General features: G+C 39.7%; 1 protein-coding gene across 2 annotated transcripts; it reads right to left on the reverse strand.

Moving 5' to 3' along the window:
- Positions 1–14,183: 14,183 nt before the first annotated feature.
- Positions 14,184–199,355, reverse strand: LOC108719082 (unconventional myosin-X). 2 transcript variants are annotated; one of them, XM_018267695.2, is made up of 41 exons: positions 198,920–199,351; positions 154,154–154,252; positions 108,778–108,936; positions 98,201–98,388; positions 96,065–96,199; positions 94,883–95,007; positions 94,336–94,349; positions 94,164–94,245; positions 92,250–92,353; positions 82,107–82,236; positions 81,265–81,383; positions 80,284–80,430; positions 79,376–79,476; positions 78,055–78,121; positions 77,330–77,422; positions 76,698–76,766; positions 75,485–75,567; positions 74,729–74,837; positions 72,608–72,688; positions 52,078–52,202; positions 51,658–51,772; positions 51,446–51,552; positions 49,718–50,050; positions 49,558–49,594; positions 47,666–48,541; positions 44,793–44,916; positions 43,942–44,185; positions 42,765–42,860; positions 36,315–36,408; positions 35,332–35,387; positions 34,245–34,387; positions 33,925–34,119; positions 22,045–22,202; positions 21,656–21,779; positions 20,413–20,710; positions 19,668–19,875; positions 19,075–19,211; positions 17,870–17,990; positions 16,375–16,830; positions 15,791–15,982; positions 14,184–15,225 (listed from the first exon to the last, which is right to left on the reverse strand). In XM_018267695.2, exons 1-41 carry the CDS (start codon positions 198,938–198,940, stop codon positions 15,115–15,117), a joined length of 6,276 nt encoding a protein of 2,091 aa, XP_018123184.1. In that variant the 5' UTR covers positions 198,941–199,351; the 3' UTR covers positions 14,184–15,114. The 2 variants fall into 2 exon arrangements, with proteins under 2 accessions (XP_018123184.1, XP_018123188.1); XM_018267699.2 differs by lacking the exons at positions 14,184–15,225; positions 15,791–15,982; positions 16,375–16,830; ... (2 more) ...; positions 19,668–19,875; positions 21,656–21,779 and having other exon boundaries at positions 20,668–20,710; positions 198,920–199,355.
- Between the last annotated feature and the right edge of the window lie 59,969 nt (positions 199,356–259,324).

The raw sequence follows: 259,324 nt of genomic DNA on the forward strand, positions 1-259,324 counted from the left end.
CCTTCGCTTCATCCTACCTTCCACCCACGGAACAACACAAAGCTCTAGCAGACACGTTGCAGGCCCTCACAGAATTAGAGCAGGGTACACTTATATTCGGAGGGGATTTTAACGTTGCCCTGGAACCGCTAGTGGACACTTCCTCGGGGCGTTCCTGCATTTCACATAAAAAAATTGAAATCTTTAAAAAACAACTCAGAGCCCACACCCTAATAGATACATGGCGTTTTATCAATCCTACAACTAGGGATTATTCATTTTATTCTCCGGTGCACAATGTCTATTCTAGGCTAGATCATATTTTCATACGTCACTCTGACGTCACACTCCTTAAAGATGCTACGATAGATGTCATCTCATGGTCCGACCATGCCCCGATTACTTGCACTCTCCTGCATTCATTACATACACGTAAATCCTCCACTTGGCGACTCAACGATACCCTTTTACGCGATCCACAGACTAAAATTGACATAGGCCAATCCCTGAAACTCTACTTTGCTGAAAACAATACCGAAGGGATTAGTCCCTGGACTTTATGGATGGCACACAAATGTGTGGTCAGGGGGAGCTAATTAAAATTGGTGCCAGGAAAAAGGTCGAGCGTCGTGCTGCGCTAACAAACTTAATAGCCAAAGTCCATGCCCTTGAAGCGCAACATAAGCAATCTAAACTTGCCCACATTTTCGAAACCCTTACCCAAGCGAGAAAAGAACTCCAGGACAATTACTCCCTTTATTCCAACAAAGCCATTGAGTTCAACAAAAATTTTTTCTTTGAACATGGTAATAAATGCGGAAGGTTGCTGGCAGCTATGCTCAAGAAAAAGCAGCTTCGCAATCATATCACACAGATTAGATCCCCGCAGGGCCGTTTAGCTACCACTACGGCTGAAATAGCTGAAGTGTTTAGACAATTTTATATAAATCTGTATCAATTGCCTCAATCCCGAGCACCTGGCCCTACCCTTACTGAAAGGATACAAACCTGCAGGAATTATATCCGCGGCTCTAATATTCCTGTGATAGACAATGAGACCCGTGAGTTATTAGATTCTCCGCTATCTAAGGAGGAAATCGCCCTAGCCCTGAAAACCACTAAAACTGGCAAAGCCCCGGGTCCCGACGGCTTTACCATCTCTTATTACAAGGAAATGGAAAGCTATCTGACTCCCTATTTACTCTCTGCGTTCAATTCCGTACCCACTGGATCCACCATTACAAAAGAAGCACTTGAGGCTCACATCACACTGATACATAAAAAAGGCAAGGATCCCTTAGATCCAGGCAACTTTCGTCCTATTTCCCTACTGAACACCGACATTAAATTATATGCCAAAGTGTTCGCCATGAGGCTCAACCAAATTCTCTCCCTTTTGATCCACCCAGAACAGGTTGGTTTTGTCCCTGGTCGTGAGGCCAGAGACAACACCAACAGATTGTTTAGTGTCTTGCATCATTCCAAGATTGCTGGCCATCCTCTAGTAATGTTATCCACGGACGCTGAAAAGGCGTTTGATAGGGTTGATTGGGATTTCCTTCGCGCCACACTACTGGAATTTAACCTAGGCCCTAATATGATAAAATGGATTTCTGATCTATATACTCTCCCGACGGCCAAATTGAAGATTAATGGTGATTTATCGGAATCTTTTGCTATTAGGAACGGCACGCGCCAGGGTTGCCCGCTTTCGCCCTTGCTCTTTATCCTCGCTTTAGAAAGCTTTCTTAATAGAGTCCGGGCCAACCCAGATATAAATGGAGTTCGAGTTGGCCTTCGGGAGCATAAAATTGCAGCCTATGCAGACGATCTTTTATTCTTTGTCAAAACACCACGAATTTCCTTGCCTAACTTACTAATAGAGTTTAAACCTACAACAAATTTAGCAATTTTAAGATAAACTTGTCGAAATCAGTGGCTTTCAACATCTCCTATCCTCCTGCTGATTTCGCGGCTATTTTACAAAACTTCCCGATAAAACCTGCTTATTCTCACTTTGTTTATTTAGGACTTAAAATATTCTCAGACCCCAAGCAAACTACTGAACACAACTATAAGGACTTGCTACAAGCCATCTCTCGCGACCTCCAAAACTGGTCTAAGCCACTTTTCTCTTGGATAGGTAGAATAAACGTACTGAAGATGAATGTCCTCCCTCGTTTTTTGTACCTATCCCAAACTAGTAAATTTGTCTGGGCGAACAAAAACCCTAGAATCGCCCGTCAAAAGCTCTCAGCGAGCAAAAAACAGGGAGGACTGGGTCTCCCTAATTGGATTAACTATGATAAGGCTGCTGTCCTAACCAGATGTCTGGATTGGTCCTTTCATAGAGAGTCCAAATTATGGACTAGAATTGAGCAAGAATCCATGGTCACACCCCTGTGGGCTAGCCTATGGATGCCGCACTCTCAAAGAGTATTCAGAGATAAAACTGATCTAAAGCTAAGGTACACTCTGGACACCTGGGACGGCCTGGTCAAGACAGGTAGATGGATTAATACCCCCCCCTTTACATACCCCAGTTTTTGGTAATTCAGCATTCGCCCCTGGTCTAGATCTGGATTATTATAAAGGCTGGAAGCGACAATTGCACTCGGGGGCCAGCTTTTTTTATATCGGGAACCAATTGAAACATATAGAAGAACTCATTCCTACTCAAGATATTTCTGATTTAGATAGGTTCAAGTACCGCCAGATTAGGCACTTTATCACTTCGATATTTCCCTCGCACATTCTGCGTCCCGAGCCTACTGAAATAGAGCTCGCTTGGGCGAAAGACAAGGCCCCTCCGAAAGCGATTTCCTTTCTCTACCAGATTATGTCTGAATTATCCCGGCGCCCGGCTCTTTACTTTAAATCTAAATGGGAATCTGATCTGGCCATTGAGATACCTATGGACTCTTGGGACAAAATTACTCAGCTAATGCACACATCCTCTACTTGTACGAAAATGCAGGAACTTAATTATAAAATATATACAAAATGGTACAAATACCCCACTAAGTTAGCTTTGATTTATAGGACGGCCTCGCCTCTCTGTTGGAGATGCAAGGTCGATCAGGGCTCTCTGTTGCATATATTTTGGAGTTGCCCCGTCCTGAAGCCATTCTGGGTTGCCGTAAGGAATGTCATTTTAGAGATTACCGGGACTGACATTGAAGACGACCCCCTCGTAGCCTTACTACACAATACACATCTTCCCTGGTCTACTTACAAAAAAATCTTTGACACCTATATTATTAGATTCCGCTAAGGCGCTAATTCCACTACACTGGAAACGGACCGACCCTCCAGTTATTAAAGACTGGTGTAACAAGGTGATGGAAGTCTATAGATTTGAGCTGCTGAGACCTACCTCGGAAAGAGAAACGAGGAATTTCACAAAAAAATGGTTCTATTGGACCCAATACGTACATTCTGACCAGTACCTGCGGCTTCTCGAAACCTGAAGTCAGAGTAGGCTAAGGTGACTTTTCCGGGCCGTCAAATGTTTTTTTTTATTTCTATGTGATATCTCTTACTAGCTCTCTCCCCCGGACTTAGGCCGCGCTGACTCAGGTAATGGTCTTGTTTTTGCTAAGGGACGTATACTGATTTTTCTGTGAATAATCCTGGACAGTTCTTCTCCTCCTTTCCCATTTCCCATTCTTTCCCTTCTGATCTTTTTCTCTTTTCTTGACTTCTTCTATCCTTTCCGTTCTATTTGTTTTTTTTTGTTACAATAGCTTTTGATATGCAAAAATACTCATTGGTTTCCACCCCACTGACTTCTGTCTACACTGTCATATCTGTACTTATTTGATATTGACCAGACGTTTCTCGTTTGAAGGGTCGATTGTAGAACTTAGGACGGTCTTAGACATCATTGTGTCGATCACTCCGAGCACATTTCCCTGCTGTCACGTCTTTGTGAAAGCTCGGAAACTGGTCTGATTGTAGACACGCTACTATGTTATCTTATGCATTGCTGTGATCTGTTGCTTGCATTATGCCTTTCATTCTGTACTGTGGATTGTGTGAAACCAATAAAAAATTTATTTTGAAAAAAAAAATGCCAATGACTCACTGGGGGAAATCTTCAACTTACTCCAAGAGTTTGGATCCTATTCAGGATATAAAATTAATGCCAATAAATCAGAACTTATGAACATTAATGTAAATATTTCGGGATCCCTGCTACGAAAGTTAAACATTAAACGCCCCAAGTCCCATTTAACTTACCTAGGGCTTGCAATTCCTTCCGATTTGGGGAAGCTCTATGCTCTGAATTTCCCTCCTGCTATTAATAATGTGCTTTCCCTTTGCAATAAATGGCTAAATGCTCACTTCAATTTAAAAGGGAAGATAGCTCTATTTAAGATGCTAATTTTCCCCAAACCAATCTACCCACTGGTAAATTTGCCACTTCTTTTGAAACACACGGATATAAAAAAATTGGATTCATCCTTGAACAGTCTTATCTGGGGGTCTAAGAAACCTAAAATTGCTCTTTCAAAATTACGATGTACTAGCGAACAAGGGGGGTTGAAAGTTACAGATTTTAGGGCCTTCAACCTAGCTTCAATCACTAGATATCTTATCGAGTGGATATATGGAGGTAAAAGATTTACTAACCCGGAACTCGAAATATTTCATGAAAATAACCTTAACATCTTGACAGTTGCTCACACAAAGTGGAAAGATGTGCACATTACTTTTAAAACTAATCCCTTATTCAGAGACTCGCTCTCCACCTGGAAACTCTTGTTTTCAAGTCACAATCTAAATCACATGCAGAACCCCTTTATGCCCCTACAGCTCCTGTGGAGAAATTCTAAAATGGGTTATCCTTCCCTCCTTCCTAATAAGAAAAACAATCTACCTTTATTGATGGAAGATGTTGTAGATCCTGCCAATGGTAACTTACTAAAATGGCCCGAGTTTAGAAGTAACAACAACCTAAAGCCAGGTGATTATTCTATGTACATGTTTATTAAGAGCAGTTTAGTTGGAGCCCAAAATAAAGAATCTTATGTTCTTCAGAAATATTGGCTCACGAGTTCAATGAATGTTATTCTTGAAAATCCTGATTTAATGAACATAGATCTAATTTCCCAAATATTTTGGTCTCCAGGAAAAATGGTCTGGTTACTTACAATCTGCAATTACTCCTTCCCATCTCTTAAATTCCATTAGTAAATATAACAAGCACTTAGTGTCCGAAAACTGGAGAGTACAACATTTTAAATTGGTTCACTTGGGCTATGGGAAACCATATAAAAAGTGTTTAGGTGTGGGTTCTCAGACTTTCTGTCCGAAATGTACCCAACTATATGTGGATCTATTTCACTACTTATGGTGTTGTCCAAAAGTGTGCAAGGTATGGTCATCCTTGGAAAAGTTTTTGATTCTAAAACTAAATCTTAACATTAAACTTAACCCTTAATTTGCACTCCTACATTTGGATTCCCCAGGACCTGGACTAAAGGGGCAACCCAATTCCCTGAGAGACCCATTGTTAAGTCTACTTTTGTTCTTTACAGCTGCTACTAAGAAACTTCTGTTTTTAAATTGTCTGTCCGAGTCCATTCCTTCACTGGCAGACATTCTGTCTCTCCTAAACCAACTCTGCTGGCAAGGAGCAATAAGTATTAAATCAGCAGAACCACATCTCAAACAGTAATTTACTGAAACTTGGTCATTATTCTGGGATCAAATTGACTCTAGTTTCAAAACACGCACATTGGGCTTGTTACATTTATAAGCTAATCTTTGTTCAATGGATATGTTTATATATTTTTCTTTGTTTACAGCTGTTACTTTATGCTGGTACAAATTTAAAATTTAGTAACATTCGCTGAGCTTTGTTTGGTGGTTTGGTTGCTTGGTTATATGATTAGATTTTAATTTACTTATTTTAATCTGTGGAACAATTTAGATGGCTTCACCAATCATATTTACTCTTCATTTTCCTATTAGGCATTTTTGCTACAAGTTGTATTGGTGTGCCTCATTTTTCTGCTTTGATCTTTTGTTGAAATTCCTGCTTGTTTAACGTGTAAAACAATAAAAACATTTTCAACAGAGAGGGGGAGTCTGAGCACAAAGATGAGCCTAGGGAGGAGGTTAGTGAAAGAAATTTAGAGACAGAAGGGTTGTTAATGGGTATATTAAAGTCACCTAATACAGGGCCGGACTGGGGGTAAAAAGCAGCCCGGGCAAAAAAAATCAAAGCAGCCCACATTTAAAGACGCAATGGTCTGACTTCTACACATCCACTCATATATTGGGGTAAAACTGAAAAAATGTATGCCAAAACAAAGAGACATTTGCTTTTCAAAAACATTGGCTAGCTTTGTCAATACATGATTTAACTGAGAATCCTGATTTAATGAGCATTAACCTCATCTCTCAAACATTGTGGGTTCCAGATAATAAGAAAAATCATCCACTTAAAAAAATAGCTGAAAAGTGGTCGGGTTATATGCAATCCAAAATCACTCCCACTCAACATATATTCTCCATTTGTAAATATAATAAGTACTTAGTGTCTGAAAATAGGAGAGTTCAGCATTTTAAATTGATCCACTTAGGATATGGTAAATTGTATAGAAAGTCAATAGGTTTGGGTTCCCAGCCTTTCTGTCCAAAATGCTCCCAATTAAATGTAGATTTATTTCACTACCTTTGGAGTTGCCCTAAGGTGCAAAAAGTTTGGCTAGTTCTGGAGAAGTATCTGAAACACAAGTTCAAGCTTCATATTAAATTAAGCCCAAAATTGGCATTACTCCAGATACACTCTCCAGATAAGGATTTACAGAGACATCTAAATGTTATAAGTAATTCTCATTTTAACCTGGTGATGTTTACAGCTGCTACTAAGAAATTATTATTCTCAAATTGGTTGTCAGAAAGTACTCCTTCACTTTCAGATATCCAGTCTCTTCTAAATAATCTTTGTTGGCAAGAAGCAATAAGGATTAAATCAGAAGATCCAACTCACATATGTATTTTTTTTTAAAGGTTGATTTTTATTGCGTTTTACAACAGAACAAAAAAAAAAATTAGAAGAAAAGAAAGCTAGGTAGAAAAGAAGGGAAAAAGAATGGAAAAAGAAAGGAGAGGGGAAAAGAGATGTGGCTGAAATCAGTGGTCGGTCGAGGTGGCTGGTGACTCAAGCCATGGGTTCCAAATATTCTCGAATTTCTTAGGACATCCACGTGCTAAGTATGTGAGCTTATACAGTTCCAATTGCGAATTAATCAGTCCAATCCATCTATTCAGAGTCGGTGGCGAAGGGCCCATCCAGTGGAGGGCAACAACTTTTTTTTGCGTAAAAGAAAAGCAACCGCATCAGACATCTAGTGCGTACCCTAGGAACCACGGAGTCAAGAAGACCCAAAAAACAGGTAGCCGGGTTAAGTATCTGGGGAAGCTCCAGTTCGGTAGCCATGAAGTTCACGATTGCCCTCCAGTATCTACGTATCACGGGGCAATCCCACAGTAGATGTATAAAAGTAGCAGCAGGAGCTCCACATCTTGGGCAGCTAGGCGAGGCTACTCTTCCCATTGTAAATAGTTTCTGGGGGGTGAGATAAGTTTGATGTATAATCCTAAACTGTATAAGCCTATCCCTCACACTCACCAACGGCAGATATAAATTGTCTATGATTTCTTCCCAATCATCTGGGTCAACACGAACCCCACTACTCTCCCACTTAAATTTCACCCTGGGTCTGGGATCATATCTATTGGAAATTAAGTGCTTATAGGTATTAGATAAGAGCTTGATCTTAGTGGGCTGAGCTATCAATTGTTCTATCCCTGTACATTGTAGAAGCGGGGGGGGGGTTGGGAACTGCGCTGAGCAAAGATGGCTAATTTGGTTGTATCGGAATTCGGACAGGTCGGGCAGAGAGAGGATCTGGCGCAATTGAGGGAGCGTGTGAAGAGTCCCATCTGTGTATACTTGCGATAGCCGCTTCAGACCAAATTTAGTCCACGTCCCCACTTCCGAGAAGGCGGCTAGGTGTGAATAGTTACTATTACCCCATAAAGGCGAGTCCGGAGACAGAGAGGTATCAGCTTTTGTGATTTGCACACTTGCATCCCAGGCTCTCTTAGCGGCATCCATTACAGGCAATAAAGGGCCAAGATCCTTTTGTGTTCTATATAAAGCATTATGCAAACTTTCCACAGAGGTAAGATACAACGCCTCAATTATGGATGCCTGGTTATCAGCGTCAAACACTTTCCAACCGGCTGCATGCGAGTCACATATGTATATTTACAGAAACTTGGTCAATATTTTGGGATCAAACAGATTCTAACTTAAAATTTCGAATCCTCGACTGGCTCAAGAAATAGTCTTTCCTGTAGTGGCTAAAACCTATTTGTCCATTTTCTTCACATTCCTTACAGTACTATTGTATCACTGGTGCTTAATATTCACTGAGTGTTGTCAGGTTGTTAGATTTAGAACTTGTTTTTGTTACTTTACTTTTATTTTTACTTTCACTCTGGTAAAATGTAAATAAGACACTCCAATTGTTATCATTATTGTATTCCTGTTCTATATCTCGAGTCTCCATAACCAGTTTGGAGATGCCTCATTTTACAACTTTGCATTTTTGTTAAATTCCTACTTGTTTTGGTTTTAAAACTCAATAAAAACATTTACATGAAAAAATGTATGCGCATAAAGAGCTGCCTTAGGGGTTGTTCACCTTCAATTTAATTTTTAGTATGATGTAGAGAGGGACATTCTGAGACCATTTGCAATTGGTTTTCATTTTTTATTATTTGTGGTTTTTGAGTTATTTAGCTTTTTATTCAGCAGCTCTCCAGTTTGTAATTTCAGCCGTCTGGTTCCTAGGGACAGAGTGACTGAGAGTGCAGAGAGAAACAGAGAGAGGGACAGAGGGACAGAGTGACAGAGAGTGCAGAGAGAGGGAAGATAGAGGGACAGAGTGACAGAGAGAGACAGAGTGACAGAGAGAGAGGGACAGAGTGACAGAGAGGGGGGAAGATAGAGGGACAGAGTGACAGAGAGAGACAGAGAGAGGGAAAGAGAGAGGGACAGAGTGACAGAGAGAGAGAGACAGAGTGACAGGGAGAGGGGAAGAGAGAGGGACAGAGTGACAGAGAGAGAGACAGAGTGACAGGGAGAGGGGAAGAGAGAGGGACAGAGTGACAGAGAGAGACAGAGAGAGGGACAGAGTGACAGAGAGAGACAGATAGAGGGGAAGAGAGAGGGACAGAGTGACAGAGAGAGACAGAGAGGGGGGAAGAGAGAGGGACAGAGTGACAGAGAGAGGGGAAGAGAGAGGGACAGAGTGACAGAGAGAGACAGAGAGAGGGGAAGAGAGAGGGACAGAGTGACAGAGAGAGAGACAGAGTGAAAGGGAGAGGGGAAGAGAGAGGGAAAGAGAGTGACAGAGAGAGGCACAGAGTGACAGAGAGAGGGGAAGAGAAAGGGACAGAGTGACAGAGAGAAAGCTAGGTAGAAAAGAAGGGAAAAAGAAGGGAAAAAGAAAGGAGAGGGGAAAAGAGATGTGGCTGAAATCAGTGGTCGGTCGAGGTGGCTGGTGACTCAAGCCATAGGTTCCAAATATTCTCGAATTTCTTAGGACATCCACGTGCTAAGTATGTGAGCTTATACAGTTCCAATTGCGAATTAATCAGTCCAATCCATCTATTCAGAGTCGGTGGCGAAGGGCCCATCCAGTGGAGGGCAACAACTTTTTTTGCGTAAAAGAAAAGCAACCGCATCAGACATCTAGTGCGTACCCTAGGAACCACGGAGTCAAGAAGACCCAAAAAACAGGTAGCCGGGTTAAGTATCTGGGGAAGCTCCAGTTCGGTAGCCATGAAGTTCACGATTGCCCTCCAGTATCTAAGTATCACGGGGCAATCCCACAGTAGATGTATAAAAGTAGCAACAGGAGCTCCACATCTTGGGCAGCTAGGCGAGGCTACTCTTCCCATTGTAAATAGTTTCTGGGGGGTGAGGTAAGTTTGATGTATAATCCTAAACTGTATAAGCCTATCCCTCACACTCACCAACGGCAGATATAAATTGTCTATGATTTCTTCCCAATCATCCGGAAGAGAGAGGGACAGAGTGACAGAGAGAGGGGAAGAGAGAGGGACAGAGTGACAGAGAGAGACAGAGAGAGGGGAAGAGAGAGGGACAGAGTGACAGGGAGAGACAGAGAGAGGGGAAGAGAGAGGGACAGAGTGACAGAGAGAGACAGAGAGAGGGGAAGAGAGAGGGACAGAGTGACAGGGAGAGGGGAAGAGAGAGGGACAGAGAGTGACAGAGAGAGACAGAGAGAGGGGAAGAGAGAGGGACAGAGTGACAGAGAGAGAGACAGAAAGACAGAGAGAGGGGAAGATAGAGGGACAGAGTGACAGAGAGAGACAGAGTGAGGGGAAGAGAGAGGGACAGAGTGACAGAGAGAGACAGAGAGAGGGGAAGAGAGAGGGACAGAGTGGCAGAAAGAGGGGAAGAGAGAGGGACAGAGTGACAGGGAGAGGGGAAGAGAGAGGGACAGAGAGAGACAGAGAGAGGGGAAGAGAGAGGGACAGAGTGACAGAGAGAGACAGAGAGAGGGGAAGAGAGAGGGACAGAGTGACAGGGAGAGGGGAAGAGAGAGGGACAGAGTGACAGAGAGAGAGACAGAGAGAGGGGAAGAGAGAGGCACAGAGTGACAGAGAGAGGGGAAGAGCGAGGGACAGAGTGACAGAGAGAGAGAGACAGAGTGACAGGGAGAGGGGAAGAGAGAGGCACAGAGTGACAGAGAGAGACAGAGAGAGGGGAAGAGAGAGGGACAGAGTGACAGAGAGAGAGACAGAGTGACAGGGAGAGGGGAAGAGAGAGGGACAGAGAGTGACAGAGAGAGACAGAGAGAGGGGAAGAGAGAGAGGCACAGAGTGACAGAGAGAGGGGAAGAGAGAGGGACAGAGAGTGACAGAGAGAGAGACAGAGTGAAAGGGAGAGGGGAAGAGAGAGGGAAAGAGAGTGACAGAGAGAGACAGAGAGAGGCACAGAGTGACAGAGAGAGGGGAAGAGAGAGGGACAGAGTGACAGAGAGAGAGACAGAGTGACAGGGAGAGGGGAAGAGAGAGGGGCAGAGTGACAGAGACTGCATAGAGATTAGAGAGAGTGACAAAGACTCACAGAACAGAAAGGGATCCGGTCTTCAGCTTCAGCAATGTCCACGATCTTAATCTTAATAGCAGCACAGCTGGGCCCCCCTTTAAGGCTAAATCCTGCTGGGCCTGGGACGACTGAGCCCCCTTTGCCCCCCTGATGGCCTACACACAGCACGATAACAGGAATGGGAGGGGCGGAGCCACAGTGGCAGAGAGGATGGAGGAGCGGTCCTAGAGCCTGCCGGATTCTTTGAAAGGAACTTTCTAATACAGCGATTAGACCAGGAGCGGCCCACTTATAGAAAGTATACAGCAGCCCCTCGGGAATTTGCCCAAACTCAGAGATTGCCAGTCCGGGCCTGACCTAATATGATGGATGGGATGTTAGATGAAAGAAAGTAAGGAAGCCGGGCAGCAAAGTTGTCCAGAAATTATGCATTTGGTCCTGGTGGTCGATATATGACAGCAATGCAGAGTGAAACAGGAGAAAAGAGCCTCAAATGAGGAGAATGATAGGGAGGGAACAGGTGGAAGAACTTTAAAAGTACAGCTGGGAGAGAGAAACAAACCTACCCCACCTCCAGGTCTGTTACCAGGCCTGGAAGAATGAGTAAGGTGTAGGCCCCCATAGGACAGGGCAGCAGGTGAGGCAGTGTCGGTAGGAGAAAGCCAGGTTTCAGTAAGTGCGAGTAGGTTAAAGGAGTTTGCAATGAAATGGTCGTGTATAGCTGTGAGTTTATTGCAAACATATCTGGCATTCCAGAGAGCACAGGAAAGATTAACTGGGTTTTTGGGTATAGGAATGAGTTCTGTACTTTTGGAATTTACGCCGAAGAGAAGGAGCTCTTGGCTGTGATATAACTGGGATGGGTTAAGGGCCAGGGTTTGGGGAAATGTCCCCAGCTGCCAGCAATAGAAAGGAAAGATAGACTAAGTGAGAGCAGGGTTTGTAAATTCTTAGTTTGTATGAAAAAGAGGAGTTTTGTGCAATAGCTACACAGAGTACTTCATAAACTTCATGTGTGGAGAGGGAGAAGAAAACATAAATGTTTTATGAAGCATGAGAGTGAAAGTGAAAGTAGGAGAAATGCAGGATAAAGCATGTTTGGAGTTAGAAGTTACAAACAGGCAGGTACAAACAAATCAGTGTTCTTCTTATCCCAGCTGGTTCAAAGTTGATAAAAGATAGTCCGGTTCCTTTTGCCTTGTCAATGCCTTGTTTAACTGTCATTTCTAAGCTCCTGGGAAATGTTAGCACTAGTGCCATCCCCTATACTGGGTCTGAATTTATATGTAGCTTATTCGGAAAACCAGAGCCTAATTAATCAATTAAACAGCTAGCAAAGCTCTAGTTAGGAAGTGGAGAAAAAAAAGTAGTACATCTTACTTATCTTTCCAAGGTTTCTCTCGGAACACATTGGGGCATATTTATTACCCTTTTATCGATAATTGGTATTGGAAAAGTATAAAACAAGCTATCAACCTAAAGGTGGAAAACGATAAATTTTTTTAAAAAAACCAAGATTGGTTAAATAAAAAGTGCAATAACGTTTGCTCCGACGCGCTGAGATGAATCGCAGGCGTCACGTCGGATGCGCCTGTCGTCCGTTGTCGATGTGTGCATCCGACATCACACGACTGTCGGATATGAACACTGCATGTTGCATCTTCATCCAACAGTCGTGTCGTATGCACGCAGCGTCAACGTCCGACATTACCTTAGATTCGTCGCATCCGACGTGACGCCTGTGATTCATCTCAGCGTGCCGGAATGGACGGTATCGCGCGTAAACTTGTCCGTGTAGTTCTACCCTTAGACTCACTCATGAACAACACGTTTTCAGATTTGACACACTCTGTGCATTCCCAAGTGAAAGTTTGTCAGTGACTGAATTAACTGGGGGAAAACGAACATATTGGCACGCCCACAGTGAAATAAGGCTTTTCTTGTGCTTTTAGACAAAATTTGTATCTTGTGATATTAAACATTTCCCCCAGACGTTTGGCTTTTCACTGTGAGATACCTTTCCACCCAGTGTTTTCTCTACACTGTGTGCTTGTGCACACACACGTTCTCAGGCCAGAGCACAGAAGAAATTGTAGTGTGCAAAAAGAATTTTGTGTGCAAACACAACATTTTGTATTTATTCTGACCTAAGCAGACAGTTTTTAAAAATGAACATACACATTTAAAATGTGTGCAAGCATATATTTTATGTGCACATAACCAGAAGGAATTAGAGGGAACACTGCTCCCATCCTAACTTAAACAGCCTTTAACAAATGGTGGTCCTCTTTACTTAAACTTACTAAGGAGCAGTAAGAAGGAAATGGCTTCTGTAATGATTATATTATTTCTCTTAAAGATACACTTATTCTGTTCATTTCAACCTCTTACACTGAAGCAACTGGGTAGGGACCGCAATAAAAAGGGCCTCTTATTTTTATGTGATCAGGAGTTGTTCTAAAATAAAGAATACTGGGTTTGGTCCCATTGGATTGAGACCTGTGCCACTGTTGACCTTGGTGTTCAATATTTCTCTTATTCTACCATATCACTTGTATTTCTTGTACATGGACCTGTTATACAGAATGCTCGGGACCTGGGCTTTTAAAAATAATTTAAACATTAAACCCAATAAACTGGTTTTGCTTCTAATAAGGATTAGAATTATTATATCTTAGTTGGGGTCAAGTACAAGGTACTATTTTAATATTACAGAGAAAAAGGAAATAATTTTAAAATTTTTTGATTATTTGGAGTTTATGGGAGATTGCCTTTCCGTAATTTGGAGCTTTTTGGATAACGGGTTTCCACATAATGGATCCTTTACCTGTATAATATATTTGTGAATAGTATTCCCTTATTCTAGCAATGGATACTAATATTCAGTTAAACATAGTGTGAAAACCAGGATCTTCTAATAATTTACAAGTTTATTACTGGTTGTTCTTTTATGTTCCGTTTTGTCAATAAAATAGAACCTGTAAAAATACATGCAGGACCTTGTTAGTGCAGAAAACTCGCTTTCATTAAATACAAGATGTTTTTGTGACAAACGTTTATTTAACATTGAGTAAATCCTTAGAACTGGTAACATTCTCATATAATATGAAGCCATGTTTTAACCTTATAATATCTAGAAGTTTAATGTCATATTTTGCTTCATATTAACATTTTCCATACAAAAATAAAGCACTCAAAATCAATATCTATTTACAAGCACTTTCACAGCGTTACAGTGCCAAATGGTATGAAGCTGAGGAAACTTTTGTAAGCCAAGTGCTTACCATAATATTAATGTATTTATATAATAAGGCAGTTTATAAATACTGTATATTGTTCTAAAGTTATGCAATCTCTTAATTTAGAATACAGTAGGTAGAAAATGCAGATTGGTTAAGAAGAAATACAAAGTAGAATGGGATGTGTAACATTTTAATTGCTGGTTTCCACCAACAGGGATAGTTCAAAGCACCACTCTGGACAGACATCATTGCACACTATGATTCCCTTTCCACTGATTTATGTAAATATTGTAATAAAATTAAAATTTACAAAGGCCAAATATTCACACAAGCTAAAAGAAACATTAATGTGCTCCCCAACAAGCACGTCATTAGATTCACAAGAAGGCTGCCTGCAGCATTCCAGGAATCCAATACTTTTTTTAATAAAGAAAATACAACTGGCGGATTTTGAGGCCTGTATGCTACTACAGTCTGAAGGCACTTTAACACTGCAGGATTTGCAGTGAGTTAGTATGTAAGGCATCTGTCAATATCAAGTAGTAATGCTTTGGAAATCTTGCTGGCTGTTTTAGGCACTGGATCTTCCAGCATGAGAGACTCAACCTTCTGTTTCAAGTTCCAACACTTTGCTGAAGATCCCTTGTTTTTTCCTTGATGTCTCTTTTTTTATAGCACCAATTATCCATATTCTTCAGACTTACGATATGTGCTCAGCAGGCAAAGCTTTCACCTGGAGCTCCCCTGGCTGCCATGGCTGCTTTCAGAACGAGTGGTGCTGTACCGTTTCTTCACAATCATGCTGATGTAGGCCTTCATTAGCTTGGCTATCTCAACCACCTTATTGGGAGAAAAAAGCAAGATAGATGTACATAAATATGTGTGTGTGATTATGCAGAATATGATCTAAATCCTATGTGGGAAGATGCTAAACATCTATCAGGCCAAATCAATATTTACCCTCTTTTTGATAATCTCATCACTGAAAAGCTACTGAATTTATTGGAAAGACACAAAACCAGCTGCTTCACTTCCCTCTGCCTTAATTCTTCACTGTTTTATAAATAGACACCTTGAGTTGTATTGAACCTGGTCTGCATTAGGTTGATCTAAGTACTGACCCTTACTTAACATCTGTGGTTCTGGAATTTACTGTGGTTATATGTGTTATTTTTCCTTTGGTTTTAAATCTGTGTACATTTAGTGAAACCTAGTGGCACGGGATATACAAATATATACTTTTATATAAATTAGGACACATGAATTACTGATAGCCCTAGATTACTAGATCTGTATATGACCAAAAATACAGAAGTGCATTAAATTTTTCTCAACGATAGATGTCCATTGTGAAGTCTTTTAAAATTGAAGTAGAGATTCTTACATGGCATGAAACAATACTTACCGCACTTGTTTCAAACAGTAGTTCACGCTCATCTACAACTATCTTGTAGTTATTGGCATATGGTGCACCGAAAGAAAGAATATGTTCATAGTGAAACACTTCCAGGGGTCTTCCCTCCCCTCTTTTGTAAACAGAAACAGCCTCAACACAGACACCCAACCACAGTTCCTGTGGAAATCCACCTTCTTTACACTAGAGCATCACAAGAAACACAATAACAAGAAATTTTAGCAGTAGCAAAACTATAAAACATGTGTAATGTTGAAATTTTAGCAGTAGCAAAACTATAAAACATGTGTAATGTTTTATGCACATTTTGATAATATTTTGAAATAAGGAAGTCAGTTCTTTGAGACATTAATTCTAAAGCAACTGTAAAGCACCCTTGACCACTCTGCAAGCTTAGTCTATAGAAAGATGCTGGGTGTTGTAGCTATGCAACAGCTCTAGGGCAGAAGGAAGTCAATACCTTATTCTAAGATGTACATTGTATTCATGAAGTTGTTGGAGTTTCTTATTAAAATTAATTAATGCCAAAATTCTAAAAAAGGGCCTTAGAAATTGGGCTAGCATATTTTTCTTACCTCTACATCAAAGAGGGCTGATCCATAACCAGGCCACTCCTTTATCAAAGCCATGTACTTGGTCATACACTGATCAGTATTCATGCCTTGAAACCTTTTCCATTTGTCAATAATATTGGTTCTAGTTGAGAGCACCTCCTCTTTCACCCACATTTCCTGCATCTGCTCCTCTTCCAGTTGTTTCTGTTTACTAACAGATCCACTTCTGAAACTCCTTCTTAAAGTTCCTTCTAAGAAACTAGATCTCTTCCTCTCACATCGTTCTAATGTAGAGGATACTTTGGTGGACTGGGTAATTCGGGCCTTTAGTTTTTGCAAGGGGTAGAATTCCTCCATCTCTGGCACATTGGTGTGTAGACTATAATCTCCTTGTGTATACTGCAATCTCAAAGCAGCCAGGATCTGCAGTGTTTCCTCGGGTGCGGGGTAGTGGCCACAGATAACAGCTTCATGAGCCTAATGAAAGGAGAGAACTTCAGTAAGTTCAGTCAAAGAAAACGAGGTCACATAAAGGTGCAGACTGCATCATGCCTTGTCAGGAGGAATATGTATGTTATACAGTTTTATTTCTTATTGCAAGTGCAACCATTGGGTTCTAACTGTGACAGTTGGATCACGTGCAATTGGTACCAAACATGACCAGACTGTAGTGATCTGATATGCCATGGACAAGACAGACTGCCAGGTAACCGGATATTATTTTTAATTGGTTGTGAGAAGGAGAAAATAGATATGCACTTTATAGCACAGTATACTGATAGTAATAGTTTACACTGTGAACGGAGATATATGGAAGGAAAAAACCCACGGGTTTAAATTGAGGTATAACTAGGCACAATTAATCGCACTTTATAGTGGGGTTGGCAATAGATTTTAGTCACGGTTGTGATTGAACAAATGAATCGACGGATACTCTGTTATGTCACAAGAAGGAGTGGACGCTTTCTTTCTTTTGTTTATCCCTTACTTTTTTTGTGCACACTGAAGTATGTCTTTTTGTATATGCTGGTTTGTGAGTGTGTATACTATTTATCATATGGTTGGGTGCAGGAAAAGGACTTTGTCTAATTAGTATGCTTTCTTTTGTATGCAGAAGAGATGACAATATGGGGTAGATTTATCAAGGGTGGAAGTAAAAAATTCTAATTTCGAGTTAATGTTTATGTGTTATTTGACTAGGGAGTTTATGGGAGTTTTTAGAAACTCTAAATTCGACCCTTGAAAAATCTGCCCCTAAATGTGATTTGATTAATTTTAATTTTCATGTGAATGTCAGTCAGTTGACGAATGCTACAGCTAGAGTTTTTGTGGTGAATCAGACCATGCAAGGTCACCTCCTCAGCAGTCACATAACAACTGTGCACCGTGTTCCCTATTACTCCCCAGGCAATAAGGCCAAAGTCTGTATTGTGCCTAAGGCCTTTGTGTCAGGGAGAAGGAAACTGGGTCGTTTTAGTTGTAACAGAGGAAGAATTGTTCTTTATTTATGTCTCACCTGCTCAAACATAAATACATATTCCACGCTGTCCTTTGGAACATGTTCTGTGTCTAGGAAGCAGTAAAGCTTAAAGTAAAATTTCCAGGGCTTATCTCTTGTTTCTGAACTCACAGCCAGCCTGCAGAGAATGCAAATACACACTTTTTATTTTATCTTAACCAACTGTAAGCAGCAATTGCACATATACTATAAAGAAAAACAAGTGTAAATAATGTTTATTAATAATGTTAAAGGGACACAATATATGTTATGAAGTTATTTTTAATCATAATCCATAACTCATAATTTAATATTACTTTAAAGGGGACCTGTCACCCTAAAAAATAATTCCAAACCCTATTTTATGACATTAGTCAAGCAAAATAACTTTCACTTTCTACTACTTTTTTTTTAAAATCTTGTTTCTTTTAGTCTTGTAATTCACAATCACAGCAAGCAGGTGTCGTTTTGTGGACACTGTTATTAAAGCAAGCTTTGCATCACGCCAACATCTTGTTTATGCTCCACCTGATGCCCATGCACTGGCTGCACAATTAGATGGCGAGGATGGAGGGGGAATGTGAGGAGGACACTGACATCTAGAAAGTGCAAAATGAAAAGGGAAAGTAATTAGATGCCCTAGCCCTTATGCCTAAGGCATAGAGGAGGGGCAAGCATTATATGATTGGCAGCTAAGACTTTTAAATGTATTTGTATATGGATGCTTTAACAGAAAAAATAATGTAGGTTTTATGTTTAATTTGAAAATACTTAAAACATGGCTTTTTTTGTGTCTGGGTGACAGGTCCCTTTAAGCTTATGGAAGTGCCATGGCTGAAAAGCCTTCAAAGAATAATGAAATCTCTTTCAACACCTAGCAGACTGCCTTCACAGACAGCACGACCTGGATGCCTTAAGGATATGTCATATGTAGGTTTTCCACCTTCTCTATAAAACACTTACTTGACATAAAGGTGTTTGGGATTTGGGCAGGTCAGGAGAAGCTGGCTGTGAAGGCGGAAAGTAGGTCACATCAGGAGAATAACAGGATGGACTGGGTGTATAACACCAGTGGACTATTTTAAATTTTAAAACTAATATTTTTCTTAAAGTTACCACCTGGCCAGTATTTTACCAACCGAAAAATGTTTTATTCAATTGTTACTAATAGAGAAAAACCCAAACACTACATGACAGTAAAAAAACAATGGGGTGGTGCTTACTTTTCAAATTTAGCTAAAACATCAGCAACAACAGTTCTGCTTTCAATGGCTTTATCAGTGGTCCCATTGTATTCAAACAGTGCAAACATGTTTCTGCTGTCTTCCATCGCCAGACCCCTAATTAGCTTTTCAACAACCTAGAATGACATGTAAATTAATTTTTTAAGCAATTTGCAGGAATATCTTATAATATATAAGAGGAAGAAATAAGAAATGTTGTCATGTGCTTGTGTCTTTTCCCAATGTGTCTGTCTATAGTATATTAACCCAATGCAATCTTAATGATATCAACATACTTCTATTCCCATCTGTTTATATGTACTTGGGAAATGTAGGCATTTTCTGTAAACAGTATTATAGAAGAAGGCCATTAGCACATACTGTAATCTACAAAATGTAGCTTGATTGTTATTGATCTCATCATCATGAACATATATTTTGTATTGCAGACACTTTCCATTTAAAAGACAAATTAACTATTGAAAGATTATGAAGGACAGTGCACAGAAAAACAAGGACAAAAGCAGGTGTTAGCTCCGGTGATCTGCAAAGTTTGCTTAATTATGAACGTTCTCACTGGCTCATTGGCTCACCTCTCCTGCTGTGGTGTGTGAGTTGATAGTGATCTTGCACGCTCCCCCTCCATGGCAGTACACAATGGTTGTAATTTCTTGGCGGATAATTAAAGCTTCTATTTCAGCTCTAGACGGCACAAACTCCCGGCATTTGGATTTCTTTAGAGATTCATAAATAAACACTGCATATTTTTCCATTTCTGAGCCTTGATATTGTTCTCGTATTCTGTAGGAAGGAAGTTAAAAAAAAGTCTGAACCTTTATTTGGCTAAAGGTGGGGCCAAGTACTTTATCTCACAACTGAATGGCCACCTTTAATGACAGGCTGGAACTACCTTAAAGTTGTCAATATGCAACCCTAAGGTCCCCACCACCTATATGGCATGGTGTTCTCAAGTCTGCTGTTTATTTAGTTTATGAAAATTATGAAATCAACCCTAAGGTCCCCACCACCTATATGGCATGGTGTTCTCAAGTCTGCTGTTTATTTCGTTTATGAAAATTATGAAATCAACCCTAAACACTTACATTGTAAAGACAATTTTATACAAATGTTAGATCTCTTGGCTTCATGGTAGGGTTTATAGGACCTTTCTATCGCTAGAATTGTATTCCTTGAGCAACATTTAAATTACCTGCCTGCTTAATCTATGGAGATTTGTGCACAACTATCCACAGGTCCTATACCCTTCTCTGTATCCAATATTTTAAACTCTTGATCTTCCAATTTCCAGACAGCTACATTAAATTATTGAATACCTACCTCTTAAGGTGAAATTTCAGATACTTTACAATCCTTCGACTTGGTGGGAAGGTGCAACTCAAACAGGTAAGTATTTGCCAATGATACAGATTCCCTGTGCTCCCTGGATTAGGCACTTTATTTGTTTGTTTGATGAGCTGGCAGTAGAGTTCATCTCTCAAAGGTTGCAAATCATGGCCTGTCTGAAGGATTCCCTGAATTATTGGGACAGGATCGGAGAGAGATTCAAGTTGCTGCAGGGAATTAAAAATCTTGATGGCTTCATCTTGGAGAGTTGTATAACCTTTGTCTTTCAGCACTAGGTGGAATTTTTTTTAAAGTAGATTAAGATAAAATACTTTATAGTATTTAATTATTATCCTAGTTTAGAAATGCTGTAGTTTATGTAAAATAAATACTACTAAGTTTTACTTACCGCACTGCTGCCCTGCAGGGTACATTTTAACAATATTCCCATCATGTGGTGTCTGTTGTAGAGTGTGGCAAATGCTGGGTAAATGATTTTGCACACTAAAGTGCCTTGGCACCTATGCCTGGGTTCATTCATAAAATATCCCTTATATATTCCTATAAGTCTTAAACATATTCTAAAATATAACTTCTTGATGGCTGACTAGTAGTCAGACTGCATTAATTGAAGCTGATCTATTCACCAATCATTCACCAGTGTTTATATTTTAGAGGTATTCTACTGAGCTAATCACCTATAGAAACCTATCAGCGTTTGACATGTTCAAAAGCAAAGCATGTTCAAAAAGCAAAAATGGTTGAATTACTGAACCAGGGCTAACAATGCATTTTATTATATATGGGAATATAAACTGTACGTGGTCATACTTTGGCTAATAAAAGATGTAGAATTTGTCCCTCCAGTCCTAGTTGGCAGCTTACTCGCCCGTGTATGGGCCCATCAATGAGCCTGTATGACAGCTTGCCAGCTTAAAAAACAGAAAACCTAAAACATCCATGTGACAAGTCCATGAGTATTAATAATTAGTAACTGATATGACAAGTCCATGGGACAAGACCATTAGTAATAGATTTTTAATAGCAGCCCAGATAATACTAAGCATGTGGCATGCCATTCACACAAGAATGAGCTCATCCTCGGCTACCAAAACACAACACTAATCACTAAGCACTACAACTAAATCCAATAGATAGAGGATTCTTCTAAATGTACAACTACTATAGGATTTAGCCAAATACTTTTCAGGCTTCTTTACGGTAAGAGTGCACTTACTGTTGAGGTTAATGTCTGCATAGGGTAGTGGCAGTAAGGGTGAATGTAGGGGATGATGGGTATAACGCAAAATTGGATTTCTCCTGTAAATCTGCTCCACCACTTCACTGTTTAGGGAGTTTTCCTATAAAAGACACCAACAGCCAATATGAAACCATTAAATATATGAATAATATACCATAGGTAAAGAGTAGAGTGCCTCAAAAGCTGCTCCTAGGGTTCAGTATCTAAATGCTTGGGCGATATTTATTTCCACTTACAACTGTGTTGTCCAAACACAAATATAATTAAAGGAAAATCCAATTCACTTTGCAACACAGAACCCTCATCCATATATGGGGAAAATCCCTTCCCTCAGAAGCATACAAAGCATAAAAGGTGCGGTATACCTTTATATCCTGAATCAGTTGTTTTGTTGGTGTGTCTATTGGAGCCTTTGTATCAATGACATTCTGAATGGCACTAGACCATCGCGTAGCTTCATTGAGCAGTTTGCTGTATAAGCCATAGCAGTGCTTGCGTCCATATACTGTCACATTCCAGTACCCTAAAGAAATTTTAGGATTAATCAGAAGCACTGCTGCACCACTAAAACACTGAATTTACTTGAAGAAAATTATATTCTAAATGATTATATTACTGCATTATTAGATATAGTCCTGTATGGCTACACCTATGTGTACCAAGACCCAGAGGTACCAATGACAAAGTTAGAGGAAGTGGTGAAGTCCTCAAGAACGATTTTAAAAAACTAGGTCTAAAGTTGAGGGCGAGGACTTCCAAGGTAATTTTCTCAGAGATATTACCTGAGCCACGAGCAACGCTAAGGAGACAGCGGGAGCGTAGGGAGATTACTGTGTGGCTGAAAGATTGGTGTAGGGAGGAGGGTTTTGGGAGAACTGGGCTGATTTCTCAGTAGGCTACAGGCTCTTTGCTAGGGATGGGCTGCACCTCAATGATGATGGTGCAGTTGTTTTGGGAGAGAAGACGGCTAGAGGGTAGGAGGAGATTTTAAACTAGGCATGGGGGGGGAGGGTTCAGTAAAAGATTCAGTGGAAAACAGGTTAGATGAGATAGTAGGCAAAGAAAGGGAAAATGGGGGAGGAGATTTGGCTGGGGGTACTGTTAAGGATAGGGAGGAAAACATGTCAAATGTTCAATATGGCACCAGTATTAAATGTATGTTTGCAAATGCAAGGGGTCTGACTGGTAAAATGGGAGAGCTGGAGGTGCTGGTGCTGGAGGGAAAATATGATGTGATTGGTGTGGCCGAAACATGGCTGAATGAGTCATATGACTGGGCAGTTAATATCAGTAGCTATATTTTGTTTCGGAGGGACAGAGGCAATAGAAAAGGAGGAGGGGTATGTCTGTTTGTTAGGCAGGATTTAAAAGCTTATATAAAGGAGGAGGTTATGTAAAACGAGGGAGCAGAAGTCTTATGGGTGGAGTTCTTCACCAGCAAATTAATTATAGGTGTATGCTATAGACCACCTAATGTAAGTGACAAGGAGGAGGCTAAGCTCCTGATGCAAATAGAAAAGGCTGATAGTTTGGGTATAGTAATGATAATGGGAGATTTTAATTATCCAGATATTGACTGGAGCAACAGTACTGCCAGATCAGTTAATGGGGATACGTTTATAAACTTGTTGCATAACAATTTTATGGCACAGGTTTTGAAGAGCCAACCATAAAAAATGCTATTCTGGATCTAGTGATCTCTAATGACCCAGAACTTATAGCAAATGTGCAAGTCATTGAACTCCTGTGTAATAGTGACCATACTGTTATATCATTTAATGTCTGGTGCAAAAAACAAATATATACTGGTGCATCAAAAACCATGAATTTTGGAAAAGCTCATTTTAGTGCCTTGAGGGCTGCCCTTCAGAGCATTGATTGGGACATTAAGTTTTCAGCTAAAAACACAGAACAGAAATGGTTGTCATTTAAAATGATATTAAATCATTACTGTTCTCAATTTATTCCCTTAAGGAGTAAATGTAGAAGCTCTAAGAATCATCCTATGTGGCTTAATACAGAAGTAAAGAAGTTAATAGGAAAGAAGAGAAAGGCATTTAAAAGTACAAATCTGTTGGGACAGAAGCTGCATTTAATGAATATAAACACTGTAATAAATGTTGTATATCAGCAATCCGGAAGGCAAAGAAAGGAAATGAAGAGTTCATTGCGATGGAGGTGAAAACTAACCCTAAAAAGTTTTTTAAATATATTAATAGTAAAAAGATGCAGGTTGAGAGTGTTGCTCCATTAAATAACGGTACCAGTATGGTTGTAACAGATACAAAGGCAAATGTGCTAAATCAGTTCTTTTCATCAGTGTATACAATAGAGGAGTCTGAGTTCCCAGGCTCACTTTATAGCTGCACTAATGGCTCAATCTAGTCAGTGGCTGACTCAGGATATGATTCATAAAGCTTTAATAAAAATTAATGTAAACAAGGCTCCAGGGCCTGATGGTATACACCCCCGGGTTCTAAGAGAGCTTAGTTCAGTTTTAGACCAGCCCCTATTTCTGATTTTCTCAGATTCACTTTCATCTGGTATGGTGCCTATGGATTGGAGAAAAGCTGATGTTATTCCAATATTTAAAAAGGGATTACGATCTCAACCTAACAATTATAGGCCAGTAGGTTTGACATCTGTCGTGGGCAAATTATTTGAAGGCTTGTTAACCCTTTCCCTGCCAGCCGTTTTGTCCTAGATGCGAACATCTACTGCCAAGCAGTTTTTAGATATTTTGCACTCTTTCACTTTTAGGCCCCTTCCTGGGGCGGTCTTTTAGTTTACCCAGGAAAACAATATATTGTTTTTTTCAGGACAACCTGAACTTTGAAAATATGCAAGAATTTTGGTGTAATTCTACTTCTGTAAAAAAATATAGGCTTCTAAGTGTCCAATAAAATGAAAAAAATCATGTTTCACAAAGAACAATCACATATATCAGAAACATTATTTACTTTATGTATGAGAACACAGCTGATTTGGAAAGGTCTATGTCTCCTGAACGCGGCAATACCAAATATATATAGTTTTATGGAGATTTCTCACTTGTATAGATCAAAATCTAAAAGCAGTACACTAGCAAATGTCCAAAGCACCGCTCCCCAAACGGCATACTTCTGATTTCAAGGCCAAACATTCCACTAACAGTAGGTTTACCCTAGAAAACTACCCATTATTAGAAAGAACAGATTCTGGTGAATCAAAAATGGGTAAACATATCGTTGTACTCCAAACTACCAAGTTGCAATTGTTTCCTAAAGTTATAATGTTTTATAGAAATTGGTGAATTTTTTGAAAAATGACCTCAAAGCTTCCAATCTACAGAATCGTATCTCCCACACATCATTAGGTATCAATGTAAAACACCCCAAATATGAAAGCCTGGGGTCCACTGAACAGTTTGATGCGAAATATGTATAGGTGTACCCAAGCACGTGACATATAGGGGCCCTAAAATGTAGACACCTCATTTGAGCTATCAGTTCTGTAATTCCAGATACTGCAAAATCAACACATTTGCATCGTTTTGGGGTGGGGTAAAAGTAAAAAAAAATAAGTTCATCCCAGAAAACCATATATTTTCGGAAAGTACACATTCCCACGAATCTAAATTGGGTATGCATGTGTTTGTACTACAAAGTACCAAGCCGCAAACGATTCCTAAATTTGGTGATTTTGGCGACATTTCCAAAAATCACCTCAAAATTTCTAACCTGCAGCATCGTATTACCCACATACTTTTAGGTATCAAGAGAAATCACCCCAAATATGAAAGCCTAGGGTCCTCTGAACAGTTTGATGCCCAATATGTATAGGTGTACCCAAGCACGTGGCATACAGGGGCCCCAAAAGGAAGACCCCCATATGGTCTGTCATTTCAGGTACTGCAAAATCAACACATATACATCGTTTTGGGGGGGTCAAAAGTAGAAAAAAGTGGGTTCACCCCAGAAAACCATATATTTTCGGAAAGTACACATTCCCACGAATCTAAATTGGGTATGCATGTGTTTGTACTCCAAAGTACAAAGCCGCAAACCATTCCTAAATTTGGTGATTTTGATGATATTTCCAAAAATCACCTCAAAATTTCTACCCTGCAGCATCGTATTACCCACATACTTTTAGGTATCAAGCAAAATCACCCCAAATATGAAAGCCTAGGGTCCTCTGAACAGTTTGATGCCCAATATGTATAGGTGTACCCAAGCACGTGGCATACAGGGGCCCCAAAAGGAAGACCCCCATATGGTCTGTCATTTCAGGTACAGCAAAATCAACACATTTACATCGTTTTGGGGGGTCAAAAGTAGAAAAAAGTAAGTTCACCCCAGAAAACCATATATTTTCGGAAAGTACACATTCCCATGAATCTAAATTGGGTATGCATGTGTTTGTACTCCAAAGTACCAAGCCGCAAATCATTCCTAAATTTGGTGATTTTGGTGATACTTCCAAAAATCACCTCAAAATTTCTACCCTGCAGCATTGTATTACCCACATACTTTTAGGTATCAAGCAAAATCACCCCAAATATGAAAGCCTAGGGTCCTCTGAACAGTTTGATGCCCAATATGTATAGGTGTACCCAAGCATGTGGCATCCAGGGGCCCCAAAAGGAAGACCCCCATATGGTCTGTCATTTCAGGTACAGCAAAATCAACACATTTACATCGTTTTGGGGGGGTCAAAAGTAGAAAAAAGTAAGTTCACCCCAGAAAACCATATATTTTCGGAAAGTACACATTCCCACGAATCTAAATTGGGTATGCATGTTTTTGTACTCCAAAGTACAAAGCTGCAAACCATTCCTAAATTTGGTGATTTTGGTGATATTTCCAAAAATCACCTCAAAATTTCTACCCTGCAGCATCGTATTACCCACATACTTTTAGGTATCAAGAGATATCACCCCAAATATGAAAGCCTAGGGTCCTCTGAACAGTTTGATGCCCAATATGTATAGGTGTACCCAAGCACGTGACATACAGGGGCCCCAAAAGGAAGGCCCCCATATGGTCTGTCATTTCAGGTACTGCAAAATCAACACATTTACATCGTTTTGGGGGGGTCAAAAGTAGAAAAAAGTAAGTTCACCCCAGAAAACCATATATTTTCAGAAAGTACACATTCACACGAATCTAAATTGGGTATGCATGTCTTTGTACTACAAAGTACCAAGCCGCAAACCATTCCTAAATTTGGTGATTTTGGTGACATTTCCAAAAATCACCTCAAAATTTCTACCCTGCAGCATTGTATTACCCACATACTTTTAGGTATCAAGAGAAATCACCCCAAATATGAAAGCCTAGGGTCCTCTGAACAGTTTGATGCCCAATATGTATAGGTGTACCCAAGCACGTGGCATACAGGGGCCCCAAAAGGAAGGCCCCCATATGGTCTGTCATTTCAGGTACTGCAAAATCAACACATTTACATCGTTTTGGGGGGGTCAAAAGTAGAAAAAAGTGGGTTCACCCCAGAAAACCATATATTTTCGGAAAGTACACATTCCCATGAATCTAAATTGGGTATGCATGTGTTTGTACTCCAAAGTACCAAGCCGCAAATCATTCCTAAATTTGGTGATTTTGGTGATACTTCCAAAAATCACCTCAAAATTTCTACCCTGCAGCATTGTATTACCCACATACTTTTAGGTATCAAGCAAAATCACCCCAAATATGAAAGCCTAGGGTCCTCTGAACAGTTTGATGCCCAATATGTATAGGTGTACCCAAGCATGTGGCATACAGGAGCCCCAAAAGGAAGACCCCCATATGGTCTGTCATTTCAGGTACAGCAAAATCAACACATTTACATCGTTTTGGGGGGGTCAAAAGTAGAAAAAAGTAAGTTCACCCCAGAAAACCATATATTTTCGGAAAGTACACATTCACACGAATCTAAATTGGGTATGCATGTCTTTGCACTCCAAAGTACAAAGCTGCAAACCATTCCTAAATTTGGTGATTTTGGTGATATTTCCAAAAATCACCTCAAAATTTCTACCCTGCAGCATCGTATTACCCACATACTTTTAGGTATCAAGAGAAATCACCCCAAATATGAAAGCCTAGGGTCCTCTGAACAGTTTGATGCCCAATATGTATAGGTGTACCCAAGCACGTGGCATACAGGGGCCCCAAAAGGAAGGCCCCCATATGGTCTGTCATTTCAGGTACTGCAAAATCAACACATTTACATCGTTTTGGGGGGGTCAAAAGTAGGAAAAAGTGGGTTCACCCCAGAAAACCATATATTTTCGGAAAGTACACATTCCCATGAATCTAAATTGGGTATGCATGTGTTTGTACTCCAAAGTACCAAGCCGCAAATCATTCCTAAATTTGGTGATTTTGGTGATACTTCCAAAAATCACCTCAAAATTTCTACCCTGCAGCATCGTATTACCCACATACTTTTAGGTATCAAGAGATATCACCCCAAATATGAAAGCCTAGGGTCCTCTGAACAGTTTGATGCCCAATATGTATAGGTGTACCCAAGCACGTGGCAGACAGGGGCCCCAAAAGGAAGACCCCCATTTGGTCTGTCATTTCAGATACTGCAAAATCAACACATTTACATTGTTTGGGGGGGGTGGGACAAAGGTAGAAAAAAGTACGTTCACCCCAGAAAACCATATATTTTCGTAAAGTACACATTCCCCTGAATCCAAATTGGGTATGCATGTCTTTCTACTCCAAAGTACCAAGCCACAAACCATTCCTAAATGTGGTGATTTTGGTGACATTTCCAAAAATCACCTCAAAATTTCCACCCTGCAGCATCGTATTACCCACATACTTTTAGGTATCAAGACAAATCACCCCAAATATGAAAGCCTAGGGTCCTCTGAACAGTTTTATGCCAAACATGTATAGGTGTACCCAAACACGTGGCATATAGGGGCCCTGAAATGAAGACCCCCCCCATATGGTCTGTCATTTCAGGTACTGCAAAATCAACACATTTACCTCGTTTTGGGGGGGCAAAAGTAGAAAAAAGTAAGTTCACCCAAGAAAACCATATATTTTCGGAAAGTACACATTCCCACGAATCTAAATTGGGTATGCATGTCTTTGTACTCCAAAGTACAATGCCGCAAATCATTCCTAAATTTGGTGATTTTGGTGACATTTCCAAAAATCACCTCAAAATTTCCAACCTGGAGCATCATATTTCCCACATACTTTTAGGTATCAAGATAAATCACCCCAAATATGAAAGCCTAGGGTCCTCTGAACAGTTTGATGCCCTATATGTATAGGTGTACCCAAGCACGTGGCATATAGGGGCCCCAAAAGGAAGACCCCCATATGGTCTGTCGATTCAGATACTGCAAAATCAACACATTTACATCGTTTTGAGGGGGGCAAATGTAGGAAAAATTAAGTTCACTCCAGAAAACCATATATTTTCAGAAAGTACACATTCCCACGAATCTAAATTGGGTATGCATGTCTTTGTACTACAAAGTACGAAGCCGAAAACCATTCCTAAATTTGGTGATTTTGGTGACATTTCCAAAAATCACCTCAAAATTTCTACCCTGCAGCATCGTATTACCCACATACTTTTAGGTATCAAGAGAACTCACCCCAAATATGAAAGCCTAGGGTCCTCTGAACAGTTTGATGCACAATATGTATAGGTGTACCCAAGCACGTGGCATATAGAGGCCCGAAAAGGAAGAACCCCATATGGTCTTTCATTTTAGGTACTGCAAAATCAACACATTTACATCGTTTTGGGGGGGGCAAAGGCAGAAAAAAGTAATTTCAACCCAGAAAACCATATATTTTCGGAAAGTACACATTCCCACGAATCTAAATTGGGTATGGATGTCTTTGTACTCCAAAGTACCAAGCCGCAAACCATTCCTAAATTTGATAATTTTGGCGACATTTCCAAAAATCACCTCAAAGTTTCTACCCTGCAGCATCGTATAACCCACATACTTTTAGGTATCAAGAGATATCACCCCAAATATGAAAGCCTAGGGTCCTCTGAACAGTTTGATGCCCAATATGTATAGGTGTACCCAAGCACGTGGCATATAGGGCCCCAAAAGGAAGACCCCCATATGGTCTGTCATTTCAGGTACTGCAAAATCAACACATTTACATAGTTTTGGGGGGGGGCAAAGGTAGAAAAAAGTATGTTCGCCCCAGAAAACCATATATTTTCGGAAAGTACACATTCCCGCGAATCCAAATTGGGTATGCATGTCTTTGTACTCCACAGTACCAAGTCGCAAGCCTTTCCTAAATTTGGCGATAAAAGCAACGGTTTTTACATTTCTGAAAATCGCCTAAAAATATTGCAATTGGCCGCATTTATCTCACCCAACTTCTTACATACAATTGTAAAACACCATAAATACTGATGCCAAGGGTCTACTGAACAGTTTTATGCCCAATATGCATTGATATACCAAGGCAGCTGGCATGTGCGGATCCCAAATGTAAATAGTGAATATGAGTTTTCTCTGCTGCCGATTCGCCTTCTGTAAACATAGACCATTGACTTCATATTATGTGCCTCAAGACCCTCCTAACAGCAAAGACCCCCCCAAAACCATATGTTTTTGGAAAGTACACATTCTGACGAAAACAACCAAGATAAAGACGTCTTTCTACAGCAAAGTACCAAACTGCAAAACTTTTATAAACATAGAGATTTTACATTTCTGAAAATCGCCTAAAAATGTTGAAGTATGCCACATTTATCTCACACAATGTTTTACGTACAAAGAAAAATCACCCCAAATATGGACATCAGAGGTCTACTGAATAGTTTGATGCCCAATATGCATAGATTTACCAAAGTATATGGTGTGTACGGCCCCAAATGAAAAATGTGCATATGAATTTTCACGCTGGCCAACTAAGCTGCTGAAAAGAGAACCCCAACTGTGCATTATGTGCCGTAAGACCCCCAAACTGTAAAAAGACCCCAGAAAACCATATATTTTTGGAAAGCATATATTCTGACGGATCAATCTAAGTAAAATGATATACCAAAGCACCAAACAGCAAAACTATACTAAAGATACATAAGGAACAATAATCCAGGGATAAAATTGCAATAAAACCACAAAAATTGTGCAAATCAATGAAATAACAAAATAACTGCACCGACAGCATAATTAGTGGCCGAAATCGATTATCCAATAGTCATGCTGCTGAAATAAACAGTTTTTATGGGTAAAAAAAACACAAATTGGTGAAATGAAAAAGTAAAAAAAATAAAATGTGTATACATGTGTGTACACTTCCAAGAATTGTGTGACAGTGTATAAGTGTGTATAAGTGTGTATATAAGTCCATATAAGTGTATATAAATGCATATAAGTGCATATAAGTGGAAAATGAAAAATTAAAAAAAACGTTTTTTTTTTTTTTTTTTTACTACTAAAATATGTGTGTATGTGTGTATAATGTAGGTAGGTGTATGCAAGTGTGTAAAATAAAGGGCACTTACCGTTTTTGGCTGATCTAAGAGCTGGAGAAGAGAGATCTGCAGATTCACAGCAAGCAGGAAGTGTGTGGGCGTCGCTGGAACACGAGGTGAGCAGGAGGAAGCAGAGCAGCAAGGCAGACACGCGATTTGCTGTGTCTGCCTCTTTTAGGTCGGCCCTGCGACAATCCAGTCGCAGGACCGACATGACAGCCCCCCAGCCTCGTTGCCCAGGGGGCTGTCAATGCTGCTAAACCTCTGCAGAGGCGGCTAAAGCCGCTGATGCAGAGTACAGCAAGTAAAACTGCAAGCACGTACAATGTACGTGCTTGGCAGTTAAAGCCCTTGCCTGCCAGAACGTACGGTGTACGTGCTTGGCAGGCAAAGGGTTAAGGGATCACATTCAAAATTTTGTCCTAGTCAATGGCATTATGAGCAGTATGGATTTATGAAGGATAGGTCATGTCAGACAAATCTGATTTCTTTTTATGATGATGTAAGTAAGATGCTGGATAGTGGGGGGGGGCAGTATATGTGATCTATTTGGATTTTGCCAAAGCGTTTGATACTATGCCCCACAAACGTATTGTATTAGAGAGGGTACAGAGAAGGGCAACTAAGCTGGTAAAAGGTATGGGAAATCTTAGCTATGAGGAAAGACTGGCCAAATTGGGGATGTTCATGCTGGAGAAGAGGCGCTTAAGGGGTGATATGATAACTATGTATAAATATATAAGGGGATCGTATAATAATCTCTCTAATGCTTTATTTACCAGTAGGTCTTTCCAGCTGACACAAGGTCACCCATTCCGATTAGAAGAAAAGAGGTTCCACCTAAATATTCGGAAGGGGTTTTTTAAAGTGAGAGCTGTGAAGATGTGGAATTCTCTCTCTGAATCAGCTGTACAGGCCTTAAGTGTTTGGGGAGCGGGCTGCTTCCAGGAGAAAAGCACAAGCAATCTCCAAAGGACAGTGAGTTAACAGTTTATTTTGTTTGCTGGACTTATATTGCCCAAGTGGGAGACTGTGGGACCTTTGGGAAAAGGACATTTTCATTTACCAGTACAGCTGGACTATTTTTGTTGACTGCCTTCCCAAAGGGTATGAACTGTTATGTTGGTGTTTAAGATGCTGTGTTAAATAAATGCACAAGTGAGATCAGCTGGAAACCTGTGTACTGTCTACTATCTGTGTGAAAGGAGTTGCTGCTGCTACTACCTAAAGAGCGATCCTCCACAATTGGTGCTCAGATACGGGCAGCTCCTTAAAGAGACAGTCATATTAAAGGAATGTTATATCAAGCACAGTAGTGTGATTTTCACAGAACATTGCCAATATGGAGGAGATTCTAAAAGAACTTGTTAAGTCCAATGCTCAGCAGCAGCAAGCCAATGATCATCAGCAGCAAACCAATGCACATCAGCAGCGGACTAATCAAATACTTGCAGAGTCTGCTCAAACAGCTTTAAAGAAACAGCAGGCTATCAACAGTCAGCTTCTAAAATGGATCGAGACTATGAAAAAGTCCCAAAGTGGAACAAGAGAGCCCGTCTCTTTGTATAAAAGAGTGTAAACATCTTTACAAAAGATGACATCAAAGCATGATGTGGAGGCTTATCTCCCCATATTTGAGTGGCAGAGCGGGAAAAACTTTCACCTGACCAGTGGGCGGGGGTGTTTGCTCCATTTTTGTCCGGAGAGTAGCAAAAGGCTTATTTTGATATGAATCCTGAAAATGCCCACCAGTACCAATGGCTATGAGGGCCCAGCGGGTACATGCCTGGACATTTGATGTGGTCAAACCTGTAAGGTCTCAGATGTATGACCTAATACGTCTTGTCCAAAAGTGACTACAACCAGAGGAATTAACTCCTGCACTAATGGTGGAAAGTTTTCTCCATGCTTTACACGTTCGGATGCAACGTTTTGCAGGCCAAGCTGATGCAACTGATGCTAACCAGATGGTGGCCCTGGTGGACCTTTGGGAAAAGGACATTTTCATTTACCAGTACAGCTGGACTATTTTTGTTGACTGCCTTCCCAAAGGGTATGAACTGTTATGTTGGTGTTTAAGCTACTGTGTTAAATAAATGCACACGTGAGATCAGCTGGAAACCTGTGTACTGTCTACTATCTGTGTGAAAGGATTTGCTGCTGCTACTACCTAAAGAGCGATCCCCCACAATACATACAGAAACTGTTTTAGGGTCAATAAACCATATATAAGATTTGAATTTCCGTTAACTACTGTGACATACAGTATGGTGTTTATTGCCACAAATACATCTTAATTTTTCCCAAATTTCCAATGTAGTTAGAGAAAGTGTATGTAAGTGTGAAAGGATGATTGTCAGATGAATACCAGTACTATTAACTGTATTCAGAAATTATCCACAATGATTACTGCCATTTAGTTATGGAAAATGTTGTTGTGAAATCACGTCATGCACTAGCCTAAATAGTCACATTTTTGTTATGTCTACTTTAGAGACATTTTAGCCATCATTTAAAAATAGATAGGCTAATATATTCTATTTCCTAAATCTACTAGTGCAGTTATTATAACTTCTTTACATGCACATGTGCCAATTGGCAATGGAGGAGGGAAGGCACCAGACCTAAATATGGCCCTGGGAGTATGATTTGGAAATTTCTGAGCTGCGTCTCCTGACGCAACTCAGAAAATTCCAAATCACACTGCCAGGGCCATATTTAGGTCTGGTGCTGAGATTGTATAAAAATGATATAATTAACACAGGCTTTTAGTTTACCTGTCTCCTTAAAGATCTTCTCTTCAGGCTGCACTACAGAGCAGAGGCTGTTAAGCACCAAGGTGCCCAGTTTTATTGCACTTTTCTCAGAGCTCTTATAATAATCAAGAGAGTTGTGAGTGAGGACAAACCAGCGTTTCTTCAGCTTTAGAGAGGACATCTTAGAACTGTTTTTCACTTCCTTATGTAACCATCCTGTAACACCAAAGGAAATGGTGATTATATCTAATATCAAAGTAAGAATTCCACTTTCACTTTTAAATATAATATCAGAGTACTTCAATTTACTTCAGTGTAACTCTGCTTAGTTCATTGCTTACCTCTCACAATAAATTCCTGTCCTTCCACCCTGGTGTCTCCCTTTGACCTCTGCAGTAAAGTTATCCAGTGGTGCATCTCTTCTGGGGTATCTGTATTACAGTGAAGGACGCGGTTTGCAGTAATGATAACAAATGAATTTGGTCTGGCAAAAATGTAATGGAAAAACCTTTTAGTTATCAAGCAAACATGAGCTGTGTTTGGCAAACAAGCTCAGGCCTTGCTATTATTTGTGTGGGCATTGATGCTTGTTGATAGGACAATTACTATAAGTAGATTTCACACCATGGAATTATTTACTGTAAACCTCCAATATGAGTGGAAAAATGTGATGCTGTACAAGAATAAATGTTCTGCTTACAGTTACTCTTTTTCTACTTTTCTATGCCCCAGTAAGCTTTTTAATTACAAAACTGGCATGATTCGTGTATTGGGCAGTGACCCCAATGACACATATTTGAGGTTATCATTCAACAGAGAACCAATGAAGGCATTGTATATAGACCTGATTAGTCATTCTGTGTTCGAGTTTGCCATATCAGAACTATTTAATGTGTGTGCCCAAAATTCACAATATCTGACACTTTAGATCCTGAGGTGATGGAGGCGATGAATTGTGGTATATGGTGCTTGGACATGGACCTTTGTGCTTAATTTTTGTACTTTGTACCTTGCTCTTGGCAGAATAAATGAGCCTTAGGATGCTTTTACTAGAATTGTCATGAAAGAATGCACATTGAGCTTTTCTATTTGATTAAAATTTAAGGCACTGGAAGGTGATCACAAAAAAAGTAAAGTAGACTTAAATTACGTACCAGTTTTGTTTGTATTAATGTAAAGGGTTGCTGAACCAATAGTCTAAAACAGCACTCCGTGTGGACCCAAGAAGGTCAATATAATATATTTAATAGCTGAAAATACAAAACTTTACCTGCAGCTGAAGAATATGAAATCTATGGGCCTTATTCAGGTTAATCAGGTCAGTGAAACCTAGACTTGTTATGGGACCTGCATGAAACGCTCTGTGCTTAATTCAAATTATATATTCTATAATGCAAAAATATATTCTGATTGTAAGTACTAGCTTACCTATCTGGGTTATCTGAAGCACACACAGAATCAATCATTCCAACATCCAAAGTACCCTGTAAATGAAAACAATTGGTAAGCACTGTAACAGCATAATAAGCATTCCAGCTTTAATATCTTTATTATAAACCTTTTAATGACAATACATATATGGAGGATTGAATAGATTTGTCTTTAACAACCAATGCTCTGTTTCTAAAGTCCTTTATTGTTACACAATTGGTTGTGGTTTTGTTACACAATTAAGCCCTTTTCCATATGATCCATTTTATACACTTAGGCTGTAGTGACTTCAATTTTTTTTATTTACATAGTCCCCAATCAATTTAATTATCACTTCTTAAACATGCAAGTCTGAATTTCTGAGCTTTCTTGGGAAATGCTGCAGCACTGAACAAACACATTACTTGTGCCATCAACCTTGGGATAATGTGATGCATTGCCTTTTGTCTCTTTTGGACACATTGTGGGACAACTATTGCACTAAATTGTGCCCATAGACAATTTTAGAAATCATGTTTAATACAGGATCTGAGCAGCATATTGTAATAAATTATGTCCAGATTTTGTCATAATGAATATTAGCTATAAACCAAACTGGCATTTTTAAATGTGACTCTAGGAGAAATTTGATTAGAGATGTTTTTATGTCAAAATAAAGGTTTAAATTGCAGTCACTTAGAAATGTCTTAAGTAACACAAACAAAACTGTCTGTGTGTACCATTATTTAGAGATGCAGAAAATGATGCTGAATAAATGTTGATTTATTCACAGCAGCCATCAGTTTGGCATCAACTATCTAACACTGGAGGAAAAATTTACTATAAAGCATACTGTATGTTTCCATTGTTTTTATAAGTCCTACCCATAACCATTTGCATCCCAAGTTACAACATTATTAGGGACACATGTTTTAATACATGTGCAACACTAGAAGCTCACAAAACACTTTAACATGGCCATGAAAAAGATTTCCACTTACCACAGCGTTCTGTGGATTGGCTTGTTCATCATGCATCTCCTGAATTTCCTGTTCTGTGGAAGAGTGAACCTGGCTCATTACACTGAACCACTGACTGGAGAGGGAACAAAGGAGAGAAAAACAAGACATAGCAGGTTAGAAAATCCTGCCAGTAACTCATCAGATACTATTTGTGAGACAGGTTTAAGCAAGATGCTTCAGCTACTGTATATACAGTAGTACCTCCTACTCATTATTTTTCTTGTTTTCTTGCCAGCTGAAATTATTGCAACACACTCCTGTTTTTAAAGAATTTGTTTAATTTAGCTCTAGGCTTTCTAGTAATGATGAACTGACAAGCAAGTAATTAAAAGCGTGGTCTTTGTAATGACGTAGATGGATAACTTTTAACAGTAATTTGATTAGAGGTCAGCTGCTTATTTACAATAAAATAGAGAACTAGCTAGGTCATGTTAAATTACTAGTTCAGACCAAGTAGCTAATTGTGTTCAGTCTTGGGAGGTTGCACCAACTCAATACACTAATGTTCAGACAACAGATAAAGTAGTAGAGCATGCTCTGGATTATAAAACTTGCCAAAGTAGCATTAGAAAACATACAGTTAAACACCGAGTTAATAGGAATGGGTTATCTGATTATTTTCCCATATATAAATAGTATAAGATACATTTTATTCTTTATACATTATTATCTGCATGCTAATATGCTGTTTCCTTGGTCAACAAATTCACACAAAAGTATTATACTATTATATTATTATATTATATTAATTATAATGTTTTCTAGCGTAACCTTATCACAACACCCCTGATTTAACATTTGAATTACAGAATCAAGTCAAGCAATATGGCAGCTACAATTTATGTTCGAATAAATGTTATATGATTTCAATAAGTAAATCCTTTACATTCTATCTTTGTTAAAGGTGTACTTTCACTTTATGAGGGAAGGGCCATGCTAAGTTCATTAGGGAAAGGTAAAATACTAGAGTAAGAGTAACACTAGAAGACTTTATCATTTATAGTACTATTGTTTAAACGCTCATAAAAATTGATTGCACATTGGGGGAACTGATGCTGAATGTGTGCAATGCAACCAAGTACAGTTCAAGTGTCCATCTCAGGGGTTGGTTGAAAAGTGCTGCACCTAAGTTATACATATAGATGTACAAATGCAGTATTTTGCCTTGTGTCTACAATGCACTAAACTTTGTTCACCTATACAAGTATAGGGCCTGCATTTATTTAGAATTCAATGTGTGCTTAAAATACATGTTTATAACACCATTTAAAAGTGTGCTGAAAATACACATTTAGAACACAGTTTAAAAGTGCACTTAACGAGCCAAAGTGGCTGGGTCTATAGGTGAGTCAGTGCTTTAGACTTCAGAGGTCCACGAGCAGTAAGACTGCCTAAGTCTTAGGCTTCTCTAGAGCAGGACTGTCGAACTGGTGGCCTATGGGCCAGATGTGGCACTCCAAACAATTTTTATGGCTCCCAGTCTGTTTAAAGGGGTGGTTCACCTTCAAACAACTAGTTTTTACCAGATAGATCACCAGAAATAATGACTTTTTCCAATTACTTTATATTTACTATGTGTGACCGTTTTTCTAATATTGAAGTGTAAAGTGTCATTTTTCACCTTCTAAAGCAGCTCTGGGAGGGTGGGTTGCCGATCCTGTAAACTGTTCTAAATGGATACATTTTGTTGATACATTTCTTATCTCGTCCCTGCTGAGCAGAATCTCTGGGTTTCATTACAGGCAGGTGTTAGTATTTTACATGGCCACAAAGTAACAGAGATTTGTTATCAAATACAGATAATCATTATAACTTATTCCCTGCCCCCTTTCTCTATACCTGTAAACACATTTTGGATGTCTTTAGTTGTATTTGAGCAATGCAGGTTGGATAGAGACGGTATATAAGGAATAGTGTACTACCTTATGTAAAATATAAGGCTGGCGGAAGTCACTAATAGATCCGAAAAAGGCATGCTTATTTATACGGGTCATGGAATGTGGACTACACAGATCACTGGCGTTACTACCATACAGCAGACTCAACAGGGGAAGCTGGGGTCATGGCCGCCATCAGTGGGGCACAGGGGGTACTACTGTACCGGGCCCGGACCTGAAGGGGGGCCCGCAGAAGCGTCCACTGACGCTGGGAGAACAGACGCTCCAGCTGCGTGCGCTCTCTCTCCTAAGGAAGAAATGCAGACTCGCCTCTACTCACTGATTTACGAGGCTGCAGTGACAGCTCTGTCCGTGCTTCAAATACTTGTTGAGTTGCAAACTCCCTCCTCGCTCGATCCTCCCTCCTCAGCTCAGCCCCTCCCCTCTTAGCCCTCCTCCGTGCTCAAGGCTGACACGAAAACCCTAGCTCACAAGCTGAACACAGAGCACGGAGGAGGGTTAAGAGGGGAGGGGCTGAGCTGAGGAGGGAGGGGCTGAGGGCTAAGGAGGAAGGATCGAGCGAGGGGGTTGTTTGCAACGCAACAAGTTTTTGCAGCATGGACGGAGCTGTCACTGCAGCCTCTTAAATCAGTGAGAAGAGGCGAGTCTGTATTTCTTCCTTAGGAGAGAGTGCAGCACCCGGGGCGTCTGTTCTCCCAATGTCCTAAAATGGATCCCAGGGTCTCCCCCACTCATCCCTCCTCCTTCCTCTCTCTGCCTCACACACTCAAGGCGCATCCAGGGGGAGAAAGTGCCCCCCTTTGGCCCCTATGTACAGGGCCGGACTGGGGGGGACCACTGGGACTGCCATCCAGGGCCCCCCCACCGGCCGTCCAGACCCCCCCCTCTCCACCCTTCCTCCCCATCTCACCTATTGCAGTGCCCAGGGTTGGACTGCTGGGCCTGGGGCCCAACAGGACTGCCGTCCAGGGGCCCCCCCACCCCTCCTCACCTATTGCAGGGCCATCGGGCACACAAACGCTGACATCGCTGCCCAGCACACCGCGCATCACTGTGCATGCGCGCACGTTGCCGCACGTCAGGAAATTTTTATTTTCAAACTGGGATTGGGAGAAGGGGATCTGGCCCGACGGGGGCCCATGAGGGTTGGGGCCCACCATGTTTTTTTCATGGTGTCCCGCCGGGCCAGTCTGACCCTGCCTATGTGTGGATGCCCACTGGAGCCCAGCTATGCTGCCCTTTTTGAAATAGCAGGGCCCCCGTTGACCACAGTGAAGCCGCGCCACCTCTTCCATCTGAAAAGCCGAATAGCTGAAGTCCTGAAATTGGCGAAAAGACCCAAAGTCCTGAAGCGGCGAAAAGACCCGAAGTCACGAAAGAAGGTGTAGTTGAAGTCCTGAAGCCACAAGTTCAAATCCCCTGCCCGCCAATGTATTATTGTAATACTCTATAGGCCCCTGCCACCAATGGTTTTTTTTTAAATTTTCTCTGGGGCCCCAATTTTTTTACTTGTAAGGAGAGGCCCTGGCTCCAATGTTTTTTTAAAAATATTCTCTGGAGCACCAATTTTTTTTTTTTACTTTTATGGGGGCCCAATGTTTTTTTTAAAAAAAACTTTTATGGGGGCCCTGGCACCAATTTTTTTAACTTATAGGGGGGCCCTGGTCACCAATTATTTATTTTAACTTGTAGGGGGGCCCTGACCACCAATTTTTTTTTTTTAAAAAAAACTTTTTTGGGGGCCCTGGTGCCACAGTTTTTTTAACTTATAAAAAGGGGCCCTGACCATCAATAGCTTTTTATAACTTGTGTGTGTGTGGGGTCACCTTTTTTAGTGCTGATGTCTGGGTGGTGAAGTGGGTGGGATCTGGGGTGGGCGGGGTCCAGGGGGCCCCGAAAATTTTGTTGTACGGGGCCCCGTGATTTCTAATGGTGGCCCTGGCTGGGGTAGAGGGGGGCCTGGACAGTTGTGGGGTCTGCTGTATGATTCCACAACCTCCACCCCTTGCTGTTTGCTGCAAGTGGGTTGGCAGACAGAGTCATGTGGCTGAGGACACATAAGGATAGGGATGCAGGCAAGGGAGGTTGGGGTGTGGACATTTTCTCAGGTGGAAGGGCCAGGTCCAAATATATTCCAACAGCGGGTTTATTATATACTATAATGCACAGGTTTTACTGAGCTGTGTCAGTAGTTGGATGGCAATGCTCTAATTAAAAAAACAAAAAAACAAGCATCTCTTTAATTTAAAGGCAATGCTTGTCTATGGGGGCTTACCAAAAGGACAAAATAATTTTTTTGTTTTACCACAAATTTGTTGTCACATGGTTACTATATAAGGGATGTGACATATTTATAATCAACAAAAGATTCGTTTGCATATAACATGACGTTAAAGGGATTCTGTCATGGTTTTTTATGATGTATTTATTTATAAATTACACTGTTTACACTTCAAATAATTCACTCTACAATATAAATTTAATTCCTGAACCAGCAAGTGTTTTTTTTAGTTGTAATATTGGTGTGTAGGCAGCCAGCTCAGATTATTTTGCTTGGTCATGTGCTTTCAGAAAGAGCCGGCACTTTAGGATGGTACTGTTTTCTGGCAGGCTGTTCTTTCTCCTACTCAATGTAACTGAATGTGTCTCAGTGGGACCTGGATTTTACTATTGAGTGCTGTTCTTAGATCTACCAGGGAGCTGTTATTTTGTATTAGGGAGCTGCTATCTGGTTACCATCCCATTGCTCTGTTGTTAAACTGCTGGGAGGGGGTGATATCAATCCAACTTGCAGTAATGCAGTAAAGAGTGACTTAAATTTATCAGAGCACAAGTACCATGACTGGGGGCAACTGGGAAACTGAGAATATGTCTAACCCCATGTCAGATTTCAAAATTAAATATAAAAAAATCTGTTTACTCTTTTGAGAAATGGATTTCAGTGCAGAAGTCTGCTGAAGAGCACTATTAACTGATTTGTTTTGAAAAAAAAACAAAACATTTTTTCCCATGATAGTATCCCTTTAAGGGATTGGATTTGGTTCTGCTGAACACCTAAAATTCAGCCAATTCTGTATCCTATTTTCAGTCAAAATCCTGAATGAAATTCTTGACTGAGGATATCTCTAATTAAGATTATTTCGAAATGTACACCTTACAATATACTTTTTTTAATACTACTGTTATGATTAAAAGAACACCACTCGTCTCTGTAAGCATTATTCATAAACTGAACAAGGAGCAATTGAATGCAGCTAGCTTTGGTCAACACTGTTGTACTTTGATGGTCACCAGATCATGAGTTGTAACAGATCTACATTTGAGGCATCAGTGTAATAGGTGACTTATCTGATTACCGTATATACTCGAGTATAAGCCGATCCGAGTATAAGCCGAGGTACCTAATTTTACCTACGAAAACTGGGAAAACTTATTGACTCTAGTATAAGCCTAGACACAACTACAGCCCTGTCTCCCAGCAGCGCACCTTCCGCCAAAGAGACTCCCCCAGCGATCGACCGGACTTCTTTGCAAAGTTGATGGTGACAGAGAATTGTGCAGAGAGTGCTGTGTGTCATAAAACCATCACTGATCTTTCGTATAACCAACAGATGGCGCTGTGTGATATTGCCATCACTGTTAATCCTTTATTCAACCAACAGATGGCGCTGTGTGATATTGCAGTTACTGTTATTCTTTGATATAACCAACAGATGGCGCTGTGTGATATTGCAGTCACTGTTATTCTTTGATACAACCAACAGATGGTGCTGTGTGATATTGCAGTTACTGTTATTCTTTGATATAACCAACAGATGGCGCTGTGTGATATTGCAGTCACTGTTATTCTTTGATATAACCAACAGATGGCGCTGTGTGATATTGCAGTCACTGTTATTCTTTGATACAACCAACAGATGGCGCTGTGTGATATTTCAGTCACTGTTATTCTTTGATACAACCAACAGATGGCACTGTGTCATATTGCAGTCACTGTTATTCTTTGATATAACCAACAGATGGCGCTGTGTGATATTGCAGTCACTGTTATTCTTTGATACAACCAACAGATGGCGCTGTGTGATATTGCAGTCACTGTTATTCTTTGATGCAACCAACAGATGGCGCTGTGTGATATTGCAGTCACTGTTATTCTTTGATATAACCAACAGATGGCGCTGTGTGATATTGCAGTCACTGTTATTCTTTGATACAACCAACAGATGGCGCTGTGTGATATTGCAGTCACTGTTATACTTTCATAAAACCAACAGAGGGCATTGTGGGATATTGCAGTCTCTCCCCAACTGTTGGTATAGGAATGATTAAAAGTGACTGCAATCTCGGCTACTGCCCGCTGTCCCGAGTATAAGCCGAGGTAGACTTTTTCAGCACATTTTGGATGCTGAAAAACTCGGCTTATACTCGAGTATATACGGTATATGTATTATTTACATAGCAAATATAGTATTAAGGACTGTGTAAAAGAAGCTGCTTGCAATATGCTTGCATAAAATCTATTTTTCCATACCTGGCATCCTCAGGAGACTCAGCAATTAAGTGATATGTCCTATGTTCCATTATTATATCAATTCCATTTTCTTTGCCAGCATTATCAATGATCTCTCTATAAAAAGGAAAAAAAGTATTTATTATTAACTATACTGACAATGCATTAACATAATTCACTGCATTTCAAAAAGACTAGCTGATTTAATATTAAATGGCAGCTGTAATCTGTCTAGTTGTATTAACTGACTATGTCCAAACGAATTGGATCTCAGATGAAACTTTTGAGTGGGTGCAGAAAAAATGGTAAGTTAAGCCCAGGTCTAATAGCTGATAGTAACCAATAAATCATTTGCTTTCAAAGACATAACTAGTAAATGCTACCTGCTGAGTCAGTGCTATAGGTGATTAGACCTGCAGCAACTTTTCACCTTTAATTATATTAACCTGTAGTCTATAGTGTTTGTGACCTACATGTAGTGAGTCAGTTTGGCTGAAAATCCCACAAATAAAAAATACTCACAAAAATGAAAATATGAAGGGAGCTATTATGGGAATGCACATATCTCTTCACTTAAATGAGTACCTAACCTTCAAGTTAACTTTTATATTGTTATAGACTGATGTATTCCTAGAAACATTGCATTGGTCATCATTATTCTTTGTATTTTTTTAATTATTTGTCTCCTTCTTCTGCCACTTTCCAGCTATCATATGGGGGGTCACTGACCCCAGCAGCCAAAAACTATTGCTCTGTGAAGCTACTATTTTATTGTTGTTATTATGTTTTATTACTTAATTTCCTAGTCAATCCCTCACTTATTCATATTCGAGTCTCTCATTCAATCCACTGCTTGGTTGCTAGGGTAAATAGGACCCTAGCAACTAGGTAGCTGCTTATATGTCAAAATGAAGAACAGCTGAACAAAAACCTAACAGAAACACTACAAAAAATAAAAAAATTAAGACCAAATGCAAATTGTTTCAAAATATCAATGTCTACACCATATTAAAAGTTAATCTAAAGGTGAAAAACCCCTTTAAGCTGGATGCACATAGCAAGACAAACTGGTATAACATCGGCTTCTGTGTTGGAAATGAGTCAACTTCTCATCAAAGCAAATTGTAAATTATGCATATGGAGCTAAATGTGTGATTTTTGTGCAGCATTTTATACAATTGACTTAAAAGTTTCATACTTGGCATCTCGAAGCTCAATCGTTCCCTTCTGTCTGTCTTCACTATCATTTTCAAAGTACATCAGCTTAGATTGTCGAAGCACAAACCAACGTTTCTTCCAGTTTCTTCTGGATAGTGTAGACGATCCACCACCCTTTTTGTGAAGCCATCCTTGCTTCAAAGCTTCCTGCTTAGAACGGAACCATAGAAATGTCTCATCCTTCAAAACACACCATCGCTTCTTCCATGAGTTCATCATTCCACCTGCAAAGTAATGTTGTAATTTTTTTAAAAAAATTGGTTTTTCGTTAAGTAATGCACTTGATCTGATTAACTGAAACAATTTACATATGTACATTTAGAGGCTAGGACAGTCATACTTTTGACTGTGAAAATGTATCAAGAAATGTCTGATTGCTACTAACGCAGCTATTACAAATAGCCTGCTGGAACATTACTATTTATGCACAAAGAAATCGACTGTAGTCGTGCCCGTTCGTGTGGTCCTTATGTGGCCGAAGTTATACCATCTGTATGACTACAACCAAAGAGAGCAAAATCAAACTCCTCTTTGTAATTCAATAGTGAAATAAAAATGTGACAAAAGATTGTATAGGTTGCAAAATGTGAGGCTGTCCCCCCTGTGAGGGCCAAGTAGCCAAAATAGGAAGGACCAACCTGAAGGCTTATCCTGGAAATTTCTTGATAATTACAGCATAATTTGAAGGCCAGTTACAGTGAGATTTTGGGTCAACACTTTTTTGCTGGCCTTGATATGTTTATGGAATGGTGACTGATGCTATACCAAAGGTTGGACCACAAAAGAAGGTTGGACACCCAAACCCTGGAAGCCTTAGATTTTGTGACCTACCTTTCATATACAAATAGCTGTGAAAGTAGGGCAAACTGACACAACTATAGACAGAATCTCTTCTGTAGGAAAGTTCATCGTCTGTGTCAAATCTGGAATCAAATTCTTCTTCACTGTCTTCAAACTGCAAATACAATACAGACAAGGTCAGCTTAAACTCTCGTCATACATGCAGCAGAAACTTGTTTGTTAAAAATGTGAATATAAAAAAAAAAGAAACTTTCACAGAAATGGTTGTCATTAAAATGATATTAAATCGCTACTGTGTTCAATTTATTCCCTTAAGGAGTAAATGTAGAAGCTCTAAGTATCACCCTATGTGGCATAATATAGAAGTTAATAGGAAAGAATAGAAAGGCATTTAAGAACTACAAGCCTGTGTGGACAGAAGCTCCATTTAATGAATATAAACACTATAATAATTGTTGTAAATCAGCAATCCGGAAGGCAAAGAAAGGAAATGAAGAGTGCATTGCGGCTGAGGCAAAGACTAACCCCAAAACATTTTTTAAGTATATTAATAGTACAAAGATGCGGGTTGAGAGTGTTGCTCATTTAAATAATGGTACCAGTATGGTTGTAACAGATACAGAAAAGCAAATGTGCTAAATCAGTTCTTTTCTTCAGTGTATACAATAGAGGAGTCTGAGTTCCCAGGCTCACTTCATAGCTGCAATGATGGCTCAGCTAGTCATTAGCTGTCAGGAGCGCTGCTTAATGCTCCGCTTCCGTCCGCAGAGAATCCAAGATGGTGGCGCCCATGGTTGCTGCATGGTTTCAGGTGATGTTGCGTTGACATCAGCGTGCAAACGTGTGATGTCACAACTCCACGTTTTGGTGCAATATTTAAAATAAAGGGACACCCAGGATGCTGGTTCAGTGGCCGACTATAGGATTGTTTTAAGCATTCCTGGGTGTTCCTAAATTCATGTTTATTGAGTTCCTGGACTTTTGACCCTTCCTGTACCTTGACTTTGCTAATTATCTGCCTGCCTTCTGAACTCCTGCCTGGATTTGACTATGTTTTTTCCTGAACCCTTGTCTGTTACCGTGAACTTGGACTTTAGCCTAAAGCTTCCTCCTTGGTCCTTGGACTTCCCCCACTGGGAGCCGATAGGCCCCCTGACAGTGGCTGACTCAGGATATGATTCATAAAACTTTAATAAAAATAAATGTAAACAAGGCTCCAGGGCCTGATGGCATACACCCCCGGGTTTTAAGGGAGCTTAGTTCAGTTTTAGACCAGCCCCTATTTCTGATTTTCTCAGATTCGCTTTGGTATGGTACCTATGGACTGGAGAAAAGCCAATGTCATTCCAATATTTAAAAAGGGATTACAATCTCAGCCTGGCAATTAAAGGCCAGTAAATTTGACATCTGTGGTGGGCAAATTATTTGGAGGCTTGTTAAGGGATCACATTCAATATTTTGTCCTAGTGAATGGCATTATGAGCAGCAATCAGCATGGCTTTATGAAGGATAGGTCATGCCAGACAAATTTGATTGCTTTTTATGATGAGGTAAGTAAGATGCTGGACAGTGGGAGGGCAGTAGATGTGATCTATTTGGATTTTGTCAAAGCGTTTGATACCGTACCCCACAAACGACTGCTTTCGTTAAGGTCTGTTGGGCTTAATAAATTCGTTTGCACATGATAGGAAACTGGCTACAGGATCAGGTACAGATGGTACATTCTCTGCTTGAAGTAAGGTTCTTAGTGGGGTCCCTCAGGGCTCAGTATTGGGTCAACTTTAATTTAACTTGTTCATAAATGACTTAGGGTACAGGGAATGGCAACTAAGCTGGTAAAAGGTATGGAAAATCTTAGCTATGAGTAAAGTCTGGCCAAATTGGGGATGTTCACGCTGGAGAAGAGGCGCTCAAGGGGTTATATGATAACTATGTATAAATGGGGATCATATAATTATCTCTCTAATGCTTTATTTATCAGCTGACACAAGGTCACCCACTCCGATTAGGTTCTGCCTAAATATTTGGAAGGGGTTTTTTTACAGTTAAGATGTGGAATGCTCTCCCTGAATCAGTTGTACAGGCTGATACATTAGATAGCTTTAAAAAGGGGTTGGATGGCTTTTTAGCAAGTGAGGGAATACAGGGTTATGGAAAATAGCTCATAGTACAAGTTGATCCAGGGACTAGTCCGATTGCCATTTTGGAGTCAGGAAGGAATTTCTTTCCCCTCTGAGGCAAATTGGAGAGGCTTCAGATGGGTTTTTTTGTCTTCCTCTATATCAACTAGCAGTTAGGCAGGTTAAAAAAAAATTAAAAGGTTGAGCTTGATGGATGCGTGTCTTTTTTTCAACTTAACTTACTATGTTACTATGTTTAATATATCAACACTCCAAAAAGAGTATGTGCTTTATTGCATGTTATTTAAAAATATACAATTGCATGGACCCCTTATTTCTTATGTTACATTCTAGCTTTTATTGTAAATCACTAATCAACTTTCTGTCACTGTATAAATAAGTGCAGCAACTGCTATAATAATTTTTTGAATAAAGGATTCCCATTTACTTTCTAGTGCATAATTTCTCAAATGCTGACAGGTGCTCTATGGCACCAGTGTACAACTAGCCAAAATGCTTATATTTATCATTTCATATTGGGAATACTTTACAAACTTCTTACCCTTCTCCACCTGCAGCAGCCTCCCATACACTGCAATACATTATAGCTGCCTGTCAGACAACAAACAATCAGGAACATTAGATATGTGTGTGAGCTAATGCTACAGTGGTGGCCTGTAGTGATATTTCTTCTCTTAATCCTGGATTCGGTGCATCCCTAATTATTGCATATATGGCATTGATGATGAGTAAGAAAGAAAATAGATTGCAAATGAAACTTACAGATGACTGGGCTCCTTCTGAGCTAAATCTGTATGCTGAAGATCCATTGTATATTCCTATAGAAAAGTTATAATCAGGAGACCACTGGCTACTGACTGAGTTAGAAAATGTCACACTGCTTCCAGGGGTGATTGCTTCATCATGATCATAGTCATAGTCTCCATCTGGAATGATGATGCTCCCAGGATTTTGAGGCCCACATGGTACATTTTCTGGTACACAATATGTAGACTCTCCACTAGTTGATTTCTTAATGGTTGTTTTGTCTTCACCCGAAGAAAGTAGTGTATTACTGGTAGCAGCCTGGGGTAAAACCCCCACAGTATAATTCATGTAAGGATCCTCTTCTGAAGAATCATCACTTGTCCTAATGCCACTAGTTCTCTGGTCTGAATGTCCATGCTCACTTGGATTTGGAGAGTCCTTAAAAGCTTCATCATCTGCTTCAAATCCTTCATCTACCTCTTCTTCAGGGTAAGACTGACTGAAGTTGAAGCTTGGTGTATTATAACTTGAGACACCAGGCATATTGGAGAGATCTGGAAATGCATCACTGACAGAGAGAGACATCTCAATATTCTTTACACATTCGTCAATCTCATCAAAGTTCAGGGACTCAAGGAACTCTTGAGCAGCTTTGCAAGCCTCCTCCTCTAGTCGTTTCAACTCATTGTCTCGTAGCTCTTGCAGCCTCAGTAAAGACGCCTCTGTAAGTGACAATTCCTGTTCTTCCTTTTTGCGTAGTAGGTCATCAATTTCTTTCTCCATGCGAAGAATTTCTTCCACTTGTTTGTTTTCCTTTTGTTTTTCTAACTCTGTGAGATTTTGGGATTCCAGCATGGCAGCAAGTTCCTGTTGTTTCCTTGCTTCTTCAGCCTTAATTTGCAAAATAGAAAAAGAAGTTGGATCCTAATTGCACACATTTAAAAAAGCAATTAACTTATATATTTGCATATTACTGATAGCACACATGTTAGCATTCTGTAGGGATGACTGACACTCATAAACCCTTTAAACTCCCACTGTCCTCCCCTTGACTTTGTAAAGTCAGCTGGGAAGAGGAAGGAAAAAGGGAATTGTCCTTTTCAGTTAATTGCTTTCTTAATACAGGTAAGTTACTGAAAAACATGATCCATGTGTATTTTGAATGATCATTTAAACATTAATTTTAAAATACTGCAAACCAGCAATAAGTGCAAGTGACAAGTGCAAACAAGTGAGCTTTAATGTGTGTGTCTGTGCATGGCTTGATTTAAAATGTATATGATGCGAATATGAAATTTATAAGTGTTTGCTTGTGCTATTAGGTATATAAGGGATTAGGTACATTTGTTGGACTAACTGTAAACAGTAAACTGTAACTGTAAATCAATCAAGTGATATCACCAAAGTATATTAGCCAACCACATCCACAAAATTAGTAGATAAGAAATATTGATATGATCTTTATTAAAACATGCCCTTGATTACAGCTGAGCTATGCTTCCTTTTTCCAAAGATTGACTCTCTCCCAGCCAAGAAAATAGAGTTCACATACCCAGGAATAAGAAAGCTGTTAATTTGTGCCTATCTGCTAATCTTTTTAGGGTAGGAATGTCTTTATCTTGGGCACTTAACTGTATAAATAAAATGCTTTGTGCTTACACATCACCATCTAGCTAATCGCGTATAAAGAAATGTGAAAGCTTATGTATTCTAATACACTAACATGGGCAAGATAAGCCTGTGGAAATGATTTAATAAAGAATCAAAGAACTTGAACATGGATGTCCACGCTGTGATCTAGTGTGAACGAGTGTTGAACCACAACTCCCAACAGCATGAGGATGGCTGGCTAGCTATCTATAACATGATGAATAGACATGCAGTTGACTCTGAACCAACAGTTTTACCTGCTTAGCTAATACTTCTTCCAGTCTCTGTCTTTCCCTGAAAATAAAAACAAATCAGTACTGTCAATAGCAAGAATGTTTAATGTCGACCATAATTCAGAAAATAATGAAGCAATTGCCCTGCTGTTTGGGCTGACAAGTATAAAGGTTTTCAGCATACCTTTTTTCCATCTCTTTCTTTCTCCATTCTTCCTCTTCTTTCCTCAACCTCTCTTCCTCTTCTTTCTGCAACCTCTCTTCCTCCTCTCGCCTTCTACATTCTTCCTCCTCTTTTCTTCTCCTCTCTTCCTCCTCTCTTCTTCGCCGCTCTTCCTCTTCTCTTTGTTTCTGTTCCCACAGCTGTTTGTATATACGGCGGGCTATTTGCCCACGCAGCTGCCTCTGGAAGGTCACTGCAGCTTTTTTAAGACGTAGAAACTTTCTCCTCCAAAGAAAGGCTTTGTAGTTTTTCTGTATAACCACCACACAGTGAAGGACTTTCTTGTACTGCTTACTGCATTAACAAAGGAGACTTTCGGTTTACAATGAAGCTGCATGAAGCAATAGCAGTTTTACAAATGGTGACATTATGGCAGTAAATAAGAAAATGTATCAAGGTGTCACTTCAGTATCCAGACACCATTGTGGCATGAATGGTTTACAACAGCTCTGGAAATAAGAACTGCAGTGACTGTGTTCCAGCTAAGCTAATGTTTAACACTGTGCTATCTTTATTTATTCAGACACCAAGTGCTTTAGAAGAGAAAGAGAAAACTGTGATATATGCCATGCTTACAGGAAAGTAATTACACACATTGGGGTGGCTTTTTGTGTGGCATATTGTCCTATATGTATAGCTAGCGCTCATATGCACATGAAAAGAGATTACCTCATTATGCAAACAGCTATTGAAGGGGCTAGTATTGAATTTTCAAGGCACTACAAAAGTAAACAGATGTGTGGACAACCCTGGATGGTATGTATAATATTGATAATTGGTTAAAGGAGAAATGTAACCGATTTATAACAACTGTTTACTACAGGTTATACTTTTAGAGAAGTATAACCTGTATATTATATTTGTATTTATTAATATGTTTGAGATATGCCACAGTGACTCTTCTGCAATATAGCCCCAGTGGACAAATTATAGCGAAACATTCTGTTAGAACGTTGTTTCACTTTAGCAAGCAATAACTTCTGTTAATAAAGTAACTCTGGAACATGCGTGTGCCACTACAATATGATTGTTGTACTTAACCTTGACAATAATTTAATAAATTGTCATGGCCAAAAATGTCTTTTTAAAGAAATATTGTTGCCATACACAGCATTTAAACTATGGAAGAGATGTTATATTTAACTTACTAAAGTAGTATGGGTTTATACTGTGGGTAAAAAAAATATGGCTATATGCATCAAAAACGTGTCCTTTAACATTGCTCCATGTTTGTAACTAAGGCTTATATTGTAAAATATTGTAATTTCTTGAGTTCTATGCAAAGAGAATGTATGAAGCAATGTCCAGTTCAAGAGAACATATGTTAAATCAGGAGTGCCCATACTTTATTAATGTGAGGTCTACTTTTAGTGATGTTTTCCCATTATGATCTACATCCATAAAAGCATTGTTAGCATTCTGTTCTGTGGAAATATTACTTACATATTATATTACAAATTATATTGATTTATGAGAGACTTTATATTGCTATATTTAACACTATTTAACTATTTTTTATGTAACCTTAGCATAATAAATATCTGAATGAAAAGATTGAAACAGGAGGGTGATTTAGACAAGTTGTTGACACTGGTGATCTACTGATCACCAGCAGGTCTGCTGGTAGATCCTGATCTACCTTTTGGGCATCCCTGTGTTAAATGATTGCAAATGTTAAACTGTACCTACCGTGCCACAAATCCCATGATGTGTGCTTGTATTATCAGAGCTGCCTTAAACACTTCTATGTCTCGTTGTTTCTCCAGCTTGTGTTCCAGAGACTCTCTTAGAAAGACCTGCTCTCAAAAAAAGAGGAAAATTGGAGTATCCGCTTGGAGTATACATATTTTCACTATACAATTTATAAAACTGAAAAGAAGAAAAAAAACTTAAGGTGTTACCTTAGTTTTTCCAATCTGCCATTCAGTGTCTGTATTGTCATGAAGGTGAAGAAGTGTCTCACACTTGCCTTTTATATCCTCAGGAAGGGACAGCTTTCTCATTAACACTTTGTACCTGTTTATCACAAATAGAGGCTTGCAGTTTAAATAATTTACATTACTATCGCATAGATGCACTTTAAATACAATCAGATTATAAGCAGTAGCACCCTATCCTTAATCTAAGGAGAATTTATATATTATAAGAAACAAGAAAATCAACAGTATAACCTGTTTTGCCCATTCTGTCAAATATTACTAGCAATTTCTATCTTGTATTTTTTTACAGGACATCAAAACATATTCCATTTTGATCTTGCATTAAATACAGTTGCCCATTCCCCATAAACTGTAATAGTAATAAAAATAAAACGTTCTTACCTAAAACAGAAGTCATGAAAGAGCCTCCTCACAGGAAACCCAGCCTTCCGTATCCTTACGGTCTCTAGCATACCAGAGTACCTCAACTGATTGAGAACAACTGTGTCATCAAACTGGTCTGGCATCTGCATAAGATGGTAAAATATTTTTTTTAATAATAATTGGTGTCATGGGGATGGTGAAATGGTGATGTCAACAGTTATAATTAGTGCTTAGTGATGTCATTTGTGTCACTTGATTTATTAGAATTTGTGTATTAGAAAAAAGAATGTACACCTTAAAATATGAGGATATCCCTATATGGCATATAATTCTCACACACAATCCATCAATAAACTGTAAATTATATTCTTATTAATGGTGCTTACATTTTAAAGTGTAATTTGTAATTCAACACTCCTTGAGCGCCCTCCCCCAAGTCACAATATATAAATAATACTGAAACTCTTGCATGACTGATCATTCAGTGGTGATTCTGGGGCTGTTGTCACCTGAGAGGGGAATTATGATTAGTGAAGAGAGTGCAATTGTGTTCTTTGCATTAAATTCATACTATGAGTGGTGGCTCTTTGACACATGACTAGAACAAGGCCAAATTGTACCAGGTTACTAAATTTACTTAATTATGCGAAAATAATTTATGATGAATTTTAAATTAGTTGATATCCAAATTATATTTAAGTTGTTGAATTCTTTGGACTTAATTAGCCAAACAAAATCTAGTGTATACATGTCAGGGAGCCGGGAGATCCCTCCAGGGAGGTAGTCAGGATCGAGGAGGAAGCCCTCTTGAGGGAGCAAGGTTGCGGTGTCCAAAGGGTTAATCCAAAGAGTAGTCAGAATCCAGGCAAGAGTTCAGGGGCAGGCAGATAACAGCAAAGTCCAAAGTCCAGGCAGGGGTCAAGATAAGTAATCAGGAACAGGATTAGCAATATCAGCTCACAGGAAACCCAGGATACACTTAGGAAATGTATTCCTATACTTGGGCGCCATTCTGGCGTCTAGATGGCGTTTTTATTTTGAATTTGGCACCATTGTGACGTCATTGGCGTCCTTGCGCCGACGTCGGCGCGCTGACGTCATCGCGCTGGCGCCGCTACCCACGGGGCGGCCATGGGCGCCGCCATTTTGGGAGCGACGCCGGCAGGGGAGGACGCGCCGCCCGGAGCTCCAGGACCTGCTCCGGGCGGCGATCGTGACAATACAACAGCTAGCATTAGCCAGGGAGATTGAAAAATCTGTGCTCACTACTGAGCAGTACCATTTGCTATGGGTTTCTGGCACATAAATGTAGTTGAAAAAAATAACTTCAGAGTCACCACTTAGTGCTTCACATATCAAGAGGAGTGAGCTTAGAGTTTATACACCCACTATCTAGCAAAATGATAGAGCAATTGAACATCTGAAATTATAGCTAAAGCCCAGCGACAAAGTGGATTTGTGTGCCTTTTTTTAAGTGGGAATGTTGGCTTACAGAACAGCCATGCTGCCAAACCTATCTGCAAACAGATAACACCCTTCCATGAATATATCTTATTATTATAAACAATTCTGTCTATAAAAACCTAAGAATCCTTTCTTTTTATTACTATTACTTCAGTTTATGGAGAATGGGCAGCTGTATTAAATTAATGTATACATTTCAATGATGTGTGTAAGGCATGTTAGCTATAGATCTTACCTAAACCCTTCACTGATTTCAACCATAACACCAGAATATCTTAATGGTCAATGTGGCTGACCGTTGCTATTTGAATTTATCACAATGTTAACACATGCAATGTTAGACAAAAAAAAAATTAATAGTGTTTTAGAGCAGTATACACTCAAGCAATCAAACCAAATGTCACTGCTTTGAATAATGCAAAAATTATAACAGACTTTTTCCCCGAAATTATGCTTTTGCAACTTCTATGAGTGGAAAAAAAATATGATTGCTGTTTTATTAGAGACAATAACAAATTTTAAATTAATATTAACACGTACATCTAATATAAATAATTCGAAAACAACTGGACTTTCTGAGTAATCATTGAAGACATTTCACTACTCCTCCGAGTAGCTTCTTCAGTGCACTGACTAGTGTGGGAAATCCTCGGCATATAAACTCTTCCACTAATCCAATCACAATGCCACATTGTTACTCTTCAGAGAGGTGACATCTGAAACTCACAGGGGTGTTGATTTTGTGTAGTTACTGTGATAGGATTACCAATGTGTCATGCAACTTGTGATTGGATTAGTGGAAGAGTTTATATGACGAGGATTTCCCACACTAGTCAGTTGAACTAAAGAAGCTACAAGGAGGAGTAGTGAAACGTCTTCAAAGATTACTCAGCAAATCCTGTTGTTTTAGAAATACTTATATTAGATAGACCATGACCTGGATGAATGAAAATATTCATAGTCATTGTAATAAATGTACCTGGTGGTCTAGTGGGGGGACGGCAGGGACGAGCGGCTTCCGGTAGGTACCAGGCGCCGGCGTCTTAGGGCACGCGCGGCGCGCTCTGGTGTAATTTAAAGGCGCAGGCGCGCTGACGTAGTGACGTCAGCGCGCAATTCAAACACTATTTAAAGCCCATTAGGGCTGTGGGACTTTGCCCGTGCTAGGTTTATACCTGGTGCTTTTGAGCTTCTTGCTATCTTGTATCCTGAACCTGTTTGATTCCTGTTCTGACCCCTGCCTGGCTTTTGACTATTCTGACCTCTGGATCCTGACCCTCGCCTGTATACCAACTACCCCTTCTGCTGAATCCCTTCTGATTGACTTCCTGGTTTGACCCTTGCCTGCCTGATAATGTTTATTCTCTGCCTGCCTCGACCCGGCCTGATTTGACTACTCTTTTGCTTAACACCTTGTACTACGATCTTCTGTCCAAAGACTTTGCTTTGCAGTAGTGCCCCTCTGCCTATCCAGAACTCTCATCTTGCACCTCTCGTTTAAGTCCAGGTGGCATCCAAGTAAGCCGAGGGCTCGTCCCGAAGCCCAAAGGCGGTCACACTACTGGTGAAGCACGAGCCGAGACCAGGGTGCCTGGTGTTTGTTCTGGTGTTGGGTTTTTGATTCAGATTTGGTTCAGCCAGGCACTTGGATTCGGCCGAATCCTGCTGATAAAGCCCTCATCTTGGCCGGGTCCCAAACCAAATCCTGGATTCTGTGCATCCCTACTTTACCTCAGCATAACTACTACATTTTATATAAATAAGGCAGTGTGTTGCCACGGAGGCAGCCACTGTAAATTAATTTGGTTAGAGGACACACCTTTAGCAGATAACAGGTAATCTTCCAGTCTAAGAACCAAATCATTGTATTCTATATAGCTTAATAGATGTCAAATATCATTCATGACTCTCTACAGACCTGCTGAATTAAAACATTTCTCATATAAAATAGAACATTATGTTGCCAGTAAAGAGTTTATTTGTAAGTGTTGGTTGAAGAGACACAAACTTTAAAAGTGAAAAGAAAAATCATTTAATAGTATTACTGGTCCTTAAACTCTTATTTTGACAGTGTTTGTTTAATGGTGAATGGGAAAGCTATAGACTGTAGACAGCAATTGATATGTGGAAAATAGGGACACAATAAAAGACTTCCCTTGAACATCACTGCCATCAGGTTGCTACGATACAATACACAAAGCTCTCACTTCTAAACAAATAACTGAAGAAATAACTGAAGATCTTGAGAAATGTTTGCTGTCATGTAAAAGAGGAATTAGCTTCTGCAGCCTTGCTTTAATGAATGTAATACTATAAAACCATAAAACTGCTCACATGGAGCTAGATAGGGAAAAAATTTATTAAAAGGCTAGTAAAATAAATCCTTTAATGACTACACAACTAGAAAGCCATCTTGTGAAAGTATTTCCAACCTGGCATCTCATAAATGTGCTTGGAAATAAACCAGATATAACAATTTTTGATATATTAATGGTCACAAAGGTGTTCTGAATCTTATGCTTTGTTCAACAGTACATAAACTTTGGTCTGGTTCTCTGAAAGTTGAATATATCATATTAAGGGTCAGAAATTGACCCCTGAGGCTGTTGACACAGAACTGCAGCCTATAATTGAAGGGCTCTACCAACCCATATTCTCTTCCTTAGCACTACATGTTCCCTGAAGAGAGGATAGTAGATACATTGGAAAGAAGCTGAAGTCCTGCGTTGTAGTGATGTGTGGGTTGATGAAAATTCGATCTGCACCTGACCCTATCACGGCTGTTTGGAACTCACACCCGACCCTAACCCAGCAGGTGATTGTATTTATACACCCATGCCCACCCTGCCCCTCTCTGACATAATGGAAGGGGCAGGGGTGAGCAGGTGTGAAAGTATGAAAGGACTCCACCACTGGTGGCAGCGGTGCATTGTTAGGTCATGGGATGGGCACAGGTGGAGATTGAACCTGAACCTGCACGCTGCCCTCTGCCCGCAGCGTTTGTGCAGAGTCAGTCCGAACCCCATGACACGTTGGTTTCGGGCCAGCCCACACATCACTACTGCTCAGGTCTGATTGGGTAGACCTATGCCCAACCCTATGTCAACCCATTGAGACTCAACCTGACTCAGACCCACTGACCCACTATACGCTCTGGGAATGGGAGACTGCTTTGTGGGTATTCCCTGGGTAGTCAACGCTATGCAAGACTCTAGGCTGAACTGTAAAGTGAACCACAAAAAATCCCAGCTGCTAGCTCCATGAATTTCACTCTTATCATAAGTTCAATAAACAATTGGGCTTCATCCTCTTGGCACCTACTCTTCTATATTTGATCTGGGCATATACATACACGTCTGCTAGTTTGGTGAGGCTACCAAATGAGCTGAACGTTGCCTTATATAGTGCCTATGCATTGGACCAAATTGGGATGTTCCACTTAAAGGATCATAGTGCAGGCCTATGCAGATCCATCTGGAGAGGTTTAAAATGTAACTATAGAACTTATTATATAACAACTATATAATAGAACCATTTCAGGTAAGCCAAGCAATAGACCAACTTCTAAAAACCAACAATATACAATATATGGAAGCAAATATGTGAAGCAGTCATTCTAATGCGATATATTAATTACCTAGTACTTGCTAGGTCCAATACTAATTAAGTATGCTATTCTCCTCCTAAACTCTATATAGAATAGAAATAACCAAAAAAGTAGGGCATTTCACCATAAGCGGCACTGCTACTTTCCAATGTAGCCAGAAGTTACTTTAGGCAACTTTGTGCCATGTATGTTTCTCCATCAGAAATTTGCATGCTAAATGCTGGAAAGCATTTGGAGGAGATCACCAGTGCTAGAGGAGATTAATCGCGGGGTGACTAATCTCCACATGTGTCATTGCCCTAAAACTAATTTATCATTCAGACCAGTGTACATTACTGGGAAAAACAAAACATGTGGTGTTCTTTTTTTATACAAAAAGGCAATTGAGCGAGATCTAATAAAGATTTTTTCTGAAGGGGTTAAAACCAGAAACATATAAGTAATATTAATAATAAACAAAAGAAAGCATTATATGATTTGCAAAAAAATGATCAAATATGAATAAAAAGAGCAGATAAGGGAGGAAAAGTGGTAATCCTAGATAAAAGCTATTACATTAATATGGTAAAAGAGATGATACAGATACTTATGAATGCTTAAATAAAAACCCTTTGGAAATGTATAAGAGAGAGATGAAGGAAATGTTAATGTTTGCAAGAAAATGTGATGTACTAGATGATACAGAATTTAAATTTATATGGCGTCAACATCATATTATGGCTCACATCTATGCGTTACCTAAAATGCATAAGAATGCAATAAAACCACCAGTGAGACCTATAGTCTCCGGAATAAGAAGTCTGAGCGAATGTCTCAGCGAATATGTGGACTATTTTCTAAAGGAAATAGTGGTAACAATGCCAGCCTATTTGCAAGACAGTCATGATACGTTATGTAAAATCAGTAACATTAAGTGGCAAGATCATCTTATGTGGGTAACCTTAGATGTACAGTCACTATATTCTAGAATACATCATGTAGACAGCTGAAAAGCAGTAAATAAGTATTTACAAAAATTTCTAAAATCCAAGTTACGGATTATGGTTTAAGGGGGATTTTGTATATTTTAATAATGCACACTAGCACTTTCTCTATGTAAGAGTAGCTGTGCGGCGGGGTCGTCCGCCGCAACATCGGCGGGGACGTCCGCCACACCGTTCTTCTCTCTAGCCGCGCCAGCGTGTTTTCGCTGGCACCGGCTCCTCTCTAGGGCGCACGCGGCGCGCCTCCTTGTCATTTAAAGGCGCAGGCACGCTGGCGTATGACGTCAGAGCGCAAAGGCGCGAAATTCAAATACTATTTAAAGCCCAATCTGTCTGTTTGAAATTGCCCGTGATAGAACCTAGTTTCTAGTGGTTTCCTGAGCCTTGTGCATCTGATCCTGAATCTGTTTGTCCTGATTATCCGGTTTTGACTCTGCCTGTTTCCTCACTATTCTGCATTCTGTATCCTGATCCTTGCCTGCCTACGACAACTCTTCTAGCTTAACCCCTTGATTGACAATCCGGATTTGACCCTTGCCTGACGTTTCTGATATAGTTTTCTGATTCTCTCAGTACGCCTTATAGGTTCACTTTCTTCAGGCCTATTGCAGTTGACATCAGGAGTAGGAAAATGTCCTTCATCAAATGGAGCTTCTCCAAAGTCATATCTAACAGGAGCAAAGGACTTCCATTCCATATGCGTCCATCAGACAGTTCATATTAAATGGTCCTTGCTGGTGTCTCACTTCAAGTGGTGTAGTAAATTGAGATTTGTCCTTGTTTCAGTATTCCTGGTTCCTTAATTCTGACTAAAGATCCAGGCTGAACGTGAACTTCTCTTGCACCTGGCTTGTTGACGTCTCACAATGTCAGCAGTAGATGATTTTGTAGGCACAGTATTTTGTGGAAGTTTGATGTCTGCAACATGTAACTTAGTGCGCATCTGTCTGCCATGTAATAATTCAGCAGTTGTTGCATGGCACGTTGCTCTGTAGTTATGTAGGAACTCTGTTGTAAATATTTTCCAAGATTTCCCAGTAAGATTTTCTGTCTGTAGTGCTTCTTTCAGACTTCTGTTGAATCGCTCGATTTCTCCATTTGCTTGTGGGTAATACACTGAAGATTTCCTATGCACAATATTCCTCTCTCTCAGAAAGGATTCAAACTCATATGAGACAAACTGTGAACCGTTGTCTGATATTAACTAATTTGGATTACCTTCTCTGCTGAAGACTGTAGACAGAAATTTTATCACTGTAGCTGATGTTATATGAGAAACAAATGCAATTTCAGGCCATTTACTGTAATAGTCCACCAAGGTTATAGCAAATCTGCAGTCTATAGGAGCATCTGTAAAAGGACCGACAATATCAATAGCACGTTTTTCCAATGCTGAATCAGTGAATGGTACTGGTTTTGCATCTGGTCTCAACTCAACTTTTCTGGGTTGCACTGGGTTGTGCAAATGTTCTTTGCACAACCCAGTGAAGTGTTGCTTTGTGGTGAAATTTTAGACAATGGCTGTGTGGCAGGCACTGGTGCCGTACTAATAAGACCATCAACTAATTGTAAGTTTAATGCAGCAAAGAGATCCCTTCCAAGTATAGCAGTACCCTTATTCACAATGTAAAAGTCACATATTGCAGTATTTGATTCAAATTGTACAGTCACTGGCAAGGAACCAAGCACAGAGATTGGATCCTTTAAGTAACTGACCAGTTTCAGGGCAGGTGCAAGAAGTGGATCTTTTGCAAAGTATTTCAATAAAATATCCTTTGGTAGTATAGAAACAGCTGAACCTGTATCAAGCATCAGGTTAATGGAGTGTCCCTTGTCAGCAGAAGCAGTACTGACACTGACAGTACTGACACTGACAGTACTGCACTGTATAGCCTTTGCAGGACATGTAACATGATTTGCAGTGTGTTGTGTTGAACCACAGCAAAAGCAGAATTTGTATTTGTTGCACGGTTTTGCAGTGAATCCCTTTCCTTAGCACTGTATTTTGCCTGTGACTGTGCATTATTAGGCCACAGTGCTGGATTCACAATCTGTACATTCCCAGCAGTTCCCTGACTGAGAGTTTTAGCCTCTGCTACAGCTGTTTCAATTTGGCTAGCAACTGTAATAGCCTTTGCAAGGATTAAATCCTACTCTATTAGCAGTCTCTCTCTAATGTGAGGTGAGTTTGTTTTTTCCACTATTTGGTCTCTTAGCATTTCATCTGTTAGATTCCCACAGGTAACTCACAGGTAACAACCAGCTCTCTCATAGCTGCTACAATTTGTTCTGTGGATTCGCCATTACGTTGTCCACGTTGGCGGAATTTATATCTTTCAGCAACCACATTTACTCTTGGCACGACAAAGTTCTTTATAGCAGTAAGAGCAATTTCATAAGTATCATCAGGTAATGGTAATGTACCTGATGAGACATCCTTGTCGCCATTTGTTATGTTTTGGTAGCCAAGGATAAGTAGAGTATAACAGTGCTTTATTAGCACGCTCATGCAGGCCTTACACAACAGTAAGCTTTCACTTTTAAGCTGACAGGAAGTATGCACAATATGTTTGAGCACAGTGACATCTACAGGTCATTTGTATAAACACCACAATAAGGTATGCAGATAGGGTTGCCATCTTTTCTGGAAAAAAATACAGGCCTTCCTATATATTTACCTTTTTTCCTATTAATAACATTGGAATCAACCATAATTTTTACCGGCCGGGCCAGTAAAACACCGGCCAGGTGGCAACCCTATATGCAGACGGGGGGGGGGGGGAGACACAGCCATGTGGTGTATTATGCATGAACACTTGTTTATCTATGAAACTGTTTATTGATATATTTGTTGCTATATTGTGTTAAATTTGAAGAATTAAATGCTTTGATGTGAGGTTCTGTACATGCATTTTTTTCTTTGAAAAAAACAACATGGCAGCTGAACATTTTTTCTGAAATAAAGCTAAGCAGAGAATCTGGGAATACAATTAGCTGAAGCCTCACTGGAAACACAATCCACCTTTAGGGAAGTTTGATTTGAAATCCTGCCTGTTTCAAACAGCATATAGTAAGTTATGGTTTCTATAGTATGTACAAGGTAAAGGGATAAACTCGGCTTATAAATAGAGCAGAGCCGCCCTTTCAAAAAGCATTTTTTAGGTCCTCTGTCTAAGAACTTTGTAGTTTTTGGGGTGACATCATAATCACATCACGATTCAACTTGCAAATTAATGGGTTTAATAACTATTCATGATACTTAAAGGATAAAGTTGGACATCACTGAAAGAGAGTAAACATGTTTCAGGTTTACTCTGAAACAGAATATACAGAATCAGGATCCAGCTCAACTGTCTGAACATTAATCAGGTATCCTATTTTATCTTTCTATTGAATCTAGGGAAACTATTACTGAGAAAGACACATCAGAACTGAAATTTCTCATTCAGTTTTATCAAAAGTATCTAAGCAACACTTATCTTATGTATCAGCAGCATTATCTAAGAGTCTGGACTAGGCAACTGAGATAATACCAATTATTATTACCAATTATTGTTAAAGATTAAGGAAGATTTCTGCCTTTATACATTTCTTCTTGTTTAGTAGGAGAGATATTACTAAAGAGGGTTCAGGGGAAACAATTGTACAAGTAGCCAGGGACTTAAAGGAAAACTATACCCCCAAACAAAGTAGGTCTCTATAAAAAGATATTGCATAAAACAGCTCATATGTAAAGTCCTGCTTCATGTAAATAAACCATTTTCATAATTATATACTTTTCTAGTAGTATGTACCATTGTGTAATCATAAATAGAAAATTGCCATTTTAAAAAATAAGGACCGCCCCCTGGGATCGTAGGATTCACTGTACAGACACAGACAGAGTTGTGTCTTTTGCTTCCACACTTCTTCCTGTTACAGTTAGAGTTGAAGTATTTCTGGTCAGATGATCTCGGAGGCAGCACACAGACCATCACGAAATGGTGGCTCAAGGCAAGAGATGTAAAAGGGCCATATTTACATAAATATATATTCCAGTTTGGTAAGATTCTTTAATATGCCACTTAATATGATATGAACTATGTGTTGCTTAAGTGTTCATTTTGGGGGTATAGTTTTCCTTTAAGGGAGGCCCATGGGTATGAACAAAAGTAGAAAAAGGTCTTTTGGTGAAATAAACTGTGGCGCTTGGGGGCAAAAAGTGGTGTAAATATTAGGGGTGCAGGGGGTCTGCAATGTGGCAAAGGGAGTGCAGTCCTTATTTACACCACCTCCCCATTCATGATAAATATAGCAAGCTATCATATTAAAGGACACAACAATTGCACAGAGCCAACAATAAGTGTATGTGGAACTAAGATCTATATAACTACATATTATAAACTAAAGGAGTGCATACACAGGAGGTGCATACAGAGGTCGATGTAGCAGCTTGTTGGCAGGCCTGGATTTGTGGCGAGGCGAGGAGTTGGGCTCCCCAGCGCTTCGGTGCAGGTGCAATCGCACTGGAGAGGGGTATTCGGGCAGGCGCTAGGGCTGTGCGGCCGGGCGCCAGGACAAACGGCCTTGTATGGGGCCCTACAAAGGGCTTCCCCGATCGATATCTGGCCAAAAGTCGGGCAGTTGCTGATCGGACCGGGCTAAAAATCCAGTCGGATCGTGCCCGCATCTGTTCGTCCATCTGTTCGGGTAACGGGCGATTCAACCGCCCGTTACCCATCATTAGGATCCGATAGTTGGGCACTAGGGCCCACGATCGGATCAGCCCGATATTGTCAACATCAACAAACGAGCGGATCTCTCCCTGTATGTCCACCTTAAGGCGTTCAAATTACAGTCTGAGCACTGTGAATTCACATTCTACTGTACAATTGCAGGTTACAAGTTAATGTAGAATTGCTAGTTGGAAGAAAATTGGTTAGTACTTAAAGGGATAATCCAGGTGATAATGTGAATGATTTTGTTAATGCGTGCACAAATGCGTGCAAGTGAGAGTGCATGGTTTAGAGTTAACTATAATGAACTAGATAAATGGCTAGCCTACATTTCTTCTCCAGGACTAGTGCAACAATTCTTCTTCATTATGCTCAAAAACCGCTGGAAAAGAAAAGGAAAATACACTGCATATGCCAGCAATCAAACACCTATGTGCAAAAGCACTCAAACATCGTTAGGAACAGTCAAGAGAAATAAAGGCAAAGATTAATATCCTGCATGGTAAAAATTTTACTATGTGTCAAATGTTCAATTTTATCTCAAATCTATTAATAAATCTTACAAAATGCAGGTAATTAATAAAACTGTTTTCTAGATGTTTTATATAAAAGCATCTAGTAAGTACTGCATCCAGGCATAATGTTACAGGGAATATCAAACTAGTGCAACAACCTCAGTCACTCCCCCATAGAAAGTTTTCAGTTATTTATAATTCACGGCACAGTGGAAGGAGGACTGAAACGATATTTGATACTTGTTAAAATGCTGCTTGCAAGGTTTGACAGCACTTATACTATAGAATTAAGAGGCTTCGCTATATGTTATTGGGCATATGCTTCCTTATTCCTGGTACATTCAGTGCTAAACTAGGGACTCAATCTCAAACAAAACACATATAAGTAACTGCGATTATTGCTCTCCTATTGCAGCATTCCACACAAGTTAAGAACCCATGGAAAACATCCAGTTATGACTTTAGGTAGTCTTTTCTACTTCCCAGTATTCTCAGTACAGGTTGCACAGGCTCCTACCTTATAATTCCTGTTTGAGACATGAACAAAGGACTAATAAGAAGCCCACATACCTCCCTTTCTCCTAGCTCTCTCCTTCAGTTTGTTTCTGAAAGCCTGCAGAGCTTTCTTCTGCAGGCTGGTATTTCAAGTCTCCCATATGATATCTTTTGGCTGAGCTTGTTTAATTCATTCCTTTATGTGTTTAAAGCAAGTCACTCTTGGGGAAGGACAGCCCAGCAAGTTTGTGCACAGAAAAAAAAGCTGGCGGTACAGGTGTAAATTAAAAACACAACCTAAAATTAGCCTGAAAAACTCTTGCTAAGCCTTCTCAAATGATCTTTTTTAGGCAAATATGTACCAATGGGTAAAAGCGTGTCCACAGCTTTTATTCACTTGTAAAGGATTGTATGTAGGGCATACAGTATTTATCAAGGGGCTAAAATAACAGAAATGTACTAACCCACAATCTTATATTATAAATCTATGCAATTTCCCTCTAGTAAACCATTTCAAGCTCCTTTTCAGCATTTAATGAATATGAGCAATAAGTGCAAAGTTAGCCCAGGTCTACTAACAGATAGCATCATGAGATGTTTGTTTTCAAACTTCTGACCACTAACTGCTACTTGCTGAATGGCTGCTATTAATTGCTTACGTAGTAGCAAACATTGCGCCTTTTATTACATTACCCCCATGTGTAATAAAAGACAGAAAGTTTGCACATCTGCAGTAACCCATAGCAACCAATAAGATGTTTGCTTTTTTTTTCAACAGGTTTCCTTTTTATTATTTTCAAAAAATTAGGGATACAGAAAGCAAAAAGGAGGGAGGGGAAAGTCAAAGAAAAGAAGGTACAATAACATCATATCACACACAGCATACAATCAAATGTACAGTAAATTTCAGTACATCAATGCAAAGAAGCCCCTAAGTGAATATCACACCACAAGTCCCACATCTTCTGAAATTTACCCGGACACCCCCGAGCCTCATAAGTGAGTTTTATTAACGGAAGCATGTTATTAACATATTGTATCCATTCTCTCCTAACCGGAGGATCAGGGGAGATCCAGTGCATCACCAGCATTTTTTTTGCATAGAATAGTAATGTCCTCACCGTTAGTCTAACATGGGCAGCCGTCAGTAGATCCTCTACTATCCCCAACAGTAGAGGTTTATTGGTTGCTATTGGTTATTAAACCTGTATTACATTTTGCAATTTTTATTACATAGATTTTAGTACATAGATAGTACATAGATTATGATTTATTGAAATGCACAGATTAATTAATTCTTCATCCCCAGCGTGTTTAGCCTGCGTTGCTACCAAAGCTGAAGGGACTTTGGTTTAAAGGAAAACTTTACCCCAAAAATGAATATTTAAGCAACAGATTTTATATCATATTAAGTAGCATATAAAAGAATCTTACCAAACTGGTATATATATATTTAAGTAAATATTGCCCTTTTACATCTCTTGCCTTGAACCACCATTTTGTGATGGTCTGTGTGCTGCCTCAGAGATCACCTGGCCAGAAATACTACAACTCTGTAGTTGTAACTGTAACAGAAAGAAATGTGGGAGCAAAAGACAGAACTATGTCTTTTAATTGGCTCATCTGACCTAACAAGTGTGGTTTGTTTGGTTTGTTTTTGTGCACTGTGAATCCTACGATCCCAGGGGGCTGCACTTATTTTTTAAAATGGCAATTTTCTATTTAGGATTACCCAATGGCACCATACTGCTAAAAAAGTATATTATTATGAAAATGGTTTATTTACATGAAGCAAGGTTTTACATATGAGCTGTTCTATGCAATATCTTTTTATAGAGACCTACATTGTTCGGGGGTATAGTTTTCCTTTAAGGTGAGACTGACCAATGGTTCTGACTGGCTAGCATCAACAAACATCTAGCATCTATATAACTAGCACAATGCCGTTCAGGGCACCCTGCAAGCATATTTGTTGCTCAAACTCAGCCAGGATGGAAAACTAAAGCAACCTACAACCTGATATTTTGCATGTATTGGATTAGCAGAGGCCCAAACTTTCCACTCAAGAGATTCAGCCCACAATGTATGTCAGTGTAGTTATGCTTTCTACATATGAAAAATCATAACATGAGGAGATCAGAGTCCTGTTTTACAGGTGGCAGGGCACAGGCAAAAAAATAGGTGCAAGCTAGCATGTTTTGCACCCTGCCTTGCCTCCAGGTACTGAGGGACCTGGCCTTTTCCTATGAATACAGTTCAGCCTGAGTTGCAATACTGCATTCGTGAGGGCAGACTAAGGGAGGCATGCATGTTTCCATCCTCCTACCCCTTAACTGTGCCAGGAGTTAGGTTGCGCCAGGAGGTGTAGGGTACAATGGAGCCCTGTACTTGTTGCTTGCCCTTTGGCAGTTGGTAAGGACAGGGATGCCTTGTACTCACCAGAGCTGCACTTTGCAAATGCGCTTATTGAATGAGCACTAAAGGATGCACTATTGCTCCCCTTAGTGCTCTAGCACTTGTGCTTGGGGTTTTTGTAAAGGAGTCCTTGCATGTTTTGGGTTTAATCATGTAACTTGGCTATTCCACCCAAGAGCCAATTCATACTTCCTCTGCATGTTGTCACATGACACTGCTAGCACACTTTCCTATTTGACCTCACATAGAGCTGTTTTTCGTGGGTGCTTGACATTTTAAGCCCTGCACATATTTTCTGCCCATATTATCTGCCTAATTAAAATTTGTTTTGTTTCTTATAAGCATCTTTAGAGGCCAGATAAAGACTGCAGTTCTCTGTACAAAACCATAATTGGTGCCCACAATGTATGTCAGTGTAGTTATGCTTTCTACATATGAAAAATCATAACATGAGGAGATCAGAGTCCTGTTTTACAGGTGGCAGGGCACAGGCAAAAAAATAGGTGCAAGCTAGCATGTTTTGCACCCTGCCTTGCCTCCAGGTACTGAGGGACCTGGCCTTTTCCTATGAATACAGTTCAGCCTGAGTTGCAATACTGCATTCGTGAGGGCAGACTAAGGGAGGCATGCATGTTTCCATCCTCCTACCCCTTAACTGTGCCAGGAGTTAGGTTGCGCCAGGAGGTGTAGGGTACAATGGAGCCCTGTACTTGTTGCTTGCCCTTTGGCAGTTGGTAAGGACAGGGATGCCTTGTACTCACCAGAGCTGCACTTTGCAAATGCGCTTATTGAATGAGCACTAAAGGATGCACTATTGCTCCCCTTAGTGCTCTAGCACTTGTGCTTAGGGTTTTTGTAAAGGAGTCCTTGCATGTTTTGGGTTTAATCATGTAACTTGGCTATTCCACCCAAGAGCCAATTCATACTTCCTCTGCATGTTGTCACATGACACTGCTAGCACACTTTCCTATTTGACCTCACATAGAGCTGTTTTAAGCCCTGCACATATTTTCTGCCCATATTATCTGCCTAATTAAAATTTGTTTTGTTTCTTATAAGCATCTTTAGAGGCCAGATAAAGACTGCAGTTCTCTGTACAAAACCATAATTGGTGCTGTTAAAAATATCCAATATCTGGAGTTAATTAAGCCTTGGTTCATTCTATAAAGACTCAGCTTTTAGATATTTTGAATTTTAAGGAGAATCCCTGCAGTTTAGAACTTCTTTAGAATGGGCAGTTTCGAGGAGGGCAACCTATTGCAAGTGCACCCTGGCCGCTGATCTAATTTACTGGGGCCTGCATGATTCCTTTATGTAATGACTATTGTACTTCTGCTCTAGGTCATCACCAAGGAAACCCAGTTAGCTGGGCATTAATCTGGCTAATGAAGAGATATGTTCTCTCTCTCTCTCTATATAAGGTCTATGCATAGAAATACACTAATATAGGACAAAATGAATGAATTACTAAAAATACTAAAAAAATAAATGGAAAGGCATATCTTGAGGTTCATAATGAACATAGTTCCACTTTACAAACTTTCCATTAACCTAACAAAGGTTACTTATACCTATAATATCCAGGCTGATGAATTTGGGAGCCAAGTATCTCATGTGTATTTTATAATGTTTACATATATTTTGCAAATGTTTTTACATGTATTCAGAGGGCAAGAAACATTTGCTGGTTTGGTGGGAAAAGTCTTGTCTGTAAGCTGCCTAGTGTTCTTCATGCATAGGTCAACTAATGCATTGTTTATCAATCATTGGCCCAGATTCAATTCAGTCAGAAAAATTGGATTGAATTTTGGAGAAAAATATTTTCTCCTCAAATTGAATCTCTTCCATGAGTTTTCACATGATAAACCATGAGATACCTTTTTGTTGCTGAATTAAATCTGACCCCATGTTTCTTAGGACAATGTCACATAGATCACCACTGGTCACACAAGAAGTGCTGTAGTAGGTTGCACTGGTGTATTTATAGAATCAACAGAGGATCCAGTGCCATGACATTTGTTGAGCTCCACAAGCTACACAAAGGCAATACATATAGACATTTCATATGCAGTCAAATTCACTTCCATACAGCTATTTTTCCTTCAAACAAAATTGTACTGCAATAGGAAAGAGAGATACGACTCACCAGGAAAAAAAAACACTATAGTAATGAAAACAGTACAATTAAAACATGCCAGGAATGTCTTTGTCAGACTTGCTACTTAGCTCTTTAGAATAAAAGCCAAAGCCCAGTGGGAGGATGACGAAAGGAACAGGTGAAAAAAAATATATGTTTTGCGATGTAGGAATTACTAAATTACTGAAAAAAATACTTTACACCTATTTTCATCTTTATTCATGTACAAAAATGAATTATATGACACTATGAAGTTGATAATGTATCTACCACCGTATAAAGCTAGCCATAGAAGTTCTGATTTTATTTGTTGTACGGTGAACGTTCGGATATAGATCGCATATTTTAATGCCACGATCTAAAGCTAAGATTCAGATTTAAACGGTAAGATTAAAATAGAAAAAAATAATCAGATGAGCTGTTTAATTAACAGACAACATTTGTCCTAGTCCCAGTGACAGTCACTCATGGATATCATCAGACAACACATGCAAAGGTATTATCATTAACCAACAGAAATTTTCTAACCTGTCTGATCGGCTTAAATGACCGATCGCGATGGTACGAAAATTGCGGGGGTGATTACTTGTAGCATACACATGATCTGAAAATTGTAAGCATCCTTTCGTACAAATATATCTGTGTGTATATTGACAGCTTAAGTTTGTTAGATGTCACAGGTAGTTGTGTACTGTATTTTTAGGGCAATGATAAACAAGGTGATTAGCAGCTAGAAATTGTGAATGCATCAAAATGCTGGGAACTCTCACTGGGTATTGTATATGCATCATTTACACGGAGCAGCACACACGCATTAATATGCAATCGGGGAGCTTACCCCATTTACTGTTCCACCAAAGTATCAATGTTTCAGGGGGGTATAACCCTTCCTTCTTCAGGCTGTTACTTTGGATGGGGTAAGCTCCCCTACTGTATATTAATGCGTGTCTGCGGCTCCATGTAAATCATGCATCACTACTAGGGATTATCTTGTACTACTTCGGATGCTCTTCTGTCAGTTTGCCAACAATGAGCATGCAGGAACATATGCAGTTGAAGCCTATATGGACCTATCTGCAACTGGACATGCTCCAGCTGGTGAACTCTGACAGATGCAGTGCAAAATAATGATTTTCAACCCAAAAAGTCTGCAACTTTGATAGTAACGGGTGGCACAGAGAGTGAGTTGGTAGGGAGCCTAGGGTTGGGGATTTTGCTCTCCTTTAAAGGGATACTGTCATGGGAAAACATGTTTTTTTCAAAACGCATAAGTTAATAGTGCTGCTCCAGCAGAATTCTGCACTGAAATCCATTTTTCAAAAGAGCAAACAGATTTTGTTATATTCAATTTTGAAATCTGACATGGGGCTAGACATATTGTCAATTTCCCAGCTGCCTCCAGTCATGTGACTTGTGCTCTGATAAACTTCAGTCACTCTTTACTGCTGTACTGCAAGTTGGAGTGATATCACCCTCTCCCTTTCCCCCCCAGCAGCCTAACAACAGAACAATGGGAAGGTAAGAGATAGCAGCTCCCTAACACAAGATAACAGCCCTGGAGATCTAAGAACAGCACTTAATAGTAAAAGCCAAGTCCCACTGAGACTGATTCAGTTACATTAAGTAGGAGAAATAACAGCCTGCCAGAAAGTAATTCCATTCTAAAGTGCAGGCACAAGTCACATGACTGGGACAGCTGGGAAACTGAAAAAAATGTCTAGCCTCATGTCAGATTTCAAAATTGAATAAAAAAAAATCTGTTTGCTCTTTTCAGAAATGGATTTCGGTGCAGAATTCTGCTGGAGCAGCACTAGTAACTGATGTGTATTGGCAAAAACATGTTTTTCCATGACAGTATCCCTTTAATATTATAATACTATAGAAGCATGTTTGTGCCAGGGAATGCAGATATTGCAGTTTAATATAATTATAGACTTGTGATGTCCGTGGATCAACATTGTATTAAAAGTATTTTCTTCATTATACCTAATACAGTAGTTTTATTATTTTTTTTGGCTCAAGTCCCTTATGATGCTAGACATTTAGGCAGCAACCCTCCAACTTATTAATGTAGCTCCTAAAGGTGGAGTGGTGTTATGTGGAGAACCAGTTGTAAGCCACAGCCACACTGGAGAGTAAGGCATCCGACAGTTAGGGGCAAATTCATCAAGGGTCAAATATCGAGGGTTAATTAACCCTCGATATTCGACTGGGGAATGAAAATCCTTCGACTTCGAATATCGAATTCGAAGGATTTTGCGCAAATACTTCGATCGAACGATCGAAGGAATAATCGTTCGATCGAACTATTAAATCCTTCGAATCGAATGATTCAAAGGATTTTAATCCAACGATCGAAGGATTATCCTTCGACCAAAAAAACTTACCCAAGCCTATGGGGACCTTCCCCATAGGCTAACATTGAGTTTGGTAGCTTTTAGGTGGCGAACTAGGGGGTCGAAGTTTTTTCTTAAAGAGACAGTACTTCGACTATCGAATGGTTCAATAGTCAAATGGTTTTTAGTTCGATTCGAAGTCGTAGTTGAAGGTCGAAGTAGCCCATTCGATGGTCGAAGTAGCCAAAAAAACACTTCAAATTCGAAGCATTTTTTCTTCTATTCCTTCACTCGAACTTAATGAATGGGCCCCTTACTGTACATAGTCATATCTAGGTAGGTTTTGGCTGAACATATTCGATTACTCTAGATGGGACATTACGAGTGCTTTGTAAAGTGTAAGAATTACCTTGCTTCCTATAAATGTACACCCTTTTCTAATACATGACAATTTATTGAAGTCCATTGCTGATGTTTACTGACATTGTTTGCAACAACTTTAAGTTTATCAGTCACCAATACCCCTACATCCTTCAATCAAAGATTATTTTTAGTCTGTTGAAAGGCATGTGCCTTGTATATTTTAAAATCCCAAATGCATAACCCCACAATTACCAATGAATCCTGATCGATTCAACTGTCCTGCATAGTTTTGTATTAAAAACACAGATGCATTTTTTACAATGCCCTCACCCAAGTCATTAATAAATAGATTAAAAGTAAACCAAAGGAATAGCACTCTAGTACAGTTAAATTAAGTACAAAGTACATTTCTTCTGTCAGTTCTACATCCCTGTACAAATAACACCACAATGACAGAAAGACTATAGTTTATAAATGTATTTGTAATGCTTCCTGGTTTATGAAGAGATCATAAGACTCAATAAAGCATATTTTCAAGAATGCCACTTATCTGAGATAAAAGTTTTAGGGCGTTATATAACAAAGTCATTTTATCTCAATATTTTCTGCTAAAAACTCAGATCAAATACACTCTGATTTTTTACGCTTATTTATTATTACATTTTCCCGAAAATTTGCAAGTTTTCAAGTTTTTTTCTGATTTTTTCTCAGATTTTCAGGGGTTTTAACCCAGCGCACATCAAAAAATCATTGGGACTTCTCCCCTTATATGCAACCTCGACAGGTCTGAGATGCTGGATTTTCTGATTCTGACTTTTCCATTCTCAGAGTTTAATGAATTCTGAAAAATTCGTCATTTTTTAAAGTCTGATTTTATAAAAAAAAAAAATCAAGAATTTTTTGTGATTTTTGCATTCAGAGTTTAGTAAATTACCCCCTTGATGTCTGGGTCTTGTGAGTGGTAGTAACAGCACTGGCCCAATGATTCTTAACACAGTGAGAGTACACATTTTGCAGTATAACAGTCTGCCTGCAGATGGTGCTAAAATACTTTCAATTGCAGCAGTGGCACAAGCATTGCACAGCTGTTCTAGAACAGATAGCAATAGTGTCTCTATAGAGTACTATAAGGTTATAAGGTCATCTTATAAAAATCAAGGCCATTTCCAACAAATGCAAGTAGTTGGGCAGCCCTCAAGGCAAACCCAATAACCTTATTGTACTGTGTATGTACCAAGGCAACATATATGGAAACCCTAATTATTTTGTAAATATCCAGAGAATGATAGTTCTGCTTATATCATAATCTACCTGACTTTCACATTGTTTAGTCTGTGAAATATTTAAATTATCAAGCCAATTCACCTACCCTGGTGAATTTTTGGTTACACCTCCATATCCAGGGGTGGATTAACTGTGCCTTTGCACAGAACAATACAATACCTTATGACACAGGAAGTGGCTTCCATACACACAACTCATTGCATTCAAAAGTAACCAGGCAGAAAGATATCTTACCTTGTGTATGTTTGGCTTAATGCAACGAACAAAAAACGGATTTGATGTGCTCAGTGTTGCCATTAAGGAATGAAGAGAGTTCTGAAAAAAAAAGAATGAATGTCATGCAAAATCTAAAACCGTACAAAAGAAACTTCATATCGCCACCAGTACCCTCTGGTGGCGATTACTCAAAACAAAATAGAACATAGGCACACTCCACATACTGCTTCTGCAAAAAAAATTTTATTTGTGAGATCCCAGCAAACGTTTCGGGGACATGCCCCTTCATCCATAGTTTGCAGCACATAATTTTAATGACAGATTGGTAACGTATTACAAATCATAGCAACCAAACTTTTGAGTAGCATTTACTTGTAACCAGTTTGTGGCAAATATCTCATAGTTTTCTTTGTTCAGTAAACCAAATCAATCTATATTCTAAAAAGTAATCAAAAGTTAATGTAATGGTTCATTAACTGCAGGCAATAAGTACAGGACCCCTTCTCTCTCTCTCTCTCTAGATATATATATATATATATATATATATATATATATATATATATATATATATATATATATATATATATAGTGAATAAAGTACCCCCTCTTGTAAATTATAAGGATATTATAAGTTACCGAGGAGTTTCATGACCATGACCTGTTTTTATACAGATCATGGAACTCCGAGGTAACTTCTAATATCCTGGGGGTACTTTATTTATTATAAAAACACAAGTTTTAGTGAGTCATGTGACAGAAATGACATCAGAACTCTCCGTTTATAACTGATGACATCAGAACTCACTGTTTATAAGGATATAATTTACAAGATATTCATGGCTTTTGTGTATTATATATATATATATATATATATATATATATATATATATATATATATATATATATATATATATATATATATATATACAGTATATATATATATATATATATATTACAGTCCACGAAGGCACTCACAGCAGACGCCATCCAGCGTGAATCACAAGGTTATTTATTGGTGCATGGTGTATCAACGCGTTTCGTCTCACCTGGAACCTGACGACGGCTCACCTGGAACGCGTTGATACACCATGCACCAACCTTGTGATTCACGCTGGATGGCATCTGCTGTCAGTGCTTTCATGGACTGTAATAATTATTGATTGGTTAGCACCCAGCAACTGACCATATGAATGGTGAGTGCAGATTACTTTTACATATATATATATATATATATATATATATATATATATATATATATATATATATATATATATATAATAGCAACTGTACAAAAAAGTACTAAATAATCTTGTTTATCTAACCATACATATATTACATACAGATGCAGCCACTTTGGTTTGTCTGTTTGACACAGAATAACTAAACACAGATATCCCATTTATCTCATTTAACACAGAAAACTGTGTCACAACAACCCATCTAATTAAAGCATTCACCATTGTGAACAATGGAGCTTTGGTATGCTAATGAAAAGGTTAAATGCATTAAATGAGTTAAGATGACTTAAGATAACACAGTTTCTTCAATTACCCCTGAGTCATGACGCATTTAACTCACAAATCCAAGTGGCTTCATCTGTAGAGCAGGGGTGCCCACACTTTTTGCAATGAGGGCCAGATTTGGTGAGGTGAAAATGTGTGGGGGCTGACTATTCAGCCCGACATTCTTTGAACGATTAACATAAAATTACAGGAATTGAGTAATCGTAGAAATAATATTTGGGCACATTAGTGAAATGATCTGCCACTTGGTCTACACTGCTGCCTGTGTGCTGAAGGTGTTAGCAATAGACACGTAAAGGCACGTAGTGACGCCATACTTCTTTAGTTTACTGTACTGGCACGTCAGTACGTCTATTGACACCTTCAGCCCTAAAGAAGTATGCGAAAACAGCGCGTCTCTACGTGCCAGTACGTTTCTATTGCTAACACCTTAGCAGTATAGACCAAGTGGCAGATCATTTCACTAATGTGCCTTAATATTACTGCTATGGGATTCCTGATCGTACTGTGCTGGGGGCCTCATTATTATTAATTTCACGATTGAGGCTGAGGGCCGGTGTAAATTTGAAAATATGAAAAAATCATATTCATTTATTTGGTCATAACTAAAACTTACCTTAAACTGTAGGCTGACAGAGGGCTTTTTATGCTTGTTTCCAGATTTCAATGTTTCTTGATTATTTCGACTTGAAACATGTTCAAACAAATCATATATGAAATCAAGCCTAATGAAGGTAAAAAGAAAAGGCCCAAAATAAGTAGTCTATAACTATGCCATCAATGCTGAAAAAACATCTGTGTTTCTGATCGTGAACATTTTGCATTCATAAAATTATGGCGATCAACAATATGGGGGAAATAATATGAAATGGTTGCTTTAGGTCTATAAGCCTATTGTAACGAATACAGCATTAAGTATTCTGCATCACTTCATAAAAAATAGCAAGATATTATTACTTTGCCTCAGTTTTACGTTTGTTTTGACACAGATATCCACTTACTCCAGTCACTCATTCCAAATCATTGTCTGCATGATCTTAAAGAGGGAAAGGCACCTTACTTAAAAGTCCAAGTGTCCTTTTACTGATTTTAATGCTATTCCCATTTAACACAATGGGAGTTAGCAGGGGGATATTAGAAGCTCTGTTTATATGTGGCAAAAACATGGCATTTATTAGATTTTTAATGTGCTGTATATGCCAGTTCTATGTTCTTATGGAATCAGGCAAAACATACCTAAATATAGGGGTTTCATACCATGCCCAACATATAGGCGAGACAATAAAAACAGTGCTATAAGAATATATTTATATTTTGCAGTGCTTTGTAGAATCCCATTTATTTCTGCATGGGCAGTTAATTTGGTTCCTACCTGCTTTCACGTAAAAGATTCAGAAGGTCATCCCGAAAGGTGTCTCGGTTCTTTTCAAGAGTACCTCTTACATCATACAAAACCTTTTTACAGAAACAAAGGACTACAATGTAAAATATTTCAAACATAATAAAAACTGAAGAGAGTATACTATAGTTTAAATTAAAATAAAAAATTAAAATATGTGAAGCTTATGTTTCAAAATGAATGAGAATACTGGGAAATGTGGTTCACATGTGTGCCAGTGGTTTGATATAAAGGTGTGGAACCTGTTATCCAGAATGCTTGGGACCTGGGGTTTTTCCAGATAAGTGGTCTTTTCCATAATTTAGATTATAATCTAGATCTAAACATGAATTGAGCCCAAAAGGATTGTTCTGCCTTCAATACGGATTAATTATATCTTACCTGGGATCATGTACAAGGTACTGTATTTTTTTAATTTAATTATTTGATTAAAATAAAGTCTATAGGAGATGGCCTTCCTGTAGTTCGGTTTCTGGATAACGGAAACCATAGCTGTATCGGTATTCCAAAAAGTAGAATGTGAAAGTATTAAACAGCAAATGCAGCTGAAGGTTACAATGAGACAATGATATGTCTTGAAATATCAAACCAAGGAAGAAGTTAAACTCAAGGCCATCATCATGGTAAAACTATAAGATAATGAATTAAACTAGCAATGGTGGTCTTCATACAATAACGCAATATAAAGAGCACAGAATGCTTTATTCTGAGGGTTTAATTCTAACAAATGAGATGAAATATGATCAGTGTGTACAAATATATTAAGTCAATAAAGAAAATTGCTAACATATACAATACAGTACAACTAATAAAATGCAATTGGTGGTTTCGCCATTAACACCGAAAGGGCTTCTTTGCTATAAAGTTAATCCAGTTTCAGAAATCCACCAGGAGTGGTATCAAAGTATGGTTCATTGAAGGAGTTGCTTTGGATCTCTTTTTAGTAAACATGTTCATTTGTAGTTATTATAGTTTTAGGCCCAGGGTACTATATTTTGCCATGCCAGTGTCATAAATGATTACATCTTCATCTAGACATGTTGGTTGGCCTCTTGAAGATTTTGTTTGCCTTTGGATTTAGTTTTTTTTACTTAATGTACTTTTTCAATCTCACAAAGTAACTACTTAATAATATAAAATATTTTAATGTCTAATATTAACAAAATTGGAATTTGTAAGCAGTTACCTCTCCAGCATAATGTTTTACTCCGAAATTGTGAACAGCAACACGTGGCTTCACGTAAAAATGATTATTCTAGAAAGAAACAAGAGTTATTACACAGTTTGAAATTGGTAACAGCCTAAAACAATTCCTCAGTATTAAGCTGCTTTCTATAACTCTTAGTTTGATTATTGAATAATTGTATTATTATTATTATTATTATTATCATTAGATTATTACAGAAACAGTACTTGTACAGAATTAGTAACAGATTACATTTATCTGTGGATTCTGGCAAATGCCAGAGTGGCTGTTATAAGATGCCCCAGACATTATTTATTGGGCCTGGGAGGGGTTGTTTGGGCCTCTGTGTACTTGAAATATCAGCGCCTAATTTGAATCACAATCTGGGCCTGAATGTACCCACCAAGATGTCCAACTTCGCTACCAGTAATACATGGTTATGTATACTGAGTAATTTGCCAAATCATCCTATTGCCTCTTACTCTGAATTGTATATAGGTGATCCCAACGATCCCAGTGAAATGAATATATATATATATATATATATATATATATATATATATATATATATATATATATATATATAAGTGCTCCAGATAATTACAAGATAAAGACTAAAGCTAATCACATACCGCATGCTGTTTATGGAGCTTTTCCAACAGTGTTTTATCCGTAGCTTGAGGAAAGTAGCTTTCTTCATTCATGAGTGCAAGCAAACCAAGTTTCTGTAACAAAAATAAGAATTCTAAAACTATAATAGCTGAATAGAACCGGTTAATCTGACATGACAGTGTAAACAAAAATTTTATATAGCATTATTTTAAAAGACCTTTGAAAATGTTTACATCCTAGCATCTTCTGAACAATAAAGGGAAAACTCTCATAATCTTCCATCAATTACTTTAATTTAATTTTAATTTACTTGCTGTAGGATTATGTCAAACTAGAGAAAGAAGAGTTGAGGATAAAAACCTTAGTTATATATAATATATTTATAGCATGAATATAGTGGAAGTGGGTTACAGTGCTTACATATAAAGGGATACCCACCCCTGGGTATTTAGGTCTTAAATAAATAATGGGGGGTCCCTGCTATACATATGGTTTAAGAAAAAAATCTGATTATAGGTTTATAAAGGACATGGTGACATAGAAGAATCCAACCTTGTGTGGGCCAGCCCTCTAACAATTGGGTCTGGTAATAAATAGCACTTCATGTCTTAAAGTTGAACAGCAGTGCTGTAGCTGAACTGCAATACAGTAGAAATAAACTTGTTTTGTTTCTTTAACCTTTAGTGGGATTTTGAGGATTTAAATACAATTGGTTTGCTAGTAGGTCTATAAGATAATAGCTTACTTTTTCTATCAAGTCCAAACATTCTCCATTATCTATCCAGTCAATAGCATTCCATGCAAGTCCTTCTCTGTAATAAAATAAATTAAATATAACTAAACATTTTGCAGATGGTGCAATATAAACATAGTTAAACTTGGTCTTTTTTTCTTTTCTTTTTTAATTATAGTTTTATAGTGCTCTCTGATTGAAAATAAAGGCAAAAAAAAAACTAATGGAAATACCGAAATATGTCTACCCTTCATTGTGGTATACAAATAAAAATTGGATGCCGAGGTCAATGCAACCAAAAAGTAATTATAAAGCTACAAATAAAAATAACAACAGTGCTACGCAATATGTTGGCGCTATATAAATACATGTTAATAATAACAACAACCACAAAAAAGAAACTCTATGGTACAGTGTCTGAAAACAGCCTTATCATATAGTTTTTTTTTCCATCATCTATTTACTGACTTGTAAGAAAGTGAAGTTATACATTAATCTAGTAAAGCCAGTCAGTAATTGTTGATAAGCCAAAAATAAACTTATACATGGGCTCATTTATGGCTACAGCGCAAGTTTGGCCAAAATAGATGCCCTTGTTGCACATATTGACAAGTTCATTTTAGTACTTGTGCCTAAACACTTGCGTGTATTTGAGTCAAAAAGCGCAGCAAACTTGTGCCTAAAGAATCACATACAGACATGATTCTGGTGCAGAGTTATGGTAATAATGCAATGCAGCCCAAGCTCACCTGGCAAAATTGTGGCAGACACAACTGCCCATCATGGACACAATTATGTTGGAATTTTGGGGAAAATGCTGCAATATGAGTAAAAAAATGGCAATTGCACTCTGCACACTACATCTGCATTTGCCTTACCACCAGAAATAGCAAGATTAGCTTGTTTGGTGAGGCCTCCAATTGAGGATATATTTTTCTGATTAGGCCATCAAGTTGTGACATAAAGTGAACTATTTCTTATGTTTAGCCAACAGGTCAATAACAAGTCTCATGCATGATGTCTGCTGCAGAGTACATTCATAGTTCAATGCAGTTCACAACCAAAATGATTTTCTGTCAATCCTTGTCGATATATGAAGTACCTATGAAGAAGGACATCAGATTTGCTCCCACATAGAGTAGAGGGTTACAGACTGGTTAAAGAGAAGTTAAATCCACAGCCAAAATCTGCTATTTATATGCACAAAGGCTTATATACAACTTACCTAGCAAAAAGCTTTGCTTTTGCAAATTTTGAACAGAGCATTATATACTACACAACTATTTTCTTATCATGATGAAAAGAATAAACTAAAAGTCCATATTCCCAGTACCTGCTGTATTCCAGTTGTTCCAGTGAGAAAATATGCTTGTTGAAATACTCTTGCAGCTTTTCATTGGCATAGTTAATGTTAAACTGTTCAAAGCGATTAACCTGAACAAAAAATAAATACATAAATAAAACCTTTATTATTGTTCTGTTGTATATAAAATGCTATGGCCCCTATGACAAAACTATACAGAGTATTGTAAATATAACTATAAAAGAACATTTCCAAAACACATACAGCTCTGATGAGTGCCTGAAAAAGTATATTCTATTCTATTATTTTTAGCTTAAATATAAATACTTCTTCTGCAAGTTAAATAATGAGGTATGTACCACAAGAAGTCTACAGTAAGAAATCTTCTACAAAGTATGTACTACAAGGAATATATAAATTATTAAAATAAATTATTTGGACTGCTTATTATTCAGTATAGGTTATTTTTCCCTCTTCTTACACAAGTACTATACAATATCTCTGAATTAGCTAAACTGCAAGTATAAGCCACCACTAGAGGGCATGCTGTAACTGATTTTATAACATATATATATATATATATATAAGTGGTTAGAATGATGTATAGCTACAGTATGTATAGATAATATTGAACCTGCACCCCATGCTCTTTAAAACCAGCAGGTCAGATTTAATTAAAGATGCGAAATAACTAACCAATGTAAATCCCGTTTCTCAGCTCTATATCATCTTGTTGTTGTTTGATATGTGAAGATTACTGCACAATTCTGACTTTGCAGTACTGCACTTGTAATTAAACATTTGTTTAATTAGAGCCAGTTTGAGCTTGCACTTTTTTAGGCATATCTAGACACGAGTATCAGCTTTGATATTTATTCTTTATATATAAAATCAGCGTGTAATGACAAAGTTGTTCCAAAAGATGAAAATTGAATTACCTCAAAGTTTTCAAAGCCAAAAATGTCTAGGATTCCAATGGATTTGAAATCATCCTTCCCTTGGATGCGACTATTGATCTTCTTAATGACCCATGCAAAGCATTGTGAATACAGTGCCATGGCCATTGAATCTCTGCTATCCACAGCCTAAGTTAGTGAAATAAAGTGCCTTAAACACATTTGAATAAATACTTCAATATTTTAAATAAAAACTCACAGTCCTAGTAAAGGAGCACATCGGTCACAGTTCCCATAAAAAATGTTGCCAATGCCTTTATGAAAACACTTCTATTAAAGAGGAACTAAACCCTAAAAATTAATTGATGTGGATTTAAACTTACAGAGTGGTCCTTTAAGCACTTTTAGAATTTACATGAACTTTCTATATAAAAGGTGCAACATTTGCTACAGGTCTACAATAGCAACTAAATGGTCTCTTGATAAAAATCAAGCATCTTCTATCTATCTATCTATCTATCTCTCATCTATCTATCCTTTTGAAACAAACTTGATTACATTTTGTAATAAATTGTGAGGGAGTCTGTATTGCCAGAGACCTCTGTGACCATTAACTTGGATACTTTTGTGACTGTTGCCCAGTCAGCCATTAGATAGTGCTGGAATAAAGACAGTTAACCGAAGGGCAAAGGTCCTTTAAAGGAATTGTTCAGTATAAAAATAAATACTGGGTACATACATAGGCTAATATAGTTAGGCAAAATGTAATGTATAAAGGCTGGAGTGACTGGATATCTAACATAACAGCTCTTGGTTTCCATTGATTGGTTACCAGCCAGTAACCAATCAGCGACTTTAATGCTTATAATATACAACTAAACATTCCTTCTCTAATGAGAGTTGTCCCACTACTTCATCTCACACTATCACTTGTGAGAAGATGAAGATGATTAAATAGAATAACCTTGCTTAAAAGTAAATTTTCTCTGCAAATAATATTTTAAACTACTCAATTACAAGTACCTGCTCTACACTGAGTGGTGTAGATATCTCTTCCCCTCTGAGGATCATAGACCTCTGTGTTAGGGCTTCTGCCATCTGCTCTGAGTCCAGCCCAAGCAATTCAGAAGCTCTTCCTAGTGCTACAAAAAAAATAATTTAGATAGAAGAATTCATTGGCTTGGAGGTAAACCGATCACTTCGAATTTGGTATGTAAAACATTTAGTAACCAGTATGCTAAAGAAAGATTCTGGACCTCATTTATTAATATAGGTAGTAATTTGCACAAGCCCAGTAATTGATAATAACCAGATAGACTGATCAGAGCTAATTCCAACCCAAATGGTTGACAGGAGTAACTACATTGAGACAGTTTAGCGCCTAGTAAATAGTAGTAAATGGCCTTTATAAACCAAGGCTATAAATACATAAAAAAATTGTAATACATTTTTTTTAATCATGAATGCATGATTTTATTGAAGATACATTTTATTGAAGATACATTTTATTGAAGATAATCATTTTATTGAAAATATGTGTTTGTAATCTGTGATATATTTGAAGTAAATTTGCAGTTATAGGCTGCCAACATATCAAAAGACAGAGAGAAACAAAATACAGGATTTGGTTAGAGAAAAATATAGTGAGTACTCTCTTTGGTACCATTATAGCTGCTTTGCCTCTGTACATATGGAGAAGCTCTATGATATGAACCAGTGGTCTTATGCCCACATTTCAGTACTGGGTTTATTTGCCCTTTAACTGTCTCAGCTAGACATGATTCAGATGTTGAGAACATAATTGGTGAAGAACATAGCTTTTTTGTGAAAAGACCAAATAAGAATTCATGTTCTGAAATTCTTACCTGTCTTGGATGAGATTTGTGCCCCACCAGCAGTTACAAATTCCATATTTCCCAGGTGCAAAATACCAGCAAGTAGACGAAAGATTTCTCTGACCTCCTCTCTAGAAAATTTCATAACTTCCATGGCAGCCTGTAGGGGGATTTTAAGTAATTAATATAAGGGGTCTCCTGAGATATAAATTTGTGGAATTTACAGGAAAGCCTCATGGCCCAGGGAATTGAACAACCAGAAATGTAGGACTGAAATGGAAGGGGGTCTGAAATCACTTAGATGACAGAGAAAGAAGTGGCAAATATGCCCTCTGCAATCTTATTATTACAGAACTAACAAATATCCAGGGAACAAATACTTCAGAAAAAATAACGTCATTGCCCATTTGTGCACGGTAGGGACTATGTAAGCCTGCAGATCTTCTAGTCACAGCCATATACCAGATCTATTTTAAACAACAAAAGCGACACGTATGCTACATTTTCATTTGATAATGTGCCACATAATTTTCTACATGGATGAAATTTGCTTAACAACACAGACTTTAGAACTCAAAAAACAGCTGAATGAATATGGCTTGTGCTCAACATACATTTTGCCTATTGTCTTATTTAAAGGGATACTGTCATGGGAAAAAAGATTTTTTCAAAATGAATGCGTTTATAGTGCTGCTCCAGCAGAATTATGCACTGAAATCCATTTCTCAAAAGAGCAAACAGATTTTTTTATATTCAATTTTGAAATCTGACATGGGGCTAGACATATTGTCAATTTCCCAGCTGCCCCAAGTCATGTGACTTGTGCTCTGATAAACTTCAATCACTCTTTACTGCAAGTTGGAGTGATATCACCCCCTCCCTTTTCCCCCCCAGCATCCAAACAAAAGAACAATGGGAAGATAATCAGATAACAGCTCCCTAACACAAGATAACAGCTGCCTGGTAGATCTAAGAACAGCACTCAATAGTAAAAATCCCACTGAGACACATTCAGTTACATTGAGAAGGAAAAACAGCAGCCTGCCAGAAGGCATTTCTCTCCTAAAGTGCAGGCACAAGTCACATGACCAGGGGCAGCTGGGAAATTGACAAAATGTCTAGCCCCATGTCAGATTTCAAAATTGAATATAAAAAAATCTGTTTGCTCTTTTGAGAAATGGATTCCAGTGCAGAATTCGGCTGGAGCAGCACTATTAACTGATTAATTTTGAAAAAAAAAAATTTTTTCCCATGACAGTATCCCTTTAAGCAATATCTTTGGTTTTTGTTATTTCTGGCCCTAAACTAGAATATGAAACCAATTTCACTTTAGTATTTCCTGTCACTTCCCGGCCCACTGAACAAAGGATCTGATAAAACTAATTACTGGTTCACTGAGAAGCCACTGATAATGAGCTGTTCAAAGGCTGCAGCTTAGGTTGCTTGTTTTAAGGTAGATAGGCAGCTCTGTACAAATCATCCTGTTTATAAATGTGTGTGTGTGGGGGGGATGCTACCTTTCAAATTTGTGCTTTATAATGGCAAAATAAAAGATTTTGTTACAATTATATATATATATATATATATATATATATATATATATATATACAGAATGTAGTTCAACATTGTCCTATTTACTGTGTCCATATTTAAAATACTGGGTTTAGGCTTACAATGCGCCTTTAACACAAACAATATCCTGTGCCAATGTTTTACTATTCATCCATAGAAAACTAGCAAAAATATAGCAACTATGTTTTCAGTTATTTGTTTAAGCAAGCATATGTATTTAATGCACAGTTATTTAGCACAGCTCAGTCCTTTCCTAATCATGTACAGATGAGCTGACTATGTGAGCTACCACGTACAGGACATGCCTTCCAACTTCTCTTTTCATACTATGTGATGGTTCCTATAGTGACATTTTCTGCATTCTGAGAGAAGTTATATATGATGTACAGAATGTCCTGTGCTGCTGAACAACTAAATATTTTAAACAAGTTAGGAAACTATTGCAAAACTGTATAAAATACTTTGTAGGCATTTTTGAAGTGCAAGAAGAGCAAGCAGCTAAGTTGATTCAGCAGAAAGGATAATAATCTTTTGGCCCTGTACAAATCTACATCAATTATCCAATGTGTTCCTTCTGTTATTTACTCTGCTATAAGAGTTATATTGCCAATTACAATAACATCTAGAAAGTCATGGCGATTATATCTAAATTTGTATAAAAGAAAGTACAGAAGCCAGCAAAAGCACATGGCAGTACAGTCACAATACTGAGGATCGCTTTTGCTAGGCTTGTGAGTTCTAAAAGGTAATACTAATATTTCAATCTTCACAATACAAGGGCATGTACAGGCTCAATATCAGTCTAGTTACACACACTCCAGCAAGTGCCTGGTATAAAAATTCTGTAGATTTATATAACAGTTAAGGCACAATGCATTGTCTTATTACTGTTATCAGAAAAAAACAGAGGCAAACCTATTTATTACAGCACTGGATATATCCTTATGTTACGTGGCCTTCTATATTTCTTTTCTATAGATTTCTGTATATTAAAGACAAATCAGTGTCTTTCACCGAGTGTTAACAAGCGAAGCAGGGTTGAAGGGCACCATCTAGCTGAATCTTCGCTTTTAAAGGGGACATATACCATCATATTCAACTCAGGCTTAAGCTAACCCTTTTGTAATATAATTAGTGGTGTTTGCGAAGCAAAGCATCACTACTGTTATCTTGCAAACTTATTTTTAGTGGTGCTTGTTTTTAGTGGTGCTTGCGAAGCAAAGCATCACTACTGTTATCTTGCAAACTTATTTTTATTCTTCTTCCGTATGAAAGTTTGGCGCGTAACTAGTCCCGCACCGTTTGTCCTAGACCCATGAATGAGGTGTCAAATCGTGCGGCTTAATCGGGAATGGGGTGGTATGACTTTTCTAAGGGGTGGGTGGTTAATTGCCCCTTGCGGGGGCAATTAACCACCCCGAAAAGTCCCATAGATTAACATTGAGGCCAACTTTTGACGGATTCTAGCGCAGAGAGGGAATCTTGTAGAAACGTTAAATTTACCACATTTGAAGAGGTTTGCGACCTGTGTCAGATGATACCCCACACGAGGGTATAAGTTTTACCCCCGGGGCAGGAGAGGTCCCCAAATTTGCCCCATTGACTTATAATGGGGAATTTATCGAATAATTAGTTTGTCGCAGACCCATGAATGAGGTGTCAAACCGTTCAGCTTATTCGGGAATGGGGTGTTGTGACTTTTCTGTCCTATTTTGGGGACCCAAAAAAGTGAGCGGAGCCGCAAACAACCAATCAGATTTTCCCTATTGACTTCAATGAGAAAATGTAAACAGCTGTAATTCTCACAGTAATAAAGCCAGAGCTCCCAAACTTGGCACCGTGGGTCACTGGGTGACTGCGGCCAAAATTTACAAAAAGTGGGCGGAGTCTACAACAGCCAATCAAATTTCAGCCATTCAATTAAATAGGAAAATTTTAAACTGCTGCCGCTCTTAGACGGTTAATGGCAGCCTCCTCACAATTGGCACAGTTGGTCACTGGGGGACTGGGATTAAAATTAAGAAAAGTGGGTGGAGCCAAAACCAACCAATCAGATTTCTTTGATTGGTTTTAATGGGAAAAATTAAGAAGGCTGCCATTCTCTCAGTATTGATGTCAGGGACCTTGAATATCACAAATGTGGTCGCTGGGGGTTTCCACTTCAAGTTTAGAAAAAGTGGGCGGAGCCACCAACAACCAATCAAATTTCATTCATTGATTTTCAATAGAAAAAAATAGAAATGCTGCCATTTTTACACATTAAATGACAGCATTCCCAAACTTTGGTATGTTAGTCACTGAGTGACTGTGGTTCACAATTAGGAAAAAAAGGGGCGGGGCAACAACAGCCAATCAGATTTGGGCCTGAGTTTTGCCACGGCAAGCACCACTCACATTTTCTTCAGGAAATGTACCTCTCTAGTTGAATATAATGTTGTGTTTAAGATACCTTTTGGCTCAAGTTTCTGTGTTATCTGTGATTTTCTTATCTTGCTCCTCCCTTTCTCTTCATTTCCTGTGCTGGTATCTGTACAGTCTGGCAGGACGGCCGTCGGCCGTCTCTTTCTTTCACTTGCTTTTTCTCTGCAAGCAGCAGCTACTGAGAAGGACTGGGCGTGTATAGGGGGAGGCGCTGTTTATCGAGCTAATCTCGGCACCCTGTCAATCACGCTGGGGTCCTTCTCAGGGCAGCTTGTGCTTGTTTCTATGCAGCTTCTCCTGCACACGAGCAGACAGCAACAGGAGCGAGCGAGCACACTGAATATTATCCTCAGTGCCGACTCCGCCTACTACCCTGCCTGAAAGTTTAACGTGAGTAAAGGGACGAGTTGCAGGGAGACTGGGGGGAGACTGGGAAAGTGCTGGGGCAAGTGCTGGGGCAGGACATTCCCACAGAGCACGGATTATATGCGGGCAGCCTTGCTGATGCGCTGCTCCCGTTTGCGCTGCTCCTCCATTCCGCAAATAGCAGCGCTCACAGGGTCAGGAGCCTTGCTGTGACAGGTCAGCATTGCAAGTGGGTATGTGTGAGTGGGGATGTGTGCAAGTGGGTATGTGTGTATGTGTGCAAGTGGGTATGTGTGGAAGTGTGTGAGATTGTATGTGTGAGTGGGTATGTGTGGAAGTGAGTTTGTATGTGTGAGTGGGTATGTGTGGAAGTGAGTATGTGTGAGTGGGTATGTGTGCAAGTAGGTATGTGTGAGTGGGGATGTGTGCAAGGGTGTGAGTGGGTATGTGTGAATGGGTATGTGTGAATGGGTATGTGTGAGTGGGTATGTGTGCAAGTGTGTGTGTGGGGATATGTGCAAGTGGGTATGTGTGTATGTGTGCAAGTGGGTATGTGTGCAAGTGGGTATGTGTGTATGTGTGCAAGTGGGTATGTGTGCAAGTGGGTATGTGTGTATGTGTGCAAGTGGGTATGTGTGCAAGTGGGTATGTGTGCAAGTGGGTATGTGTGTATGTGTGCAAGTGGGTATGTGTGAGTGGGTATGTGAGTGGGTATGTGCGAGTGGGTATGTGTGTTTGTTTGTGTGAGTGGGTATGTGTGCAAGTGTGTGAGATTGTATGTGTGAATGGGTATGTGTGGAAGTGAGATTGTATGTGTGAGTGGGTATGTGTGGAAGTGAGATTGTATGTGTGGAAGTGAGATTGTATGTGTGAGTGGGTATGTGTGGAAGTGAGTTTGTATGTGTGAGTGGGTATGTGTGCAAGTGTGTGAGATTGTATGTGTGAGTGGGTATGTGTGGAAGTGAGTTTGTATGTGTGAGTGGGTATGTGTGGAAGTGTGTGAGATTGTATGTGTGAGTGGATACGTGTGGAAGTGAGTTTGTATGTGTGAGTGGGTACGTGTGGAAGTGAGTTTGTATGTGTGAGTGGGTACGTGTGGAAGTGAGTTTGTATGTGTGAGTGGGTATGTGTGCAAGTGGGTATGTGTGAGTGGGGATGTGTGCAAGGGTGTGAGTGGGTATGTGTGAATGGGTGTGTGTGAGTGGTTATGTGTGCAAGTGTGTGTGTGTGGGTATGTGTGTGAGTGGGGATGTGTGCAAGTGTGTATGTGTGTGTGCAAGTGGGTATGTGTGCAAGTGGGTATGTGTGCAAGTGGGTATGTGTGTATGTGTGAGTGGGTACGTGTGGAAGTGAGTTTGTATGTGTGAGTGGGGTACGTGTGGAAGTGAGTTTGTATGTGTGAGTGGGTACGTGTGGAAGTGAGTTTGTATGTGTGAGTGGGTACGTGTGGAAGTGAGTTTGTATGTGTGAGTGGGTACGTGTGGAAGTGAGTTTGTATGTGTGAGTGGGTACGTGTGGAAGTGAGTTGTGGGAATGTGTGCAAGTGGGGATGTGTGAGTGGGGATGTGTGCAAGGGTGTGAGTGGGGATATGTGCAAGGGTGTGAGTGGGTATGTGTGAGTGGGTATGTGTGAGTGGGTATGTGTGAGTGGGTATGTGTGAATGGGTATGTGTGAATGGGTATGTGTGCAAGTGTGTGTGTGGGGATATGTGCAAGTGGGTATGTGTGTATGTGTGCAAGTGGGTATGTGTGTATGTGTGCAAGTGGGTATGTGTGCAAGTGGGTATGTGTGCAAGTGGGTATGTGTGCAAGTGGGTATGTGTGTATGTGTGCAAGTGGGTATGTGTGAGTGGGTATGTGAGTGGGTATGTGCGAGTGGGTATGTGTGTTTGTTTGTGTGAGTGGGTATGTGTGCAAGTGTGTGAGATTGTATGTGTGAGTGGGTATGTGTGGAAGTGAGATTGTATGTGTGAGTGGGTATGTGTGGAAGTGAGATTGTATGTGTGGAAGTGAGATTGTATGTGTGAGTGGGTATGTGTGGAAGTGAGTTTGTATGTGTGAGTGGGTATGTGTGCAAGTGTGTGAGATTGTATGTGTGAGTGGGTATGTGTGGAAGTGAGTTTGTATGTGTGAGTGGGTATGTGTGCAAGTGTGTGAGATTGTATGTGTGAGTGGATACGTGTGGAAGTGAGTTTGTATGTGTGAGTGGGTACGTGTGGAAGTGAGTTTGTATGTGTGAGTGGGTATGTGTGGAAGTGAGTTTGTATGTGTGAGTCGGTATGTGTGCAAGTGGGGATGTGTGAGTGGGGATGTGTGCAAGGGTGTGAGTGGGTATGTGTGAATGGGTGTGTGTGAGTGGTTATGTGTGCAAGTGTGTGTGTGTGGGTATGTGTGTGAGTGGGGATGTGTGCAAGTGTGTATGTGTGTGTGTGCAAGTGGGTATGTGTGCAAGTGGGTATGTGTGTATGTGTGAGTGGGTACGTGTGGAAGTGAGTTTGTATGTGTGAGTGGGGTACGTGTGGAAGTGAGTTTGTATGTGTGAGTGGGTACGTGTGGAAGTGAGTTTGTATGTGTGAGTGGGTACGTGTGGAAGTGAGTTTGTATGTGTGAGTGGGTACGTGTGGAAGTGAGTTTGTATGTGTGAGTGGGTATGTGTGCAAGTGGGGATGTGTGAGTGGGGATGTGTGCAAGGGTGTGAGTGGGGATATGTGCAAGGGTGTGAGTGGGTATGTGTGAGTGGGTATGTGTGAGTGGGTATGTGTGAGTGGGTATGTGTGCAAGTGTGTGAGTGGGGATGTGTGCAAGTGGGTATGTGTGTATGTGTGCAAGTGGGTATGTGTGTATGTGTGCAAGTGGGTATGTGTGCGAGTGGGTATGTGTGCGAGTGGGTATCTGTGTTTGTTTGTGCGAGTGGGTATGTGTGTTTGTTTGTGTGAGTGGGTATGTGTGCAAGTGTGTGAGTGGGTATGTGTGGAAGTGAGATTGTATGTGTGGAAGTGAGTTTGTATGTGTGAGTGGGTACGTGTGGAAGTGAGATTGTATGTGTGGAAGTGAGATTGTATGTGTGAGTGGGGTACGTGTGGAAGTGAGTTTGTATGTGTGAGTGGGTACGTGTGGAAGTGAGTTTGTATGTGTGAGTGGGTACGTGTGGAAGTGAGTTTGTATGTGTGAGTGGGTACGTGTGGAAGTGAGTTTGTATGTGTGAGTGGGTACGTGTGGAAGTGAGTTTGTATGTGTGAGTGGGTACGTGTGGAAGTGAGTTTGTATGTGTGAGTGGGGTACGTGTGGAAGTGAGTTTGTATGTGTGAGTGGGTATGTGTGCAAGTGGGGATGTGTGAGTGGGGATGTGTGCAAGGGTGTGAGTGGGGATATGTGCAAGGGTGTGAGTGGGTATGTGTGAGTGGGTATGTGTGAGTGGGTATGTGTGAGTGGGTATGTGTGAGTGGGTATGTGTGAGTGGGTATGTGTGAGTGGGTATGTGTGCAAGTGTGTGAGTGGGGATGTGTGCAAGTGGGTATGTGTGCAAGTGGGTATGTGTGTATGTGTGCAAGTGGGTATGTGTGCGAGTGGGTATGTGTGTTTGTTTGTGCGAGTGGGTATGTGTGTTTGTTTGTGTGAGTGGGTATGTGTGCAAGTGTGAGTGTATGTGGAAGTGAGATTGTATGTGGAAGTGTGTGAGTGGGTACGTACGTGGGAAGTGAGTTTGTTGTGTGAGTGGGTACGTGTGAAGTGAGTTTGTATGTGTGAGTGGTACGTGTGGAAGTGAGTTTGTAGTGTGAGTGGGTACGTGTGGAAGTGAGTTTGTATGTGTGAGGTGTTGGAAGTGAGTTGTATGTGTGGGTACGTGTGGAAGTGAGTTTGTATGTGTGAGTGGGTACGTATGTGTGAGTGGTACGTGTGGAAGTGAGTTGTATGTGTGAGTGGGTACGTGTGGAAGTGAGTTTGTATGTGTGAGTGGGTACGTGTGGAAGTGAGTTTGTATGTGTGAGTGGGGTACGTGTGGAAGTGAGTTTGTATTGTATGGGTCGTGTGGAGTGAGTTATGTGGTGGGTAACGTGTGGAAGTGAGTTTGTATGTGGTGGGTTGTAGTTGAGTGGGGGACGTGTGGAAGTGAGTTTGTATGTGTGAGTGGGTACGTGTGGAAGTGAGTTTGTATGTGTGAGTGGGTACGTGTGGAAGTGAGTTTGTATGTGTGAGTGGGTACGTGTGGAAGTGAGTTTGTATGTGTGAGTGGGTACGTGTGGAAGTGAGTTTGTATGTGTGAGTGGGTACGTGTGGAAGTGAGTTTGTATGTGTGAGTGGGTACGTGTGGAAGTGAGTTTGTATGTGTGAGTGGGTACGTGTGGAAGTGAGTTTGTATGTGTGAGTGGGTACGTGTGGAAGTGCGTTTGTATGTGTGAGTGGGTACGTGTGGAAGTGAGTTTGTATGTGTGAGTGGGTACGTGTGGAAGTGAGTTTGTATGTGTGAGTGGGTACGTGTGGAAGTGAGTTTGTATGTGTGAGTGGGTATGCATTATAAGAATCAAACAACTGGTTATTCAGTCATCAGGTGATGACTGGTACTTTGGAGTACAAAGACATGCATACCCAATTTAGAATCGTGAGAATGTGTACTTTCCGAAAAGATATGGTTTTCTGGGGTGAACATACTTTTTCCTACCTTTGCCCCCCCCCAAACGATGTAAATGTGTTGATTTTGCAGTATCTGAAATGACAGACCATATGGGGGTCTTCCTTTTGGGGCCCCTATATGCCACGTGCTTGGGTACACCTATACATATTGTGCATCAAACTGTTCAGAGGACCCTAGGCTTTCATATTTGGGGTGATTTCTCTTGATACCTAAAAGTATGTGGGTAATATGATGCTGCAGGGTAGAAATTTTGAGGTGATATTTGGAAATGTCACCAAAATCACCAAATTTAGGAATGGTTTGTGGCTTGGTACTTTGGAGTACAAAGACATGCATACCCAATTTAGATTCGTGGGAATGTGTACTTTCCGAAAATATATGGTTTTCTATATTTAGATCTAAAGGTAGTCATTATGCTTTGTCATACACACAGATTGAATTAATGTAGGGGCATTTTACTCTGTCCTTCTTGGGGTTTCATATGGAAAAGATTTATGTAACAAAATGAAATCTGTTATGGATGATAAGGTTAAGAATACATAAAACAAATGGTATAACTTTGTAAGTGAGCCAGAACCCACAAATCCAAATAGAAAAATCAGGCAGCAGCATAGGACAGCTATCTGCAGACTAGAAAAAAACACACAGGCAGGGAGATGGGAGGGGCTTTCCAAGCTACAGCAGAGTTCAGCCTGTCAGTCAGTGTTGTTACCATTTCCTGTGAGAGAATGAACAGACACTCCCACACCTCATTTCAGCCTAGCTACTGACCTGAGAGGTTCTCAATGCAGCTCTAATGTAATGACACTTTTAGCAGGTAAAATGCATTCAAAACGTTTTTTTTTCTGCATCATAACATTGTTTGAGGAAAGATTCATCATATATCTGAATATGAAGGTTATGCAAAATGTCCCCTTTAAGTTATTGCAGACACATACCATGTGTAGTAGGAGTTCAGATCAACTTCAACTGTGGATGCTCAGTTTAAGATTTTTACCTCTGTTATACCTTTTGCTCCACTTGGTACAGGTTTATAGAGGCAATCTGGTGTGGTTGGGCAAAGAGATGGAAGTTTTATCTTTAAAGATTTAGTGGGGTGTTAAAATTCAGCAATTCAGATTGTCCCATTATTTTTTATGATTGAAAATACATACAAAATAAAGTGGTTTGTTTTGTCTTACTTTCACTTCTTGAAAAGTCTCATTGTCACTGATAGTCTCGTCTAGGATGCATCCAGACTGATTCAAATAGTGGTACTTCTCCGCTTGTAATAAATAAAATGCATCTAGGAAAAAGGATTTGGTTGAAAAACATATAGTTAACTCATGCGGGTTGTATTCAAACATAAAGAAGATAGAACTTTCATTCAAGCATGGCAACTCCAGTTAATGGCTATATCCCATGTATTTAAATATATTACTCAAGATTTGTATTCATATAGTAACTTTAATCAAACCAAAAAGCTTAAGAGACTGTTTATCTTTATATAAGGCTTTAGCAAGGTTAACTATTCTAAGCAACTATTCATTTAGTCTATATTATTTATTTTATATGCTTTTTTTAATTAAAAGCTTTTCAGTTCTGCATATTTCCACCCTGCAACTGGAAAAGCAGTCTGGTTGTCATTTTATACATTTCATTTTCTTGTATGGACCTTTTCACTTTCAGATGTCCCATTCTGGCTAATAAAAGTAATTAATTTAATGTAATTAAAAAACGAAAGGTAAAATCAATGGGGTTTGCCAAATATTAGGTACCCCCAGTACTTATAATCACACCCCTGATACCCCAGGCTTCTGCTTTTTCATTCTTCAAATGCCCCAGGCAGACACATGCAGAGTAGAGTGAAAAAGTCAGCCTTGTGCTAAAAGTTTAAAGCACTGGTCCGGAGCACTGGGAGATGACTAACATTTGGCACCAGGCCCAGACTGGCAATCTGTGGGTTCTGCCAAATGCTAGAGGGGCTGCTATAAGATAGAAAGTCAGTATTTTGTGGGCTGGTGGGGGCTATTTGGGCCTTTGTGTGGGCTGAATTGGCCTCTGTGTACCTGAAATGCCAGGGCCTATTTTAATTCTCAGCCCGGACCTGTTTGGCACCCCCTAGTGATTAAACTTTTCCATCTCCATGAACTACCTTTTACAAACTAGCTGTTGTTAACAGCAATTCCCAGCATCCACTTTTTAGGAGAGATAAAAAAAAGAATATATCAATGGAGAGAAGGGCATAGGCACATCATAAATTTTAAAAGGAAATAGTGAACAACAAAGCTTATTCTTACCTGGTCTGCTCTTGTCCCTAAGCTTAACTATACTTGGATAAAAGGGATGGTCTTTTTATGGATTCCAAGACATCCGTATGGAAGCAAATATTACATTAAATGAATGATTCAGATTAAAGAGGTTGCTCACCTTCCAAAAAGATTTTCAGTTCAGTTGTTTTCAGATTTTTCCAGACAAAGACTTTTTTCAATTACTTTCCATTATAATTTTAAAGTTTAATCAGTCTGGCAGCTCAGTAATTCAGGTGCAGACACTGAACTGTTACAATTTTGCAACATTTAGTTGATACATTTCTCAGCATCATTTCTGGAGTATTAGCAACTATTGTATCAATTCTAACAGCTGCCTGTAATGAAACCCAGAAATTCTGCTTGGCAGGGACAAAGATAAAATATGTATCAACTAAATGTATCAATTTAGAAACGTTTACAGGGTTGGCGACCCCCCTACCAGAGCTGCTTTAGAACGTAAAAAATTACACTTTACACTTCAGTATTAGAATAAGAGTGACACATAGAAAAAAGAAAGCAATTGGAAAAAGTCGTTATTTCTGGTGATCTATCTGAAAACAACTAGTTGTTTGAAGGTGAACAGCCCCTTTAAGACCAAAAGGAGAAGTAAGTGCACCCCAGTAGCCATGTGAGAAGAGCAACTTCTATTATATATATATATGTAAAAGATCACCTTCCCAAAGGTTTTTCCAGCTGCGCCATGGCCTAACGTAAAGACATGGAGGTATTTAGTGCACTTTCTGTATAAACATGACCTGAGTGGCATTAGCCAAATAATTTGTGCCTTTTCTGTTTCTCTGTTACCTCTCTCCTCCTTTCCTCCCCCCAGCAGTGCATAAAATATGTGGTAGTTCCTCTCCTCGGGATTCTGACGTACCACACGGTTCTATATAAGGGAAAAAAAACTGATTTTACTTCTAAATGTTCATAGCAATCTTTCACAAGAGGAAATAAAGAAATAGTAATGTTTACTTACTTTTTCTAATAAATCTTTATCAGGAAAGTACAGCAGTCAAGGAAAATGTTCAGTGTATGTGAACTGCAATTTCAAAGAAGTAGCTTTCACCTTACACTAATTCTGGCACTAGAATCACCATATAGTAATGCCTGCCATCTTAGAACACACACACACCTTGGTTCATATTATATTTATGGAAAAATTAAGAACATATTAACAGGAATAACATGGTGTCAATCCTCATATTAGGTACAGCGAGTGCAGAACAGCCACATACTGCAAGTACTGATAATGTCCCCCTTGCCATAAAAAAGCCCACCCCTTTTATCCAAGTATGCAGCAGTGTGGAAAATGTGCTAAGGCAAAAAAACAAAAAAAAAACACATTTGCGCCACTTTCAATTTGTCCCATCCAAATAATAGTGTCACTAGTGTCTTAAATTCATGAAATATTCAAGGAATAAATATGCAACTTAAGTTTGGAGCTGAAACATTGATTTAAATTAAATATTTCGAAGAAAACACAAACTGATGTTGATGAGCACAATTTAGAGTAAAAAGGATACAGTCTACAATTCGGCCTCCCTGAATGTGTCCTTTTTGGCATATATTCAACTGAATAAACTTCCCAAAACGACTTGAGTTATTATTGTAAACAGTTTTTGCATTCCCAAAGGCTTCCATAATTGGGCTGTGAAAACAACAGAAAATGTAAAATATGTTATAGAAAAAACCAGGTAGACAACAAATTAAGGCTTCCAACAACGCATTCTGTGCATCACTAATGGATACTGGTCATATTGCAAACTGACATATATAGGTGGCAAAATAAATTGGCCTAATTGTTGTTATGGCAAAGGCATAAATCTGATAGTAGGGGAAAACATAAGTGCACCAAAAATACCCATTTAGAGAAATTATCACAGTTTTCTAAAAACTTTGGTCCTTTAAAGAGTAAAGCCTAAAAATGGTGTAAAGAGTTAACAAGAGTAATTTACAGGGCTATAGATTCTTTGGTTCCATTAACAAGATAATATATAACACCCTTAAGTGGATGGCTAGATGAGAGTGAATTTCAGGCTATTTGCCGTTTAAAGGTAAATAGATGAACATAAAATGAAATATTTTTCAGTGGAATATTTTCAATTTAATATGTCATATAGTATATCAAAATATTAATAAAAATTGCATTTGGGTATTTCATATGTTAATTGTTATATCCTCCAACTGAAACCAGAATCATTTGCAAACAATAAGGCAAAAAGGCAGTTGTTTTAAGAGAGTTGCTATAAGAAATAGTATGATGTGCTATCCACATATTTACATTTCTAACATTCCTTTTGCTGAAAATGATCTGTGTTGTGCTTTACTGGAAAGAAATGGAAACAAAACATGGAATGATAGCTCGCCCTTCACTGGGAGTAAAAGTGTGCTACATGGGTCTGTCAAATTAGTAAAATATAAAGATAGCAACTTTGATATGAATAGAATAACATAAAATATAAAAGCTCTCTTAAGCTTCTCCTGCATTATTAACTCAGGAACCTTCATAGTGTGCAAGAACACGCTTTCAGAACACATTATAGTTCATTTACTTCATTTTGCTGTATAATCACTGTGGTCATTGTGTGAAAGCCTCAAACCCTTATGTGGGTATGTCACTCAATTTGCATAAATATGAATTTTGGTGCTTAACACATAAAAGAAATAGAGTTACACTGTTTTTAGGGGGGAAAAAATGACTTTACCTGCTCTCCAAAATGGCTTGTTCTACACTTGCTGTCTTTTCTTTAGAAGAGATTTCCAGGGAATGCTGGCTTATAGCAGATAAGAACTTCATAATAAGTTTTGTGCTTTCTGTCTTGCCTGCTCCACTTTCACCACTGACAAACACAACAGCATATTGAAATAAAAATATATACGTTTTAGGATAAGACAAAAAGATGAAATATAATGGTGAATTTTAAAATTACATTTAGCCTTCAAAGTTAGAATTCATTTAGGGCACATATGTCAATGTTATGGCTTCTAGCTGTTGTAAATGAGTTGCCATTTACAACAGCTAGAAGCCATAACACTGACATATGTCTGCATTCATAGCCAGCCAGTTAACAGTAGAGTCTGTGTATTTTAAAATCACTATTTTTCATTAAAAAAGAAAAATGGAAAACTCCATGTTCAGCACAGTAGCCTTTATTGCAAGCACTTGTCAGTTTACAACCAGCAGTTTTCTCTTGTGAACATCATGCAGAGACCAAAATAAAAGCAGCAGGTAGTTTGGCAGGTGATAAAAATAACATATATCTATATTATATATTATCATATCAAATTATGAAAAATGTATAATTTTATAATCGTTATTACCTTTGAGAGATAATACACTACTGGAAGTCTGTTCCTATAGTCACCTTTAAAGTTTTATATTTGGTCTGATATGTTTGTTAAGGTATAAACTTTACAATAAATATTTATAATGGTTGCAAACTACCCTTTCATATAACCAATACCCACTTACTGTCCTTTTCTAATTAGTCTGTTCCCTCCATTGCTCTAAGACTAGAGAAAGACATGCAACATGGTCAAAATGTCTGGTGACCACAAGCGGGTGCTAGCTAGTTTAAGCTTTTCAGCCAATAAATATAAAATATTGACTGATGCATTGCTGTTCCGTAAGAGGAATTTCTTCAGATTCTGTTTAGAGAAATAACTTTCTTAAAAGATGACATAATAAACTAAATATATCCAATGACTTTCTGTTATTTGAGTTAAACAGTATAGCTAAGCTCAGGTCTCCTACAAAATCGCCTCTCCAGTGTTATCTTAGGACAACCACTCCAGTGTTCATACTTGCAAGTTATTTCAGTAAAAAATCATTTCAAGCATTTTTATTTACTGTGAATTGTAGTTGTAATCAGCATGAAACATGGGTGTGACTCAATTTGGCAATATATGTTTCAGCTTTTTTCTTATGATAAAGTGATATCCATTTTGGCACAAGTATATCCATTCATGCAACCTTGCTTCAAGCTTTTGGGAAAAAAAATGTTTATTGTAAGATATGAGTGAGGTGTGTACAAGATTGTTGATTAATCCTAATGCTAACAGACAATGGCCTGTCAGTCATTCTAGAAAAAAAATGTTTACTCAGTAAGCAGATTTAAGGGTACTGGTGTACAAGGTGATCTGTTGCCCACATTTAAAACTGCACTAAAACAGGAGACAAATGTCCCCAAAATGCTTTCCCAGGCCAATAAAGTTAATTGCCAATGGGAAAACATATGTGACACTGAGTTTTCCAAAGTCACCCAATGTTGCCTGGCAAAGTTTCTCTCCCCAAAAGGGTTTCAGGGAGCTCTGTCAGCCGCGGTAGCGCAAATTGAAACGTGGGCAACAAATCTCCTGGTGTGCCATGAAAAATAAAATTGCTCACCCTGCTTTTCTGACCAGTTTTGCAAATTACCAGATATTCTTTTAACAACATAATATGTTGTTCTCATAGACTATACAGACAAATGATTTAAACTGTGGCAGCAGAGGTTTAATAAACCTTCATTTTTTTTCATATAAATATGAATTGCTACACTGCTTACTTTACCTAATTACAAAAAATGTTGGTTTATTATCTTATTGTTGCCTTATCACTTTCCAAAAGGCATTAAGTGTTGTGGATGATGCTGGGTGCTGTAGTTTAGCATTAGTAGGCCAAGCCTAATAGGAGATCTGCAGTCTAACATCAGCATACTCTTGTAAAGAAAGGCTCAGCTACAAAGAGAACATTTTACATCTGTTTCTTTTATTCTCCTGTCACTTTAGGTTAGTTCAATTATCTACAGTCTATTCAGTAAAGGACAAAGTGATCGATTATTTGAAGGGTGGCTAATTACCTGATGAGAACACACTGATTGTCATGGCGCTTCCACAAGCAACGGTAACATTCATTGGCTACAGCAAATATATGAGGCGGTATCTCTCCCATATGATGCCTGCTGTACTGTTCCACGGTATTATGATCATATAATCCAGCAATCATCTTGTAAGGGTTAACAGATGCCAGGATAGATCCAATATATGTCTGAAAATAAAATATACAGACATTACTGTAACTGTAATTGTGTGTACTCTAAAGCAAATCAGTAGCATACAACAGTAATGTCATTCTTCACATGCACTGCTTCTGGCTCCTGAAACTGTAATAGCAAAATATATTTTCATTTAAACAGACAGTGATAAATAAGGGCACAGCTTAAATGTATACGAATATTATTTTTCAGAATAATTGTATTTCTACACGATTAGACAGAACTTGCTCTGGCAGAGATGCTCTTTATAGGTATCCACAAAATAGAAGATCAAAAACCAGTTGCACTGCTGTTTTGATAATTCAGCTGAACAGGCAGAATGGCAGTACACACAGAAAATCCAAACAGGAAAAAGTGATCAAATATATTATAAAATATATATATAATAAAGTCATTATAAATCATATATATATGGTGGTTTTTTGTAACAACTTGATAAACCTTTATAAGTCCACAGTACATTGTGCATGTGCCATTATTTAACATGTAATATATGCTTACCAAGGAGCCCTGCAGTTATGAAGTAGTGAAAAGCACATATCAGATCATAATGGTTATAAAAGGAACTCTCAAACTGTGTGGCTTGCTACAAGTCTGGAGAAGTGTGGTAGGGGCTCTTTACTCTTCATGATTGTTAAAAATGTCAATCTTCTCTTACAAAGCAATTAAATCATTATTTACTCATTATGGGTTAGATTTAGAACATAGGGGCAGCTTTATCAAAGGTCAAAGTGAAAATTTGAATTTGAATTTCAAGCTAATTTTTGTGTACTTCAACTAGGGAATAGTCGAAATTCGATTTGAATTTTAAAAAAATTAGAAAATTTGAATTTCAAAATTTATCATATACTGTCTCATTAAAAATTCGACCTTGACCATTCGCCATCTAAAACCTGTCAAATTGCTGTTTTAGCCTATGGGGGACCTCCTAGAACCTATTTGGAGTCAATTGGTGGACGTACTTTGTTTAGTGCGATTCAAATTCAATCGAAAACGGACCTATTCGATAGAAGACAGACCTATTTGGCCAAAAAAAAAAACTTTGATCCAATATTGATTGGTCTTTTTGAATTCGAATTTCGAAGTTTTTCAAATTCGAAATTCATCACTTGATAAATCTGCCCCATAATGTTAAAAAAAATTTAATTTTAAATTATCACTATTTTACTTATCCTTAAAAATAAAAATGTTTGTTAATCAGCTGTCTTCTGCTGACAGAAATACACTGTTTTTAATAGAAACTACATACATTGCATTACTGGTTAAAAAACCCCTTGACTCAACGCAGCAACCTGGCTAAAACTGATGTCACGCTGACAACCTGGACACATATATCTATATTTAGTTAACAGTACTGGGCCTTCTTTACAGCAACAAACCTATCAGTGGTACTATGGATTAGCAGAAAAATACAGTTGGCATTATGGGACTCCCAGCTGTGTTATATAGTTAGTTAGCCAAAAATGTAATGTATAAAGGCTGGCGTAACTTGAGGTATAATTGACACTGGCTTCAAGTTGCATTCCTTAAATTCAGACCTGTGTTTCCCCAATAAATACAGCACAGCGGACCTTTAGCATGCCCTATAAACCAATTTCTTGCTTGCATAAAGAGATACCGGTTTTAACCAGCCATTCACACAGCATTTGCCTCTATAAGAACTAAGGACTCCTTATGGAAGCAAAGAATGCTAATTTTGGAGAAATATATCTCTATATATTTTTAGCAGGTTTATTTCACTAAAACAAAAGTTACTTTACAAAAGTGAAGTGTGAAACGCCCAACTCAGATATCAAACAGCTGTGTGGAGCAGCTGGATGTCTTCACTGTGTATCTGGTAGGTCTCAGATACATGTGTCTTTGTCCAGTACACTAATTTTCTCAAACTGTTTCTAGTGTTTACTCAGTGGCCTTGTGACCTGTGAAGTCAGTGGTTATGGCCCCATAATTCCCTGCTGCCATAGACTTTTCTTGCACTTTTTTATGTGAAGACGGTCCAGGATTTTTTTCTTTATTTGCATTTAGGAACACTAAAATCATCGTTAAAGGCTGTGATGCTTATAATAGAATAAAAAGCTTACTGTGGGTGATATTTGCCTGAAAACAGATGTTTCACAGTGACTCAGAGCAAACTAAATTTAGTGCAAATAGAAAAACACATTGGATAACAATTGGCTTCATAGGAAATTATAGGGGTAATTTTTTTTTTTAATTCTCTGCCCCTTGCAATTAAAGCTATAGTTAACTTTCACAGCCACATAATTTTTGAGGTTAAAACTTAAAATAACAGAATGAACATATTATGAGAACAACATTTAATATTTAATAACTCAGCCTGTGGAATTATTTTTCAATTTATTTATCCATCCACATATTTTAAAGTATGATGAGCTTACTGTGTGAGAATGCTCCCATGTTATTTTTATTTATATATATATATATATATATATATATATATATATATATATATATATATATATATATATATATATATATATATATATATATATATATATATGACTAAAAGGTACCATAGTATTTCTCTACTCTAGGCTATTAAAGGTTACAGCAGTTAGTTCTGTATAATTAATGGCGGTTTGCTTTAGCAAATCAGGTTTAGCATCTATAATCAGAATGCATGGGACCTTGGGTTAATCATTGATTTGGATCACCATAGTTTGTCTACTAAGGGCTCTTACACATGAGCGTTTTTACCTGCGCTCCCCTGCGTTCCGTTTTTCGGCGTTCAGCCGCAGGGGAGCCCAGGAATAGACGCATTTAATTATTTCAAATGGGGCTGCACTCACACAGACGCATGTAGGCGCCGAACGCAGGTTGAGACGCAACATGCTGCATTTTTCCTGCGTTCGGCGCCTACATGCGCCTGTGTGAGTACAGCCCCATTTGAAATAATTAAATGCGTCTATTCCTGCGCTCCCCTGCGGCTGAACGCCGAAAAACGGAACGCAGGGGAGCGCAGGTAAAAACGCTCATGTGTAAGAGCCCTTAAACAACAAAATTAACTACTCCAAATAAGCATCAGTATAAACCATAATGTTTTAACAATGATATAACTTTTACAAACTCTACATGGAGGGAAATGTGGTTCATACAATACTGGACCTTTTTATTTTTTTGATGATTGTGTCTTACAACTGGCTGCTGAAAGGCAAAAGTGTGTTCCACATAAGATAACTATTTAACAGGGTAAACGGTTTCTGAATAGGAAGGAAATTGTACTACTAAACAATAAAGTAAATCATGAGGTGACATTTATAGAAACATTTTTACAAATCTAGCTTAAATTGTGCAGTAAAACACCCACTGCTGAACACAAGAAAAGTTTCATTTATTGAATGAAATGTATAGCCTTAATAAATGTTACCTAAACATCAACAATTTATTTGTGTTTATCCTCTTAAGCATTATTTTTTAGTACAATCTCTAACAAAAACTCAAATAGTTATAGGATTCCGAATCTCTTCAGTGCTTAATCCTAGTGCACCAATGTAACACTGCCACTTTAAACAGCCCTGAATAAAAATGCATTATAATATGGTTTTGGTTCTTAATTGGTAAGAAGCTTTGCCTTAGCTTAGCAAGTCTCCCACATGCACACATTTGCTCAACAGAATAAGCAGATTATCTGGTCAGTTCAAAACTGCTGAAATTACCCCTTAAGCAGCATTTTCTGTATTGCACAACAGCACTAGAAGGGGCACAAAAAGCATCACCAAATATGACTGATTAATTAATGTATAGCTTTTAGTGTATAATGTTGTCTTTGCTAAACATTTTTACCTTTAAATAAAATCTTTTACGTACTATGTGCCTACATTTATTTCCTGATATCTTAACCTTTCCTTTAAAAAGGCATAATAAAGAGCTAAAAACTGAACAAACAACAAGATGAGCAGACATGGACACGAGCTTGTATATGGCCAGAGGCAGCATTGCACAAGCTGAGGACTGTGACCTTGCAAACAAAACTGAGGTCATGCATTACAATGAACTGCACAACATATTTATTTTGCTTGGTCACAGGTTTAACAAAAATGTCTAACTTCATTATTGTTCTTAGCTAAACTTGTTTTTTTTTTTGACCCAGTAAGCTCTAGTTGCTTATTCTCCGTTGCAAATATATTGCAGTCAGCAATAGAAATTTCTCATTTACAAGCAGATAATATCTGAATCATAAACAACAAATCTGCTGAAATTCTAAGGGTCACATTAAAAGACCCAGGATATTCACCAGGCTGTACATGAACTGATGTGAAGCACCACTTTAGAGGTAATTTACGCAGTGTGCAAAGTGCATAAACCGTGCCAATATTTTAGCACTTTGCACAATGCCTTCTAGAACCTGCAAGGATATCAAGTTCACGTGAGACAGATATACCCTGTAAGTACATGGTATATTCTCTCTGCCAGGGTGTTGGATGGTATGGAACTTTGCAAAGTACAAAAAAATATTATCAACAATGCATGTTCAAGCACAGCTGACAATCACTTTTTCCTTCACTGCTTTTATTTTTCATTCTTTAGTAAATATGATACACTTTGCACCTGTATGCTGCTTTTAGCACACTTGAAAAAGAGTCTTATTCTAAAGATTCCTGATCCTAAAGCTTTGCATTCCAAGCATAACCCATAAAGTGCTGGAAGACCATAGCAATTATACTTCAATGTCAGATAGAGCTATATACAGGCCCGGACTGTGGGTTCTGGCAAATGCCAGAGGGGCTTCCTTATGGTTCCATAGAAAGTTACCATATAGTGGGCTGGTAGGAGGCTGTTTGGGCTGGTAGGGGGCTGTTTGGGCCTCTGTGTACATGGAATGGCAGGGCCTATTTTGACTCCCAGTCCAGGCCTGGCTATATATATATTGCCCTTTTCTTTTATACCATCATGCAACTGCTCAGTGATTTCTATTTGCTTGTGATTTTCTGCTTTTACATTGTCATCCTGAGTGATGTCTAATATTCTTATAATACACAAAAGCCATGAATGTCTTGTAAATTATATCCTCATAAACAGTGAGTTCTGATGTCATCAGTTATAAATGGTGAGTTCTGATGTCACATGACTCACTGAAACTTGTGTACAGGTATTATAATAAATAAAGTACCCCCAGTTGCAAAATATGAGGATATTAGAAATTACCTCAGAGTTCCATGACCGGTATAAAAACACTCAGCCTTTGACCTCATGTATTTATATGGTCATGAAACTCCTCGGTAATTTATAATATCCTTATAATACACAAAAGCCATGAATATCTTGTAAATTATAGCCTTATAAACGGTGCGTTCTGATGTCATCAGTTATAAACGGTGAGTTCTGATGTCATTTCTGTCACATGACTCACTGAAACTTGTGTATTATAATAAATAAAGTACCCCCAGTTGCAAAATATGAGGATATTATAAGTTACCTCGGAGTTCCATGACCTGTATAAAAATACGCAGCCTTTGGCTTCGTGTTTTTATATGGTCATGAAATTCCTTGGTAACTTATAATATCCTTATATTTTACAATAGAGGGTACTTTATTCAGTATATAATTTACAAGAGGTGGTACTTTACTAACTATATAATACATAAGAGCCATGAATATCCTGTAAATTATATCCTTATAAATGGTGCTTAGTGATGCCATTGGTTACAATTTGGACTTAGTGATGTCATTACTCTCACATGACTCCCTGAAACTTGTGCATTATAATAAAGTACCCCTGTTGCAAAATATGAGGATATTAGAAGTCACCTCGGAACACTCTGTGTTTTTATATGGTCACGGAACTCCTCTGTAACTTATATCTTAATATTTTACAAGAGGGGGTATTTTATTCACTATAGATGTTCGATAATTCACTCCATAAGATTTATTAAATAATCCTTAAGTATTCTTTTTTTTCTCTTTTTTAAAGCAGCATAAAATGATGGACATTATAATGTGCACATATCAATATTTTTATCTTCTGTGTCCCTAATTGCACTTTCGGATTACTACTTGATTAACAAGAAATGACAAACATATTATTATTAACACCTGATCCATTGCACACAGAAAATGTAATGAGAATGTGCAGTAAGTTTGAGTTACTTTCCAACATCATTACTTATTGCCAATAAGAATCTCATTTTAGTATGAAATGGCTGATACTGCTCTAACACCTCATTCTGTCATAAAATGAGCCATGGATTACCTGACACATCGGGGCAGATTTACATATGGTCGAATATCGAGGGTTAGTTAACCCTCGATATTCGACTGCCGAATGTAAATCCTTCGTCTTCGAATATCAAAGTCGAAGGATTTACCGCAATTAGTTAGGCAATTAGAAGGATTTTAATCCATAGAACGAACGATTTTTCTACAATCAAAAAAACATAGGAAAGCCTATGGGGACCTTCCCCATAGGCTAAATTTGCACCTCGGTAGGTTTTAGGTGGCGAAGTAGGGGGTCGAAGTTTTTTCTAAAGAGACAGTACTTCGACTATCGAATGGTCGAATATTCGAACGATTTTTAGTTCGAATCGTTTGATTCAAAGTCGAAGTCTTAGGCCGAAGTAGCCAATTCAATGGTCGAAGTAGCAAAAAAAAAACATCTGAAATTCTAAGTTTTATTTATTCTATTCCTTCACTCGAGCAAAGTAAATGTGCCCCTTTTGTTTATTATAGTATTAAAGTTGATATTTTAATATAAAAATTCAATATTACGAAATAGGTGAAACATTAAGTAACATAGAAAGATAATTAAGTTGAAAAAAGACACACGTCCATCAAGTTCAAGCTTTTAACTTTTTTTAACCTGCCTAACTGCCAGTTGTTCCAGAGGAAGGCAAAAAACCCCATCTGAAGCCTCTCCAATTTGCCACAGAGGGGGAAAAATTCCCTCCTGACTCTTCAATGAAAATCGGACTAGTCCCCCAACTTGTACTATGAGCTATCTTCCATAACCCTGTATTCCCTCACTTGCCAAAAAGCCATCCAACCCCTTCTTAAGGCTATCGAATGCCAGTATAACTGATTCAGGGAGAGAATTCCACATATTCACAGCGCTTACTGTAAAAAAAAACGTAATCCCCAATAATCAGAATAATTAGGCAGAACCTCTTTTCTTCTAAATGGAATGGGTGATCTTGTGTCAGCTGGAAACCTACTGGTAAATAAAGCATTGGAGAAATTATTATATGATCCCCTTATATATTTATACATAGTTATCATATCACCCCTTAAATGCCTTTTCTCCAGTGTGAACATCCCCAATTTGGCCAGCCTTTCTTCATAGCTAAGATTTCCCATACCTTTTACCAGCTTAGTTGCCCTTCTCTGTACCCTCTCTAGTACAATAATGTCCTGTTTGAGTGATGGAGACCAAAACGGTACAGCAAATTCTAGATGGGGCCTTACCAGTGCTCTATAAAGTGGAAGAATGACTGCTTCCTGCCGTGAACCAATACCCTTTTTAATACAGCTCAAGACCTTATTTGCCCTTGATGCTGCTGACTGGCATTGCTTTCTACAGCCAAGTTTTTCATCTACAAGGACTTTTCCATAATGGATTTGCCTAGTGCAGTCCCATTAATGGTATATGTGGCTTGGATATTTTTACATTCAAGGTGCATGACTTTACATTTAACAACATTGAATATCATTAGCCACATAGCTGCCCAGATTGCCTGTTTGTCAAGATCTTGTTGCAAGGATGCCACATCCTGGATGAAATTTATTGGGCTGGACAGTTTTGTTTCATCTGCAAACACTGATACATTACTTACAATACCCTCCCTTAAGTCATTAATAAACAAGTTAAATAAAAGTGGACCCAATACCGAGCCCTGAGGGACCCCACTAAGAATCTTACTCCAAGTCGAGAATGTACCATTAACAACCACCCTATGTACCCAATCCTTTAGCCAGTTTCCTATCCATGTGCAAACTACAGTACTTCATTATGCCCAACAGACCTTAGTTTAGAAAGCAGTCGTTTGTGGGGCACAGTATCAAATGATTTGGCAAAACCAAAATAGACTACATCTAGTGCCCCCCCACACTGTCCAGCACCTTACTTAACTCATCATAAAAAGCAATCAACTTAGTCTGACATGACCTATCCTTCATAAAGCCATGCTGATTGTTGCTCATAATGTCATTCAGTAGGACAAAATTTTGAATGTCATCCCTTAACAAGCCTTCAAATAATTTGCCCACCACAGATGTCAAATTTACTGGCCTATCATTGCCAGGCTGAGATCGTAATCCCTTATTGGAATGACATCATCTTTTCTCCAATCCACAAGTACCTGTAAGAGAATCTTGCCAGACTAATGAGGAAGACGGCGCCGCCCAGCCTCCCCACACAGCACAACATCAGAGCGTCAACGTGCGCCGCAATGGATGCCTGCATCGGAATGGACGCCAGTGTCTAGCGCCAGACGCGACAGTCGCCAGTGTCAGGACGCCAGCGTAATCACAACCATTTTGGCGCCAAAGGAGGCCTATTTAAAGAAACAGAAAACATGGCCCAATTATACTGTAAGGGTCCACAGGCTCAGTTAGAAGTAGCGGACCAAAGAGGAAGCAATAGTCCAACACAGTTCGCAGTACAGATTAGGATGAGGCAAAAGAGTGGTCAAAGTCCAGGCAAGGGATCAGTCCAGCCAGCAGGGTTCAATATCCAGGAAACGGGCCGAGGTCAATAAACAGGAATCAATAGCAGAAAAGTCACAGAACGCACCCAGGAACACAATATAGTGGAACCTATAATTGGGCAATGTTTTCTGTGTCCAGGCTCCTTAAATAGGCCTCCTTTGGCGCCAAGTGGAAGTGATGACGTCATGACGCTGGCGACTGTCGCAGGCGTACTGACGCTGGTGTCCATTCCAACGCTGGCGTCCATTGCGGAGCACGTCGACGCTCTGACGTCGTGCCGCATGGGGAGGCTGGGAGCCGCCATCTTCCGCATTAGTCCGGTAAGATTCCCTTACAGTACCTTACCAGATGAAAGTGAATCTGATAAAATCAGAAATAAGGGCTGGTCTAAGACTGACCTAAGCTTACAACCCAGGGGTGTATGCCATCAGGACCTTTAAAAATAGAAACGGTGCACCATGGAGGGAGAAAAATGTGTATACTTGAAAGTCGCTTTAAAAATCCATATTTATTATTCCAGTTTCATTCATTAAAAAAGACAAAACATCGCATATGAAGGAACCATAGCTTAACGCGTTTCGTGGCTATCCAGCCACTTTCTCAAAAGCACCGTTTCTATTTTTAAAGGTTCTGGACTTTTGAGCTGTACCGGGGTAGCTTTTCACGTGTGGCACATGGAGTATGGAGCAGATCGGAGTGCTCCCAGGTAACTAATCCTATACTAAGTGTATGCCATCAGGTCCTGGAGCCTTGTTTACATTAATTTTTATTAAAGCTTTATGGATCATATCCTGAGTGCGCCACTGACTAGATTGAGTTAAGCCATCAGTGCAGCTATGAAGTGAGCCTGGGAACTCAGACTCCTCTATTGTATACACTGAAGAAAAGAACTGATTTAGCACATTTGCATTTTCTCATGATCATGTCATCGAAAGTGATAAAACTTTGGCAAGATGTTTTTTTTATTGGAAAAATAATTGACCCAAATTGCTAAACATAAGCACCTAAACATCCTGATGCTAAATGAAAATAAATGTATTGCCCTGCTGCTGTTCATAAAACAAAATTAAACAGTTTTTAAGGTTCAGGTGTTTCTAGATGTTGTTCACTGTCGCCTATAGTGTGTTTTAGCAGTATTATTATGCAGGGAAGTGTCTAAAGAAGACCCCACCAAACAAGTGGAATTCTCCCCAATATTGAGGGGGGCGATATCGGCCTGATCCGATCTTGGTTATGATTCTGATCCTGCTTATGATTAAGGGCAGCTGTGCCCGAAATGCATCAAGTGAAACCATACAGCGTGTGTTTCAAATGGACGAATAAAGATTTGGTTTTCAACAGATGGACCGGTGTGTGGACCTTCACTTTTCCTCCCTTCTTCATGATTTGATCTTGGGCCAGTTGGTTCCGACTGGATTTACAACCCTGCCCGAAAAACATCGGCCCGTTTTTTGGCCAGGGTTATCGATCGAGGAAAACCTGTTGGAGGGCCCTATACACTGGACAATAAGTTGCAAATTAATCTGTTGGTAGCTTATATCTGCCCATGTATGGGGGCCTAGAATAGCTTATTGTATGCACATGGCAGTGCACCCATGCCACTGAAGCATTCTCCAGCAGGTCCTTTTGCTACATTGGAGAAGATAATACGAAACAGACAGTATTGCAGAGCCTTATGTTAACAAAAAACACACATAAACAGAAAGCCAGGAGTTGAGACTTACATAAATTTTGTTCTGCTGGTATCGCTGGAAGAGATTGTACATAATTGATCCCTCATGCAGGTCGCTCAGTGCTGCCATGTCTTCTACACCATCAGCACTAGTTGGATGCATAGATGTCACCTTTTGGCGAGTAATTGTGCTTTGTTTGTAGGTAAAAACCTAAAAAATAACAAGATATTATCCATAAGTATTCATTTAAAATGATATTAAATTGTTACTGTTTTCAATTTATTCCCTTAAGAAGTAAATCTAGAAGTACCAAGAAACACCATATGTGGCATTTAAAACTAGAAGTCTGTGGGGATAGAAGCTTCAGTTAATGAATATAAACACTGTAATAAATGTTGTAAAACAGTAATTTGAAAGGTGAATATTGGCAATGAGGATCGCATTGATGCTAAGACTAACCCCAAACATTTTTTAAAGTATATTAATAATAAAAAGATGCAGGTTGAGAGTGTGGCTCCATTAAATAATGGTACCAGTATGGTTGTAACAGATACAGAAAAGGCAAATCTGTTAAATCAGTTATTTTCTTCAGTATATACCCGTGGTCCCCAACCAGTCACTTGCAAGCAACTTGTTGCTCACCAGCCCCTTGGATGTTGCTCACATTGGCCTCAAAGCAGCTGCTTATTTTTGAATTCTTGGCTTGGAGGCAAGTTTTGATTGCAAAAAAACAGAGCCTCCTGTAGGCTACCAGTCCATATAGGGGCTACCAAACAGCCAATCATAGACCTTATTTGACATCCCCATGGACTTTTTCATGCTTGTGTTGCTCTTCAACTCTTTTTTACATTTTAATGTGGACCCCTGTATATACAACAGAGGAGTCAGAGTTCCCAGACCCACCTCATAGGGGCACTGTTGGCTCAGCTCAATCTAGTCAGTGGCTGACTCAGCATATGGTTCATAAAGTTTTACTAAATTCCCATCTTGGACTCAAGCAAGTATTTTTTCCCCCATCGGAGGCAAAGTGGAGAGGCTTCAGATGCGTTTTTTTAATATAGTAACTTAGTAACATAGTAAGTTAGGTTGAAAAAAGTCACACACCCATCAAATTCAACCTTTTAACTATTTTTTTTAACCTAACCTAACTGCTAGTTGATCCAGAGGAAGTCCAAAAACTCCATCTGAAGTCTCTGTAATTTGCCTCGGAGGGGGAAAAAATTCCTTCCTGACTCGAAAATGGCAGTCGGACTAGTCCCTGGATCAACTTGTACTATGAGCTATCTTCCATAACCCTGTATTTCCTCACTTGCTAAAAAGTCATCCAATCCCTTTTTAAAGCTATCTAATGTATCAGCCTGTACGACTGATTTAGGGAGAGAATTCCACATCTTCTCTAATACAATAATGTCCTGAGCAAAACTGTACAGCATATTCTAGATAAGGCCTTATTAGTGCTCTATACAGTGGAAGAATGACCCCTACCTTATTTGCCCTTAATGCTGCTGTCTGGAATTGCTTACTACAGTCAAGTGTATTATCTACAAGTAGTGATGGGTGAATCTGTGCCACGAAATGGCAAAAATTTGTGAAATGCATTGAAGTCAATCCACGGTAAAATTGACACTCGCGTCAATTATTTTCTATATACAGATTTAAAAGGATGAACTTGATGGACATGATGGACATGTGTCTTTTGTCAACTTAACTTACTATCTTACAATGTTTTATAAGTATATATATATATATATATATATATATATATATATATATATATATATATATATATATATATAACAATCGAACAACAATGTCCGCACTCTCAGATCTTATAAAATGAAAACTTAATTTTTCGTGCCATGGTGATTGTTAATTTAGACAGGTTAGAAGATTTCTGACAGGTAACAATAATATCTCTGCGTGTATCTGATTGACTGTCACTACTATTTGTCGGAAATACCTTTCATACACTTGATGTCTGTCAATTAATAGCCAGAACATTGTCTGAGTTGTTCTTTTTACTAATTTATTTAATCGGAATGGTTATTAGTAGGTCGGGAGAGTGTACCACACGAATGTTTGTCTGACATAAGGCTATATATATCTGCACATCTATGGCCAGTTTTAGACACTGACTAAAACATGAATAAAACTGTGAGAAACACAGCTGAAAACTATATTAAGAAATCTCCCAAAGGCTTGCTTTAAATGAGGATAGCATATACCTCAAGACTTCACCCACTGGGCGGGCTTGAGGCCCTGTTCTCACATTTCATCCTGTGGAATGTCACATCCTGTGAGGAGACAGCCAAGAACCAGGGAATTTAAGCAGTTCATGGACACTATATTTGTAGCTCATTTACCATTATTATTATTATACAATCACATCTAAATATGTATCCATATGAACAGTACCTGGTGCCCTTGCAATAGAATAAATAGTCCTTGAGATGCTGTGGTTTGTCTCAAATGCATATCTGCAAATAATATACTTAATGTCCTCTGTAGAACAGATTACTCTGACATATAATAACCTTGATGTGTAACAGTTACCCACGACATACATTCCATGCATTAGTTCTATGCTAAATTGTGGCAGTATATACACGAAACACTCCATATATGTCTTTATAGAGAACTACTTGTGAGCATAGTCTCATAGACAAACAACAGGACCATAATCCAGACTAGGCATACTGGTTAATAGTCAGACTCCAGCCCTGATTTATAATCTTATATAGATAGTTGTCTTTGGTCTTTACCAAGCAAAGCAATAGTAAAAGAGTTAGCTGCCCTTCTAAAAAGTTTCTCTCAAGTGTAGCCCAGTTGGCAGAACTGACCAGCAGGATGTAGTGTATCAATTTCATTATATTAGCATTGTACCAATTGCTAATATGTTGAAATCTAGAAATTTTAATTTACTTTATCTGTGTTGGATTTTTTAATCCACTGCTTCAACAGGCTCCAACAATGTCATATGGGGACAATGTGCTGACTCTCACTATTCTCCTTCCCAGCAGCTCGAAAGACTATAAACTCTCATGAGCCACCTGTGGCTGCACATGGCACTCTTTGGATCAACGGGTCAGTGAAAGTTTGACCTTTATTTAAAAAAACTTGTTGTAGCCATCACACTTCTATTTCAAGTATTGCTAACACTGCAGGACTAAATCAGTGGAAATGTTTTTTTCCTCCTGTCAGATGGAAAACACCATGGGCTATTTTGTCTCCCCTCAACATGTTGACTTAATAAATTATTATTCTGTGAATGAAAAATCATACCAGTAAATCAAGAAGCAAAAGTAACACATTTCTTTTAGAAGCTTATTTTAGCAGTTTTATCCTGTGTTTTGCCATTTCATAGCACTATACTGTATGAACCTTTGCACAAATATATCAGTGATCCTTATATAGCTTTACTGAACTCTGTTTCCCCCAAATATAACAATTTATTGCTATTTTTTTAGATAGGGTTTGTAATAAATATAGCTATTTTACAGTACAGTATACTTTGGATAGGAAAGTATAATTTGGTAGGTATCACTTCATGCTCTATGCTGTCACATAGTGAGCTTGAAGAAAAAGATCTGGGCAGGTGCAAGGCTATACTTGACTTTGGTTTTGTATGTTATTTTTAGGAGTCCTTGCACTGCCTATATTTGTATCAACAAATGCTGCAATCTCCCATATATATATATATATATATATATATATATATATATATATATATATAATATATATATATATATATATATATATATATATATATATATATATATATATATATATATATATATATATATATATATATATATATATATATATATATATAATAAATTGCATCCCTGTTCAGCAGAGCTCATAGTACAGATTTAGAACCTGGTAGTGGGAAAGGAAATGCTCCAATAAAGAAATTATATTCTATTAAATAAATAATATTTCTATTTCGGTGATAGATTTAAAGTTCATTTGCTTAATAAAATGTTAACATTATTACCAGTTAAAGAAAAAATATACCCCCTTTTTGACATGCTCTCATTCAGTTGGGTTTATGTAGAAAAGGTGCATAAACACCTGAACTTGAACATGATGGTCTGTTTGTGCTTTCAGAGACCATCCCCAACCCATCTTGTTACACTGAGAAGTGTTAGATTCTGGGTCCCTCTGCTTTCAATCTGTGCACCAACCACTATTCAAAACAGACGCACTTCAAGTCCCAAACAAAGTGACAAAGGCATTGCTTACACTGTAAGTCTAAAAGGGAGTTGGAGCATGGTTCTAATAAGTATCACAATTTTCTTTCAATCTCTGGAATCATGTATGTCTGTGTAAAAATATGATATTTGTATTTGTTTTTGGCAGTTAAGATGATGTCTATCCTCTTTCTCTCTCTCTCTCTCTCTCTCTCTCTCTCTCTCTCTCTCTCTCTCTCTCTATATATATATATATACAGGAAATGGAAAGAAACATACAGTAAATGGACAGAAACAAGGCATACTAAACAAGATTTCATCATCAAAGCTAATACTCTTCTTTCAGACATTATTAGTGTAGAAAGCATGGCACACTGATCTACCACCTACAGTATCTTTGAGTTGTTGACAGGTTGAAGCCCTAGAAGAAATGATTCACATCACATTATCAGTCTAAGAGGAAGTCTGTAAATTGCACTATATGATCTGAACATCCTGGAACAAAGTGTTTGCAATGATGACTGAAGTGTCTGGCATCGTGAGATAATCTTTTGGGACACTGTTGTATAATCAGTAGAAGGAAACTCTGACCTTCGTCAGGCTAAGACTAAATAGGCATGTTGAATAATACAAATAAACTGTCCAGTGGATTTCTCTTCAGCATAAAAAGTGTTTAAAACAGGTTTCCAGGTTAAGTTAATGGTGCACACATTGGTGACAGTGTGAATCTCCGGTTGTGCTAATTTGAATCATGTAATTGCTAGAAAATGTAGAAGAATTTCCCATGCTTACATGATTCAAATATTCTACCACTGAAAAAAAGTCAGAGATATTTTCTGGAGGAGAATAAGGTCAGGCCACAAGCCTAAGGCTGGCATTCAGCGGAGTCATTGGAATTGGATGCTTTGCTTTTTCCATATGTTAGTGCTAGTCTCTGTGACTAGAATTCCCCCGGTTCTCCAGAAAATCGGTGCAGTTCCCACCATGGAAATCAAAGAAATGTCAATGATGCAAGTTATTTGTAAATATAACTGCTTCTTTCTGTTCTGTGTCCTGGTGGCTAACTTTGGAAACAATGTAGCATGTTAAATCCCCTTTAACATTCATAAAGTAAGCCTATGCATTACCCTTACTAACTCTAGTTATTAAATAAAGTCGACCTAACTCCCATCAAAGAATTGAACTAATTTATCAAGAAATCAGCTTTAAAAAGTCGGTGTGGGAAAAGTCTCGACAAAACTGTTTGACAATTTAAATGATACAAATTGACACTCGATTCTCTTTTTTTGAACTGTCGTATGAAAACCAGCACCAATCACAATGTCAAGAAACATCTTCAGGGACATCTGCCATTAACTTCTGCATGACCTTGACAGGTTTTAGCTGGAGTATTTTCAGATTCAAATTTTTAGCAACTTTGGGTATAATAAATTTGTTTTTGTTCCAATAAAAATTTGAGTTTTCCCCTTTAAAAACTCGACCCGAAAAAAATTAATAATTTAGTAGAATTATTTAATAAATTACTGTTCTCTTAAATCACCATTTAAACGAGAGGCTAAATCTAATTAAACTGCTTGCACAGATATTATTCTATTTTTAGATTTTTATATCTATTTTCTGCAGTAGGGGGGGGGGTTCAAACCTTGTTCCTTCGACAGTTCTTTTTTATCATGACCAATGGCCTTCCAGCATTTTGACTGCTTTTGAACATAGATAGATAATGGTTAAACCCAAACAATCTACAAGATGTATTGCTAAGCTCTTAAACGTTGACTCAAAATGAATCTGAGTGATCTGAACTGCATCCTTGACTGGTTCTGCCACTAGAAACAAAATATCATAGCTTTTTCCATTCACGGACAATTACAACAGTAACAAAATAAGAAAACAATAAAAGATAGGTGTGGCGTGTCCTTTCAGATTTTTATTGGAGGATATATAAATATATATATATAAATATAAATATATATATATATATATATATATATATATATATGTTAAATGACCAATATTTAAGTATTACTTTATTCCTTAACATGAATACGCTTCCTTATTTGGGTATATGTCATTCCATACAAAATTAATATCATTAATACAATCCATGGGAATGGTACACTCAGTAAGTGGATAATGTATTAAAAAATGTCAGAAAGCTAGGCTTATTTTTGAATAGCCAATAAAAGCAATGCATATAGTTGCAGATTACCCATCAACACAACAGATTACCAGTGTAAGGATTGACCCCATCATCCACTAATCTATGACTCCACCTAGTAAAATAAATACTAGTCACTGAGTAAACTTTATATCCCATTGTTCCTGCGTTCACATGTGAAGAAGAGACTTTAGGGTCCTGAGAGCATTGTTTTTGCCTTTTTAATTGAAGTTAACTCAAATAAAATAATATGACACAAAGCTATACAGTATATGGCAAACGAGGTCCTACACAAACTATCTTAGGTAACATACCAGGTAGTTACAGGTATATCTAGCATCCATGCTTTATTTATAAACTTAGAGACTTGCTTTTTCCTGCAGTATGTTTCATAATCTTTTCTAAAAATCTGCTGACGGCTACCCAGAAAACGTTGTGAATAAGGAGATATTAAGCAACTGAGAATTTGTCAAACTTAGTTTATATGAATTACAGTTTATTCTTTTTTTATGCCACTGTCACTGGGTGAGTTTGATCCTGTGCTGGGAGCTCTACCAACAACAAGAGACCTTAGGGTCCTGAGAGCATTGTTTTTGCCTTTTTAATTGAAGTTAACTCAAATAAAATAATATGACACAAAGCTATACAGTATATGGCAAACGAGGTCCTACACAAACTATCTTAGGTAACATACAGGTAGTTACAGGTATATCTAGCATCCATGCTTTATTTATAAACTTAGAGACTTGCTTTTTCCTGCAGTATGTTTCATAATCTTTTCTAAAAATCTGCTGACGGCTACCCAGAAAACATTGTTGTGTATAAGGCGATATTAAGCAACTGAGAATTTGTCAAACTTAGTTTATATGAATTACAGTTTATTCTTTTTTTTATGCCACTGTCACTGGGTGAGTTTGATCCTGTGCTGGGAGCTCTACCAACAACTAACAGCCGTATATGTGAATGTGTCACATATTGCAAGTAGATATTTAACAATTAATTACTTCATTATCACAAAGCATGATTTAACAAAAGGGTGATATCAAGCAGAAGAGCTCTGTGTGCCCATGAGATGGAATTGGAGAGTGGCTTAGTGATATCAGCAGTGCAGTGGGGGATGTCAAGCAGATGTTTCGCATAGGGAATCAAAATATACTACAGTGGAACCTGACCCTGTTTCTTTGACCGTTCTACCTGCAATAATCCTACTTGTTTTGGCTTGGCTTCTCAGTAGTGCCAGTTGTGCCCTGTGTTACAAGGCTTTTGACTAATCAATACTAATCAATACTAATATCTCATGACCTACAACAACCCAATCAACGTTCCATCTCCTGTTGAAGGCTGTAGGTATCGTGTTTACACACACGCACATACTTGCCATCTTTCACTTACCATCTTTCACTTACCATTTCTTTATACAGAACTCCAATACCAGCTTTGTCCACACATAGTTCTATAGACAATCTTGATAGCACTGTAGTTTTATCCAGAAGGAGCACAAACATTTTACAATAGTTATTAAAATCTCCTTCACAGTAAAACACTGTTTGTTCTTGATAGTGAAGTGGTAAATGATATGTTGAACAAATGTATCAGTGCTTAATCCTTCATCTAGAAGTAAATTCACATGATCAACTTGACAAGAGTTCTAGTTAGAGTTTCTATTTACAAATTAAAATATAACAAATATTAGCAAAAAACAATAACAACATCATTCTATGAGTAAAGAAAATGAAGCTCCAAACCTTACATGGTCATTTTACAGAGATAAGTTTGCTTCCTAAGGTTTGTAAATTAGACAAGTATAGAGGATCTGCTTTAATACTAAACGTGTATTTCACTTTGATCCTTAAACATGGACATGTACTTGCTGGGGAACCTGCATTTCTTTCACAAAGCATTGGTTCACTCATCCTCTATGCCTCATATTCTACATGGTTTACATCATTCAATGGTCTGACACTCTGAGCCGGTCTGAAACCTTTTAATATCATTTCAAATTTGTGACTCAACCCTAGTATTAATTAGAAGACAGACCAAAATATAGAAAAGGAAAGGATACAAACTGCTGCAGTAGTCCATGTCATGCTATGTATATAATTGTCTATTCTTCACAAAAGAATTTTCAGGTGAATGAAGTCCAGGGCCCAAATTTGTCCCTCAAGATCAGTAACTCTAAAGACCATCCAGGTTAGATAAATAACATTATGGGGCACATTTACAAAGCTCGAGTGAAGGATTCGAATTAAAAAACTTCGAATTTCGAAGTGTTTTTTTGGCTACTTCGACCATCGAATGGGCTAGTTCGACCTTCGACTACTACTTCGACTTCGAATCGTACGATTCGAACTAAAAATCGTTCGACTATTCGACCATTCGATAGTCGAAGTACTGTCTCTTTAAGAAAAACTTCGACCCCCTAGTTCGGCAGCTAAAAGCTACCGAACTCAATGTTAGCCTATGGGGAAGGTCCCCATAGGCTTGCCTGCGTTTTTTTGATCAAAGGATATTCCTTCGATCGTTGGATTAAAATCCTTCGAATCGTTCGTTTCGAAGGATTTAATCGTTCGATCGAACGAATAATCCTTCGATCGTTCGATCGCAGGATTTGCGCTAAATCGTTCGACTTCGATATTCGAAGTCGAACGATTTTAGTTCCTGGTCGAATATCGAGGGTTAATTAACCCTCGATATTCGACCCTTAGTAAATCTGCCCCTAAGAAATGTTGCAAGAAAATGATATTATAATAATTGGTTTCCGTAGGGAACTTCATTCTGAACTACTGAGTGGAACTGGTGGAACGTTTCAATGCACTGTAACAAAGTTATGGTTTATATTGACAATAAAGTATCCTTGTAATAACTCCCATTACGAATGATTTATTGTGTAACTTGAAGCCATAGTGAAATAGCATTTGGCCTGCTATTCATTACTTCTATTATCTTGATAGGTAGGCTATATTAATATTTAACAATATCTTGATTTGGGAATAAATACAGTTAAAAAACATGAACATGAATACTCGCACAAGTGTTTTTTGAAACCTCGGAAAAGTCATCAGAAAAAAACTGTAAAAAAATCTCAAATGGGAATAGTCTCAAGGAATTTCATTTATGTATTTATTTTCTAAACGTTAAAGGGATACTGTCATGGTAAAAAAATCTTTTTTCAAAATGAATCAGTTAATAGTGCTGCTCCAGCAGAATTCGACACTGAAATCCATTTCTCAAAAGAGCATACAGATTTTTTTATATTCAATTTTGAAATCTGACATGGGGCTAGACATATTGTCAATTTCCCAGCTGCCCCAAGTCATGTGACTTGTGCTCTGATAAACTTCAGTCACTCTTTACTGCTGTACTGCAAGTTGTAAATAGTAAAAACCCATGTCTCACTGAGACACATTCAGTTACATTGAGAAGGAAAAACAGCAGCCTGCCAGAAAGCATTTCTCTCCTAAAGTGCAGGCACAAGCCACATGACTGGGGGCAGCTGGGAAACTGACAAAATGTCTAGCCCCATGTCAGATTTCAAAATTGAATATAAAAAAATCTGTTTGCTCTTTTGAGAAATGGATTTCAGTGCAGAATTCTGCTGGAGTAGCACTATTAACTGATGTGTTTTGAAAAAAACATGTTTTCCGATGACAGTATCCCTTTAAAGACTGTCAGTGCTAGTAGGCATTATTCTCACTTTAGAATGTTCTTGCATTTGCAATTACATGCAGTGACAGGAAAGGTATACATCCATTTTAATAATATTATGCTAATGTTGAAAGTAGTGTATGTAGCACACCCGTAGGTGTTGGCAGTAGTCTATATGAGTCTGCTTTTCTTAACCAGGTGACACCCCAAGGCCCCAGTAACCAGGCACACAAGATGGCAGTGCAAGAGCCACAACCTGACTTTATTAAACAGCTGCAGCTGTAAGAGATGATTGGTTAGAAATAAAACAATAATATGACAATTAGTATTCTGCTAACACTGTAGTAAATATGACAATTTAACAAAGACAACCCCTGTAAGACCCTTCAAACTCCGGTGTGCACACCTAAGTCCTGATGGGGGGCCCCCTTACTGAGTTGAAAGAACTGGATGGGCTGCAAATAGCACAGCAGTCTAAATGAATGGCAAATTCCACCTTAGGTTGCTGCTGAACTGTGCAACTGGATTATCTCCCTGGATGTAACCACAATAAAAGAACACATCTCCCCATGCTGGCTGGTCTCTCCTCCTCCTGTTCCAGGCTGATCCCTCTTCCTGTTCCTGGCTGAGAGGGCAGGGCACAGGCTGTCTCCTTTATCATTGGCTGGAGAAAATCCCTTCCTTCCTGCAGTCTGAAGCATTAACTAGTTCCTCTGTACTGTAGTGGAAGGCACGGGGGGACTACATTACCCGGCAGTCTTACAGGTACAAACATTAAGTGTGCTACATGTACTTTACATTTCAATTAAAAAGTAAAACAGTAAAACTACATAAAAATAAAAAGAGAATGCAATTCACATGTGACAGACCTGTTGGTGTCTTATTATTAATTAGCAGAACAGGTGTCTTTAGGGTTTATGCCTGGCCTTTATACCTTTTAAGCTAATGAGTGTTTCATTGAAGCTAGGCAACAGTCAAATAGCTATTGGCAGGCGACTCCAAAGACTGTGCATAAACTTGGGTCGTCATGATATCCTGTACTTTGTGGCCAATAAAAATACAGCAGCCAGTGTGGGTCTGGGTAAACATACTTCATTACTGAAAAGTTAAAGATACAACACTGTTATCAACTATTAAGTCTGAAAACAATTTAAATTAAAGATGAAGTATAGCTATAACTGAAGGTATGTAATCACAACCTAGGGACTTTTTTGTAGCATTCAGCTGCTTGGAGTGGGCAGGTGGAGTGCAGGCAGAAAACAGTGACACACTCATTCTGGAATTGACCAGCTGCTATAAACGATAAAAAGCCAATATTTGTACACAAATTTATTTTATAAAGAATGGCTCCTTATTGGAAAGCCTAACTAAAGCTTATCTAGATATTCTTGTTTATTCACATGAATTTCTGGCAACCATACTCTCCATTGTTAGAGCAATCAGTTTACTTTTATCTCTACACTCTGGACCAGCAGTGGCTCTGCTAACCATACTGTTGTGAAAATAGTAGAATGCTTGTTTAGGTTACAGGGTGTTAGCATCTCATCCAAGGTTAAGGCAAGCAGGAGGCTTTCTATGTGCATTTAAACACTGAGATAAGTTTACAAAAGTGACCTGCAAGTTGCAGACTAATGTGGGTTAGACAAAGAACTGGCACAACGGTGTTTCTAGCAGCTGGGCAAATCCACAGCTAGAGTGGGCTAGACTGAGTGCTGGTGATTTTTTTTCTGTGCTTCCTGTTGTTTTATGAGTGAGATAACAAACAATGCTTTTGACAACAACTACTAACACATACATTTAAATTGAAAATGTGTAATGAATGTAGACTGGAAAGTTGATTTTCTTTCATTATGCAAGCAAGATTAAGTATAACTAGGCAGGTTTCTAATGCCAGACAGCTGAGTTCACCAAATTCTTCCACTTTTCACAAGTAAGTCAATAGAGTAGTTACATTTGACAATTATTGCCTATTGGGCATAGAATAAGAGAAGACTTAGCATGTTACATTGATATATGTAAATATTACAGCGCTGCACAATATGTTGGCACTATATAAATACATGTTAATAAAATTACAGTCTAAACTATTAATCTGTTTTTTTTTTTGTAATGGGTAAAGTTAGATAGGAAGCTTTAGGGCCTAAAATCTAAGGGACTTTGAACTGGAATGCAGTTTCTTCTCTGCTGTGCTTTACATACATCTACAAGCAGTGTTAAGATCCCTTGTGCTTGGATCAGAGTTCTAACACCAGAATCTCCCTTTACCTCTCCCCTAATAAGCAGCAACTGCCTCTGTATATTGGATACAGCACAATATGAGAAATGGCAGTCCCCCAAAACAACAATCCATGTTGCTATCCACAGTTAATAATGAGTAGCACTATAAGGATATGAGTTCTATGATGATATTCACAGTGTCTTTCACGCCTTTATACTGTATATAGTAAAGTAATTAAAGTGACAAAAAAGAAACCCTCTGTTCACAGGGAAATTAACAAATGCTTAGTGCTGACTGGTTCCTATAGATTATTAGACCCAGTGCAAATGATGTAACTTTTATTACAAGTTCTGACTAGAATTGGTGTGATCAGCCCAAAAATACTTAAAATGCAGGAAAACAAATTTGTCATGGAAAGTGACATTCACAGGGGAAAAATCTGGTAAATTCCTTCACTGAAATAACCTAAATTAATAAGGGGCTAATCTTTTAAAGACAGATTTGATATGGCAGGTCTCCCACAATATTAAGTCTGAGTTTCCTTCCATGGCTGAAGCCAAGCAAACTAGATTTAAAATGATTTATAATATGTATTTTCAGAAAGCCTTAAGCTCCCCATAGACGCGACGACCACCCGTCCGATTTTAGGGAAGCTCGACCGATCCATCGAAATTATCGTGCGGTTAGTGGGATTCGAACGATCGTACATCTTACGATTTTTCGGCCGACATCTGTCAGGAAATTGATCGGCCAGGTCAAAAAATCTTTGTCGGTCCCAGTGCAATCTAACTATGTTTGCAGGGCAAAGCAGGCAGCTCCCCTTTGTTTTCCTGGCAAATTGGTCTTTTTAGTTGATGGTCAATTCGCACAATCGTACGATCGTTCTGAGAAGATCGTGGTCTCACGATCAGGATCTGATCTTTTAAAAATCTCAACATCTATGGCCAGCTTTAGTCTCAGAGATGTATTGTTTGTTGTAGCATGATCAAACCCCAACAAGACACAGCAGCAACAAAACTGGGTTCAGGGGAAACTCTCTCAACTGAACAATGGACAGAACAATTTGAAGACATGGCACACATCTCCCTGAATTCTATGCATCTCCTGAACAACTACGCAGGTGGGATCCTGACTACACAGAAACGTGCTTCTGAGGCTGTGGCGTGGTAGCAGATAACTAGCACAGTTAGTAGTGCAATAAGTCTAGGCCAATACATTCAACCTCCTCTCACAATTATTACAAAAATGTACTGAAGTTGACCCATGGACGATATTGTAGCAGATGCCTCCCCGTTAAACCAAAATTCTACAAGTTAGCTACCCAAATATGCTTGACTACAAGATGCGCTTTAGCTTCTACCTGGAAAGAACCTCGCTCATATCCACTTAGTGGAATGGAAAATTTGTTGGATAGAAGCCAATGAGAAAACCCCCTAAAAAGACAAAAACATGGTTGCTAAAGTTCGCAAGTGTCTTTTTCCACCAGTGAAACATAATACATTCCTCCATTAGTGTTAGAATGTTCACAGATTTAGATCAATTGTTTGGCCAAGCAATGCATTGCAACTTTAACAGCTTGGACTTTAATAGAACTAACTGTAGAAAATCAGAACAAAATCTAAATTAAGATTATTTTTTACATGAAACAAAGTAAATTCATCAGTCTTATAATAATGCTGTGCATTTTGATGTTTGCCGTGTCCCTTTAAACTGCCAGATTGCCAATCTCTTGAGATGTTTTGGAAGATAGCTAATAGTGCTCAGACTACTCTGTTTCAATTTTTCCCTATAAAAATTTTAGCAAAGCTCAGATGAGAATTGCCTGATGTTAGGGGATTTTTAATAGCAGGCTCCAAACCAATTACCGTGGTCTTACATTTCTATAGCTGTAAAATGTCATCAGTTTCGGCTATATTTATAGAAACGTATAAACTGTGGTTGCTTAAAAGGAATTCGCTGCTTCTATTTTCTTTCCAAACACCTTCTCACAAAAATGTTCTAAATTTATACTGTTGGAGAATAAACGACCCCCTCTTGTAAAATATAAGGATATTATAAGTTACCGTGGAGTTCCTGTTTTAATACAGATCTAAGTGACTTCTAGGGGGTTATTACCTAAAATATGAATTTATCTCGTTTATTTTATTAAACAAAGCACAACAAAACTCACATCCCCAATTTTGCATCATTTATCATTAAAATAACTTTAATAAAACAGATTGGGATAAAACTCGATAAAATCAAGCGAAAACCTGAATCTTAACATTTTTTATGACTGAATTCATTCATAGCATTGTGGTATAAATTTGAGTTTTTGCTGCAAAAAGCCCCTAATATTCTCATATTTTGCAACAGGGGGTACTTTATTATAATACACAAGTTTCAGTGAGTCATGTTACAGAAATTACATCACTAATCTCCGATTATAACCAATGACAATATCATCAGCATCAGGGGTTTTACAATCTGACCCGCAAGCTTGAAACTTCGCAGCAGCCAATCAGACCAGATGTCTCTTCCCCTGTGGGTTCTTCTGCTGTGTGGGGTGATTCTGCTAGACCCCAGGAACCCAAAATTGCCTTTCCTAATAAGTTCAATGGGGATAGAGCAAACATTTTTGTCTTTAAAGAGGCATGTAAATTATACCTTGGTTTCTTCCCTCACTCGTTTCCAACAGGTGAGGAGAAAGTAAGGTTCGTCATGACACTATTACAGGGTGATCCCCAAATTTGGGCTCTTAGACTGCCCACCTCTGATCCAGCCCGTTTCTCCTTAGATACTTTCTTTGAGACCATGCCCATACTCTACGATGACCCGGATCGCGCCTCTTCGGCCGATACCGCGATTCGTAAGTTGCGCCAGGGGAAACGGGATGCGGAGGTGTATTGCACTGAGTTCCGCCGGTGGGCAGTAGAGACCGGGTGGAACGATATAGGGCCGTATAGGGCTGTCAAATCTTGTCAAAGACAGTCTGGTAAAATACCCCCTATCTTCCAATCTGGATGACCTCATGTCTCTCGCCATCCAGATAGATAGGAGACAGAGAGAGAGAAGGGGTGAAAGGGGGACTTCTTCTTCTTATTCTGGGATCACTAATGTTAAGGTATCTAACCCATCTGTGTCTTTACCTCAGGATGAGCCTATGCAGTTAGGCCTATCCCACTTAACTCCTGAGGAAAAGGCACGCAGGCGTTCCCTTGGTTTATGTATTTACTGTGGGGAAAAGGGTCATTTCCTTAATCAGTGTACTAAGAGGCCGGGAAATGCCCAAGCCTAAATGGAGAAGGGGAGCTCCATTTGGGTGCAGGCGTTTCCTCTCCCCAATCTGCCTCTAAGGTTTCGTTACCAGTTAAATTGTCTTGGCCTACGGGTTCTGTTAATTTGTCCGCTTTTGTGGACTCTGGGGCGGAGGGTAATTTTTTGGATACTGCTTTCGCAGCCAAACATGGCATTCCTTTGGTCCCTCTGTGTACCCCCATGAGAATTTTAGTGGTGGATAAAAGACCCCTAGGGTCAGGTGTAATTAACAAAAAAACTGCCTTCTTATCATTGTGTGTCAACGATTCTCACTGTGAGGAGATAGCCCTTTTTCTTATTGAAGGTGCCTCTTCTCCTCTTATTTTGGGGTTACCCTGGCTCCAGGTTCATAATCCTCATATTGATTGGGCTACGGGGGAGATTTCTCAGTGGGGTTCAGATTGTGGGGGCGTCTGTATTCCTCCAACAATAGCAACTACCTCAATTGAGGGTTTACCTGCAGCCTATTCGGCATATGCCGACATTTTTTCCAAGAAATCTTCTGAAACCTTACCCCCACATAGACAGTATGATTGTCCCATTGACCTAGTTCCAGGTTCCACTCCTCCTCGTGGTCGTACTTATCCTCTTTCTTTACCTGAAGCCCAAGCGACGAGGGACTATATTGAAGAAAACCTTGAAAGAGGTTTCATCCGACCCTCTAATTCTCCTGCCGGTGCTGGGTTTTTCTTTGTAGGTAAGAAAGACGGTGGTCTTCACCCTTGTATAGATTACAGGGGTTTAAATAAAATCACCATTAAGAACCGCTACTCCCTTCCTCTAATTTCTGAGCTATTTGACCAGGTTAAAGGTGCCCAAGTCTATACCAAGCTTGATCTTAGAGATGCTTACAATCTCATTTGTATTAGAGAGGGGGATGAGTGGAAAACAGCATTTAACACCAGGGACGGCCACTACGAATACTTAGTAATGCCTTTTGGGCTCTGTAACGCCCCCGCAGTTTTTCAAGAATTTGTCAATGACATATTTCGAGATCTGCTGGGGGTATTCGTAGTGGTCTAACTTGACGATATTCTTATTTTCTCTTCCAATCTAAATGAACATCGTAATCATGTTTGCGAAGTCTTACGTAGGCTAAGGGAAAATAATCTTTAAGCAAAACTAGAGAAATGTACCTTTGAGGTCTCTTCTGTTCAGTTTTTGGGGTTTATTATTTCCAACAAGGGTCTTGAAATGGATCCAGGCAAGGTGAAAGCTGTCCTGGATTGGGCCCAACCCCTTTCGTTACGTGCAGTTCAAAGATTTCTTGGTTTTGCCAATTATTATCGTCAATTTATTAAGAATTTTTCTCTTATTGTAGCCCCCATCACAAGTTTAACCAAGAAGGGCGCTGATCCCAGTATATGGCCTCCTGAAGCCTTACACGCTTTTGAATCCCTCAAAAGGGAGTTCTGTTCTGCCCCTATTCTTCAACACCCTGATCCCGCTCTTCCTTTCATTGTGGAGGTTGATGCTTCTGAGGTGGGAGCGCGGGCAGTCCTTTCCCAAAGGCATCCGATTACCAACAAATTGCATCCCTGTGCCTTTTTCTCTAAGAAGTTTTTACCTGCAGAGGTAAATTACGACATAGGGAACAGGGAATTGTTGGCTGTCAAATTGGCCTTTGAGGAATGGCGGCATCTCCTGGAGGGTGCAAAACATGTGGTGACGGTCTATACTGATCATAAGAATTTACTTTATATTGAATCCGCTAATCGCCTAAATTCTAGGCAAGCCAGGTGGGCCTTATTCTTCTCAAGGTTTCATTTTGTTTTAACTTTCAGGCCTGGTTCCAAAAATACCAAGGCAGATGCTCTATTGAGTGTACTCCCATTATCCCCAAAGAATTAATTTTAGCCACTTTAGAATCCGACCTTTCCTCCTTATTACTTCCCTTACAAACATCTGCTCCTACCGATACTCCCCCTGGGAGATGGTTTGTTACTGAGGAGCTTAGGGAGCAAGTTTTGAAGGAGGTTTATGATTCTAAAATGGCAGGGCACCCGGGAGTTACTAAGACTGTTTCTCTATTGTCCCGTCATGTTTGGTGGCCTTCTTTCAAATGGGATACAAAAATTTTTGTCAACTCCTGTCCAGTCTGTCAAAGATCTAAATCCTCCCGTCATTTATCTCAAGGTCTGTTAAATCCGTTGCCAATCCCTGAGAAGCCATGGTCCCATCTTTCGATGGATTTCATTGTAGATTTACCTCCCTCTCAGGGTAAAACTGTAATTTGGGTGGTGGTGGTGGATAGGTTTAGTAAAATGAGCCATTTTGTTTCCCTCCCACACCTCCCTTTTGCTAAAACCTTAGCCGATCTGTTTATTTCTCAAATTTTTAAGTTGCATGGGTTTCCTGTTAATATTGTCTCGGACAGAGGAGTTCAGTTTGTCTCTAAGTTTTGGAGGGCTTTTTGCTCCTTGGTGGAAATTAATTTGTCTTTTTCAACCACTTACCACCCCCAAACCAACGGACAAACTGAGAGGGTGAACTAGTCCCTAGAGCAATATCTCAGGTGTTACGTGTCTGACAACCAGTCCTCTTGGGCTGAATTATTGCCCTGGGCAGAGTTTGCCTACAATAACGCCACTCACTCTTCCACTGGAGTGTCTCCTTTCTTCATTGTCAATGGGTTTCACCCTAAAGCATTTTCTTTTTCCGGTTCTGGTTCCCCTGTCCCTTCTGCTGACTCCTCTGTGGAACACTTCTCTAAAATCTGGTCACAGGTGCACGACTCTCTCTCAGCAGCATCCTCTGCTCAGAAGAAAGCTGCTGACAGGGCTCGTAGAGAAGCACTTCAGTATAAGGTGGGAGATTCTGTTTGATTATCTACCAAAAATATTAAATTGAAGGTTCCCTCTCTCAAACTGGGGCCCAGGTTCATTGGTCCATACCCAATTATTGAAATAATCGATTTCCTCGATTCCCGCCTTGTACGAGGTAAGCTGCAATATCTTACTAAGTGGAAGGGCTTTGGCCCTGAAGAGAACTCTTGGGTCTCAGTTGATGACATCAAGGCTGACCGACTCAGGAAGAAGTTTCATCTTAAATTTCCTGGGAAGCCTGGGGGTCCAGTGGCCCCCCCCTAGAGAGGGGAGTAATGTAACGTCTCACCCTGGTGGTCTAGTGGGGGGACGGCAGGGATGCATGCCGCCCCCTCGGCGGGGACGCCCGCCGCGCCGTTCTTTCCCCTGTGCCGGCTCTCTCCTACTGCGCGCGCGCATGCGCACTTCCGGATTTAAAGGCGCATGCGCGCTGACTTAATGACGACAGCGCGCAATGGCGCCAAATTCAAAAGTATTGAAGGGGCATTCCCTCAGTTTGTCATTGCCAATGATAGGATTTGTTCCTGGTGCTATTAGCTGTTGCTATTCTGTTTGAATCTGATCCTGAATATCTGTTTTGACCCTTGCCTGCCTGTTTGACTATTCTGATCTCTCGAACCTGACCCTTGCCTGAAACCGACCTTGACTCTGCTTAATCCTCCTGTTTGACGTTCTGGTTTGACCTCTGCCTGTTTTTCGACTCCGATTCTGCCTCAACCCATCTGATTGATTACCTGGTTTTGACCCTTTGCCTTCCTGACGATTCTGATATCCGCCTGCCTCGATCCAGCCTGTCTGATCATCCGCTTGCCTTGACCTTTTGTACCGTGACCTTCGGCCTAAAGACTCTGCTAAACAGCCGCGCCCCTTCGCCAGCCAGAACATCTCGTCTTGCACCCCTCGTTAAGTCCAGGTGGCACCCAAGTAAGCTGAGGGCTCCTCCCGAAGCCCAATGGTGGTCACACTACTGGTGAAGCCGAGCCGAGACCAGGGTGCTTGGCATGTGTTCTGGTATCGGGTGCCGGCCGTGACACAATGATTACAAACTTTATAAACCTTCAACTACTGAATTCAGTACTCTGTGAAAGGTTTGTTTGCAGTTAGGAAAGTGTTTATTGTAGGGGTCAGCAACCTTTACTATCAAAAGAGCCATTTTGCCCCTCTCCCACTAAAGAAAAATAGTCTGGAGCCGCAAAACATAACACAGCTTATAAACTTTTTTAACCTTTTTATTAATTTTAACTGTTACAACAACAACAACAGAATACAACAAACAGAAGTGCATTGTGTATATGCAGGGCTACTTTGAAATAAATTAAACACTGAATAGCCCTATTAAATGCTAGTGTTCTCATCTGTTTAATGTGACTTCTGTTTCTGAAGCTCCATGCTGATCGTCTCTCTCTTGTCTTGAGTGTGTGACCGCAGTAAGGACCATGATGAATCATCTTGCTGTGGCTCAGTCTTGCCACTCCTGGGACGTCTATACAGCCCTCGCACCTGCTGGCGGCTTCTTGAGCGTGCTTACCGCGGTCACACACTCAAGAAGCCACCAGCAAGTGCGAGGGCTGTAAATACAACCTGAAAGACAAAGCCGCAAGACTGAGCCACAGCAAGCAGGATGAAGAGCCGCATGAGGCTCTGGAGCCGCAGGTTCCCTACCCCTGGTTTATTGTGACTAAAAACTTTGCACTCATGAATAGGTTAAGTTGGTCTGATTAGGTCAGTCAGACTTGCTAGACAGGTGCTACAGTGTATTGTACAAATTGTATCAGTAGCATACCATAGAATACCAATACCATAGCAACTAAAGTGTACCTTTCTATATCACTGCCTTGGTATTGGCGGGGGGCTGGGGTGGTTTGATTCAGTGAGTAATACTGACTGATACATTTATATTAGTTACTGTATAGGAACAACTATTACTTTAACTTTTACAAGTGTGCAATATTGTATGCTAGTGAAAATGCAGTATATTAGTTCATTAAATAATGCACAATATTCAATTAAACTATGCAAGCCATTTGTAACAATTGCATTTAAAAAAACAAAACTATCTATCTGCAGAATCTTTTCTATTCATTGGCCTCCTGAGGCCTGACACTTGTGGTCAGATACTTCTGTGAAACTGAACAGCGCTTTAATTCACATGCTGCTTTTTTAAGAATGTGAACGCAGTAAATATTCTCATGACGACTAATTTTCTTTTGTTGTTGCTACCATTTTATCAGTTTACAAGTAAATTTGCAGGAAGGATCGGTTTCTCAAAGAGTCCTAACTTTGGAGTGCTTTCCAACTTTCCCTCCAAACAGCTAAAATTAAATATGTTCCACAAAAAGATGAATGAGTAAAGTGAGCTGTGTGTGACATTTTACCCCTTGGTAGCTTTGCAATTTCTTTCATATCACGGAACTCTGGCACAGGTGTTTTTTCCTTTGTGTACCAAAACAAATGTAGTACTTATAAGGTTTCTGTGAGACAATTTGTATTGCATTGTTTTCTAAATCACCCTCACAAGTTGTGTCAATTTAGGCATGAGTATAATTCCTTGAAACCTCCTGTTAACCTGAAAGAGGTTAAAGTCATTTTCTTGAACTAACATAGGGAGGCCTATCACTTGTATATGTATACTGGTTCCAATTGTGCCTTGTGCGTGCCTTGAATCTCTACATTAGTCCAAATAAGGCTGGTAAATCAAAGAGAAAAAATAGAGCCAGGCACTCGCAGGTCAACTGCAAAGCCCCTTTTCAAGTGTTACCCACAATGTATCCAAACACACAATATGTATATATTGTGTGTTTGGATACATTGTAGGCCTATCACTTGCAGTCTATAGGCTCTTAAATATCCAATTTCAACAATAATAAAATATATGTATAATATATATGTATAATAACCTGACTGACCTTTTTTTTATATCTTATACAAACTGTTATTTAATAGAAAACAATTAAATGCAAAATGTTATTTTTGCAATACTTCAGATTTGTACTTGCGAGGAGACTTCAGGCAACTTTGGAAAACAAATCGCCTTATATATTTTCTACCAGCTATTTACTTTATTTTGGGAAGAAATGTCGCCCCCCATCAGTGCTGGGCCAACGCGGGCAGGCGCCCTAGGCAGCCTCGCCCGGCAAATCGCCCAATACGCTAGTGCGCATGCGTGAAAAGACACAAGTACGCATGCGCAAAAAAATAGGAGTGTGCACTTGCGTTCTTCGCGCATGCGCACTAGTATTTTTCACGCATGCGCACTAGCGCAAAACGCACGTCAGCCACAGCAGGGACCGGACTAGGGGATAGCAGAGAAGGTGCGTGCCTGGTGCCCCTCCAGCATTGTGCCCTAGGCATGTGCCTACTCTGCCTACCCCTAGTTCCGGCCCTGCCCACCATATCAAAGATTTAAACAGGGGCGACAAAGTATCCGATGTGCCAGTAGCCTTAAGGGAATGTAAAGGCAAAAAATAAAATCCCCTTTTTAATTACTTTAATGAAAAATAAGTCAATCTCTAATATACTTTAATTAAAACATGTGTACCATTTTTATAATAAACTTGACTCTGTGCAGTGAAATTCCCCGTTTCGTTTTACTTGCTCTGACTGCTGAGGATAGGAAACTTTAGATGTATGATCGGTTCAGGGAAAATAATCATACTTTCAAACGGCTGGGGGGAGGCCCCCCTTACCTTATTTCTCAGAACTCAAGAAGCTTTGTTTGTTTCCATGTAGAGCAGCTGGCAACTGTGTAGACATTTGTATCCGCAGACCCAGTGCAGTCTGCATATTTTGATTATTAATCAGTCTTGCTGTATCATCTTCTATGGTAGATTATATTTGATTTGTGCTATTTTGATAATTTATGACGATCATTCCAACTGAAGCCCAGGCTCGATTGAGCATGTGCATGGTCTTGCAAAGTTTAACATTACAAGATACACGATGATGACCCCCTGCAGCCAACTTTGAAAAGCATAAATCATTTGTTTAATTGGGCTTTTGGTGCAGAAAGTTCATGTTTATGTTTAGTATACAAAATGCAGCATTTCTAGCATTATTCTATTTTAGACTTTAGTTTCCCTTAAAGGGGAGTTGGAGTTTCAAATTATCCCTGGCATTTACATGCTTGCCTTTTGTCTTCAATGTATTCAATCAATTGAATGGGTGAAAAAAATTGTTGCGCAACAAATAAAATTTGACACTCTGAATTGCGCGGCAAAAAAATTTGATGCCCATAGACTTTAATGCATTTTAGGCAAATTTTTATATCTCTTTGCCAAAAATTTGTGAAAAAGGTCAGATTCACCCATCACTAAAAACAGCATAGCATACAGCATTCAAGGTATAACAGATCTCAATAAGTAACCAAAGTATGCTATGATGCCCCACTGCACCTCCCTATAGAACTAAGTATAAAAAAAACTTCTGCAATTTTGCCCCCAGCCACATATACCTTTTTCTGTCATTGAAAACAGGCTTATAATGCCTGGAGACGTTAAAAAAAACTGGAGGGCTAAAAGACTAACAATTAAAACAAAGTTTTAAACCAAGAGATGTGTGCTTTGGTCACATATAAATAAATATTCTGATCTCTTCACTTGGCTGATGGGCTAGACAAGCAGAAGATTGTCAACATTTTTATGACCAGGTTTACTTGAAACTCGAAAGGTCATAAATAAATCTGACAAATCTTCCTCCAGCACAGGCATGTAATCAGCAACCGTCGAAAACTAGCCAACTATACTGTTTGGCGTATGGTGACCTTTACTGGTTTTATTCCTGTGTAAGAGATATTCAACATGAGCAGGTCTGAAAAAAATGGATCATTACATCATGTTTAAACTCTTCCAAAACTCTTTAATCGTTTTCTGTGAGGTAAATCCATGGAAAATAATGGAAGCTATGTTCACCTGCTGCAAGCTACTAGCACTTAGACTATGCAAACTGTTTTGCGCTGTAAAGGCACATGATGACTGTTGGGCGAAGGATAGATGTTAATGAATCCCTTGTTAACAAGAAAAGTACTGCAAGTGTATCATTCTCTAAGGCAACCCAGTCATTAGGGCTAGGTGTGTGCCCTAGCTTGGGGGCAGTAGCAGATGTCTAAGCAGCGATAATAACTGTATGTTTCTAAATGAGCTTAGAAAATACACCACAGCACTATTATAATTTCAGTGAGCTGTAAATCCATTGCTGAATAGTCAAATTAAGACAGAAAGATACTTTAATGTATGTTTAGTCATGCTAAATTAAAAATGTCCTTACAGTGTATATACATATGTTCTGGTTCCATGGGACATGTGGCACCACTGCACTATACTGGTGAATATGTATTAAACTCCCGATAGCTGGGCTAATATGAAATTATGGAATTTGTTACTGGGGCTTTGGGAGAATGGTGTGAAGGCAGATTCTGCAGAAACAACATGGGTAATATACAGCATAATTATGTACAATGGCAAGTAGGTTGATGGGCAATGTTTTGCAAGGGTGTCTTGACTGATGGGAAATATTTGCATTAGTGTATAATGTACTTAAACTTCTACTAGCAGTTCTGTTACTCCAGCGGAGCTGATTTTATATGCAAGCTGATTCTAATAAGCATAAGGGAAAGCTGCCTGTTATCTATAATTTCTATTTAATTTAGTCTCTGTTTCTCCTTTGGGCTTGGCTTTAGATGCGCACCATAATGACTTTTACAATGCTATTAAAATGCTATTGTATCATCAGTGGCAGAGGAATGTTTATCACACCCTGTTTAGCTCTAAGTCTTTCATCTGTTAAATAAATTACTGGTTATATTAAATACTGGGTATCAGAAGAAAGCTACAGCATATCACAGGGATCCCAAACACTGTATTTACATTGTACAGCACAAATAAAAGGTTAAACGTTCTTCACCAAGTACCATAAAAATAATTCTGCAAATAATTCCCACAACAGGAATAGCTTGTACAGTTCTCAATTGCTACTTTAAGTTAACAATGGTGACCCCCCAGGACACAGACAGGAGACATGGTTTAAAATGGCTTGATACCAAGTGGTGTATACATGGCACTTGAGCACAACCTAAAGAAGCAGTGTCACAGAAATCATGCTCACAGCGTATTAGTATACATCAAACTTACATGAGAAAAAGATATTACCAGAATATCCATGAGCAGCATTGGAAGGCTTGATTCCTTAAGCCAACCATGATAATAATAATTAAGATCCATTCCTGCCAAAATTTGTCCTGACATTTTTTAGCAGCCAATGAAGGTTTAAACAACTTCTAACAATTTCCATATTAATTGATTTGTGACTCAAAGACACAAATAATTCAGCATTTTCTTAAAGGAGAACTAACCCCTAAAAATTAATATGGCTAAAAATGCCATATTTTATATACTGAACTTATTGCACTAGCCTAAAGTTTCAGCTTCTCAACAGCAGCAATGATCCAGGACTTCAAACTTGTCACAGCGGATCACCATCTTAGGACAGTGTCTGTAACACTCACATGCTCATTGGGCTCTGAGCAGCTGTTGAGAGGCTAAGCTTAGGGGTTGTCACAAATTATCAAGCAGAAAATGAGGTTGTCAGGTAATATAAGCTGATGCTACAAGACTGATTATTAAATTCTGAAGCTAGTTACACTGGTTTCTGTGCTGCCATGTAGTAATTATCTGTATTAATTACTAATCAGTCTTATATTGTGACATTTATATTATATGTGTACTGTATATTTTGAGTCGGTCCCTAAGATCAGTAACTGACAACAGTACAGAGCATGTGCAGTGAATCTGCAGAAAAGAAGATGAGGAGCTGCTGGGGCATCTTCAGAGGCACATATCGTCTCTGCTAAAGGACTGTGGTTGCCTTGGGCAGGTACAGAAGTCCAAAAATATAATTTACATAATTTCTAGCATACTTCTTTAGTTAAGATTTATTTCTCCCTTACAGTAACCAGTACTTGGTGAGTTGAAAACTGCACTAGATTGATCTCTGCTTGATCAGTATGGTTATGTGTTTAATATATATTAACAAATGTGAGAGAAATAAAGAGCAAAGCAAACTTGATATTAATCCTCAATACATTTGGAACAAAGCAGCAAAAACACAAAGCAGGCACACAAAAGAGGCAGTCTTCTCCAGGCTTGGGTCTGCTCTTTTGGAATATTGACTACAGCTGACATCTGTAGTTCATTGGATTTCTGGAGGATTGTCAGTAGCCAGCAAATTGACAAAGCACAACAGTATTTCTGTCTTTAAAAATGCAAGGATATGCCTGACATGTAGCTCTCAAATGTTGCTTTGTATGTTTGATGCTAAAGTGACTTAGATGCATATAATGATACCATACATCACTTTGATTTATGCTAGTAGGGCTAGTTCAAATGTTAAAGGCATTTATGGCCCTTACTGACCTGTGAGAAGAGGCCTAACTTTGTTTGCTGCAATCCAGTCATAATGAAGTGCACATTCCTCAATAGCTTTCCTGAACAGACACTGGTATAGGTACACCAGGGTCCCATTCTGTTTCACTTAAGCTATTCAGCATCAATGTGATCAGCTGACCGGTCTGAAACTTTTAATACCTTTGCAGGACTTAGGATATTTCACATCCATGTGCTGCCTTCAGCTTGTTGCTCAGACAGTGATGGGAATACTGAAAATTTCCTTCCCTAAACACCTTGATAACTAATAAATAGACAAGACTCATAACAAAAATGGGGTACTTTTTTGTGTGCACTTTAGCAGGAGTAACAATTGTTTATGCAGCCTTGTGCTGGTTTAGCGAGCTCTGAAGGATTGCGAGAATATATTGCTACAGGATATATAACATATTAAATCAAGTATCATTATAAAAAAACCTGCAAGTGAAATATTATCTTGACCTAAGCAGCAAAGTGCTTGACCATTGTAACCTCAGACAAAATAATATGGTGTGGTGAATGAGCAACAAAGTAGCATATGCTGTTGTGCATTGTTACAGGAGTATATAACTACCACTCCTGGCTACTGGACATCTGTCACTGGGTCTTCTTACAAAAGGTTCTGGCAGATGCTTAGCTCCAGGACAAAGTTCACTTAATTCTCACTACTATATAAATATATTTCACTTTGACCTTTATAACAGATAGGATTATTTGTAAAATATGTTATTTTGGCGGGCCATGTCTTCCTGACCTTACAACTTCTCCATTTTGCGTCGACTGTGCTCAAACGTATGTCGGACGTTGACAAAACAAACCCGTTCAATCTACTCTGGCAAAACAGACGAGTGAGACATACTACATCACAACTATATCAAATGATTAGAACGCTGATAGATTTAGATGACACTCAAAGGCCGGGCTTTGCTTGGACCTTAGGAATTCCGAATTCTACACCCTCTGCTATCTTTCAACACCATACGAAAATAATGAAGCTACTTCCAGTCAGTAGGTACCAGGAAATGTCTCTACAAATATTGCATAACGCTTACCTGACCCCAATCAGAAGACGTAAAATGGGTTTTCTGCCCTCTGCTAACTGCCTTAGATGCCACTCCCCCGAAGCAGATCTTTTACATTGTCTGTGGTTTTGCCCCTCTCTCCAAACCTTTTGGACGGAGGTTGCTAGCTATGGTGCTCAGTTGACTGGTAAACCCATTCTAGCACATCTGGAATGGGCATTGTTTAGTGATGTTACTACTTTGACACGTCTCTCGAAATCTGAAAAGAATTTTATGGGAAAACTAGCTGCTGCGGCCCGTAAAACAATTCTACAACAATGGCTCAATACTGATTCACCCGCCTTAGCAGTAGTCAAACAAAAATTACATTTTATCTTTCACATGGACTGGTTGGAAACATCAATAAAAAAAGAACAAAACACTGATAAATTTTTTGTGACTTGGTCAACGTACATAGAATCTTTACCGATATTGCTTAGACACCTTACGATACATACGTTCCGCTATACGACTTGGTATGATACAGCGATACTTACGGAACATCCGCTGGTTATGGAGTCGTCCCAGTATCTCAGAGACCAACGTCTAAACCAACCACGTTTGAGTCCGACGTCCCCCGGGATCCATCTCACCAACAGGTTATTAAGTTCTTACTTATCGAACCCTATATAGGGAATTTTCCTTTCCTTTTTTTCTCTCGACCTTTCTCTTTTTGCCTTTTTCATTCCTTAGTTTGAGCTATTTGTTTATTTTATTTTATGATTGCTGTTCTTGATAATTTGTGCTCACTGCATTCACATATTGTTAAAAAAATATTCTGGGCATTTTCTTTCTCGGTTATGACTTTGTAACTACTATGTGCTGATCTTTAATAAAAACAAGTTTAAAAAAAAAAAAAAAAAAAAAAAAATGTTATTTTACAAATTCTATACCATTATAATACAATACAGTATTTAAATCCTTCACTTTTGTCCAAGTTACATCCTTATCATTTCTCTAAAACAGATTGTGAAAGGCTTTTATATTGTCAAATTTCATAATCTTGCCAAATTTGTAATTCCATTCTTCTGGACACTCAAGATAGGTTACAACCAGCTTCTGACAAAAGAGAAATTTCATTTACTATACAGAACATACAGCAGTGTTCCACCCTGGTAGAAAAAGGCCTAAGAGAAAATAAAAAATGTTTCTTCCTCTGTGCATCCATGGCCACCTTAAGAGAGCAATTCATTTTTAACAGTGACTTTAAAACAGAAGCAGTCCAGTGTGCAGTAGCTCAGCCTGATCTCACTATATCCTAAAACAGGGCTGTCCAACTGGTGGCCCGCGGGCCGACCCCCCTTGTGTGGCTCCCACATGAAAGTCTGCCTGCTGTGTCTTCTTACCATGTGTAATCTTAAAAAGGTATAACTACAGAGATTAACTGGCCCCTGCATTGTTTAAACACCAAATTCAGACTGTAATCCCCTGTATTGTTCACACATGTATTCCCCCCTGCATTGTTCACACTTGTAACACCTCTACTGCTGGAGGGGCACCAGAACTGTGTCACTGTATGAACTGTTCATCATAGAGGTTTCCCTCTCTGTGTGTGCCATACTTTGCATGTCCTACTCTGCCTGTGTGTGCCATACTCTGCCTGTGTGTGCCATAATCTGTCTGCCCCATGCTCCCTGGGTGTGCCATACTCTGCCCGCCCTATGCTCCGTGTGTGCCATACTATGCCTGCCCTATTCTCCTTGGGTGTGCCATACTGCCTGTGTGTGTCCTGCTCTGCCTGTGGAACATAAGCCTGGTATTTGTTCTGGGGGTTTGTTAGCATTTGAAAATTATGCTAAAATTAGCCCCTAAGGTGTTTAATCATGTGCTGGGGGTGCTGTGTTATCCACAGGGGAAGATGAGGCATATAGATTTAAGGGTATGTCTTAATATGAATTACATTTTTTCATGTGTGATATTCCTGCAGTGAGCACCAACCATTTGGTTTTTTGGTGTGCTACGCCCATTAATGTGGACATGGTTTTGTGGTAACACGGGTGTGGTTTAAAGTAGGTGTGGTTTAAAAACAAGGAGTGGTCAACACTGGCTTCCATTATCGGCATTCCACCATGTAGGCCAGAAAGTTATTTACAAATTACAAATGGAATTACTATAGAATGGACTTCCTTCAGGTGCTTTCCCTGACTTCTAAAACTATTGCAACATTGTATTGGCAGTCATTTTTCCTCCAGTCAAGACTCCAATTCCCACAGTGCTTTGCCTGTAATGTCAGAAAAGCAGAGTTGATTTGTAAGACTTTATTAAGGGTCATTTATGAGAGCAGTAAACACAATGTTGGACACAATTCACCATGTGTTTTACCCAAAATGCAGTGTTTTCCCCATATTTTCAGCATAACTGCAGCTGCGTTTGGTGGAATTCTTCAAGAATGAATCTGATGCAATTGTGCTGAACATTTTTGTAATCAAGATTGCATAATTTCCAGCACTCTGTGTCAGACAACATCTGTTGACACAGCCTACTGTGGGGACCTAGCGTAGGCACATTTGCGTGCAATTCACAACAGAAGGCTAGGTGGACCAATACCAAGCACAACTATGTCAAAATGCAAGGAGCTATTTTTGATAAGTGCCTTTTATAAATAGTGTCAATTCACTCAGCAACTGTGTCTATTTTTGACAGACCCTAAAACTACATAAATGCTGCAAATTTTTAGTTCCACAGTTAACGTAGCACCTGTTTCCTAAAGGCACCCATTATTATCGTTGATATTGTTATTGTATGGTATTTTGTAACAGTTTAGATCAACACCATTATCCACTATAAATGTAGCTGTTGTTCTTGCCAACAAAGTATTACTATTACAAAAGACAACATAAACGAATAGTTTATCTGAACAATCAATAAACTGCCTTAATGAAACAATTGTTACTTATGTCTATGTATTCTTACATGAAATATGGTCACTTATAATATCAGTTATCAAATACTTATTTTTATATTCATTACTATCAATTTGTTCACTAATGATAAATGTATATGTATCATTCTTTCCTAATTAAAATTAATAACAGACACTAGGCATGTGCAGATCCTATTTGTAATCTCTAACCTTGTTAGACCCCTAAAGCACAGAATAACTTGCTGGCACTATATAAACAAATGTTATTGATGATAAAAATTTTAATTAAAATTTTGCTGGGATATTTCACAAACTGGAATAAATTCCAGGGCATACATTTGGTGCTAGTAACAGAACAGCTTACACACCTAGATACAGTACATGAACAAGCAAAATCATTTATATGCAACCAAAAATTTGTAATTTATAGAAAAAAAGAGTCAACTTTCTCTGGCCAATTTTATATTTCAGCCTTACTATTGTGATATATTGTAATTATGTGTGAACGTACACAAAAAACTGCTTTCAAATGCAATTAGATATGGGAAAAACTTGTTTTCCAAAATGTTACTAAGTTATATATTTTCTTTTGAAAATCATTATTTTGGAATATGGGAAGGTATGATTATTTAGCCTAGGGGAACTTGCTGGTCTTGTGAAATTGACTATTAATAACCCTATAGTGGTATAATTTAATTCTGCTGGTACCATTTCCATAAGTGTAACATTTCTAGGTATTTATGTGAAGGATTATTAATAAAGACATCTGTAGCTCCCTTCTAACAGAATGCAGGCAATAAGCTGTAATGTTTGGCTAGCCTGACTCTCTGCATGAAAGAAGCCTTTGTATAGTACGATCAGGTAAGTCATGCTGAAATATATGATGCAGTCTTGATTTTAACATCTGTTTGAGCTGTTGAATTACACAAATGTAGGTTTTCAAAAGAACAAATTACAGCCTACACATGTTCTTTCCATGAATTAATTAATGAATTCACCCAAAAAAACTAAATTCTGCACTTAATTAAGATACATAACCATACAGCATATGCTAAAAATAAAATAAGTATGTGGAAAAGTATGAATCCTCATTCAGACTCAATAACTGTGCATGCATGATATTAATAACAAGTCTTCTTGTAAAGCTCTGGTCTAAGAGACAGGTGAATGTGCATTCTCAAACGGGTAGCTTAAAAAAACATCAGTATACCCACAAAATGAGGGTGATACACTTTAAAGAACCCCCTACTGTGAAACACATATCATATGGAGATGATGACAAGGTTCTTGGAACTGTTTCATCTGTATTGCTTTTAAAAGGTGTGAGAATTCTGGGTACAATGTTCTCCTCTCTCTGCTAACATATTTCATTCCAGTTCTCATAACCTTTTACCATTATGATATAAACAGTATAACAGGTTTATGAACAAAATTGATAAAATTTTCCCAAGGCCACTATGAGTACTAAAGTGGAGAGGACTATACTGTTCTTAGTAAAATGCTCACATCTTGTGACATCTAGGGGGTTATTTATCAAAGGTCCATTTTAGAGCTATGTGAGTTTTTTTAGATCTCACAACTCAAATGGTTTCTAATTTAAGAAAAAAACGAGACTATAAATAACTGGAATCAGTGAAATCGGGTTAACAACCTGAAAACTCGAATTGAATGAGTTTTCAGCAGAATAAAACTCGAAACGCTCGAACTGATCAAGTTTTCAAGTGAAACTCTCTGAAAAAAAATTGAAGATCATGAAGACTATGAAATGGTTCAAGGGACCTCTGCCATTGACTTGTACATGACCATGACAGGTTTTAGATGGTGTATTTTTGGATTTTTAAAACTAAAAAGAAAACATTTTTGACTCAAAAATACCCTTGAAACCTCGATTTCTTCGTGGAAAAAACAACTCGGCCCTTAATTAATCTGCCCCCTAATGTTTATTTTGTCCTTACTAGGAGTACTTATGCTCAGTGCTTCAAGAATTCACAAAAATCCCACAAACATGCTAATTATGATAACAATTGTATTTATTAATCAATATTAAAAAGTATCAAAAAGTCCCCACATGGCCTAACGCGTTTCATGCTTACCTAGCACTTAGTCATAGGCAATTTCCAATATGTCACATCCTTTCTAGTCCTTAAAGGGATCCTGTCATCAGAAAACATGTTTTTTTCAAAACGCGTCAGTTAATAGTGCTACTCCAGCAGAATTCTGCACTGAAATCCATTTCTCAAAAGAGCAAACAGATTTTTTTATATTCAATTTTGAAATCTGACATGGCGCTAGACATTTTCAATTTCAATTTCCCAGCTGCCCCCAGTCATGTGACTTGTGCCTGCACTTTAGGAGAGAAATGCTGCAGATAATATTTTGTGTCAAACAGGAAGTAATTATGTTCCAAAAGAAATCTAATCGCTAGAAGGAGAAATTCTTTAAGTTCATCTGCATATTCACTATATTTGTCTAGATGATACTTTATAGCTTCCAATCCTTTCTTATGTGGAATTGAGGAATAGAGCTAGATCACATCTAGTGTGGCCAAGCTGTATTCCTCTTGCCAATGAAAGTCCTTCAATTTCAGTAATACATCTGTAGTGTCCCTCACATAGCTATCAAGTCTTATTACTAATGGTTGTAAGTGAGCATCAACCCATTCCAATAAGTGCTTATTTAAAGGAGAAGGAAAGCTCCAAAACAGTTTATTGCCAACAGATTAGCCACAATAGTGCAAGCTAGAATGCTATATTTATTCTGCAGAATGCTTTACCATACCTGAGTAAACAGCTCTAGACACTGTCTCTGTTTGTTTAGGATAGAAGCTGCCATTTAAGATTTAATAAACAGTTTATTGCCAACAGATTAGCCACAATAGTGCAAGCTAGAACGCTATATTTATTCTGCAGAATGCTTTACCATACCTGAGTAAACAGCTCTATACACTGTCTCTGTTTGTTTAGGATAGAAGCTGCCATTTAACCCTTTAAGTGCCACCCCACGTAGAATCTACGTTCTGTGGGAATGACACTTGAAATGCCACAGAACGTAGATTCTACGTTCTGCAACATTTCAGGGTTAGGGAACGGAGGAGCGGCTTTTCAAGCCGCTTGCTCCGTTCCTTTTCGTTCCCCAGCCCCCAGGCAACGAGCAGGGGCTGGGAACGAGTGGCCCCTGAGGCGCGATCGCCCAGGGGCCCCAAGGCAGCAGCAGGCACGTGCAATATATGTGCCCTGCTGCTGCCTGCACTTTCAGAACGGAGGAGCGACTTGTAAAGTCACTCGCTCCGTTCTAAGTGCTATCCACCGGTTCCCCAGCCCCTAGGCAACGAGCCTAGGTGAAGAACAAGGGGCCCCTGGGTCGCGATCGCCCAGGGGCCCCTAGGCAGCAGCAGGCACGTGAAATCTACGTGCTCTGCTGCTGCCTGCACTCTGTGAACAGAGGAGCGGCTTGTAAAGCTGCTCGCTCTGTTCAGACTCATTCCCCAGCCCCCAGGCAACAAGCCTAGGCAGGGAATGAGTGGCCCCTGAGGCTCTATAGCCCAGGGGCCCCAAAGGCAGCAGCAGCACGTGGAATGGACGTGCTATGCTGCTGCCTGCACTTCCTGGCCGCTAAGCTCCGCCCCTTTTACCGGATCATCAGAAGAGGACGGTGCCAGCTCTGCCTGCAGCTCTCCTGGACGATCTGGACCCTACTACTCCCAGGTTAGTGCCCATCCACACACACAAACACACACAAACACACAAACACACACTTATTTTCCCATTACACACTTACATTCACACTTACACACAATCACATACATTTTTGGGGGATCAGGGGGGTCACACACATTCACAGCACCCCCACACGCTTGCACACGCACACAACATGCAATTGGTCAGTTGTACACACACATACACACTTACACTATGTTGTGTCTTTGTTTTTTTGTTTTTATCGCATCGTCTGTTTTTTTTTGCCTGAAAAAAACTGTTTTATTGCCATTGCGAATAGCGTATTCGCTAATTGCACTGCGCAATACCTTTTGTATGTTATTTTGGTGATTATACTGCAATTCTGGTGATTTTTGTGCATTTTTAGCCATTTTATTGCATGTTTAGCCATTTTATTACATTTTCAGCTGTGCGATGGTGTTGTTCCCCTGTTTCTGTCTGTAAAACTTATTTGGCCATGCTAAAATATTCAACCATTGATTCTGACTGCTGATTACAGTAGGCGGAAAAAAAAAAGCATTGATTTTTGCGGTTTTGTTGGATTTTAGTGATTTTATACCATTTCGCTTTGTTCTTTGTTACTTCATTTTGACCATGAAAATTTTGTCTGCTATATAACCATTTGGAGGTCTCTGTGTGCAAAATAGTTTGGTAAATCTTTTCATACCAGGCATCAAACTGTTCAGTACACCTCTGGCGTTCATATTTAGGATGACTTTTGCTGGTACGTTGCAAAATGTGGGGTATATAATGGGGTAAAATGCTTGCTTTGTGACTATTTTCAGAAATTTCATAAAAAGCGTTATGTTTAGGATTGCTTTGCGGTTTGGTAGTTTGCAGTAGAAAGATGTAATTACTTGCTTTAGATCCGTCTGAATGTGTACTTTCGGAAAATATATGGGTTTCTAGGGTCTTCATACTGTTAGGGGGTCTTATGGTGCATAATGCACACACCAGGTGCTTGTATTGTAGCAGTCAGAGTGTCATATGTGAAAATTCATATGTACTATTTTCATTTGGGCATCTCTGTATGCCACCTAGTTTGGTAAATCTTTTCATATCAGGCATCAAACTGTTCAGTACACCCCTGGCGTTCATATTTAGGATGACTTTTGCTGGTACGTTGCAAAATGTGGGGTATATAATGGGGTAAAATGCTTGCTTTGTGACTATTTTCAGAAATTTCATAAAAAGCGTTATGTTTAGGATTGCTTTGCGGTTTGGTAGTTTGCTGTAGAAAGATGTAATTACTTGCTTTAGATCCGTCTGAATGTGTACTTTCGGAAAATATATGGGTTTCTAGGGTCTTCATACTGTTAGGGGGTCTTATGGTGCATAATGCACATACCAGGTGCTTGTATTGTAGCAGTCAGAGTGTCATATGTGAAAATTCATTTGTACTATTTTCATTTGGGCGTCTCTGTATGCCACCTAGTTTGGTAAATCTTTTCATATCAGGGATCAAACTGTTCAGTACAGTCCTGGCGTTCATATTTACGATGACTTTTGCTGGTACGTTACAAAATGTGGGGTATATAATGGGGTAAAATGCTTGCTTTGTGACTATTTTCAGAAATTTCATAAAAAGCGTTATGTTTAGCATTGCTTTGCGGTTTGATAGTTTGCAGTAGAAAGATGTCTTTACCTGCTTTAGATTTGTCAGACTGTGTACATTCGGAAAATATATGGTTTTCTAGGGTCTCCATATTGTTAGGGGCTCTCATTGGGTGCTTATGTTGTAGTAGCCAGAGTGTCATACGTGAAAATTCATATCCCCTATGTGGATTTGGGGGTCTCTGTATGCCACATAGTTTGGTAAATCTATGTTTATTGGGTATCAAACTGTTAAGTAGACCCCCGGCATTCATATTTAGGATGCTTTATGCTGGTAATGATACATGGACGATACAATGCTGGAAAGTTTAAGCTTTGAGGCAATTTTCAGGTATTTCACCAAAACTGCCATTTTTGGGAAAGCCTTGCGACTCAGTAGTTTGGAGCAGAAAGGCATGGGTACCCATTTTAGATTCGGTAGAATGTGTCCTTTCCAAAAATATATGGTTTTGGGGGGTAAACCAATATTTCTGTGTTTTTACCCCACAAAAAATGCAGTCAATGTGTTGATTTTTCATTAGCTGAAGTTACCCACAGGACTATTTGTATGAGCTAACTTCATTTTGGGGCCTCTAAATGCCAGATACTTTGGTAAAACTATGAACACCAAACTGTTTGGAGGAACCCTGGCAATCATATTTAGGGGGCTTTTTCTTGGCACCTAATGATACATCGGTGATATGGTGCTGGGAAGTTGAAGCTTTGAGGCAATTTTCAGATATTTCACCAAAACAGACAATTTTGGGAAAGCCTTGCGACTCAGTAGTATGGAGCAGAAAGGCATGGGTACCCATTTTAGATTCGGTAGAATGTGTCCTTTCCAAAAATATATGGTTTTGGGGGTAAAGCTATATTTCTGTGTTTTTACCCCACAAAAAATGCAGTCAATGTGTTGATTTTTCATTAGCTGAAGTTACCCACAGGACTATTTGTATGCGCTAGCTTCATTTTGGGGTCTCTAAATGCCAGATACTTTGGTAAACCTATGAACAATGGGCACCAAACTGTTTGGAGGACCCCTGGCAGTCATATTTGGGGTGCTTTTTCTTGGTACCTAATGATACATGGGTGATATGGTGCTGGGAAGTTGAAGGTTTGAGGCAATTTTCAGATATTTCACCAAAACCGACAATTTTAGTTTGGAGCAGAAAGGCATGGGTACCCATTTTAGATTCGGTAGAATGTGTCCTTTCCAAAAATATATGGTTTTGGGGGGTAAACCTATTTTTCTGTGTTTTTACCCCACAAAAAATGCAGTCAATGTGCTGATTTTTCATTAGCTGAAGTTACCCACAGGACTATTTGTATGTGCTAACTTCATTTTGGGGCCTCTAAATGCCATATACTTTGGTAAACCTATGAACAATGGGCACCAAACTGTTTGGAGGACCCCTGGCAATCATATTTAGGGTGCTTTTTCTTGGTACCTAATGATACATGGGTGATATGGTGCTGGGAAGTTGAAGGTTTGAGGCAATTTTCAGATATTTCACCAAAACCGACAATTTTGGGAAAGCCTTGCGACTCAGTAGTTTGGAGCAGAAAGGCATGGGTACCCATTTTAGATTCGGTAGAATGTGTCCTTTCCAAAAATATATGGTTTTGGGGGGTAAACCTATTTTTCTGTGTTTTTACCCCATAAAAAATGCAGTCAATGTGTTGATTTTTCATTAGCTGAAGTTACCCACAGGACTATTTGTATGTGCTAACTTCATTTTGGGGCCTCTAAATGCCAGATACTTTTGTAAACCTATGAACAATGGGCACCAAACTGTTTGGAGGACCCCTGGCAATCATATTTAGGGTGCTTTTTCTTGGTACCTAATGATACATGGGTGATATGGTGCTGGGAAGTTGAAGGTTTGAGGCAATTTTCAGATATTTCACCAAAACCGACAATTTTGGGAAAGCCTTGCGACTCAGTAGTTTGGAGCAGAAAGGCATGGGTACCCATTTTAGATTCGGTAGAATGTGTCCTTTCCAAAAATATATGGTTTTGGGGGGTAAACCAATATTTCTGTGTTTTTACCCCACAAAAAATGCAGTCAATGTGTTGATTTTTCATTAGCTGAAGTTACCCACAGGACTATTTGTATGAGCTAACTTCATTTTGGGGCCTCTAAATGCCAGATACTTTGGTAAAACTATGAACACCAAACTGTTTGGAGGAACCCTGGCAATCATATTTAGGGGGCTTTTTCTTGGCACCTAATGATACATGGGTGATATGGTGCTGGGAAGTTGAAGCTTTGAGGCAATTTTCAGATATTTCACCAAAACAGACAATTTTGGGAAAGCCTTGCGACTCAGTAGTATGGAGCAGAAAGGCATGGGTACCCATTTTAGATTCGGTAGAATGTGTCCTTTCCAAAAATATATGGTTTTGGGGGTAAAGCTATATTTCTGTGTTTTTACCCCACAAAAAATGCAGTCAATGTGTTGATTTTTCATTAGCTGAAGTTACCCACAGGACTATTTGTATGCGCTAGCTTCATTTTGGGGTCTCTAAATGCCAGATACTTTGGTAAACCTATGAACAATGGGCACCAAACTGTTTGGAGGACCCCTGGCAATCATATTTGGGGTGCTTTTTCTTGGTACCTAATGATACATGGGTGATATGGTGCTGGGAAGTTGAAGGTTTGAGGCAATTTTCAGATATTTCACCAAAACCGACAATTTTAGTTTGGAGCAGAAAGGCATGGGTACCCATTTTAGATTCGGTAGAATGTGTCCTTTCCAAAAATATATGGTTTTGGGGGGTAAACCTATTTTTCTGTGTTTTTACCCCACAAAAAATGCAGTCAATGTGTTAATTTTTCAGTAGCTGAAGTAAAGTCCTGGACAATTTGGATGTGCTAACTTCATATTGGGGTCTCTAAATGCCAGGTACTTTGGTAAACCTATGCACAATGGGGATCAAACTGTTCAGTGGACCCCTGGCAATCATATTCAGGGTGCTTTTTCTTGGTATCTAATATAGTGTGTGATATGCGGAGCAGCAAAATAAAACCTTTGAAGTGATTTTTCAAAATTTTGATACATTTTTATAAAAACCGCTACATTCAGACAAGCTTTGATGTTTGGTAGTTAGGAGTAGAAAGACATAGTTACCCATTTTGGAATCCGCAGAATGTGTACTTTCTAAAAATATATGGTTTTCTGGGGTAAACCTACAGTTTCAGGATTTTGTGGCCTTGGAATCTAAAGTATGCCGTTTTCTGCCTTCTGCTTTTAAAATTCGGTAATATACTGCCGGGAGTTTTTGCTGTACAGATGTCCTAAATCTGGCTAAAACTATACATATCTGGTATTGGCACGTTCGTGAAACACGAGGCTTTCCAAATCAGTTGGATTTTCATGCGTAAAATGAAATATTTTTCTGGTATAAATGCATATATTGTGAAAAATAGGATTTTTTCATTTTTTTTTGTATTTAGAGCTATAAATCTTTTTGCAGAGGTGGAAATACATGACAACTCAGGCAGATTTAGAAAGCTCAGTTTCTCCCGAAAAAAACAATGTATAGTTTTCCTAGGTAAACTATAGGTTTCCCCTCAGAAAATGCCACTAAAGTGAGAGAGCACAAATGTTTCAAAAACGGCTGGCATTTCGCGTAACCAAAATGTGAAATTCTGCTGGCACTTAAAGGGTTAAGCTTGGTGTGAGATCACTCCTGCCTGAGTCTCTCCCTGCTCACATATAGCTCTGAGCTCAGATTACAGCAGGGATGGGAGGAGGGAGGGGGAGAGGAGCAAACTGAGCATGCTCAAGCCCTGCCCTGGAGGTTTATGCTGAAAACAGGAAGTCTGATACAGAAGCCCATGTGTACACAATAAAAGGAAAGAAATGCTGTGTTTCTTTTGACAGAGGACTCAGAGCAGCACTACTTTGAGGGGTTACTGGTGTATTTATAGAGACCTTTCTGATAAAGCTTACTTACTTTTAACCTTTACTTCTCCTTTAATGAGCCTATACCTGAAATAATCGGTCTTTCAATTGGTGGCCTTTGTGCTTTATGTACTTTCGGCAAATGATAAAAAGTTGGTGTCACAGGAAATTTGGGTATAAGAAAATCTTTTATTAAATCATTAATCAAGTCTTTTGTAAATGCTAGCTCAACCAATGGCTCAGTGCTGTTCATTTATTTTCATTTTACAGCAAAGCATGCTCATCCTTTGTTTGCCAGAAGAGTTACAGTATTGTAAAGGCAAAGAAACAGATTACATTTGAAATTTGTCACTGTCATCAGTAAAGTGTTTAAGGGCTAGTAAACACTTAACTTTGCATGCTTATTTCACACATGCAGCGGCATTTGGTTTTTTATACAGACTGACGTACTGACAAGTACGTTTTAAAGGGGACATTTCATATAACCTTCATATTCAGATATATTACTCATCCTTCCTCAAAACATGTAATGATGCAGAAAGAAAAACGTTTTGAAAGCATTTTACCTCATAGAACTGTCATTATATCAGAGCTGCAGAGAGAACCTCTCTGCTCAGTGTCTAAGCTGAAATGAAGAGTGGGAGTGTCTGTTCATTCTCTCACAGGAAATGGTCACAGCACTGACTGACAGGCTGAACTCTGGAGCTGCAGCAGCCAAACTCCTCCCCTCCCATCCTCTGTCCTGTGTGTCCCAGCCTGCACATGTCTTATGCTGCTGCCTGATCATTCAGTTATAACAATATTTAAATGCTCAACATAAATCAATAGATGTGAATGTTAATACAAACTGTAATAGTGATGTAATAGTAGTATTTTCTTTTATTTAAAGTACAACAGTATGATACTGTGTTCCACAGCAAATAGGCATCAGTCACACATGTACCTGGACATAATCTATAGTCCATAATATATTGTTATACACTATGCAACTCCCTGCCTTTATAGCATTATAAAAGTTATACAAACAGTGTACATTAGTATTCACTGTTATGGTATTCCAGAACAGCAGCTGTAGGTTTGTTTTCCTTCATATTGATATATGATCAGGTGTAGGGAGTTGCAAGGGAATAAATGCAGCTGTTCTGGAACAATTTATGACCAGGTGGAGGTAGTTGCAAGGGAATAAATGCAGCTGTTCTGGAACAATTTATGATCAGGTGCAGGGAGTTGCAAGGGGACGGCAGCTGTTGTGGAACAGTTTATGATCAGGTGCAGGGAGTTGCAAGGGAATAAATGCAGCTGTTCAGGAACAATTTATGATCAGGTGCAGGGAGTTGCAAGGTAAAATGCAGCTGCTCTGGAACAATTTATGATCAGGTGCAGGGAGTTGCAAGGGTAATGCAGCTGTTCTGGAACAATTTATGATCCGGTGCAGATAGTTGCAAGGTAAAATGCATCTGTTCTGGAACAATTTATGGTCAGGTGCAGGGAGTTGCAAGGGTAATGCAGCTGTTGTGGAACAGTTTATGATCAGGTGCAGGGAGTTGCAAGGTAAAATGCAGCTGCTCTGGAACAATTTATGATCAGGTGCAGGGAGTTGCAAGGGTAATGCAGTTGTTCTGGAACAATTTATGATCCGGTGCAGATAGTTGCAAGGTAAAATGCATCTGTTCTGGAACAATTTATGGTCAGGTGCAGGGAGTTGCAAGGGTAATGCAGCTGTTGTGGAACAGTTTATGATCAGGTGCAGGGAGTTGCAAGGGAATACATGCAGCCCTTCTGGAACAATTTATGATCAGGTGCAGTATTTGTAAGGGGAAATACAGCTGTTGTGGAACAGTTTATGGTCAGGTGCAGGGAGTTGTAAGGGAATAAATGCAGTTGTTCTGGGATAATTTATGATCAGGTGCAGGGAGTTGCAAGGGTAAATGCAGCTGTTATGGAACAATTTATAGGGAGGTGCAGGGAGTTACAAGGGGAAATGAAGCTGTTCCAGAACAATTTATGATCAGGTACAGGGAGATGTAAGGGGAAATACAGCTGTTGTGGACTAATTTATGATCAGGTGCAGGGAGTTGCAAGGTTAAATGCAGCTGTCGTGGAACAATTTATGATCAGGTGCAGGGAGTTGTAAGGGAATAAATGCAGTTGTTCTGGGATATTTTTTGGTCAGGTGCAGGAAGTTGTAAGGGGAAATGCAGCTGTTTTGGAACAGTTTATGGTCAGGTGCAGGGAGTTGTAAGGGAATAAATGCAGTTGTTCTGGGATATTTTATGATCAGGTGCAGGGAGTTGTAAGGGGAAATGCAGCTGTTGTGGAACAATTTATGATCAGGTGCAGGGAGTTGCAAGGTAAAATGCAGCTGTCGTGGAACAATTTATGATCAGATGCAGGGAGTTGTAAGGGAATAAATGCAGTTGTTCCGGGATATTTTATGATCAGGTGCAGAGCGTTGTTAGGGGAAATGCAGTTGTTCTGGGATAATTTATGATCAGTTGCAGGGAGTTGCAAGGGGAAATGCAGCTGTTATGGAACAATTTATAGGGAGGTGCAGGGAGTTGCAAGGGGAAATGCAGCTGTTCCGGAATAATTTATGATCAAGTGCAAGGATTTGCAAGGTAAAATGCAGCTGTTGTGGAACAATTTATGATCAGGTGCAGGGAGTTGTAAAGGAATAAATGCAGTTGTTCTGGGATATTTTATGATCAGGTACAGGGAGTTGTAAGAGGAAATGCAGTTGTTCTGGGATAATTTATGATCAGGTGCAGGGAGTTGCAAGAGGAAATGCAGCTGTTATGGAACAATTTATAAGTAGGTGCAGGGAATTGCAAGGGGAAATGCAGCTGTTGTGGAACAATTTATAGGGAGGTGCAGTTAGTTGCAAGGGAATAAATGCAGCTGATGTTCTGGAATTGTATCATCATCATCATTTATTTATATAGCGCTGTCAAGATACGCAGTGCTTTACTGCAGTTAAAGCAAACAGGGAATAAATGGTGGATAACGAACAAGGATTACAGAGTACAATAGGGTTAGAAGGACCTAGAGATTAGAGTTTACAAACTAAAGGTTAGGGTACAATTGAGACATTAGGATTATATAAAACAGCAATGATTATTTAAGGTACATCGAATAAGCCTATTTAAACAGGTGGGTCTTTAAGGAGCGCTTGAAAGTTTGGAAAGAAGGAGAAAGTCTGGCAGCTTGTGGGAGAGAGTTCCAGAGAAAAGCAGAAGCCCGAGAGAAGTCTTGTAGATGAGAATGGGCAGAATTGATCAGAGGAGAAGTGAGGCGAAGATCAGAAGCAGAGCGAAGGTTTCGTGAAGGAGTGTATTGGAGATTAGAGATGAAATATAGGGAGGGGTTTCATTATTAAGGACCTTGAATGTGAGTGTTAGTAATTTGAATTTGATTCTAGAAGAGATTGGGAGCCAGTGAAGGGACATGCATATGGGAGCAGCTGATGTTGAGCGGCAAGCTAGATGAATGAGTCTAGCGGCCGCGTTTAGAACAGATTGGAGTTGTGAAAGGTGACTTGTTGGAATACCTGTGAGGAGTAAGTTGCAGTAATCAAGGTGGGAGATGATGAGAGACTGAATCAGTGTTTTAGTTGATTCTGAACTGAGATATGGTCGTATTCGAGCAATGTTGCGCAGTTGAATACTTTTTGCAAGTGTTTGAATGTGTGGTGAAAAAGACAGATGTGAGTCTAAGATAACTCCCAGGCAGCGTGCCTGTGTGGTGGAATGAAAGGTGGTCTTGTTTAAGGTGAGTGATATCTGAGGGACAGGGGAAGATCTTTGAAGAAATATAATGAGTTCTGTTTTTGAAAGGTTCCGTTTCAGGTGGCGCTGTGACATCCTGGAGGAGACAGCAGAGAGACAGTCTGTGACTTGGGAAAGGACAGAATTAGAAAGATCAGGAGTAGACAAGTAGAGTTGGGTGTCATCAGCATAAAGGTGATACTGAAGTCCAAATGACTGAATAAGTTTTCCTAGTGAAGTTGTATAGAGCGAGAACAGCAGGGGGCCAAGAACAGAGCCTTGAGGAACTCCAACAGAGAGTGGGAAAGTAGTAGAAGTAGAGTTAGAGAAGGAAACTTTAAAGGAACGGTCAGACAGATAAGATGTAAACCATGAAAGAGCAGTGTCCGGAATGCCAGATGAGTGTAGAATGTCAAGGAGGAGTGTGTGGTGAACTGTGTCAAAGGCTGCAGAGAGATCTAGAAGGATTAGAATGGAATCGTGACCTTTAGACTTTGCCAATAGAAGATCATTGGTTACTTTGGTGAGTGCAGTTTCAGTCGAGTGTGATGGGCGGAAGCCAGATTGCAAGGGGTCGAGGAGGGAGTTGTGAGTGAGATGCTGGATCAGGCGTTTGTAAACAAGCCTTTCTAGTAATTTGGATGCGAATGGAAAAAGGGAGACCGGTCGATAGTTAGTGGGAGAGCTGGGATCAAGGGAAGGTTTTTTGATGATAGGAGTGATTAGTGCTTGTTTGTATAATGATGGAAAGGGTAGAGAGTGAAAGATTAAATAGGTGGGTAAGTGCAGGAGAGTGTATCAGAGATTGGGTGGAGGAGGCGAGAGGGTATGGGGTTGAGGGAACAGGTCGTGGGTTTTGAGCAGGTTAGAAGTTTGCTAACTTCATCCAGAGTTACAGGGATGAAGGAGTGCAAAGTAGATGTGAGTGGACTGCACGTTGGTCTGAGATTGTTGTCGGACGGTATGCTCAGCCTAATGAGATAGATTTTTTCTTTAAAGAAATGAGCCAGGTCTTGGGCGGTAACATTAATAGGTGGAGGGGGTGGAGGGGGGCATAGGAGTGAGTTAAATGTGGCAAACAGCTGCTGTGGTTTGGAGGACATAGTAGATATTAGAGAAGAGAAGTATTGTTCTTTGGCTAATGATAGAGCTCGGTTATAGCAGGAGAGCATGAATTTGAAGTGGGTGAAGTCAGAATCAGTTCGTGACTTTCTCCACCGTCGCTCAGCTGATCTACTACATCTTTTGAGGTACTGTGTTACACTAGTGTGTATAACATATATAATAACAGATGTGGGGACTTTACAAAGGAAAACCCAAAAGACGTTGTTTGCTTTTTGTATAAAACATAATACTGTGTAGAAAATGACTATGATAGTTACACTAACTGCTCATACACATTGCCTCCAGAAAATAATAAAATACTTTTAGCAGCAGATTATGTATTATTTATACAGAAGTTTGCTTTTCTTTCTTTTCCACAATTATTGCAGGGCAAGAGAAAGGAACAAGCAGGGAGGGGGAGGAAAACAAACATCTATCTATCCTTTTCATATTCCAGTCTCTTATTCAGACTGTGGAATTTGCAAACTAAACAACTGCTGAATAAAAAGCTAAATAATTTAAAAACCACAAATAATAAAAAATTAAAACCAATTGTAAATTGTCTTAGAATATCACTCACTGCATCACTGATCCCCAACCAGTGGCTTATAAGCAACCCCATGGATGTTGCTCCCAGGGCCTTAAAGCAGGGGCTTATTTTTGAATTCCTGGAGGCAAGTTTTAGTTGTATAAAACCATGTCTACTGCCAAGCAGAGCCTCCATTATGGGGTGAACATAATTGAGCCTGAGACCTGCAACAATTCTGCAACCTTCAACTGCAAATAACCCCCAGTGTATATAAACAGCTACGGCTTCTCCGTCCTTAATTCAGTAGTAGGCAAAGAACACAGGAGGCCATATTACTGCATGCTATAGTCACAATGATTGTGGTTTAGACAGGTACAACAATTAATTGTCACCCACTGCAGGAAAAGAAATGGGCAGACAGAATATAAAAAATAACATAATGGGTTGTCTTATGTAGGCCTAATAAATGAGATTCAAAACAATGTGCTTTTATCTACAAAACATATATTTTAAGAAAAAAAAGTGAGTGGTACATGCGGTTGTACCAAACCAAACAATTTTCAGAAGATGACACACACTCAGTTAAATTTAGCCACAAAATAATTAAAGCATTCACACAAAGGTCTCCATGTAAAAAAAATCAGATATCAGCTTGGCAACACCAACATCAGCTTGGCAACACCAACATCTGCTGCAAGGATTAACAATTTGTAAAAGAAGTTTAGTATAAAAACAGCTGTGGTAACAATAGAAAGCTAAACTCCTTATTGACACATGTCTAGTACAGCAGCAGTGTGGTGGAAAAGACAGTAAAACTGGTAATAGTATTATCCAACCTAGACATTTTACTCATGGATGCACGTATTCGGGTGAATGGCAGGTTGTAATGATTTTGTAATGACTTTTGGCTATTTTCCCAAATTCTAGACCCCCAGGGTCACCTTAAAAAAAGCCACATGCTTTACAGACATTATACATCACTACATACATATTCTACATACAAAACAAATACAACTTATTTTAAATTACTCTGTGGGAATCTCTACTGCAGTGCTAAAGATTAGAAATAGTAAACCATATCCCAGGGTCTGTAAAAGTTGGAAGCATATTTGCAGAGTATATGTTATTTGGCCTTACCTTCCCATAATATGTTTTGAAGACAACGACTCCTCCTGCACAGGTCTGAACAAAGCTTGGGTAGTGCTGACCATTTTCTCTTAACCAAATTTGTGTTCCCTGTAACAGATAATACATTTGGCTAAGCAATTGAGTATTGAGACTCAACAGAAAACATTTTTTTTCAAGATCTGCAGGCATATAAGCTTTGGTACGCAGGCTTAAAAAGATTGTTAGTTCCCAAAACCCATAGCAAAGGTTATAATTAATTCTATAAACTACAGACCTTTCCTTTCTTAGAGGCAATAAAATAGCTATTCCAACAAAACAGATATTTCAAGCTTGTTGCATTCTGTCTGGTGAGCTACAACTATAATTAAGGAAATTTCCATATACATTCATTACAAATAATCATTGGTTTTAAAGAAATTTGTAAATGTGAATAGGTTGGTATTACATTTAACTATGGTAGTTTTTTTTGTTAAAAGAAATTGTTATTCAGTTACTTTCCAATATACACTTCATTACAAATTATCATTGGTTTTAAAATGTATTGTAATGTAAATTGATCGACAATTGAGACAATTTGAGTAGCAAAGACACATTTCCTATAACAACAATAGTAGAGTTTCTCATAAGTAACAATAGAAATGTTTCTAAAAAGTAATAAAGAAACCTTTAAATGGGTTGTTCACCTTTAAATGAGTATGATGTGTGTTGGTTTTCATTTTTTATTTGTGTTTTTGAGTTATTTAGCTTTTTTTATTCAACAGCTCTTCCAATAACTATTCAAGCAATCTGGGTGCTATGGACCAAATTACCCTAGTAAGCACTGATTTGAATAAGAGACTGGGATATGAATAGGAGAGGATTTGAATAGAAAGACGAGTAATAAAATGTAGCAATAATAATACATTTGTAGCTTTACAGAGCATTTGTTTTAGATGGGTCAGTGACCCCCATTTGAAAGCTGGAAAGAATAATGAAAAAACTATAAAAAAATAAACATTGAAGACTAATTGGAAAGCTGCTTAGAACTGGCCATTGTATAACATACTAAAAGTTAACTGAAGGTGAACCATTCCTTTAATCACTTCAGAATCGGGGTTAGGGTCTGAGCATGTATCTGGGCAGGTTCTGAATGGTATCCTCCTGTGCCCCAAATTATTAATATAAAGCAACAGAATTTATATAATGCAACATCATGGATTGTCCAGTGCTTCTGTTCATATCTAATATAAATCTCACTTCAAGAGCTGTTATTCTTTGTACATATGGACAAGCTGGTCTATTCCCTTTGCAAAAATTTGCAACAGCAGTCAGCGAATTACATCTGGTATCTATTACCAAGCAAGCAATAATTATAAATTCCAGGCTGGAATGCTGCACTGTTTGTTTTCTTAAGGCGCTCAGCTCAATGCTTTCTGGGTATTAATTCACAGGCAACTAAGCTCCCAGGTCTGAATGGCACCATACCATTTATATATACTTTTTTACTAATGCTAAGAGTAGTTCTAATGTCTACGTGGCTTGGCTAGGCTATTATCTTTCAGTCTGTCCATGTTACATTATAAACTTGCAACCATATTGATATAGCTTCTGAATCTCCATCCCCGTCAGCTGTGCAAAGAAAATCCCTTTGCTTTGTATCAACATAATACTTCATGAAACCTTATATGAAGTTGCAGGCAAAGAAGCAGACAAAGACACTGCTCACTTTCACACCTGCTTATGTTTTACCTCCTTCAGGGGTTATTACAGCATTTTACCCTTTATGAGGCTAGGCATTAATGCAGCATACACTGGTTTGCTGATTAGCAATTTATTAAATGCAATAAATGTGAAGCTGTGCCCCCTGTAAATCCACGAAGACCAAATATAGACAGAAGCAGCAAAACAAAAGATCAGCTTTTGTCATAATTACCCCATATATTTGCACAGAGGTGCAGGAGCTGTCTGTCTGGAGTGTCCTTCCCACCTGTTTTGTTATAAATGGAATAATTGCCCTAAAAACAGTCTATATCTACTTAAAGTTAAATGCTGTTTTGAAATAAAAGTAGGACGTTCGCAACACAGTCATAGAGAAATGCATGTTAACCATATGTGTGCTGGTACATTCATGATCTTCTACTCAAGCAAGACAATAAAGAAAAATGCATGTTTCTAAAGAATGTGACCCATTCTCTTGGAACCTGAAAGCTCTTTTCTGTAACATTATATAAAGAAAGAGCAGTAGCTGAAAAGATAAAAGTGACACTTGCAGCTGCTAATTCAGTTGGACAGCTGCTTTTCCTGTAAATTTGGCAGGGTCTATCAACTGCTTCTCTGTAATAGTTACTTCAGTCTTTGCTTTAACATTTATCAGCACATTTGCAAAATTTTTAACAGGTTCTCATTTCCGCTGAATGGAAGTTGTTCGGTTACTAAGAAAGTTACTGTTTACTTTATCGTGAGAACCATGAACCTACATCAAGTGGAAACATTGCATGATGAGCCCTGAGTTCTTGGGAGTGGCTAAATAATAAATACTAACCTTTGACAACAGTCAAGCAAAAATAAAGCAGGTATTCAAGCAGACAAGCAAAACAAGCCATATGAATATGTTAAAGCAGGAGGTCCCTTAGTAAAATTCCTGAAATACACTACAGTACATATATGTACATAATGCTCTTATACCTACCAAGTATGCCCCCCATGTCATTACTCATTTTTACTTGAGTATAAATTTGCTAGCATGCCTCGGGTACAACCTGCTCTCTCCAGCTATAACTCTCACAATGAGACATTTTGTGTGTGTGTGGGGGGGGGGGGGTTGCTAGTTCTATATCAGCCACATATCACTTTTTATATTATTGACATCTTTATAAAAAATATAGTTTTTTAAATGGTTACCTGAAAGAATGTTTTTTATTATACGTACATATGCGATAACTGTGATACAATTCATGCTAATCATTAAAGCAAATAGCAGCCACACCAGCTGTTATTATCCAATGATATCTAATACAGGTGTGAGTTGCTGGTGATAAGGCAGGTTGTAACAGCCATATGGCTGGCTGAGGCTACTGATAAACCTTTCTCATTTTACTGGCCTGCTTGGATTTGAATAGAAACAGGTAAATGGGAACCTCAGTATTCCCAAGGAATGCAAGTATACCCTGTACTGTTGGTCAAAGCCAGGACCATTAATCTGTCACGATTTTTATGGTGTAGTTCTAAATTACACTGTATACACTGCAAATAATTCACTATACCATATAAAATTCAATTTCTGATCCAGCAAGTGTATATTTTTAATTTATAATATTGCTCTGTAGGCTGCCATCTCAGGTCATTGTGCCCGGTCATGTGTTTTCAGAAGGAGCCAGCACTTGGGGATAGAACTGCTTTCTGGCAGTCCTACTCAATGTAACTGAATGTGTCACAGTGGGACCCATATTTTTACTACTGAGTGCTGTTCTTAGATCTACCAAAGAGCTGTTATCTTTACTTAGGGAGTACTTTTCTGGTTACCTTCCCATTGTTCTGTTGTTAGGCTAGTGGGTGGGAGGGGTAATATCACTCCAACTTGCAGTACAGCAGTAAAAAAGAGACTGAAGTTTATCAGAGCACAAGTCACATGCCTGGGGGCAGCTGGGAAACTGACAATATGTCTAGCCACATTTCAGATTTCAAAATTAAATAGAAAAAAATATGTTTGCTCTTTTAAAAAAATGGATTTCAGTGTAGAATTCTGCAGGAGCAGCAATATTAACCGATGTATTTTGAAAAAGAAACATGTTTTCCCATGACATTAAGAGAACATACAACATGAAAAAATTTGTCTTACTTTAACAATATAAACATGAATGAGAAGATCTGCTGTTAGGCACTAAAATAAAAATGCCAAACTTATTAGGAAAAAAAGCGTAGTTCACTTAAACTGGAAAGCTAAAATGCACATACATCCATGTTTTAGCACTACAGATGTTGCAGTAGTTAGGCTCCTGTCATTTTTGCATTAGCTGAGCAGTTACTTAAAAGATGGGAGCTGAAGTTATGCTGCACCTGAAGAGATGGCAGTTGCCTATCCTTAACTATAGTACATGATCTGCTAGATAATACAGTGGTGTGAAAAACTATTTGCCCCCTTCCTGATTTCTTATTCTTTTGCATGTTTGTCACACTTAAATGTTTCTGCTCATCAAAAACCGTTAACTATTAGTCAAAGATAACATAATTGAACACAAAATGCAGTTTTTAAATGAAGGTTTACGTTATTAAGGGAGAAAAAAATCTCCAAATCTACATGGGCCTGTGTGAAAAAGTGATTGCCCCCCTTGTTAAAAAATAACTTAACTGTGGTTTATCACACCTGAGTTCAATTTCAAAGGTTATAAAGCCATTTCTAAAGCTTTGGGACTCCAGCGAACCACAGTTAGAGCCATTATCCACAAATGGCAAAAACATGGAACAGTGGTGAACCTTCCCAGGAGTGGCTGGCCGACCAAAATTACCCCAAGAGCGCAGAGACAACTCATCCGAGAGGCCACAAAAGACCCCAGGACAACATCTAAAGAACTGCAGGCCTCACTTGCCTCAATTAAGGTCAGTGTTCACGACTCCACCATAAGAAAGAGACTGGGCAAAAACGGCCTGCATGGCAGATTTCCAAGGCGCAAACCACTTTTAAGCAAAAAGAACATTAAGGCTCGTCTCAATTTTGCTAAAAAACATCTCAATGATTGCCAAGACTTTTGGGAAAATACCTTGTGGACCGACGAGACAAAAGTTGAACTTTTTGGAAGGTGCGCGTCCCGTTACATCTGGCGTAAAAGTAACACAGCATTTCAGAAAAAGAACATCATACCAACAGTAAAATATGGTGGTGGTAGTGTGATGGTCTGGGGTTGTTTTGCTGCTTCAGGACCTGGAAGACCTGCTGTGATAGATGGAACCATGAATTCTACTGTCTACCAAAAAATCCTGAAGGAGAATGTCCGGCCATCTGTTCGTCAACTCAAGCTGAAGCGATCTTGGGTGCTGCAGCAGGACAATGACCCAAAACACACCAGCAAATCCACCTCTGAATGGCTGAAGAAAAACAAAATGAAGACTTTGGAGTGGCCTAGTCAAAGTCCTGACCTGAATCCTATTGAGATGTTGTGGCATGACCTTAAAAAGGCGGTTCATGCTAGAAAACCCTCAAATAAAGCTGAATTACAACAATTCTGCAAAGATGAGTGGGCCAAAATTCCTCCAGAGCGCTGTAAAAGACTCGTTGCAAATTATCGCAAACGCTTGATTGCAGTTATTGCTGCTAAGGGTGGCCCAACCAGTTATTATGTTCAGGGGGCAATTACTTTTTCACACAGGTTTGGATTTCTTTTCTCCCTAAATAATAAAAACCCTCATTTAAAAACTGCATTATGTGTTTACTTGTGTTATCTTTGACTAATAGTTAAATGTGTTTGATGATCAGAAACATTTTGTGTCACAAACATGCAAAAGAATAAGAAATCAGGAAGGGGGCAAATAGTTTTTCACACCACTGTATATAACCAGGTCCTCATCTGGGGAAAAAATAACATGGAGTTAATCACTTGCCAAGAGGATGCATACAAAGTTAAGATAGGAAAGGAAACTTGTAAAGAAACTATTGTAAAGGATGAATTCATGGGTGTTCCTTTATTTACTAATAACATTTTCACATCCTCCCATGTTATGCATAAAATAAGGATGAACATGGAGTCTGGCTTTTGGCCCCCCTCTGACTCACTTATTACATCAGACATAAATGTGCCATATAAATAAGAGGCCTAAAAAACAAGCATTACTGTATAAAGCTGGCTATACATGCCTACATTTGGTAGGGTAGTTTGGCCTATTTTAAACCATGCTGCCCGACCATCTCAGCATGTATGGTATACAGTTTCAACAGATAAGCCTGTGATGCAGGTTGATAGAGCACTACCTATCTAGACTTAAAGGAATTGTTCAGTGTAAAAATAAAAACTGGGTAAATAGATAGGCTGTGCAAAATAAAAAATGTTTCTAATATAGGGGCAAATTCACTTAGCGCCTAAGCGACTAACGCTAGTGTCAATTCGCTAGCGTTGGGCATTTTCGTTACTTCGCAAATTCACTAACGAGCGCTGGCGTAACTTCGCTAGTGTTACTTCGCACCCTCACGTCTGGCGAATTTGCTCAACGGACGTTACTACGCAAATTCACTAACACGCGCATTGTACTGAACGCTACCTTTTACGCTAGACTTCCTTCGCCACCTCAGACCAGGCGAAGCTCAATAGAGTAGATAGGGATTGCTTCAAAAAGAGTTCAAATTTTTCTAAGTCCCAAAAAACGCTGGCGTTTTTTCTATATTATGGGTGATAGGCTGAAAAAGATTGAAATTTTTTTTGGGGCTCCCCTCCTTCCCCCCTACATTTCCTAACTCATGGCAACTTAACTATACAGTGGGCACATGTGTAGGGCAAAATAAAAATTTTATTTGATGTTTTGAAGGTTTCCTAGGCATTTGTAGTGCTGCTACATATTCCTCCATTGAAATGGAAGTGATGTCACACCAAGCTTATATGGCAGCTTCTATCCTAAACAAACAGAGACAGTGTCTAGACTTGTTTACTCAGGTATGGTAAAGCATTCTGCAGAATGAATATAACATTCTAGCTTGCACTATTCTGGCTAATCTGTTGGCAATAAACTGTCTTGGAACTTTCCTTCTCCTTTAAAGGCAGCTGTTATAATTGATTCAATAGTTGCTAATACTCCAGTGGTGCTGCTGAAACTAAAATGTTGCAAAATTGTAACAGTTTAGAGTCTGCACCATGATTATTAAGCTGCCACACTCAGAGACAGGGACATTAAACTTTAAACTTAGATTTTTGAAAAATGCTAAAAAATAAAATATGGAAAGTAATTGACAAAAGTTATTTCTTGTGAACAAGCTGAAAACATTTGAACTGAAAAAAGTGAACACCCCCTTTAAGGGGCCTATTTATTAAGCCTAACATTTTTCTGGTCAAGTTTTTAAGGGGAAAAATCCAAATATTTAGAGGGAAAAAATCCTCACATTTTAAAGGAGAAGGAAAGGCTTTGTGCACTTGGGGGTGCCAAATGTTAGGCACCCCAAGTGATTGCATTTATTTTCCTGAAACCCCAGGCAAGTGCTGCTATCAGCAGAAAACTCCACTGGCCCGGGGTTATACCAGTGAACACCACGGAGCGATCCTCTTCCGACTTCCTCCTTCTTCGTGCAGCTGTGCAAGGCGCAGTAGAATGAAAAGCCAAACTTTAACTAAAAAGTCTGCTATTTCATTCAACTGTGCATTTGCCCCAGGAAATTTAAAGAAATAAGAAGCCGGAATATGGTTGCTCCATGGTGCTCACTGGGCCGGTGCAGTTTTATGCTGATAGGAGCACTGGCCCGGGGTTTCAGGTACGTCAATACAATCACTTCTGAATCCAAAAATACTACAGCTAAAACCAGTTTGTGGCCGTTTTTTGTTCGAAAATTCAAAAAAGTCTGGGTTTTGATCGGCAACTCGAAAAACAGTCAAGTAAGTGACAATTTGAAAAATTAGCATGATTCAAACTGTCTCACTGGCTGGCAGTTGAGACTAATTTTTATAAAATAATGAGATAAATGTGAGTTTTAATGTACCTCAGCATTACTAAGGATTGTGATGTGAGGATGAGAGTATGTTCATAACACAGGAGCCATTGCTATAGGATGGAAGTAGCAAAAGTAGAAAAAGGAGCAAAAGTAAACTATCACAACAATATCCTCTTAAGATAATTATGTAAAATTTGGTATAAAATCCTTTATTGAAGTTTCAGCTTCTCAATAGTAACAATGACACAGGACTTCAAACTTGTCACAGGGGGTCACCATCTTGGAAAGTGTCTGCGACACTCAGTGGGCTCTGAGCAGCTGTTGAAAAGCTAAGCTTAGGGGTCATCCCAAAATATCAAGCAGAAAATGAGGTTGGCCTGTTATCTAAGCTGATGCTACAAGGCTGATTATTACATTCTGATGCTAGTTGCACCGGTTTCTGTGCTGCCATGTAATAATTATCTGTATTAATTACTAATCAACCTTATATTATGACATTCTATGTGTACTGTATATTGCGAGTTGGTCCCTAAGCTCAGAACATGTACAGTGAAACCTCAGAAAAGAACATGGGGAGCTACTAGGGGCATCTTTGGAATCACAGATTCTGCTTAAGGGGTGAGGTTGCCTTGGGTTGATGCAAAAACCCAAAACATTTCTAGCTTACATTTCTAGCCTACTTTTTTAGTTAAGATTTAGTTCTCCTTTAAAGGAGTAGTTCACCTTTTCATCTGTTCTTGCCAACTTTTCAACTGGTCTTTTTTCAACTGGATTTTCTAAAATAGTTTTTACTGTTTCTGAATTATTTCAAAACTTTTTCTGCAGTTTTAAAGCTTTCAACAGGGGTTACTAAATTCTAGGGATGCACCGAATCATTCGGTTTGGGATTCATCCTATTTCAGCAAGATTAGTCAAATCCAAGTGCTTGAACCAAATTCAAATGCTTTTAAAATCACATGACTTTTCATCACACAAAGTTCTTTTTTTCTTTTCCTAGATTTCAGGATCGGTTCTGGATTAGACAGAATCCTTTATGAAAGATTCGATATTTGGCCAAATTTTCATTTAAACCACTCCGTAGTTGCTAAAATAAAAAAATTCAAAAATAGAGCTAAACAAAAAGCTAAATAATACAAAAACCTCAAAATATAAAAAATTAACACCAACTGCAATTTGTCTCAAAATACCATGGTTTGTATCCTACTAAAAGTTAATTCAAAGGTGAACCACTACTTTAATAGGAATTTCTAAGTCCGTCTGATCATTAGCTTACTGAGCTGTAATCACATAATGGTTGGGGAGGCTATTATTTTGGACCCATACAAATGCCAATATGCCCCAACACTGTGGCTGGGTCAGCTTGGATGGTTTTACTCTGATGGCCATTTACACAGAATAAAAACCATTCTGAAAAATGAAAAACTATTTAATGCATAATTTATTGTTTGCATTTTCCAAAAAAGAATTGTAACAAACACAACAAACTTGAATTGAAGAATATTAGCAGTCCTGTTGTACTGTAATCTACAAAGCAAGCTCCACCTTAGTCATCAGATAGGTCAATTTCCAAGTGTAAACGTGCAGGACTGCGTGGAGGATGACTGTTCTAAAGAATTGGACCCCACACAAGGGTGATCCAGAGTTTTGGATGGCCGGGGTAATCCAAAAGCCAAGTAGCGTGCGATTTGGGGTATGAGCTTTTGGTCTACTAGATAATTCTGCAGCAATCCTAGGATTACTTAAAGGGTGATTTGGGTTTATCACTTATTTGCTTTCCTATATAATCTTAGAATTATGACTGAATAGACAATACATTCATTTTTTCATATATTTGTAACCTTGTTATTAGCTAGGAAGTGGCCTGTAAATATGCAGGACCAAGTCAATTCATAAACCGCTGCTATAAAAATTATGTTATCCTTTATATTTTCTGCTAATTAAAAAGCAAAATACAAGGATGAGGTGTACTAAATATAACAGGCATACTTTGTTAATTTACTAACAGAATAAATCAGCACTCTCATTATGAAACAGCTATAAAAATAGAATGTCTCCATAAACCCATGAATGTTCAATGTGCAATTCTTACAGGAAGCTTTAATAAAAGAACCAGAGCAGGAGCTGACCTTTTAATGTCAGGCAGGACCAGCACTTCCTATTCATTGGCAAAGTGACCTCAGCACTAATATGTGTGTACATATTTGACGTCAGTCACACAGAATACTAAACCAGCAATGTGTAGCAGAGGTGTTCAGAAAGAGTAGTGCTTTGTTGTCTCCACATAATTACATTGAGTGTAAATTAACACAACAATAAAAAGACACAATGGAATTTGCAAACTAAAGAATGACACAGATAACACATACCTTGTGGCATAAAGGAAAAAGCCATGCAAATGTTTTACATTATTAACATAATTAATACAATATCATTCTGCCTCAGAGATCCAGACAATTGTTCAGAATAAAACAACCCTACCAGTATATATCTATATATATAATTTAACAAAAATGCTGCACTCAAAGATCTTAGCAACATGCATAAAGTGACCTTCCTTATGGACAAAAAAATCTTTATCAAAACGTTGGATTTTTAATAAAAACATAACAGTAGTACTGTAACGCATATAATCCTACTAGAAACAAGGCTGTTAATCCAAATTCTAAGAAAACAGCTCCCATCCTGGAATTAATAGTAACACACTCAAGGTATAAAGCAAAGCGATGGCAGACTGCAGATGGTTGTGTCTTCTAAAGATCATCCGTTAATCCATAGACCTTGATAAACTTAAACTTCTTACATCAGTGTTTAAACATCTGCTAAAAAAATGCTACTGATAAATTAGAATATCAGCTTTATTGTACTTAATGCCAAAGTTCCCAGTTTGTAATTAAATTGCACAAGTTTACCTGAAGGTTGTTAATAGCTCTAAAAGCATTTTCAAAAAGCATGCATGGATAATTAATATTTTTCCTGGTCTACATGACACTATTAAAGGGGTGGTTCACCTTTAAGTTAACTTTTAGTATGTTATAGAATGGCTAATTCTAAGCAACTTTTTAATTGGCCTATATTTTTCTTTTTTTATAGTTTTTGAATTATTTGCCTTATTCTTCAACTGGTCCTGCTTTATAGTGAGGATTCTAGACTGTCTCTGATACTCATATTTTCCACCATTTCAGCCTGAACAATCATTACACAAATGAAGTAATTTTTATGGATAAATAAAACAAGAAATGATCAAACAACTACAATTAGCTATATGCCTGTGTGCCTTTTATTTAGTGCCTATGTAACATTTACAACTCTACTTCCACATTTTCTTATAACAGAAAAAAAGTAAGAGATTTTGTCCAATTGCAATTGCTGTGAGATGTTGTCAAAATAACAAGTGTTTACTTGAAAGTATGTGTAGTATTGTTAAAGTCAATTTTTTTGTGCTTGCCAGGGGCAGTTTATTCCCTGTGACTTTCTCATCACTCCACTCTTTATCAAGCCTCCCCTTATACACAGGCCAAGAAAGAAACCAGTGTGGCATTAGCCTAAAAAACAGTATATATATATATATATATATATATATATATATATATATATATATATATATATATATATATATATATATATATATATATATATATATATATATATATATATATACACACACATATATATATATACTCATTCTTGCAGTTGGAGAACTCTTAATCCATTAGGCAATTGCCCGGGTGCAGGTTATAATAAATCATACATAGAACAAACAAAAAACCGCATGCACAGGACTTATGAGGTGCAAAAAAAATAAAAGATTTATTGCAACGTTTCGGCTCCTGTACTCGAGCCTTCTTCAGGTTTACAGTGCAAATAACCATCAGTATTTAAACACAAAATGGCGCCAAAGGCACGACATGTGACGTCATGGGGTCAAATGTGCGTCACTATAAGGAGTGTATAAAAGCCTTACATCAAAAGGCCGCTTGATCTAAGGGACATGTGTCTCCTATGGCCATAATCTATGCAGGTGCGTGATAAGTGAGCCCATATATCCATCATGGATCAGTGCGGGTTGACTAAGTGCTCAAACCGTTAGGTGCCATTAATCCCCTAGTGTGCTGAAGTTTAAAAGATGGACCGCAACTTACCCCGAGGAGTGTGAGCAGCTGTAGGGCGGAAACGCACACTGTCACCTGTTACGGCAGGAGGCGTTATCCAACAAACGAAGCCGTGCACCCCACATCCAACATCACTACTCAGGCCCGGAAAGCACGCTCACCATCGGTATGTACCGGCTTCCACGTCCCTCTCCGTTACGCCCCCTGGTCGTAGTGGCGGGGGTATTGCTATCGGGGCCCGCCCACCTCTACAGTGTCATGGCAAGGCACAGGGGTGCAGCCTGAACACTACTTTGAGTATGTGATATTATCCCAGATATTCACCAGAAGGTTTAGTTTGGCATTTGAAATTTATGCTTGAGTGGGCCTACGATTGAAGTCGCATACCTAGAGGCCCATTGTTATGACCAGTGTGCATGTTTTTATCCCACTTTCTATATCTTATTTTCTGTATTTATACACTGTCTTTGGTTCACATAGAACAGTCACACTATGGTTCTATACTAATGAGGGTAGGGGTGGAGTTGAGAGTTGCCTAGCAACTTGTTTGGTGCCTTTTTTTTAATTTAAACTGTCACTTCCTGTTGAGCACTGTTTCTCCTTGAGAAAGGTTCCTGTGGGGAACCGAAACGTCGGATTTAATAAACCTAATTTTTTTATTTTCACCATATCAAAACGTTTGATTCTTCATGCAAATCCTGTGAGTGCCGGTACCAAGTGCAGTCCTTATTTATTCTATAAGCAGAGCACCCAGGTCGTTTGGTATACTTCAAGGTGTGCAGCCTGCCCCCACCATTCCCTATATATATATATATATATATATATATATATATATATATATATATATATATATATATATATATATATATATATATATATATATATATATATATATAAACACATTAATGTATCAGTCTTTGTAAAGTTCTGCGTTTTAAGACCTTATAAACATTTTAAAATAAAGACAGTGTTTTGTTATTCCTCTTTGTTGTGCCACACCAGTTTCTGCAAACCTCTTTCAACGTCACAAAGTGTATTAATATCTTATTCATCCTTTCCCTTTCTGCCCAACCAGATTTTCAAATGAGTAAGAGTTGTATTTTTAACTAACAGGGCCGGAACTAGGGGTAGGCAGAGTAGGCACGTGCCTAGGGCGCAAAGCTGAGGGGGCGCCAGGCACGTACCTGCTCTGTCGCCTACCCCGTGTCTGGTCCCGTGCTCTCCCCGACTGCCACTGACTTGGGCTTCTGCGCATGCGCGTTGGAGCGAAATTTCGCCGATGCGCGCTGGCAAAAAAAATCGCACATGCACGCTGGCAAAAAAATTCGCGCATGCGCGCTGGAAAAAAAATTGCGCAAGCGCGCACAGAGCCGGCGCCGTGGCCCGCCAGGTTGCCTAGGGCGCCTGGCCGGGTTGGCCCGGCTCTGTTAACTAACAATCATTTTTCCTACCAGACAGAAAGAAACCTTTTCCCCTACATAATGAGTCAACTTGCTAATGTTACATGTCTGCCTTCAGCAGATGTTTTTTAAGTGCTTTTTTGTTAGGTATGGCTTGTTTCTAGCTTAACACGTATGTGTTGTAGTATGTTGCCAAGACAGTAAAATGCTACCAGGATTGTTTTGCTGTAGCACCCAGTAATCATGTATTCTTTTAAGAAAATGCTGGAACATTGAAAATTGTGTTGTACGGAGTCTGGCACACCTAAGTGCATTATAATGACAATTTGTAAATAGCATTTCTAGTTAAATTAAGCAACTCCCATGACTCTAATTTTTCATGACAGACTGGGCGGTAGGGATTTTTTGATCCTAATGATCAACATTCTACCTAGTCACAGTTTAAAGTATGTCAGCCGTCACACAAATTAAATTATGCAAGCAAATATGTCTCTGTTCAGATTAAACTACAAGTAAACTCCAGAGGCCCTTATGCTTACTAGCACACTTCTGATAACCCTGATAACCATAGTCGTGTTCACCACATTACTTTCCCAGAATGACAAATCCATGTAATCCAAGTAGTGCTCTCCGAGGTTTCTGGTAGTTATAGCACACAACAGGTCGACTCTCTAACTTTTACAAGCCTACTTTGTACTGAGACCTTTAGCATAATTCATTATTCTGCCAAAATAATAGCGCTGGCGTTTTCTCATTATAGCAGGCAGGAGGAAGGCAGTTTGGGGAGATTGTCGCCCCACAGAAGTGGCGATTAGTCGCCAGACGACTAAATCTCCCCAAATCTGCCCGTGTGCTTAAAGGAGAAGGAAAGATAGGGAGGCATTTTAGCATTTTATTGCCAATAGATTAGCCACAATAGTACAAGGTAGAACACTATATTTATTCTGTAGAATGTTTTACCAAACCGGAGTAAAACACTCTAGAGCTCTCTGTTTGTTTAGGATAGCAACTGCAGTATTAGCTTGGTGTGACATCACTTCTTGCCTGAGTCTCTCCATGCTCACTTATAATCCAACAAACACAAAGTAGTGCTACACACACACTCTCACCGCTCTTTGCAGCGTCGGGTGCCGTCTGTGACTCTGTCTGCCCTGGTCTGATTCACGTACAAGAAAATACTTCAGCAGCACAGCACCGACGTTTCGAGCTTTTCCAGCCCTGGGCTTAGATTACAGCAGAGATGGGGGGGGGGAGCAAACTGAGCATGCTCATGCCTGGGGCAAGGAGCTTTAAGCTGAAGGCAGGAAGTCTGATACAGAAGCCCATGTGTACACAATAGCAGGAAAGAAATTCAGTGTTTCTTTTTACAGGGGACTCGGAGCAGCACTACTTTGAGGGTATACTGGTATATTTGTAAAGACCTTTCTGATAAGGCTTACTTAGTTTTAACCAGTAACGTAACTTGAGGGGGCGGGCCCTGGTGCGGGACATGCACCAGATTTTTTTTCCCCCGAAATCGGCCCTGCTTCCCCGGTAGTTCCACCACTGCTTTTAACCTGTCAGGGAGCCGGGAGCTCCCTCCAGGGAGGTTGTCAGGATCAAGGAGGAAGCCCTCTTGAGGGAACAAGGTCGCGGTGTCCAAAGGGTTAAACGAAGAATAGTCAGGATCAGGCAAGAGTTCACAGGCAGGCAGAATACAACAAGGTCCAAAGTCCAGGCAAAGGGGTCAGGAAACAGATCAGGAACAAGATTTGGCAATAAGGTACACAGGAAACCCAGGATACACTTTAGGGAAGGTAATCCTATACTTGGGCGCCATTCTGGCGTCTAAACAGGCTTTTTATTTGAATTTGGCGCCTTAGTGACGTCATTGACGTCCTTGCGCCGACGTCGGCGCACTGACGTCATCGCGCCGGCGCCGCTTACCCACGTGGCGGCCATGGGCGCCGCCATCTTGGGAGCGACGCCGGCAGGAGAGGACGCGCCGCCCGGAGCTCTTGGACCTGCTCCGGGCGGCGCTCGTGACAGTACCCCCCCCCTCACGGGGGGCCTCTGGACCACCAGGATTTGGCTTCTGGGGAAATTTGGAGTGGAACTCCCTCACCAGACGAGGAGCGTGAACATCACGGTGACCTTCCCAGGAGCATTCTTCAGGGCCAAAGCCCCTCCACTGAATGAGGTACTGAAGAGACCCTCTGGAGATCCTGGAGTCTAGGATTCTCTCCACCTCGTACTCGAGTTGACCCTCCACAGAGATGGCAGGAGGAGGAGATTGACCGCCAGAGAACCGGTTGGTGATGGCGGGTTTCACCAGAGACACGTGGAACACGTTGGGGATTCTCATCTCTGGTGGTAGTTGGAGTCTGACAGCCACAGGGTTGATTATCTCCAAGATGGGAAATGGACCCAAGAATTTTGGACCCAACTTTGGAGATGGTATCTTCAACCGGATATTCCTGGAAGAGAGCCAGACATTATCACCCACCTTGTAGGGAGGAGAGGATCTTCGACGACGATCCGCGAAAGTCTTATGAACAAGAGCGCTCTTCTCTAGGTTCAACTTGGTAGCAGCCCAAATAGCAGACATATGGGCTGCGGAGTCGTCAGCAGCCGGGACATCAGATAGCACAAAGTCTTGGGGAAAAGCTTGAGGATGCAGACCATACACCGACATGAACGGAGACCTCCCTGTAGAGGAATGACAAGCATTATTATGAGCGAATTCCGCCCATGGGAGGAGATCAGACCAGTCATCCTGGCAGAGGGATACGTGGTTCCTCAGGAACTGTTCCAGGGCTTGGTTGACACGTTCAGCTGCCCCATTCGTCTGCGGATGGTATGCAGATGAAAACTGAAGAACAATTCCCAGGTCTTTGCATAGGGAACGCCAGAATTTGGCAGTAAACTGGGTGCCTCTATCGGAGACGATCTCCACCGGGAAACCATGCAGGCGGAAGATGTACTGGATAAATAACTGGGACAACTCCACCGCAGAGGGCAATTTCTTCAGAGGGATGAAATGGGCCATTTTGGAGAAGCGGTCAATAACAACCCAGATCACAGTATTCCCACCGGAGGGAGGAAGTTCGACAATAAAGTCCATAGAGAGGTGCGTCCATGGACGAGAGGGTATCGGCAAAGGCTGTAACAACCCACTGGGGCGGGAATGGCTAGGCTTAGAAGTGGCGCAGACATTACAAGCAGCCACAAAGTCCTTTACATCCTTGCGGATATCAGGCCACCAGACTAGGCGCCTCAAAAGTTCAAGGGTCTTGGCCGGACCAGGATGTCCAGCTTGCCTGGAGCAGTGGGTTTGTTGCAGGATGGCCAGGCGAAGTTCTGGAGGGACGAAGGCCATGCCAATCGGAGTATCTTGAGGAGCCGAGGACTGCCCAGCCAGAATCTGGTCGGCAAATTGGGGATACAGAGAGGCAATGATCTTGACTTGTGGAATGATTGGTTCCTGTCTCTCAGGGTCACGGTCCACCGGAGTGAAGCTACGAGACAAGGCGTCGGCCTTCAGATTTTTGGAACCTGGGCGATAAGTCAAAACAAAGTTAAATCGGGAAAAGAAAAGGGCCCACCTGGCTTGTCTGGGATTTAGCCTCTTGAGGGACTGTATGAACTCCAGATTTTTGTGATCAGTGAAAATCTGGACAGGAATTTCAGAACCCTCCAGGAGGTGACGCCATTCTTCAAGGGCAAGCTTGACTGCCAGGAGTTCTCGATTTCCGACATCATAGTTCTGCTCTGCGGATGAGAACTTCTTGGAGAAAAACGCACAGGGGTGCAATTTTCCATCAGAGGAGTGTCTCTGAGACAGGATAGCTCCGGCTCCGACTTCAGAAGCATCAACTTCGATGCAGAAGGGTAGTGCAGGATTGGGATGTCGAAGAACAGGAGCAGACGTGAAGGCCTCTTTCAAGGACTGAAAGGCTTCTATGGCAGATGGAGGCCACAGGCTGGGTTTACCCCCTTTTCGGATGAGGGCCAGGATAGGTGCAATGCGGGAAGAGAACCCCCGGATGAACTGTCGATAATAATTAGCAAATCCGATGAATCTCTGGATTGCTTTGGTACTCAGTGGGAGAGGCCACTCCTGGATGGCCGACACTTTCACGGGATCCATCTCAAATCCCTCTGGAGAGATAATGTATCCTAGGAAGGGGATCTTGGATACCTCGAAAACACACTTCTCCAACTTGGCGAAGAGAGAGTTCTTCCTCAGACGAGAGAGTACCTCCTTCACCTGGGAGCGATGACTTTCAAGGTCCTTGGAAAAGATCAGGATGTCGTCCAAGTATACGACTACGAACCTTCCTAGGAGATCTCGGAACACATCATTCACAAACTCCTGGAAGACGGCAGGGGCATTGCATAGGCCGAAGGGCATAACGAGATATTCATAATGCCCATCCCGAGTGTTGAATGCCGTCTTCCATTCGTCACCCTCCCGGATGCGAATGAGGTTGTAGGCCCCCCGGAGATCCAACTTGGAGAAAATCTTTGCCCCTTTCAGCTGGTCAAAGAGCTCGGCAATCAGGGGCAGAGGGTATCTGTTTTTCACGGTGATCTTATTCAGACCCCGATAGTCTATACAAGGCCGAAGGCCTCCGTCCTTCTTCTCCACGAAGAAGAACCCAGCCCCTGCAGGAGAGGTAGAAGGGCGGATAAACCCCCGCTGGAGATTTTCTTGGATGTACTCCTTCATAGCGGTAGTCTCTGCAGGAGAGAGAGGGTAGGTGCGCCCTCTGGGGGGCATAGCTCCAGGCAGGAGTTCAACCGGACAGTCGTAGGAGCGATGTGGGGGAAGGAACTCTGCAGACTTTTTACAAAATACATCGGAAAATCCCTTGTAAGTGGAGGGCAAAGTCTTTAATTCCGCAGAGGAGACATTCACCTTCTCGAGGGGTTTTGGCGGAAGGCAATGTTGCAGGCAAAATGAACTCCAACGAGAGATCTGCCCAGTGGACCAGTCTATGGTGGGGTTATGCAGACGTAACCATGGAAGACCCAATATCACTGGAGTAGAAGGACAGGGGATGATGAAGAATGAAAGTTTTTCTTGATGCAGCGCCCCAACTTGTACAGATAGTTCCGCCGTGAACTTTGTGACGAATTCAAACTCCAGGGGTTTGTCATCTATGGCAGTAATTCGCAGGGGAGAAGACAATGGAAGCAGAGGAATCTTCATGCGTTCGGCAAAAAAGGCATCCATGAAATTGCCATCCGCTCCGGAGTCGAGGAAGGCCCTTTCGAAGATAGACTTACTTGCCAGGTGAATCTGCAAAGGAAGAAGAAGCCTGCGTGAATTTTCTTGATACTTCTCCAGAGAACCTCGAGTGATGCCCCCTACATGAGAAACCTGAGACATACCTCGGGGTACAAAACTCTTGGCTTTGGCAGGACAGGCGTTGGCAAAATGGGAATGCCCCCCACAGTATAAACAGAGACCTGCCATACGTCTTCGGAGTCTTTCCTGCTCGGAGAGGCGAGTCTTTCCTACTTGCATGGGTTCCTCCAAGGGAGACGTCGACACATGGGTCACAGGAACAGCGGGTGTTTGCAGAATCGGCCTTTGAAAGCGAGGGGCCAACATGGGAGAAAATCGTCTACTGCGCTCTCTCTCCACCTGGTGCTCTCTGAGACGAGTGTCCACCTTAATGGATAGAGCGATCAACCCTTCCAGGGTGTCAGGAATCTCTCTGGAGACGAGATCATCTTTGATGCGGATGGATAGGCCTTGGTAGTATACGGCCTTGTAAGCGTCATCACACCAGGAAGTCTCCGCCATCAGTGTTCGGAAGTCTATAGCATACTCATTGACACTGCGGCTTCCTTGCCGGAGCTGCAAGAGACGGGCAGGGGCGTTCGTAACCCGACCTGGAGCATCAAAAACTATACGAAAAGCCTGGAGAAAGTCTTTAACATCAAAAGTCAGCGGGGAATTCTTCTCCCAAAGAGACGTGGCCCACTCTAGTGGCTTGCCTTCCAATCGAGACATCACATACCCCACCTTGGAACGCTCGCTAGGAAACTGTGTGGGTTGGAACTCAAATTGAATTTGGCATTGCGTGGCAAATCCCCTGCAGGCTTGTGGGTCCCCACTGAAACGAGGGGGAGGTGGAATGCGAGGCTCACCTGTCGGGTAGCTTGTGTTCGTGGGGGCTGCCGCCATGGGGGGATCCCCAGTAGGTGGAGCAGTGGAGGACGCAGAAGGCACTTGAGCCAGCAGGACATCGAGTGCTTGCCCAATGCGAACCTGCTGGTTTTCGTAGTCCTCCATGCGGGATGCCAGTCCGCGGAGCGCTCGTCCGACATGAGGTGTGGCTTCCTCAGAAGGATCCATGGCCCAAGTATAATGTCAGGGAGCCGGGAGCTCCCTCCAGGGAGGTTGTCAGGATCAAGGAGGAAGCCCTCTTGAGGGAACAAGGTCGCGGTGTCCAAAGGGTTAAACGAAGAATAGTCAGGATCAGGCAAGAGTTCACAGGCAGGCAGAATACAACAAGGTCCAAAGTCCAGGCAAAGGGGTCAGGAAACAGATCAGGAACAAGATTTGGCAATAAGGTACACAGGAAACCCAGGATACACTTTAGGGAAGGTAATCCTATACTTGGGCGCCATTCTGGCGTCTAAACAGGCTTTTTATTTGAATTTGGCGCCTTAGTGACGTCATTGACGTCCTTGCGCCGACGTCGGCGCACTGACGTCATCGCGCCGGCGCCGCTTACCCACGTGGCGGCCATGGGCGCCGCCATCTTGGGAGCGACGCCGGCAGGAGAGGACGCGCCGCCCGGAGCTCTTGGACCTGCTCCGGGCGGCGCTCGTGACATAACCTTTCCATCTCCTTTAAACCATAAAGCAGCTCTGGGAGGGGGGTTGCCGACTCTGTAGGCCTACTTTGAAATAAATTAAACACTGAATAGCCCTATTACATGCTAGTGTTCTCATCTGTTTAATGTAAATTCTGTTTCTGAAGTTCAATGCTGATCTTCCCTCTACTGTCTTGAGTTTGTGACCGCGGAAAGGACCATAATGAATCATCTTGCTGCGACTCTGTCTTGCCTGTCACTCCTGGGACATCTATACAGCCCTCGCACTTGCTGCCGGCTTCGTGAGTGTGCGACTGCGGTAAGATAACCGTTAACCGGGCCCGGACTGACAATCTGTCAGTTCGGGCAATTTCCCGAAGGGCCGCTCCATTTTTCTGTGAAATGGGCCGCTTCTGCTTTATGGCGATTTCATACCTCCCAACTGTCCCTTTTTCGGAGGGACAGTCCCTCTTTTGACAGCTCCACCCACAGTCCCTCATTTGTACTGGAAAGTCCCTCTTTTCTATGCACTAAACAGCCAGAAAAAGAAACTAAGTTTCTCACTTAATTGGCTTTTAGCAGAGAGCCCAGAACAGCTAACAGGTGCAAATAAGATACTTTGTAACAATTTTGAGATACAAAAACACAGTTTAGATAAGGAGAAATATTTTCAAACTTTCATAACCTGCCAAATTTTGTAAAACAAACATGGTAATTAGGGGGTGTGGCCACACAAAGGGTGTGGTCAAAAATTGTTGTGCTACGTGCGTGAAAAAAATTTTTGCCCCTCTTTTTACTTCCAAAATGTTGGGAGGTATGCGATTTGAGGTAGAGAGACTTTACAGCGTGCACGCTGTGATTCTCCTTCACAGACACAGCAAGCAGCTGCGTGTTCCTTCCTCCTCCCATCTCCTAAGATTAGTCAGGAAGTCAAAGTCCCTCTGATTGGCCAGCAGACGGGGTGGGAGGTGTCGGAGAGTTCCCGTGCTGTTTCAGGAAGCTCCTAGGAGAGGTAGGGGGGAGGTAGGGGTGTCTGTGTTTGTGTCTCTGTGTGTGTTTCTTTGTGTGTGTGTCTGTGTTTGTGTGTGTGTCTGTGTGTGTCTCTCTGTGTTTCCCTGTGTTTGTGTGTGTCTGTGTGTGTCTCTCTGTGTTTTTGTGTGTGTGTGTCTCTGTGTGTGTTTCTCTGTGTTTGTGTCTCTTTGTGTGTCTGTGTGTCGCTCTGTGTTTGTGTGTCTTTTTGTGTGTGTGTGTCTCTGTGTGTGTTTCTCTGTGTTTGTGTCTCTTTGTGTGTCTGTGTGTCTCTCTATGTTTGTGTGTCTTTTTGTGTGTGTGTGTGTCTCTGTGTGTGTTTCTCTGTATTTGTGTCTTTTTGTGTGTCTGTGTGTCTCTCTGTGTTTGTGTGTCTTTTTGTGTGTGTGTGTCTCTGTGTGTGTTTCTCTGTGTTTGTGTGTCTGTGTGTCTCTCTGTGTTTGTGTGTCTTTTTGTGTGTTTGTGTCTGTGTGTGTCTCTGTGTTTGTGTGTCTCTGTGTGTGTGTCTCTGTGTGTGTGTGTCTCTGTGTGTGTTTCTTTGTGTGTGTGTCTGTGTTTGTGTGTGTCTCTCTGTGTTTGTGTGTCTCTGTGTGTGTGTTTCCCTGTGTTTGTGTGTGTCTCTGTGTTTTTGTGTGTGTGTGTCTCTGTGTGTGTTTCTCTGTGTTTGTGTCTCTTTGTGTGTCTGTGTGTCTCTCTGTGTTTGTGTGTCTTTTTGTGTGTGTGTGTCTCTGTGTGTGTTTCTCTGTGTTTGTGTCTCTTTGTGTGTCTGTGTGTCTCTCTGTGTTTGTGTGTCTTTTGTGTGTTTGTGTCTGTGTGTGTCTCTTTGTGTGTTTCTTTGTGTGTGTGTGTCTCTCTGTGTTTGTGTGTCTTTTTTGTGTGTTGTGTCTCTGTGTGTGCATCTCTCTGTGTTTGTGTGTCTCTTTGTGTGTGTGTGTTTGTGTCTGTGTGTGTATGTTTACACGTGGGCTGCTTGGTTTGTTTTTTGCCCGGGCTGCTTTTTGCTCCCAGTCCGGCTCTGCCGTTAACTTACCCCGGTCACACACTCAAGCAGCCGCTAGCAGGTGCGAGGGCTGTATAGCTGACCTGATCGGCAAAGCTGCAAGACTGAGCCGCAGCAAGCAGGATGAAGAGCCGCAGGAGGCTCCAGAGCCTCAGGTTGCCTATCCCTGCTGTAAACTGTTCTAAATCAATACATTTAGTTGATACATTTCTTATCTTTGTCCCTGCTGAGCAGAATCCCTGAGCTTCATTACAGGCAGCTGTTGGAATTGATACAATAGTTGCCAATACTCCAGAGATGCTGCTGAGATGTATCAACTAAATTTTCCATTCAGCACTTACTAGATGTCACTGCACTCCCCACATTCCCCATCTCTCTTTACCAGTTCTGGTGCACAAACAAGATTCTGAGATGATGTAAGGCTTGAATTAATAACAGTGTCCACAAAATGGCTCCTGCCTGCTTGTTATTATTATAAGTTCCCAGACCGAATGAAACAAGAATGAAATAATTTATATAGTGTAATTAAAGTTTATTTTCAAGACTATTCGGCCTAATCTGAATCTTGCTGAAAAAGGCCGAATCCTGAACCAAATCCTGGATTCAGTGCATCCCTACCTTTAACTCTATTTTAGCCGGCCAAACTGCTAGTTGATCCAGAGGAAGGCAAAAAAAAAAAACTATTTAAAGCCTCTCCAGTTTGCCTCAGAGGGGGAAAAAATGCTTTCCTGACTCCAAAATGGCAATCGGACTAGTCCCTACTGGTAAATAAAGCATTAGAGAGATTATTATATGATCCCCTTATATATTTATACATAGTCATCCTATCACCCCTTAAGCGCCTCTTCTCCAGCGTGAACATCCCCAATTTGGCCAGTCTTTCCTCATAGCTAAGATTTTCAATACCTTTTACCAGCTTAGTTGCCCTTCTCTGTACCCTCTCTAATACAATAATGTCCTGTTTGAGTGATGGAGACCAAAACTGTACGGCATATTCTAGATGGGGCCTTACAAGTGCTCTATACAGTGGAAGAATGACCCCCTCCTCCCTTGACTCTATGCCCCTTTTACAGCTCAAGACCTTATTTGCCCTTGATGCTGCTGACTGGCATTGCTTGCTACAGCCAAGTTTATCATCTACAAGGACAAGGTCCTTTTCCATAATGGATTTGCCTAGTGCAGTCCCATTAAGGGTATAAGTGGCTTGGATATTTTTACATCCCAGGTGCATGACCTTACATTTATCAACATTGAATCTAATTTGCCACTTAGCTGCCCAGATTGCCAGTTTGTCAAGATCATGTTGCAAGGATGCCACATCCTGAATGGAATTAATTGGGCTGGATAATTTTGTGTCATCTGCAAACACTGATACATTACTTACAACACCCTCCCCTAAGTCATTAATGAACAAGTTAAATAAAAGTGGACCCAATACTGAGCCCTGGGGGACCCCACTAAGAACCTTACTCCAAGTAGAGAATGTCCCATTACCAAACCACCCTCTGTACCCGATCCTGTAGCCAGTTTCCTGTCCACGTGCAAATGACTTCATTAAGCCCAACAGTTTAGAAAGCAGTTGTTTGTGGGGCACAGTATCAAACGTAGATCACATCTACTGCCCCCCCCCCCCCGTTGTCCAGAATCATACTTACCACATCATAAAATGCAATCAAATTCGTCTGGCATGACCTATCCTTCATAAAGCCATGCTGATTGTTGCTCATAATGCCATTCATTAGGACAAAATTTTGAATGTGATCCCTTAACAAGCCTTCAAATAATTTGCCCACCACAGATGTCAAGCTAACTGGCCTATAATTGCCAGGCTGAGATCGTAAATATCTGAATAACATCAGCTTTTCTCCAATCCATAGGCACCATACCAGATGACAGTGAATCTGAGAAAATCAGAAATAAGGGCTGGTCTAAAACTGAACTAAGCTCTCTTAGAACCCGGGGGTGTATGCCATCAGGCCCTGGAGCCTTGTTTACATTAATTTGTATTAAAGCTTTTTGAATCATATCCTGAGTCAGCCACTGACTAGATTGAGCTGAGTCCCTGGATTAACTTGTACTGTACTGTTTAAGCACTGGAGACCAAAACTGTATGGCATATTCTAGACGGGACCTTACCAGTGTTCTATACAGTGGAAGAATGAAACCTTCCTGCCTTGAATCAATGCCCCTTTTAATAAAGCTTAAGACCTTATTAGCCCTTGATGCCGCAGGGGACAGTAGGTGAGCAGTGGGGAGTCTGCTGTAGGAATGGAGTGGGGGTGAAGGGCCCCATGCCATGTAGTATTGCTTTGGGAAGCAATACATGGCCTAGTTTTTATAGTTATCATTTTCAATTATCATATAAGTAATATTGTACAGAATAGAAAAATCCTGTAATAGGAATAAAATCTTCTAACCAATGCATTTGCTTTATTAAGCGGGACTTAAAAAAAGAGTGTTATCTATATGTTTTTAGAAATAAAAAATAATGGATTACAACAGTACATCAAATGCTAGAAACTATGCATAGAATGGAAAAAGCAATATAGAAGTGGGATCCGTTATCTGGAAACCTAATATCTAGAAAGTTACGAACTACGGAAGGGCCATTTCCGATAGACTCGGTTTTATCCAAATAAACAAAATGTTTAAAAATGAGTTCCTTTTTCTCTGTAATAATAAAACAGTACCTTGTACTTGATCCAAACTAAGATATAATTAATCTTACTTGAAGCAAAACAAGCCTATTGGGTTTATTTAATATTTAAATGATTTTCTAGTAGACTTAAGGTATGAAGATCCAAATTATGGAAAGATCCATTATCTGGAAAACCCCTTCTGGATAACAGGTTTCATACCTGTACCTTTTTTATTACTGTTGAATCAAAACTCAACCTTTAATAAATAGACCCCATAATGCAAGATATTAATCTAATAACTTCCTATGCAGCCAATATTTATTCTATTTGCCTATGTAATGGATAAAGGAAATACACAGAAGTGGCATTTCCCAGCACTATGTTTCTGAATGGTCCTGGGAAAATGTAAAATACACCACAAGTGGGTAATGGGTATTAAATGAGGGATTAAGAAGGAGTTATTGCGGATAAGGTGTTAGTGGGGATGATAACTGTAAAGTCTTGGAACTAAAGTTGCTGCCTGAATACAAGAAAGTTAATCTGTATAAAAAAGATTCTTTACACAAATGGGGGGGTTTATTTAAGATATGTGGCATGGGGTAAGGACAGAGCTGCATTATGTCAGCATATGCTGTGCTTTGCACCTCATTTTGCATATTTTATCTAATGTAAATTGCAAAACACAGATCACAGATGAAAATGCCATTAAAAAGAGCAATAATTGCAGTTTTTTTGCGTCCCTTGGTGTGCTTTTATACAGGGTGTCCGCAAATGACCCCTCATGTCTGAGGTTCCAAACTGATGTCGAATTTACATTTGAATACTGAAAATTCCATTGGCTGGATCTAGGATTAGGGATTGGATCCCCCTGGATAATGCTGGACATTGTAATTTACAACAGCTGGATAGTATAGAGCGAATTGCACAGTTGTAGTACTATTTTATAATGAACTCCATGTAACAAACTTAATCAAAGGTATAAATTGCTAATGACTTCAGGGCACACCACATTCTATATGCTTTCCAGAGAGTTCTGTTTTTAGACCCCCTAACAATGCAGACTGTTATAAGGTGGCCGTTGAAGTACAAACTATTCAGCTATTAACTCATTTTCAGTTCCAATGAATTGGAAAATGATGGGGGTGATTTGAGTTTTGTCCTATGAATCAGTCCAGCAGCATTGAGATGTTATAGTTGTTTTAATGTATTTTTCATCAAATCTCCTTATCATGTACTTGAGTAACATAAGCAGTGTGACACATACAAATCTCAGTGTTTTTTAAGATTCCTCTTAATTTCTATGAGCAGAAAAGTTAGTAATAAGAGTCAAGTGAAATCTGTTATCACGTGCTTTCATTTCTACAAGGGAACAAACCCACTCCAAATGAAATTAGGACATGAAATTAGAACCTATCATAGCTGAATGTGAATTGTTGTATTAAATGCCCAAGAATGGATAGGCTGGGATATATGATATTTTAATATGTCTTTGGAAATATGAGCATTGGCAAGCTGAGCAAGTTATGTTAAACTTGAAATGTAACCCTCGAAGCAAGCCAAGAATTTGCCATCCATAAATGCATTGTATACTGTAGCTTTTAGTCACCAATGGAGTTGCAGAATAAACTTTTTACAGCTACTGCATCAGGCAGTGAAGAAAAACATGTAGACTATAACATACTAAAACATGCTCTGTTTTATTCACTATACTATACCCTAAGTTTCAAAAATAGGGTGAACAAACACAAGTGCATATCTAAAATTTCTACTGCAAGGCTAATGGCAGACGGAGACATTTTCTTCACTGGCATTTGACAGATTGTTTGTTACACAAACACAGCGAAAAAGTGGAGAATTCCTATCATACTTACCGTAATTCTCTTTTCCTGGCCACTCTTCATATCAGCATTACAACCGCCCATAGACCAGAAACGTCCCTCCCTCTAAATATTTAAATCCCCTCTGGAGACCACCTACCTTGTCTAATACCAAGCATCTGTACTTGACTGGGGGGGAAATGCTGATATGGAGAGTGGCCAGGAAAAGAGAATTACGGTAAGTATGATAGGAATTCTCCACTTTCCTGGCCACTCCATTTCAGCATTACAACCGGATATACTGAGCCATACATTCCCTCAGGGTGGGAAAAAAAACACAACCAATAATGCTGCAAAATTCTTTTTAATAACTAGAGAAAGCCAGGTGTGCTCCTGTTGCAAAGGCATGGTTACTTGAAGAGGACAAATCCAAACTGTAATGTTTGATGAAGGTTCGAGTCGAAGACCATGAGGCGACTTCAGATATCTGTGCTGCTGGCACATCTGCTAAGGCTGCCCAAGAAGAAGAGATTGCCCTGGTCGAGTGAGCCGTCAGACCCTCTGGAGCTAGCTTGCCCTGAGCTTGGTAGGCCTTGGAAATGCAGAGGGTAATCCACCTGCTGATGGTTGAAGAGGCAGCAGCTTGTCCCTTCCTACCTCCTGCTGGGACTACAAATAGTCTGTCGGTTTTTCTAAAAGGACCTGAGACCTCCAGGTAACGCTTGAGACATCGTACTGGATCAATTTTCTCTAGCTCCTTATGCCCTTGGATATCCTCCGGAAAAATGGGAAGAGTGAGCTCTTTTTTCAAGTGAAAGGTTGATACAACTTTAGGAAGGAAGGATTTAACCGGCTTTAAGATAACCTTATTATGCAGGAATGAGATGTGATCCTGAGCACAGGAGAGAGCCTGTAATTCTCCAACTCTGCTTGCCGAAGCTATGGCCAACAGGAATAAGGTCTTGAGCGTAAGAAGCCAAAAAGAAACTGACTCCAATGGTTCAAAGGGTGGTAAGGATAAGGCACCTAGGACTAATGGAAGACTCCAAGTAGGTAGCGTTTTTACCCTAGGAGGCCTGATTTTTAGAATGGCTTTGAAAAATCTCTGTACTGTTGGATCCCCAGCCCAGGATGTCCCTGAGATAGCTGAAATGGCTGCGGTATGAGATCTTAGGGTTCTGTACTGTAGACCTTTTTCTAGACTGGATTGGAGGAAACCTAGGACGTGAGGGAGTGATAATTCTTCCCCTGGAAAACCATTTTGGATGCACCACAACTGGAATCTTTCCCAGATCCTATTATATGAGGATGATGTGGAAGGTTTTCTTGCCTTTAGTAGAGTGTCTACAACTCCTCGTGGAAGATCTAAATTTTCCAGTCTCTTGCGCTCAATCTCCAGGCCCGAAGGGATAAGGCTGCTGGATTTGGGTGAAGAATGGGTCCCTGGTTCAACAGATCCCTCCTTTTGGGAAGGGACCATGGAGCAGCTACTGATAGTTTCAGTAACAGTGGGTACCATGGCCTGCGTGGCCAGATTGGTGCGATCAGGATCAATTCGATTCTCTCTTGGACTACCTTCTGGAGAGTCCTCAGGATAAGAGGAAATGGTGGGAAGGCATAGGCTAGGTTGAAGGACCAGTTCTGAATCAGGGCATCTGAGCCCTGGGCCGTTGGGTAAAATTTTCTTGAAAAAAAACATTGGACGTTTTGCATTGAGATGTGATGCCATGAGATCGATCTCTGGAAGGCCCCATTTTACTACCAGAGTCTGAAAGACCTCCTGATTCAAGGACCACTCGCAGGGTCGGACTGGGGGGCTTCGGGCCCACCGGGGCTATTGCCCCAGGGCCCAGCTCCGGCCCCGCTGCCTCTCCGGCGTGCTTCAGCGGAGCAGTGCGCATGCGCGCGGCGCCGCGTTTGTGCGCACGCGCGCTGCAATACCTTTGTGCGCATGCGCAGATCCTCTATTCTACCGCGACCCCCGACAAAGTGGGGTCGCGCAGCCAAACTAAATAGCGGATCTGGGCCGGCGGTGCCCACTAGAGCCCGGGGCCCACCGGGTTTTTTCCCGGTGTCCCGCCGGCCCAGTCCGACACTGACCACTCGTGACTTGACATGCAGTTCCGACTTAGAAAGTCTGCTTCTATGTTGCTCTTCCCTGGGAGATGCTCCGCAGTTAGTAAAACCAGGTTCTTCTCTGCCCACTGAAGGATGGGTTGAACTTCCTGGAGTAAGGACTTGCTCTTGGTGCCCCCTTGTCTCTTTACATAAGCTACTGCTGTAGTATTGTCTATTAAGATCTTGACCGAGGACCCCTTTAGAACTTTGGCAAAGGCAAACAGAGCTAATTTTACTGCTCTTATTTCCAGGATATTCGAGGGGACTCCAATCTGACGTGAAGGCCATTTTCCCTGTACCCATCTCGCTTCAAGCCGGGCTCCCCAGCCCCAGGTTGATGCATCGGTGGTTAAGATCTTCCATCGAGGTTGAGATAACAGAAAACCTCTCCTCAAATTCTCCTCCAAGGTCCACCAGAGGAGAGATTCCTTGAAATGAAATGGTAAATTGATTAACTGTTCCCAGTTTTTTTGTTTCCTGTCCCATTGGTCCAGGAACAGATGTTGTGTTGGTCTCATATGCCACCATGCCCATTGAGTGACCGGAATTGTTGATGCCATAGAGCCCAAGGACATCAGGTCCCTGGCTGTGGCCTGACTCATTGTCATAAAACGAGAAGCAAGCTCGATGATTACTGTCATCTTCTGAGGTGGAAGTGAGACTGAATTCTCCCGTGTGTTGAACCAGGCTCCTAGATAGGTTAGGGACTGAGATGGAACTAATTGACTCTTTTCTGCATTGATCAGCCACCCATGAGAAATGAGGAAGTTTAGGACTTGATCTCGAGAATTGAGCAGATCTTCTTGGTTTTTTGGAGGACAGGAGAATGTCGTCCAAATAATGCCATATGGAAATTCCTTTTAGCCTGAGTGCTGCGATTAAGGTGACTAAAATCTTTGAGAAAACCCTGGGAGCGGTGGCTAGACCGAAAGGCAGGCATTGAAATTGGAAATGTCTTCCCCCAATGGCGAAGCGCAGGAACCTTTGATGTGAGGATGCTACCGGAATATGCAGGTATGCGTCTCTTAGGTCGATGGAAAGAAGCCAGTCTCCTGGAAAAACTGCAGCAATGATAGAAAAAATGGATTCCATTTTGAACTTTTGGATGCTCATGAACTTGTTTTAGATCCAATATGGGTCTCCATCCCCCTGAATTCTTTTTTACCAAAAAAAGTACTGAATAGAATCCTTTTTTCCTTTCCGCTTGTGGGACTGGAGAGATGACTTTCTCTTCTACTAGCCATTGTAAATGATGGTCTAAGGCTCTTCTTTTTTCCCCTTTTTTGGGGTATGAAGAAATGGTGAAATGGTCTTCTGTTGGAATGGAAATGAATCCCAGAAAATAGCCTCTTCGTAGGATATCTAGTACCCACTGGTCTGCAATAGTGGCGCGCCAAACCTCCAAAAAATCCGCTAGCCTGGCTCCTACTTTTTCTCTGGAGGACGGATAGTCAGGAGGGTCTTTTGGCAAACTGGGAGACCTTAGATCTGTCTCCTCTGAAGGTTGCTTGTCCCTTCTTCCATGCAAAGGGTTTTTGACTCTCATTTCCTGGTCTGGAGACCTGACGGCCATTTCCTGTTCTCCCTGAGCCACGAAAAATGGAAGATGAGAAAATCTGGGGTTGTAATTCTTTTTCCTCTCTTGAGGTAAGAAAAGGCTTTTTCCCCCCGAGGCTTTTGTAATAACATCGTCTAATTTAGGTCCAAAAAGATGCAAACCCTCAAAGGGCAAGGTGCAAATGCTCATCTTGGAAGACACATCTGCTGACCAGGATCTGAGCCAGAGAGCTCGTCTAGCGGCTACAGAAATGGCCATGGATCTGGATGCCAGTCTGGTGAGATCCACTGCTCCCTCTGAAATAAATCCAGTGGCCAGCTTTAGTTCGGACAGGCTAGAGGAGATCTCTTTTTTGTCTACTCCATCAGACACGGCTTTATCGATTCCCTCTATCCAGAACGACATGGCTTTAGCTACCGAAATAAGAGCTACCGCTGGTTTGCATGCAGCTCCTGATACCAAGAAACCTTTTTTGAGATCTGAGTCTGCTCGCCTATCCATGGGGTCCCGAAGAGCAGAGCTGTCATCGATTGGCAGGGTGGTTTTCTTAGCCAGGTGAATGACTGCTGGATCTACTGCAGGGGCCGTAACCCAGTCTTTGACCTCTGGGTCTTTGAAAGGGTACATTTTGGCGAACCTGGTTCCCTGAGACACAAAAGACACCTTTTTTGCCGCCTTCTGCCATTCGGCTTTGATGAGGTCGGAAACCTCTTGAAAGAGAGGAAAAACGTGTCTGTTTGAAGAAGAAGAGGGCAAAACTTTACAAGCAGTAGAGCCTGACAATTCTTCTTCCACCCCCAAGGTTTGCTTAACTGCTTTTATGAGCGGAGCGACCAATGCCAGATCAAAAGTATCCTGGGAACCATCAGCCTCTTCCTCAGAATCCAATAAAGAATCTGAAAGATGTTCGGGTGATAAAAATTCCTCATCCGAAGAATCTTCTGCTGTATTACCAGTATTCCCAGTTTTAGAAGTCAACCCTTGACTTTCCTCATTTTCAGGGGCCAGAGTAGGAAAAGAAGAAGAAGCTGAACAGCAAAAATCCCTCCAGCAGGTTTTGCAAAATTTTTTGCCTTCTAGAGGAGTGCTAAAACAACCCATGCATTCCAAGGAAGTTAGATTGGAAGCTTTGACTTTACGTTTTCTTGAGGAAACATCAGGCAAGCTGCAAGACACAAAATGCCTTTAGTGAGAATAGAGAGAGAGACAGAATAAGAAAAGAGAAAAGAAAAATTTAAAAATGGAGGGACCTACCTAGCTTGTAGGGCAGAGGCACCTGAGGCAGAGGAGTCCATGATGAAAATAACCCTGCAGAAGGGCCTATAAGAACAGCATAGAAGGCTTATGAAATAACTCAAGACAAGCTATTTAAAAATCCCTGCTTAGAGAGCTTTTCCCTGCTCATCTTACCTGTACTGTGTCACCAAGAAAAAAGACTCGAACCTTAGTGGAACTGGAGCAGATTGGAACTGGCAGCATGAACGCTTGGTAACACAGGTTTTTAAAACGTGCGCGAAGCAAGAAGAGGAAGGGGAAGTCGGGTAGGGTTTATTGGCCAAAAGTAAAATGGCCGCCTCCTGCAGAGCGACAGGAAACTGACCGCTGGTTTCCCACAACCAAGATGGCCGCCACCATCCCTCTGCAGGCACTGAACGCTGAAACAAGGGGAAACGGACTGAATGAGGCAGCGCACGGAACAGATCCCTCCTTTACTGAAGGGCTGCGCAAAAGACAGTATGTATGAGTATGGAAGGCTTGTGGGTGGCGAAGGGGGAGGAGAGGGAGAATCCCAAAAAAAAAAGAAACCCTTATTGCTTAATAGGAAAAGAAAGGACTCGAATGTCATAGGCTACCTAAAAGGGTTACCTCCCTGACATAGCCTCTAAAGACAGAAAAAAAATCCCAAGGAGGGATAGTCTCTGTATCTGTCCCAGCCATAACAAGGAAGGGAGGAAGATGAAACACTCATGCCATTCCACCTCAGGAAGTTCTAAACTTGCCCAGGAGATCTTTAACAAACTAGGAGGAACCTCCGGTCAGCAAGGACAGAAAGAAAAAAGACAAGGTAAGGTGGTCTCCAGAGGGGATTTAAAGATTTAGAGGGAGGGACGTTTCTGGTCTATGGGCGGGGATGGGAGGAGCTCCCCGGTTGTAATGCTGATATGGAGAGTGGCCAGGAAATACACTATTTTCTTCAACTGGCAGATAGGTAGTTATTAAAAAAAAAAGGTTGAACTCGATGGACGTGTGTCTTTTTTCAACCTTACTTACTATGTTACTATGTTACTATGTTCTTAGCAAAACAAGGCTGAATATCAAGGAATACGCACATTAATGCACGCTCAAAAGTGGATTAAGGAACTCAGAGGGGGTGGTATTCATAGGTTTTCACAGTGTGCCACAATTGTTTTCCTTTTTTTTTGCTGTATGGAAAGTTATTATTTGTGGTGTACTATGTAAAAACAATATGTGGTGTGAATATTAGCTACCTCTTTAACTTTTTTCTTCAACAATTATCTGTTTATACAATATTGTTTTTAGTAGCTGTTTCTACTTGATTAAAACGTAAACCAAAGTCTTTTGGCACTCAAGAAGTTAAGAGAAACAACTTCTGATTTGGCTATGGTCACACCTGGAGATTCGGGGAGCTTTAGTCGCTCAGCGACTAATCGCCTCTTCTTTGGATCGACTAATCTCAATGAACGGCTTCCCCCTGCTAGAATGAGAAATCGCCTGCAGCATGGCACTCGCAGCGCAAGTTGCCTCACAAGGAATCCCCAGGTGTGACCTTACCCTTAGAGGTATAATTGGTATAATTCTCAAAAAGAAGAAAGAGGAAAGAAGAGGCAAGTCCTGTATGTTTATTTATGGTTAGTGCTATTAGTGCTATGTATGGCTTGGATCATAGGCAAGGGTGGGTTAGGGGCAGAAACAAGGAGGAAAAGCAACATACATCTGCATAGGTACAGGATTTATTTAAAAACTATAGTGTGTTCTGATTCACAACTCACTATAAAATGGCTGACAAAAAAACATTAAGGATATTTCATTTGAGCAAAAATAAGGCAGTAATGAAGCTTGCCATAAGCAAATAATAATAGCCCATTACCCAGTATTTTTAATATTGGGTAGAAAGGGTAAGTGTAACCCAGCTGTGTATGAGTCTAAGAGGCAGATTTATCAAAATGTTAGTTTGGAGCTTAATAAATAACTACTCACTCAAATTCTATTCATTCCTTTGGGATTTTCAGAACCGTATTTATCAAATACTAGCTACTGTGTAAAAATTACTTTTTTTATGGTGGGTGAAGTAGACAAAATTAATAGTGCACTGAGGATAGCATATAAATAAAAACAATAAATGAAAAAATAAATATATCTGTATAGCACCTGCTGATGACATGTCTATTGACTAAACAATAGCTGTGTAATAAAACTTTTTTAATCAGACCAGGCCTTACATTTTAAGTAGCTCATTAGTTGCTTATGAAGATAGGAAATGTAGCAATGCTGCTTAAGTAGAACACACAGCAATGTATGAAGACAGCCTACTTATTAAAATATTTATTGTTTCCTCTTGATCAACTAGCAGATTCACAAGTTTCATTTAGACAAAAAGGTTGAAGTTGGATATGTGTCTTTTTTTCAAACTCATCTACTATGTATAAAAAGAAAAAAAACTCGATGTAACACAGCCATTGCCATTCTAGCCTTTTAGTGGCTAGGCACCTGTGTTATGTTTAATTCACCACATTAAAAATGCAGGTAAAAAAACCCTGGGCTGTAAAGAATGATGTTTAACTGGTGAACATTAAGAGGATCAACAAAGAGCAGAGCTTTAAGCAATAAAGCAAGAATGTGTCCCTCTAGCATTTCCCGGTGTGAAAGTGAGATGTGTAGTACAGGTAGCAGCTGGATGATTTGCATTGGTAATATGTGATGTCAGAGTTTTTAAATAAAAGCAAGAACCAACAGGCTAAGTTTGACAGACTACAAGCAGGCGGCATGCTCCATTGCTCAACATCACACCAATGAGTTAATTATTACTAATACTTTAAAGTCAACGTGTTTGAAAAAAACAGCAAGGTGATTCTTTGATTCAACCGTTTCTTTTGAACAAATATGCTTTTTGACCTACATACAAAAGTTGCTTGCAATGCATTAAAATAACAGCATGGACTGCTCTCACCTGCATAGTGAGCAAACAGCAGCCAGGTGATACATTTCCATAAAAGAGATAGCTAACTAGATAAACACAAGCATTCTGTATAAATTTAACTGAAAGCAGGGCTCATTTAGCCTAAGGATTTTGCAGGAATGCAGTACTTAATGGCAGCTACACAAACATTATACTGTATGTGGGATGTTGGCGGTCTTCTTAACTTCAATCCGTCTCACACTGAGCCAACATATGCAAACCAAAATCAAAGTTATACAGGTATGAAAGTCATTATCCAGAAATCTCCCAATTACAGAAAGTCCCCATAGACTCCATTTTAATTAAAACATTTTTAAATTATTTCCTTTTTCTCTGTAATAACAAAACAGTACCTTTTATTTTATCCCAACTAAGATATAATCAAAAAAAGTATCAGCAAAAAGAAGCGAAAGAGCTGATTCATATAATTGCACCATCCCATCCATAATATCCGAAGCTCATGCGAAATGATTAAATTAAAACATAACTTTTAATACAACGTTAAAACTAATGTCCAGTGTGCAACTTTAAAATATCGGTTTGCAGCAGGAGGCTGCAAATAGGTGGGTTCAATTGGTTATGTGTTGTTGCACCTATGTACCATAATAATCAATCATCATTTAGCATATTCAATATGCCACAGTTATAAAGTGTAGTCGCTGGCAGAGTCACCCAGAGGATACCACTCACAGTGCCAACATCTTCACCCACTTCGAAATCCCTCCATAGAGTGGTTAAATAGGCGTACTTGTGTAGTTTGTGCCGGTGACCCAAATCCATTATCGTAACACAATGTTCGGTAGAGTACAGTGTGCCTCAGGCACATCAAAGCCTAGATTTGCTATTAATGCTGGCCCTCGGATCCAAAATCCAACCCCTTCACCCACAGCGAGTTCCCTCCCGATCCGTGAGAAAAGTTTGCCCTACTATGTCCTTACCAGTAGTCCGGCCTAACCGTTTGCTAAAAAGTGCCCTGATGCACATTTCACCCGCCAGTTGCGGGCTTTTTAAAGGCATAAGACATAATCAATCCTTATTGGAAGCAAAACAATTATATTGGGTTTATTTAATGTTTAAATGATTTTTTAGTAGATTTGAAGATCCAAATTAAGGAAATATAGAATAGCGGCCATCCCTAAAATGCAAGGACCACCCTTTTTATCAGTCATCAGCCACCCCTAAAATGCAAGAAAGAAAGATAGTCCAATATCTGTTTGGCCAACTAAGATCTGTCCGATTGTCCTCGTCTCTATTAGATAAGCTAAGCTATAAAAGTCTTGGATAACAAATCTGGAAAACCTTCTGCGTTATTAGCAATTTTTAGCACTATAAGTCTATAAATGGAGAATTAACACTATTATGTGTCTATCCTATACAGCTTTGTATAAAGAAATTGATGACTACTGAATTTCTACATCCTGAACCATTGCATGATTCCCATTCTTGGTTCCAAGAAAGAAACTCTTGGAAATAAAAGTGCAAAATAACAAATATTGCTAAACTAGCCAGTTTTTGTCCTTTGATCTGGAAACAAAGCTGCTTGTATTTGCATTGCTCATCACAACAGTTTTTTTATGACCATAGGTGGGATCTAGAAAAAAAAACACTCTTAGAAGTTATATATAAATGAGTAGTCAGTCCCACACTGAGCAAACAAATGCAAACCCAAATCAAAGTAATAATATAAAGAGACCACATCAGAGTTTGGCACCAACATAAGTGCACTGTAACAAATGTTATTCCTAGTGCAGTTCTATAGTATCAGTGCCACTGTCATTGTTCTAGTGAAACGTTTTACAGGAGGGGACATCAGACTCCGGTATTGACAACCATTATGGCAACTCTCACTTGTGCTTCATGTATATTCAGTATACATAAATGCAAAAATATAGAATATTTTAAACTTGACCGTTCTTAGCAATGGATATATAATTATTTATGGTCCAACCCACAACTCTCAGGCAACCCAGGTGAGCCATCACCTTGACTTATTATATATGCTATTCCATACCTGCAAAAAAGGAGCTATTGAGTATTCAACGGTTGCTTTGCAGGCCCTAGCAATTGTGCCTAAGGGGCCTGGGAGAGACAGCTCAATAAACTGTAGAAGACCATAGGCTGATGTCATATAATGCTTTTGAAGGACATATCTGGCTCCTAGGCCTCACCTGGATAGCTATCTAATATAACAAAATAACTTAAAAATGTAACACCCTTACCCCAGCTGTCAGTAGGATGCAGAGAGTTGTAATACAAGTGGGAAAGGTTTCAACTTGCCTTCTTATAAAGCTGGCCATAGACGCAAAGATCTGATCTGAATCGAGGATTCGTACGATTTTCGGAACGTGTGTGGAGAGTCCCGACATTTTTCGTCCGGCGGAGATCGGTCGTTTGGTCGATCGAACAGGTTAGAAAATTTCTGCGTGTATTGCCGATCGTACGATTTTCAGTGGGAGACTGTCACTAGCTTTGGTTGGACATAGATATTGTACGATTGCTGTCAGGGGCAGAACATTGCTGATCTGTTCTTTAACTAATCTGACTGGTAAGACTTTGATCTGAATGGTTAGTGGCGGGTTGGGAGATGGGAAAGTCCGATCATACGATGATTTGTACGATCGGATCTTTGCATCTATGGTCAGCTTAAGAGTCTTCCTTAATTAACTTATTTTAAGTAGTCTACAACCTGCTACATAAATAGAGAATTTTACTTACCTACTTGACGTAAATTCCTTTTCTTCTAGTCCCGACATGTCAGTACACATGGGGCATTGCCCCTCCCAGACCTGGAGGTAGGACCTATAACATAGCCAATCAAAATGAATCATGACCTATAAGACCACATGTCTTCCTCCTCACCACAGTTATACTTTTGCCATAGCAGTACAGTAACCAAAATAAATAATTGGGATGGGAAACCCTGTACTGACATGTCGGGACTAGAAGAAAAGGAATTTACGTCAAGTAGGTAAGTAAAATTCTCTATTTCTTCTACGTCCCTCCATGTCAGTACACATGGGATCTACCAAGCCATGCACCGAAAACAAGGGGTGGGAATAACCAACATAATGCAAAAACCAAACTGATGCTAAGGAGGCCCTGAGAAAAGGCCAGCATCACATCCATCCAACAGGGGAGCTGATAAAATGTATATCTCCTGAAAAGGGTAGATAAAAGGCACAAGAACATGTCCTAGGACATGGTAAACGATTAACAAGAGCTACAAAATCAACCACAAAATTACAGAGACCGGTACTTGAGGATCAAGCATTGCAGATTAAGAATAAACATATTCTGTTTAAAAAGGTTCCCTCAGTGACTAGAGGGATACCTGCAATATGGTTATCTGACAAAACCCCACCTGGGAAAGAACAAAAATCCTGCAACTGTTAAAACAAAAAAGGTGCCTTAGGACAAAACCAGAATGATGGCAATAGCCATCTCAGAACTAAAACACCCTAGAAACCACCAGGAAATCAATTAGATCAGAAACTAAACACAACTTGAATGCATCTATCACCAGTGCTGGAGAAATACACGATCCTCAGCAATAGCAAGTGGCCCTAAAAAGACTTGGCCCACATTAGCCTGGTCCTGCATCTTAATGGAAGCAGCTCAAACCAGTGCTGACCGGAGTCACCTCTACACCAGAGATCAGTCCAAGATCCACTAACTCCAGGCTAATAATACCTAATGAAGACTTAACTAAATGAACACCAACTCTGGGTTATCATAAATCAGCATATCATTGTAACCATTGTAGAGCCATGCTGGTACAGCCCAGTAGCTCCACCAACCACCAAATCTAAACTGGGTATACAACAGCACAAGGATAAGCTGCTGAACCAACCAATGTGACTTAAAGCCATCTACCAGTAAGCTATGCTGTTGCCCCAGCCAACTGCTACACAAGCAAGCAATGGGACCCAAGCCAATTACAGTTCTAGAAAACACCCACAAAAGCAGAGGCCACTACAGCTCAAGCTGCACAATGCTACAGTTTATGCAAAAACTGAACCAAACCTGTGACCATACATAGAAGCTACTGAACCAGCCAACAGCTGGGATCACAATCCAAAATCAGGCATGCCAGAAGCTTATAGAAAATATTTTCAAATGGAGGGCACTCTAGTATAAGATATATACAATATAGTTAGCATATGGGTGCAAACAAAGCCCTTACAAAGCCCCCATATAAGGCCAAACACAGAACAATGTTAACCAAAAAGGGCCTGCACACCAAATAAGGGCCTGCACACCAAATAAACAGCAAGACCAGGTGGTATTTGAATAGTCATATTTAGATATATTTAAAAAGAAAAGAATGTACATACATAATACAGGGCAAAAAAATATGTCAAAAGATATCACAAGAGATCAATTATACATACCACTTAAATATGGTCAAACAGCAATAGGAGCTTATAGCCTACAAAAACTGGTACCAACCAGCAATGATGCACAATCCACTGGCAGAGAGCCAGCCACCATACATGCAACCAGTGGTGGACCAGCCAGCTATTATGTATTCCAACATAGATGTGCAAGGCCATTGTCACACTAGCAGGCCAAGATGCCCGTCAGCTGAAGTGTTTGCAAAAAACCAGAGTGGAATTCGAATACACAAGCAATAGTAAATAAGCCAGCTATTGTTAATGCCACCCTTAGGGACAAGGTAACCAACTGCACTGGCACCTGACACAAAAGTCAATTTCCATACATGCAACAACGGAGCACGTCAGTTGTTGAACTTGCAAAACCCTGGTCCACAAGCCAGCCTTATTGATAATAAGCAGTGGCATACAAGACCAAAAACAATGCATGTAAGGCAGAAGAAAAGGTTAGCTGTAAGCCAACATATGACCAACATCAGCTGCTGAATACCAATCAGCAACAAAATTAGCTATGGGCTGTGAAACTCAGAGCAAACACCAGCTGATGGTACAACCCATGCTAGATCCAACCAAATAGTCAATCATGCCTACTGCTGGTGTAACCAGAACCATACCTGCAAGGATTGCAGACAAGACAAAACCAATGGCTGTTGTCCTGCCAAGGATTGCCGCAAGGCAAACAGACATGCCCACCAAGGGCCACAGCAAGAATAGTAACCATGCCTATCAGCCGCCACAGCCTGGCTGGTGACCTATGCACCATAGGTCACAGCCAAGACTGGCAGCCACAAGCCCACAAGGACTATAATAAAAACTAGCGGCCACCTTAGCCAGGGGCCACAGAAAAGGCCAACAGCCCAAGAACCCTGGTAAAAGGCAAGCAAGCACCTAAGTTAAGGGCCATGAGAACAGGCCCGCAGCCATAATAACCCAGGTAAAAGGACAACCAAACAAATGTGCCAAGGGTAAAAGACCACATGAGCCAAAGGCTCATGCAACAGGCCAGCAGAACAAGGGCCCTTGTAAAAGGCCAGCAGACCCAGGAGCCGAGGACCATGGTAAAAAGCCATGGACCAAAACAAGGGCTCTAACCCAAGCCAAGGGCCATAATGAAAGCCAGAGGCCACACAAAGGGCCATAGACTACAAGTTGGCTTCAAGCATGTTAAGGTGCCAATAGACATAACAGTAAGTGCCCTTTAATCTACCAACAATTAAAGAAGGGAAACCTACAGTCACAAAAACTCAGTAGATGTAGTATAACTACAACTGAGCTCCCAACAAAAGCCACCAGATGGGAATAGAATATCTAAGAGAAGGCCTACATCACACAAAAAGACACCATATAACTCGGAACACTGCCTGTTAAGTGTGGAAACATCATAGGAAAAAATAGGGTACAATGCTGCTACAGCCGAACAAACCCCTAGCCGGTCCTGGAAATACCAGGTGTAATAAGAGCACACTTGCCTACTGTGTCTGCGCAGAGAACTCGGGCTCACAAACCTAAGACCTCAGATGACAACTATACAAGAAGTCAGAGGAATACAGGCACCTAACCAGATAATATGCGCTAGACAGTAGGAATAATCCAGACAGATCCTTGGTGGCAGACTGCTTCTAAGGAGCAGACTCAGGGGCGTAACTAAAGAGGAAGCAGACCCTGCGGCTGCAGGTGGGCCCTAAAGGTATAGGGACCCATGAGGCCCAAATAAAGAGCAATTTCAATACGTATTGGTAAAAAAGCACAACCTCTGGATATGTTAGGGGCCCTAAAATGAATTTGCTGTGGGGCCCAATGACATCAAGTTACAGCACTGAGCAGACTCAATGTAAGGAAGGGGCTACCATACTGCTTCAGCAGTGCAAGCCTCCAGCCAACCCTGCAAGCACCCAGTGTAATAAAAGGCAAATATAACCTCTGTGTCTGCACAGAGGACAATAGAAACAACAGTAGCAAACTGAGGAGTATCTGCACATTACCTGATAGCAATGAAAAGTCTGCAGGTTGGAAACTTCAGATAGAACACGGATAGCTCTCAGCTGAGGGACATAATTAGCTTATTAACATGCAGACTTAGTACCTTGTGTAACTGCATTTTGCTCAGAGGACTCCAGCTCACAACATACAACTTCATATAATATAAGAAGGAACACAGGCAGCTTACCAGATAGCTCAGACTTGTCAGCAGGAATATCCAGTCCAGTGGAACACTGCTTGTTAAGAGCAGACTCATAAGAAAGGAAGGAGGTGCCATACTGCTTGAGCACATGAGCCAATATAACCACTGTGTCAGCCAAGAGGATGCAGGTTCACCCATACAAAACTTAAAATATTAAACAGCAATAGCAAAGGGGCCAAAGGAACACCTGCACCTTACCAGATAGTGACTAGTTAGCTTGATGGAAACTCCAGCCAAAGCCCTGATAGCTTTCAGCTGAGGGACATATTAAGCATATTAACATGCAGACTTCCCAGTGAAATTAATGTTTCAAATACACAATGGAAACTGAGAAATCAAAATCTCTGGATTCAGGTACCTCACTGCTTAGGCAGAGGGATTCACCAGCCAGTACTTAAAGTGTAGCAAGAGCCAATACTGTATTTTGCACAGAGGACGCCAGCTCACAACATAAGACTTCAGACAATACAAGAAGTCAGGGGAACACAGGCACCTTACCAGATAGCTCAGGCTTGTCAGCAGGAATATCCAGGTGGAACACTGCTTGTTAAGAGGAGACTCATAAGAAGGAAGGAGGTGCCATATTGCTTGACCAGTGCAACCTCTAGCCCTTCCTGGAGGTGCCTTAGTAACATGAGCCAATATAACTTCTGTGTCTGCACAGAGGATGCAGGTTCACTCATACAAGGCTTAAAATATAAAAGCAATAGCAACGGGGCGAAGGCACACCTGCACCTTATCAGATAGTGACTAATTAGCTGGATGGAAACTCCAGCCAAAGCCCCAATAGCTCTCAGCTGAGGGACATAATTAGCCAATTAGCATGCAGACTTCCCAGTGCACTACACACAGTAGATAATGAAGAATCATACTCACCAGCTTCAGGCAGTTATAACTAGCCCATATGCATACCCACGGCCCTTTTGCAGAAGTTCTGTAGAGTTCTGTAAAGTCTCACATAACTCAAAAGAAAAGGGGAGTCCAAAAAGCTTACAGGTAACAATGTGGGAAGCCCACACCTGTGTCTGTTCCCAAAAAAGCACTAGATTGAATCTTGTGCCTCGCTGGGCATATAGCAGGGGGGCTGTTTAGCACAGGGCTAGGACCATGGGTATGCCCACACCTGCACTTCTTCCCAATAAGCGATAATTTACAGATTATGCGTCTTGAGGCATCAGGTAAATTCTTCTCCATTACCTGGGAATCATCCCTCTGTGTCCACACAGAGGTAAAAAATAAGCAAAAATACATAAATAAATAAATAAAAATACAGAAGAAAAAACAAAAGGCTTACAGGTAATAATGTGGGAAGCCCACAACTGTGTCTCTTCCCAAAAAGCACTAGATTGAATCTTGTGCCTCGCTGGCATATAGCAGGGGGGCTATTTTAGCACAGTTCTAGGACCATGGATATGCCCACACCTGCATTTCCTCCCAACAAGCGATAATTTACAGATTATGCGTCTTGAGGCATCAGGTAAAATCTTCTCCATTACCTGGGAATCATCCCTCTGTGTCTACACAGAGGTAAAAAATAAATAAATAAATAAACAAAAAGAAAATACAAAAGAAAAACAAAAAACAAAAACTGTGTTTGATTTCTCTCAAAATTCAACAAAAAATAAAAAGTGAGGAGGGAGATCCTACCTCCCTGTCCAGTAGGACAAAAAATAACTGTGGTGAGGAGGAAGTCATGTGGTCTTATAGGTCATGATTCATTTTGATTGGCTATGTTATAGGTCCTACCTCCAGGTCTGGGAGGGGCAATGCCCCATGTGTACTGACATGGAGGGACGTAGAAGAAATATAATTTGCAGGCACATTTGGCCTTACAATCTAAGCTTGTCACTGCCAATAGCAGGTATAATGAAATCCTAACAATTGCACCTTATACCATATACTCCCCACTCCCACACCTTGTGTATTACTCCCTTCCCTTTAGACTGTATGCCTATGCATAGGGCCTTCCTCACCTTTTTGTACCTGTATTGATTGTGATGTTTGTTACTCCATATATTCTATATATGTAATTCATGTTGTATTATCACATTTACTTTACAGTGCTACGCAATATGTTGGCGCTATATAAATACATGTTAATAATAATAATAATATACACCTTGTCCTTAAGGCTACCTCTTGTGCAGTGATTTGCTGTTTTTAGCCCCCCCCCTTTAGTAAACAAGGGAGCATGCTAACTGCAACGTCCTTATCTATGGGAGGGGCATCACTTAAAAATCTCATAAAACATAAAAATCTGTAACAATTTTAGAGATTTCATTGGGACTCCACTGCAATTGGTATTAATATAAACAGCCTCATCGACAGCAATCAAAACACAAATTCTGTGTCACTAAGTTGCAGCAAGCGATTGGTGCTAGAGTTCTTGTGGTGTGTCTGAACAGGGAGTCAATTTACTGCAGGCACAGGGCCCCTCTGTTATATTAAAGGTATACTGTCATGGTAAAAAAAGATTTTTCAAAATGAATCCGTTAATAGTGCTGCTCCAGCAGAATTCTGCACTGAAATCCATTTCTCAAAAGAGCAAACAGATTTTTTTATATTCAATTTTGAAATCTGACATGGGGCTAGACATATTGTCAATTTCCCAGCTGTCCCAAATTCTGCTGGAGCAGCACTATTAACAGATTCATTTTGAAAAAAATAATTTTTCCCATGACAGTATCCCTTTAAGAACATATAGGTAGGTATCTGCAGCAACAGACTATGTACAGAATCAGAAAAAGGTAGTGATGCTGGCACCAAGGCTCATGTTGCAGTTGCGGCCTGTCACAGTGTAAAGAGCAGATGCTTTGCCTGCTGTGTGAAAAACACATTCATATGCACGTTAGATAGACCAGGCCAGTCTTATTTGCTCCAAAGTTCAATGGAATATATGACAATCTGCACCCTCACTAACTCATGGGGATGTAACTACATGAAAAGCATGACATTTGCAGGATACTAAACAATCGGGGGGGGGGAATCATCTTTTCTTCCAGCCATTGTTTTTTTTTTTTGCTAAACATGGATCATCTTACTGCATGGTCTGAAACAGATCCCATTTGCAGCTTTCAGCCACCAAGGTACCCCCCACAGGAAATCCAAACATTGTTCAAAGGAAATACCAGACCTCTCTGTGTGAGATCAGGCATTGTGCCATGTACTTGTTTCGGACACAGCAAACCTGTGTGTTATTGTGTACATAATATATTTGCATATTTGTGTATTTACACAAGACAAGAGCAATCAGTTATTGCTATTACAGATGGAAGCACAGCCATACAAAAACATTACAAATTATTACTTGAACCACTGCTAAATACAAATAATAAGTAGCATGACTAAAGCAGAAGCAAGTGGTGGTATGTAATGGTTTGTACCAATTTGGAAAACAATGCAAAACAAATGCTGTCTGTCTAACTGGTGGCCCTCCAGGTGTTGTCAAACTACAACTCTCACATTGCCTTAAAGCTGTTTGATGAAATTATTAGTTCCACAACTGTTGAAGGGGCCCCACTCAAAAATCCTTACATACATAAGTATTTCCATTACAAGCAGGAAAGTCAAAAGCAACAGGAATTGTATTTACAGGATACTCACAAGAAAAGTGCACAACATGTTTGTAGTGACAGTTTACACATGCTCCAGTCACTGAATGCAGCACTTACCATCTCTCTGACAGGAGTGTGTGCACCCAACCCCAAACAGGATACTGGGTACAAACTGGGCACAAACACTCACCTACCATGTGATCATTGAAAGTTGCTTCATTCATACGAACTGCCAGCAGTTTTTATGCAATGGACCATTTCAAGAAAGTTATGCTCCATGTAGAAAGTCAAGGCACATGGGAAATGGAAAAGGCACATTCCCAGCAAGGAATCCAAAGTACATCCACACTATAAGAACTCACCTCACTGTAGAAATGATCCATTGTACTTTTGAATTCAGACTAGAGAGTGTTCTAGTCCTACTATGTGCTGAACCTATCGTTGGCTCCTTTATCACGGGTGGGGGGGTCAATCCATTTCTAGAGTTACAGCATACAATCAGCAGGGCACCTCCATCCAAGCCTTTGTTTCACCGGTTCACATCTGTAGTTAGTCCTTAGCGAGCAGCTGCTGACACGTGGAACCAGGTGGATCGGAGCTAAAAATCCAGGGAAGATTCTGTGTATGGTAGGACAGGCTGGGGCAATTGGTCAGAGTGAAAGTGCAAGTGTCCTTACATTAACACCCACCGCTCCGTGCCAGAGTTCTGACTCCAGAGTACACCACACACTTTCTGACTGCTGCTAGCAGTGCAAGCTTGGCCCTTTCCAGCACTAAATCCCTCCCCCATCTGTCCCAGCTCCTTACTGGACTGCTAGAGCTTTCTTCTACCTTTTGTATACAGTACATGCGGAAAGGGTATTAACCCTTTCCTGCTTGAATAAACATATTCATTATTTATTTCTTTCCGTTCCTTTCCTTCCTTCCTTTTTAATCTTTTTAGGGCGATGCCCTTAAAGTTTCACATTTCTAGGTACGGGTAATTATTTGTAGATATCAGTGGGAGCTACTTTTAGAGGTTAGTATGAGCATCTATAGTGTGCCTTACTCTATAATTCATCCTTATGCCATAGCCTTGTTTATATATATAGATAGATAGATAGATATAGTTATATAGATATAGATATATTTATATACACACACACACACACACACACACATATATAATATATATATATATATATATATATATATATATATATATATATATATATTTACAGTCCCAAAGGTGCACACCATTTACAGGATAGAGTACCTGGGTGCCCGAGCCAGCAGGGTAAATGTATAGGTGAAGAATGGCGGCACTCACAAGTTTTTCAGGCGAAATAAAGAAAAACGTATTATTTAACTCGACGTTTCGATCCCTCACAGGGATCTTTCTCAAGAGTATACAAACATGCCTGTTTGTATACTCTTGAGAAAGATCCCTGTGAGGGATCGAAACGTCGAGTTAAATAAAAAGTTTTTCTTTATTTCGCCTGAAAATCCTGTGAGTGCCGCCATTCTTCACCTATATAATATATATATTATATAGGTGAAGAATGGCGGCACTCACAGGATTTTCAGGCGAAATATTTACATGCTGAGTAAAACAGCATTGATCCCAGCATTGATCCCAGCTCTGGGTCATTATCTGTCCAAAGGTTTGTTGCTTGGTAAAACTAAGGAGACTTTCAGTTTCATCACAAATTGGCCACTAGGGGGCATAGTTTTACTTTAAAGTGATACTGACACTAAAAACTTTCTTTTCAAAATATTAATCTACATAAAAAGTTACCTATAGGTCATGTTGATCGTTTTTCGCTGATAGTTCTGCTTTTGTAAGTAATTGTTACTTGAAGTTCCTAAACCTGACTGTTTTGCCAACCTGACTGTCCCTTCTTTACCTGTCAGTTAGAGTTTCTAATGCTAACGACTCCTGCTGCACAAATATGGCAGCCTCCTCATAGGGGAGCAGGGTGGTAAGAAAGGCAATTTAAACGTATCAGGCAAATACTTTTATTGCAAAATTATAAATAGCATTTAAAGACAATGTTATGATATATATTAAAAAGGTTATTTTCTGATGTCAGTATCTCTTTAAGCTAATTGATTAAGTTCAACCTTCTTGCAGCCGAAGAATTTGCCACCTCCCAATACTGTAAATACAACTTGATTGATAAATAAGGTTGCTCAATGCTAATCTAAGATGGATGTGGCTCTCTCTGGGCACCCTCGGCAAAATGAGCAAGCAGTGGAGGGACTCATCCCCCATGGGACTCAGATCCCGCATGGACCAGAATAAGGGTAGACAGAAAGATGAGGTATATGCCTTGCATCATCCCCCCCCACCATTGTGTCCTAGGCATGTGCCTCTTCTGCCTACCCCTAGTTCAGGCCCTAGGCCAGGGCCTAGGGTGGCAAATTTTCAGGGGCAGCATACCGCCCAGCCGCATCCAAATATGAGCACTGGAAACTAGGCCTGGGCCTAGGGTGGCAGGATTTTAGGGGGCAGCATGCTGTCCAACCACACCTGCATTTATTCAGAAACACTGGAGATGCGCAGGAGATACAAAGTTTTCACCATTTTCCCAAATAAAAAGGGAGGGGATGGGGGGGTGATGAACGTCAGCATGCCTAGGGGTGCCCGCTATGTAAATCTGCCCCTGTGTGCAGGAGATTTGAAAATCTCCCGTATGTCTTCAGTGCCGGAGCAGTTCTGAGGGTGCATGTGCGCAACCCTTGCAATATGTATTGGATGCGAGGCTAGGACTTGTACCTAGTACCTTTAGATTACTAGACTTTTGGAGCTGTATTTAATTTGGTATGTTTTATAGGGCCTGAGGCTTTACATGGGGTTTGAAGCAGTTGCCATTCTATAAATTTTTTCCCTCAAGTGGACATATATGTTGCTCTTTGAGGTCCTGGTACATTACTATTCTGATTGCAGGTTTCACTATGACCTTGTCTCTCTGAGGGCATCGGAAAGGGAGGTATGCCTAACGGGGGAGCCAGATCCACAGTAGTTGGGGATGACATATGCCTTTTAGTTTATACATACCTCCCAAATGTCCCATTTTTTGGGGGAACGTACCTCTTTTGACAGCTCAACCCCAGTCCCTCATTTGTACTGGAAAGACCCGTTTTCTCTGCACTGAACAGCCAGAAAAAGAAATAACGTTTCTAACTTAATTGGCTTTTGGCAGAGAGCCCAGAACAGCAGAAGATAAAATAATTCTGTAACAATTTTGTGATAAGCAAATAAGTAATTGTAACAATATAAGATAACAAGTCCCTTGGGAGAAGTTAGACTCACAGCTTAAAGATCAATTCACCTTCATTAGCAAAACTGTAATAACTGAAAAAAAAACCTGCCAAATTTTGTAAAATGAACATGGCAATTAAGGGGTGTGGGCACAAAAATGGGCGTGGTCAAAAAATTGCCGCACTGTGCGCAGCAACATCGGTTTTCATTACCTATTCTAGTTCTATTATAGTTATTTGCCTTTTTTGTTCTGACTCTTTGCAGCTTTCAAATGGGCGTCGCTGACCCCTTCTAAGGGCAGGACTCCACGAATGATTCAGCCGCAATCCGACGCGCTGCGCAAAAATGCAGGCATCACGTCGGATGCAATGGAAATAAGGTAAGTAATGCTATTGTCGGATCGTGTCGTATTGTTGATGTGTCACGACGCGACTATCGGATGCAGACGCAGCGTGCAAAAATGTAAAAAATTAATATCACTCTCTATATCACATTAAAGTTATCTCAAAGGTCTCTCTTGGTTGAATATGTATAGAAACATATATCTCTGCTGTGGTCTAAGAGGCAGGGCTGGAATTAGGGGTAGGTAGAGTAGGCACGTGCCTAGCAGGGGCGGGCCAAGACAGCCGGGCGCCCAAGGCAACCCGGCAGCCTTCTGTGCGCCGGACTTCGAGTGCGCATGCGCGTGTGGCCAGAAATGCGCATGCACGCACAGCCGGAAGTGCTCATGCGTGCACATCAGAAACTGCGTGTGTCAGGAACTGTGGCATAAACTGCGCATGCCCGAAATATTTTTATTCGTGAAGGGGTAAGAGAGCGCCGGTGGGAGAGAAAGGGTCCGGACAAGGGGTAGGCTGAAGAAAGAGGTACGTTCTTGGCGCCCCCACTTGATTGCGCCCTAGGAACGTACCTCTTCTGCCTACCCCTAGTTCCGGCCCTGGTGCCTAGGGTGCAAAGATGGGGGGCGCCAGGCACGTACCTGCTCTGACGCCTACCCCATTGTCAGGCCCCGACTTCCACGAATATTTTTTGTAATAATGCGTTCCTGCGCATGTGCGCACGCACTTTCGAGCATTCTCACCAGAGCACAGTTTCGCGCAAGCGCACCTAAGCATGCACTCAGCTGGCGCCGTGCCCGGCCAGGTTGCCTAGGGCGCCTGGCTGGGTTGGCCCAGCTCTGCTAACAGGTATCTTCAGTTGTAATGCTTTTTACTCTTAGGAGGTGTTTCTTTACATCTGTTCTTGGTATGCCTCTTCATTCTGGAAGTCAATCCTAGGATCTGGCAGGCACTGTCTACCTCTCACTAGGGATGTGAGATGGTCAGGTTGGGGTCACTCTGTGTAAGTTGTTTGTCTAGGACTGGGTCCTAGCAGTATTCCCCCCCCCCTTAGTATTATAGTCCATTGCTCTCTTCCTCTAGGTTGAATTTTATAGTGGCTAATCCAATAAGAAGTCGCCTGTCGCCTGGGTTCTGCACATGGAACAAATAGTATGACAAGTTGCTGGCCTTCACAACAGTAAGTTATTGCAGTATTATCCAGGAGTCTGTCAGAGCCTAGTTCCCTCTCAACTGGGTATTAATCATGCTATGTCCGGGTGAGTGCTGATATTGAGTACATCCAAGGAAAAGGGAAAATTGTACCATACTTACAGTGATTTTGCTTTCCTATGTGTACTTAAGTTCCCACCCCTTTGACCATGGTTGTCTTATAGCTTGTAACAAAGACACCAAAGAGGGATGGGAGTGGCTTTTAAAGCTTTGGGGAGGGTCCTTCTGATAGGGGTGGGGATATCCCGGTGAGTGCTTATATGGAGTACATCCAAGAAAGTAAAATCATGGAAAGTATGATACACTTTTCCCTTTTCCTGTGTTTTTGTTTTCTATTTTCTTGAATTAACCGGTGCACAAATGTGTTTAGGCATAGTAGTTTTTATATAGTACACTAACCAATATTCAAAATTATACATTGTACAGGTATGGGATCTATTATCCGGAAACCCATTATCCATTATCTGAATTTGAATTACGAGATGGCCATCTTCCATAGACTCCATTTTATCCAAATAATCCAAATTTTTAAGAATGATTTCCTTTTTCTCTGTAATAATAGAGAATCCCGAGCATTCTGGATAACAGGTCCCATACCTGTACTAGATAATCTGTAGTAGTCCTGCTCCAGTGGTCCAAATGCTCTAATATAGTTCTATCCTGCACAAGGCCGGGTTTTTATTTAAATATAGGATATCCAAAGGTCTCTGGGGTCTCCCCTTCTCTCTGCCTCCCAAATTTTGTTCTCGATCGAGTTCAACAAGGCCGGGTTTGCCCACTAGGTGCCCTAGGCACTTGCCAAGGGCCCCTCTAGTTTTAGGGGCCCTGGGTCACACTCGTCACCCGCGCTTGCTGCCTGCCCTTGATGCTCACGCGATGATGTAATGAAGGGGAGAGGCAGCTGAACATATAAAAGACATGGGCACAGTGTGCCACTGTGTCCTGTCCAGCTGCCGAGGCCCCCCCTGCCAAACTGACTAGCTCCCTAAGTTCTAGTATTTGCTTGTTTGCTACAGCTGAGCTGAACAAATAAAAAAAACTTTGATTCTTATCTGGCTACCAAATATGTTATGACATGGTTGGGACCAGTGTGTCTTTGGTGCACTTTGTGCTCTTAATGCTATCATTCCAAACATGGAAAAGCGTGTGTTTTTGTAAAATGGACATGCATTTAGGGGTGTGGCTACAAAGTGGGTGTGGTCAACAGATAAAGTCGTATGAAAATTGGTTCCATATGATTTTCGGATCCTGTGTGAATTGTCCCAACATTTTTTGTACAATGTTGATTGGATGTTTAGTTGATTGGAAGATTTCTGTGGGGTAACGATAATATCTCTGCATGTATATTGCCTGTCTAAAGATATCAATGGATGACTGTCACTAGCATTTATCAGACATAACTTTCATACGATTGCTGTCATGGCAAGAACATAATCTGATTTGTTCTTTTACTACTGTATTTAATCTGAATGGTTAGTTGCAGGTTGAAGGATTGCACCATATGATCATTCGTCTAATATGATATGAGGTTAGAATCAAGTCCATGGCCAGCTTTTGTCTTAAACCAGCTCTGATTCTGCAAAATACTCTATGTTTATCCAGAGGAAGGGTAAAACCTCCACTTGTGGCTCTTGGCAAGTTGCCAAAAGAGGGGACGACCAGGGGCGTATCAATAGTGTGCCGGGCCCCCCCCGCCAGAAAAATATTCAGAGGGCTCAGCATGCATAGTGACTCCTCAGGACAACCCCCCTGCTGATCGCTTGCTTAGTGAGGTGCAAGAGCATCAATTTAAAGAAAACTTAAGCGACGGGGAGGGGGTTTTCAACACTGTAGAGGAAGCAGACCCTGCGGTCCAGGCTTCCCTTTCCCAGGCCCCCCTCCCGCAACTATGGGGTCTGCTTCCGCTATAGTTACGCCAGTGAGGAAGACATTCCTTCCTGAGTCCTAAGGCCTATGGGTCATGGCTCCCATTGTGTTTAATACAAAACATCCTCTGCACTCAACCCATTATCAATATATTTAAGACATTTTGTGCATACAACTACTAAAGTACCTTACCCTTTAAACAAAACAAAAATATATTGCAATATATTTAAGCTGGCCAACTAAGTCATCCCATATCTGGCCAGTCCTACTATCATATTGCATCTGATTCATTAAGAATTCTATTGCTTCATTATACACTTCACAAAGGGACTAAGTTTTACCTGCAACTTACTTGCTGCTTTTAAAGTAAAACCCCCCAAACTTGGTTGCCCTTTTATTAGACACCAGTGGGATCACCTGACTGTGGCTGGAAGGGGTGGGAGTTATAACAAGGAGCTGGTCACTGCTCCTAACTGAACTATAACAAACAAGGGAAAGTTGTGCTCACCACTAATTTTTAAAAACATTAGGCGGGGGTGCAATAAGCTTGTGACTGCAAAAAATGCACATAGACAAATACAAAAGGTCCTCTGCACTCAACCCATTATCAATATATTTAAGACATTGAGACATTTTGTGCATACAGCTACTAAAAAGTGCCTTACCCTTTAAACAAAACAGGGATTGTTTGTCCATATATTGCAATATATTTAAGATGGCCAACTACGTCAAAATCATCCCATATATGGCCAGTCATACTCTCATATTGCATCTGATTCATTAAGAATTATATTGCTTCATTATACACTTCACAAAGGGAATAAGTAAAACCCCCAAACTTGGTTGCCCTTTTATTAGACACCCTGGGATCACCTGACTGTTTTTAGTAGCTGTATGCATAAAATGTCTCAATGTCTTAAATATATTGATAATGGGTTGAGTGCTGAGGACCTTTTGTATTTGTCTATGTGCATTTTTTGCGGTCACAGCCTCATTGCATGCCCGCCTAATGTTTTTAAAAATTAGTGGTAAGCACAACTTTCCCTTGTTTGTTATAGTTATACAGTGACCAGCTCCATGTTGTAGCTCCCACTCTTCCCAGCTATAGTCAGGTGATCCCACTGGCGTCTAATAAAAGGGCAGCCAAGTTTGGGAGTTTTACTTTGAAAGCAGCTAGTAAGTTGCAGGTAAAACTTAGTCCCTTTGTAAAATGTATAATGAAGCAATAGAATTCTTGATGAATCAGATGAAAATTGAGCATAGGACTGGCCAGATATGGGATGACTTTGACGTAGGGGTTGAGTGCAGAGGACTCTTGTATTTGTCTATATAATATATATATATCTATATCCTCGATGGTCTTGTAAATTGTTCCTTGTTTATTTGGTAGGATTTGGTAGTAGCATTTGCATTACACCTAGCTTCCTCAAGCACACATGGTTGTCCTCCACGTCTCGGGTTTGATGGCCTCTTCGACTATGTTGACTACAGCAAATGGCAAGCACACTTCTCTTATAGCTTTCCACCCAATACTCCCCTTTCTGCAAAGGCCCAGATTGGTGGAAAGGCTACATAGGCCTGGGCCTAGGGCAGCAGGATTTTCGGGGGTGGCATGCTGCCCAACCACACCCACATTAGTTCAAAAACACTGGGGATGCACTGGAGATACAATCATTTTTTAAATTTCCCGTGCGCCAATCCCCATTACTCCAGTCCAGATGATGAAAATTTGCACAAATAAAGGGGGGGGGGGACAAGGGTGATGAAAGGCAGTGGGCCTAGGGGCGATCAATATGTAAATCCGGCCCTGTTTTTGCACCAATAGGAGCTGTAATTGGCCTATGGCTGGCACTATTGTATTAGGCTCACATATGCCCGTGAGCGGAGTTGAGAACAGATTACATGCCCATGTGGTCCTGGAAAATTGGTGACCTGCTTGTTGCCAATAGCATAGCATAAGGTTATTGTGGGTGAATTGCTGAAGTTGAGGTGCATTGCATGGCACAGTGCCCACCATTGCATGGCACAGAAGCCCACCCCCCTCTCCTGAATAAAAAATAGTTTGCTGTATATGAGAGGAGGTCATAACAGTGTGTCCCTCGGATGTCACTTGGTGGTTTACATATAGTTTGTTCTGTGATGATTTTGCTCTAAGGGATTCGCTGTCTGAGCGCCTGTAAGGGCATGTGAACATTAAGGGACCCTGTGTCATGACCTGAGTGCTGGAAACTTGGAATTAATCTTATGTTTTTGCTTCTCATTTGCCTTGGGTATGATGTCACTTGGCGTGGGTAGGGTTAGGGGTTGCCAGGCAATGGTTCTGATTTTTTGGATTTTTAAAACTGTATGTTGATTCACTGCACTTTTTCTTGAGAAACATCCCTTTAGGGCAGGATTAAGAAACCTTGTTTGAACTGTTTTTTAGTTTGTAAAAATTCTTTGAGTGCTGTCACTACAGTGTGTGTATGTGGGATCTATTATCCAGAATGCTCGGGACATATGGGTTTCCAGCTCAGGCTAATAGGAATGTCTTTTATTAGGTCTTTTATTTGAAATATAAAATATTATAAATGGATGAATTGTTCAAATGCAGTTTTTCCAGTTTTCATTTTCAATAACTTATCTTTTGCAGCTTTATAAATAGGTATTTGCCTAACTTTTGTTACACACATTTTAAAAAGAAAATGTTATTTTTGTGGCTAAACGTTGTCCTTTTCAATAGTTGGTCTAAACCATTCAAGACTGATGACATCAATCATAGCCTTTATATCTGTAGCTGAAATTTTGAATAACATTGTTGAGCAACAACCATGCACAACTATTACAAATAAAAATCTTTATACCAAATAATCTGTCACCAACAAAACATTTACTGGAAATAGGAATAACAAACTTTCTTTATCTTGCATGTATTCAGGTAAAAGTGAGCTGCTACTGTTTCAGTCCCTTCAGGCCAAGTGGGATGCAAAAGGTCTGGCTGTGTTCTGTATCTCACAACAGATAAGAATTCAACACTAGGTTTAGAGCGCAGCACTGATTATAGAACTCAGTTGCAGCCTGTGCTCACTGGGGCTCCTTAACTTGCACTTCTCAATATGGCAGGGACTTTTTTGCTCCTCCCCTGCTTACCCCCTTAAGAATACAGTGCTCTGTTCTTCAGGGGAAAGCATTTATGGGCACAAGAAATGTAGGCTTTGACTAGGGGTGAATTGAATGGCATGAGATCTCCAACTTAAAATTTGTATTGGTTACTGGTACTATAAGGAGTTGCATACTAACAGGATAAACTTCTGTACTCAAGCACAGACATAATTTTGTTTCTTTCAAAATGTACAGTAATTTTCATCATAGCTCTGTTTTACTAAACATTACGTATTTGTGACTGCATACAGTGGTGTAACTAATGAAGCCCTGGCTGTGCAGGATGTGCCTCCAGTGTAGTTATGCCATTGACTGCACAAATACATTAATTTTGTAGACCATATTTTTCTGTATCTAGGAGGGACATTAGGATGTTACACTAGGTTTTTTGCCACTTTTCTGGCTAAAATGTGGACATTGTTAATTTTAAGCGCATTGTGACCACATTAATTTCCATGTCTTTATGTTTGCGTTTCCATTCAAAACTGTAAATGCATGTACAAACTTCATGGCTTGGCATCAAGTATATTAACACAATCTTCTAACAACAACACAAAAAGGAGAAATCTTGGCAACAACATATGGAGGATGGACATGGATTGCTTTAAGTTATACTCGGCTTGAGTATGATCCATGATACAGGTTGTTTACAGGGATTTATGACGTTTGTTAGGTCTATGCCACATAGGGTGCTTTCCAGGCAGTGGTGCTCTCAGGTAGAAGCATGCAGGTTCAAATTCTGTTGAGTGCTTCCCATCTAAAACAATGAGAATCAATAATTCTAAGAATCATGTAACCAGGAATATTCTGCAGAAATATGTATAGCATGCTTTTGTTTTACGTATATGTATATAAGCAATTTGTTTTTGTAATGTGTTAAATACACATGCGTCTGGCTCAATTGTTTTAGTGCACTGTTAAATGAATCCATACAAAACTCATCAAGGAAGCATTCCATGCAGGGAACCACACATATGGTAGTCTGTTGAAAGTCATGACTAAATGCAATCTTTAGTAGACATCAGTTTTCAAAATGCCTAGAAAACACCCCCTGTTGCCTCCCATTGTGTTTAAAGAAATTGTATGAAGTGCCAGCACTGGGTCATTGGTCTTTCTTTTCTGCCTATTTATTAATGTGGCTATTAATGCAAACATAAAATAGTACCTACAGTAATTAAGGAATTGCCATTATTTTTCAATATAAATTGCAATATACATTTTTACTTATTTTAATGTTATTTGTAAATGTAATTGCAATTGAAGTATTTGTTTTCCTTTGTTCGCTTTCTACCCTGCTGGCTCAGACTACTAAAATAATACAGGAGAATCCAGCAATGTTTTAGCAAAGACTTTCCAATAATGCCTTGCATATTTTTTTAACAGATCTTTTAATCAGTTGACTTCTGCTACACTGTTTTCAGAAAAAAAAGTGCAAAAATTAGCAAGGGAAAGGCAGATACTGCTTTCAACAGCAATTACTTGTGTGTAGTGAGTGTATATTGGAAAATTGCTTAGAATTTTTTTTCATTGTGCAACATTTTATTTTTGGGTTTACAACTTCTCTAACAGTGTGTAAAATAACGGTGTAAAGTAAATCACACCGACATGGCAGCAGTGACAGATTCAGGCAGAGAGAGGGTCTGGGCCAGCAGGGCCCACCTGGTTTTTTCGGCCCAGTCCGACCATGATTATATCTCTTCTTAATCGGGAATTTTCTACCTTGAATTTCACCCATTGACTTGAATGGATCACTCCAAGTTTAAAGCGGTATAAAATAATGGAATCAGTAAGTACAGGAAAACATGGGAAAGCTGGAATAAATACTACAAACTACAACCTATATAGAATGAGTGGTAAATTTAGTACTAAGATATATATTTAGACGGTAATAGTTCTTAAGACAAAGGCTATTTTCTGTGACTCAACCCCCCCCTTACCCCCTTTTCCTAACTCCCCACAAGCTGTATCACCTGGTACCATCGCAGTTTCACCCCCTCAACACCAGGAAGTTGCACTGTATCCATAAAAGTATTAGCTGGTGTTATTTGTATACTGGTGCATATAAGTAGGGATTGTTTAAGTTTTGTTTTTGCAACATGTATATGTGATATGGATTTGTAACAAACTTTTTATACCCCCACCCTCTTTCTTTCTGTACCCATGTTATTACAAAAATCTATAAAAGAAAGAAAAAAAAAATAATGGAGTCAATTATGACATTTAAACCACATAAAATAATACAATTTATTACATATATCAACTAGTTCTTTGTTATTGTCACTCGACAGGAAAGCAGGAACAAATATTAGAACTTTTCAGTTTTGTGGGATTAAACCATCTCCAAAACACAAAAGACAGTAAAGGTCCCCATATATAAGAATAGAGAGGGGATGCACACTCAATGAAGGAAAGAACACTTGGTATTACCCAGCGTAATAATGCTGGCGCACGTGACGTCACAAATGCAGAAGTGCGGGAAGTGCGCAAAAACAGAAATTTTCGAATCTAATTGAATGGGGTATTTATACTTTAGATAGCTTGGTGACACATCAGAATTCCCCTTGACAAAGGCTATAGTGCCGAAACGTTGGGGTGTTCTCATTGTTGGCAAGTGTATCTGCTCCCTGTGGTTTGTCCCTTTTTGCCTTGATCTTGTAACTTGGTGGTATGTATATATTTATGCTAATACTGTTGTACATAATATACCAGTTTGTCTGATGTATATTTGTTTGCTATACACTATTTAAAAGAAAAAAATTTTGAATACCACCTTTGTTTACGAAGTAAACGTCCCCATACACAGGCAGATATAAAGCGCCAACAGATTAAGTCAACAGTTTATTGAGAAGTGCATGGAGCCCTTTGACGGGCTTCCCTGATGGATATCTGGCCCAAGTCAGCCATATGTCAATTGGGCAGGGATAGATTAATCTTCCACATTCTATAAACAACAGTAAGACTAGATTTACCTTTAGTTAACTTTCTGTGTTTTTGAAGACTACTTTTGGTTAACTGCTGCACATCCCCCTATCCTAGTTGATGCGTTGACACATGCTTTTTAAATCCTAACTGAAAGAAACTTTTCAAATTGTATTTCTTTAATTTATTTTAACAGAAGGGAAAGATCCTCTAAGAACAGTGGCTGATGGGGAGATTTATTGCCCACGTTTATTTATGCAGGACTGCTGAGCGACAAATATCCCAAAAATGTGTCTCCACTGGAAATAACTGAAATCCCTGGCAGTAAATCCAACATACTGCAAGGTTACACAAAGTTGCCTCTGGAGGAAACTTTGGCCAACTTTGTGATGTATTTGTTTTACCTCCAGCAATTTCAGTTATTTCTAATTGAGACACGTTTTCGGGAGATTAATTGCCCGCAGTCGTGTATAAATAATCGCAGGTGACAAATCTCCCCATCAGCCACTGTAACTTTGCAACTGGAAGTCAGGGCCCAACACAACAAAATGTATGCATTCAAAAGAGTTACTTCTCTATTCAAAGCATTCTTGGCATACAAGTTGATGTGGCCTTCAGCAAAACAAACACCAGAGCGCCTAAGGTCATCTTGAAACACAAATAACATCTGACAAGTACAATGAATATATTGGGGGAATGTAATGGAAGTCGTAAACAGAAAAATGTGCACAAAGCAACCACTTTTCATTTGTATATATTGAATATAGGTTTATTTTGCCTGTAGCTCCTCATTCACCAACAGGAAAAAGTGAGGAAAAAGTGCAGATTATGAAACAGAACTTCATATGAAAAAAACTGCGGCAATCTCATTATGGGACAAAGAAATTATAAAGTTTTTTTCTCCACATATATAAAATATAAATGATAAAGTGATATAATTTAGAGAGAGTATGATACCCGTTTCAGTGCCAGGCTTGAAAACCCAACCCAATGGAATAGCCATATGATAAATCTGTATGCGCAACCCAATGGGACTTAACCCCCTGCCCATATAGTTCAAATACACTCAATTAGAATAAGATGTGTGGTAAGATAAAAGGCAATATTTATTCAACACTATGCCAAAACACCTTAGCTAAAACCAATTAAAATATAAGCAGCGCTGCATGTGGTAAAGGGATCCCTTAATGCAAATCAAATTTATGCACTAGTGCAAGAATACAAATATAGATATAAATGGACTACTGTCCAAAAAGGAATGTGTCTCTATGTGCTGGACGAGGCTGTCCAATGATAGAATATAAATCCCAATTTCTGATTGTGTATGCGGCCTCCAAATGTCCGGTATTGGTGTCCAGAATGAATTGCTACAAGTGCACAATTATAATGTGTCCCAGGGTCTGAGAAGTTACACTGCTTTCCGTTTAGGAGAAACACCCCTATAATCACTGTGTGCCAGGAAATGTAATGCCGTGTCAAGGCTACTTGTAGGGGGAGTGTGCCCGCAGCCGAGTCCAGTATGCACGGGGAGCCCACTGATGTAGAGTGGGATTGGTCACAATCAAATCCAAATCAGCGGGAGGGGCAGAAAGGCCGTCGCCCGAAATTGTGTTTCAGTGAGATACTCACGTCCCCCACGATAAACCGCCTCAGCGTGGCGAAAAGATTACCGACCAGTGGAATCCAATGGCGTCCCCCCTGTAGCTCAGTGCGGTAGGCGTCTCCAATGCGGCTCCGTGTTGTGTCAGCGTAAATGTCTATCTCTCATAGCAGACCTCCAGGCAGGGATCCCCACATCCACAGCAGGCGCTGCACCTCGACAGCCGTTTCGCCACCAGCGTGGCTTGACACGGCATTACATTTCCTGGCACAGTGATTACAGGGGTGTTTCTCCTAAACGGAAAGCCGTGTAACTTCTCAGACCCTGGGACACATTATAATTGTGCACTTGTAGCAATTCATTCTGGACACCAATACCGGACATTTGGAGGCCGCATACCCAATCAGAAATTGGGACTTATATTCTATCATTGGACAGCCTCGTCCAGCACATAGAGACACATTCCTTTCTGGATAGTAGTCCATTATATCTATATTTGTATTCTTGCACTAGTGCATACAGGTGCAGCCACTTTGGTTTGTCTGTTTGACACAGAATAACTAAACACAGATATCCCATTTATCTCAATTAACACAGAAAACTGCGTCACAACATCCCATCTAATTAAAGCATTCACCATTGTGAACAATGGAGCTTTGGTATGCTAATGAAAAGGTTAAATGCATTAAATGAGTTAAGATGACTTTAGATAACACAGTTTCTTCAATTACCCCTGAGTCATGATGCATTTAACTCACAAATCAAAGTGGCTTCATCTGTACATTTGATTTGCATTAAGGGATCCTTTACCACATGCAGTGCTGCTTATATTTTAATTGGTTTTAGCTAAGGTGTTTTGGCATAGTGTTGAATAAATATTGCCTTTTATCTTACCACACGTCTTATTCTAATTGAGTGTATATTAACTATATGGGCAGGGGGTTAAGTCCCATTGGGTTGCGCATACAGATTTACACATCAGTTGGTGGACACCCCAGCCCATTGGTTCCTATACATAACTGTATTATTGTTCATTGGTATCTATTTCTCACTTCACTCCATTGTCGTAGTTTCATATCCACATGATACTTACCACTCTGCCCATAAATCAAGAGGAACTTTTTATACTTTCTAGGCTATGCTACTATGAGGCAGATATTTTGCAATTTCTGTGACTCAATGAGACTGGCACTGCAGTCAATAATATCTGTACTGGTTTCCTTGAATTAGTTTTCTGGAATAACCCACTGCCCACCCTTAGTAGCTATTCGTAGCTGTGCCCATCTAGTTGCAAGTATGACACCGCTATTATTTGTCTCAAGTCACGTGCAGCTCTTTATTGAGCTTAATAAAAAGCATTGCAAATATTTTGAAGCTGCAGTCTGTTATTGGTAAGCACTGATGTCTCAATGATTTAAAGGATGCTGTGGCAGAAACAGCTCTCATGTAGAAACTGGCAGTGATAGGAAGTACCTAATTGTTGTACAGTGGGTAATTCACCCCTTTCTTTGACAGTTACAGCCTTCAAGCCCAATTTTTTTTTTAAAAAAGTATGGTTTTTAAAAAAGTCTCAGTTTTATTTGTGAAACAATGCACATAGCATGCATCCTTCTTGTATCACAAGATCTATGCCACAGGCATTATTCACACATCTCGTACCGGTGATGCATATCTAATTGACTGCTATTATCTACTCCATCTAGACTAAAAAAGATTGGTCCAAAACACTGGCACATTTATCACTTGATATATTGTCCAACAAGTTCAGACTAAACATTTTAACACATGATAAAGGCATATTAGCATCTTACCACAAAGAGTTATCTTTGAGTTCCCTGAGGCTAGATTAAATTGTTTCTAATGAAGAGTCTAACTCACAATGTGTTAATTTACTAACATAGGTGTTAACTGAGCTAGAGCTGTTAACCATAGTTTACTAGAAGTTAAAAAAAGAAAAAGAATAGTAAAAGTCTGATTGGTTGCCTGGTAACTGCACTGGGGTGATATAGTGCCTGTTATAGAAAATGTTCCCTAGACTCTCTCAAAACACGGTCATTGTTATTTTTTCCATTTACTTTCTTGTTTATATATGCCTACTGCTACTCTGTTCTATTCTGAATCACACATTTACATTTTAATATTTGAATTAACATTTGTGTGTGGCCCAGGGCCTTTTTGCCCTGCTTGGACCACCTAAAGATAGTTCTGTTTAAAAGAAAGGCAGCAGTAAAAGAGCTGACTTGTTGTTAGATATATACATAATAAAACACTAATTTGCAAATTCAAAAACAGATGCAAATTGGTAGTTTTCTTTAAAGGAGAAGGAAAGCTCCAAGACCGTTTATTGCCAACATATTAGCCACAATAGTGCAAGCTAGAATGCTATATTTATTCTGCAGAATGCTTTACCATACCTGAGTAAACAGCTCTAGACACTGTATCTGTTTGTTTAGGATAGAAGCTGCCATATAACCTTGGTGTGACATCACTTCCTGCCGACCTGCCTGAGTCTCTCCTTGCTCACTTACAGCTCTGAGCTCAGATTACAGCAGGGATGGGAGGAGAGAGGGGGAGAGGAGCAAATTTAGCATGCTCAAGCCCTGCCGTGGAGGTTTCAGCTGAAAATAGGAAGTCTGATGCAGAAGCCCATGTGTACACAATAGAAGGAAAGAAATGTGGTGTTTCTTTTGACAGAGGATTCAGAGCAGCATTACTCTGAGGATTTACTGGTGTATTTATATAGACCTTTCTGATAAAGCTTATTTAATTTTAGCCTTTCCATCTCCTTTAATAACAATACAGCCTCTTTGTCCCAGGTTTCCAGTGATAGCAGGCACTGTACAACTTGCACATGATTTACATATATATGGTATGGATACATATTACCATTACCAAATTAGATTTGGTTAAGGTTTTTCTTAAACTAAATGGTGGCACTTCTGCTGTGCCAATGCCTGCAGTGTAAAGAACAGCATTAGCTTGATCCACCATTGCACGTGTAGAGGCAACATGCTTTTTATGGATCCTTTGCGTGAGTATTAAGTAATTTTCAGACTTGCACATTTTATCAAGGAAGGCTCAATCCGTGCATTAGTGCATTTTGCAAGTGATAGCTAATTCATCGTTTAATAGTTTATTAACAGTGTCTAAATAATTGCAAAGTGTCTCTTGATTTTGAGCTTTGCATCCTCAGAATAATGTCCACTGGCATAACCACCATATACAGTAGCAGGGAATGGGGAGAGGGAAGCCAAGTCCTGGTAAGGATTTCATGTTCCACTGCCACATTTTCTAGTTTAGACCTGCCATCTTTCTCAGTATACCATTGGTGTAGCCAAAACAATACCATTTATATAGACAGAATTATGGTATGGTATGTTCCCTTACATCAGTGCTGTCCAACTGGTGGCCTGTGACCCCCCTTGTGTGCCCACCCACATCAAAGTCTGCTTGCTGTGACTGCTTACCTTGTGTAAGATTTAAAAGGTATCAGTACTGAGATTAACTGATAGCATTGTTTCACCTCACATTCATACTGTAATCCCCCCCCGCACATCACTTTTGTTCACATCCCTAAAGCCTACTGTTAACACCTCAGATCCAGACTGAAAAGTGCCCACATTGTTCACCTGTTCACACCTTATATAAAATGATGGAGGGGCACCGGCATTGTGTCACTGTGTGTAGTACAGTATGTACTGTTCAGAGTGGTTCTGAGTTTCCCCTGTCTCCTGCTGTATTCTGCCTTCTCTGTGTGTGTCATACTCTGCCTACCATATGCTCCCTGTGTGTGCCATACTCTGCCTGCCCTATGCTTCCTGTGTGTGCCATATGCTGCCTGCCCTATGCTCCCTGTGTGAACCATACAATGTCTGTTTTAAGATCCCTGTGTGAACCATACAATGCCTGTCCTATGCTCCCTGTGTGTGCCATATGCTGCCTGTCCTATGCTTCCTGTGTGTGCCATACTCTTCCTGCCCTATGCTTCCTGTGTAAGCCATACTCTGCCTGCCCTATACTCTGTGTATTTGTTTCATACTCTGCATATGCTGCCTGCCCTATGCTCCCTGCGTGTGCAATACTCTGCCTGCCCTATGTTTCCTGTGTGAACTATACAATGCCTGTCCTATGCTCCCTTTGTGAACCATACAATGCCTGTCCTATGCTGCCTGTGTGTGCTGTACGCTGCCTGTCATATGCTTCCTATGTGTGCCATACTCTTACTGCCCTTTGCTTCCTGTGTATGCCATACTCTGCCTGCCCTATGCTCCATGTGTGTGTCATACTCTGCCTACTCTATTCTCCCTGTGTGCCATACTCTGCCTGCCCTATTCTCCCTGTGTGCCATACTCTGCCTTCCCTACTCTGCCCAGTATTAGACTGGCCCACCAGGATACCAGGAAAACTCCTGGTAGGCCCAGGTGTCAGTGGGCCCTCTGGCTTCTAACCATTAGGCCTATTTCGTAGTCCTGCCCTATTTCTTTATGGGGAAAAAATGCTTTATAATGGAAAAATATATTAAGTAGATATCGAAGACTAGAGGAAAATAAAGAGGTTGAGTGAGGAGAGGAGAAATTGTAGTTGGAAAGTGGGCTAAAGGTCTTAGATTTTCTTGTGGGCCACTGGCATCCCAGTCCGACACTGACTGTCATGTGCCATACTCTGCCTGTCCTATGCTCCCTGTGTGTGCGATACTCTGCCTGCCCTATGCTCCCCAAGTGCCATACTCTGCCTGCCATATGCTCTGTGTGTGTGTGCCCTACTCTGCCTGTGTTTGCCATACTCTTCCTGCATTATGCTTTCTGTATGTTATACTCTACCTGTGTGTACCCTAACCATGTGCTGGGGGGTGCTGTGTTATCTACAGGGGAGGAAGCGGCATATGGATTTAAGGGTATGTTTTAATATGATTTACATTTTTCACATATGAATGATAAGTGATATCCCTGCAGTGAGCACCAACCATTAAGTTTTTTGATGTGATACCACGAAAAATGTGGACACGGTCTTAAAAGTTCTTGTAGTAACATGGGTGTGGTTTAAAGTGGGTGTTGTTTAAAACAGGGAGTGGTCAACACTGGCTTCCATTATCGGCTCCCCACCACATAGGCCAGAAAAATTCTGGCCCTCAGTACCACAGAAGTTGGACAGCACTGCCTTAGATAAAGACAGGTTAATTTGCTTCTGAAAAATTGCCCTTAGTTTTCTGATTTGGAAAAAACTTGGGCAGGGACTAATGTGAATAAAAAACAATCTCTGTAAAACAATCTAGAGTAGGAGGAGCTTTGCTTTACTGGAGGCAAACAAGGGCAGCAGAAAGACAATATCTACCTAAAAAGCTATTGGTTACATAACATATCGACTTTCTGTTATTAAGCTGAGCTGTCCTAGATACTCTAAAATTCTCACCACATCTTTACCTTCTGGCTACTTGCCTCATAAATCACCATGAACTAACCCCTTACTGGGCCCAAAATAAGTTCCTGAATTATTCCACTTTCAATTTAGCCCACTTTACTTCTAAAAATCCCCTACTATTTATTTGTCACACACTAATCTGTTTTATGAAAATAGAAAAAGCTTTAGCAAAATCAAAATACATGAAATCAATTGCTTTGCCCTGATCCAATTTACTACTTACCTAGAATTTAAGCTGATTTGTTTGGCTAAGTAATCTTTCACAGAACCAAGCAGACTCTCTGCAATCAATATATTTTCTGTGTATCCATGTATGTATATTCATATATAGCATCTCTTTATCCCTTAGTTTTCTCTGTCATGCCTGCTATATTGTTTTTTAATATTGGTCCCACTTTTATTCACTCTAGTGGTACTGACTATTTATTATTTTTTATTAACATTTATTTAGATAGCGCCAGCATACAGTATTTCGCAGCGCTGTACTAAATAAAAAACTCCATCAAGATTAGCATCATATGGACCAGGTGCTTTGGCCGGTCTTTAAGGAACAGTTTAGTGTAAAAATGAAAACTGGATAAATCATCATCATCATCATCATCATCATCATTTATTTATATAGCACTGTCAAGATACGCAGGGATAAATAGGCTGTGTAAGATAAAAAAAATGTTTCTAATATAGTTAGTTAGCCAAAAATGTAATCTATAATGATTGGAGTGAGCAGATGTCTAACAGAACAGGACACAACTTCCTTTATAACTTTGAGTGAGTCAGCGACTTTAAGGGAGGCCACATGGGACATACCGTATATACTCGAGTATAAGCCGACCCGAGTATAAGCCAAGGTACCTAATTTTACCTACGAAAACTGGGAAAACTTATTGACTCTAGTATAAGCCTAGACACAACTACAGCCCTGTCTCCCAGCAGCACACATTCTGCCAAAGCGACCCCCCCCAGCGATCAACCGGACTTCTTTGCAAAGTTGATGGTGACAGAGAATTGACAAATGGATTACTGTGTGCATTGTCCCACTGTCCCACTACCATCTGCAGAGGGTGCTGTGTGATATTGCCATCACTGTTAATCTTTCGTATAACCAACAGAGGGCACTGTGTGATATTGCCATCACTGTTAATCCTTCACATAACCAACAGAGGGCGCTGTGTGATATTGCAGTCACTGTTATTCTTTCATATAACCAACAGATGGCGCTGTGTGATATTGCAGTCACTGTTATTCTTTCATTTAACCAACAGAGGGCGCACTGTTATTCTTTCATATAACCAACAGAGGGCATTGTGGAATATTGCAGTCTCTCCCCAAGTGAACTGTTAGTATAGGAATGATTAAAAGTGACTGCAATCTCAGCTACTGCCCGCTGACCCGAGTATAAGCCGAGGTAGACTTTTTTTAGCACATTTTGGATGCTGAAAAACTCGGCTTATAGTCGAGTATATACGGTAACTGTTCACTGAGTTTGCAATTGATCCTTAGTATGCAGCTCAGATTCAAAAGCAAACTGAATTTGGACTTTTACAGATTTTCATATTTTTTTTGTAGGAATTGTCCAAAAAAATTGAGGTTGCCGTATTATCTTTAGCGCAACATTTAGCATAATATTTCTGTTCATACTTTTTTTTTTTATTTGGATCTTTTAATAAATATCACGACAGTCATAGTTTTAGAGTTTGTGGTAGAGTTGTGGTTTCAAAAACCTCTAAAACCGCTAAAATCCAACCTTTAATAAATAGGCCACCACCACCACATTTTTTAATTCATTGCAAATTTTCTGGTATTTAAATTATTTATATATGTTTTGCTAATGAAAGCAGTGTTAATCTGTTACTTTCTATTCTCTGATGGTCAGACTTTTGAAACAACATAAGACAAGCCAGCTGATTAACAGACCAGTAACCCAATGACAGGGGGCAAAGCCTAGGGAAGCAGGAGCATGACAGAGCCAGAATCACAGAAGCCCCTGCTAGTTGATAGTATGGTATTGGGTAGCTGGAGGAGTGAGACAGGCTTAAAAGGAAGGGGACTAGGTTGCCACCCCACTCAATTTTGTAGCAGCACCGGAAAACAACCACCCACCCTCCCCTATGGATATATGGTTGGTGATGGTGGGGTCATCGAGTCCAGTAACCATTAGGTGGATGACCACGGGAGTTGCAGGGTTAATGGGAAGCTGGAAAGCCTGGCACCTCAGGGGTAACAAAACACCACAGGAATAGGATTTGGTTAGGTAGCAGGTGGGTTACAGGCTACTATGGCAGTTGGCAGTGCTGTTGCGTTGTGCAGTTATAAGGTTTGCTACAGTATGTGGGTATTCAGGAGTTAATTGTTTGTTATGCAAATATTATTGTTATGCTATGTTGGTGATATGTTATCATTTGTCGTGGTGTGTTTTGCACTAAAATATCACTTGTTATAATAAAGATTGTTCTGCGGCCTTTTCATCCAAAAAGCATAAGTGTTGTATTTCTTAAAAGGGGCTTGGAGGAAGGGGGGCTGTTGGTTATTGGGTAAGGGATGGGACAGGTACTGACATTGCCTCTGTCATGTTTTTGCTGTGGAACAAACACTTTGCAACATTGTTTACAAAGTAACAACTTTAAGCAAATGCTGCTTTCAATAGCAATTGTTTTTACAAATAACTGAAAATGTTTAATGAATATACATTTTTAAATTGATTCGAATTATGTTTTCTTTTGTTAGGCAAGTTTTTATTTTGAGGTTGCCTTGCGCTTTAAGTTTCTTACGTAAAATACGTTTTTGCATATGTAACTTAGTTTTTACATAAGTTAGATAAATTGCATAAGTCTATGTGGCACAATGATCTTGCTGTAATGTCCAATAACTAGTTATTCAATTGCTGAAAGTTTATTTAAGAGATGCTAATATAATTCAGTAAATAGATCCCAATAAAATACCTGATGTTACTCCTCTATAATAATCAGTTCATACCAATGCCTCCATAATACTACACTGGACTCACTGTAGATTGTCCCCATAGTAAAAAGCTCTTTTTATCTTTTTTTTAGGCATCAACTTCTGGTTTACAATATTCATCATCTGTATTTGAGCTTTTGGGATAATGAAGTCCTTGATTTTTTCTGGGTGATGGGTGTTCTTTTATTTTGCTCTGGCTTCACAAAGTAAGGAGTCAAAATCGGAGGTGAATAAAACAAATACTGTAGCTTTAGATTAGGTTTACTAAAGCTCATATCTAGGTTTCATATCCTATAATGCAACCTTATGCTAACATACCCTCTTTGGTGTAATTCCATTTAATATTATAATGTTGCATGTAATGTTGTATACAGTGCTAATTAGTATTGTGTAGCTGTTCTTTGCAAAAACAAAAGTAAATTCCTTTTATGATGGTATATTTTAAAGCTATATACTTATTGGAAATATTTTACCATAGGTAATATCAACTCAATAAAAAGTCTGTCTCTTAACCTTAGTTGCAGTTTCACCTGAAAAATTCTGTTCTGTTAATGCAGGTCTTTCCAGTCCTCATAGTAACATAGTAAGTAAGGTTGAAAAAAGACACATGTCCATCGAGTTCAACCTTTTTTTTTTTTTTTTTATTAACTACCTATCTGCCAGTTGATCCAGAGGAAGGCAAAAAACCCATCTGAAGCCTCTCCAATTTGCCTTAGAGGGGAAAAAATCCCTTCCTGACTCCAAAATGGCAATCGGACTAGTCCCTGGATCAACTTGGACTATGAGCTATTTCCCATAACCCTGTATTCCCTTACTTGCTAAAAAGCCATCCAACCCCTTCTTAAAGCTATCTAATGTATCAGCCTGTACAACTGATTCAGGGAGAGAATTCCACATCTTCACAGCTCTCACTGTAAAAAAACCCCTTCCGAATATTTAGGTGGAACCTCTTTTCTTCTAATCGGAATGGGTGACCTTGTGTCAGCTGGAAAGACCTACTGGTAAATAAAGCATTAGAGAGATTATTATATGATCCCCTTATATATTTATACAGTCATCATATCACCCCTTAAGCGCCTCTTCTCCAGTGTGAACATCCCCAATTTGGCCAGTCTTTCCTCATAGCTAAGATTTTCAATACCTTTTACCAGCTTAGTTGCCCTTCTCTGTACCCTCTCTAATTCAATAGTGTCCTGTTTGAGTGATGGAGACCAAAACTGTACGGCATATTCTAGATGGGGCCTTACAAGTGCTCTATACAGTGGAAGAATGACCCCCTCCTCCATTGACTCTATGCCCCTTTTAATACAGCTCAAGACCTTATTTGCCCTTGATGCTGCCGACTGGCATTGCTTGCTACAGCCAAGTTTATCATCTACAAGGACTCCAAGGTCCTTTTCCATAATGGATTTGCCTAGTGCAGTCCCATTAAGGGTATAAGTGGCTTGGATATTTTTACATCCCAGGAGCATGACTTTACATTGATCAACATTGAATCTCATTTGCCACTTAGCTGCCCAGATTGCCAGTTTGTCAAGATCATGTTACAAGGATGCCACATCCTGGATGGAATTAATTGGGCTGGATAATTTTGTGTCATCTGCAAACACTGATGCATTACTTACAACACCCTCCCCTAAGTCATTAATGAACAAGTTAAATAAATGTGGACCCAATACTGAGCCCTGGGGGACCCCACTAAGAACCTTACTCCAAGTAGAGAATGTCCCATTAACAACCACCCTCTGTACCCGATCCTGTAGCCAGTTTCCTATCCACGTGCAAACGACTTCATTAAGCCCAATAGACCTTAGTTTATAAAGCAGTCGTTTGTGGGGCACAGTATCAAACTCTTTGGCAAAATCCAAATAGATCACATCTACTGCCCCCCACTGTCCAGAATCTTACTAACCACATCATAAAATGCAATCAAATTCATCTGACATGACCTATCCTTTATAAAGCCATGCTGATTGTTGCTCATAATGCCATTCATTAGGACAAAATTTTGAATGTGATCCCTTAACAAGCCTTCAAATAATTTGCCCACCACAGATGTCAAGCTTACTGGCCTATAATAGCCAGGCTGAGATCGTAATCCCTTTTTAAATATTGGAATAACATCAGCTTTTCTCCAATCCATAGGCACCATACAAGATGACAGTGAATCTGAGAAAATCAGAAATAAGGGCTGATCTAAAACTGAACTAAGCTCTCTTAGAACCCGGGGGTGTATGCCATCAGGCCCTGGAGCCTTGTTTACATTAATTTGTATTAAAGCTTTTTGAATCATATCCTGAGTCAGCCACTGACTAGATTGAGCTGAACCATTCGTGCAGTTATTAAGTGAGCCTGTGAACCCAGACTCCTCTATTGTATACACTGAAGAAAAGAACTGATTTAACACATTTGCCTTATCTGTATCTGTTACAACCATACTGGTACCATTATTTAAGGGAGCAACACTCTCAACCTGCATCTTTTTACTATTAATATATTTAAAAAACTTTTTAGGGTTAGTTTTCACCTCCACCGCAATTAACTCTTCATTTCTTTTCTTAGCCTTCCGGATTGCTGATTTACAACATTTATTACAGTGTTTATATTCATTAAATGCAGCTTCTGTCCCTACAGATTTGTAGTTTTTAAATGCCTTTCTCTTCTTTCCCATTAACTTCTTTACTTCTGTATTAAGCCACACAGGATGAGTCTTAGAGATTCTACCTTTAGTCCTTAAGGGAATAAACTGAGAACAGTAATGATTTAATATGATTTTAAAGGACAACCATTTCTGTTCTGTGTTTTTAGCTGAAAACCTAATGCCCCAATCAATGCTCTGTAGGGCAGCCCTCAAGGCACTAAAATTAGCTTTTCCAAAATTCATGTTTTTTGTTGCCCCAGTATATTTTTGTTTTTTGCACCAGACATTAAAAGATATAACATTATGGTCACTATTACCCAGGGGTTCAATGACTTGCACATTTGCTATAAGTTCTGGGTCATTTGAGATCACTAAATCAAGAATAGCATTTTTTCTGGTAGGCTCCTCAACAACCTTTGCTCCATGGTTATGACCACAGTAGCCACAAGATAAGGGTACAATAACACATTGGAAGGGCTTACCATATTCATCTTCCACTTTCCTATTTAGGATTACCCAATGACACAAACTGTTAGGTTCTCTTAAGTGTTTGATCGTTAAGTGGGGGATCTGTAAGTGGAGTTATAAACACCGGAGTTAAGTGGGGGATCTGTAAGTGGAGTTATAAACACCGGAGTTTAAAACTAAAGGAGGTTTAAACTAGGTCAAAAGTTTGTTCTAAACCCTAATTTCTATTTTATTTATTTATTTTTATTTTTTCCTGTTTTGATCTGTAACTGGGATAATGAGTGCTAGCAAGATTGAAGCTCTGACTCAGTGCACAGTCTGCCATATGTATGCAAATTTGGAACAAGAGACCTAAAATACTTACCTCTGTGGTGGTTGTGAGCAAATTGCTACTTTGTAGGCTCAAGTTAGAGCACTAGAGCAACAAATTGCAACACTGCGGTCGACTGACAATCTTGAAAGGAGTCTTTTGCTCACTGAGCAAGACCTAGCGGGGTCAGATAGTTTGAGGGGAACAGAACAGCGGCAGGATGTTGAGGCAGCTAGCTGGGTGACAGTTAGAAAATCTAAGGTGGGCAAAAGGAAAATGGAGGCTGATCCGGAGATTATACATCGCAACAAATATGCCAGATTGTGTGAAGATGATGGGAGTATGAACTCTGGATTGGCAAATCTAGATGGGGCTGATCTCTCTAACAGCCGGGAGACCAGTTTCTCTAGTAGTGGTGGGGAGGAGTGTAGAGTCAGGCCTAAGCAGATTGTGGTTGTAGGGGACTCAATTATTAGGAAAGTGGATAGGGTAATTTGTTGTCCAGATTGCCACAACCGAACAGTTTGCTGTCTACCTGGTGCCAGGGTTCGGCATGTGGTTGATCGGATAGATAAATTATTGGGTGGGCCTGGGCATGACCCAGCTGTCTTAGTGCATATCGGTACTAATGACAAAATAAATGGTAGATGGAAGACCTTAAAGAATGATTTCAAGGATCTAGGCTCTAAGATCAAGGAAAGGTCTTCCAATGTCATCTTTTCTGAAACTTTGCCTGTGCCACGTGCAAGTTTAGGAAAACAGTGGGAGTTTAGGGAGCTAAATGCGTGGCTCAAGTCTTGGTGCAGGAAGGAAGGGTTTTCACAGGGTTAAACACAGGGTTAAACACAGAACAAAAATGGGAAGTCTTTAAAATGCTGCTTTATAAATATACTTGTCAGTATATTCCACTTGTAAGCAAGGAACGTCATTGCAAAGCAAAACCTTTTTGCTTCAATAGAAGCATTGGTGTTGAGGTGGGTAAGAAAAGACGTGCTTTGAAGGCTTTCAAGTTAGCTGGTACAGCCGAAACATTTATAAGGTACAAGGAGGCCAATAAATCATGCAAAGAAGCTATAAGGCAAGCTAAAATTGATATAGAAAAGGATATTGCAGCAAGCAGTAAAAAGAATCCAAAATTATTTTTTAAATATGTTAATAGTAAAAAAATGAAGCAGGAAGGGGTGGGACCCTTACTATCAGAGGGGGGTCAGCTGGTTGATGAAAACAAAATAAAAGCGCAGATTCTGAACTCATATTTTTCATCTGTCTACACAAATGAGGAACCAGTAAGTGAAGGTTTCCTTCTTAACAGTCCCAATTCTAGTAATACAACTAATGATGCATGGTTCACACATGAAGAAATTCAAAAGAGACTAGAACATGTTAAGATTAACAAAGGTCCAGGGCCAGATGGTATTCATCCCAGGGTAATTAGCGAGCTTAGCTCTGTGATTGCCAAACCTCTTTACTTAATTTTTCAGGATTCATTGAGATCTGGCATAGTGCCGAGAGACTGGCGAATTGCTAATGTGGTGCCTCTATTCAAAAAAGGATCCCGTTCTCAGCCTCAAAACTATAGGCCAGTTAGTCTGACGTCAGTGGTATGAAAGCTTTTCGAAGGGTTAATGAAGGATAAGATACTGGACTTCATAGCAAATCATAATACTATGAGTTTGTGCCAGCACGGTTTTATGCGTAATAGATCTTGCCAGACTAACTTAATTTCTTTTTATGAAAATGTAAGTAGAGACCTCAATTCTGGGATGGCAGTGGATGTGATTTACTTAGACTTTGCTAAAGCATTTGATACAGTGCCACACAAAAGGTTACTGGTTAAATTAAGGAATGTTGGCCTGGAACATAGTATTTGTACCTGGATAGAGAACTGGCTAAAAGATAGACTACAAAGAGTGGTGGTAAATGGAACATTTTCTAATTGGACCCGTGTTGTTAGTGGAGTACCGCAGGGCTCTGTACTAGGTCCCTTGCTTTTCAACTTGTTTATTAATGACCTGGAGATGGGCATTGAAAGTACTGTTTCTATTTTTGCAGATGATACTAAATTGTGCGGAACTATAGGTTCCATGCAGGATGCTGCCACTTTGCAGAGTGATTTGTCTAAACTGGAAACTGGGCAGCAAACTGGAAAATGAGGTTCAATGTTGATAAATGCAAGGTTATGCACTTTGGCAAAAATAATATAAATGCAAGTTATACACTAAATGGCAGTGTGTTGGGAGTTTCCTTAAATGAGAAGGATCTAGGGGTTTTTGTAGATAACAAGTTGTCTAACTCTGGGCAGTGTCATTCTGTGGCTACTAAAGCAAATAAAGTTCTGTCTTGCATAAAAAAGGGCATTAACTCAAGTGATGAAAAAGAGAAATCCCTCCCTGTTTGTCTTATTGCTTTGGTATGTCCCATAGTAATGCTGACATGGAGTGGCCAGGAAAAAGAGAAATTTCATATCATACTTACCGAAAATTTATTTTCTTGTCCAAAATGCAATGTCTTGATTCTTTATTGAAAAAGCTTGAAGCAGACTTACTCTGGCTGCTGAAACAATAGCTATCAGAAAAAACAGTTTTTAATGTCACCATCCATGATGTCTCTTCCAAAGGCTCAAACGGGAAATGGCAAAGGGCCTTAAGCACCAACGGAAGATCCCATGGAGGTGAAAAAACCCTCTTTGGAGGGCAAATCTTTAAGGCTGCTGTAAAGAAACATTTAACCAACGGATCTTTTGCCCACTGAATCTCTGTCATAGCTGATAAAGCTGCCACATGAACTTATAGAGAATGAATTCCCTTCTGTTTCTGCCAAAGCAGAAATCTTTCCAAGATATTGTAATAGGTGGCCGACGTAGAATGTTTTCTTGCCTTTAGTAACGTAGTCACCACTGATTCGGAAAAATCTAGCGCTAAGTATTTCTTACGCTCAGCCTCCATGCCATCAAATGAAGGGAAAAGGGATTCGGATGTAACACCGGCCCCTGCAACAGCAAATCCTTCCTCAGTGGAAGTGGCCAAGGTTCCTCTATCGCCAATCTCCTCAACAATGGGAACCACGGACGCTGCGGCCAGTGCGGAGCTATTAAGATTACTTCCACCTGCTCCTGGATAATCTTTTTCAGAACTCGAAGGAGAAGAGGAATCGGAGGGAAAATGTAAGTAAGGTGAAGACTGGAAGATGAGCATTCTCTGAGGATGCCATAAGATCCACATCTGGCAGACCCCATTTTCTGACCAGCAGTTGAAAAACTTGTGGATGAATCCTCCACTCATGCTTTGACAACATGGTTCTGCTGCGATAATCCGCCTGTTGATTGAGAATGCCTGGAATATGCACTGCTGTCAGATGTTCCAAATTCTCCTCCGCCCAAAAGCAAAATCTGAGTTACCTCCTTCATCAAACGAGAACTTTTCTCCCCCCCTTGCCTTTTTACATAAGCCACTGCTGTAGCATTGTCTACTTTCACTTTTATTGCTTCTCCCTGGATTTGTGATGCAAATATCAACAAGGCCTGATATATCGCTCTGAATTCCAAAACATTCGCATGCTTTTTGCAATCTTTCTGTTTCCAGGGGCCTTGAGCTAACTTGCCCCCAAGGAGAGCTCCCCAGCCTTGAGAGGAAGCATTTGTTGACAGAATTTTCCATTCTATCTCGGAAAGAGGAAAACCTTTTCCCAAATTCTTGGGGTTCTTCCACCACTGAAGACTGTTCTTGAGCTCCGGAGACAGCTGAATCTGCTGATTCCAATCCTTGTTCCAACGATTCCAGTGCGCCAGAAAATGATGCTGTGCTTCCCGCATATGAAAATTTGCCCACCTGGTCATCGGAAGAGAAGTTGCCATGAGACCTAGAAGTCACATGAACCGTCTGGCTGACACCACCTCCTGCAAGCAGAAACTGTTGACCGACTATACTAAGCGTTCCACCTTTTGAGAAGGCAAACTGACTTGATTTTCCTTTGTGTCGAAAAGGGCTCCCAGATAATGTAACTATTGGGATGGTTGCAGTTGACTTTTTCCCCAGTTTATTAGCTAACCGTGAGACTGTAGAAAAAAAACTGCTCTCTGTTTGTGTAACATCAATAGTTCTGGAGACTTGGCGGCAATGAGAATATTGTTGAGATAATGCCAAATAGCCAAGCCTTGCTTCCTCAGTTCGGCAATTAAAGTTACCAATACTTTGGTAAACGTTCAGGGAGACGTGGAAAGACCGAACGGCAACGCCCGAAACTGAAAATGTCTGTGACCAACCGCAAAGCGTAGAAAACGCTGATGACTCCTTTCCATAGGAATGTGCAGATATGCATCTTTTAAATCGATGGATATGAGCCAATCTCCCTGCTGCACTGTGGCAATAATCGTATTTATAGACTCCATTTTGAACTTTTGTATTCGCACCAAGGCATTCAGCTTCTTGAGATTGAGTACTGGTCTCCATCCTCCTGAGGCCTTTCTTACTAAAAAAAGGAGAGAGAGTAAATTCCTCCTTCTCTCTCTGAATAAGGAACTGGAACAATAACCTCTTGTTCCAGTAGCATTTGCACGTATTCCTCCAATGCACATCTCTTTTCTTGACACCGAGGAATCGGCGAAACAAAAAATCTGTCTTGAGAAGGGATTGAAAGAAATTCTATTTTGTAACCTCTTCTTATGACTGCCAAGACCCACTGGTCTGTAATAAATCTAAATAAACCTTGAAAGCCTTGCACCGACTCTTACTTTCTCGGTTGGATAATTGTCAGGAAGGTTTTTTAACAGAGGGCGACTGCTTAAATCTTCCTCCTCTGCTAGCCGAAGACTGACCTCCCCTCCATGACTGTCTGGTTGTATCTTTGAAAAAATATCTAGAGCCCCCGAAGGAAGCTCTTGCTCTTCCCGAGCCTCGAAAAAGAAAACCTTTAAATGGCTGCTTTGGTTTCTTCCATTGCTGCGGAAGAAAACAACTTTTCCTCCTGTTGCCTTGGCAATTACTTCTTCCAACTTCAGACCAAATATAGTTACATAGTTACATAGTTAAATTGGGTTGAAAAAAGACAAAGTCCATCAAGTTCAACCCCTCCAAATGAAAACCCAGCATCCATACACACACCCCTCCCTACTTTTAATTAAAATTCTATATACCCATACCTATATTAACTATAGAGTTTAGTATCACAATAGCCTTTAATATTATGTCTGTCCAAAAAATCATCCAAGCCATTCTTAAAGGCATTAACTGAATCAGCCATCACAACATCACCCGGCAGTGCATTCCACAACCTCACTGTCCTGACTGTGAAGAACCCTCTACGTTGCTTCAAATGAAAGTTCTTTTCTTCTAGTCTAAAGGGGTGGCCTCTGGTACGGTGATCCACTTTATGGGTAAAAAGGTCCCCTGCCATTTGTCTATAATGTCCTCTAATGTACTTGTAAATAGGCTTCCACCTACATAAGGCAGATTGCAGAGACTCATTTTTGAGGCCATATCTGCACCCCATGCCCTAAGCCAAAGAGCCTGTCTCGCCGAAACAGACACGGCCATCGACCTGGAAGCTAGACGTGTGAGATCCACCGCTGCTTCTGACATGAATGCAACAGCCATCTTCAATTCTGCCAAGCCTGTACTTATCTCCACATTATCGGATCCCTCTGTCACAGCTTTATCCAAACTATCAATCCAGAGGGACACTGCCTTAGCCACACACACTAGCGCTACTGCTGGCTTACAGGAAGCTCCAGCTACTTTATATTAGTGATGGGCGAATTTGCGCCATTTCTATTCGCCGAAAAATTTGCGAATTTCGCGAACCGGCGGAGGGTAGACTGTCAAGGTTGGGGTTTTCTCTTTAAAAAAGGCGCTTGCAAGGGGACATGATTACACTTTACAAGTACATTAGAGGACATTATAGACAAATAGCAGGGGGCCTTTTTACCCATAAAGTGGATCGCCGTACCAGAGGCCACCCCTTCAGACTGGAAGAAAAGAACTTTCATTTGAAGCAACGTAGGGGGTTCTTTACAGTCAGGACAGTGAGGTTGTGGAATGCACTGCCGGGTGATGTTGTGATGGCTGATTCAGTAAATGCCTTTAAGAATGGCTTGGATGATTTTTTTGGACAGACATAATATCAAAGGCTATTGTGATACTTAGTATAGGTATGGGTATATAGAATTTAATTAAAAGTAGGGAGGGGTGTGTGTATGGATGCTGGGTTTTCATTTGGAGGGGTTGGACTTGATGGACTTTGTCTTTTTTCAACCCGATTTAACTATGAAACTAACTATGTAACTATGTAACTTTTTGTGCAACTTCGGATCTTCATGAAGTAGCGTTGTCCAGGCGAATTTACGTCTGGAGAAGTGTTGCGATGTGCCGAGAAGCCAGCGCTGGCGAATTTTCAACCAGGCACTGATCTTTACATGACAAACTATTAGACGCATCGTACTTTCCATTAATCTGCAAATTGCAACTCGTAAATTATACTCTTTTAAAGGATTTTAAGAATGTTACCTTTATAAAGGGTTATATTATTGCAAGGGAGAAAGAATTACATACTATTTATTTTTCAGAGTCTGAGGAAAGAAAGTAATTACTTCCTGCATGCATTGGCAGTGGTGCACAAGGTGTTTTAACTGACAAACTCTTAAAAAACCCAGAAATCAGAAAGCTGGAACCAATGACAGCTGCCATGTAGGAAATAATGTAGCACATAAGCACATTAGCCTATGTCAAAAGAGGACGTTTAATACAGGTATAGGTTTCACTTTGAGGGTGACATCACACAGCCTCTCCACCCGGGCTCCAGCAATAGAGCCATTTATTAAAAAACACAAATATTGATCAGTGTGATTTAGACCTCGTTTCTTTGCCATACAGTGCTTGCCCTCAAGGAGTGCTTTACAAATAAAAACATACATACATACATACTCCCTGTGTTTTGTAAGTCACAGTTTATTTTGCAGGTTAATATTTGTTTTACTGCATTAGCTTTTTCAAATACATTATCCAGGCATTTTGTTTCGGCATTCACCTCTCCCCCTTTTTCCCCACTCCCCCTGGAAAAAATATAGCATGTTCTGTGTTTCAAACAATTTGGAAAGGAATTTACTAAGACTCTCACAGTAAAGCACAGCCTACCCACAGAAAGAATGTTGCACTTTTGTGTGTGCTTTTTTTTTTTTACTACATTCCTTGAAGTTAAATCTGCAGAATATTTAGCAACAATAACCACAGGCACTCTCTTTTGGTTTTTAGCAGCACAGAAATTTGATTGGCAGAGAAAATGAAAGTTTCAAGAATTTCATGGAATAAAACTGAAATTGAGAATCGGAATATAAATATTGACTTTTATATACTCCGTGCTTGTATTTAATTATATTTTTTTTAGTAATGTTAGCATAGTGTTTTAATAAGCGACATTACCCTGGCATATAAAAAATCAATGCATTCTGCATTCCCAATAAGCAAAATTAAATTAACATCTGCTATTTTGCATGAATGCAGCACCGTAGGTAATACCTTATCTGTTGCAGATTGCAACAAATCCTGTGGGTGCCCTTAGGGCTGTTGCACTTTTGCCCACCACATTAGTAAATGAGCCCATCTGAAGAATTTTGCAGTTCCAGCAAGCTGGAAATTATACATGTGGAAAATGGCAGAATATTGGAAATTGCAGTAAAAATCAAGTTGCCAGAATGCATTTTATGTCACTGATATCTAAACAAATTCACGTGCTAATTTACCAAAATGGTGCCTTGGAACTGGGGCTAAAATAAATGATTAGTGGTGGCATGGGGGCATCTTTAAGGGCAGCAATGGCTAAAATGAATGCTAGTTTCTTCACATTATAAAGGTTATAGTCTAATTAACACATGATTAAAGGGGTAGTTAACCTTTTAGTATGTTATAGAATGGCCATTTGAACTGTTCTTAATTTTTAATTTATTATTTATCTTATATCTTTTTCTGACTCTTTCCAGCTTTAAAATTAGGAACACCTATTGCTCTGTGAGGCTTCAATTGTATTGTTATTACATACAGCGCTAGTCAGGCCTCTCCTGTTCACAATAATGTAACTAGGGGGCGCAGGGCCCGGGTGCAGAGCCCCCCACCCCCCTCCAGAAGCGATTTTTTTTGGTGACTGTGGGGGGTGCAGTCCCTGGTGCAATGGTACCTTCTGCACCCCCGGTAGTTCCGCCACTGCCTATTCATCCTCCAGCCTATCATTCAAACTACTGTCTAGGATAATTTGGACCCTAGTCAGGGCCGGATTTATAAATGGCTCCCAACCTGCTCACACACCACCAGCTTGTACCCCCCTTTACACCCTGACCAGCTTAGCCCTCTCCACTTTGTTGCACAGCCCCACTGCTCACCTACTTCCCCCAATTGCAGGCACTGAGGACTAGGGGGGAGGCATGTGCCTCCCCCCTGACCTAGGCATTTGTGGCCTGCCCATAAATCTGGGCCTGACTCTAGCAACTAGATAGTTGCTGAAATTCAAAACCGGAGAGCTGCTGTACAAAAATCTTATAAGGTTAAAAACCCCAAATATAAAATGAAAATGAACTGCAAATTTTCTCAGAATATCACAGTATACATTATATTAAAAGCTTATTAAAAGGTGAACAATCATTTAAAGCAGAATTCAACCGTTTTAAAAAAAAACACATACAACCCACCACCTCCCTCCTCCCCCCCAGCATAGCTGCCCCCCAGGGAAATGCCCCTAACTTTATACTTACCCCTCTGCGAAGATTCCACGCAGCCATCTTCCAGGTCTTCAGTAAGCTGAGTGGGAGACCAGAGAAGTGGCGCATGCACAGTTGGAGCAATTTGCCAGTTTGCCACAACTGCGCATGCACCGAAATTACAGAAGCGCCGGAAGAAGACACGAAGATGGATGAAAGATGGCTGCATGGAACTCCGGTGCCTGATTCTGTGCCGAGTGGTGTATAAAGTTAAGGGCATTTCCCCGGGGGCAGCTATGCTGTGGGGGAGGAGGGAGGGGGGGTCTACGTGGGGTGGGTTTTTTTCTCCTTTAATATAAATTATTGTCATTTTTATTTGGAAAATTTCACCCGGCCCCACACACTTTTCATATCTAGCAATCAATAATCAGGCCTTTGAAACATCACACCCATGTCAACTGGACTACATTTTACCTGTTAAAATACTGTTAAATCCTTTTCATTTTTTCTGTACCTTCAGAGAAAACATATCCACAATAATCTGAATATATTTTTTTGCCATTTTTAATACTATGGGGGTTATTTACTAAAACTCGATTTTTTATGGTCTGGAATTTTCGGTCAAAAACTCAAATTTTTTCACTTGATTTTATCGAGTCTTTCTGAGATCTGATTTATTTGAGTTATTGTTATAATAAATAAGGCAAAATTGTGGATGGGAGTTTGTCCAGCTTTTTTTTATCAAAAAGATTAGATAAAATCTGATTTTAGTAAAAAAAATCCTGTTTATGTACAAGCATTTACTGCTATGTATAAAAGCTTGTCTGATTATCAAGTGAGTCTCACAGTTTTAGAAGCATGGCTGTACCTTATGTATAATACGTATGCAAACATAAGCTGATTGTATTTTGTTACTTCTGTTTTACACCATATTAAGGGCATCAAACTTTCAGTAGTGGCTATAGGTACTGTATTAAAACAAGTGGCCAGTTTTGCAATACTAAAAATCTGGTGAAATATCACGATACATAAGGTTGTTCTCATAGGGGTGGATAGTTTATGCCTGTAGTTGGTTACTAATTGTTTTTGTACCTGAGAAACACCTGAGAAAAATTCTAAGAAAACCATAGAACCATCTTACACAATTCTTTTAGCCTTCCTTTACAGCTTTTTCCCACATTGAAACACTTGTATTCAATTAAACTTAGAGGCCTGTTTTTATAGAATACATTACAAAAAATCTTACCAGAAAAACAAGTCACAATCCATTTTAAAATTCATTATTTTTGATGTCTGTAATTGTAATACTTTGAGTTCAGGAAGAACAATTTCAAACAGAGGGCAAACTGATGAAACACATTCTCTTCTTTACCTTTGGTATTGGGTTTTCTCTACCTTGGCATAGGGTTGCAATGCTGTTCCATGGCCATATACAGTAGCTATGTGCCTTAGAAGACAGATCGATTCTCCAATATTGCTTCTTACATTCTGGGATCCACCACTGCAATCCTTTATCTCCAGCACTATGGGGTTCATTTCATGCATTTCCTTTAGGGGTATATTACTATTGTACATTCAAATTAAGGACCCTGTGCCCAGAAATATAGATATTTTGATGGTATTTTAATTACATCTATACGTGAGGGGTAATCAGTAATGCTTGTAATTAGAAATTAATTTTCATGCTTTTTTCAGTTTCCTGTGTGTCATCCACTCCTCTTTGCTCCTTCATATATTGTCTCTCCATCTGTGTTTTCCCTCTCATATTTCATTCCTTTTTTGCTTCTCCATTTTACCCCGTACAACCCAATCTTTCTACCTTCACATATTCTTTATTTTCTCAGTCAAATTGTTCCCCTTACACCTTGTAACCACCATGTGCCATCCCCATGTGCCATTTCCTTCTCTTGAACTCCATTACGTTCCTTCTCCAACCTCCATATACTATTCTTCACTTGTGCCAGTATCAACCTACTTCTCCATCCAAAGTCATGCTGTCCACATTCCTTTATTTCTTCTTCACCCCTCCATGTTCTATTTTATGCACCTTCCCAGTTTTAATGGTTTTCTTTTTATATCACAATTAACTCCTGCTGATAATAATTACCTTCCTTTGTCATTCTTGTGCCATTCTCGACTACTTTCCTGTGCAATAATTTTCTTTACTGCACTTATATATCTCATCCTGTATTGAACAGTAAACATGTTCCTGAAACAGGGCACATCACTACAACATAGTCAGTGTACCAATCATAAGAAGGACCACTTGTCATACGAAGAAACGGGGAGGGGGGGGGATAAAACAGAGACCACAGTACAAATGTACTGTGTACAAGTTTGTCACAAAAGTGCTCCCAATATTGTTGCATGGCATCAGCCATGGAGGCTGGATGAACTGTCTAGTGTGTCAAAGACACCCTTACCCCAAATCGCCACAGATTTCTTACTGACCCTTTACCTACTGTTCATCTCTCTGCCCCTGCATGTGGAGAAATTGGCTAATGAGAAATATGCTGTATAATTTATTTCCTTACAACATCTGGGCTACATAACTTTAATTTGGTATTATATAACCAAGTATGGATTTAGACAGCAATACATGCTTTGTACGGCTTTTAATGTGCTTTGTTCAAAATACAGCTTGGTAAAGTTGTGCATATGACCAATAAAGGAGTCTTTTTATTTATATATCTATTAGTGTCATACCAGGCAACAATAAGTGGGTCATAATATTGTCACTAATGATAATTTTTAATGGAAGCTGTATGTGCTGGAATAACTTATTACTTAACAGTGGTTAAACAATGCTTGTTCTTGTGTGCCTATGGCCTGTTTTATGGAATAGCTGTATTCAGCATTTTACTGGTTAAGAGTCAGACTGGTATGAATGTGCTGGCATATGGAGTTAATGAATCCCACAGGAAATTCACAGGCAGGCTAAGGGTGACTATAAGACTTTAATGCTTTGATCCTTCAGTCTAATATTTTAGCATGTGGCCTGAATTATTTTGAAATTGATTTGTAAAGCATTTTCTGTCCCATACTTTTCAAAAGCATTGCATGTGATCTATTTTATATCAGGAATTTGCAGAAATCCTTCATAATCCTTTAACGTGACCATTTATAGTTAATTTTTTATGGAGACAGGCACTTTGTTGCTTTTAATCACTCAAGGCAGCATATTTATTTGCTCCTCAGTTTGTTCCACAGCACAAGATTGAAAATACTGTGAGCAACACCCACTAAAGATGGTCACACTTAGGGAAAGGGAAGTTATTTTCATATAGTGCTTTTCTCTCAAGGGACTCAATGGCTGATGGTTTACAAACTCCTTCCTCCTACCACACTGTGTACTGGTTCTGGTGTGATCTGTTAACATAAATACAAGAGGTAATAAACACTTGTAACAATAATAAGGCATTGTATTATACAGTAGGACAGCATTGTCCATCAAGCAATACCAACAAATCATATTTTAGGGCACATTTATTAAAGTACAAAAATCAGAGCTCAGCAGAGAGAGATGTCCCAGATTCAAATACGTTTTTTAGGTGCATATTTTTTTGGTTTATTTTCACCTTTTGATAAATATGTCTCTAAAGTGCTATAATTGAATAGAAAGCTGTGAAATATGATGATGCTATAATTGAAGTATGATGATGCTATAATTGAATAGAAAGCTGTGAAGTATGATGAGCTCTATTTTTAACCTTAATTTTGGCCTTTGTACAGCATTTATTAACTTTTCATTGCAGTCAGACTAAAAACGCAAGTGTTTTGAAACATAAATAGGGCGTGTGCTAAACAGTACTCTTGTTTATTAATAAACATCAGAGCAAAGACCTTCTGAAACAACCTTGTTTCAGATCAGTAAATAAACTGAATTCAGCAGGATAAGCTTTGAAGTTTGCTAGGGCTTTTTTTTGGTTTGCAGAATGCTTCAACTCCCTCATATGTACAAAGTCACTTAGTCAGTTGTTTAGTAAACTGAATTGGGTATCTGTTGGTAGAGCACAAACTGTGAACACCATTTTACCTATTTTGCTTATGCAAAACAGTACAGGGATCATTTATTATGGCCAAAACAGGTACAAATAAAAGGCACAAGTAGTTATTTTGCATCCTGCCTCATGGTTAAGCACCTGCATATCTCTGTGCTCTAAAATCAAGAGCAGGGATCTGCAGACTCCTATGAATACAGTTCTACCTGTGTTCAGCAGTGCTTTATTTATGAGGAGTGGACAGGTGGTGCATCCCCCATGGCTGTGCAACTTAGTGCTCTAGCACATACATCTGGGGCTTATGTGCATCAAGGCCCTAAGTCTAGAAAGGAATGTTGTGTTTTTTGAAGAGGTTTCTCTGTATATATATATATAGTAGAATGTTGTTTTGACTACACACCTTCAGTTATAGCTTGTGCTCTGCACAGGTTTAATGGACTATACAGCTATGTATAAAACCATAATAAAGTGATAAAGCTTAATAAAGTGATAAAGGTTTTAGCAGTGCTTGATGTATAAGAGTCCCTATTAAATGCCTCTTTTATACATGTCAGAGAAGAAAAATACTAGAACCTTAGTATAATGTTAAACCTTAATTTCATATGAAATCTTTATTAAAGTTCCAACAGCAAAAGTATACTGTGCATCTCAGATGAAGGAATTTTTTGTTTCTGTTACACATGCTCTGTTTTTAACAAAACTGAGGAGCACAATGGCATTTAAGCTATGGCCAGTCGAACACGCTGCAAATCCAACTGATTATAACCATATTAAATTTAATATTGTGGAAACAAGATTAAAGTTTAAAAAAGTATTTGGTTAATAAATAACATAGAGTAGTATGTTTTTATGGGGACCAGGAAAAACAAGTGTAAAATCCAGGAAAATGTAAAAGCAACTTATTTTTCAAGTACGCAATGAATATACAGGACAAGGGTTAAGCATTGCACCATTAATGTTACACTATGTGGGGACATGTATTATGACCTCTCTAACAGTCAGATACACAACCTAAACCAATAAATTATTAGGCATAACTGTGAGGTGCAGACTAATTGAAATTGACAGACAGAACCATGGCATTATATCAATCTGGTTAGTATTTTAATTTACTAATTTACTAATAATAAAATTCACAAGGGGCAAACAGCCATTTTGGTGAACACCATACATTTTTGTGTAAAGTCTGGGAAAACATGTAAAATCAAAAAAAAACCTCTTATTGGAACTCATTATCAATTGGTGCAACCACAAAAAAGGGAATTATTATTATTTTTATAGCACCATTGTTCCCCATGGTACTTCACAATTTCACCAAAATTGATTTACAGTTACAACTGAATATTAGTAGGGTAAGGGCCCTGCTCAGTAGAGCTTACATTCTAAGAGGTATAGGAAGTGAGGGTATCGTTAGGGCAGTGTTGAACTTGGGGGTCTAGGCTTCACTGGGCTTCTGCCTCAGGGCCCCCCACTCCCCCCAACCTCCGATCTAGCTGCAATTCCCCCTATGCAGACATCCCCACAGGTGTAACTTGTTCTCTCTCCACCTGCGATCGGGGTCGGAGGAAGGTCAGTGGGCAGAGGTCTTAGATCAGGTTTTACTTCTTATCTATTGCTTCCTGTCCCATAATTGGCAACAGTATATGAATTCTATGAATTCAGTGAAATAAATTAGAGGCTTGTGGCATAAACTGCAACAAACAAGCCCCCTGTCACCCACACTAACAAACCCTCTACCACATATGCTGCCATCTACACCAGGATGCTCCACTCCCTGTGCCAACACTAAGGGGCCCATTTAGTAAACCTCAATTTTTTTCTTATCAAGGTTTTTTCACGGAAAACTGAAATATTTTGTGGGGAAAAAAATTAAAATTTTTAGAGATTTATCATACCCCAAAGCTGCTAAAAATCCAAATCTGAAAACACACCATCTCAAACCTGTCATGTAGAAGTCAACTGTAGTTGTCCCTTAAGTTGTTTCTTCATATCATAATCTGTACTAGATTTTAGTCTGATAGTCCAAAAAAGTTGAGTTTTCTCAGAGGAAATTCAAGAAAATCGGGCACTAAGTGTGCTCTCACTGGAGAGGGGTATGCGGGCAGACGCTAGGACTGCGTGGCTGGGTGCCAGAACCGCATGGCCTCAGGGTGCGCACCCACTAAATCCGGCACTGGGTACACTTTAATTTCAGAAAACACTTGACACACTGTAATGATATGTTCAGATGTAATTTTGTGTAATCAATGATTGTTATGTCATTAAAGAAATATGAAACATTTACTATTCCTTTAACATTCAGATGTCTTGAATTAGCCCATGACAGCAAGACAGTAAGTATTTTTACCCAATAAATGTACAATATGCTGAGTAATATCATATCATTCTTGGTATCAAAATCTACAGTTTCACACATACATTATGCTACCATATGATTTACTAATGAAAGAAACTAAACTGGATGCACTAAATTCCTCTCCACAAATTCAAAAGAAATTAGTTAGCATTTATGCATAGCTTACTTTACATCATTAAGTGTTAAGCAGCGTTAAAAACCTTAAGGCGTTGGTGTTTGCTGTGTATGCTGGGAGTGCTGGGTGCAAGGAGGGAGTAAGTGCAAATAACTGACTGCTGTATGTTTTGTGAGTTATCTGACTGAGACAAACAGCTTTTTCTTTTCTCTCTTTGGGGTAAACTAGTTGATACATTAAGTGCATTTATTTTCTTTTTGTGTTTTAGCTTTAGAGGTCTAAGGGGAACATTTTTTTTAAAAAAAAGAAGTTAATAAGGGGTTATTTTACTGCTGGTAGCAAATAGCATTTTTTTTTCTCTCTCCTGTCCCTCTTTCTTCTAATTAAGGGGGAGGGGTCAATCAGGTAAATTCTGATCAGGCTTTGTGTGCTCTGGTTGAAACCTTAAACTTGTGAAGGCAAAGCGAGTGTTGCATGTGATCTAAGAGTTGCATGTGAATTAAGTGTTAAGCAGCGTTAAAAACCTTAAGGCGTTAAAAACCAAAAAGGCGTTTGTGAGGAATTACATTAGGAGACTTGTAAGTACCCAGTGTAAATATGAGTGGGTTTGCTGGTATTACTCAGTGTGTGTCTTGTCACATGTATGTGGTGTTGGAGCAGCAGTTCCTTGCAGTATTTACATGTGAGAGATGTCGGTGGGTTTTCATCTTGGAATCTGAGCTGCAGACTCTAAGGGGTGAACTTGCAGCACTGAGAGCAGCGGCAAATGAGGGGGAGGAAAGTTAGCTCGCAGAGCAACCACTGGCAGGGGCTAGTGGAGTGGGGGGAGGAGAGGGGCAGTGGAGGCTAATGAGGGAGGAAGGTTTGTGACAGTCAAGAGGGGAAGTAGGGGACAGAAGGGTAGGGGGGCTGGTCCACAGTTTGTCCAAAACAGCAAATTCGCCGTTTTGGCTGAAGATGCTGGGGAGGAAAACTCCGAACTGGCGTGTATGGAGCAGGCTGACTCTCGGAGCACCCGGGAGGCAGTGGCTCTAATACAGGTGTTGGGGGGAGTGCAAGGAAGGAAAGGCAGGTTCTAGTTATAGGGGATTCAATTATTAGAAAGGTGGATAGGGTAATCTGTCGCAAGGCCCCTACATGCCGAACAGTCTGCTGCTTGCCTGGTGCTAGGGTTCGGCATGTGGTGGAACGAGTGGACAGATTATTGGGAGGGGCTGGGGAAGACCCAGCAGTCTTGGTACACATAGGTAACAATGACAAAGTTAGAGGAGGTGGTAAAGTCTACAGGCTCTTTGCTAGGGATGGGCTGCACCTCAATGATGATGGGGCAGCTGTTTTGGGAGAGAAGATGGCTAGAGGGTTGGAGGAGATTTTAAACTAGGTGTGGGGGGGGAGGGTTCAGTAAAAGATTCAGTGGAAGACAGGTTAGATGAGATAGTGGGCAAAGAAAGGGAAAATGGGGGAGGAGATTTGGCTGAGGGTACTGTTAAAGATAGGGAGGAACACATGTCATATGTTCAATATAGTACCAGTATTAAATGTATGTTTACAAATGCAAGAAGTCTGACTGGTAAAATGGGAGAGCTGGAGCTGCTGGTGTTGGAAGGAAAATATGATGTGATTGGTGTGGCCGAAACATGGCTGAATGAGTCACATGACTGGGCAGTAAATATCAGTGGCTATACTTTGTTTCGGAGGGACAGAGGCAATTGAAAAGGAGGAGGGGTATCCCTGTATGTTAGGCAGGATTTAAAAGCTCATATAAAGGAGGAGGTTATTTTAGAAAATGAGGGGGCAGAAGTCGTATGGGTGGAGTTCTTCACCAATTGTAAAGAATCCAGCAAATTAATTGTAGGCGTATGCTATAGACAAAGCTCCTAATGCTAATAGAAAAGGCTGCTAGTTAAGGTAAAGTAATGATAATGGGGGATTTAAATTACCCAGATATTGACTGGAGCAACGGTACTGCTAGATCAGTTAATGGGAACAAGTTTATATACTTATTGCACGACAATTTTTTAGCACAGGTTGTTGAGGAGCCTACCAGAAAAAATGCTATTCTTTATTTAGTGATCTCAAATGACCCAGAACTTATAGCAAATGTGCAAGTCATTGAACCCCTGGGTAATAGTGACCATAATGCTATATCTTTTAATGTCTGGTGCAAAAAACAAAAGTATACTGGGGCAACAAAAACCATGAATTTTGGAAAAGCTAATTTTAGTGCCTTGAGAGCTGCCCTACAGAGCATTGATTGGGGTAGAGTCCTGCGCGGGTCCATTTTTTGGGACCCGAACCCGACCCGTACCTGCAACCTGCAATCCGCAACCCGCACCCGCATTCTTACCCGCTTGGACCCGCAACCCAACCCGCAAGTACCTTCTCTGCAACCGCGACCCGCTGACCATCAAGAATCAGGAAGTGCTGTCATTATACACCGGAAGTGACATAATCGGAAGTAGATATGATCAGAAAAAAGGGGGTAAAACCGGAAGTGCTGTCATTGTGTGCCGGAAATGATATCATCGGAAGTGGACGTGACCAGAAAAAAGGAGCAAATATTGAAATTGAGAAGACCCGCAGCCCGACCCGCAACCCGCAGAACCGCCGACCCGCGGGTATACCCGCACCTTGAACTTCAACAAAAAACCTGCATGGTACTGCAGGTTTTTGCGGGTAACCCGCGGGTACCCGACCCGCTGCAGGACTCTAGATTGGGGCATTAGGTTTTCAGCTAAAAACACAGAACAGAAATGGTTGTCCTTTAAAATGATATTAAATCATTACTGTTCTCAATTTATTCCCTTAAGGACTAAACGTAGAAGCTCTAAGAATCATCCTGTGTGGCTTAATACAGAAGTAAAGAAGTTAATGGGAAAGAAGAGAAAGGCATTTAAAAACTACAAATATGTAGGGACAGAAGCTGCATTTAATGAATATAAACACTGTAATAAATGTTGTAAATCAGCAATCCGGAAGGCTAAGAAAAGAAATGCAGTTAATTGCGGTGGAGGTGAAAAATAACCCTAAAAAGTTTTTTAAATATATTATTGTAAAAAGATGCAGGTTGAGAGTGTTGCTCCATTAAATAATGGTACCAGTATGGTTGTAACAGATACAGATACAGAAAAGGCAAATGTGTTAAATCAGTTCTTTTCTTCAGTGTATACAATAGAGGAGTCTGGGTTCACAGGCTCACTTTATAACTGCACGAATGGTTCAGCTCAATCTAGTCATTGGCTGACTCAGGATATGATTCAAAAAGCTTTAATACAAATTAATGTAAACAAGGCTCCAGGGTCTGATGGCATACACCCCCGGGTTCTAAGAGAGCTTAGTTCAGTTTTAGACCAGCCCTTATTTCTGATTTTCTCAGATTCACTGTCATCTGGTATGGTGCCTATGGATTGGAGAAAAGCTGATGTTATTCCAATATTTAAAAAGGGATTACGATCCGGATTTTATTTAACTTGTTCATTAATGACTTAGGGGAGGGTGTTGTAAGTAATGTATCAGTGTTTGCAGATGACACAAAATTATCCAGCCCAATTAATTCCATCCAGGATGTGGCATCCTTGCAACATGATCTTGACAAACTGGCAATCTGGGCAGCTAAGTGGCAAATGAGATTCAATGTTGATAAATGTAAAGTCATGCACCTGGGATGTAAAAATATCCAAGCCACTTATACCCTTAATGGGACTGCACTAGGCAAATCCATTATGGAAAAGGACCTTGGAGTCCTTGTAGATGATAAACTTGGCTTTAGCAAGCAATGCCAGTCGGCAGCATCAAGGGCAAATAAGGTATTGAGCTGTATTAAAAGGGGCATAGAGTCAAGGGAGGAGGGGGTCATTCTTCCACTGTATAGAGCACTTGTAAGGCCCCATCTAGAATATGCCATACAGTTTTGGTCTCCATCACTCAAACAGGACATTATTGTATTAGAGAGGGTACAGAGAAGGGCAACTAAGCTGGTAAAAGGTATTGAAAATCTTAGCTATGAGGAAAGACTGGCCAAATTGGGGATGTTCACTCTGGAGATGAGGCGCTTAATGGGTGATATGATGACTATGTATAAATATATCAGGGGATCATATAATAATCTCTCTAATGCTTTATTTACCAGTAGGTCTTTCCAACTGACACAAGGTCACCCATTCCGATTAGAAGAAAAGAGGTTCCGCCTAAATATTCGGAAGGGGTTTTTTACAGTGAGAGCTGTGAAGATGTGGAATTCTCTCCCTGAATCAGTTGTACATTTGATAGCTTTAAGAAGGGGTTGGATAGCTTTTTAGCAAGTGAGGGAATACAGGGTTATGGGAAATAGCTCATAGTCCAAGTTGATCCAGGGACTAGTCCGATTTGGAGTCAGGAAGGAATTTTTCCCCCTCTAAGGCAAATTGGAGAGGCTTCAGATGGGTTTTTTTTTGCCTTCCTCTGGATCAACTGGCAGATAGGTAGTTAATTAAAAAAAAAAAAAAAGGTTGAACTCGATGGACATGTGTCTTTTTTCAACCTTACTTACTATGTTACTATGTATTACTAAAGTGTTTTATATCATGGCTTTGGTTTTTCTTTTTTAACTGCACTTCCTTTTCCCCACCCAAAAGCATTAACTCAACATTAACTCAAATCTTCTTTTGTCCAAACTACATTGGATTTATTCACAGATTTTATCCATGATGCATGCCTGAATGCTAAATTTTACAAAGAAACAATTGAGTGTCAAAGAGTATGCTGGCAGGAAACAGTCAGACATGAGATGACTCTCAGTATGTGAAATAGAACACAAAGAGAATATTGTCTTTTTTCTTTTTAAGGAATCTTTAAAACATGCTCAGCTTGAAGCTGTCTTCTCATAAGATTCCTCTTAAATACAGTGTATGATATTGGGGATCAATGTTAGGTTTATATATATTTATATGGTTGAAGCTATTCATGGTAACCCAGCTCTTGAAAGAAAATGGAAATTGATATCTTTATTTATGTACAGTGAGACCCCCCATGGAAACTGGACAGGCCTATGGAGGAGATATGAGTATGTTCTTAATAGTGCATATGAGTGTCTCTGTGTGTCATTAAAAAACAGTAGTCGTTTTCTGACTTGTTATGCACCCTTTGCAGTTTGACTTTTTGCCAAGGGACCTTTAAATAATGTCCAAGCTACAAATACAAAGTATAGTATACATTATCCAGAGACCGTTATCCAGCCAGCTCAGAATGCCATCTCCCATAGACTCCATTTTAATCAATTAAATCAAACATTTAACAATTTCATTTTTCTCTGTAATAATAAAACAGTACCTTGTATTTCCTTACTAAGGTATACATTAATTATTCCTTATTTTAGGCAAAAACAATACTATTGCGTTTATTTAATGTTGAAAGTTACCCTAGTATAGTGCCAAAAATATCTAGGACAGAAATAGTAAGTGCTGCTTTTGAATGGGAGGTGGTGGCAGATGGATGATTTGACTGCAGAAGTTCTTGGAAGCACCACCAAAGTGAAGATTTTTGTACATAAGGAAAGTAAAATTAGTTATATTCAGCTTTTTGTTCAGTGATTTAAACAATACTCCCCATTTTTAATTGATCCCCCATAGAGACCCCCTGCCCCATATAAACCACATAGTAGTCCTTTCTAAAAGGCCTCTTGCCCCCCCTGCTATCAATGAATATACAGTTGCGCAATAGAGCTAGAAACCAGATCACAGTTGTCAACCCTCCCGACCCTCCTTGCATGTTCTGTGATTAGCAGACCTGTAAAAAAGGTGAATTACCTTTATGCAGGGTATTGTGGGAAATGGAGTCTTGGCTGGAGTAGAGGCTGTTTCACTGGTATATGTAGTCAGAACCAGAAGTGCAAAAAATAGCAAATGACAGACTGATTTGATTTTACATTTATAATGAAAAATCAACTGTATCATACAACGTTGCACTCGTATAAATCTCTTATAAGAGACAGAAATGTTGATCAAGTGAACTGCATTTTTGCTTATTTAAAACAAGTACTGTGAGTTATATGATACAGTTTAAATTTTCACCCATACATATTACAAAAAGGAGCAAACTACATATAGGTGAACAGCCTGGGGTGTAGTAAAAAGCAGTAGTAGCAGTATAAGTCCAAAACACTAGTCAGAAAAAAAGAGAAAGTTCACTGGCAGTGCCTGAAAAGTTTGCATATTAATTCAGAGAGTGATAGCACTCTTTCTTTTAGAAATGTAAAACTATTTTACTTGTAACCCTTAAGAGCTGCATTTTACAGCAGTAGGTCTTTCCAGCTGACACAAGGTCACCCATTCCGATTAGAAGATAGGAGGTTCCGCCTAAATATTCGGAAGGGATTTTTTACAGTGAGCTGTGAAGATGTGGAATTCTCTCCCTGAATCAGTTGTACAGGCTGATACATTAGATAGCTGTAAGAAGGGGTTGGAACTTGGATTGCTTTTTAGCAAGTGAGGGAATACAGGGTTATGGGAGATAGCTCTTATTACAAATGAACTAGCAGTTAGGCAGATTAAAAAAATAACTAAAAAGTTGAACTTGATGGACGTGTTCTTTTTTCAACCTTACTTACTAGGTTACTATGTAGGAGGGCCTGCACAACTCAAATGAAAGCTGATCTTAGGTTGAAAGCATATAATTCTGTTTCTTGGCTTTATCCAGAAAAAAGAAACAGAAATGCACAAGCCAGCACTTGGCTATCTACTGAACAGTCTTCACACTTTTGTAGCAAAAAAACAGCGCAGCAAATTCATGCATCAATTCGAATCGCATGATTGATGCTCCAAAAACATTATCGAATTGTCGCTGTGAAAACATCAGATTAATGTAATGCAGATCATGATGTCAAGAAATACAGTATCTTCAGGGACATCTGCCATTGACTTCTACATGACCTTGACAGGTTTGAGGTGGAGTATTTTTGGATTCTGATTTTTAGCAGCTTTGGGGTATAATAAATGTAAGGAAATCCTGGAATGAGCACGCACTCCTGCCACACACCAATTTGGATAAAATTCAATCTTTATCCCATCATTTAAAAACAGATGTCCTAACACGTTTCGTATTTAAAGATAATATATTTAAAATAAATATATATATATATATATATATATATATATATAGCTATATCACATAGCTGAGGAAATAATGCAGTATAAAAATACAGTATAAAAATCAGGGAATTTAGAGAAGTTTTAAAGACGAGTTCACAGGATGTCAAAATATCATCTTAAACAGGCAACTGTAGTTTTCTAAATTTTTACTCACAACACATTGAATTAAATTGCTATCATTCCAATATTGTCATAAATTTCATTCATAATTATGAATTTCATTCTTGATTAAAAATTTAAAAAAACATCAACTGAATTTATACCTGATTTTATTCAATAATTTGATGCAATCCTTAATCCTTAATAATTTAAGGATTGCACCAAATTATTTAATAAAATCAGGTATAGGTTCAGTGATTTCCAAGTTGAGAACCTTTTAAATCTGCTGGATTTGAGTTGGTTATCAGTGGTTACTGCGTGACACGTAGACACTTGAGGTTGAATTTCAGCATCTGAATTGGCATCCACTAGCTCAAATGCTTTAGTCTCAGAAACAGTTTGTTCTGTTTTATGCAACAAGGTAGGTCCTGTGAGCCAAGTTGTGTCTTTGAGCTGACTTGCGGCAACAGCTCTGGTTGCATGGTCTGCAGGGTTATAGTCCGTAGGTAGGTAGTGCCACTGTTCTGGGCATGTAGCGCTCCTGATTCTGAGTTACTGTTATAAACATAAAACCGCCTGGTTTCATTATAGATATAGCCCAGGACTACTTTGCTGTCCTTGTAGAATACAGTCTCTTTGAGCTCTATGCCTGTCTCAGTTGTGATAAGCTTAGCTAGCTCCACAGCTAGAACCAGAGCACAGAGTTCTAGTCTGGGTATGGTGTGTTCAGGAATTGGTGCCAGTTTTGCCTTGCCCATAACACACCCAATGTGACATTGTCCATAGATATCCACAGTCTTAAGGTATGCAGCGGCAGCTACCGCTTTGACAGAAGTATCAGAGAACACACAAAGTTTATGGCTTTGCATCTCTGTAGAAGGAATTGAGGCATATGGGCGTGTTACATGGAAAGAGTTGTTTAATTGGAAGGCAAAGGTATCAGACTTTAGGTCCCACAGAAGCCCAAGGCTCCATTGCACTGGTAAAGAGTCAGCCCCTAAGTCTAGGTCTCTTAGATCATTTGAATGGTCTTTGGAAGAGAAGGCTTTAATCACTACTTTGCTGTTAGAAGCTATTTTGTGAAGCCTGAGGTTGGAGCAGGCAAGTGCTTCCTGTGCCCTTTTGAGAAGACTGATTGCAGCTTCACTTGAGGGTAAGAATTTTAAGCAGTCATCCACATAGAAGTTTCTTTCTACCAATTGTGCAACATCTGACCCATACTTTACCTCACATTCCTGAGCAGAGCATCTAAGACTATGATTATGACTGCAGGTGAAGGACTGTTACAAAAGATATGCACACTCATGCAGTACTCTGCAATGTCCTTAGAAGGATCATTATCTCTAAACCAGAAGAATCTCAGAAAGTTTCTATCTTTCTCTCTAACAAGAAAACAATGAAACATTTGATTAATGTCAGCAATATAGTCTATGCGGAAACAAAGGAGTACTCCCAGAAGTTTGTTATTGAGGTCATGGCCTGTTAGGAGAACGTCATTTAGGGAAACACCTTTGAATTTGGCACTGGAATCAAAGACAACTCTAATCTGCCCTGGTTTCTTAGGGTGGTATACTCCTAATAATGGTAGTTACCAGCATTCCTCTGTGTCAGGAGGGGTGGGAGCAACCTCTGCATGACTATTTTCAAATATCTTTCCCATGAAGGAAAAGAAGTGTTCTTTCATCTCAGGTTTCTTGTGGAAGATATGTCTGAGAGAAGATAAACGTTTAAGGGCTTCCTCTCTGGCAGGTGTTGCCCCTGGGGCCTGAAGGGCAGAGGTGTGACAAAACCACTGTGTATCATTCTTAACTAGTCCATGTTCCATTATTTCTAAGAAGAGTCTATGCTCAATAGACATTGCTACCAGGTTATCCTATTTTGCTCTCTGGAACACTGTGCACCCTAGATGATCTTGGTCACTGCCGCAAGTGTGGTTGTCATTTGAAGTGTTTAAGGGTGTGTGTACCAAGCTGGTGCTGTAAGGTTTTTCCTTTATGTGGAACTGGTAGCAATGTCTATTGAGCATAGACTCTTCTTAGAAATAATGGAACATGGACTAGTTAAGAATGATACACAGTGGTTTTGTCACACCTCTGGTTGAAAAATGGAGGGGCGTCCATTTTCTAGTGTGCTTGTGAGCATGCTGTTTACACAGGATGGTTTGTGCACACTTTCCAGGCAAACATCTCCTATTATGACCCATCTGAGGTCTAACTTTTGTGCACAAGGTGCATTGTGAGGGCCATTTATCTGGTCTCTCGCTTTGTAGACCCGTAGGATATTCTTTCCAAGCAGAAGCATTATCTGAGCCTTAGGGTCAAGTTCTGGGATTGAGTGCGTTTCAAGTGTACATAGTGGATAGTTACGTCCGGTGTCATTCAAATCTAGCTTGGCACGCACTAGTTAGTTACACTAATATATATTATGTTCAAGTTTTTTTTACATAATTTATTCTGTAAGTAACTTTACACATAAGTGTGTGTCTGTTACATGGAGGTTATACATTTGTGAGACAGATTGCTTGCTAAAATGTACAGAATAGTGTTAATAATATAATGACATGCTTTTGTGCACTAAACAGATTTGTTTCTCATTCTTTAATAGAAATAAGTCTTTTAGATTTTTTTTTATCTATGTGTATGGTCACAAATACTTATATACCATGAGTCATTAATTCTGTGTATTAGGGATAGTTTTGTATACAGAATATATTTGGGACAAACGGCACCCCATAGCCTGCAACCTTGAATGGACATACTATGCACTTATTATTTATGGAAGGACCTAAATAAATATTCAAAGAAATCAACTCAAACTGACATATAGAAATGTATCTAAATAAATATTCATTGTTTCACAAATCTCTTCTCCATGCGTTATTCTGTATTCTGAAGCACTGGCATTTTCTCTTTAAAATATGTGCCACTAGTAGGGTTTGTGCCATGGAGCCTATGGAGGTACATTCTGCCTTTCTTAGGATAAAAGCCCCCTCTGGGGTAACATCACATTTTACAATTTAGGCATCTAAATATTTCTTTCTTTATCAAATTTGTTTTCCATGTGGCCAAAATGTTATCCTGTCATTTGCACTTTTGCTCCTAGTTTCCATTGAAACTTGTACTTTAATTTTAGCCACTGAGGGAGATTAACTAACTGACAGGTTTGAAATAATTGCAGACTCTGTTTGCTTGTTAAGAAGGCAAGCATATTGTTATTGGATTATAACTAGTGTGAGACTAAAATGTGCATTCTGTTTCAGAACAAATTATGCAAAGTGAATTAACAGTTGCAGGTACAAGGCTTCGCCTCTTTTCCACGCAGACACCTGGCACTATTTGCCTAATGAAATTCTGCAAGTGGGACAAGATGGCAGCTATATTGTGTCAGCCGACAATCTGCTAATGAAAATAGAGGGGATGTAGAAAGGTGAATAATGGAAGATTACTTTTGCAGATGTTATATCACCAGAGAAACAGGCAGGCAGTTGTCATGTCAACATTTTAAACTAGCAATTGTTGAAAAATAATAGACAATCATGTAGACAGAAAACATGCGTCAGACTGGAGATTTAACTGCTGGTGGCATCTGTAGAGCAGATGTCAGGATTCCATTTGGCATGGTGCACAGTACATTGTTCTCTCCTGTGTGTTTCTCTGTGTTGTGCTCTCACTGTATTGCATTAATGTAAGGCCCTTCTTTTCTGCAGTGAATTTTACACAATGACATAGAAATGTTGTAACCAACAGAGCTCATGAAAAAAAAACAGTTTATATTTCTGCACTTTAGCACTCATGAGTGACATCTGGCAAAATAACTTAAAACATAAACAAGTGTCAGAAATTGTGGGCTGTTTTGGAAGGCAAATATAATACATACACATCATGCAGATAGCATATACGTCCTTTGTCCAATTTTGTTTTTTTTCCTTTAATGCTTGCCTTGGATATACAGACAGGAATACCTGGATTCTTCATAGCTGAGATGATTCTAAGGCTAAAGTCAGAGCCAATTTACTTGCCAAAATCAAGGTATCCTAAGTACTAAGTACTGATTTAAAAACATTCTATGGAGCCAAACCTAGGAGCATGTATCAGTGGCTAAAAGAATAAGACCGCATACTAGTTTGACAGCTCTTTAAAGTAATTGATCAGTGTAAAAATACAAACTAGGTAAAAAGATAGGCTGTGCAAAATAAAAAATGTTTAAAAATACAGTTAATTAGCCAAAAATTTAATGTATAAAGGCTGGAGTGACTGGATGTGTAACATAATAGCCAGAACACTACTTCCTACTTTGCAACTCTCTTGTTTCCACTGACTGGTTACCAGGCGGTTACCAATCAGTGACTTGAGGGGGGGGGCACCTGGGGTCATAACTGCTTTTGAATCTGAGCTGAATGCTGAGGATCAATTGCAAACTCACTGAACAGTTATGTCCCAAGTGGCTCCCTTCAAGTCGCTGACTAACTCAGAGTTAGAGAGCTGAAAAGCAGGAAGTTGTGTTCTGGCTATTATGTTAGACTTCTGGTCACTTCAGCCTTTGTACATTACATTTTTGGCCAACTAACTATATTAGAAACATTTTTTATTTTGCACAGCCTATATATTTACCCAGTTTTTATTGTACACTGAACTGTGCCTTTAAAACGATACCATCACGTTTCTATAAAAATCATAGGAACATGTCAGTGTCAAGTATGTGCTGCACCCGGAATAGTTCCCCTCAAAGCCTCTGTCAAAGCCGCCCCAGCCCCATGAACCTTTGTGCAGCCGATCGCTCATTCTAGTAACGGATCTTCCGTGTTGCTTCAGTGATGCTGGGCTGGGGGCGGAGTGATCCTTTCATAGGCTGAAGTCCTGTTTTCAGTCATAATTAGCCAAGCATCACTGAAACAGCACAGAAACTCTTTTAGCAGTGTCTGAGGGTCAGTTTAATGCAGGTTTGTGGGGCTGAGGGCGGCTTTGAGGGGGGCTTTGAGGGGAACTATTTCGGGAGCACGAACCTGATACTGACACGTTCCTGTGATTTTTATAGGAACGTGTTGGTATTGCTTTACGTTAAAATATGTATTTTATTAGCAAAATAATGATAGATGTCCATTTGTGTGGCACACTGTGTGGCACACACAAGTCAAAAGTAACTGAAAATGTTGATATCTGTGATGTTGGAGGTAATGCTTGCTTATGAATACCTATATTAAAAAACATTCTTAGCTTTTGTCTCAAGGAAAATTGCAGAAATAATGCTCCATAAAGTCTGTGTTCTAATGGTCTCCCTAATGAAACACTGGGTGTTGGGTAGGGGGAGCATGCAGAGAGGAAGCACTGTTCTTTTCATGGTCTCTAGGGAGACAAATATATAGAGCTTATGAAATATAAGTATTTTAAGAAAACCACATTTTCTACATTGATCAGTATCCATATAAAGGAGTAGTATACCCCCCTTTTTCAACAATAGTTCTGTGACTAGAGCTTGTGTCAAGCATACTTTTTGCATATTGTTTTATTAATAAAAAATATATTTATTTTATTCCTTAAGTTAAACAGGGCAAAAAGGGAAAGATAAATAATTATATTACAGTGCACAGATTCACTGTTATGTCATGTTATACTCAAGAAATAACAAAACTCATAGATTTTGTTTGAATAAAACAATAGGTGAAGTGTATGTTTAGGACAAGCATTACTCACTGAATTTGGGATGAACAAGGGGTATACTGCCTGTTTAAGTGACTTGCCAAAGGCCACAAGGACTTTAAACAGAATTACGAACAGGAAACAAACCCAGGATTATCTTAGATTTCAGAAAAGTCATGCTTGAACCTAGGGCAGCACTGAATATTGCTGGATCTGCTTTCAGTGAAGGAAATTCTAAACTGTTAAGCAATAAGATCAGTTTATCTTGTTGGCCCTCATGTTAGAAAATCAATAGGTTGCATGTCAGTCAGGACTGATTCTGATGCTGATTCTGATTTATTGTTTTTTTGTCTTTCTCAAAGGCTGCAATTCAAATGAACTTGCTGCAAGTTACAAGGAAGTTTATCAATGCCCTTGCAGACTGGTACCTTTAAAAAATGCAGGGACCTCGCTTTTATATTTCTTTTATTTCATATTTTTTTAAATCAAAATGCTTAACATTTTTACCAAATCTGTTACCTATTGCCTCACTTGGTTTTGGGGAAAGGATAAAGATTTTGACTACATGAGTGGGACTCCTCAAGTGAATTTAAAAATTTTCAAGTATTTTATGGAACTTGACCCAGGATTTAGTTAGTCAAAGTCCCACATTATACTCTCTGCATGCCAGTGGAGTGCAGTCCTAAATAAATGGGTTGCTCCATGAGAAGTAATTGCCCCTATTCAAAATTTTCAACAAAAAAGAGTGCTGGGGATCTGCTGTTTCCTTGTCTCTTAAGGTGAACTACTTTAAATAGGTGTATGCCTTTATTCACAGAAAAAAACTGTATTTTCTCATGAGAAAAATTAGATTGTCTGGGTTGCCAAAATCAGTCAGGTGTTCAAAAAAAAAACACTAACAAAAAAATAAGGTGGATTTGTTGTTTCTTTCTTTTATGAAAACATATTTTGCATGCCTTTATAAAGTCATACCAGTCAAAAGAAAAAAAAAGATTTAAAGTTATAATGCCTACTTTGTGGGTTTTCCTACCCATTTGATTTCTAATTTTAGAAAACAACACAGAAGCAATAACCATTTCATGCAGTTCTGCCTCTGAATGGAAGCAGATCATGAACAGCAGTCAAAACCTTCTCTGTGGAAACTACTCCTCAGCTCTGACTGACATTTGAAGGGACTTCTGATGCAGGACTCAAACTTTAATGAGTAAGCTTTTTACCCAATGATTACTTGTGATTATTGGCAAAATAGATTCTCCAGAATGAACTCTGCGTCATATTACAAGTACAGCATATGGTAAGCAACAGGCAGTAGTGTGCCCGTTCTAAAGGACCACAATGCTTAAACTGGAAGTCATTTCCTCCTGCTTGGTATTTGCAACAGCAGAACATTGGGCTTGCTGGAGGCTGGAATTTTCTTACAAAGGGATACATGAAGAAACAGTAACCAGATACATTTGTTATTAAACTGCTTTGGGGTACAGTTACACAGTTGTAGACATGCAGGCTAATTTCTGTGAGGACTGACATGAAGGAATATAACCCAGATAGCAGGTTTGTAGAGTTACCATACACAGGCTGCAGTGCATGCTATCTGACAAATCCAGCTGCAGGCTGTAGGTCTGGGTATTTTCAGTTTTGAGCATCAGTATAAATGGTCAGTTTTCACTATATCCTCAGGATCCACAGGATACAAAGACAGAGCAAATGAGATCCCAAGAGGGTCTCTAAAAAACTAGCTACTAAGGTGCCATACATGCCCCAGTCATTTGATGATAATACCAGAATTAGAAAACATGACCTACCAAATCTGAACTTGTGTGGCCACAATTAAGATTTCTACTAATATCATATCTGACTATTATGTTTTTGAAAAATATCAGATCTTGGTACTGATAATATATATATATATATATATATATATATATATATATATATATATATATATATATATATATATATATATATATATATATATATATATATATATAGTCAAATACAAGAGTCCTCTGCACTCAACCCATTATCAATATATTTAAGACAGCGACATTTTGTGCATACTGCTACTAAAAAATGCCTTACCCTTTAAACAAAACAGGGATTGTTTGTCCATATATTGCAATATATTTAAGCTGGCCAACTACGTCAAAGTCATCCCATATCTGGCCAGTCCTATGCTCAATTTTATCTGATTCATTAAGAATTCTATTGCTTCATTATACATTTTACAAAGGGACTAGGTATTACCTGCAACTTAACTTGCTGCTTTCAAAGTAAACCTCCATACTTGGCTGCCCTTTTATTAGACACCAGTGGGATCACCTGACTATAGCTGGGAAGGGTGGGAGCTACAACATAGAGCTGGTCACTGCTCCTGTATAAACTATAACAAACAAGGGAAAGTTGTGCTCACCACTATTTTTTAAAACCATTAGGCGGGGGTGCAATGAGGCTGTGACCACAAAATACATATAGTCAAATACAAGAGTCCTCTGCACTCAACCCATTATCAATATATTTAAGACAGCGACATTTTGTGCATACTGCTACTAAAAAATGCCTTACCCTTTAAACAAAACAGGGATTGTTTGTCCATATATTGCAATATATTTAAGCTGGCCAACTACGTCAAAGTCATCCCATATCTGGCCAGTCCTATGCTCAATTTTATCTGATTCATTAAGAATTCTATTGCTTCATTATACATTTTACAAAGGGACTAGGTATTACCTGCAACTTAACTTGCTGCTTTCAAAGTAAACCTCCATACTTGGCTGCCCTTTTATTAGACACCAGTGGGATCACCTGACTATAGCTGGGAAGGGTGGGAGCTACAACATAGAGCTGGTCACTGCTCCTGTATAAACTATAACAAACAAGGGAAAGTTGTGCTCACCACTATTTTTTAAAACCATTAGGCGGGGGTGCAATGAGGCTGTGACCACAAAATACATATAGTCAAATACAAGAGTCCTCTGCACTCAACCCATTATCAATATATTTAAGACAGCGACATTTTGTGCATACTGCTACTAAAAAATGCCTTACCCTTTAAACAAAACAGGGATTGTTTGTCCATATATTGCAATATATTTAAGCTGGCCAACTACGTCAAAGTCATCCCATATCTGGCCAGTCCTATGCTCAATTTTATATGATTCATTAAGAATTCTATTGCTTCATTATACATTTTACAAAGGGACTAGGTATTACCTGCAACTTAACTTGCTGCTTTCAAAGTAAACCTCCATACTTGGCTGCCCTTTTATTAGACACCAGTGGGATCACCTGACTATAGCTGGGAAGGGTGGGAGCTACAACATAGAGCTGGTCACTGCTCCTGTATAAACTATAACAAACAAGGGAAAGTTGTGCTCACCACTATTTTTTAAAACCATTAGGCGGGGGTGCAATGAGGCTGTGACCACAAAATACATATAGTCAAATACAAGAGTCCTCTGCACTCAACCCATTATCAATATATTTAAGACAGCGACATTTTGTGCATACTGCTACTAAAAAATGCCTTACCCTTTAAACAAAACAGGGATTGTTTGTCCATATATTGCAATATATTTAAGCTGGCCAACTACGTCAAAGTCATCCCATATCTGGCCAGTCCTATGCTCAATTTTATCTGATTCATTAAGAATTCTATTGCTTCATTATACATTTTACAAAGGGACTAGGTATTACCTGCAACTTAACTTGCTGCTTTCAAAGTAAACCTCCATACTTGGCTGCCCTTTTATTAGACACCAGTGGGATCACCTGACTATAGCTGGGAAGGGTGGGAGCTACAACATAGAGCTGGTCACTGCTCCTGTATAAACTATAACAAACAAGGGAAAGTTGTGCTCACCACTATTTTTTAAAACCATTAGGCGGGGGTGCAATGAGGCTGTGACCACAAAATACATATAGTCAAATACAAGAGTCCTCTGCACTCAACCCATTATCAATATATTTAAGACAGCGACATTTTGTGCATACTGCTACTAAAAAATGCCTTACCCTTTAAACAAAACAGGGATTGTTTGTCCATATATTGCAATATATTTAAGCTGGCCAACTACGTCAAAGTCATCCCATATCTGGCCAGTCCTATGCTCAATTTTATCTGATTCATTAAGAATTCTATTGCTTCATTATACATTTTACAAAGGGACTAGGTATTACCTGCAACTTAACTTGCTGCTTTCAAAGTAAACCTCCATACTTGGCTGCCCTTTTATTAGACACCAGTGGGATCACCTGACTATAGCTGGGAAGGGTGGGAGCTACAACATAGAGCTGGTCACTGCTCCTGTATAAACTATAACAAACAAGGGAAAGTTGTGCTCACCACTATTTTTTAAAACCATTAGGCGGGGGTGCAATGAGGCTGTGACCACAAAATACATATAGTCAAATACAAGAGTCCTCTGCACTCAACCCATTATCAATATATTTAAGACAGCGACATTTTGTGCATACTGCTACTAAAAAATGCCTTACCCTTTAAACAAAACAGGGATTGTTTGTCCATATATTGCAATATATTTAAGCTGGCCAACTACGTCAAAGTCATCCCATATCTGGCCAGTCCTATGCTCAATTTTATCTGATTCATTAAGAATTCTATTGCTTCATTATACATTTTACAAAGGGACTAGGTATTACCTGCAACTTAACTTGCTGCTTTCAAAGTAAACCTCCATACTTGGCTGCCCTTTTATTAGACACCAGTGGGATCACCTGACTATAGCTGGGAAGGGTGGGAGCTACAACATAGAGCTGGTCACTGCTCCTGTATAAACTATAACAAACAAGGGAAAGTTGTGCTCACCACTATTTTTTAAAACCATTAGGCGGGGGTGCAATGAGGCTGTGACCACAAAATACATATAGTCAAATACAAGAGTCCTCTGCACTCAACCCATTATCAATATATTTAAGACAGCGACATTTTGTGCATACTGCTACTAAAAATGCCTTACCCTTTAAACAAAACAGGGATTGTTTGTCCATATATTGCAATATATTTAAGCTGGCCAACTACGTCAAAGTCATCCCATATCTGGCCAGTCCTATGCTCAATTTTATCTGATTCATTAAGAATTCTATTGCTTCATTATACATTTTACAAAGGGACTAGGTATTACCTGCAACTTAACTTGCTGCTTTATATATATATATATATATACATACTAGTGCATACAGGGTATCATTACCTACCATAGACGATGGTGTGCAGACACCAAACCAGCATTGGGTTGAGGTAATAATCCAAATGTTATTATTAGTAATTTGTATTTATATAGCACCATCATATTCACCAACAGTGTACATATAGAAGGGTATATATGAAATACACAAAAAAGTATTGATACAGAAGGTAAAGAGGCCCCAAAATATTTTCTAGTATAAACTACATATGTTTATGTACAGAAAATCAACAAAAGACCAATAAGTGCCAGTGACATGATTAAATAAGTGATACTAAATATACTTTAGTTAACTACTGTTTTGTTGAAACCTAATATGAATCCCCTAGATATTCTAGACATATGGGAAGTTAGACATTACATTTTTATTTTTAGACAGTGCTAATCTTTTGGCCTCCAGAAAGTTACTGAAATATCTTTAAAGAGTGATGTAATTTTATAGTATGTTTTAGTATGCCAAATCCAGACTGTAGAATACCTGCTACCAAATCTATAACTAACAGTTTGATTCTGGATTCAGTTATTGCTGATAGTAGTAAACTTGAGAACAGCTAATGTGGTGCCACTTCATGTAAAGGTCTGCAGGAAGACTCAAAATAAAGAATTGCTCACAAAACAAAATACATAATCAAACAAAACAATGGATTCCAGGCAAGATTGTGCCAGGCAAATCTGACAGAATTATCTGACAGAGTGGCTGGCCAAGGTCCAGTATTTGACATAACTTGGTACTTCTGCAAGGCATTGAACAACATTCTGAAATGAAAGTGATTCAGAATTCTTGGCTGCTTCCTTTGCTGTTTGATGAAAACCCAAAAATCCTATTCACTTCCTATAAAGCCTGTGCCTTTGTGGTCTGCAATTTGCAACTTTTCCACCTAAATCAGGACCAATTGTAGGTAGACAAGAATTGAGTATATCAAATCATTGAGGAAAGTAAAAAGAAACTTGTGCACCACAATTTGTTGTGTACTGACCTGAAAATTAGTGTGTGCAAGCATGAGCACAAGGTTTAAAAGGAATTCATGGAGGCATTAGATCTGAATTTTCCCATAGTAATTCTTTCGTATTGAAATGCTTCCCTTCTGAAACTAGCCTAGGACCACATTGAATTTATCCTAGGCTTTTTCATTTGAATTATGTCAGGTTTGACAGCATTTCTATCAAAACTCTTTCTCCCAACATGACATATGTGCAAACATTTGCACATATGTGTTATTTTCTAAAATAGTGAATACCATTAGGCACTATACTGTAAATGGTTTTAAATGTGACTACAGCTAAATAATATCCAGTAAAATTACACCTCCATTTCCAGACTTGCTCTCATCTCTCATCTCCTGATCTCAACCCAGAACTCCTAACTCGTGTCTCCTCTTGCCTGTCCGCTATCTCTACCTGGATGTCGCAATGCTACCTTAAATTGAACCTCTCTGC

Source organism: Xenopus laevis, chromosome 6L, assembly GCF_017654675.1.
Source record: "Xenopus laevis strain J_2021 chromosome 6L, Xenopus_laevis_v10.1, whole genome shotgun sequence".
NCBI lineage: Eukaryota > Metazoa > Chordata > Amphibia > Anura > Pipidae > Xenopus > Xenopus laevis.

What these genes read in the sequence shown, in the direction of transcription:
- LOC108719082 (XM_018267695.2), bottom strand. Translation starts at nt 198,940, where the DNA reads ATGGATCATTTCTACAGTGAG. An exon ending in TGGATCATTTCTACAGTGAG is followed by an intron (nt 154,253 to 198,919) that starts GTGAGTTCTTAT and finishes TATCTGTTACAG; the next exon opens with GGAACACAAATTTGGTTAAG. An exon ending in CAAGCCATTTTGGAGAGCAG is followed by an intron (nt 95,008 to 96,064) that starts GTAAAGTCATTT and finishes TTGTTTTCACAG; the next exon opens with CCCAATTATGGAAGCCTTTG.